The sequence below is a fragment of the Anolis sagrei genome, chromosome 2 (assembly GCF_037176765.1).
Source record: "Anolis sagrei isolate rAnoSag1 chromosome 2, rAnoSag1.mat, whole genome shotgun sequence".
Lineage (NCBI taxonomy): Eukaryota > Metazoa > Chordata > Lepidosauria > Squamata > Dactyloidae > Anolis > Anolis sagrei.
In genome coordinates this window covers 8773543-8993284 of record NC_090022.1, presented here as the reverse complement: position 1 = coordinate 8993284, position 219742 = coordinate 8773543, and the positions used below count along the sequence as shown (strand labels likewise).

General features: G+C 44.5%; 5 protein-coding genes, 2 long non-coding RNA genes and 3 pseudogenes across 7 annotated transcripts; 8 read left to right on the top strand and 2 right to left on the bottom strand.

Annotated features, from left to right (window-relative positions):
* The first annotated feature begins 1133 nt into the window (after positions 1–1133).
* LOC132767972 (zinc finger protein 665-like) lies at positions 1134–15641 on the top strand. Its single transcript, XM_067465230.1, has 6 exons — positions 1134–1251; positions 4211–4688; positions 6105–6204; positions 8732–8811; positions 11231–11351; positions 12621–15641. Exons 2-6 carry the CDS (start codon positions 4305–4307, stop codon positions 14120–14122), a joined length of 2187 nt encoding a protein of 728 aa, XP_067321331.1. The 5' UTR covers positions 1134–1251; positions 4211–4304; the 3' UTR covers positions 14123–15641.
* A 2668-nt stretch (positions 15642–18309) lies between these two features.
* LOC132766068 (zinc finger protein 721-like) lies at positions 18310–49179 on the top strand. The gene is made up of 13 exons (XM_067463535.1): positions 18310–18420; positions 23160–23666; positions 24445–24544; positions 24948–25027; positions 25261–25381; positions 28903–30059; positions 33074–33155; positions 35722–35842; positions 40124–40640; positions 41348–41438; positions 43098–43177; positions 44304–44424; positions 47633–49179. The coding sequence occupies exons 2-13, from the start codon at positions 23253–23255 to the stop codon at positions 49177–49179; spliced, it is 4431 nt and encodes a 1476-aa protein (XP_067319636.1). The 5' UTR covers positions 18310–18420; positions 23160–23252.
* Positions 49180–58558: 9379 nt separating this feature from the next.
* On the bottom strand, positions 58559–74948 carry LOC137096362 (uncharacterized). The gene is made up of 2 exons (XR_010909396.1): positions 74861–74948; positions 58559–59353 (listed from the first exon to the last, which is right to left on the bottom strand). It is a non-coding gene; the product is annotated as an uncharacterized lncRNA (long non-coding RNA).
* Positions 58979–67118, top strand: LOC132766088 (zinc finger protein 25-like). Its single transcript, XM_067465335.1, has 5 exons — positions 58979–59392; positions 60545–60641; positions 61025–61104; positions 61327–61447; positions 64979–67118. The coding sequence occupies exons 1-5, from the start codon at positions 58979–58981 to the stop codon at positions 65935–65937; spliced, it is 1671 nt and encodes a 556-aa protein (XP_067321436.1). The 3' UTR covers positions 65938–67118.
* Positions 74949–75089: 141 nt separating the features above from the next.
* LOC132762807 (zinc finger protein 84-like) lies at positions 75090–108078 on the top strand (annotated as a pseudogene).
* Positions 108079–115247: 7169 nt separating this feature from the next.
* Positions 115248–124275, top strand: LOC132766041 (zinc finger protein 665-like). The gene is made up of 6 exons (XM_067465195.1): positions 115248–115297; positions 116600–117131; positions 118139–118238; positions 118721–118800; positions 119384–119504; positions 122394–124275. Exons 2-6 carry the CDS (start codon positions 116703–116705, stop codon positions 124010–124012), a joined length of 2349 nt encoding a protein of 782 aa, XP_067321296.1. The 5' UTR covers positions 115248–115297; positions 116600–116702; the 3' UTR covers positions 124013–124275.
* Positions 124276–132291: 8016 nt separating this feature from the next.
* LOC137096277 (gastrula zinc finger protein XlCGF57.1-like) lies at positions 132292–143412 on the top strand (annotated as a pseudogene).
* A 5396-nt stretch (positions 143413–148808) lies between these two features.
* On the top strand, positions 148809–161766 carry LOC137096283 (zinc finger protein 436-like). The gene is made up of 6 exons (XM_067465333.1): positions 148809–148982; positions 152005–152506; positions 154869–154968; positions 155692–155771; positions 157748–157868; positions 160201–161766. Exons 2-6 carry the CDS (start codon positions 152108–152110, stop codon positions 161190–161192), a joined length of 1692 nt encoding a protein of 563 aa, XP_067321434.1. The 5' UTR covers positions 148809–148982; positions 152005–152107; the 3' UTR covers positions 161193–161766.
* On the bottom strand, positions 151979–166743 carry LOC137096360 (uncharacterized). Its single transcript, XR_010909394.1, has 2 exons — positions 166633–166743; positions 151979–152467 (listed from the first exon to the last, which is right to left on the bottom strand). It is a non-coding gene; the product is annotated as an uncharacterized lncRNA (long non-coding RNA).
* Positions 166744–166837: 94 nt separating this feature from the next.
* LOC132765781 (zinc finger protein 585A-like) lies at positions 166838–213076 on the top strand (annotated as a pseudogene).
* The last annotated feature ends 6666 nt before the right edge of the window (positions 213077–219742 follow it).

The window sequence follows — 219742 nt, the reverse complement described above, 5'->3', positions numbered from 1 at the left end:
ATAGTTAACCTACAATCAGAGAGCATTCTGAACTCCACCAATGATGGAATTGAGCCAAACTTGGCACACAGGACTCCTATGTCCATCAGAAAACACTAGAAGGGTTTGGTGGGCATTGACCTTGAATTTTGGAGTTGTGGTTCACCTACATCCAGAGAGCACTGTGGACTCAAACAATGATGGAGCTGGACCAAACTTGGCACAAATACTCCATATGTCCAAATATGAACACAGATGGAATTTGGGGAAAATAGACCTTGACATTTGAGAGTTGTAGTCACTGGGATTCACAGTTCAACTACAATCAAAGAGCGTTCTGAACCCCACAAATGACAGAATCTGGGCAAACTTCCCACACAGAACCCCCATGAGCAACAGAAAGTACTTAAGGCCATCCAATCCAACTCCCTTCATCAGGGCAAGAAAACGTAATCAAGGTCCTCCTGACAAAGAGCCATCCAGCCATAGATATAAATAGATAGATAGATAGATAGATAGATATGATTCACACACACAGAGATATAGTATCATAGATTTGAAAGGGACCCAAAAAAAGGACACTGATATGTTGCCTGTTCCAGAGTAGGCAAACCAGACACTCTCCACATCAACACTGACAAAGAAACCGCAAGAAATACTGTTTACTCACAAGCAGAAAGACATTACATATATTAGAAACCAACACTTTCTCGTTACTTTATGTTCCAGATCAACAGACTGGGACACAGCAACGCCTGGCAGGGGACGGCTAAAGATTAGGTAAAGGTTGTCCCCTGACGGCTAGTATGTTATATTATTTGTTGTTGCACTTATTGCATTTATATGTTTCAATTGTTTTATAATTTGATATATTTATTATTTGTTGTATGATGCGGCATTGAACGTTGCCATAATCTGTAAGCCGCTCTGAGTCTCCTTTGCGGTTGAGAAGAGCGGGGTATAAAGACAGTAAATAAATAAATTCGACAACACATAAATGAATACTTCTATTAGAGAGAGAAATTGAGGAACAGTTCAGTGCTTGTTGACCTGATGGTTTCTTGCCTACCTCTATAGGGTTAAAATCACCGAGAGGGATTCCTAGAGGGGAAGAAGGAAGTGGTTTCCAAACCGGAAGCACCGCCTTTCCCTGCATGGCTTTCCTAGAGAGGCCATAATAAAGTACTTCCGTCTTAAGGGACCCTCTGGAGGGTTTTGTGAAGGGAAGTAGCAGCAGGGTTTTTAACCCTTCATCTCCAGCCTGGGCTCCTGGTCAGTGGCTTTCTTTGATTTAGTCTCCTCTGGACACATTCCAGCTTGTCAATATCTCTCTTGAATTGTGGTGCCCAGAATTGGACACAATATTCCAGGTGTGGTCTAACCAAAGCGGAATAGAGCATGGGGAGCATGACTTCCCTGGATCTAGACACTCTATTGATGCAGGCCAAAATCCCATTGGCTTTTTTTGCCGCCACATCACATTGTTGGCTCGTGTTTAACTTGTTGTCCACGAGGACTCCAAGATCTTTTTCACACGTACTGCTCTCGAGCCAGGCATCGTCCCCCATTCTGTATCTTTGCATTTCGTTTTTCTTGCCAAAGTGGAGTATCTTGCATTTGTCACTGTTGAACTTCATTTTGTTAGTTTTGGCCCATTTCTCTAATCTGTCAAGATCGTTTTGAATCCTGCTCCTGTCCTCTGAAGTATTGGCTATCCCTCCCAATTTGGTGTCGTTTGCAGATATGTATGATAGCCATGTATAAATATGTGAGAGGAAGCCACAGGGAGGAGGGAGCAATCTTGTTTTCTGCTTCCCTGGAGACTAGGACGCAATGGAACAATGGCTTCAAACTACAAGAAATGAGATTCCACCTGAACATGAAGAACTTCCTGACTGTGAGAGCCGTTCAGCAGTGGAACTCTCTGCCCCGGAGTGTGGTGGAGGCTCCTTCTTTGGAATCTTTTAAACAGGGGCTGGATGGCCGTCTGTCAGGGGTGATTTGAATGCAATATTCCTGCTTCTTGGCAGAATGGGGTTGGACTTGATGGCCCACGAGGTCTCTTCCAACTCTTTGATTCTATGATTCTATGTGAACAGGGAGGGGGCCGATCTAATTTTTGTAGGAAGGGCGTTCCACAGCCGAGGGGCCACCACTGAGAAGGCCCTGTCTCTCATTTCCGCCAACTGTACTTGTGATGCAGGCGGGACCGAGAGCAGGACCTCCCCAGACAATCTTAACATTCTAGCTGGTCCATAGGAGGAGATACATTCGGAAAGGTAAGTTGGGCCAGAACAGTCGACCACGTTATTCTTCTGTGAAGCTTCAGAGGAGTAGGCCTTGGGGGTACTGCCTTGCAATGGCTTCAGTTCTTCCTCGAGGGTCGTTCCCAGAAGGTGTCGTTAGAGGACTCCTGCTCGGCCTCACAGCCATTGTACTGTGGGGTCCCGCAGGGTTCAGTACTGTCCCCTATGTTATTCAACATATACATGAAGCTGTTGGGGGAGATCATCCAAAGTTTCAGGGTACTATGCCATCTGTACGCAGATGATGTCCAGCTCTGTCACTCCTTCCCACCTGCTACTAAGGAGGCTGTTCAAGTCCTGAACCAGTGCTTGGCCGCTGTAACAGACTGGATGAGGGCGAACAAATTGAAACTAAATCCAGACAAGACAGAGGTGCTCCTGGTCAATTGTAAGGCCAAACAGGGCATTGGGTTGCAGCCTGTGTTGGACATGGTTACACTCCCCCTGAACAGTCTTCAAAGGCAACCTCAGGTAGAGAGCGCTGCAGTAATCTATACGGGATGTAACCAGGATGTCTTTTCATTCACTGGACCAAATTTTGCACAAATACTCAATGCACCCAAATTTAAATACTGGGTGGGTTGGGGGAGGGATTGATTTTGTCATTTGGGAATTGTAGTTGCTGGGATTTATAGTTCACCTACAAATCAAAGAGCATTCTGAACTCCACCAATGATGATGATGAAGAAGAAAAAGAACTTTATTTTTATACCCCGCCTCCATCTCCCCGAAGGAACTCGGGGCGGCTTACATGGGGCAAAGTCCAAACACATACAGTTAAAACATAGCAAATAAAATATTAAAACAACATAAAAGCAGCATTATAAACAATGGTAACACAAACATCATAAGCAACAACCAGAAATGATTCAAGTCTCATTATTTGGGGGCTGGGGCTGGTGTGCAACACGTTAGAAAATAGGTGCATAGATCATGTAGGAAAAAATGAGGATAGAGCAATTGTGACAGGGTCATTTTGACTTGAAAAGTGCAGTAATCAGATCGAAAGCTTAATTTTGACCAAAGAATTAGAGACCATCTGTTAAGGGAATTGTCATTCAAATATACAACGGAACATCCATGTCTTTAGTTCCTTGCAAAACGTGGATAAGGAGGGTGCTAGCCTGATCTCCCTGGGGAGGGAGTTCCAGAGTTGGGGGGCCACCACCAAGAATGCCCTTTCCCACATCCCCACCAACCACACCTGAGGTGGGGGTGGGAGCAAGGGAAGAGCCTCCCCATAAGATCTGAGAGACCGTGTGGGCTCGTAGGGGAAGATATGGTCGCGAAGATAGGAAGGTCCTGAACCGTTTAGAGCTTTATAGGGGATAACCTGCACCTTGAATTGGGACTGGAAACTTTACGGCAGCCAGTGGAGCTGTTTAAACGGGGTTTGACCGCTCCCTGTAACTTGCTCCAGTAATCAATCTGGCTGCCAATCTTTGCAACAACTGTACCAAACCTGGCACACACAACTTCCAAGACCAACAGAAAATACTGGAAGGGTTTAGTGAGCATTGAATTTTGGAGTTGTAGTCCACCTACATCCAGATAGCACTGCGGACTGAAACAATGATGGATCTAGACCAAACTTGGCACAAATACTCAATATGCCCAAATGCAAACACTGGTGAGGTTTGGGGAAAACGGATCTTGACATTTGGGAGTTGTCGTTGCTGAGATTTATAGTTCACCTACCATCAAAAAGCAATCTGAATCCCACCAAGAATAGAATTGGGCCAAATTTCCCACACAGAACCTCCATGACCAGCAGAAAATACTGCGTTTTCTGATGTTCTTTGGCGACCTCTTGTGACCCCTCCCAGGTTGAGAAATGCTGCTCTAGATCAAGAAACCAGTCTTCCATTCAACATTCATGGCATTAATGTATTAATATGACCTTATTTATCTTGTTTGTTTTGTAGGGTCTGCCAGTCCTTCTCATTCGATTGTCGTCTGAGAGGATAGGTGGACACATCTTCATCCAGTTTGGAGGCAGCCTTGAAGCACAGAGCAAAAATGGCTGTCTCCCAGTTAAAAACATTTTTTTCTGCTGCTCAGACAAAGATCAGTAGAGCACGCTGGGAGGACAAATGGAAGAAAGACCGGGAGAGCAATTTGCGCCAGCGCTTCTGGGATGTCCGCTATGAGGAAGCCTTGGGTCCGCGAGAGGTGTGCAGCCGCCTCCACTCTCTCTGCCGCCTGTGGCTGAAGCCCGAGCGACACTCCAAGGCGGAGATGCTGGACCTGGTGATCCTGGAGCAGTTCCTGGCCGTCCTTCCTGCGGAGATGGAGCGCTGGGTGAGGGAATGTGGGGCAGAGACCAGCTCCCAGGCCGTGGCCTTGGCCGAAGGCTTCCTCCTGAGTCGCTCCCAAGAGGAGAGGAAGCGGCAGAAGCCACAGGTGAGAATGAGAGAGAGAGAGAAAAATTAATTTTGTAGTTTCAAGGAGCCAAGAATAATTGTTTTGAAGGATGATATATAACACTCTTATCCATATTTTAGAGACATTTTCCAACTATGGGTGCTGCAGCCAGCCAAATTGCAATTTATTAATTTATTAATTTAATAATTAATTTATTAATTGCAATTTTAGCTTTTTGTACTCCTCCGGCTTAGATTCAGGTAGCTAATTTTAAGAATAATACAAACACGTTGGAAGGAGTTCAGAGAAACATTAGCAAAAGAGGGCCCAGGTGTGTTCACCCTGGAAAAGAGACTTGGAGTGCCCCAATTGCCCCCATTGCCCCCAAGGTCTCTCACAGAGAGGAGGGGGCAATAATCTCCATTCCCCAGGGTGGTATAACCAGATACAATGATCTGAAGTTTATTTATCGTGTCATCAGCAACCAGACATTTGTATTACATTTTTAACACAAACAAACAAACAAGCAGACAGACAAAACACAGAATTTGCAAGCTTGGTAGTTGATTAAATGTCCTTTGACCAGTAGCTGGCCACTTGGAGTGCCTCTGGTGTTGCCGCAAGGAGGTCCTCCATTGTGAAGTTAAAGGTAAAGGTTTTCCCCTGACATTAATTCTAGTTGTATCCGACTCTGACGGTTGGTGCTCATCTTCATTTCTAAGCCGAAGAGCCAGCATTGTCCGTAGACGCCACCAAGGTCATGACTGCATGGAGCACCGTTACCTTCGCCCTAGAGCGGTACCTATTGATCAACTCACATCTGCATGATTTTAAACTGCTAGGTTGGCAGGAGCTGGGGCTAACAGTGGGAGCTCACCATGCTCCTCGGATTCGAACATGTGACCTTTCAGTCAGCCAGTTCAGCAGCTCAGCACTTTAACTCACTGCACCATCTGGGGCTCTGATCTGAAGTTACAGGATGGTAAACATTGAAGATTAAAAGGAATGTAGTGAGAATTCCAGTGGTGTGTATTTCAGAGGAAGCAACTGCCTGAACCACTTCTGAATGTTCTTTCCCAAAGAAATTGTATGTCATTCATAGGTAGAGATAACTCAACCGGGACCTGAAAGCACAGATATACAGACTAAGCTTACTCAGCCCGAGAGCCCCTCTAGGGTCGCCCCAAATTTCAACCCCAGAGTTACGTAAAGTACTTCCTTCTTCTCAGCAGTAGCCCTTCCATTTCAGATCGAGTCCTGAATCAGAGTGCAAGGCCCAAACAAAGGCAGAATTCCCACACCAAAATCAAAGAAAGTCAGATTCTTTTACAGAATGAAGAAAACCAGTCTTGGATCCCAACCATAATCCAAGGGGTCTGGAACAGGTTGCAGAAAGAGACCCCTCCCTCCTTTTCTAATCTATCTTTTTCTTTGTGATTTGTGCCTCTTGTTCAGGTGCAGGACTCTTTCGTAGGTGAGACGAACCAGGTGGAGGAGTCTCCTTCAGACACCATTTGCATTGCTCAGACTGGAAATGGAAAATATATCACAGCTGGTAAGGAATAGGCAGTGGTCCTTCTTGCTTGTTCGCCTCCTCTTGAGTAGACATGAAATATCTGGATTAGGGTGAATAAATTGAAGTTGAGTCCAGACAAGACAGAGGACGTCCTGGTCAGTCGCAAGGCCAGACAGGGCATAGGGTTACAGCCTGTGCTGGATGGGGTTACACTCCCTTGATGGTGCAAGTTCACTGCTTCCTGGACTTATTGTTCAGCCTGGAACCTCAGTTTACGGCAGTGGCTGGGTTTTTTTTTTTGGCACCATTAAAAATTGTGCACCAGCTGCACCTGTATCTTGGGAAGTCAGGCTTGGCCACGGTGGTCCACGCTCTCGTTGCATCCAGGCTAGATTACTGCAATGCACTCTACGTGGGGTTGCCTTTGAAGACTGTTCGGAAGCTTCAAATAGTCCAACGAGAGGCAGCCAGGTTAATAACTGGGGCGACATACAGGGAGCACACAACTCCCATGTTACGTCAGCTCCACTGGCTGCCTGTTTGCTACTGGGCACGATTCAAAGTGCTGGTTTGGCCTATAAAGCCCTAAATGGCTCCTGCCCAGTTTACCTGTCCGAACGCATCTTCTTTTACGAACCAGAACTCATCTCCCTTTACACACCAACACAGAGATTAAAATCTTCTGAGGAGGCCCTGTTCTTCATCCTGCTACCATCACAGGTGCCTTTGGCGGGACGAGAGAGAGGGCCTTCTCAGTGATTGCCCCCCAGCTATGGAACTCCCTTCCTGGCAAGATTAGATCAGCCCCCTTCCTCCTGTCCTTCAGAAAGGTGGTAAAGATCTGGCTGTGGGACCAAGCCTTTGGGGTAGTGTAATAAGCAGTAATAGAAAACCCACTCCACAGACCAGAGCCAACGTGGTGTTTTGAGATGGTTTTAAACAACTGATTTTAAAGTAGATCTGATTTTAGTGTTTGTGTATATTTATAGTTATTTTATGTCCCAGCATGGAATGCTTGCCGTATACATCAGTGGTTCTCAACCTGGGGTCCCCAGATGTTTTTGGCCTACAACTCTCAGAAATCCTAGCCATTTACCAGCTGTTAGGATTTCTGGGAGTTGGAGGCCAAAAACATCTGGGGACCCCAGGTTGAGAACCACTGGTATACATGTTGTGCTCTGCCCTGAGTCCTTTTTGAGATGAGGTAGGCAGAATATAAATGTTTCAAATAAATAAATACATTTCTGAGCTGTGTGAATTGAAAAATAAGTGGGGAGCCTGGGAGCTTAAGAATGCTACAATACCTGGATGTTCCAGTGTGCTTTTGATTAAGCAGGCCACGACTAATTTTTCCTACTTTTAAGTTCTTTTTCCTACTTTTAAGTTCAGCACTTTACGCCTGGCCCTTTTATGTTCTACAGGGTGAGGCAGCATAACTTCCTTTTTAAAAATGCGCACCATTCAGTCGGTTGAAGACATAGTGGTCTCGTTCGAGAGGCGGGAGTATAAAGTTTTGTCCTGACACAGTTCAGTCGCCATCCTGCGTTGGAACAGCAAGGAGCATGCTTTTGCCCTTGAGGCCTATTTTTCGAGCGGATTTGGAGTGGCCGGCCCGCTCTCCAGATTTGGCCCCTTGTGATTTTTTTCTATGGGGTTTTTTGAAATCCCATGTTTCTGTGAACCGTCCAAGGACCCTACAAGATTTGAAGACCAGCATCCAGGAAGAAATTGCCAACATAATGCCTGCTATGCTGGCAAGAGTCATGACAAGCACCAGAAATTGGTTTACTCAGAGAATGGGGGAAGTCACCACCCTAATTTGATCTTCAAAACTATGTAAAACAAAACTTTAGCTATGCGCCTACATTATAAAAAATAATAATAAAATCCTGCTTCATACAATGGGTTTTATTAAGTTTTGAAAAAAGGAAATTATGCTGCCTCACTCTGTACCTCAGCACTTTTGATGATAGAAATTCCAGCCCTGCCTACTTGATTGTTGCACTTTCCTTGCGCTCCTGTCAGAATGTATTGCACTTAGTGAGTCTGTACCTTAGCTATGTTCTTTTTCTCAGCGATATTGTGTTTGTTTTTGTATTTTTATCAGATGTTTTTAATTGGTTTGTTTTATTTGTAATTTTGGGCTTCTCCCTTGTAAGCCGCCCCGAGTCCCCTAGGGGAGATGCTTGTCAGGGTATAAAAATAAAGTTATTATTATTATTATTATTATTATTATTATTATTATTATACGTAGTAGTAGTATACTTAATTATGTCACTTTCAAGGTTACTTGAATCCTTTGTGTCTCTCTGGATGTTTGTGATGGGGAATATGCTCTTTGCTACATTGGCACAAATTCAGAAACTAATACAGTCAACCCTCTACATTTCCTGGGATTAGGTTCAAAACAAATAGTCCCCATTAAAGACCTGGGACCCAAATCCAAGGAGGGAGTTTCAAAGAGGGCCATGGGGCAAGGGGAGAGTGGCAAGCTTCCATGGGAAGGAACTGTGGGGCAGCCTGGAAAAGATCTTACACTCACTGATGTCTTTCCTCTCTTTCACAGGCAGAAAAACACGGTCAAGTGGTGACCGTTCAACTACTCATTATTATTTCCTAAGAAGACCTTGTGCAGGACCAGATCAGGTAGGCAGCAGGATCCTTAGAGGGGAGGGGAAGCCGAGTCTCTTTCTCCATTGGACATTGCTCTGCCTCTAAATCAGTGGTTCTCAACCTGTGTTTCCTCAAGTGTTTTGGCCTACAACTCCCAGAAATCCCAGCCAGTTTACCAGCTGTTAGGACTTCTGGGAGTTGAAGGTCAAAACATCTGGAGACCCACAGGTTGAGAACCACTGCTCTAAATGAACCTCTCTTTTCTGTATTCCTTCCATCCAAGATGTTTTCAATAACTTTAAAGCATAGGTTCTTTTTATTGCAATTTCCAGTGCGATAACATATCAGGACTTTTATACTTTTACACAAAGAATGACATTGAACATACAGAGATACAAATTCTATGTAACTACATTGGATTCACGTACAACTTAGAGTTACATTGGCTAACAAACAAACAAAGGAGAATTACATTTTTACACAGCATTCACACACATTCATCCTCATGCATACTTCCAAATATTGCCATAGCCTTTGCTCCCTCCTTGGAAAAGCACCTGTTAAATCAGATCCTGCTTCTCTTGCAGCCTGCTTCCGTTGCATCCTAACCCTAACCAAAACTTCCAAAAAGCTCCTAAAGCACCAAAACGTCTTTTCCCCTAAGAAGAATGCCAAGGATCAAATCTGTGTTTTCCATACAGCAGAACCTGACTCCCTTCAAACCTATCACAACTCCAGAATGCACTCCTTCCTCTTCCCTCAAGCAAGAAGCCCCGAAGCGCACAGAATCCTGCTTTCCCATAGCATATCTGACACTCTCTGAATACACCATCTCTCTCTTTTCCATTGGAGCAGAGCATAGCGGGTGAACAGCGCCTCTGTCACAATTTGAGAATTATCAGAGTCTTTTATAGGAATATTTTGCTGATGTAGTCCTAAAGTTGTAAATTAATTATAGATGTCTTCCATCCTAGACCGATGTTGATTCTTCTTGATTGGTGTTAACAAACAAGCAGTGTGGTCACTTCCTTTTTAACATTGTAAACATTTCTCTTATCACTGTCCCAGTTCTTATCACAGTTTACTTTATCAGTTCTCATTAGCAACTTTTAATCACAGTCCAGCAAGCAGGTAGTTAGTCATTGCAGGCCTTAATCTTTTGGAATGGTGTCTCCAAAATTATTAGCTTTGATTCATTCATTAAATCCACATTTATCAGATCTGCCTATTAAATTTCTTGTGACATCCTTCTGGTTCATCTCACTGGGATGGGACTGGGAGGCACTGATTATAGTGGCTCTGGTCCTTTCTGGAGGGCTGTACCCAGAAGGTAGTGCTGGGGGACTCCTATTTGAACCCCTGGCCGTTGTGCTGTGGGGTTCCTCAGGGTTCCCTTCTGCCCCCCATGTTGTTTAACATCTACATGAAACCGCTAGGAGAGGTCATCCGGAGTGTTGGAGTTCAGTGCCACCTATATGCAGATGACACCCACCTCCATTACTTCTCTCCACCTAAAGCCAGGGAAGCTGTCCTGACCCTAAACCAGTTCCTGTCATCAGTAATGGACTGGATGAGGGCAAACAAATTGAAACTTAATCCAGACAAGACAGAGGTACTCCTGGTCAGTCGGAAGGCAGATTAGGGAATAGGGATCCAGCCTGTGCTGGATGGGGTCGCACTCCCCTTGAAGACACAGATTCACAGTTTGGGGGTAGACAACAAAGCTTAGAGAAGACAATGATGCTTGGGAAAATGGAAAAAGGAAGAGGGGCCAAGCAAGGGCAAGATGGATGGATCATAGAATCATAGAATCAAAGAGTTGGAAGAGACCTCATGGGCCATCCAGTCCAACCCCCTGCCAAGAAGCAGGAATATTGCATTCAAATCACCCCTGACAGATGGCCATCCAGCCTCTGCTTAAAAGCCTCCAAAGAAGGAGCCTCCACCACACTCCGGGGCAGAGAGTTCCACTGCTGAACGGCTCTCACAGTCAGGAAGTTCTTCCTCATGTTCAGATGGAATCTCCTCTCTTGTAGTTTGAAGCCATTGTTCCGCGTCCTATTCTCCAGGGAAGCAGAAAACAAGCTTGCTCCCTCCTCCCTGTGGCTTCCTCTCACATATTTATACATGGCTATCATATCCCCTCTCAGCCTTCTCTTCTTCAGGCTAAACATGCCCAGCTCCTTAAGCCGCTCCTCATAGGGCTTGTTCTCCAGACCCTTGTGTGTGTGTGTGTGTGTGTATAATGGTTTTAACCTGAATTGTTTTTATTATTAATGAGTTTTAATACTGTCTTAATATTTGTATATTAGCGTATATTAAGTTGTATTATAATGCTTTTTATTGTGAGCTGCTTTGAGTCTCCGTATGGAGAGAAAGAGCAGGATATAAATAAACATAATAAAGAAAGAAAAAATATTTCCTCCTCACAGATAATATTATTTCCCTTCAGGTGACTTTTGAAGACGTGTCTGTGGATTTCTCAGAGAAGGAGTGGGCCCTCTTGGATCCAAGGCAAAAAGCCCTGCACAAGCAAATCATGGATGAGAATTTAGGGATCGTGTCATCTCTGGGTAAAGCTCCATTACGCTTGCAGTTAACAAGTTCTAAAAATCATCCAGTGTTTCAGATCCCTTCCTCTGAAGCCATAGTAAACAGTCTCATTCCATATCCATATAGGGGTCAACCCAAGAAGAGAATTGGCACTTGGGTGAACTGCCATATTATATGAATTCTAAGCACATGGTTATTTTCTATCCACCAGCCATCCTTGTGATGGTTGTGGTAGCAAGATAAGGGTTTCTCCTGGGTATCATAGTGCCTGGGTAGGTTTGAATAAGGAGATACAATCAGGCAAACAGCCTGGACTTGAGCCATATAGTTCTTTAAAGGTCATAACCAGCATCCAGTCCAACTCCCTTCACCAGGGCAAGAAAACGTAATCAAAGCCCTCCTGAGAAAGAGCCATCCAGCCATAGATATAGATAGATATGATTCACACACACACCAGATATAGTATCATAGATTTGAAAGGGACCCTTAAAGAAGGACAATTATATGTTGCATGTTCCAGAGTAGCCAAACCAGACAATTTCCACATCAACACTGACAAAGAAACAGCAAGAAATACTGTTTACCCACAAGCATAAAGAAATTACATATATTGGAAACCAACACTTTCTAATTACTTTATTTTCCAGATCAACAGACTGGGCCACAGCAACATGTGGCAGGGGACAGCTTGTTCATATATAGATTTCTCCATACACAAAAAAATAGTACAATACCAGTCCACACTTGTGAAACCTAAGGTCTCTATAATTCAGAAGTAGAGAAAATAAACAGTAGGGGGATTTAAAAAATACTAAGGGGAGAAATATCATTTAATCAATAATATAAGGAGTGAAAACACAGAGAGAGAATGTCAAACTCCAATTCTGTGCAGCTTCATTCAATCCTTTTTAAAATAGCAACTTTATTCTGGCTTCTAATCTGAATTTGGATGTTTGTTCTGTTGCCTGATGCCATGAAGTTAAGTTCACCTACCTTTGCGGCATCAGGTAGATCAAAGATTTTTTACCTTTCTTGTGCCAGAAGGGATTCCAGAGAAACCAGGGCTAAGAAAACAGTTCTACTTTACCCAGCCCTGGTTGAGTTATGATTTACTTTGGGGCTTATATCTTGCTATAATATTTAGAGCAAAGATAAAAGATGTTTTTTTAACAGCCAGTGTTCGAAAGGGCTGTCGCAACTACTGTAAATGCATGTTGTATACTTTTTAAATTTAATCTAATATTAGCTTTTCTTTTCAACACATGGTTGTTCTCAAACCATGTAAATAGAGGAGACACAATTTAAATATTTAGAAGATGGAATGAATATCAATAAGAAGGAAGCACTCACCTTTTCTAAAGAAACTCACACAAAGGATAAACCATTTAAATGCTTGGAGTGTGGAAAGAACTTTTGTCAGAAGGCACACCTTGTTCGTCACCAGTCAATTCACACAGGAAAAAAGCCATTTAAATGTTTAGAATGTGGAAAAAGTTTCTCTCAGAAGATAGCCCTTGTTCATCATCAGGTAATTCACACAGGAGAGAAGCCATTTAAATGCTTGCAGTGTGAAAAGAGCTTTGGTCTAAAGAGAAACCTTAGTAGTCATGAGGCAACTCACACAGGAGTAAAGCTATTTAAATGCTTGGAGTGTGAAAAGACCTTCGGACACAAGAAAACCCTTATTAGTCATCAGGCAATACACACAGGAGTAAAGCCATTTAAATGCTTGCAGTGTGGAAAGAGCTTCCGTCAGAGAGGAACACTTTATCGTCATCAGGCAACTCACACAGGGAAGAAGCCGTTTAAATGCTTGCAATGTGAAAAGAGCTTCAGTCGAAAGAGTAACCTTATTGATCATCAGGCAACACACACAGGAGAGAAGCCATTTAAATGCTTAGACTGTGGAAAGAGCTTCAGTCAAAAGAGAGGCCTTGGTTACCATCAGGCAATTCACACAGGAGTAACTCCATTTAAATGCTCAGAGTGTGGAAAGAGCTTCACTCAAAAGATAGGCCTTGTACGTCACCAGACAATTCACACAGGAGAAAGGCCATTTAAATGCTTGCTGTGTGAAAAGAGCTTCAGTCAAAAGAGAAACTTTACTTCTCACCAGGCAACTCACACAGGAGAGAGACTATTTAAATGCTCAGTGTGTGGAAAGAGCTTACGTCATAAAAAAGGCCTTGTTCGTCATCAGGCAGCTCATACAAGAGAAAAGCCATTTAAATGTTTGAAGTGTGAAAACAGCTACAATAAAAAGAAACATCTTATTCATCATCAAGCATTTCACACTGGTAAAAGGCCATTTAAATGCTCAGTTTGCGGAAAGAGTTTCAGTCAGAAGAAAGTCCTTGTTCGTCATCAGGCAACTCACACAGGAGAAAAACCATTTAAATGCTCAGAGTGTGGAAGGAGCTTCAGTGTGAAATCATCCCTTGTTCGTCATCAGGCAACTCATACAGAAGGAAAGCCATTTAAATGCTCAGTCTGTGGAAAGAGTTTCAGTCAGAAGAAAGTCCTTGTTCGTCATCGGGCAACTCACACAGGAGAAAAACCATTTAAATGCTCAGAGTGTGGAAGGAGCTTCAGTGCGAAATCATCCCTTGTTCGTCATCAGGCAACTCATACAGGAGGAAAGCCATTTAAATGCTCAGTCGGTGGAAAGAGTTTCAGTCAGAAGAAAGTCCTTGTTCGTCATCAGGCAACTCACACAGGAGAAAAGCCAGACTGTGGAAAAAGCTTCCGTCGAAATACTGGCTTTAATCGTCAACGTGCACGGAAGAAATAGTTAACCCATGGGGTAAAGGCAAGTCCCCTTGTTTTACCTCCGAGAGGGCATGAATCTTTGTCTTAGAAAACACAGTTAAAAAGCTGGGGGAGGGTGTCGGGAAAATAATGACCAATTTTGTTTGAAGAAATACCTCATTAAGCATAAGAGATAATATTTTGATGTCATGAATACTTTTTAAACAAAGGTTCTTTTATTGCAATTTTTAGTGTATATCAGAACTTTTATACAAAGAACGATGTTGGACATACAGATTCTATGTAACTACATTGGATTCACAAACCTGCAGTTGCATTGGCTAACAAACAAACAAAGGGGAATTATATTTTTACTCAGCATTCACATTACCCATATATATTCATTCATTCTCATGCATCCAAATATTATCCTTTTCTCCCTTGTGCTGTCACCTGGAGAAGAACACCTCTTAGGCCAGTGAAATCCTGGCTATGGGATCAGGCCTTTGCAGACTAAGCTGACCTGCTGGTAGAGCGATGGCTTTAATGCACTTGACGGACTGCTTTTAGGACGATGGCTTAAATCTGCGACTGTTTGAATGTTTTTAATGTTTTATATTGTTTTTATTTAAATTGTTTATTTATGCTTTTGGTTGTGGGCACCATGGTGTGCCGGTTGTTAGCTGCCCTGAGTCCCTCTGCGGAGGTCGAGGTAGGATGGGATACGAATGCCCGAAATAAATAAATAAAAGGAAGCAAGTGACCAGACTGCATTCCATTGCCGATCTGCCACTCCCAAGGTACACCATCTTTCTTCCTTCTCAAGGAGCAGAGCGGTGGGTGAGCCAGACTCCTCTGGTGTGCCACAATTTTGGATTGTAATAAGAACTCTTATATAGCAATATTTCCACTGATGTTGTCCCAAAGTTGTAAATGAATTATAGACGTTTTCCATCCTGAAACATATTGATTCCATCTCAGTTTCCTGGCAGATGTTGACTCTGCGTAATTGGTGTTGACAAATGCAAACAGCCTTCTGTTGACTTCATTCTTAACATAAGGAACCTTGTAAACATTTCCTTAACTTGAAAGAGCCATTGTCTCTGATTAATGTAAACACACGTTGTTTTTCCCCAAAAGTTCAACAGTTAATCATTCTCACAGTTCTTATCAATGTCAGCAGTTCATCAACTTTTAATTACAGTTTCATGAGTGTAGTTAATTATTTTTTCTTTGCAGGACTCAATTCCTTAGAATTGTGTCTTCAGCCAAATCAGTACACTTTTCATACAATTTATTCAAACCATACATCATATTTCATTGCAACATTGAAAGCTAAAGGAAGGTTATTCAGGGATTTTTTATCCATTAATGCATATTGGTTACTGCAACTATTTCCTGTCATGTATATTCAGGGTTAAAAATACATTTAATTGAGAAGTTTGATGAGTACTGTGGGAATGGGTTCGATTAAGGACTAGCAGCCCTGTGTTTCGTGTAATTCTATTTATGTGGTAGGGGGTTTTCATTTATGAAATATCTAATAAAGAATAACTGATAAATTGTTTTCTATCCATTCATGCATACTGGTTACTGTAAATATATGACCTGCAGTTCACAATACAAAGGAAGGCTGAAACTAAGACAAGTCAAACTAGCATTCTGGACTTTAGAAGAGCTGACTTCCAAAAAATGAAGGAAATACTGAGTAGCATTCCATGGACGCTGATAATAAAAGACAAAGGAGTTCAGGATGGATGGGAGTTTTTCAAGAGTGAAATACTCAAAAGTGCAATTGCAAACAGTGCCAGCAAAGAGAAAAAAATAACACAAGTGCAAAGAAGCCAGAATGTATGTCCAAAGAACTTCTAGCTGGGCTAAGACTCAAAAGAGGTATGCACAAGAAGTGGAAAAAGGGAGAAATCATCAAAGAAGAATTCAAACAAATAGCCAACTCCTGTAGGGAGAAGGTTCGCAAGGCTAAAGCACAAAACAAGCTCAGGCTTGCTAGGGACATTAGAAACAATAAAAAGGGCTTCTTTTCTTATGTCAGTAGAAAAACGAAGAACAAGGAGGCAAAAGCCCCTGCGAGAAGAAGATGGGAAAATCATGACAGGGGATAGAGAAAAGGCAGAACTATTTAATGCATCCTTTGCCTCAGTCATCTCACAAAAAGAAAGCCATCCCCATCCTCAGCAACAGGGAGTGACGAAGATTAGTGAAAATGCAACTCTAAATAGGGAAACAAGTTGTCCAGGAACACCTGGCCGTTCTAAACGAATTCAAGTCTTCAGGGCTGATCAGCTACATGCAAGAGTATTGAAGGAACTGGCTGAAGTTATTTCAGAACCACTGGCAATCATCTTTGGGAGTTCTTGGAGAATGGGAAAAGTCCCAGCAGATTGGAGGAGGGCCAATGTGGTCCCAATCTTCAAGAAGGGAAAAAAGGATGATCCAAACAACTACCGTCTGGTCGGCCTCACGTCGATACCAGGCAAAGTTCTGGAAAAGATTGTTAAGGAATTTGTCTGCAAACACTTAGAAACGAATGTGGTCATTGCTAATAGTCAACATGGATTTATCAAAAACAAGTCATGCCAGACTAATCTGATCTCTTTCTTCGATAGAGCTACAAGCTGGGTAGATGCGGGGAATGCCGTGGATGTAGCGTACCTGGATTTCAGTAAGGCCTTCGACAAGGTCCCCCATGACCTTCTGGCAAGGAAACTAGTCCAATGTGGGCGAGGCAAAACTACAGTGAGGTGGATCTGTAATTGGTTAAATGGACGAACCCAGAGGGTGATTCTCCCCAAGGCTTCCTCTTCATCTTGGAAAGAAGTGATGAGCGAAGTACCATCAGCAAGGTTCCGTCCTGGGCCCGGTCCTGCTTTATTAATGACTTAGATGAAGGGCTAGAAGGCATGATCATCAAGTTTGCAGACGACACCAAATTGGGAGGGAGAACCAATACTCCAGAGGACAGGAGCAGGATTCAAAACGATCTTGACAGATTAGAGAGATGGGCCAAAACTAACAAAATGAAGTTCAACAGTGACAAATGCAAGATACTCCACTTTGGCAGGAAAAACAAAATGCAAAGATACAGAATGGGGGATGCCTGGCTTGAGAGCAGTACGTGTGAAAATGATCTTGGAGTCCTCGTGGATAACAAGTTAAACATGAGCCAACAATGTGATGTGGTGGGAAAAAAAGCCAATGGGATTTTGGCCTGCATCAATAGGAGCATAGTGTCTAGATCTAGGGAAGTCCTGCTCCCCATGCTCTATTCTGCTTTGGTTAGACCACACCTGGAATATTGTGTCCAATTCTGGGCACCACAATTCAAGAGAGATATTGACAAGCTGGAATGTGTCCAGAGGAGGGAGACTAAAATGATCAAGGGTCTGGAGAACAAGCTCTATGAGGAGCGGCTTAAGGAGCTGGGCATGTTTAGCCTGAAGAAGAGAAGGCTGAGAGGAGACATGATAGCCATGTATAAATATGTGAGAGGAAGCCACAGGGAGGAGGGAGCAAGCTTGTTTTCTGCTTCCTTGGAGACTAGGACGCAATGGAACAATGGCTTCAAACTACAAGAGAGGAGGTTCCATCTAAACATGAGGAAGAACTTCCTGACTGTGAGAGCTGTTCAGCAGTGGAACTCTCTGCCCCGGAGTGTGGTGGAGGCTCCTTCTTTGGAGGCTTTTAAACAGAGGCTGGATGGCCATTTGTCAGGGGTGATTTGAATGCAATTTTCCTGCTTCTTGGCAGAATGGGGTTGGACTGGATGGCCCATGAGGTCTCTTCCAACTCTATGATTCTATAATGGCTTCAAACTACAAGAGAGGAGATTCGATCTGAACATGAGGAAGAACTTCCTGTGAGAGCCGTTCAGCAGTGGAACTCTCTGCCCCGGAGTGTGGTGGAGGCTCCTTCTTTGGAAGCTTTTAAACAGAAGCTGGATGGCCATCTGTCAGGGGTGATTTGAATGCAACATTCCTGTTTCTTGGCAGGGGGTTGGACTGGATGGCTCAGGAGGTCTCTTCCAACTCTAGGATTCTATGATTGTAGGAGCAAAAGCCAGAGTTCTGTCGCTGGTTCTTTCTCTGAAGGGTTAAAGCGAGCGAGAGGGGTTCCTAGAAGGGAAGGAGGAAGGAAGGAAAAGCCTCCCACAGCCCGAACTGGCCAGTGGCAAGCGCGTCCCTTCCTAGAGAGGCACCGGAAGAGGCTCGGGCTACAAGGGGTCCTCCGAAGGGGGAAAGGAATGCCACTTCCGGAAGGGAGCCAGTCCTCCTTGGACGGGTCTGCACTCGCCTGGGCAGCTTCTCTCCGTCTATTTCCTGGGTAAACAATGGCCTTTCCTTCAGCTCTGCTTCCTGCCCTGTTCCTTCTTCCGCCTCCTTCTGTATTTACTTACTTCATTGGGGGTTTCTTCCCTTTCCTGTCCCCGGGGGGAGAGAGAGAAAGGTGGGAGGGCAGTGTGGCTGGCTGGGTTTCTGCTTCTCCCTCATGCTTCTGACCGCCAGGCAGGCCAGGGCCCTTCCAGCCAGGCTCTCTCTCCCTCTCTCTCTCTCTCTCTCTCTCTCTATATATATATATATATACAGCTAGTGTGTGTGTGTATGTGTGTGTGTGTGTGTGTGTGTGTGTGTGTATATATATATATATATATATATATATATTTAGAGCCGTCCCCTGCCACACGTTGCTGTGGCCCACATGGGGGTTTCTGTGTGGGAGTTTTGGCCCAATTCTATCGTTGGTGGGGTTCAGAATGCTCTTTGACTGTAGGTGAACTATAAATCCCAGCAGCTACAACTCCCAAATGTCAAGATTCTGTTTCCCCCAAACTCCACCAGTGTTCACATTTGGGCAAATTGAGTATTAGGTTCTTCTTGGTTTTTCCGGGCTATATGGCCATGTTCTAGAGGCATTCTCTCCTGACGTTTCGCCTGCATCTATGGCAAGCATCCTCAGAGGCGGTGAGGTCTGTTGGAATTAGGACAATGGGTTTATATATCTGTGGAATGACTGGGGTGGGGCCAAGAGCTCTCCTCTGCTGGAGCTAGCTGTGAATGTTTCAACTGACCACCTTCATTAGCATTTGAAGCCCTGGCTGAGCCTTCAGCAATTGAGTATTGTTGTAGAGTTTGGTCCAGATCCATCATTGTTTGAGCCCACAGTCATCTTTGGATGTAGGTAAACTACAACTCCAAAACCAAAGGACACTGCCCGCCAAACCCTTCCAGTATTTTCTGTTAGTCATGGGAGAACTGTGTGCCAAGTTTGGTTCAATTCCATCGTTGGTGGAGTTCAGAGGAGGGTGCTTTCCTTCCGAGCCAGTCTGGGATTGGGATCTGTGGGGCCTGAAGGAGTGCAAGTAAAGGCCGCAGGAACAGACCCTCCAGCATCTCTGTTACAACTGCTCTATCCCTACATTGCTGTTATGATCTATGCACCTCATTGACCAGCCTATCTTCTAACTTGTTTCCACACCAGCCCATCCCCCCAATGAGAATTATAATGTTTGGCTGACTATTGCTATAATGTTGTTTTATGTTGTTTCAATATTTTATTTGCTATGTTTTTTTTTCATTTCAATTGTTTATTTATTCAAATAGACATACATTTGCAAGTGTTTGTTGCGTACAGTGCAATACTTTCCATTTATTAGTTTTCCATAATCATTATAATCACATCAACACAATCACTATAAACAGCTTGCATTCTCTGATGAATCTCCTTTGGGGTGGTACCTTCTGCTGTTAAGAATTCAATGACTGCACGTTGCTTAAGTCGCATTGACTGACCATCTGCGCAGGGTTCCATACTTCGCACAACATAACCGTTCAATACTAAGGCTTCCCACCAAAATGGAACTGTAGAGGAGAGTCTACTGAAGAAGCCAGTACTTGCCGCATACCAGTACTGCCATCTGTTGAGGACTTACGAATGTGGAAGCATTACTTTTCATTCATCCCTCATGTGTGTGTGTGTCTGTGTAATACATATAAAGTATCATAGACTCTTGTTTAACATCTGCTTCCTCCTTGTCTACAGTCTTATAGGATCTTATATATTTATATATTAGGCTTGGGCAATCCATGGTTCTAGATGGTTCTAAAGTACTTACAAAACTAAAGTTCTGGTGGTGAAAATTTCAGAACTCTAACAAAACTTTCAAAATTTAATTATTATTTCATTATTGGTGATTTTAATGACAGAACCAATTAGGAACTGCCATTTATCATAAATTTTGAGAGTTTTGTTAGAGTTCTGAAATTTTCACCACCGGAACTTTAGTTTTGTAAGTACTTTAGAACCATTTAGAACCATGGATTGCCCAAGCCTAATATATAGTTTAATTTAATTTTACATTGTGGTGTTGAATCATTGGTTTCCATTTAATAACAAAGTTATCTAATAGTTTCCCTCTTAATAATAGTTATTTTATCCATTATCGGCATATCTGTAATATATTTGCTGTGTTTTTAACTGTATGTGTTCGGGCTTGGCCCCATATAAGCCGCCTTGAGTCCCTTCGGGGAGATGGAGGTGGGGTATAAAAATAAAAGTTGTTCTTCATCATCTTCTTGCCAGAAAATTATTTGGAAGCAGCCAGAAGGCGTGGAGGCTGCTGAGACGGCTGAGCAACGATCCCTCACAAACTAATACCCATGCCAACATAAAGGCAGATCAGATAGCACACCAACTCTTGAAGAATGGGAAACCCAACCTTGCCACCAAAGTAGGAAAGAAACCAATAGCCAGACAACCAGAGATTGAGAACAACAACCTCCATGAACCCTTTACATCTACTGAATTGGACATGGCTCTCAACAAATGTAAGAATGGCAAAGCAGCTGGCTTGGATGATCTACGGATGGAACAAATCAAGAACTTTGGTCCAAAAGCAAGGCGCTGGCTGCTGGAGCTGATGAACAACTGCACTGCATCCTGTCAGATCCCCAAAATCTGGAGGAAAGCAAGAGTCATCGCCGTCTTGAAGCCAGGCAAAGACTTTAATGACCCAAAAAGCTACAGACCAATCTCCCTGTTGTGCCACCTCTACAAAGTTCTGGAGAGACTTATTTTGCATAGAATTATGGAAAATATAGACCCCTTTCTGATCCCACAGCAAGCTGGCTTCAGAAAAGGCAAAAGCTGCACATCGCAAGTGCTGAACCTGACCCAGCACATAGAAGATGGCTTTGAAAGGCAGCAGATCACAGGAGCTGTCTTCATAGACTTGTCAGCAACCTATGATACTGTGAACCACCGCCTCCTCCTGAGAAAAATGTATAGTATCACAAAGGACTACCACCTCACCCGCCTCATAGGAAACCTGCTACAAAACAGGAGCTTTTTTGTTGAGTTCCAGGGCCAGAGAAGCAGATGGCGGAAACAGAAGAACGGCCTGCCTCAGGTGAGCGTGCTTGCTCCATCCATGTTCAACATCTACACAAATGACCAGCCACTGCCAGAAGGGACAGAGAGTTTCATCTATGCTGATGATCGTGCCATTACTGCTCAAGCAGGGAGCTTTGAGATGGTAGAACAGAAGCTCTCCGAAGCTCTAGGTGCTCTTACTGCCTATGACAGGGAAAACCAGCTGATCCCTAATCCATCTAAAACACAGACATGCGCCTTTCACCTTAAGAACAGACAAGCATCCAGAGCTCTGAGGATTACCTGGGAAGGAATCCCACTGGAGCATTGCAGCGTACCCAAATACCTGGGAGTCACTTTGGACCGTGCTCTGACCTACAAGAAGCACTGCCTGAACATCAAACAAAAAGTGGGTGCTAGAAACAACATCATACGAAAGCTGACTGGCACAACCTGGGGATCACAACCAGACACAGTGAAGACATCTGCCCTTGCACTATGCTACTCTGCTGCTGAGTATGCATGCCCAGTGTGGAACACATCTCATCACACTAAAACAGTGGATGTGGCTCTTAATGAGACATGCCGCATTATCACGGGGTATCTGCGCCCCACACCACTGGAGAAATTACACTGCTTAGCCGGTATTGCACCACCTGACATCCGCCGGGAAGTAGCAGCCAATAGTGAAAGGACCAAGGCAGAGGCATCTCCAGCTCATCCCCTGTTTGGGTATCAGCCAGCACGTCAACGACTTAAATCAAGACACAGTTTTCTTAGATCTACAGAGACACTCGCTGGAACACCCCATCAAGCGAGAGTCCAAAAGTGGCAGGCCCAAACCCAGCACCTCAATTCATGGGTGATACCAGATGAGAGACTCCCCCCTGGGCACTCAGAAGACTGGGCGACTTGGAAGGCGCTGAACAGATTGCGCTCTGGCACCACGAGATGCAGAGCCAGTCTTAAGAAATGGGGCTACAGGGTGGAATCCTCGGCATGCGAGTGCGGAGAAGAACAAACCACTGACCACCTGCTGCAATGCACCCTGAGCCCTGCCACATGCACAATGGAGGACCTCCTTGCGGCAACCCCAGAGGCACTCCAAGTGGCCAGATACTGGTCAAAGGACATTTAACCAAATACCAAATTTACAAAATCTGTGTGGTTTTTCTTTCTTTCTTCTTTTTTCTTTTTTCTTTTCTTTTTTTTCTTTTCTTTTTCCCCCCTCTTTTTCTTTTTAATCTCTGTGTTTGTTTTGCTCTGTTAGAATTGTAATACAATGGTTGCTGATGACACGATAAATAAATTAAATAAAAAAATAAATTTGGAAGGATTCCCAAAGGATGGGAAAGAGATAGCAAAAGTTTAAGAGCAGTGGTTCTCAGCCTGTACATCCCCAGGTGTTTTGGCCTACAACTCCCAGAAATCCCAGGTGGTGGACCAGCTGTTAGGATTTCTGGGAGTTGAAGGCCAGAACATTTGGGGACCCACAGGTTGAGAACCACTGTTGTAGGATCTGAAGAAGGGAGAGGGCTACAGGGGAGAGTGTTGCTCTGCGAGAAGGAGGGGACACCCTCCCCTAACGCTTTCTCTCCAGATCAAGAAGCCAGTCCTGCATTCAACATTCGTGGTGAAACATTTACCTACTTTGACAGTATTAACACAACCTATTTGTCTCGTTTATTTTCTAGACCCTGTCAATTCTGCCAGTTCTTCCCCTTCAAAAATCATCTGGTGGGAGAGGAGGAAATATCTTCTTCAACTTCTAGACGCATAGAACCAAGATGGAAGATCATGAGCCAGCTGTCACCCCGTTAGAAGTATTTTCTTTTGCTGTTGAGGCAGAGAACAGTGGAGCACTCTGGGAGGACCCTTGGAGGAAAGACCGGGAGAGCAATCTGCTCCATTCAGACCTTCAGCGCCAGCGCTTCCGGCATTTCCGCTACGAGGAGGCCTTGGGGCCCCGAGAGCTGTGCAGCCGCCTCCACTCTCTCTGCCGCCTGTGGCTGAAGCCCGAGCGACACTCCAAGGCGGAGATGCTGGACCTGGTGATCCTGGAGCAGTTCCTGGCCGTCCTTCCTGCGGAGATGGAGCGCTGGGTGAGGGAATGTGGGGCAGAGACCAGTTCCCAGGCCGTGGCCTTGGCTGAAGGATTCCTCCTGAGTCAGGAAGAGAAGAGGAAGCAGGAGAAGCCCCAGGTGAGAATGAGAGAGAGAGAGAGAGAGAGAGAGAGATTCACCTTGTAGTTTCAAGGAACCAAGAATAATTATTTTGAAAGATAATGTAAATCTCTTTCAAACTCCTCAAGCCGGGATAATTTCATTCACTGTCAGGTAACTAATTTTAAGAATAATATAGACCAGTTGGAAGGAGTTCAGAGTATTAGGAAAGGAGAACCGAGGTCTGCAATAGAGTCTTGGAGTGCTCTGATTGCCCCCTTTGCTCCCCCCCAAGGGCTCTCATGGAGAGAAGGGGGGCAGTCATCTCCATTCCCCAGGATGATATAATGATCTGAAGTTATAGGATGGTAAACTTGGAAGACTAAAAAGAACACATTGGGAATTCCAATGGTGTGTATTTCAGAGCAAGCAACTGGTTGAACCACTTCTGAATGCTCTTTCCCTAAGAAACTGTATGTTATTCACAGGTAGAGATGACTCAACAGGGCCCTGAAAGCACAGATAGAGAGACGTAGGTTACTCAGCCCGAAAGCCCCTCTAGGTTAGCTCTAAATTGCAACCCCAGGATTATGTAATGTACTTAATCTCAGCAGTAGTCCTGAAGCAGAGTGCAATGCCCAAATGGAGGCAGAATTCCCACACCAAAATCAAGGAAAGGCAGATTATTTTACAGAATGAAGAAAACTATTCTTGAGTCCCAACCACTATCCAAGCGGTCTGGAACAGGTTGCAGAAAGAGAGCCCTCCCTCCTTTTCTAATCTGTCTTTTTCTTTGTGGTCTGTGCTGCTTGTTCAGGTGCAGGACTCTGTTGCAGATGAGACCAGTCAGGTGGAAGAGCCTCCTTTAGACATCGTGTGTGTTGTTGTGACTGGAAATGGAGAATATGTCGTAGTTGGTAAGGGATGGGCAGTGGTCCTTCTCGCTTGCTCACCTCCTCTTGAGTAGAACTGAAATGCTTGAGCTGTGTGAACTGGAAAAATTTGGGGAGCCTGGGAGGTTAAGAATGCTGCTGACAGGAGACATTACTCGACAATACCTATTTGTGCCACTTTCAAAGTTACTTGATTCCTCTGCTTCTCTTAGAAGATTTACAGACAACCCTTTACATTTGCTGGCATTAGGTTGCAACACCCCTGTAAAACAAAATAGTCCACAAAAAAGACCTGGGACCCAAGGAGGGAGTTTAAAAGCTGGCCATGGGGCAAGCGGAGGGTGGCAGGCTTCCGAGAGAAGGAACTGTGGGCAGCCTGAAAAGGGATCAATCTCACCCTCTCTGATGTCTTTCCTCTCTTTCACAGGCAATGAAACATGGCCAAGTGACAGTAGCACAACTTTTCATGACTCTTTCCTTAGAGGAGATTCTGTGGGACCAGATCAGGTAGGCAGCAGGATCCCTGGAGGGGAGGGAATAGTCAACTCTCCTTCTCCCTTGAATATTGTCCTGACTCTAAATGAACCTCTCTCTTCTTCTCCATTCCTTCCATCCAAGATGTTTTCAATGAATGACTTATTCAAAATCATAAATCACAAATTGCCTGGGTCCCCCCCCCCCCCCCCCCAAACGTAGATGGCATTTTCTCCTCGCAGGTAACATTTTTTGTTTTTTTTCAGGTGACATTTGAAGATGTGTCTGTGAATTTCTCAGAGGAGGAGTGGACCCTCTTGGATTCAAGCCAAAAAGCCTTGCACCAGCAAATCATGGAGGAGAATTTAGGAATTGTGTCATCTCTGGGTAAATTTATTTATTTATTTATTTAGAGCTTTTATATCCCGGTCTTCTCCGAAGAGGGACTCAGGCCAGCTAACAGCAGAAAATTCATACACACATAGAATAAACACAATAGCATCATAATACATTAATACAAAAATACATTAAAATACAGATCATACAATTACAAAAGCCAGGTCATCAGAGTAAAATCACAAATTCATCACCATCTGCCAGTGTGGTCAGCCGTTATTGACTCAATCATCATTCTGCAAATGCTATATTCCAAAGCCAAGATTTTACCGGCTTTCTGAAAGTCAGGAGGGAAGGGGCAGATCTAATCTCCAATGGGAGAGAGTTCCAGAGCCGAGGGACCACCACCGAGAAGGCCCTGTCCCTTGTCCCACCAGACGCAATTGCGAAGGAGGTGGGACCGAGAGCAGGGCCCCTCCAGAAGATCTTAACAACCTTGATGGTTCATATGGGAGTATCCGTTCAGAAGCTCCATTATAATTGTAGTTAACCAAATCAGTTTACAAGTTCTAGAAATTATCCAATATTTCAGATCTCTTCCTCTGAAGCCTAGAAAACAAGCTCATTCCATATCCAGATAGTGGCCAGCCCAAGAAGATAATTGGCTCTTGGGTGGAGTTGCCACATGAGATGAATTCTAGGCAATGGTTATTTTCCATCCACCAACCATGCTTGTGATTGTGGGAGTGAGACAAGGGCTTCTCTTGAGGATCCTAGCACCCAGGTAGGTTTGAACAAGGAGATACAATCACTCAAATAGCATGGACCTGAGCCATTTAGGTCTTTATAGATCATAACCAGCAATTTGAATTGTGTCTGGAAACAAATTGAGAGCCAGTGGAGCCATGGGAACAAATGACTTGTGTGCTCTCTGTAACCAGCCTTAGTTAACAGTCTGATTGTAGCTCTTTGGATCAGCCAAAGCTTTTAAAACCTTCCAAGGCTGCCCCAAGTAGAGTAACTATAGTAATCCAAATGGGATGCAACTGAGGCATGTACCACCAAGGGCAGATCTAGATTTTCAAGGAACAGGTGCAGTCTGTGCACATAATTTAAATATGCAAGGCACTCCTGGCCATGCATGAAACCTGGGCCTCCACATTATATTCCAAGTCCCAAACTGGGGACCTGTGTCTTCAGTGATAATGTAAGCCTGTCCATCACAGGATGAATCCTTAATCCCTGATATGCCTTCCAACTGATCAGTAGCACCCCTGTCTAGTCTGGATTAAATTTCAGACCTCACAACCTCTGAGGATGCCTGCCATAGATGCAGGCAAAACGTCAGGAGAGATTGCTTCTAGAACATGGCCATATAGCCCGAAAAACCTACCGCAACCCAGTGATTCCAGCCATGAAAGCCTTCAACAATACAAGTTTCAGTTTGTTTGCCCTTCTCCAGCCCATTACTGATAAGAGACATTCGTTAAGTTGGAAAGGAGAAGTAGAGCTTGGTGTCATCTGCATATACATGGCACCGCACTCCAAAACTCTGAATGACCTTCTCCATATATACTTTAATTGCATAGCGGACAAAACAGATGCCCAGGGGATTCCACAGGCTATAAGCAAAGGGTCAAACGAATCCCCCAGCAGCTCTTTCTGGGTTTGCCTCTCCAGAAAGCAACAGAGCCACACTAAAATGCCACCAATTCCCATCTGGTAAGGTGACCCAGAAGGATACCATGGTTGACGATATTGAGAACTGCTGAAATGTTCCATGGAATCAATAGGTTTTCCACTTCTGTCTGGGTACCTCTGTAGGTCGTCAACTAAGATTACCAAAGCAGTGTGTCCCCCAGCAGCACTTTCTGGGTTTGCCTCTCTAGGAAGGAACAGAGCCACTGCAAAATGTCTCCCCGTTCCCATCTAGGAAGGCGACCCAGAACGATGCTATCATTGATGATATTGAGAACCCACAAGGATACCATATTGAGAACTGCTGAAATGTTCAGTGGAATCAATAGGGACAAATTCTCCACTTCTGTCTGGGTCCCTCTGAAGGCCATCAACCAAGGTTACCAAAGCAGTCTGTCCCATAAGCAAGTTTCCTTGAGTGGATCAGCCCACTGTAATTCAGCCTCTCCTTTTTCCTGCTGCCTTCCACTTTGCAGAACATTATTGTCTTTTCCAGTGAGGCGCAATATCTCATGTTTATTCCCAAAGTAGGATGGGCCTCAGTTTGGCCGCTTGGTCTCTTTAGTGACAATTCAGATGGTCACTCCGGTTCATAAGCCCCCAGTTGTGCAATGGGTTAAACCTTGTGCTGGCAGGACTGAAGGCCTACAGATCGGAAGTTCAAATCTGGGGAAAGTGCAGATGAACTCCCTCTATCCGCTCCAGCTCCTCATGCAGGGACATGAGAGAAGCCTCCCACAAGGATGGTAAAACATCAAAACATCCGAGCGTCCTTGAAGACAGCCAGTTCTCTCACACCAGAAGCAACTTACAGTTTCTCAAGTTGCTCCTAAAAAAAAACAACAAAAAAAAACCTCCTGTTCGTGCTCTGTGCATCTGCCAGGAGAGAGCAGAGTTGAAAGCTCCAGGCATTGAAGAGAAGTGAATCAGCATGCATGCACCCTCTATATCAGTGGTTCTCAACCTGTGGGTCCCCAGGTGTTTTGGCATACAACTCCCAGAACTCCCAGCCACTTTATCAACTGTTAGGACTTATGGGAGTTGAAGGCCAGAAACATCTGGGGACCCCAGGTTGAGAGCCACTGCTATATATAGTCACCTATTTTCAAGAGGAATGGCCTTTTATTTTAAATCTAACCAGTATTTTAAGTTGGGTCATGAAGGGTTTTGAGCTAGGTCTGTCAAGCTATTTTGGAGCCTTTTCAGACCATACATGCCTTGTGTATATATAGATTTCTCCATACACAAAAATTTATACACTCACGAAGCTGATGATCTAAAAATGATTTTGTCTCATACCTCTAGCCATTTAAATGCCCATTTAAATGCCCAGACTGTAAGGGGGGGGGGGTGCTTTTTCTAAAAAAAATAAGGGTTTAAAATGGGAGAAAAAACAGTTAATCAATAACATAATCAGTGACAAAACAGAAAGAGAATGTCAGACTCCAGTTTTGTGCAGCTTCATTCAGTCCTTTTAAAAATGGCAACTTTATTCTGGCTTCTAATCTGAATTTGGATGTTTGTTTTGCTGCCTGATGCCATGAGGTTAAGTTCACCTACCTTTGTTACATCAGGTAGATCATGGGTTTTTAACTTTCTTGTACCAGAAGTACAAGGGATTCCAGAGAAATTTGGGCTAACAGCACTATTTTCCCCATCCCTGGTTGAGCAAAGATTTGCTTGGGGACTTATATCTTGGTATAATATTTAGAGCAAAGACATGTTTTTCTCTTAACAGCCAGGTTTGGAAAGGGCTGTGGGAAAGGGCTGTCTTGACTAAATGCGTTTTGTGATTTGTATACTTTTGACTCTAATATATCCTTTTCTTTTCAACACATGGTCACACTTCCCTTCTTCTCAAACCATATAAATAGAGGAGACACCATTTAAATATTTCGATTTTGGAATGAATTTTGAGTGGGACAAGAGCTTCAGTCAGAAATCAAACCTTGTTCGTCATCAGGCAACTGAAACAGGAGAGAAGCCATTTAAATGCCCAGACTGTGGAAGGAGCTTCAGTCAGAAGAGAGTTTTTGTTCGTCATCTGGCAGCTCACAAAGGAGAGAAGCCATTTAAATGCTTGCAGTGTGGAAAAAGCTTTAGTCGTAAAACAAACCTTGTTCGTCATCAGGCAATTCACACAGGAGAAAAGCCATTTAAATGCCCAGAGTGTGGAAAGAGCTTTTATCAAAAGGAACACCTTGCCATTCATCGGTTAGCTCACACAGGAGAGAGACAATTTAAATGCTTGGAGTGTGGAAAGAGTTTCAGTCAGAAGAGAATTTTTGTTCGTCATCAGGCAATTCACACAGGGGAGAGACTGTTCAAATGCCCAGAGTGTGGGAAGCGCTTCAGTTGGAAGGCAGACCTTGTTCGCCACCAGAAAACTCACACAGGAGAAAAACCATTCAGATGCTTAGAGTGTGGAAAGTGCTTCAAACGGAAGATAGCCCTTGCTTGTCATCAGGCAACTCACACAGGAGAGAAGCCATTTCAATGCCCAAATTGTGAAAAGCGCTTCTGTCAGAAGGTAGTCCTTGTTCGTCATCTGGCAACTCACACAGGAGAGAGAGTGTTTAAATGCCCAGAGTGTGAAAAGAGCTTCAGACAGAAGAAAGATCTTGTTTGCCATCAGAAAACGCACACGGGAGAGAGACCCTTTGAATGCCCAGAGTGTGGAAAGACCTTCAGTCGTAAATCAAACCTTGTTCGTCATCAGGCAACTCACACAGGAGAGAAGCCATTTCAATGTCCAGAGTGTGAAAAGAGCTTCTGTCAGAAGTCACACCTTGTTCGTCATCATTTAGCTCACACAGGAGAGAGACCATTTAAGTGCTCAGAGTGTGGAAAGGGCTTCAAACGGAAGATAGTCCTTGCTCACCATCAGGAAACTCACAAAGAAGAGAAAACCATTTTAATGCTTACGAGTGGAGAAATACAGAAAGTAGTCCTTGGTCATCATCAGGCAACTCACACAGAAGAGAATTCAGAGTGGGGAATGAGCTTCAGCCAAAATACAAGCTTTCTTTTTTAATAGTCAACCCACACAGGGGAGAAGCCATATGCTTAGAGAGTGGAAAGAGCTTTAACGAGAACCAAAACCTTCGGAAACATGAAATGGAGAGAATGGAGAGAAATCATTTAAATGCTCATAGTGTGGAAAGAGCCTCAGTCAGAACTCACACCAATGTTATTTGTTATTATGCAGTTAACACAGGGGAGAAATAATTTCTATCAGTGTTTCTCAACCTTCCTAATGCCGCGACCCCTTAATACAGTTCCTCATGTTGTGGTGACCCCCAACCATAACATTCTTTTGCTACTTCATAACTGTAATTTTGCTCCTGTTATGAAACATAATTTGGGAGTTGTAGTTGTTGGGATTTATGGTTCATCTACAATCAAAGAGTATTCTGAACTCCACCAACGATAGAATTGAACCAAACTTGGCACAAAGAATGCCCACGACGAACAGAAAACACTGGAAGGGTTTGGTGGGCATTGACCTTGAGTTTTGGAGTTGTAGTTCACCTACATCCAGAGAGCACTATGAACTCAAACAATGATGGATCTGGACCAAACTTGGCACGAATACTCAGTATGCTAAATGTGAACACTGGTGGAGTTTGGGGAAAATAGGCCTTGACATTTGGGAGTTGTAGTTTCTGGGATTTATAGTAAACCTACAATCAAAAAGCATTCTGAACCCCACCAATGATAGAAGTGGGCCAAACCTCCCACACAGAATCCCCATGACCAACAGAAAATACTGTATTGTCGAAGGCTTTCATGGCTGGAATCACTGGGTTGTTGTAGGTTTTTTTCGGGCTATATGGCCATGGTCTAGAGGCATTCTCTCCTGACGTTTCGCCTGCATCTATGGCAAGCATCCTCAGAGGTAGTGAGGTCCTCTGAGAATGCTTGCCATAGATGCAGGCAAAACGTCAGGAAAGAATGCCTCTAGACCATGGCCATATAGCTCAAAAAAACCTACAACAACCCAGAAAATACTGTGTTTTCTGATGGTCTTTGGTGAGCCCTCTGGCACCCCCAGCCGACTCCTCCAGGGGTCCCGACCCCCAGGTTGAGAAACACTGATTTATATGCTTGGAATGTCAAAGGAACTTCTCTCAGAAGGGAAATCTTTCAAAGCATCAAAGCTGTCACATTGGGAACAAGCCATTTAAATGCTTGGAGTGTGGCAAAGCTTTCAGCTGGGGAAAAACTTAATTCATCATGAAGTAATGCACACAGAGGACAAACCATTTATACCCTTGGAGTATGGTAAGAAGGGGTCTGTCTTAAGAGCAGTGTCACTCCTCATCCAGTAACTCACATATGAAAGTATTTACTTATGGCGTGAGAAGCTTCAGTCTCAAGAAATCAAATTTCTTGGTATTTCTTCAAGAATACATCATGCACTTCATTGGCCAAAATGATTAGCATTGAAAGAACTTCTGTGAAAAGATTCATTTCACACCAAGCGTGTTAGGCGGTCCCTTGTAGCTCGAGGATGATTGCCTTCCAGATGTGGTGTCTTGGGTGGTGGTTCCGTAGGTGGCTGTGGAGCCCTATTCTTGACCCGCATCTTCTCCCGCAGTGAGGACATCGGTTTCCAGGTGGAAGGGGGTCCCAGTCAGGGTTGGCCTGATGCAACTTCCTCTTGGCATGTTTCTCTCTTTTGCCCTCCGTTCATGCTTCTTCAAATTCCGCAGCACTGCTGGTCACAGCTGACCTCCATCCTCCAGTTAGATCTCCATCACATCAAGCACCCAGCACAGGGGAATTGGAGCTGGAGACAAGTCTCTTGTTTCACATCGGAGAGGGAATGAATCTTTGTCTCAAACACCATGGTATTTGAGGGAAATAAGAATCTAGAATCATGGAATAATAGAGTTGTAAGAGACTACATGGGCCATCTGGTTCAACCCCATCATGCAGGAAAAGCACAAATCTGATCAAGTTGTCTTTGATGAAATATGTAATTAAGCATAAGTGATAATATTTTGAGAGCTAAAGCATATTTCAGGTTTTTAATCATTCATGCATACTGGTCACTGCAAAGATTTCCTGTCCTATTAGGGTAAAAAAAATACATTTAATTGAGAAGTTTGATGAGAAGTGTGAGGATAGGTTCGATTAACGACTAACAGCCCTGGGTATCATGTAATTCTATGTATTCTTTGTATGTTGGACTGCGTTTTCTTTCATGAAATTTCTAATAAAGCATAACAGATAAATTGTTTTCCATTCAGTTGCTGTGAATATTTCTCCTATTTATAACATACACTGTGCTGTCACACCCAGACCCTATAAAAATAAAATTAAGATGTGCTTCTCTCTTTGTCTGGGCGGACCGCGGGGGTCTTTCTTTAGAAGCTTGAGATTTCCAGCAACTGAGGCTACTACAGGCTTTGAACATCAAAACCGCATATTTATTTCTCAAAGTCCTTGCAGACTTGGCACAGCTTGTTAAAGTTACAAACAAAACAGCCAATTGGTGAAACAATAGAGATTATCTTTCTTTCCTTTCCTTCTAGTCGCTGAGCTGTCTTCATCCAAATGGTAGAAGAAAATCCTGGGATCTTTTCACCCTAACCCTGAGCTGCTATGGTTGAGAAAAAAGCAGGTTTTTTCCCTATCTATAGCTCAAGGTTAGCTTTGGAGATGAATTAATACTCAATATATAACTCAATACGTATTCTATCTATCTCTCTATAGTACTCAATAGCTTCTCTATCTAAATAACTCAATCTATAGCATCTCAATTTTCCTACCTAGTTCTCCATCATATCTCAATATGCTTCTATATAGTTCAATATCTCAATAGTTCTTATAATGGTTTTTTCAGAGTTACCTGCCTGACCAACAGCACATCTGAAGCTTACTTTCTAGAGACTAAAGGAGGCAGGGAGATTTCAAAAATGGGGATCTCAACTCAGGAAAAAGGGTGATCTCTAAACCCAAAGAGATACTTTCTGAACCAATAGCTGCAGAAGGGGCCTGCAGGCTGGCTTTCTTGCCTCTAATGCTGTTAACTTTCAGAGTGCAGCTGAGATTGTAGCAACCCTGCGGAAATGCAAAGGAACACTGTCCCATGCAAAGGAACACTGTCCCATGCAACTAGGTAATGCAAACTATGCTCCTGGAAGACGGAACATACACTATAGAAAATTTACTACAGATGTGTGTATTCAATCTCAAATTAACACTTGGTGTTTCTTAAAATATGTAATTTAGTTTAGCTTGAAGGAAAGGCGTGTTTCGAATTTGGAGTCTCTTCTGTATATTATGCTAGATAACCGTAAAAGTTTTCCCCTGACATTAAGTCCAGTCGTGTCTGACTCTGGGGGTTGGTGCTCATCCCCATTTCTAGGCTGAAGAGCCGGTGTTGTCCATAGACACCTCCAAGGTCATGACTGCATGGAGCACCGTTACCTTCCTGCTAGAGCAGTACCTTTTGATCTACTCACATTTGCATGTTTTCGAACTGCTAGGTTGGCAGAAGCTGGTGCTGACAGAGAAAGCTCATGCTGCTTCCCGGATTCAAACCTGCGACCTTTCGGTCAACAAGTACAACTGCTCGGCGGTTTAACCCACTGTGCCATTGGGGGCTCCCTTAACTAATTTTCCCTTAATGCTGTAAAAAACAAGAACAATATTTTCATTTTTGCTTCTTCGTACTTGATTAAAGGCTGCCATTATTAACTATTCATTTTTAATTCTCTATGTTTAGTGTAGTTAGTTTTAGGTTTTAAGTTACATGTTGTATGGTTTTAGTGTTATCTGCTTTGAGTTTCCATTTAGAGTAAAGAAGGTGGATATGAATAATCTATATAAATACAAATGTAATGTTTGTTTTTGGGATTAACATAACTCAAAAACTGCTGGACTAATTGCCGCCGGATTTGGCCACAAGACACCTACAAACCCAAGGAGTGACTATCACTCAAGATAAGTTGATTTTGTCATTTGGGAGTTGTAGTTGCTGGGATTTATAGTTAACCTACGCATGCTGGGGGAAAAGGAAGGAAAAAGGAAGAGGGGCCGACCAAGGGCAAGATGGATGGATGGCATCCTTGAAGTGACTGGATTGACCTTGAAGGAGCTGGGGGTGGTGACGGCCGACAGGGAGCTCTGGTGTGGGCTGGTCCATGAGGTCACAAAGAGTCTGAAACGACTGAACGAATGAACAACAACAAAACACATTCCGAATTCCACCAATTATGGAATTGAACCAAACGTGGCATAACAGGACTCTAATGACCAACAGAAAACACTAGAAGGGTTTGGTGAGCATTGACCTTGTGTTTGGGAGTTGTAGTTCACCTACATCCAGAGAGCAGTTCAAAAACATGCAAATGTGTGTAGACCTCACTACCTCTGAGGATGCTTGCCATAGATGCAGGCAAAAAGTCAGGAGAATATGCCTCTAGAACATGGCCATATAGTCTGGAAAAACCTACAACAACCCAGTGAGTAGATCAGTAGGTACAGCTCCGACGGGAAGGTAACGGCGCTCTGTGTAGTCATGCCAGCCACATGACTTTGGAGGTGTCTACGGACAACTTAATATCAAGGGAAAACCTCTGCTTTTACCTAAGGGAAAATTAGCAGGATAGGGTTTTTCTATTGTGAAGAAGACAGTGGAGACAGGCTAGCCCAGGCATGGGCACATTTCAGCCTTCCCTCCAGGTGTTTTGGACTTCAACTCCCACAATTCCTACCGGCTCTAGGGAGTTATTGTGGGAGGGGAATCATAGAATCCTAGAGTTGGAAGAGACCTCGGGCCATCCAGTCCAACCCCATTCTGCCAAGAAGCAGGAAAATTATATTCAAAGCACTCCTGACAGATGGCCATCCAGTCTCTATTTAAAAGCTTCCAAAGAAGGAGCCTCCACCACACTCCGGGGCAGAGAGTTCCACTGCTGAACGGCTCTCACAGTCAGGAAGTTCTTCCTCATGTTCAGATGGAATCTCCTCTCTTGTAGTTTGAAGCCATTGTTCCGCGTCATAGTCTCCAGGGCAGCACAAAACAAGCTTGCTTGCTCCTCTCTATGACTTCCTCTCACGTATTTATACATGGCTATTATGCCTCCTCTCAGCCTTCTCTTCTTCAGGCTAAACATGCCCAGCTCTTTAAGTCGCTCCTCATAGGGCTTGTTCTCCAGACCCCTGATCATTTTAGTCAGCAAAAACCAAGCTTGCTCCTTCCTTCCTATGACTTCCTCTCACATATTTATACCTGGCCCTCATCATGTCTCCTCTCAGCCTTCTCTTCTTCAGGCTAAACATGGCCAGCTCTTTAAGCCGCTCCTCATAGGGCTTGTTCTCCAGACCCTTGATCCTCTTAGTCACCCTCCTTTGGACACATTCCAGCTTGGAAGTCCAAAACATCTGGAGGGAAGGCCTAAGTGTGCCCATGCCTGGGCTAGCAAGTCTCAGCTTTCTCTTCTTCAGGCTAAACATGCCCAGCTCTTTAAGCCGCTCCTCATAGGGCTTGTTCTCCAGACCCTTGATCCTTTTAGTCACCCTCCTCTGGACACATTCCAGCTTGGGAAGTCCAAAACATCTGGAGGGAAGGCCTAAGTGTGTCCATGCCTGGGCTAGCAAGTGTTAAGTTGCTGGTAGAGGGGAAGGTGGAAGGAAGGGCCGCCCACAGCCCAAGCTCCACCCTTCTGGCCAGTGGTGAGCATGTCTCTTCCTAGACTGGCACCGGAAGAGGCTTTGTTTGGCTGCAGGGGGTCCTCTGGGGGGAGGAGGGAGAGTGCCACTTCCGGGAGGGAGTCAGTCCTCCAAGGGATGGAGCTGCAGGTGGGTCCCTTCTCTCTTCTATCCAGGGTATGCAGGTGGGAGAGGCTGCAGAGGGCCTGACTGGGAAAGGATAGGGGAGGGATTCACAAAGAGAGAGAAAAGGAGGGGCCAAGCAGTTGATAAGAACCTAAGTGATGGGTTGTTGCAGGTTTTTGGGGGGCTATATGGCCATGTTTCAGAAGCATTTTCTCCTGACGTTTCGCCTGCATCTATGGCAAGCATCCTCAGAGGTTGTGAGGACCTCACAACCTCTGAGGATGCTTGCCATAGATGCAGGCGAAACGTTAGGAGAGAATGCTTCTAGAACATGGCCATATAGCCCCCAAAAACCTACAACATTCCAGTGATTCCAGCCATGAAAGCCTTCGACAATAAATCTCAATGATTGCTTCGGTCTTTGGGAAAGAGAGCCCCCCGGCCCCTTCCAGATCCAGAAGACAGTCAAGAATCAACATTTGTGTCAAAATGTTGCCCTTCCTCAAGAGTATTTATTTATTTACTTCACTTGTATACGGTTTTTTCTCCCAACGGGAATCACAGAGCTGGAAGGGACCTCATGGACCATCCAGTCCAACCCCATTCGGCCAAGAAGCAGGAAAATTGCATTCAAAGCACCCCCGACAGATGGCCATCCAGCCTTTGTTTAAAAGTCTCCAAAGAATAATAATAATAAATAATAAACTTTATTTATTCACCCTTAGCACTATGTCCTCTAAAGCACCTTATACTGATTTAGGATTGTTTGTATGTTCCCACCAACACCCCACCTCCCTATCTTGTTCATGCCCAGCATTATTTTAAATTTTAATTACATTCGACCCAGCCATAGATTTTAAATGTATGTTGTGCTATTGTCAATGTTTATGCTATTTGTGTTTGTGATTTATTTTAATTGCTTTGTATTGTTGTTGTTATTGCTTGTATTGATGTATTGTAGGCTCCGCCTTATGTAAGCCGCACACAGTCCCTTGGGGAGATGGTAGCAGGGTACAAATAAAATATTATTATTATTATTATTATTATTATTATTATTATTTATACCCCGCCACCATCTCCCCAATGGGGACTCGGGGTGGCTTACATGAGGCCAAGCCCAGACAACATATTACAGCAAAATAAAACCAAAACATAAGCAACAAGCAAAGAAGGAGCTTCCACCACACTCCGGGGCAGAGAGTTCCACTGCTGAACAGCTCTCACAGTCAGGAAGTTCTTCCTCATGTTCCGGTGGAATCTCCTCTCTTGTAGTTTGAAGCCATTGTCCCATTGCGTCCTAGTCAGCAGCAGAAAACAAGTTTTCTCCCTCCTCTCTATGAATTCCCTCACATGGCTATCATGTCTCCTCTCAGCCTTCTCTTCTGCAAGTGAAACATGCACAGCTTTTTAAGCCACTCCTCATAGGGCTTATTTTCCAGACCCTTGATCATTTTAGTCGCCCTCCTCTGGACACATTCCAGTTTAGAATCAACATCTCCCTAAAATTGGACATAGTGTGATTCCATGTGTGGTCTGACCAAGGCAGAATAGAGGGGTTTTATGTTAATTTTAATCATTCTCAGCATGGCTCATAGAATCACAGAGCTGGAAGAAACCCTGTGGGCAATCCAGTCCAACACCATTTGGCCAAGAAGCAGGAAAATTGCATTCAAAGCACCCCCAACAGATGGCCATCCAGCCTCTGCTTAAAAGCTTCCAAAGAAGGAGCCTCCACCACACTCCGGGGCAGAGAGTTCAACTGCTGAACAGCTCTCACAGTCAGGAAGTTCTTCCTAATGTTCAGATGGAATCTTCTTTCCTGTAGTTGGAAGCCATTGTTCCACATCCCAATCATCATCATCATCATCTTTATTTATACCCCGCCACCATCTCCCCAAAGGGGTCTCGGGGTGGCTAACATGAGGCCAAGCCCAAAAACTATAGCAAGGTTAGACAAAACAACAGTAAAATTACATCATAGCAAAATATATAAAGTAACAAAATATAATAAACAGTGCAAAATAACATAATAAACGTCAAACATAAAGGGCGGGACAAATGTGCAAGGTAAAATGTTAAAACGTTAAAACCCTGGGTGAGATACGAATAGAAAAAAAGTGTATTTATAAAGAAGTCTCCAGGACAGCAGACAACGAGGTTGCTCGCTCCTCCCTATGACTTCCCCTCATATTTATACATGGCTGTCATGTCTCCTCTCAGCCTTCTGTTCTGCAGGTTAAGCATGCCCAGCTCTTTAAGCCGCTCCTCATAGAGCTTGTTCTCCAGACCCTTGATCCTTTTAGTCACCCTCCTCTGGACACATTCCAGCTTTGAGTCAACATATCTCTTCAGTTGTGGTGCCCAGAATTGGACACAGTATTCCAGCTGTGGTCTGACCAAGGCAGAATAGAGCATGGGGAGCATGACTTCCCTGCATCTAGAATAATAGAATCAAAGAGTTGGAAGAGACCTCATGGGCCATCCAGCCCAACCCCCTGCCAAGAAGCAGGAATATTACATTCAAATCACCCCTGACAGATGGCCATCCAGCCTCTGTTTAAAAGCTTCCGAAGAAGGAGCCTCCACCACATTCCGGGGCAGAGAGTTCCACTGCTGAACGGCTCTCACAGTCAGGAAGTTCTTCCTCATGTTCAGGTGGAATCTCCTCTCTTGTAGGAGATTCCATCTGAACATGAGGAAGAACTTCCTGACTGTGAGAGCCGTTCAGCAGTGGAACTCTAGACTCCTATCGATGCCGGCCAAAATCCCATTGGCTTTTTTTTGCCACCGCATCACATTGTTGGCTCATGTTTAACTTGTTGTCCACGAGGACTCCCAAGATCCTTTTCAAAGGAGACTCAAAGTGGCTTCCAACATAATTATGGCGATCATTTCACAGACTGAAACCTAACATAACAATAATAGCCAATTATCAATTAAATCATAAAGGACGGCATCATTTAAGATTCAAACATGAAATGAAAAACATATCATTATAAACATTAAAATCACACAATCCAACCATTGTAGTCCAGGCCGTTCCAAATATCATGTCTATTTCACATAATCCCTGATCATTCTTTGTACTGCTTACTGCCCAAAGACTTGGTCCCATAGCCATGTATTTACTTTTCTTCCGAAAGCCAGGAGGGTGGGTGCTGATCTAATTTAACTGGGGAGGGAGTTCCAGAGCTGAGGAGCCACCACTGAGAAGGCCTTGTCTCTCATCCCCACCAAACCGAGAGCAGGGCCTCCTCAGACGATCTCAATCAATCAAATCATTTATTTTGGTCAACCAACCAAACTTTTGGTCATAGACCAACACAGGAAATATAAGTCACATTTTCATATGAACTTGGTACATTTAGTACATTTAAAATGTAAATATAAATACTGAAGCACAATAAGGGGTGAGGGAGTGGAAGAGGAATCAGGGCAAAAACATACAATGCACAGGTCTATCAGCAAATTATAGAACCAAGGAAGATGATTACTGGACACACAGTTAACTTTTGGGACGAGTAAACCCCTGACGGATCTTGTATGCTGCTGCACAGATAATTTTAATCTTCAAGATGGTTCATAGAGCAGTGGTTCTCAACCTGGGGTCCCCCAGATGTTTTTGGCCTACAACTCCCAGAAATCCCAGCCAGTTTACGAGCTGTTAGGATTTCTGGGAGTTGAAGGCCAAAAACATCTAGGGACCCCAGGTTGAGAACCACTGTCATAGAGGGAGATACGTTCAAACAGGTAAGCTGGGCCAGAACCATTTAGAGCTTTATAGGCTAAAGCCAGCACTTTGAATTGTACTTGGTAGCAGACCGGCAGCGAGCAGAGCTGGTGTAACGGAGGTTGTATGCTCCCTATACCCTGGTCCAGCGAGTAATTTGGCTGCCGCCCATTGGATCAATTGAAACTTCCAAACAGTCTCCAGAGGCAGCCCCATGTAGAGCTCATTACAGTTGTCTATATGGGGTGTAACCAGAACGTAGACTACCGTGGCCAAGTCTTAACTTCTCAAAGTACTGGCACAACTGGCGCACAAGCTTTAGTTGGGCAAAAGTTCCCCTGGTCACCGCCAAAACCTGGGGTTCCAGGCTCAGTAATGAGTCCAGCATCACTCCCAAACTGCGAACCTATGTCTTCAGGAGGAGTGTAACCCCATCCAACACAGGCTGTTACCCTATACCGTGTTCGGTTTTACAACAGTGTCTCTGTCTTGGCTGGATTCAATTTTAATTTGTTTGCCCTCATTCAGACCATTGCTGTATTCACATGAGCTCGTTCATCTTGTTTTGGTTGCAGGCTCCAACAATTCTCCCAATCGTCCCACTTTGAATGTCTTCTGAGGGAAGAGGTGGACATACCTCCATCCAGTTTGGAGGCAGTCAAGAAGTGCAGAACCAAGATGGAAGGGTCAGAGCCAGCTGCCTCCCAGTTAGAAGTATTTTCTTCTGCTGTTGAGTCAGAAAACAATAGAGCACTCTGGGAGGACCCTTGGAGGAAAGACTGGGAGAGCAATCTACTCCATTCAGACCTTCACCGCCAGTGTTTCCGGCATTTCCACTATGAGGAGACTTTGGGGCCCCGAGAGGTTTGCAGCCGCCTCCACTCTCTCTGCCGCCTGTGGCTGAAGCCTGAGCAACACTCCAAGGCAGAGATGCTAGACTTATTAATCCTGGAGCAGTTCCTGGCCGTCCTTCCTGCCGAGATGGAGCGCTGGGTGAGGGAATGTGGGGCAGAGACCAGTTCCCAGGCCGTGGCCTTGGCTGAAGGCTTCCTCCTGAGTCAGGAAGAGGAGAGGAAGCGGGAGAAGCCCCAGGTGAGAGAGAGTGGAGGTTCATCTCGTACTTTCAACAAACCAATAATAATTGTTTAGAAGGATTATGTTAAACTCTTCTGAACTCAGGCTGGGATTATCCCATTCAGCTTTGAATGGCTAACTTTAAGAATAATAGAAACACATTAGAATGAGTTCTGGGAAGCATTAGGAAAGGAGGACCCAGGTGTGTTCTGTCAGAAATACTAAAATGAACTAAGCATTTTTGGTTACAAAAATGTGAGTCAAGCACTTCTTCTTCTTCTTTTTTTTTGGTCATGTCAGGAGCAACTTGAGAAACTGCAAGTCGCTTCTGTTGTGATAGAATTGGCCGTCTGCGAGGACATTGCCCAGGGGATGCCTAGATGTTTTGATGTCAAGCACTGAAAGGGTTAAATGGATGCAGTGACTCATGGAAGCAGTGGTTCGGTATTTAGCAGGCGTACCTGTTGCTTAGTGACGCTCAGTCTGAGAGAGCTCTCAGTGTGAGAGAAGCCTCTCTGTGTGAGAGATCACCCCAGTGGGAGAATAAGCCTCATTGTTAGTAGGCCTGATTGTGAGGTAAGCCTCGGTATGAGAAGCCCTTGTGTGTGAAGCTCCAGTGTGAAGGTTGCATTTTATTTGTGTGATGGGAACCTTGTTTTTGAAAACCCTCCTATGGAACATACAACATTGGTCTGTGTGTTTTTGTCCTTTTTGTGCTTGTTCAGGTGCAGGACTCTTTTGCAGATGAGACCAACCAGGTGGAGGAGTCACACATTTGGGTCGTCCAGATTGGAGAAGGAGAATATATTGTAGTTGGTAAGGGATGGCATTGATCCTTATTACTCACTCACCTTCTCTTGAGTAGACCTGAAATGCCTGAGCTGTTGTAGTGCAGCGTGCTGACAGAGTTGCTACTCCCAGTAGCAGAGGGGAAAGGTCTCCTCGGGAGTCAGAGGGAGAACGGCAGCATCAGCGCATTCGGGAAATCATCATGGCTCCAAGTGATACCGATACGTTTCCAGGCTTCTCAGATTACGACATGGGGAATGGGAAAGTGAGCAGAGGTGTAAAAAGGGCTGCTTGTGAGCCGGAGTCTGAGGGGGAATTACAAAGGAAGTGTATTCAGGAGATACTTAGTGCACCAACTGATGAGGATGACTTCTTGGGATTCGAAGGGAGTTCTGGGTCTAGAAGTGACATGGAGGGGGAAGACTTGGATTGGACCTGTGTGCAAAACATTAGGGACATTTGTAACCAGCCCACCTCTAGCGAGGAGTTTGAGGGGTTCACTGGGGACTGGCAGCCAGGTGATTCTTGGCAGGATCTGAACCCTGATAGTAATTGGCAGAGGTGGAGGGATGGGCACTCAGCTGCGGACTTGGGAGCAGGTGTTAGCGATGACAAGAGGGTGGGGAGCTCATCAAGCTCTGACGATGAGCTTTGAGATATAAGGGGGTTCTGTTGGCACATCTAGTTGCAGGAAGCAAAGTGTCTTGATCGGACTTAATTCTTTGTGCTGCCAACTCTCACCCTTGGGTCCTGGGCTTCAGCCTCGTGTGTTCCTGAATCTCTGTTTCTCCAGCGTTCCAGCTTTGCTTAACTTCGGATTGACCACGGACCGGTTTGACTACGCTCTGGCTTTTCTGGACTTTGTTTGCTAATATCTTTGTGACTGAAACATTTCTTAGTTTTGAAATTGTGTTCTTCATGCTCCATTGACTGTATTTTTGCTATATCTTGATTTTTAAGCAGTTTGCTTCACCTTTTGTTTAAAGTGGATTATAAGGCAGCGCTATGATCCGGATTATATTTTTGTTTATTGGAACAACTACTTTTTGGTGCCAAATCACTCATAGGACCTTCTGCACTGCTGTTAAGTGCATTTTTGGTCCTTTTGTTTTCAATAAAGCTGTGTTTGAACCTTTATTTTGTGTCTGGCATTGTTTACAAGCATCTGGGTCTTGACATGAGCTGTGTGAATTGAAAAAAAATGGGGAAGCCTGGGAACTTAAGAATGCTGTTGACAGGAAACATTTCCCTACAATAGTTATTTGTGCCACTTTCAGAGTTACATTAACTGGTGTTGAATCTTGCCATTGTGTTTTCTATTGTTGTCAGCTGCCCTGAGTCTGCTTGGAGAGATAAGGCGAGCTATACATAAAGGTTACTATTAGATTATTATTGATTCCTTTGCTTCTCTCTGAATGTTTACATTAGTAAATATGTTCTTGGTACATTGGCACAAATACAGAAGCTAATACAGTCAGCCCTCTATGTTTCCTGGGATTAGGTTGCAACACCCCCATAAAACAAAATCATCCATATTAAAGACCTGGGACCCAAATCCATGGAGGGAGTTTCAGAGAGGGCCATGGGGCAAGTGGAGGGTGGCAGGCTTCTGAGGGAAGGAACTGTGGGGCAGCCTGGAAAAGGGACCGATCTCACCCTCCCTGGTGTCTTTCCTCTCTTTCACAGGCAGTGAAACATGGCGAATCGATAGTAGCACAACTTTTCCTGATTCTTTCCTACAAAGCAATTCTGCGGGACCAGATCAGGTAGGCTGCAGGATCCTTGGAGGGGAGGGAAAGCCTAGTCTCCTTCTCCCTTGAATATCCCCCTGACTCTAAATGAACCTCTTTCTTCTACATTCCTTCCATACAAGATTTTTTCAATGAATGAGTTATTCAAAGACGTAAATCACAAATTGCCTGGGGTGTTTTTTCCCCACTTGGATGGCGTTTCCTCCTCACAGATGACAAACCGCTGGGAGAGGTCTCCGGAGTTTTGGAGTTGGGTGCCATCTCTGTGCAGATGACATGCAACTCTACTACTCTTTTCCACATAACTCCAAGGAAGCCCCTTGAGTGCTGGACAAGTACCTGGCTGCTGTGGCTGTCTGGATGAGGAGGAACAAGCTGAAGATCAATCCTGACAAGACAGAGGTCCTCCTGGTCGATCGTAAACCGGATCGGGGTATAGGGTGGCAACCTGTGTTGGACGGGGTTGCACTTCCCCTGAAGTCACAGGTCCGCAGTTTGGGGGTCCTCCTGGACTCATCACTTACACTTGAGGCTCAGTCGTCGTCGGTGGCCAGGAGAGGCCCTGCTCTCGCTCCCACCTCTTTCGCAGGTGGGGACGAGGGAGAGGGAGAGGGCCTTCTCGGTGGTGGCCCCTTCTCGGTGGTGGCCCCTCGACTCTGGAACTCACTTCCCAGAGACATCAGACATGCCCCAACTCTGGCAGTCTTTAGAGGAGCTTGAAAACGTGGTTGTTCCAGTGTGCCTTCCTAGAATAAGGAAAACTCTCAGCATTATGTCCTCAAAATGCACTTTACTACTGTTTTAGGATTGACTGTGTTCTCTCATTCTCTCTGAAAATCCTATCCCAATTATATCCTACCTCGCTCACATCAGCATTATTTTTAAATTTTAATCTATCACATTTGGCCCGGCCATTGGTTTTAAATGCTTATATGTTACTGTTGTTTGCTTATTGTCTATTTTGTTTATGTGGTTTATGATTTATATTGTATTGACTGTTTGTTGATGTTTTATTTTATTGTTTTGTTTATTGATGCATTGCGGGCTTGGCCTCATGTAAGCCGCACCGAGTCCCTTGGGGAGATGGTATCGGGGTACAAATAAAGTATTATTATTATATTTATTATTTTTTCCCCTTCAGATGACTTTTGAAGATGTGTCTGTGGATTTCTCGGAGGAGGAGTGGGCCCTCTTGGATCCAAGCCAAAAAGCTTTGCACCAGCAGATCATGGAGGAGAATTTAGGGATCATGTCGTCTCTGGGTAAAGCTCCATTTATGCTTGCAGTTCACCAAATCAGTTTGCAAGTACTACAAAACATCCAGTATTTCAGAGTTCTTCCTCTGAAGCCATAGCAAATAAACTCATTCCATATCCAGATAGGGGCCGGCCCAAGAAGACAATTGGCACTTGGGTGGAGTTGCCACATTAGATGAATTCTAGGCATGCTTGTGATGGTGGTGGGAGCGAGCTTCTCGTGAGGATTCTAGCATCCAGGTAGGTTTGTACAAGGAGATACAAACAATCAAATAGCCTAGACCTGAACCATTTAGGCCTTTATAGGTCATGACCGGCAATTTGAATTGTGTCTGGAAACAAATTGTCAGCCAGTGTAGCCGTGGCAGCAAATAATAATAATAGTAATAATAATAATTTTATTTCTTACCTGCCTCTCATCACAGTTCGAAGTGGGTTACAACATTGCTAAAACACATAATCAAAACATATAATCATTTAAAAACACTCCAAAAATACACACATTAAAAAATATTTCCTCTCAAGGAAGAAATAGAGCCACTAAAATGCCTCCAATTCTCATCTAGGAAGGAAACCCTGAAGGATACCATAGTTGATGATATTGAGAACTGCTGAAATGTTCAGTGGAATCAAAAGGGACACATTTTCCATTTCTGTTTGGGTCCATCTCTAGGCTGTCAACCAAGGTCACCAAAGCAGTCTGTCCCATAAACAGGTTTCCTTGAGTGGACTGAACCACTGTAATTCAGCCTCTCTCTTTTCCTGCTGCTTTCCATTTTGCAGAACATTATTGTCTCTTCCAGTGAGGAGCAGGATCTCATGTTTATGTCCAAAGAGGACGGCCTCAGTTTGACCGCTTCAACTCTCTAGGATTAGATCAGGTTCATTAGATCAGGTTCCCTCCCATTCATGCTCTGTGCGGCCTCCAGGAGAGAGCGGGATTGAATGTGCCAGGCAGTGAAGTGAATCAATGTGCATGCACCCCCTTTCTCACTCTATATATACACCTGTTTTACTCTTTGGGGCCAAAGCCCAAGAGGAGTGGCCTTTTTTAAAAAACGTAACCAGTATTTTATGTTGGTCCATAAAGAGTTTATCTACCAAGTTTGATCAATTTCTATAAAATCAGTTAGGACCCTTTGTAGTCCACACATACATACTTCAATTTATGTATACAGTAGAGTCTCAGTTATCTGACCTCTGCTCATCTGACACTCTATTATCCAACACCCACTCATGCCAGCGGCAAACACATTTGGCACACTCCTTTGCTCACTCGCTGGGTCCTGGTTCTGCACAAGCAAGGGAGGGCTGGCGGCAGTGGCAGAAGCAAGAGCTTGGCCTCCTCTTCCTGCCTCCTCCAGGCCCTGGCTTCCTACCCTGCTTGTCCTGGTAGCAAAAACGACAGGGGAAGCAGCCACCTTTGCTGCCCTCTCTCGCTCACTCACCGGGTCCTGGTTCTGCCGCCGCTGCTACTGCTGCTGCTGCCACCTTTGCTGCTGGGAGGGAGGTCAGGTGAGTGAATGAGCAAGGAAGGGAGGGCGGCAAAGGCGACAGAATCAGGATCGATGTATTGTCGAAGGCTTTCATGGCCTGAATCCATGGGTTGTTGTAGGTTTTTCCGGGCTATATGGCCCGTCCGGAAAAACCTACAACAACCCAAGAATCAGGATCCTGGAAGAGGTGGCTGGGCTCCTGCTTCTGCTGCCTTTGCTGCCCTCGCTCGCTCACTTACCGGGTCCTGGTTCTTCTGCCACTGGGGCCTGGCCTGATGAATGAGCAAGCAAGGGAAGGTGAGCAGGAAAGGCAGCAGCAGCAGCAGAAGTAGGAGTCTGGAAGATGTGGCATGGCTCCTGCTTCTGCCGTTGCTGCTGCCTTTGCCACCCTCCCTCGCTCACTGGGCCAGGTCCCAGCAGCAAAGGTGGTGGTGGCAGTGGTGGCAGCGCCAAGGCCCAGCCCGGTGAGTAAGCAAGCGAGGGAGGGTGACAAAGGCAGCCGCTGCTGCCACCGTCCTTTACCAGTGGAAGTAGCAGGGTAGGCAACCGGGGCCTGGAGGAGGCAGGAAGGGGAGGCCAGGCTCCTGCCACCTTTTCATATGCATCTTCAGAGCTTGGAAAAGGTATCTTTTTGGACCACCTCTCTAACTATCTCCAGACTATATTAAATATGCATTTCATGTCACCAAACTTTGATTTAATTAAACTTGAAAAATATTAATTTGTTTTGTGAGCCACAGTGAAGTCTTATCTTATTTACTTAAAATGTTTCAAATTTTCTTCTTTGTTTTTTTGTTAGTAAACAAACAAACTCGCTGCCTGAGTGAGCGAGCAAGCAATCCCTTCCTATTATCTAACATTTTCGCTTATCTAATGTTCTGTCGATCCATTTATGTTGGATAACTGAGACTCTATTGTATATTGATTTATTCATACACAAAAAAGTAATACAATAAATACTAGTCCGCATTTGTGAAGCTAACGATATAAAATAGGTTTTGCCTAATGCCTTACTAATTCTGAAGTGAAGAAAATAAAAGGTAGGGGTGCTCAGGGGTTAAAATGGGAGAAATAACTTTTAATAATATACCTGTCAGGAGTTGATTCCTGCTGTTCAGAAATCACCATAAATTCTCTCTGTGACAGCTCGGGATCAGCAGTGGGTGTTGGTGGGTCAATTTGAGAGCAGCTGAATGGACTAACTTTTCTCGTTATGAAAACACTGATAGGGACATTGGAGGCGTGGAGTGAGATTGGAGAGGAGTGACAAAACAGAGAGAGCATCAAAATCTAGATCTGTGCATCTTCATTCAATCCTTTTTATTCTGGCTTCTAATCTGAATTTGGTTGTTTGTTCTGCTCTGTGATGTCATGAAGTTAAGTTCACCTACCTTTGTGGCATCAGGCAGATCAAAGGTTGTTACCTTTCTTGTGCCAGAAGCACAAGGGATTACAGAGAACCAAGGCTAAGAAAACAGTTCTACTTTCCCCAGCGCTGGTTGAGTTATGATTTACTTTGGGGCTTATATCGTGGTATAATATTTAGAGCAAATATAAAATATTTTTTTCTTTTAACAGCCAGTTGGAAAGGGCTATGGGAAAGGGCTGTCTTGCCTCATTGCATTTTGTAATTTGTATACTTTTAAACTTTATTCTAATATAACTTTTTCTTTTCAACACATGGTCGCATTTCCCTTGTTCTCAAATCGTATAAACAGAAGAGACACAATTTAAATATTTGGAAGATAGAATGAATTTCAATAGGAAGGAAGTGCTCACCTTTTCTCAAGAAACGTACACAAAGGATAAACCATTTAAATGCTTGGAGTGTGGAAAGAACTTCCGTCAGAAGGCACACCTTGTTCGTCACCAGGCAATTCACACAGGAGAAAAGCCGTTTAAATGTTTGGAATGTGGGAAAAGTTTCTCTCGGAAGTTAGGCCTTGTTCATCATCAGGCAATTCACACAGGAGACAAGCCATTTAATTGCTTGCAGTGTGAAAAGAGCTTCAGTCAAAAGAGAAACCTTATTAGTCATCAAGCAACTCACACAGGAGAGAGGCCATTTAAATGCTTGCAGTGTGAAAAGAGTTTCAGTCACAAGCATGTACTTATTCGTCATCAGGCAACACACACAGGAGAGAAGCCATTTAAATGCCTAGAGTGTGGAAAGAGCTTCAGTCAGCACTCACACCTTGTTTGCCATCAGGGAAGTCACACAGGAGAGAGGCCATTTAAATGTTTGGAATGTGGAAAGAGCTTCAGTCAAAAGAGAAGCCTTGTTTATCATCAAGAAACTCACATAGGAGAGAGACCATTTAAATGCTTGGAGTGTGGAAAGAACTTCAGTCATAAAGGAGGCCTTATTCGTCATCAGGCAACTCATATAAGAGAAAAGCCATTTAAATGCTCAGAGTGCAGAAAGAGCTTCAGTTATGAGGAATACCTTATTCGTCACCAGGCAACTCACACAGGAGAAAAGCCATTTAAATGCTCAGAGTGTGGAAAGAGCTTCAGTCAAAAGATAGACTTTGTACGTCACCAGGCAACTCACAGCGGAGATAAGCCATTTCAATGCTTGCAGTGTGAAAAGAGCTTCAGTCAAAAAAGAAACCTTATTTCTCACCAGGCAATTCACATAGGAGAGAGACCATTTAAATGCTCAGTGTGTGGAAAGAGCTTCAGTCATAAGGGAGGCCTTGTTCGTCATCAAACAACTCATACAAGAGAAAAGCCATTTAAATGTTTAGAGTGCAGAAGGAGCTTCAGTTATAAGGAACGCCTTTTTTGTCATCAAGCAGTTCACACAGGAGAAAGGCCATTTAAATGCTTACAGTGTGAAAAGAGCTTCAGTCAAAAGAAACACCTTATTCATCATCAAGCAATTCACACAGGAGAAAGGCCATTTGAATGCGTGGAGTGTGGAAAGAGCTTCAGTCATAAGGGAGGCCTTGTTTGTCATCAAAAAACTCACACAGGAGAAAAGCCATTTACATGCTCAGAGTGTGGAAAGAGCTTCACTCAAAAGATAGGTCTTGTACGTCACCAGGCAACTCACACAGGAGAAAAGCCATTTAAATGCTTGCAATGTGGAAAGAGCTTCAGTCAAAAGAGAAACCTTATTAGTCATCAGGCAATTCACACAGGAGAGAAGCCATTTAAATGCTCTGACTGTGGAAAGAGTTTCAGTCAGAAGATAGTCCTTGTTCGTCATCAGGCAACTCACACAGGAGAGAAACCAGAGTGTGGAGAGAGCTTCAGTTGAAATACAAGCTTTAATTGTCAACCCACACAGAAGAAATAGTCAATCCATGGGGTAAAGGCAAGTTCCCTTGTTTTACATCAGAGAGTGAATGAATCATTGTCATAGAAACACAGAGTTAAAAAGGCATGACTTTTAGGGAAAATAGTAGCCTGAAAAAAATCTTTGATGAAATGTCTCATTAAGCATAATATTTTGAGAGTTAAAGGAAGGATATTTCAGGGGTTTTAAAAATCCATTCTTGCATACTGGTTACTGCAGATATTTCCTGTCATGTACATTCGGGGTTTAAAATACATTTAATTGAGAAGTTTGATGAGAAGTGTGGGAATGGGTTCGATTAATGACTAACAGTCCTGTGTATCATGTAATTCTATGTAAGTGATACTGAGTTTTCTTTCCTGAAATATCTAATAAAGCATAACCGATGAATTGTTTTCTGTTCAATCATGCATACTAGTTATTGTGAATATTTAATTGTCTTATCTATAACATATAAATAATAGAAAATCTATTAAAGATGTGTGTGTGTAGTCAATCTGTTTAGAATTCTGCGTCTCTTCCGAATGTTATGATATTAATAGAAGCCGTTCTGGGATTCTGGGAGGGTGTCTTTTGAAACAGGTAGAAGGTGGTCTGCAAGGATTCTTGCGAGGATTTTCCCAGCAGAGGTTACAAGGGAGATAACTTGATAGCTTCCATAATTTGTTCTTTGCCCTTTTTTGAAAAGGGCTATGATGGTGACATCCTTGAAGTCTGCTGGGATTGCCTTGGTCACCCACACTTTTTCAATGAGCTGGTGGAGTTGTTGTGTTAGCTCAGATCCACTCTCTTTAAAGACTTCAGCAGGGATCCCATCAGGTCCGCTGGTTTTGCTATTTTTTATTATTTTTTGGTTGATGGCATTGCTTGCTTCTACCAAACTAGGGAGTGCTGCAACCTCATTCCTGGTTTGTTGCAGGATTTGTGAGTGAACCTCTTTGGCCATGTTGGAGCTGCGAATCAGGAGATTTTGGTAGTGCTCTTTCCATCATGTGCAATTGATTTTTTGTCCTTCAGAAGTTTGGTTCCATCTGATGAGTGTAGAACAGGGGTCAGGAACCTTCGGCCCTCCAGGTGTGGTGGACTTCAACTCCCACAATTCCTTGGACCAAGGTAAGCCTTTGGGGCGAATGCCGAGCCTCAAGGAATTGTGGGAGTTGAAGTCCACCACACCTGGAGGGCCGAAGGTTCCCCATGCCTGGTGTAGAAGGTATATGCCATGATTTCTTGGTCCATAGATTATCTTTGTGGCTTTACAAAATCCCTGACCATTTTCTAATTTTACACAACTAAGCTGTATTTCTGGCACTGGAGAGGGATTGGCTGATGACTGCTGGAAAAGCACTTTGGTTTTCCCGATGTTCAATGACAGGCCAAGCTTCTTGTATGTTTCTGTGAAGGTGTTTAGAGTGGCTTGTAGGTCTTCTTCTGAATGCACAGATGACGTTGTCATCAACATATTGGAGTTCTATAACATGTTGTTGTAACCTTGGTTTTGGCTTTCAGTCTGCTGAGGTTAAAATAGGGTATGATCTGTAAAGACAAGAAAAAAGAGAAAACTGGATGAAAGAATCAGTAAATAAAACTTCAACATACTTATCCAAATACCTAGCAGTGGGTATGTATTGCTAAATCCAATTATGTATTCAAAATAGCATTCAGGAGATTTCCTTCTGTGTAGAGTGAAGCCAGTGTTGTGCAGTGGATTTGAGTGCTTCACTATGACTCTGCAGACCAAGGTTCTGGCTGGCTGTCAGATCCCATGGGTTGGCCTTGGATGAACCACACACTCAGCCTCAAAAGACAGCCATGGCAAACCCTTTTGAAGAAATATTGCCATAAAATTCCCATGTTGAGGTTGGCATAATACGAAAATGACTTGAAATTATACAACATGGAGGCCTTGAGTTTGGCATAGATTTATCTCAGTGAGTCATTTGGCTCTAAATGTACAACTCCACCCCAATATCTGTGGCCCATTCAAACAGGGAATTGGTGGAAAGCAAAATGTAGAGGAGACAATATGAGATGGACGAGGCAATAGGAGACATGCAATCAAAATAGGCAAATAAGTAGTTTACCTGGCTACTGTAAACAAATTCAAGTCTCCTGGGGCAGATGATCTACATCCAAGAGTTATGAAGGAACTTGCAGAAGTCATTCCAGAACCACTGGCAATATTTTGTGTGAATGCTTGGAGAACAAGAAAAGTCCTAGCAGACTGGAGGAGGGCAAATGTCCCTATTTTCAAGAAGGGAAAAAGGAGGACCCAAGCAATTACTGTCCAGTCAGCCTGACATCAAAACCTGGAAAGATTGTGGAGCAGATTGTTAGGGAGGTAGTCTGTAATCGCTTAGAAAGGAATGCTGTGATCACTAAAGGTCAAGAAGGATTTCTCAGAAACAAGTCATGGTAGACGGATGTTATCTCATTTTTTGATAAAATTACGAGCTTGGTAGATGCAGGGAATGCTGTGGGTGTAGCATATCTTGATTTCAGTAAGGCCTTTGGCAAGGTCTCTCGTGGTATTCTTTCCAAGAAACTAGTAGAATGTAGGCTAGACAATACTACTGTGAGGTGTATTTTGAATTTGTTAAGTGATTGAACCCAAAGAGTGCTCACAAATGCTTCCTCTTCATCCTGGAAAGAAGTGACTAGTGGAGTGCTCAGTGGCCCTGTGCCCAGTTTTGTTTAATATCTTTATTAGAATCATAGAATAATACAGTTGGAAGAGACCTGGTGGGCCATCCAGTCCAACCCCATTCTGCCAAGAAGCAGGAAAATCGCATTCAAAGCACCCCCAACAGATGGCCATCCAGCCTGTTTAAAAGCTTCCAAAGAAGGAGCCTCCAGCACACTCCGGGGCAGAGAGTTCCATTACTGAACAGCTCTCACAGTCAGGAAGGTTTTCACCGTGTCATCCAGGTCCCTCTGACAAAACCAGTCCTGGGCCTAAGAGCCTCCTCCTTCCTCTGGAAGGGCCTCATGCCATGTCATACTCAACACGATTAAGGAGCATTTTGAAGGATCGGGAAGGTCTTTGTGACCTCCAGGGGATGTTGCAGGGCTGCCAAGCCATCCCAGAGGACCCGCAAGGGATTAGATTATTGGGTTGCTGTGAGTCTTCCGGGCTGTCTGGCCATTTATTTATTATTTATTTATATACTACATTTACATGCTGCAAGTCGCTTCTGGAGTGAGAGAATCAGCTGTCTATGAAGACGTTGCCCAGGGGATGCCCGGATGTCTTGCAATCCTGCGAGGAGGCTTTTCTCATGTCCCCCCTGGGCACACAGAAGACTGGGTGACTTGAAGGGCGCTGAACAGACTGCGCTCTGGCACCATGAGATGCAGAGCCAACCTTAAGAAATGGGGCTACAAAGTGGAGTCCACGGCATGCGAGTGGGGAGAAGAGCAAACTACAGATCACCTGCTGCAATGCAACCTGAGCCCCGCCACATGCAGAATGGAGGACCTTCTTGCGGCAACACCAGAGGCACTCCAAGTGGCCAGATACTGGTCAAAGGACATCTAATCAACTACCAAGCTTGCAAATTTTGTGTTTTTTGTCTGTTTGTTTGTTTTGTTCTGTTAGAAATGTAATGCAACTGTCTGGTTGCCCACAATTGGCACCACAATTCAAGAGAGATATTGACAAGCTGGAATGTGTCCAGAGGAGGGCGACTAAAATGATCAAGGGTCTGGAGAACAAGCCCTATGAGGAGCGGCTTAGGGAACTGGGCATGTTTAGCCTGAAGAAGAGAAGGCTGAGAGGAGATATGATAGCCATGTATAAATATGTGAGAGGAAGCCACAGGGAGGAGGGAGCAAGCTTGTTTTCTGCTTCCCTGGAGACTAGGACGCGGAACAATGGCTTCAAACTACAAGAGAGGAGATTCCATCTGAACATGAGGAAGAACTTCCTGACTGTGAGAGCCGTTCAGCAGTGGAACTCTCTGCCCCGGAGTGTGGTGGAGGCTCCTTCTTTGGAAGCTTTTAAGCAGAGGCTGGATGGCCATCTGTCAGGGGTGATTTGAATGCAATATTCCTGCTTCTTGGCAGGGGGTTGGACTGGATGGCCCATGAGGTCTCTTCCAACTCTTTGATTCTATGATTCTATGACTCGATAAATAAATGCTACATTTATATACCACCCCTCTCGGCCCAAGGGCAACTCGGAGCGGTTAACAATAGGCAACAATTTGATGCCAGAGCAGTTACAACAAATTAAAAGAGTCATAAATACTTTAAAATACTATCAACAATATAAAAACATAAAAATCATACACAGCATTTGAAAACATTGTGTCTCCATCTCAAATCGTCCAGTTGCGTCGTCAGTTGTCCATAATATCATATATCTATGCCATATTTGGGAAGGCCTGCTCGAAAAGCCAGTTTTTCACCATTTTTCGAAAGGACACCATTTTTCTAAAGGGGCCGATCTTATCTCTCTAGGCAGGGCGTTCCACAGTTGAGGGGCCACCACTGGTAAGGCCCTGTCTCTCGTCCCTGCCAGACGCATCTGTGAGTAAGGCGGGAGCAAGAGCAGGGCCTCCCCAGAAGATTTTAGTGTTCTGGATGGTTCGTAAGGAAAGATATGTTCAGATAGGTAAGTTGGACCGAAACCATTTCGGGCTTTATAGGCTAAAACCAGCGCTTTGAATTGAGCCCGGAAGCAGATTGGCAGCCAGTGAAGCTGATGCAACAGAGGAGTTGTGTGCTCCCTGAGTGCCACTCCTGTTAGCAACCTGGCTGCCGCCCATTGGACCATTTGAAGCTCTCGAATAGTCTTCAAAGGAAACCCCACATAGAGAGCATTGCAGTAGTGTATACGGGAAGTAACCAGAGCGTGGACTACTGTGGCGAAGACAGACTTCGCAAGGTACGGGCGCAGCTGGCGCATAAGTTTTAACTGTGCAAATGCTCCCCTGGTCACCGCCGAGAACTGGCCATGTTCCTGAAGCATTCTCTCCTGACGTTTTTGTACCCACATCCTCTGAGGATATTATTAGTGGAATATTGAATATCCCAATGAGGATATTATGACTAATGTATTGTCGAAGGCTTTCATGGCCGGAATCACTGACTTGTTGTAGGTTTTTTCAGGCTGTATGGCCATGTTCTAGAGGCATTATCTCCTGACGTTTCGCCTGCATCTATGGCAAGCATCCTCAGAGGTAGTGAGGTCTGTTGGCCCAACCTATCTGTCCGAACGCATCTCCTCTATGAACCAGTTAGGACGTTAAGATCATCTGGGGAGGCCCTACTCTCAGTCCCGCCAGCCTCACAAGCACGCCTGGCGGGGACGAGAGACAGGGCCTTCTCAGTGGTGGCCCTTCGGCTGTGGAACACCCTTCCTACAGACATCAGATCGTCCCCCTCCTATCTGGCATTCCGGAAGAGAGTGAAGATCTGGCTCTTCGAACAGGCTTTCAACTAAGCAGTGCAATTGATTGACTATTGGAATATGGATTAATGGACAATGAGAGTGAATGCTGATTCTATTGGTGAGACATGATGGATTGTTATTTTGTTGTATTGATGTTTTGATGTTAATTGATATTGCTGTTTTAATTGACTAATGATCTGTTTTGTACTGTTGAATTGGTTGTTAACCGCTCTGAGTCTCCTGAGGGCTGAGAAGAGTGAAGTAAATAAATAAATAAATAATAAGTAGGAAATTGGGTTTATATATCTGTGGAAAGACCAGGGTGGGACAAAGGACTCCTGTCTGCTGGAGCTAGGTGTGTCACCTCTCAACAAAAGATTGCTCCAGGCTCTTCCAGGCCATCAAATGCTAATCAAGGTGGTCAATTGAAACATTCACACCTAGCTCCAGCAGACAAGAGTCCTTTGTCACACCCTGGTCATTCCACAGATATGGAATCTCCTCTCTTGTAGTTTGAAGCCATTGTTCCGAGTCCTAGTCTTCCCTGGAGACTAGTCTTCCCTGGAGACTAGGACTCGGAACAATGGCTTCAAACTACAAGAGAGGAGATTCCATCTGAACATGAGGAAGAACTTCCTGGCTGTGAGAGCCGTTCAGCAGTGGAACTCTCTGCCCCGGAGTGTGGTGGAGGATCTTTCTTTGGAAGCTTTTAAACAGAGGCTGGATGGCCATCTGTCAGGGGTGATTTGAATGCAATATTCCTGCTTCTTGGCAGAATGGGGTTGGACTGGATGGTCCATGAGGTCTCTTCCAACTCTTTGATTCTATGATTCTATATATAAACCCAATTTCCTACTTCCAACAGACCTCACTACCTCTGAGGATGCTTGCCATAGATGTAGGCGAAACGTCAGGAGAAAATGCCTCTAGACCATGGCCACATAGCCCGAAAAAACCTACAACAACCCAGATATTATGACTATTACTAGCGTCCCTACTATTATATTATAATCTAGTCAATAGGTGTGTTTGCATTAAGGGGTGGTCTTCCATCCCCAAAAGGAGAGAGGCTTCCTAAGGAGCAGAGGCCAGGCTTCAGTGCCTGGGTCTTTCTCTAAAGGGTTAAAGCGAGCGAGAGGGGTTCCTAGAGAGGAGGAAGGAAAAGCCTCCCACGGCCGAAGCCAGTGGTGAGCGCGTCCCTTCCTAGAGAGGCACCGGAAGAGGCTTGGGCTGCAGGGGGTCCTCCGAGGGGGGAAAGGAATGCCACTTCCGGAAGGGAGCCAGTCCTCCTTGGGCGGGGCTGGAGGCAGGTCTGCTCTGACTTGGGCAGCTTCTCTCCTCTCTTCTGGGAGATCAGACCATTCCTCAATGCTCCCACCCTTCCCATCTCTTTCCTGGGTAAACAATGGCCTTTCCTTCAGCTTTGCTTCCTGCTCTGTTCCTTCTTCCACCTCCTTCTTTATTTACTTCAAGGCGGTCTCTTCCCTTTCCTGTCCTGGAGAGAAGACTGTGTGGAAGGCAGAGAGAGCAAGGCCTCCGCCAGGGTCTGAGCCAATCCCAGATTATCTGATCTCAGATTATCTGTCAGTGTGGACTCATATAATCCAATTCAAAGCAGGAAACCTGGGATGGAGGGCCTGCCTGGAAGGGCCCTCAGGCAGCAGAGGGAGGGAGGCGGCAAGGAGGGAGACTCAGGCCCTTTGTTTCTGGGAGGAAGGGGCTCTGAAGACCCTCTGAAGCCGGCCAAGGGCTCCCTTCACTCCCTCCCTGCTTCTTTCTTCTTCAGAGAGTGTCTTCCTTCTCAGCCTCAACTGCAGGTTCCTCTGCCTCTCTTGCAGGCTCAGGGCCCTTCCAGGCAGGTCCCCCCCCCCTCTCTCTCCATATCTATCTATCTCAGGATCTGGTCCCAGGTTTTTTGTTTAGTAAGAAGTGCAGACTCATGACTGTGAGAGCTGTTCAGCAGTGGAACTCTCTGCCCCAGAGTGTGGTGGAGGCTCCTTCTTTGGAGGCCTTTAAACAGAGGCTGGATGGCCATCTGTCGGGAGTCCTTTGGATGCAATTTCCCTGCTTCTTGGCAGAATGGGGTTGGACTGGATGGCCCACAAGGTCTCTTCCAAATCTATGATTCTATGTAATCCAGTTCAAAGCAGAACACCTGGGATCAGATCCTGGGGTGTAGGGCCTGCCTGGATGGACCTTCAGGCAGCAGAGGGAGGGAGGCGGCAAGGAGGGAGACTCAGACCCTTTGTTTCTGGGAGGAAGGGGCTCTGGAGGCCCCTCTGAAGCCAGCCAAGGGCTCCCTTCATGCCCTCCCTGCTTCCTTCTCCTCCTCCTTCAGAGAAGAGTGTCTTCCTTCCCATCCTCAGCTGCAGGTCCCTCTGCCTCTCTTGCAGGCACAGGGCTCTTCCAGGCAGGCCCTAGATATATCTCTCAGGATCTGGTCCCAGGTTTTCTGTTTGTCCCAGATTATCTGGCAGTGCAGACTCATGTAATCTACTTCAAAGCAGAAGACCTGGGATCAGATCCTGGGGTGGAGGGCCTGCCAGAAAGGGCCCCCAGGCAGCAGAGGGAGGGAAGTGGCAAGGAGGGAGACCCAGGCCCTTTGTTCCTTGGAGGAAGGGGCTCTGGAGGCCCCTCTGAAGCCGGCCAAGGGCTCCCTGCACTCCCTCCCTCCTCCTTGGCCTCCTCCTTCTCTTTCTCCTCCTCCTTCCCCTCCTTCTTCTTCTCCTTCCCAGCCTCTGCTGCAGGTCCCTCTGTTTAGGACTGGAACCTGTGGGGCCTGAAGAAGTGCAGAGAAAGGCTCCAGGAACAAACCTTCCGGCATCTGCTGCCAGAAAATGAATTGGAAGGATTCCCAAAGGAAGGAAAAGAGATAGAAAAGGTTTTAGGGCAGCATTTCTGGGGGGTCAGGACCCCTGGGGTAGGTCACGAGGGGCTTTCAGAGGGGTCGCCAAAGCCTTCTTCAGAGGAGGGCTCCTTCCTTCCCAACCTCAGCTGCAGGTCCCTCTGCCTGGTACTGGGATCTGTGGCTTGAAGGAGTGCAGAGAAAGGCCGCAAGAACAAACCTTCCGGCATCTGCCGCCAGAAAATGATTTGGAAGGATCCTCAAAGGATGGGAAAGACAAAGCAAAGGTTCTAGGGCAGCATTTCTGAACCTGAGGGTCAGGACCCCTGGGGGGAGGTCACGAGGGGCTTCCAGAGGGGTTGCCAAAGCCCATCAGGAAACACATATCATATATTTCTGATGGACTTAGGAACCCCTTTGGCAGAAAAGGCTGAAGATCTCTCAGCCTGTCCTTCCCTTCGTTTTTGGAGACAGAAGGTGAATCCTCCCACCAAAAGCCCTCCTCCGTTGTGATTGACTGGCCTCTCAGCCAAGAGGAGGGCTGATTCTGAGATTTCAAGAGGAGAGCAAGAAGAATGGGAAGCTGGAGGGAGGCTTATTGCCACTGAGTCCCTTTAAGGCATGGGGGTCCTGTGTGGGAAGTTTGGCCCAATTCTATCGTTGGCGGGGTTCAGAATGCTCTTTGATTGTAGGTGAACTATAAATCCCAGCAACTACAACTCCCAAATGTCAAGGTCTATTTTCCAGAAAGTCCACCAGTGTTCACATCTGGGCATATTGAGTATATTCATGCCAAGTTTGGTCCAGATCCATCATTGTTTGAGTCCACAGTGCTCTCTGGCTGTTGGTGAACTACAACTCCAAAACTCAGGGTCAATGCCCACCAAACTTTTCCAGTATTTTCTGGAAAAGTTTGTGTGCCAAGTTTGGTTCAATTCCATTCTTGGTGGATTTCAGAATGATCTTTCATTGTAGGTGAACTATAAATCCCAGTAACTACAACCCCCAAATGACAAAATCAATCCCCCCAACCTCACCAGTATTCAAATTTGGGCATATGTGATATCTGTGCCAATTTTGGTCCAGTGAATGAAAATACATCCTGCATATCAGATATTTATATTACGATTCATAACTGTAGCAATATTACAGTTATGAAGTAACAACACAAATAATGTTATGGTTGCAGATCACCACAACATGAGGAAATGTATCAAGGGGTCACGGAAACACTGTTTGAGGGGCTGAACAAGGGAGAGGTCTACGGGGGGCAATGTTGCTCTGTGAGAAGGAGGAGACCCTCTCCCTGAACCCTTTCTCACTAGATCAAGAAGCCAGTCCTCCATTCAATATTCATAGCAAAACGTTTTCCCACCTTGACAGTATTAAAATGACCTTATTTATATTGTTTGTTTTGTAGGTCCTGTCAGTTCTGCCAATTCTTCCTCTTCAAATATCATCAGGTGGGAGAGAGGAGACTATCTTCTAGCAGTCTGGAGGCATTCTAGATGCATAGAAGAAAGATGGAAGGGCAAGAGCCAGCTGTCACCCAGTTGGAAGTATTGTCTTCTGCTGATGAGGCAGAGAAGAATACACCATTCTGTGAGGACCCTTGGAGGAAAGACCGGGAGAGCAATCTGCTCCATTCAGACCTTCTGTACCAGTGCTTCCGTCATTTCCGCTACGAGGAGACTTTGGGGCCCCGAGAGGTTTGCAGCCGCCTCCATTCTCTCTGCTGCCTGTGGCTGAAGCCTGAGCGACACTCCAAGGCAGAGATGCTGGACCTGGTGATCCTGGAGCAGTTCCTGGCCGTCCTTCCTGCGGAGATGGAGCGCTGGGTGAGGGAATGTGGGGCAGAGACCAGCTCCCAGGCCGTGGCCTTGGCTGAAGGATTCCTCCTGAGTCAGGAAGAGGAGAGGAAGCAGGAGAAGCCCCAGGTGAGAGAGAGGGAGAGGAGAGGGTCATCTTGTAGTTTCAAGGAATCAAGAATAATTGTTTTGAAGGATAATGTAAAACTCTTCTAAACTCCTCAGGCCAAGATGATTGCATTCACTTTCAGTTAACTAATTTTAAGAATAATAGAAATAAGTTGGAAGGAGTTCAGAGAAGCATTAGGAAAGGAGGACCCAGGTGTGTTGACCTAGGAAAAGACTTGGGGTGCTATTATTTCCCCCTTTGAATCCCCCATGGCAGTGGTTCTCAACCTGTGGGTCCCCAGGTGTTTTGGCCTACAATTCCCAGAAATTCCAGCGAGTTTACCAATAGTTTAGATTTTTGGGAGTTGAAGGCCAAAACATCTGGGAACCCACAGGTTGAGAACCGCTGTTCTAATGGCTCTCATGGAAAGTAGGAGGGTGGTATAACCATGAAGTTATAGGATGGTAAACTTTGAAGATTAAAAGGAATGTATTGAGAATGCCAGTGGTGTGTATTTCAGAGGAAGCAAATGGCTGAATCATAGAATCAAAGAGTTGGAAGAGACCTCATGGGCCATCCAGTCCAAGCCCCTGACAGTTGGACTGGATGGCCCCCTTGCATTCAAAGCACCCCTGACAGATGGTCATCCAGCCTCTGTTTAAAAGCTTCCAAAGAAGGAGCCTCCACCACACTCTGGGGCAGAGAGTTCCACTGCTGAACAGCTTCCTCTCACAGTCAGGAAGTTCTTCCTCATGTTCAGATGGAATCTCCTTTCTTGTAGTTTGAAGCCATTGTTCCACGTCCTAGTCTCCAGGGAAGCAGAAAAGAAGCTTGCTCCCTCCTCCCTGTGGCTTCCTCTCACATATTTATACATGGCTATCATGGAATCACTTCTGAATGTTCTTTCCCAAAGAAACTGTATGTTATTCACAGGTAGAGATAATTCAACAGGGACCTAAAAACACAGACATACAAAATTAGATTACACAGCACCCTTCTAGGGTGGCCCCAAATTACGACCGCAGGATTACGTAAAGTACTTCATCTCAGCAGTACTCCTGAAGAAGAGTGCAATGCCCAAACAAAAGCAGAATTCCCACAGGTTGCAGAAAGAAAGCCCTCCCTGCTTTTCTAATCTGTTTTTCCCTTTCTGATCTGTACTGCTTGTTCAGGTGCAGAACGCTGTTGCAGAAGAGACCAGTCAGGTGAAGGAGTCTCTTTCAAACATTTGGCTCGTCCATATTGGAGGAGGAGAATATATCCTAGTTGGTAAGGGATGGCAGTGTCCTTTTTGCCTGCTCACCTCCTCTTGAGTAGACCTGAAATGTCCAGAGCTGTGTGAATCAAAAAATAAATGGGGAGCCTGGGAACTTAAGAATGGTGCTGACAGGAGACATTTCCCTACAATACTTATTTGTGCCACTTTCAGGGTTACTTGATTCCTTTGCTTCTCTCTGGATGCTTATGGTGGTGATTGTGCTCTTTGTGACATTGGCACAAATACAGTCACCTCTCTACATTTCCTGGGAGGGAGTTCGAAAGAGGGCCCTGGGGCAAGGGGAGAGGGGCAGATTTCCGAGGGAAGGAACTGTGGGGCAGCCTGGAAAAGGGATTGCTCTCACTCTCCCTAATGTCTTTCCTCTCTTTCACAGACAGTGAAACATGGCCAAATGGCATTAGCAGAACTTTTCCTGATTCTTTCCTAAGAAGAGATTCTGCAGGGCCAGATCAGGTAGGCAGCAGAATCCCTGGAAGGGAGGGGATAGTCAAGTCTCCCTATCCCTTGGATATTTCTCTGACTCTAAATGAACCTCTTTCTTCTATATTCCTTCCATACAAGATGTTTTTTTTTTCAATAAATAATTTATTTAAAGATGTAAATCACAAATGACCTGATTTTCCTTTCTGACTTAGGTAGCATTTTCTCCTTGCAGATAACTTTTTTTGTCTTCAGGTGACTTTTGGAGATGTGTCTGTGGATTTCTCAGAGGAGGAGTGGGCCCTCTTGGATCCAAGCCAAAGAGCCTTGCACAACCAAGTCATGGAGGAGAATTTAGGAATCGTGTCATCTCTGGGTAAAGCTCCATTATGCTTGTAGTTAACTAAATCAGTTTGTACGTTCTAGAAATTATCCCATATTTCAGATCTCTTCCTCTGAAGCCATAGAAAACAAGTTCATTCCATATCCAGATAGGGGCCAGCCCAAGAAGACAATTGGCACTTGGGTGGAGTTGCCACGTTCGATGATTTCTAGGCAATGGTTATTTTCCATCCGCCAATCATGGTCGTGATGGTGGTGGGAGTGAGAAAAAGGGCTTTTCTTGAGGATTCTAGCGCCCAGGTTGGTTTGCACAAGGAAATACAATCAATCAAAAAACCTGGATCTATTTAGGTCTTTATAGGTATATAACCAGCAATTTGCATTGTGTCTGGAAACAAATTGGCAGCCAGCAGAGCCATGGCAGCCAATAATAATAATAATTATTATTATTATTATTATTATTATTTTATTTTTATACGCTCTTATCACAGCTCGAGGTGGATTACAACATTGCTAAAACACTTAATCAAAACACACAAACATTTAAAAACACTCCGTAAAATACACATTTTTTGTTTCTCTTTATTTATTTAATTAATTATAAATTTTATTTGATAGATCCCAACAATTAAAAAACTTTTGCCACACACATATAAAACATATTTCCATAAAATTCATGTTAAAATACACAAAACAAAAGTTAGACATAGAGTTGAAGTGTAAAACTCATCATTAGAACTGCCTGAGTAGGCCTGCCGAAAGAGAGAGGTCTTTACTTGTGTCTTAAATTTAAACAGCTGATCCAGCTGTTGGAGCTCTTCTGGCAGGTCGTTCCACAGTCTTGGGGCAGCCGATGAAAAGATCACCCTGTATGGTGGTGGCCAGTTGGGTTCTGTCAGGCTGGAGCAGATGCCACCCAGAGGACCTCAGTGTTTGGGGAGGATTGTATGGGAGGAGGTGATCTTGTAGGTAACCTGGGCCCAAAACCAACATTTTGTACTTTGCCTGGAAAGTAATTGCAGCCAGTGGAGTGACTTTAGGTTATGTGTGATATGTTCACTCCTGGAATGTTCCCATAACCAATCTGACTGCCATATTTTGAAACAACTGGAGTATTTGAACTTCATACAAAGATAGCCCAACCTTGAGGTTACCAGTGCATGCACTACCATCTTAAGGTCCTTTAAACCTAGGAAGGGGTGCAGCTGGTAGTCAGCACTACTGACCATCACATCTACTTGGGCTGTTATTTGGAGAGATGGATCCAGGAGCACTCCCAAGGACTCTTGATGGAAGGCAGCTCTGTTTTGTCTGTCTTCAGTTTCAATTTGTTTTTCCTCATCCAGCCCTTCACCTTCTCCAGACATTCATTCAGAGGAGATACGCTATCCTTTGCTGAAACAATTTTTTAAGGCATGGAGAAATGTATTTTGATGTCATCAGCATACTGATGACACTTTACCCATGCCTACAGATGGTTTTAACCTACAAAACACTAAATGGTTCTGGCCTGGTTTACTCGCCTGAACATATCTCCTCCTATAAACCATCAAGGACTTTAAGATCTTCTGGAGACGTTCTGCTCTCGGTCCCACCATCTTCACAGTCGCGTTTGGTGGGGATGAGAAACAGGGCCTTTTCTGTGGTGGCCCCCCAGCTGTGGGACACTCTCCCCAGCGAGATTAGGGCTGCACCCTCCCTCCTGTCCTTTAGGAAGCAGCTAAAATCCTGGCTTTGGAATCAGGCATTCGCAGATTGATGGATGATCTGGTATAGACGTAAGAGTTAATTGACAACATTGGGATTGAGTTGGGTGCTGTTTTAACTTGATAAATTGTCTTTATATGTATTTTAGAACTCATTTATTGTGTATGTTGTTTTTATGATGCTATTTATTGTGCACTGAATTTTTGCTGTTAGCCGTTCTGAGTCCCTCCACGGAGGTAGAGAAGAACGGGATACAAAAGGTCTAAATAAATAAAGATGCTCATTTCCAAGAGCTTCATGTAAATATTAAAGAGCATTGGGGATAGAATGGCACATTGTAGGACACCAGATAACACAATAATGACTTGTGTACTCTCTGTAGCTAGCTCTACTTAACAGCCTGACTACTGCTCTTTGGGCTCCTCCACACTTGTGAAGCTAACAATATAAAATAGGTTTTGCTCCATGTCATTACTATTTTTGAAGTAAAGAAAATCAACAGTAGGCAGGTGCTTTAAAAAAAGAGACTAAGGCATTGGTTCTCAACCTTCCTATTGCCACGACCCCTTAATAGAGTTCCTCATGTTGTGGTCACCCCCAACCATAAAATCATTTTCATTGCTACTTCATAACTGCCATTTTGCTACTGATATCAATTGTAATGTAAATATCTGATGTATTTTCATTTACTGGACCAAATTTGGCACAAATACTCAATACACCCAAGTTTGAACACTGGTGTGGTTTGGGGGGGGGGGGAGTGGATTTTGTCATTTGGGAGTTGTAGTTGCTGGAATTTATAGTTCACCTACAATCAAAGAGCATTCTGGACTCCACCAATGATCGAATCGAACCAAATTTGGCACCCAGAACTCCCATGATCAACAGAAAATGCTGGAGGGTTTGGTGGGCATTGACCTTGAGTTTTGGAGTTGTGGTTCACCTCCATCCAGAGAGCACTGTGGACTCAAACAATGATGGATCTGGACCAAACTTGGCACAGATACTTAATATGCCCAAATGTGGACAGTGGTGGAGTTTGGGGATAAACATTGACAGTTGTAGTTACTGGGATGTATAGTTCACCTACAATCAAAGAGCATTCTGAACCCCATCAATGACAGAATTGGGACAAACTTCCCACACAGAAACCCTATGACCAACAGAAAATACTGTGTTTTCCGATGGTCTTTGGCGACCCCTCTGACATCCCCTTGTGACCCCTCCAGGGGTCCCGACCCCCAGATTGAGAAACCCTGGACTAAGGGGTTAAAATGGGAGAAATAACATTTAATCAATGATATAAGGAGTGACAAAACAGAGAGAATATAAAACTTCAGATCTGTGCATCTTCATTCAGTCTTTTTATTTATTATTATTTATTATTTATTTATTTACGGCATTTATATGCCGCCCTTCTCACCCTAAGGGGACTCAGAGCTGCTTACAAGATATATAAAAATTGCAACTTTATTCTGGCTTCGAATCTGCATTTTGATGTTTCTTCTGCTGCCTGATGCCACGAGGTTATGTTCACCTACCTTTGTGGCATCAGGCATATCAAGGCTTTTTACCTTTCTTGTGCCAGAAGTTCAGGGGATGCCAGAGATTAAAGGGTTAAAGAAAACAGCTGTATTTTCTGCAGCCCTGGTTGATTATGATGTGCTTTGAGATTTATATTGTTGTATAATATTTCAAACAAAAAGAAAACAGGTGTTTTTCTCTTAACTGCTAGTGTTGGAAAGGGCTATCTTGACTAAATGCATTTTGTAATTTGTACTTTTAAACTTTTTTCTAATATAATCTTTTCTTTTCCATGCATGGTCACACTTCCCTTGTTCTCAAACCATGTAAATAGAGGAGACACAATTTAAATATTTTGAAGATGGAATGAATTTCCATAGGAAGGAAGAACTCATCTTTTCTCAAGAAATTAACCCAAAGGAAAAACCATTTAAATGCTTGGAGTGTGGAAAGAACTACCGTCAGAAGGGAGGCCTTATTTGTCATCAGGCAACTCACACAGGAGTAAAGCCATTTAAATGCTTGCAGTGTGAAAAGAGCTTCAGTCAAAAGAGAAACCTTATTAGTCATCAGGCAACTCACACAGGAGAGAAGCCATTTAAATGCTTGCAGTGTGAAAAGAGCTTCACTCACAAGCATGTCCTTATTCGTCATCAGGCAATTCACACAGGAGAGAAACCATTTCAGTGCTTGGAGTGTGGAAAGAGATTCAGTCTGAACTCACACCTTGTTTGTCATCAGGCAACTCACACAGGAGAGAAGCCATTTAAATGTTTGGAATGTGAAAAGAGCTTCAGTCGCAAACACGTCCTTATTCGTCATCAGGCGATTCACACAGGAGTAAAACAATATAAATGCTCGCAGTGTGAAAAGAGCTTCAGTCAAAAGGGAAACCTTATTAGTCATCAGGCAACTCACACAGGAGAAAGGCCATTTAAATGCTCAGAGTGTGAAAAGTGCTGCAGTCGGAAGACACATCTTGCTTGTCACCAGGCAACTCACACAGGGGAAAAGCCATTTAAATGCTCAGAGTGTGCAAAGAGCTTCAGTCACAAGCACATCCTTCTTTGTCACCAGGCAACTCACACAGGAGAAAAGCCATTTAAATGCTTGCAGTGTGGAAAGAGCTTCAGCCAAAAGAGCAACCTTATTAGTCATCAGGCAACTCACACTGGAATAAAGCCATTTATATGCTCAGAATGTGGAAAGAGCTTCAGTCGGAAATCACATCTTGTTCATCATGAGGCAACTCACAGCAAAGAAAAACCAGAGTGTGGAAAGACCTGCAGTTGAAATACAAGTCTTCTTTTTTTAATTGTCAACCTACGTGGAAGAAATGGAGTAAAGGCAAGTTCCCTTGTTTTACATCGGGGTGTGTGTGTGAATCATTGTCATAGAAACACTGAGTTAAAAAGCCATGACTTTTGGGGAAAATAATAAACTGATCAATTTTCTTTGATGAAATATCTCATTAAGCATAACTTTAGAGAGTGAAAGGAAGGATATTTCAGGGTTACCCATTCATGCATACTGGTTACTGCGCCCATACCTTGAGAAGTCTGACTTGACCATGGTGGTCCACGCTCTGGTTACATCCCGTGTAGATTACTGCAACATGCTCTACGTGGGGTTGCATTTGAAGACTGTTCAGAAGCCAGCGGCAGCCAAGTTGCTCACTGGAGCAGCACTCAGGAAGCATACAACTCCCCTGTTGCGTCAGCTCTACTGGCTGCCAGTCTGCTACTGAGCACAATTCAAAGTTCTGGCTTTAAGCCTATAAAGCCCTAAACAGTTCTGGCCTAGGCTACCTGTCCGAAAGTATCTTCCCCTATGAACCAGCTTGGAGACTAAGATAATCTGGGGAGGCCCTGCTCTTGGTCCTGCCTGCCTCACAAGTACGGCTGACGGGGACAAGAGACAGGGCCTTCTCAGTGGTGGCCCCTCGGTTGTGGAACTCCCTCCCTAGCGACATCAGATCAGCTCCCCCCCCCCCCCCCACTAGCCTTCAGGAAGAGAGTCAAAACCTGGCTCTTGGAGCAGGCTTTTGAAAATTAGGGCAATGCAGTATGTCGAATATAGAATTATGTGCAATTTGACTTTTGAATGGCCTTAGACCTTGAACTCTGGATGGCGTGTTTTTAACTTTGAATTTATTTTAACCATTTTAATTATGTTGTAATATTAAACTATTTTTAGGCAAATTTGTTGTTTTGAGGCACTGTGTATGTGCCACTGCAAAAGCCGCCTTGAGTCCCATTGTTGGGGTAGAGAAAGGCGGGATATAAATATGGCAAATAAATAAATATTTCCTGTCATTTATATTCAGGATTACGAATACATTTAATTGAAAAGTTTGATAAGAAGTGTGGGAATGGGTTCGATTAATGACTAACAGCCCTGTATCATGTAATTCTATGTTTGTGGTAGGTGGTTTTCTTTTATGAAATATCTAATAAAGCACAACTGATAAATTATTTTCTAGCTATTCATGCCTACTGGTTACTGTGAACATTTCCTGTCCTATCTATCTATATAAATAAAAATGTAATGTTCGTTTGTGGGATTAACAGAACTCAAAAACCACTGGATGAATTGACTCCAAATTTGGACACAAAACACCTAATAACCCAATGTATGTCCTTCACTCAAAGAAATTGCTTTTGTCATTTGGGAGTTGTAGTTGCTGGGATTTATAGTTCACCTACAATCAAAGAGCATTCTGAACCCTATCAACAATAGAATTGAACCAAACTTGGCACACAGTTCTCCCATGACCAACAGAAAATACTGGAAGAGTTTGGTGGGCACTGTCCTTTGGTTTTGGAGTTGTAGTTCGCCTACACCCAGAGATCACTGTGGACTAAAACAATGATGGATCTGGACCAAACTCTACATGAATGCTCAATATGCCCAAATGTGAAGACTGGTAGGGTTTGGGGAAAATTGAATCTTGACATTTTGGAGTTGTAGTTACTGGGATTTATAGTTCACCTACAACAGAGCATTCTGAACCCCACCAATGATAGAATTGGGCCAAACCTCCCACACAGAACCCCCATGTGGGCCACAGCAATGCGTGGCAGGGGACGGCTAGTGTGTGTGTGTGTGTGTGTGTGTGTATGTGTTTGTGTATAGATATATACTCAAGCACACAACATATCTATGTAAATAAAAAGGTCATGTTAGTTTGTGGGATTACCATAACTCAAAAACCACTGGACGAATTGACACCAAATTTGGACACAATACACCTCTCAGCCCCAACGAGTGACCATCAGTCATAAAATACTGGAAAACACAGCGGAAGAGACTTAAAAAGCCAAAAAAAATTAAAAAATACATTACAATGCATGCGCAAAACCACATATACACATACATACACATGTACACAAATATATATAAATACACACATATATACACACACAAAACACATATTCACAGACTGGGCCACAGCAACGTGTAGCAGGGACAGCTAGTAACATATAAATAATAGAAACTCTATTACAAGTGTGTGTATTCAATCTCCAAAGACATATGGTGTTTATTCAGATATGTAGTTGAATTTATTAGTTGGATTGCTGTGTGTTTTCTGGGCTGTATGGCCATGTTCCAGAAGCATTCTTTCCTACGACTAACAAGGAGTATCCTCTCTCTTGGCAGGATACAACTTCAATCTGTTCACCCTTATCCAGTCCATTACAGCTGACAGGCATTGGTTCAGAACCAGAACAGCATCCTTAGTATTAGGTTGAAAGCTGTAATGGAGTGGGGTGTCGTCTGCATAAATGTGACATCGAACTCCAAAATTCTGGATGATCTCTCCCAGCAGTTTCATGTAGATATTAAATAGCATGGGTGACAAAATGGATCCCTGAGGGACACCACAGGCCAAAAGCCAGGGAGTCAAACAGGAGTCACCCAGCAGCACCATCTGGGTTCAATTCTCCAGGAAGGAAACAGTGTCCCCTAATCTCATCTCAGAGTCGACCCAGAAGGATACCATGGTTGATGGTATCGAAAACTGCTGGGAAATCCAGGAGAACGAACAGGGACACACTCCCCTTGTCTAGTTCTCTTTGTAGATCATCCACTAAGGCGACCAATGCCGTTTCAGTTCTGTAACCAGGCCTGAAACCAGACTGGCATGGATCTAGGTAATCGGTATCTTTCCAAGAAACTTTAGAGCTGAGAGGCCACAACTTTCTCCATGATCTTGCCCAAAAAGGAGAGGTTAGACACCGCCCGATAGTTGTTTAATTGATGGGATTTAGTGCTGACTCTTCCAGTAAAGATTTTACTATTGCCTCTTTAAGGACAGATAGACATTTGCCTTGAGATAAGGGGGCATTAACCAGCCCCTTCACCCACTCTGTCAGGCCCCCTCCAGCTTGTATAATTAGCCAGGATGGGCAAGGATCAAGGATGCAAGTGGTTGCCTTCATTTCTCACAAGATCTTGTCCATGTACTCAGGTGAAACAGGTTGAAACAAATCCCATTAAATAGGCCAAACAGGTACCTGGCTTACATCTTTGGAGTCTGCATTAACACTGGCGTCTAAGTCAGAATGGATCTAAGCAACTTTATCCACAAAGAATGCTGCAAATTCTTCGCAATGAGCTGCCAAGTGGTCAGGGTCCCCCATATCTGTTTGGATATCAGCTAGCACATCAACAACTTAAATCAAGAAATACTTTTCTAAGATCTACAGAGACTCGCTGGAACACCTCAGCAAGCGAGAGTCCAAAAGTGGCAGGCTCAAACCCAGAACCTCAACCAATGGCTGATACCAAATGAGAGACTCCCTCCTGGGCACACAGAAAACTGGGCAACTTGGAAGGCGCTGAACAGACTGCGCTCTGGCACCACGAGATGCAGAGCCAACCTTAAGAAAGGGGACTACAAAGTGGAATCCACGATATGTGAGTGTGGAGAAGAGCAAACCACTGACCACCTGCTGCAATGCAACCTGAGCCCTGCCACATGCACAAGGGAGGACCTTCTTGCGGCAACACCAGAGGCACTCCAAGTGGCCAGATACTGGTCAAAGGACATTTAATCAACTACCAAACTTGCAAATTTTGTGTTCTGTTTGCAATGCAACTGTTTGGTCTGCTCCTGACACAATAAATAAATAAATAAATAAATAAATAAATCTGAGAGACAGGGTTTAAACATCCTCTGACCACTCAAAACAGTTCGGCTGGTTGGTTCCTTGCAGAAGCAATGTTGGCATTAACATAAGACTTCTGTGCTGCCTTCATTGCCACGGAGTAGGCTTTTAAGTGAGCTGTACACCATGCCCGGTCAGATTTGCTGCGAGTTCTCTCCCAACCCACTTCTAGCCTCCTCTTTGCTCCCTTCATCGCTGCCAGCTCCTGAGAGAACCAGGGAGCTGATTTGGGATGCCGGCTCTTCGGCTTAGAAATGGAGATGAGCACCAATCCCCAGAGTCAGACACGACTGGACTTAATTTCAGGGGAAAACCTTTACCTTTACTTACATTGGATTCACAAACCAACTTACAGTTACATTGGCTAACTAACAAATAAAGGGGGGGGGGAGGTTTACAGTTTTACCCAGCATTCACACACATGTACATACAATTCATCCTCATGCATACATCACAATTTCTCAATTCTTCCTCCATGAAGAACACCTGTTAGGCTAGACTGCTTCCTTGCAAAACTCCAAAATCCCTAAGAACATGACTCCAAAACGCACTCTTTTCTTTTGAGAAAAAGAGTTCCAAAGAGTCCAGAATTCTGCTTTCCTTTGCAGATCTGACACTCCCATACACCATCTATGTCCTTTCCATGAAAGAGCTCGCTGTCTGGCACAATTTCTGGATTGTAATAAGGTCCCTTCTATAGCAATATTTCGCTGATGTCCCAAAGTTGTAAATCAATGATAGACGTTTTCCATCCTGGCCCCATCTCAGTTTCCGGGCAGATGTTGACTCTTCTTGATTCGTGTTGGCCTTATCAAGGAGCCTTGTTTGCTTCTTTCGTAATGTAAGGAATCTTGTAAACATTTCCTTAACGTAAAGTTGATAAACGTAAGGAGCCACAGTGTTGACTCTCTTACTTAAAAGAACCATTGTCTTTGGCAATGTAAACAAGTTGTTTTTCTACCAAGAGTTCATCAAGTCAGCAATGTCATCAGTTAATCATCGTCACAGTTCTCACCAACAACTTCTAACTATAGTTGTTATCTGGGTTTCACCCACATCAGTGGCAAGCATCCTCTGTGGGAAGTCAGAATGTAGTAATTGGCGACCTTGACGAGCATTGAGTAGCCTTGCAGCTTCAAAGCCTCGCTGCCATAATGCAATGATCCAAGTATCCAGATCTTTGGGATTCAGAAGCAGGATTATATGGCAATGTAGATGGGGCCCCCACTTATCAGAGGTAAGTGGGAATAATCCAATTGGTGACCTTGATGAGCATTGAATAGCCTTGCAGCTTCAAAGCCTCGCTGTCATAATGCAATGATCCAAGTATCCAGATCTTTGGGATTCAGAAGCAGGATTATATGGCAATGTAGATGGGGCCCCCATTTATCAGAGGTAAGTGGGAATAATCCAATTGGTGACCTTGATGAGCATTGAATAGCCTTGCAGCTTCAAAGCCTCGCTGTCATAATGCAATGATCCAAGTATCCAGATCTTTAGGATTCAGAAACCAGATTATATGGCAGTGTACATGGGTCCCCACTTATCAGAGGTAAGTGGGAATAATGCAATCGGCGACCTTGATGAGCACTGAATAGCCTTGCAGCTTCAAAGTCTCGCTGCCATAATGCAATAATCCAAGTATCCAGATCTTTGGGATTCAGAAGCAGGATTATATGGCAATGTAGATGGGGCCCCCACTTATCAGAGGTAAGTGGGAATAATCCAATTGGTGACCTTGATGAGCATTGAATAGCCTTGCAGCTTCAAAGCCTCGCTGTCATAATGCAATGATCCAAGTATCCAGATCTTTGGGATTCAGAAGCAGGATTATATGGCAATGTAGATGGGGCCCCCATTTATCAGAGGTAAGTGGGAATAATCCAATTGGTGACCTTGATGAGCATTGAATAGCCTTGCAGCTTCAAAGCCTCGCTGTCATAATGCAATGATCCAAGTATCCAGATCTTTAGGATTCAGAAACCAGATTATATGGCAGTGTACATGGGTCCCCACTTATCAGAGGTAAGTGGGAATAATGCAATCGGCGACCTTGATGAGCACTGAATAGCCTTGCAGCTTCAAAGTCTCGCTGCCATAATGCAATAATCCAAGTATCCAGATCTTTGGGATTCAGAAGCAGGATTATATGGCAATGTAGATGGGGCCCCCACTTATCAGAGGTAAGTGGGAATAATCCAATTGGTGACCTTGATGAGCATTGAATAGCCTTGCAGCTTCAAAGCCTCACTACCATAATGCAATGATGCAAGTATCCAGATCTTTGGGATTCAGAAGCAGGATTATATGGCAATGTAGATGGGGCCCCCATTTATCAGAGGTAAGTGGGAATAATCCAATTGGTGACCTTGATGAGCATTGAATAGCCTTGCAGCTTCAAAGCCTCGCTGTCATAATGCAATGATCCAAGTATCCAGATCTTTAGGATTCAGAAACCAGATTATATGGCAGTGTACATGGGTCCCCACTTATCAGAGGTAAGTGGGAATAATGCAATCGGCGACCTTGATGAGCACTGAATAGCCTTGCAGCTTCAAAGTCTCGCTGCCATAATGCAATAATCCAAGTATCCAGATCTTTGGGATTCAGAAACTGGATTATACAGCAGTGTAGATGGGTCCCCATTTATCAGACATAAGTGGGAATGATGCAATTGGCGAGCTTGATGAGCATTGAATAGCCTTGCAGCTTCAAAGCCTGACTGCCATAATACAATGATCCAAGTATCCAGATCTTTGGGATTTAGAAAATGGATTATATGGCAGTGTAGGTTGGTGGGGGGGGGGGGGGTGGGAACTTATCAGAAGCAAGTGGGAATAATGCAATTGACGACCTTGATGAACATTGAATAGCCTTGCAGCTTCAAAGCCTGACTGCCATAATGCAATGATGCAAGTATCCCCTGGTAATTTGCTTGTACATGATTATTTATTTATTTATTTACAACATTTCTACCCCGCCCTTCTCAACTCGGATGGGGGGGAATCAGAGCAGCTTACAATGACAACAATTAGGGTAAGGTTTAGTGTTTGGGTAAGGGTTACGGTTACGGTAAGGGGTTACGGTTTAGGGTTAGGGTAAGGTTTAGAGTTTGGGTAAGGGTAAGGGTTAGGTGTTATGGTTAGGGTAAGGGTTAGGGCAAGGTTTAGGGTTTGGGTTAGTGTTAGGGCAAGGGTTAGGGTTATGGTAAGGTTTAGGGTTGGAGTTAGGGGTTACGGTTAGGGAACGGTTTAGGGTTAGAGTAAGGTTTAGGGTTTGGGTTCGTGTTAGAACAAGGGTTAGTGTTAGGGCAACCGTTAGGGTTATGGTAAGGGTTAGGGTAAGATTTAGTGTTTGGGTGAGGCTTTGGGTAAGGGTTAGGGTTACGGTAAGGGTAAGGGGTTACGGTTAGGGTTTAGGGTTAGGTTTAGAGTTTGGGTAAGGGTTAGGTGTTATGGTTAGGGTAAGGGTTAGGGCAAGGTTTAGGGTTTGGGTTAGGGCAAGGGTTAGGGTTGGGTTAGGGGTTACGTTAGGGAATGGTTTAGGGTTAGGGTAAGGTTTAGGGTTTGGGTTAGGGGTTACAGTTAGGGAATGGTTTAGGCTTTGGGTAAGGTTTAGGGTTAGGGGTTACAGTTCTGAAACAGATTAGGGCTGGGGTAAGGTTTAGGATTTGGGTTAGGGTAAGGGGTTACGGTTAGAGAACAGTTTAGGGTTAGGGTAAGGTTAAGGGTAAAGTTTAGGGTAAGGGTTATGGTTAGGATAAGGGTTAGGGTTTGGAGTTACGGTTAGGGAATGGTTTAGGGTTAGGGTAAGGTTTAGGGTTTGGGTTCGTGTTAGAGCAAGGGTTAGGGTTATGGTAAGGGTTAGGGTTGGAGTTAGGGGTTGCGGTTAGGGAACGGTTTAGGGTTAGAGTAAGGTTTAGGGTTTGGGTTCGTGTTAGAACAAGGGTTAGTGTTAGGGCAAGGGTTATGTTAAGGGTTAGGGTAACATTTGGGCTTTGGGTTAGGCGTTACGGTTAGGGAACGGTTTAGGGTATGGGTTAGGGTAAGGTTCCGTTTTTGTGTTAGGGGTTACAGTTAGGGAATGGTTTAGGATAAGGTTTAGGGTATGTGTTAGGGGTTACAGTTAGGGAATGGATTAGGGTTATGGTAAGGTTTGGGTTCGTGTTAGAGCAAGGGTTAGTGTTATGGTAAGGGTTAGGGTAAGGTTTAGGGTTTGGGTTATGGGTTACGGTTAGGGAACGGTTTAGGGTTAGAGTAAAGTTTAGGGTTTGGGTTTGTGTTAGGACAAGGGTTAGTGTTAGGGCAACGGTTAGGGTTATGGTAAGGGTTAGGGGTTAGGGTAAGTTTTAGGGTTTGGGTTAGGGGTTATGGTTAGGGAACGGTTAAGGGTTAGAGTAAGGTTTAGGGTTTGGGTTCGTGTTAGAACAAGGGTTAGTGTTAGGGCAAGGGTTAGGGTTATGTTAAGGGTTAGGGGTTAGGATAAGGTTTGGGCTTTGGGTTAGGGGTTACGGTTAGGGAATGGTTTAGGGTAAGGTTTAGGGTAAGGTTCTGTTTTTGTGTTAGGGGTTACAGTTAGGGAATGGATTAGGGTTAGGGTAAGGTTTAGGGTTTGGGTTAGGGGAGTTGTCCATAGTCCATTTTCCATAACATTATCATCGTCATTATTTGCGTGCTATCCGAAAGCCTGGTCCCACAAACATATATTTACAATTTCCTCCTGAAGGAGAAAAGGGATGTAGTTGACCTGATTTCACCGGGGAGCGAGTTCCGCAGGCGGGGGGCCACCACCGAGAAGGCCCTGTCCGTTGTTCCCGCCAAGCCTGTTTGCGCCAGAGGCAGGGCGGAGAGCAGGGGCCTCCCCAGAAGACCTTAAATCATGGGCCATCCAGTCCAACCCCTTTTTGCCAGCCAAGAAAAGCACAGTCAAATCCTCCCCGACAGATGACCAACAAGATTCTGTTTCAAAGCCTCCCACCACTGAAGAAGTGCTGCACCAAAGGAAGACACAGCCTAGGGTAACCAAGGGGTTCAGAGCCAACATACCCATGCAGGAGTCATCTTGGCTGAAATCCTGAATGGAAGTGGGAGAGGAGGAAGGAGAGATTGGCACCTGCCCTTCCCCGGAAGCCCCTGTCAGGATCTGCAGGGGGACCAATAGGAAGGAAGGAAGGGCCTCCCACCGCCCAAGCCCCGCCTTCTCCAGCCAGTGAGGCGCGCTTCCCTTCCTAGAGAGGCACCGGAAAAAGCTTTCTTTGGCGGCTGGGAGTACTGAGGTGGGGGAGTGGAGTTCCGCTTCCGGAAGGGAGTTAGTCCTCCGAGGGAAGGAACTGCAGGTGGGTCTGTCTTCTCTTTTCCCAAACGAGGCAGGAGTGCTTTGAGAATGCCTCTCTCCATTGCTATTTTACTCACTTACTTGTCCCAGGATGATGGTCCTCCAAGTGTAGTCTCCTAGGGGTGGGTCTGTGGGTGGTTGTGGAGCCCTATTCTTGGCCTGCATCTTCTCCCACAGTGAGGGCATCTGTTTCCAAGTGGAAGGTGGCCCCAGTCTTCTTGGCACGTTTCTCTCTTTCTCCCTCCATTCCTGCCTCTTCAAATTCTGCAGCACTGCTGGTCACAGCTGACCTCCAGCTGGAGCGCTCAAATGCCAGGCCTTCCCAGTTCTCAGTGTCTATGCCAGAGTTTTTAAGGTTGGCTTTGAGCCCATCCATGCAGTCATGCCGGCCACATGACCTTGGAGGTGTCTACGGACAGCCAGCTCTTCGGCTTAGAAATGGAGATGAGCACCACACTCGAGTCAGACACGACTGGACTTAATGTCAGGGGAAAACCTTTACCTTAACCTAAGTAATCTATTTGTTAAAATTTTCTGAATTTCCTATGGCATTATTTGAGCTGTCTCAGAGAAACCAGGGTCAGTTCTGCTACCGGCTGTCATTCTGATTTTAATGTCTTCTTCCTGCTTGTAATTATGGTGCTTCACTATGTTCTTGGGGACATAGTGAATCACTTCAAACTACAAGAAAGGAGATTCCAGCTGAACATTAGGAAGAACTTCCTGACTGTTAAAGCTGTTCAACAGTGGAACTCTCTGCCCTGGAGTGTGGTGGAGGCTCCATCTTTGGAGGCTTTTAAACAGAGGCTGGATGGCCATCTGTTGGGGGTGCTTTGAATGCAATTTTCCTGTTTCCTGGCTGAATGGGGTTGGACTGGATGGCCCACCAGGTCTCTCCTAACTCTAGGATTCTATTATTCTTTCTGAGCATGCCACTGAGATGTGTTGCCAGGAATAGTTTTGGATTCCTAAACTCATTCCGTTCAGCAGGGGGACTCTCTGCCCTGGAGTGTGGTGGAGGCTCCTTCTTTGGAAGCTTTTAAACAGAGGCTGGATGGCCATCTGTCAGGGGTGCTCTGAATGCAATATTCCTGCTTCTTGGCAGGGGGTTGGACTGGATGACCCATGAGGTCTCTTCCAACTCTTTGATTCTATGATTCTACATCCACTACAGTCATAGTGATATATTTTGGATCTACATTGGACCTAGTCTTCTTAAAGATAGCCTTGTTACCATATTTCTGATTTGTATATTGTATTCTGCCTTTGGTCCCTTATTAGGAGACAGATAGTAATAATAATAATAACAATAATACTTTATTTATACCCTGCCACCATCTCCCCAAGGGGACTTGGGGTGGCCCACATGAGGCCAAGCCCAGCAATACAATAAAGCAAAAATACAGCATAAAATACAATAATATAATGAAAATAACAATAAAAATGAATAAAAATAAAATACAAGAAGCAATACAGATAAACACCAGACAATATGCAATCACAGTAATTAGATCACGAAAATGGATTACAGTGGGCAGGGCTGGTTAAAAGATTAAAAGGTTAAAAACACTGGGTGAGACAGCAATGTAATGTGTCTGGACAGGGGAATCAGGGACGAAAGTAGGATATAATTGCACTAGAAGTAGAGTAAAGTGCTTCCGAGGGCATTTTATGCAGGGTTTGGTCAAGGTCAGGGATTATTGTTCATTCCTTGAAGGCACACTGGAACAGCCAAGTTTTCAGACTCTTCCTAAAGATTGCCAGGGTGGAGGCTTGCCTAATTTCTCTGGGGAGTGAGTTCCAGGGCCGAGGGGCCACCACTAGCTTCAGCCTGGCCTTTTTAAACTGTCTTGACCCTTTTTCCTCGCCCTAACAAATAGCCATGAAGAACAGGCAGGATTATTTTTAATATATATGTGTGTTGTGACATTTTTATGCTTATGTTGTTTTGTTACTTTTATGCTTATATTGTCTACTCTGTATGTTTTGGTGGTGTTACTTGGAAACCGCCCTGAGTCCCCTCGGGGAGATAGAGAGGTATATTGGCGGGAACAAGGGACAGACCCAGATGGTGAAGCTGGGAGACGCCTGCTCTGAACCCTGGCCTTTGACCTGTGGGGTCCCGCAAGGCTCCATTCTGTCACCCATGCTTTTCAACATCTACATGAAACCGCTGGGAGAGGTCATCCGGAGTTTTGGAGTTGGATGCCATCTTTATGCGGATGACACACAACTCTACTACTCCTTTCCACCTAATTCCAAGGAGGCTTCTCGGGTGCTGGACGAGTGCCTGGCCGCTGTGTCAATCTGGATGAGGAAGAGCAAGCTGAAGATCAATCCCGACAAGACAGAGGTCCTCCTGGTCGATCGTAAACCGGACCGGGGTATAGGGTGGCTACCTGTGCTGGACGGGGTTACACTCCCCCTGAAGCCACAGGTCCGCAGTTTGGGTGTCCTCCTGGATTCTTCGCTCACACTTGAGGCTCAGGTGTCGGCGGTATCTGGGAGGGCCTTTGCACAATTGAGACTTGTGCGCCAACTGCGACCGTACCTCGTGAAGGCTGATCTGGCCGGGGTGGTCCACGCCTTGGTCACCTCTAGAATGGATTACTGCAATGCGCTCTACGTGGGGCTGCCCTTGAAGATGGCTCGGAAACTTCAATTGGTCCAGCGGGCAGCAGCTAGGATGCTAACTGGAGCTCATTATCAAGAGAGGTCTACCCCTCTGTTTAAGGAGCTCCACTGGCTGCCATTTATTTTCCGAGCCCAATTCAAGGTGCAGGTGCTCACCTACAAAGCCCTGAACGGTTTGGGACCACCCTACTTGCGTGACCGCATCTCCATCTACGAACCCACACGCTCGCTCCGGTCATCTGGGGAGGCCCTGCTCGTGATCCCACCTACGTCGCAAGCGCGCTTGGTGGGGACATGGGACAGGGCTTTCTCTGTGGCGGCCCCCCAACTTTGGAATGCCCTTCCAAAAGAGCTTCGTCAGGCCCCTACTCTAGCAGTTTTCAGAAGGAACCTAAAAACTTGGCTGTTCCGATGTGCCTTCGCAGATTAGGAATCCCCCATCCCAAGTCCTAGAAGCATTTTAGCACAACCAATGTTGCTGCACACCGCACTTTTAATCCTACGTTCCTCCTGCCATCTCAGCACTTTTAACCCCTGTACCCCATTGCGCCGGCCGAACCAGTTTTAATAGTGTCTTGATGTATTGATGTATTGTCATTGTTGTTATTTTGCTTAATTGTTTTGATTTGCTTTGTTTATTGTTGTGTTATGTTTTTCTATTGTATTGTGTTTTGAGGCTTCGGCCCGTGTAAGCCGCATCGAGTCCTTCGGGAGATGCTAGCGCGGTACAAATAAAGTTAATAATAATAATAATAATAATAAATAAATAAAGTTTATTATTATTATTATTATTATTATTATTATTATTCTAGCCATCCCCTGCCATGCATTGCTGTGGCCCACATGGGGGTTCTGTGTGGGAGGTTTGGTCCAATTCTATCGTGGGTGGAGTTCAGAATGTTCTGTGATTGAAGGTGAACTATAAATCCCAGCAACTACAACTCCCAAATGTCAAGATTCTATTTTCTCCAAACTCCACCGGTGTTCACATTTGGGCATATTGAGTATTTGTGTGGAGTTTGGTCCAGATCCATCATTGTTTGACTCCACAGTGACCTCTGGATGTAGGTGAACTACAACTCCAAAACCATTTTGTTGGTCATGGGAGAACTGTGTGCCAAGTTTGGTTCAATTCCATTGTTGGTGGGGTTCAGAATGCTCTTTGATTGTAGGTGAACTATAAATCCCAGCCACTACAAATCCCAAATGACAAAATCAGTTTGTTTGGTTTTTTTTTGTTTTTTTGAGTGAAGGACACACATTGGATTGTTAGGTGTCTTGTGTCCAAATTTGGTATCAATTCGTCCAGTGGTTTTTGATTTCTGTTAATCCCACAAATGAACATTACATTTTTATTTATATAGATATAGATTCTAAGATTATGTATTATCTCTTTCTCTCTCACACACACACAGAGGGATAAAGAAAGAGGGAGAAGATATGTGTGTGTATTAATATCAGGTACTGCTGCCGCATTTCTGAGGTCACTCCCGGAGAGGGAGAGAGGGAAGCACCTCGGCCTCACCTGCAGGTCTCTCTGCCTCTCCCATTGGAAAGAGCAGCCCCTCGGCCTCAGGTAGTGGAAGGCCTTCCGTGGGAGCTGTGCGGCCAGAGATGGGTGGGAGAGGCTGCAGTGGCAGAGGCCCCACCACCTGCCCCCATAGGGCCTGGCTGGAAAAGGATGGGGAGGGATTCACAAAGGAAGAGAGAGAGCAAAGGAAGGGCCAAGAAATTGAGAAGAACACGGGTGATGCTTTTGGTCTTTGGGAAGGGGAGGATCCCTCTCATAGAATCAAAGAGTTGGAAGAGGCCTCTTGGGCCATCTAGTCCCACCCCCTGCCAAGAAGCAGGAATATTGCATTCAAAGCACCCCTGACAGATGGCCATACAGCCTCTGTTTAAAAGCTTCCAAAGAAGGAGCCTCCACCACACTCCGGGGCAGAGAGTTCCACTGCTGAACAGCTCTCACAGTCAGGAAGTTCTTCCTCATGTTCAGATGGAATCTCCTTTCTTGTAGTTTGAAGCCATTGTTCCATAGCGTCCTAGTCTCCAAGGAAGCAGAAAACAAGCTTGCTCCCTCCTCCCTGTGGCTTCCTCTCACATATTTATACATGGCCCTCATCATGTCTCCTCTCAGCCTTCTCTTCTTCAGGCTAAATATGCCCAGCTCCTTAAGCCGCTCCTCATAGGGCTTGTTCTCCAGACCCTTGATCATTTTAGTCGCCCTCCTCTGGACACATTCCAGCTTGTCAGTATCTCTCTTGAATTGTGGTGCTCAGAATTGGACACAATATTCCAGGTGTGGTCTAACCAAGGCAGAATAGAGGGGTAGCATGACTTCCCTAGATCCCCCTGAATCTTTTCTCTCCAGATGCAGAAGCCGGTCAACAATTCAACATTCAGGACAAAACGTTATCCCTCCTCAACAGCATTAATTGAGCTCATTTATCTTGTTTTATTTGCAGGCCCCACCAGTTCTCTTAGTCCTCCCACTTTGAGTATGATTTGAGAGAAGAGATGAACACATTTTGATCCACTTTGAAGGCAGCCTAGAAGCGCAGAACAAAGATGGAAGGGCCAGAGCCAGCTGTCGCCCAGTCAGTAGGATTTTCTTCTGCTGTTGAGGCAGAGAACAATACAGCATTATTGGAGGACCCTTGGCGGAAAGACCGGGAGAGCAGTCTGCTCCATTCAGACCTTCAGCGCCAACTCTTCAGACAATTCTCCTATAATGAGGCTGCAGGACCCCGAGAGGCCTGCAGCCGCCTCCACTCTCTCTGCTTCCTGTGGCTGAAGCCCGAGCGACACTCCAAGGCGGAGATGCTGGACCTGGTGATCCTGGAGCAGTTCCTAGCCGTCCTTCCTGCGGAGATGGAGTGCTGGGTGAGGGAATGTGGGGCAGAGACCAGTTCCCAGGCCGTGGCCTTGGCTGAAGGATTCCTCCTGAGTCAGGAAGAGGAGAGGAAGCAGGAGCAGCCTCAGGTGTGTGTGTGTGAGAGGTTCCTCTTGTAATTTCAAGGAACCAAGAATAATTATTTTGCAGGATAATGTAACACTCTTCTGTACCCCTCAGGCCGGGATTATTGCACTAAGTGTCAGGTAGCTAATTTTAAGAATAATGTAAACAAATTAGAACAATTTCAGAGAACCCTTAGGAAAGAAAGACCCAGGTGTGTTCAACCTCAAAAAGAGACATGAGGTGCCATGACAGCCCCATTTGCATCACCCAAGGGCTCTCACGGAGAGGAGTGGGGAGTCATCTCCGTTCCCCAGGGTGGGATAACCAGGTATTAAAATTATAGGATGGTAAACTTTGAGGATTAAAAGGAATGTATTGGGAATTCCAGTGGTGTGTATTTCAGAGGAAGCAACTGCCTGAACCACTTCTGAATATTCTTTCCCTAGGAAACTCTATTATTTGCAGTTAGAGATAACTCAACCGGGACCTGAAAGCACAGCTATACAGACTTAGGTTACTCAGCCCGAGAGCCCCTCTAGAGTAGCCCCAAATTACAAGCCCAGGATTACGTAAAGTACTTCCTTCATCTTAGCAGTAACTGAGTCTTGAATCAGAGTGCAATGCCTAAACAAAGGCAGAATTCCCACCCCAAAATCAAGGAAAGGCAGATTCTTCTGCAGAATGAAGAAAACTAGTCTTGGATCCCAACCACAATCCCAGCAGTCTGGAACAGGTTGCAGAAAGAGAGCCCTCCCTCCTTTTCTAATCTGTCTTTTCCCTTGTGATCCATACTGCTTGTTCAGGTGGAGGACCCTTTTCCAGATGAGACCAGTCAGGTGGAGGATTCAGACATTTGCGTCGTCCAGATTGGAGAAGACGGAGATTATATTACAGTTGGTAAGGGATGGGCAGTTTTCCTTCTTGCTTGTTCACCTCCTTTTGAGTAGACCCGAAATGTCTGAGCTGTGCGGACTGAAAAAAAAAGTGGGGAGCCTGGGAGATTAAGAAGACATTTCTTTACAATATTTATTTGTGCCACTTTCAAAGTTACTTGATTTCCTTTGCTTCTCTCTGGATGTTTATTTATTTATTTTATTTATTTATTTACTTTGCTTATATACCGCTGTATCTCAAGCCCGAAGGCGACTCACAGCGGTTCACAAACAGTAAAAACAGTAGAAACAGCAGTGGTTCCATACAACATATAACAATTGACTTAACACATTATCCATAAATTAACAATAAGCAATTACAATGCACAATTATTACAAAAACAACCGTACCCAATCTTCTCATCATCCAAGCGTAGTCCAGGTTCGTCGTCCATTGTTCCATTCCTATGTTCCATTACCAGATTGCACTAAATTACTCAAACGCCTGCACAAACATCCAGGTCTTCACCTTTTTGCAAAATACCATTAGAGATGGTGCTAGTCTAATGTCTGTAGGAAGGGCGTTCCACAGCCGAGGAGCAACCACCGAGAAGGCCCTATCTCTCGTGCCCGCCAGCCGAGCTTGAGAAGCAGGCGGGATCGAGAGCAGGGTCTCCCCGGAAGATCTCAAAGTCCTGGTGGGTTCATAGGCAGAGATGCGGTCGGATAGGTAGCTTGGGCCGGAACCATTTGTGATGATGAATATGCTCTTTGCTAAACTGACACAAATACAGAAACTAATACAGTCAACCCTCTATATTTGCTGGGATTAGGTTGCAACACCCCTAAAACAAAATAGTCCACACTAAAGACCTGCAACCCAAATCCAAGGAGAGAGTTTGAAAGAGGGCCATGGGGCAAGTGGAGGGTGGCAGGCTTCTGAGGGAAGCAACTGTGGTGCAGCCTGGAAAAGGGACCGGTCTCACGCTCCCTGATGTCATTCCTCTCTTTCACAGGTAGTGAAACATGGCCAAATGACAGTAGCACAACTTTTCCTGATTCTTTCCTAAGAGGAGATTCTGTGGAACCAGATCAGGTAGGCAGCGGGATCCCTGGAAGGGAGGGGAAGCCCAGGCCCTTCCCTTGAATATTGCCCTGACTCTAAATGAACCTCTTTCTTCTACATTCCTTCCATACAAGTTGTTTTCAATGAATTACTTATTGAAAGATGGAAATCACAAAGGGCTTGGGATTATTCTACAACCTGGGTAGCTTTTTCTCCTCGCAGATGACATTTTTTTTTCCCTTCAGGTGACTTTTGAAGACGTGTCTGTGGATTTCTCGGAGGAGGAGTGGGCCCTCTTGGATCCAAGCCAAAAAGCCTTGCACCAGCAAATCACGGAGGAGAATTTAGGGATCGTGTCATCTCTGGGTAAAGCTCCATTATGCTTGTAGTTAACCAAATCAGTTTACAAGTTCTAAAAATTATCCAATATTTCAGGTCTTCACTTGTGTCTTAAATTCCGACAGCTGATCGAGCTGTCAGAGCTCTTCTGACAGGTCATTCCACAGTCTTGGGGCAGCCAGTTAAAAGGCCCTCTGGATGGCAGCTGCCAATCGGTTCTGGCAGGCTGAAGCAGACACCCCCCCTGAGGACTTAAGTGTTTGGGGCGGATTGTAAGGGAGAAAGCGATCCTGAGGTAACCTGGACCCAAACCATGTAGGGGGCAAAAACACAACAATTTGTACTTTGCCCAGAAACTAATTGGCAGCCAGTGGAGTGACTTTGGGATATGTGTGATATGTTCAGTCCTGGAATCAGGCTGCTGTATTTCGAAGCAACTGGAGTATCTGCACTTTGTACAAATATAGTCCAATGTAAAGCTCATTTCAAAAGTTCCACCATGAGGTTACCAGTGCATGCACTAACATCTTAAGGTCCTCTAGAATCATATAATCATATTGTGTAAATGCTATTTTAAATTGTAAGTCGCTCGGAACGACTAATTAAGAAATAAAGTGAAGTGAAGAATCATAACCTAACTCTAAACCTAGGAAGGGGTGCAGCTGGCATATCAGCTGAAGCTGGTAGTCAGCACTCCTGACCGTTCCTTCTACCTGGGCTGACATTTGGAGAGATGGATCCAGGAGCATTCCTAAGGACTCTTGATGGAAAGCATCTCTGTTTTGTTTGTATTCAGTTTCAATTTGTTTTTCCTCATCCAGCCCTTTATCTCCTCCAGACATTCATTCAGAGGAAACACACTATTCTTTGCTGAATCTCTTTGTGAAGGCATGGAGAAATATATTTGGGTGTCATCAGCATACTGATAACGCCACACCCCATGCCTACAGATGATCATTCCCAAGAGCTTCATGTAAATACTAAAGACCATTGGGGATAAAATGGCACCTTGTGGGAGACCAGATAACACAATTATGACTTGTGTGCTCTCTATAGCCAGCCCTAGTTAACAGTCTGACTCCAGCTCTTTGGGCCAATCTTCAAAGGCTGCCCCAGGTAGAGTCTATTATAATAATCCAAATGGGAGGTAACTAAGGCATGCACCACTATGGGCAGATCTGACTTCTCAAGGAACAGGTGGAGTTGGTGCACAAATTTAAAATGTACAAGACACTCCTGGCCACACATGAAACCCAGGCCTCCAGATTCCATGCCAAGTCCAGGAAGTACTCCCAAACTGAGGACCCATGTCTTTAGTGGTAATGTAACTCATACTGCACAGGCTGATTCCCTATTTCCTGATCTGCCTTCTGACTGACCAGTAGCACAATCTATATTAAGTTTCAATTTACCCTTCTCCAGCCCATTACAACATTGCTAAAACGCAAAATCAAAACACTCTGTAAAATACACATATTTAAATATTTTTCCATAAAATACATATTTAAATACACAAAATAAAAGTTAGACATAGAATTGAAGTTTAAAATTCATAATTAGAACTGTTTGAGTAGGCCTGCCGGAAAAGAGAGGTCTTTACTTGCATCTTAAATTTGAACAGCCAATCTGCTTGTCGGAGCTCTACTGGCAGGTCGTTCCACAGTCTTGGGGTGGCTGATGAACAGTTGCCAGTGAGGTTCTGGCAGGCTGGAGCAGATGTCCCCCAGAGGACATCAGTGTTTGGGGCAGATGGTATGGGAGAAGGCAATCCTGTAGGTAATGTGGACCCAAGCCATGTAGGGCTTTAAAGGTAAAACTCCCAACAATTTGTACTTTGCTCGGAAACTATTTGGCAGCCAGTGGAGTGACTTTAGGATATGTGCGATATCTTCAGTCCTGGATATTCCTGTAATCAATCAGGCTGTCTTATTTTGAAACAACTGGAGTTTCTGAACTTTGTACAAAAATAGCCAAGTCCAGGGAGTACCCTTCCCCAACTGCGGACCTGTGTCTTCAGTGGCAACACAACCCCATCCATCCCAGGCTGAATCCCTATTCTCTTATCTGCCTATTCCCTTATCTGACCAGTAGCACCTCAGTCTACTCTGGATTGATTTTGCCCCCTCCAGCCCATTACTGGTGAGAGACATTGGTTTAGTTGGAAAGGAGGGGTAGAGCTTGGTGTCATCTACATATAGATGTCACGGCACTCCAAAACTCTGAATGAGCTCTCCTGAATATATGTTAATTTCATAGGGGGCAAAACACGTGTGCAGGGGATCTCACAGGCAATGGGCAAGGGATTCAACAGGAATCCCTCAGCAGCACTTTCTGGGTTTGCCTCTCCAGGAAGGAACAGAAACATTGTAAAATGCCTCCAATTCCCATCTAGAAAAGCAATCCAGAAGGGTAGTGTCATTGATGATATTGAGAAGTGCTCAAATGTTCAGTGGAATCAATAGGGACACATTTTCTACTTCTGTCTGGGTCCCTCTGTAGGCCGCCAACCAAGGTTACTAAAGCAGTCTGTCTCATAAGGGTGGATTGAACCACTGTAATTCGGCCTTTCTCTTTTCCTGCAGAACATTATTGTCTTTTCCAGTGAGGTGCAGGATGTCATGTTTATGTCCACAGTAGGATGGCCTCGGTTTCACCCCTTCAACTCTCTAGGACAATTTAGTTAATCAGGTTCCCTCCCATCCATGCTGTCTCCAGCCTCCAGGAGACAGCAGGGTTGAATGCACCAGGCACTGAAGATTAAGTGAATCAACGTGCATGCACCCCCTTTCTTCCTCTATATATTCACCTATTTTCATCTTGGGGGCAAAAGCCTCAAGAGAAGTAGTCTTTAAAAAATGTAGCCAGTATTTTCAGTTGGTCCATGAAGTGTTAATGTACTGATGCTGAAGTAAAAAAAAAAAAAAGTACAAGGGCACTTTTTAAAACAGGCTTAGGGGTAAAATGGGAGAAATAACTTTTAATAGTATAAGTGTCAGGAGCTGATTTCTGCTGTTCAGGAAGTCGCCCTAAATCCTCTCCATGACAGCTCAGGGTCAGCAGGGGGTGTCGGTGGAACGATTTCAGAGCAGCTGAATGGACTAACTTTTCTTATGTGAAAAAACTGATAAGGATGTTGGAGGTGTGGAGTGAGATTGGGAGGAACAGAGGGGTGTTAGCCAAAACTGCCATTAGTGATTTTTTTTCTTGAGCTGTAGAGATCTGAGTAATAAAGCCAAATCTGAGTAATAAAGCTCTACGTGGGGCTGCCCTTGAAGACGGCTCGGAAACTTCAATTGGTCCAGCGGGCAGCGGCTAGGATGCTAACTGGGGCTCATTATCAAGAGAGGTCTACCCCTCTGTTTAAGGAGCTCCATTGGCTGCCATTTATTTTCCGAGCCCAATTCAAGGTGCAGGTGCTTACCTACAAAGCCCTAAACGGTTTGGGACCACCCTTCCTGCGCGACCGCATCTCCATCTACGAGCCCACACGCTCACTTCGATCATCTGGGGAGGCCCTGCTCGTGATCCCATCCACGTCGCAAGCGCGCTTGGTGGGGACACGGGACAGGGCTTTCTCTGTGGCGGCCCCCCGACTTTGGAACGCCCTTCCAAAAGATCTCCGACAGGCCCCTACCTTAGCAGTTTTCAGAAGGAATTTAAAAACTTGGCTGTTCCGCTGTGCCTTCTCAGAATAGGAACCCCCATCCCAAGCCATAGTAGCACTTTAGCACAACTAATGTCGCTGCACACCGCACTTTTATCCTACGTTCCTCCTACCATTTCAGCACTTTTAACCCTGTACCCCATTGCACCGGCCGAGCCAGTTTTAAATAATGTCTTGATGTATTGCCATTGTTGTCGTTTTGCTTAATTGTTTTGATTTGCTTTGTTTATTGTTGTGTTACATTTTTTATTGTATTGTGTTTTGAGGCTTCGGCCTGTGTAAGCCGCATCGAGTCCTTCGGGAGATGCTAGCGGGGTACAAATAAAGTTAATAATAATAATAATAATAAATCCAAAAGACTTGTGAGTGGCTCAAGTTGGAAACTAGATCCTGCAGGGAGTTACAAAACAGAAAGAGAATGTCAAACTCCAGATCTTTGGGTCTTCATTCAATGCTTTTTAAAATGGCAACTTTTTTTCGGGCTTCTGATCTGAATTTGGATGTTTGTTCTGCTGCCTGATGCCATGAAGTTAAGTTCACCTACTTTTGTGGCATAAGGCAGAACAAGGGTTTTTACTTTCTTGTGCCAGAAGTACAAGGGATTCCAGAGAAACGAGGGCTAAAGAAAACAGCTCTATTTTCCCCAGCCCTGGTTGAGTTATGATTTACTTTGAGGCTTATATCTTGGTATAATATTTAGAGCAAAGACAAAATATGTTTTTCTCCCGTGCTGGAAAGGGCTATGGGAAAGTGCTGTCTCGACTAAATGCATTTTGTAATTTGTATACTTTTTAACTTTAATCTAATATAATCTTTTCATTTCAACACTTTGTTTTCCAACCATGTAAACAGAGGAGACACAATTTAAATATTTGGAAGATGAAATGAAATTCAGTTGGAAGGAAGCACTCACCTTTTGTCAAGAAACTCACACAAGAGATAAACCATTTAAATGCTTGGAGTGTGGAAAGAACTTCCATAAGAAGGCATTCCTTGTTCGTCACCAGGCAATTCACACAGGAGAGAAACCATTTAAATGCTTGGAGTGTGGGAAGAACTTCTGTCAGAAATCAGACCTAGTTCGTCATCAGTCAACTCACAAAGGAGAAAAGCCATTTCAATGTTTGGAATGTGGAAAGAACTTCAGTGAAAAGAGAAACCTTATTTATCACCAGGCAATTCACACAGGAGAGAAGCCATTTAAATGCTTGCAATGCGAAAAGAGCTTCAGTCGCAAGAACGTCCTTATTCATCATCAGGCAACTCACATAGTAGTGAAGCCATTTAAATGCTTGGAGTGTGGAATGACCTTCACTTATAAGGGAAGCCTGGTTCGTCACCAGGCATCTCATACAATAGAAAAGCCATTTAAATGCTTGCAGTGTGAAAAGAGCTTCAGTCACAAGAGAAACCTTAACTGTCACCAGGCAACTCACACAGGAGAGAAGCCATTTAAATGCATGCAGTGTGAAAAGAGCTTCACTCGAAAGAGATACCTTTTTTTTCACCAGGCATCTCACACAGGAGATAAGCCATTTAAATGCTTGCAGTGTGAAAAGAGCTTCAGTGAAAAGAGAAATCTTATTAGTCACCAGGAAACTCACACAGGAGAAAGACCATTTAAATGCTTACAGTGTGAAAAGAGCTTCGTTCGAAAGAGAAACCTTATTTATCACCAGGCAATTCACACAGGAGAGAGACCATTTAAATGCTCAGAGTGTGGAAAGAGCTTCAGTCAGAAGGGAGGCCTTGTTTGTCATCATTCAACTCATATAAAAGAAAAGCTATTTGAATGCTTGCAGTGTGGAAAGAGCTTTAGTCGAAAAACACACCTTGTTCGCCACCAGAAAACTCACGCGGCAGAAAAGCCATTTAAATGCTTGCAGTGTGAAAAGAGCTTCAGTGAAAGGAGATACTTTATTTCTCACCAGGCAACTCACACAGGAGAAAAGCCATTTAAATGCTCAGAATGTGAAAAGAGCTTCTGTCGGAAATCATACCTTGTTCGTCATCAGGCAACCCACAGCGGAGAAAAGCTGAAGTCTGGAACCACAGACAGTTGGAAGAGACCTTGTGGGCCATCCAGTCCAACCCCCTGTCAAGAAGCAGTGGGTTGGTCTGAGCCAAGAAGCATGGCGTTGGAAAGAGCTTCCATTGAAATGCAAGCCTTAATTGTCAACCCACACGGAGGAAATAATCAACCTGTGGGGTAGAGGCACGTTCACTAATTTTAAGACAGAGAGGGCACGGATCTTTGTCATAAAAACACTGAATTAAAAAGCCGTGGCTTTTGGGGAAAGTAATAACCTGAACAATTTTCTTAGATGAAATACCTCATTAAGCATAAGTGATAAAATTTGAGCTAAAGTAAGGATATTTCAGGGTTTTTTTTACTCCATTCATGCAAACTATTTACTGCAAATGTTTCCTATCATGTATATTCAGGATTAAAAATACATTTAATTGAAATGTTTGATGAGAAGTGTGGGAATGGGTTCGATTAATGACTGACAGCAATGTGTATCATGTAATTCTATGTATGTGGGACTGGGTTTTGTTTTTAATGAAATACCTAATAAAGCATAACATATAAATAATAGAAAATCTATTACAGATGTTTGTGTCTGCATATATTCCATCTCCAAAAACACAAGGTGTTTCTTAAAATATGTAGGTCAGAGTAAATCTAGTTTATCCTGAAGAAAAGGTGTTTGTAGAATCCTGAGTTTATTCTGTATGTTTTGATATGAACTAAATAATTTTGCACTGAGTCTATTTGCTAAAGTCTAAAGGAAAGAAGGAAATGATTAACAATTACCAGAGCTGCCTCCATTAATCCCCATGTTAAATTCCTGGCAGAATCTGAATGATTAATAGTCTAGCTTGCTGTTGACCTATGCAGCTTGAAAGACAGTTGCATCTGTCAAGTAGGAAATTTAGGTACCACTATATGCGGGGAGGCTAATTTAACTAATTTACAACACCATAAAAAACCTTCCAGCAGCGTGCGTAAGAATGAGGAAGTACTCCATCAAGACTTGGTGTCACAAGTGGACAGTGAAGCAGCAGCTCCCCCTGTGGCCGGAATCGAGCATACCCTCATGAAGCTGGAATGTTAAATTGCCTCTGTGTCTGTCTATATATGTTGTATGTCTAATAGCACTGAAAGCCATGTATATGTGCATTGTAATCCGCCCTGAGTCCCCACGGGGTGAGAAGAGCAGAATATAAATACTGGAAATAAATACATAAATAAGGTTATTCCCACTTAGAATTTCTCTTGTCCTTTAAAGCAACCTTCCTCAACTTTGATCTTTTCTTCAGACATACTAGAAAACAATCAGTTAAGATTTTCCAAGGGACATTGGCAATTTAACATAGAATCATAGAATCAAAGAGTTGGAAGAGACCTCATGGGCCATCCAGTCCAACCCCATTCTGCCAAGAAGCAGGAATATTGCATTCAAATCACCCCTGACAGATGGCCATCCAGCCTCTGCTTAAAAGCTTCCAAAGAAGGAGCCTCCACCACACTCCGGGGCAGAGAGTTCCACTGCTGAACGGCTCTCACAGTCAGGAAGTTCTTCCTCATGTTCAGATGGAATCTCCTCTCTTGTAGTTTGAAGCCATTGTTCCGCGTCCTAGTCTCCAAGGAAGCAGAAAACAAGCTTGCTCCCTCCTCCCTGTGGCTTCCTCTCACATATTTATACATGGCTATCATATCTCCTCTCAGCCTTCTCTTCTTCAGGCTAAACATGCCCAGTTCCCTAAGCCGCTCCTCATAGGGCTTGTTCTCCAGACCCTTGATCATTTTAGTCGCCCTCCTCTGGACACATTCCAACATGACTAGATACTGTCATATTAGGAAAGACTGTCCTACAGTATTGGATTAGTGCAACTAAGCTTTTGTGAATTCTTGGCAGGTGGAAGGTCAGGATGGGGTGCTCTAGGGCCAAGTGGAGCCGAAGAAAATAATTCCACCAAATGACTTATCCCGTGTATATGTCAATTACATTGAATCATAGACTAATAGAGTTGGATGAGGCCACATGGGTTGGATGAGGCCATCCAGTTCAACCCCCTTCTGCCATGCAGGAAAAGCACAATCAAAGCAGCCCCAACAGATGGCCACTCAGTCTCTGTTTGAAAGCATCAAACAGTTCCATCTTGTCTGCTGCATATGTCATCAGTTGGGGGGCCCTCCCCCAGCACCAACTGCTGCTCTGGGCCAGAGTGAAGAGAGAGGCGGGCAGAAGACAGTTCCACCTTGTCTCCTGTGCTATGCTAATGATATAATATAATGTAATGTAATATTTATTTATTTATGTATGTATTTATTTACTTTGCTAATATACCGCTGTTCTCAGCCCGGGGGCCACTCACAGCGGTGTACAACATAGAAGAACAAGGTTCAAAATTCAAGACACAATCTAAAAGTCAATCTAGCAATAACCAAAAACATCATCATCAAAAACATCAACAATATCAATAATACAAAAAGCCATTCACGTCGTCTCATCGTTAATCCACAATCCAGTATCATTTTCCGTTGTTCCATTCCTGTCGTCATTACCAATTATTGCACTTCTTGTTCGAACGCCTTCTTGAACAGCCAAGTCTTTAATTTCCTGCGGAATATCATCAGGGAAGGATCCAGTCTGATGTCCACGGGAAGGGTGTTCCACAGCCGAGGAGCCACCACCATACTACTAATAATATTTTATAATTATATATTTTATATTACATGTAATATTACTAATAATATTACAATATAATGGTATAGTACAATATAGTAATATATAAATACTGATATTATACCATTTATTTTTTATTTATTTGGGGTACTTTTACCCCGCCCTTCTCACCCCGAAGGGGACTCAGGGCGGCTTACAAAAGCAAGGTACAATTTCTTGTGGGTTTTTTCGGGCTATAGAGCCATGTTCTAGAGGCATTTCTCCTGACGTTTCGCCTGCATCTATGGCAAGCATCCTCAGAGGTTGTGCTTGCCATAGATGCAGGCGAAACGTATGGGGAAATGCCTCTAGAACATGGCTCTATAGCCCGAAAAAACCCACAAGAACCTAGTGATTCCAGCCATGAAAGCCTTCGACAATACAAGGTACAATTTGATGCCTGCATCATAAAAACAATCAAACACAAAATTACATCAATACACAGTTAACACTAAATATACATTATAACCATAAAATCAATAAAACCAAATACAAACCCAGTTTCTCCTCTTACATGGTCAGCGTTCGCTACTCATAGATCTAGTTTTACGTTCCACTCCATCAATCCTGCTGGTCTTACTCGCCTGGTTGTCTGATTTAATTGCCGGAGTGCCCAAAGGCCTGGTCCCATAACCAAGGCTTCACCCTTCTCCTAAAGGCGAGGAGGGATGATGATGCCCTGATTTCCCCCGGGAGTGAGTTCCACAGGTGAGGGGCCACCACTGAGAAAGCCCTGCTCCTCGTCCCCACCAGCCTCACTTGTGACAGTGGTGGGGTCGAGAGCAGGGCCTCCCCAGATGATCTCAGACTCCGAGGTGGGACGTAGAGGGAGATACGTTTAGACAGATACACTGGACCGGAACCGTACAGGGTTTTGTAGGTCAAAACCAGCACCTTGAATTGTGCTCGGAACTGAATCAGCAGCCAGTGGAGCTGGCACAACAGGGGGGTGGTATGCTCCCTGTATGTCGCTCCGGTGAGCAATCTGGCTGCCGCTCGCTGGACTAGTTGAAGTTTCCGAACAGTCTTCAAGGGCAACCCCACGTAGAGCGCATTGCAGTAGTCTATTCGGGATGTAACAAGAGCGTGGACCACCGTGGCTTATAATATAATATAAAGTTGTGGACACCATGGTGTGCCAGTTGTTAGCCACCCTTAGTCCCTCTGCGGAGGTCGAGATAGGACGGGATACAAGTGCCTGAAATAAATAAATAAATAAATAATATATATCTTCGGGGTGAGAAGATAAATGTTGCAAATAAATAAATAAATGGAAGGAAGGAGTTTCCACCAGACTCCGAGGCAAAGAGCATGCCCCCCACTGCACAAGTGCTCCACCAAAGGAAAACATAGCAGAGGATGACAAAGGGGTTCACCTATCAGCCAACACACAGCCGTATAAAATACTCATGCAGTATATTGTTGAAGGCATTAATGGCCAGAATCACTGGGTTGTTGTAAGCTTTTCGAGCTGTATGGCCATGTTCCAGAAGCATTCACACCTACTTCCAATAGATAAGGGTTCTTTCTCCCACCAATATCCATGCCATGCGCTGTCCCAAGTCCAACTTGTCTTTCTGATGCTCTTCACCTTATCTCTCAGTTGAAGTTTTATCCCACTGTTATTCCGTCCGAGCCCCCTTACAAATCATAGCACTTCTGCCTACCTCACCTATGGGTTTTATCAATTCCTACCCACTTTTAGTCATGGGCCTTGCTCTCTTTGTCTAATTCTATTACCATTTTATTTGTTTTTATCATGACGTTGTTATTTTTATTTTACCATGTTATTACCAAAAGCGAGGAGAAGCTGAGTAGCCTTCTAATCAAGGTGAAAGAAGAAAGTGCAAAAGCTGGGTTGCAGTTAAACATTAAAAAAAAAAAGATTCTGGCAACCGGACTGATTGACAACTGGCAAAGAGAGGGAGAAAACGTGGAGGCCATGACAGACGTTGTATTTCTAGGTGCAAAGATTAGTGCAGACGCAGACTGCAGCCAGGAAATCAGGAGACGCTTCCTTCTTGGGAGGAGAGCAAGGACCAATCTCAATAAAATAGTGAAGAGTAGACGTACTTTACTTAGGTGGTCCCTCGTTGGCTGAGTAGGATAGTCTTCCAGGATCAGTATTCTTGTGGATCCGTAGGTGGCTGTGGAGCCCTATTCTTGACCCGCATCTTCTCCCACAGTGAGGGCATTGGTTTCCAGGTGGAAGGCGGTCTCGGTCAGGGTTGGCTTGGCACGCCTTCCTCTTGGCACATTTCTCTCTTTCACCCTCCATTCGTGCCTCTTCAAATCTGCAGCACTGCTGGTCACAGCTGACCTCCAGCTGGAGCGCTCAAGGGCCAGGGCTTCCCAGTTCTCAGTGTCTATGCCACGTTGGCTTTGAGCCCGTCTGTCAATCTCTTTTCCCGCCCACCAACATTCCATTTTCCATTCTTGAGTTCGGAGTAGAACAAATGCTTTGGGAGACAGTGGTTGGGCATCCGGACAACGTGGCTGGTCCAGCGGAATTGATGGCGGAGGACCATTGCTTCAATGCTGGTGGTCTTTGCTTCTTCCAGCACGCTGATGTTTGTCCGCCTGTCTTCCCAAGAGATTTGCAGGATTTTCCGGAGGCAGTGCTGATAGAATCGTTCCAGGAGTTGCATGTGACACCTGTAGACAATCCACGTCTCACAGGCATATAGCAAGGTTGGGAGGACAATAGCTTTATAAACAAGCACCTTCATATCCCTACGGATGTCCTCAAACACTCTCTGCTTCATTTGGAAATATGTGAAGAGTAGAGACATCACACTGGCAACGAAGATCCGCATAGTTAAAGCAATGGTATCCCCCATAGTCACCTAAGGATGTGAGAGCTGGACCAAAAGGAAGGCAGAGCGAAGGAAGAGATGCTTTTGAACTGTGGTGCTGGAGGAAAGTGCTGAGAGTGCCTTGGACTGCGAGAAGATCCAACCAGTCCATCCTCCAGGAAATAAAGCCCGGCTGCTCACTGGAGGGAAAAATAGTAGAGACCAAGGTGAAGTTCTTTGGCCCCATCATGAGAAGAAAGGAAAGCTTAGAGAAGACAGTGATGCTGGGGAGAGGGGAAGGAAGAGGGGCCGACCAAGGGGAAGGTAGATGGATGGCATCCTTGAAGTGACTGGCTTGACTCTGAAGGAGCTGGGGGTGGGCCTGGGCTGGTCCAGGAGGCCTCGAAGAGTTGGAAGCAACTGAATTAATAAACAACAACAAATCACCAAGTATTTTTTGATGTTATTGTCTTGTTTATAGGTATTTTTGCTCCATTGCAATTTCTTTCGGGCTTGGCCTCATGTTAGCCGCCCTGAGACCCTTTGGAGAATCATAGAATCAAAGAGTTGGAAGAGACCTCATGGGCCATCCAGTCCAACCCCATTCTGCCAAGAAGCAGGAATATTGCATTCAAATCACCCCTGACAGATGGCCATCCAACCTCTATTTAAAAGCTTCCAAAGGAGGAGCCTCCACCACACTCCGGGGCAGAGAGTTCCACTGCTGAACGGCTCTCACAGTCAGGAAGTTCTTCCTCATGTTCAGATGGAATCTCCTCTCTTGTAGTTTGAAGCCATTGTTCCATTGCGTCCTAGTCTCCAGGGAAGGAGAAAACAAGCTTGCTCCCTCCTCCCTGTGGCTTCCTCTCACATATTTATTTATACATGGCTATCATATCCCCTCTCAGCCTTCTCTTCTTCAGGCTAAATGTAGGTGAACTACAACTCAGTCAGGAAGTTCTTCCTCATGTTCAGGTGGAATCTCCTTTTTTGTAGTTTGAAGCCATTGTTCCTTGGTGGCGGGGATTTTTTTTTTTTTGTCTTGTCAGGAGCATCCTGTTGTGAGAGAACTGGCCGTCTGCAAGGACGTTGCCCAGGGGACGCCCGGATGATTTTTGATGTTTCATCATCCTTGTGGGAGGCTTTTCTCATGTCCTTGCATGAGGAGCTGGAGCTGATAGAGGGAGCTCGTCCGCCTCTCCCCGGATACGAACCTGCGACCTGTCGGTCTTCAGTCTGGTGGCGGGATATAAATAGAGCATTATTATTATTATTATTATTATTATTATTATTTGGACTATCCACAGATATATAAACCCCATTTTCCTAGTTTCCAACAACCCTCACAACCTCTGAAGTTGCCTGCCATAGATGCAGGCGAAACGTCAGGAGAGAATGCTTCTGGAACATAGCCGCACAGCACGAAACACTTACAACAACCTGCTCATGCAGTAGTAATCCTATTTCTCTCTTGACTGAAATACTGAATGGAAGTGATATTGTGTGTGTGTGTCTGGAGCGATTTGAGAAACTGCAAGTTGCTTCTGGTGTGAGAAAATTGGCTGCCTGCAAGGACCATGCCCAGGGGACATTTCCCGGATGTTTTGATGTTTTTACCATCCTTATGGGAAGCTTCTCTCATGTCCCTGCACGGGGAGCTGGAGCTGACAGAGGGAGATCACCCAAGCTCTCCCCAGATTCGAACCTGAGACCTGTTGGGTCTTCAGTCCTGACAACCAGTGAAGGAGGAATTCCTAGAGGGGAAAGGAGGCCGGAAAGAGGGGCCTCCCACTCTCACAGCCAGTGAAGAGCTCGTGTCCCTTCCTAGAGAGGCACCGGAAGAAGCTTTGGAGTCCTCCGAGGTGGGGAGTCAGTCCTCCAGGGCAGAAGGAGCAGGACCTCAGGCCGGGAGGCGGTAAGGAGGAGGGCTAGGCCCCCCTTTATCATTCAGCAGAGGCTCTGGAGGCTCCCTGAGGCCGGGCAAGGGCTGCCTTCTCAGCCTCATCTGCAGTCCCTGTGTCCCTGAAGTCCCCCCCCCCCCTTTAGCCTTGGCCTCAGGCAGCTGAATCTCTTGGGCGAGAGAGAGAGAAAGAGCAGTAGGGTCTGGAGGGAGGGAAGAAGGAAGGAAGGAAGAATAGAAGGGAGGGTGGGGGAAGGAAGTAAGGGAGGGGGGAAGAAAGAAGGGGGGAAAGAAGTATGGAAGAGGATGGAAAGGGGGAGGGAAGATGGAAGGGAGGGAGGATTGAAGGGAATGAGTAAGGATGGAAGGGAGGGAGGAAGGATGGGAAGGAGGGAGGGAAGATGGGAGGGAGGAAGGATGGAAGGGAGGAAGGAAGGAAGGAGGGAGGGAAGATGGGAGAGGAAGGATGGAAGGGAGAGAGGAAGTAAGGATTGGAGAGAGGAAGGATGGAAGGGAGGGAGGGAAGATGGAAGGGAGGGAGGATGGAATCATAGAATCAAAGAGTTGGAAGAGACCTCATGGGCCATCCAGTCCAACCCCATTCTGCCAAGAAGCAGGAATATTGCATTCAAAGCACCCCTGACAGGGAGGAAGGAAGGATGGAAGGGAGGGAGGGAGGGGGAAAGAAGGAAGTAAGGGAGAGGGGAAGGAAGAAAGGAAGGGAGGGAAGAAGGATGGAAGGGGGGAAGGAAGAATGGGAGGGAGGGGGAAGAAGGAAGTAAGGGAGGGGGAAAGAAAGAAGGGAGGATGGAAGGGAGCGGAGGGAGGAAGGATGGGAGGGAGGGAGGGGGAAAGAAGGAAGTAAGGGGGGAAGAAGGGAGGAAAGAAGGATGGAAGGGGGGAGGGAAGATGGAAGGGAATGAGTAAGGATGGAAGGGAGGGAGGAAGAAGAGAAGGAAGGAAGGAGGGAAGATGGGAGGGAGGAAGGATGGGAGGGAGGGAGGAATAATGGAAGGATGGGAAGGAGGGAGGAAGGATGGAAGGGAGGGAGGAAGAATAGAAGGAAGGATGGAAGGGAGGGAAGATGGGAGGGAGGAAGGATGGAAGGGAGGGAGGAAGAATAGAAGGAAGGATGGAAAGGAGGGAGGGAAGATGGGAGAGAGGAAGAATGGAAGGGAGGGAGGAAGGAAGGAAGGAAGGATTGGAGAGAGGAAGGATGGAAGGGAGGGAGGGAAGATGGAAGGGAGGGAGGATGGAATCATAGAATCAAAGAGCTGGAAGAGACCTCATGGGCCATCCAGTCCAAACCCATTCTGCCAAGAAGCAGGAATATTGCATTCAAATCACCCTTTACAGGGAGGAAGGAAGGATGGGAGGGAGGGAGGGGGAAAGAAGGAAGTAAGGGAGAGGGGAAGGAAGGAAGGGAGGGAAGAAGGATGGAAGGGAGGAAGGAGGGAGGGAAGATGGGAGGGAGGGAGGAAGAATGGAAGGAAGGATGGAAGAGAGGGTGGATTGGAGGGAGGGAGGGAAGATGAAAGGGAGGGAGGATGGGTGGAAGGGAGGATGGGAGGGAGGGAGGGAGGAAAGGAGGAAGGAAGGATGGAGGGGCTCAGAGCAATGCGTTCAAATTAAAGGAAAGGAGATTTCTCCTGAACACTAGGAAGAACTTCTTAACTGTAAGTAGAGTTATTCAGCATTGGAACTTTCTGCCTTGGAGTGTACTGGGAGTTCCTTCTTTGGAGGTTTTTATACAGAGGCTGGATGTTATAATAAACTCCTTTATGGCTGTCTGGGCAGGGGGTCAAACAATCCCACCGCTGACACCAATTATAATAACTGTGCAGATGGCAATACGATCAATCCCACCACCTGACACCAAATTATAATAAGGCACGTCGTGTGGCCAAACAATATAACTGGACAGGGGGCAAACAGATCCCACCAACTGTCCCTCTAATATAAAGAAGTTACACCACTTTATAAAGACTTCACTGGCACCTACACAACGCCTGAGGGGATGTCCCTCTATTTAAACTTCCGCTGCCACCATAAGTATAAGCACAGGAACGCTCTAGCTATTTAAAGATATTAAAATCACTTCTAGGACCACCAAGTACTGTGTCTTTTAAAAGGGCTTCTTTGAAGGAAAACAGGTGAGGTTGTTTTGAAAGGAAAAGGGACTAAATCCACAAATGTATACTTGACTCAGGCTTAAGTTTTAAAAAATACAAGGAAAGTTTATTGATATAGTACAGAATGAAGTGAATGCAGTTTAGTAAGCTTGGCTGTTACAGAAGAATGTTCTTGTTCTTAAAAGCGTGACGGTTGCAAGAGAATGCTTCTTTCTTTGTTACAGTTACTATTACAAAACCCAGCTATTTCTTCCCTAAATAGCTGTAACCAGTTTGCCACAGCCTACTTCGCTGGCAAACTCCAGGCAAACTGCCTATTTTTATCACGAACTCCTAAAAACTTCTCTAACCCTGCTTTATCTCTAACATCAACCAGACTCTGACTGACTAAGAAAGCTTCTCTCTTTCCCTCCAAACAATCTAACTCCCCCCCCCCCCCCTTAACAAACCAATCCTGGCTGCTTCAAGGGTGGCCCAGGCCCAGGCCACTCCCCTTCTCTGAACTGGAGCTTTCCCTAAACTAAAATGGCTCCTGCTGCCCTCTGCCAGGCCTTCTAAGGCTGAAACTAACTAGCCTGCCTCTCCTAGGCCCTGCCACCCAGGCTGGCAAGGTAAGGGATCTTCACAGATGTCATGGTTGTTTTGGGTGTGTTTTGTCTTAGAATCCTAGAGTTGGAAAAGACCTCATGGGCCATCCAGTCCAACTCCATTCTGCCAAGAAGCAGAGAAATCACATCCCAACCCTTGATCATTTTAGTCGCCCTCCTCTGGACTCATTCCAGCTTGTCAATGTCTCTCTTCAATTGTGGTGCCCAGAATTGGACAATGTGTGATTCCAGGTGTGGTCTAACCAAGGCAGAATATAGGGGTAGCATGACTTCCCTCAATCTAGACACTATGCTCCTATTGATGCAGGCCAAAATCTCATTGGCTTTTTTGCTGCCACATCACATTGTTGGCTCATGTTTAACTTGTTTATCTACCGTTTATCTACTGAGCCCAATTTAAGGTGCAGGTGCTTACCTACAAAGCCCTAAACGGTTTGGGACCAGCCTACCTGCGTGATTGCATCTCTGTCTACAAACCCACGCGTTCTCTTCGTTCATCTGGAGAGGCCCTGCTCGTGATCCCACCTGCGTCGCAAGCGTGTTTGGTGGGGACACGAGACAGGGCCTTTTCCGTGGTGGCCCCCCGACTCTGGAACACCCTCCCCAAAGATCTCAGATAGGCCCCTACATTGGCAATCTTCAGAAAGAACTTGAAGACCTGGCTGTTCCGATGTGCCTTCCCAGAATAGGAAATCTCCAATACCAAGTCCCATAAGCACTTTATTAAAGCTAAGACTGCCGCACACTCACACTGCACTTGCCCATAAGCCTCATATTCCACCTGACACATCAGCACTTTTAACTCCTGTACCCTTACTCTGGTCTGGCCCAGTTTTATTGTGTCTTAGTGTATTGTTCATTGCTTGTTGTTTAGATTGCTTTAATTGTTTTTAATTTGCTTTAGGTTTTGTATTGTTGTATTGTGTGTTGAGGCCTTGGCCTTTGTAAGCCGCATCGAGTCCTTTGGGAGATGTTAGCAGGGTACAAATAAAGTTTAATAATAATAATAATAATAATAATAATAGTTGTTCATAAGGACTCCAAGATCTTTTTCACACATACTGCTCTCGGGGGGGGGGGGGTGCAGCTGGACTAGATGACCTTTGTGGTCTCTTCTAACTATGTGATTCTATGAAGGGAAGGGATGGGGCGCAATGAGAGTCTCTCCCTCCTTCTCTTTGGCCTCCCTGCCTCCTACACCTTCCTCCTCCTTCCCAGCCTCCGCTGCCTCTGCCTCTCTCACAGGGATTGGGAAGAGCTGCCCCTTGGCCTCAGGCAGTGGAAGGCTTTCCATGGGAGCTGTGGGGCCGGAAGAGGGTGAGAGAGACTGCAGAGACAGAGGCCTCACCGCCTTCCCCCAGAGGACCTGCATGGGAAAGGATTGGGAAGGATTCTCAAAGAGGAGAGAAACAGGAGAGAGTATTCACATGAACTTATTTTTCTTGTTTTGTTTGCAGGCCCCATCAGTTCTCCCAGTCCTCCCACTTTGAATGTCATCAGAGGGAAGAGGTGGAAATATCTGCACCCATTTTGGAGGCAGCCTTGAAGCACCGAGCAAAGATGGAAGGGCCAGAGCCAGCTGTCACCCAGTTAGAATTATTTTCTTCCGCTGTTAAGGGAAAGAACAATAGAGCACTCTGGGAGGACCCTTGGAGGGAAAACCAGAAGAGCAATCTGCTCCATTCAGATCTTCAGTGCCAGCGCTTCCGGCATTTCCATTATGAGGAGGCCTTGGGGCCTCGAGAGGTTTGCAGCCGCCTCCACTCTCTCTGCAACTTGTGGCTGAAGCCCGAGCAACACTCCAAGGCGGAGATGCTGGACCTGGTGATCCTGGAGCAGTTCCTGAGCATCCTGCCCCCAGAGATGGAGCGCTGGGTAAGGGAATGTGGGGCAGAGACCAGCTCCCAGGCCGTGGCCTTGGTGGAAGGCTTCCTCCTGAGTCAGGAAGAGGAGAGGAAGCCAGAGAAGCCCCAGGTGAGAGAGAGAGAGAGGGTCATCTTGTAGTTTCAAGGATCCAGGAATAATTGTTTTGAAGGATTTAGTTTCGGGTAGCTAATTTTAAGAATAACACAAACATGGTGGAATGAGTTCAAAGAATTAGGAAAGGACCCAGGTGTGTTCATCCCAGAAAAGGGACTTGGGATGCCTCCTTTGCATTCCTCAAGGGCTCTCACGGAGAGGAGGGGGCAGTCATCTCCGTTCCCCAGGGTGGTATAACCAGGTATAAGGATCTGAAGTTGTAGGATGGTAAACTCTGAAGATTAAAAGGAACTTACTGAGAATTCCAGCGGTGTATATTTCAGAGGAAGCAACTGGCCGAACCACTTCTGAATACTCTTTTCCTAGGAAACTGTCTGTGCTTTCAGGTCCCGGTTGTGTTAACATTACCTGTGAATAACACACATAGAATCATAGAATCCTAGAGTTGGAAGAGACCTCCTGGGCCATCATCCAGTCCAACCCCATTCTGCCAAGAAGCAGGAATATTGCATTCAAATTACCCCTGACAGATGGCCATCCAGCCTCTGTTTAAAAGCTTCCAAAGAAGGAGCCTCCACCACATTCCGGGGCAGAGAGTTCCACTGCTGAACGGCTCTCACAGTCAGGAATTTCTTCCTCATGTTCAGATGGAGTCTCCTCTCTTGTAGTTTGAAGCCACTGTTCCTCATCCTAGTCTCTAAGGAAGCAGAAAAAGGCTTCAAACTACAAGACAGGAGATTCCATCTGAACATGAGGAAGAACTTCCTGACTGTGAGATCCGTTCAGCGGTGGAACTCTCTGCCTCGGAGTGTGGTGGAGGCTCCTTCTTTGTAAGCTTTTAAACAGAGGCTGGATGGCCATCTGTCAGGGGTGATTTGAATGCAATATTCCTTGGCAGGGGGTTGGACTGGATGGCCCATGAGGTCTCTTCCAACTCTTTGATTCTATGAATGTTATTCACAGCTAATGTTAACACAACAGGGCCCTGAAAGCAGACAGGCAGACTTAGGTTACTCAGCCTGAGAGCCCCTCTAGGGTCGCCCCAAATTACAACCCCAGGATTACGTAAAGTACTTCCTTCATCTCAGCAGTAGCCCTTCCACTTCAGATCAAGTCCTGTAGCAGAGTGCAATGCCCAAATGAAGGCAGCATTCCCACCCCAAAATCAAGGAAAGGCAGATTCTTCTACAGAATGAAGAAAAACAGTCTTGGGTTCCAACCACAATCCAATTGGTCTGGAACAGGTTGCAAAAAGAGAGCCCTCCCTCCTTTCCTAATCTGTCTTTTTCTTTGTGATCCGTACTGCTTGTTCAGGTGGAGGACTCTTTTGCAGATGAGACCAGTCAGGTGGAGGATTCAGACATTTGGGTCGTCCAGATTGGAGAAGACGGAGAATATATTGTAGATGGTAAGGGACGATGATGGTCCTTCTTGCTTGCTCACCTCCTCTTGAGTAGACCTGAAATGTCTGAGCTGTGTGAATTGGGGAAAAAGTGGGGGAGCCTGAGAGCTTAAGAATGCTCCCGACAGGAGACATTTCCCTACAATACTTATTTGTGCCACTTTCAAAGTTACTTGATTCCTTTTCTTCTCTCTGGATGTTTGAGATGGTGAACATGCTCTTGGCTACATTGGCACAAATACAGAAACGAATACAGTCAACCCTCTATCTTTGCTGGGATTAGGTTGCAACACCCCTATTTAACAAAATAGTCTACAATGAAGTCCTGGGACCAAAATCCAAGGAGGGAGTTTGAAAGAGAGCCATGGGGCAAAGGAAGAGTGGCAGGCTTCTGAGGGAAGAAACTGTGGGGCAAACTGGAATCTCGCCCTCCCTGATGTCTTTCCTCTCCTTCACAGACAATGAAGCATGGCCAAGTGACAGTAGCACACCTTTTCATGATTCCTTCCTAAGAAGACATTCTTTGGGACCAGATCAGGTAGGCAGCAGGATCCCTGGAGGGGAGGGGATAGTCAAGTCTCCTTCTCCCTTGGATATTGCCCTGACTCTAAATCAGGGGTCGGGAACCTTCGGCCCTCCAGGTGTGGTGGACTTCAACTCCCACAATTCCTTGAGGCTCGGCATTCGCCCCAAAGGCTTACCTTGGCCCAACGAGGTTTGTTTGGCTCTTTTTCATGGAGGACAGGCAGCAAAGGGGGAGAGACGAGCGTAACGTAGCTGTGCAGATGGCGAGGAAGGATGCGGAGCCCACAGACTGGCCTCGGAGGGAGAGAGCGGGCGGAAACCCCTGCGGGCAACGCGCCTCCTCGCCGCTTCGGCCCTTAGCAACCGCCCCGCATGGACCCCCTCCCTAGCAACGACGCCGGCTGAGTGACGTCGTGCAGAGCTTGTCCGGGAAAAGGGAAGGCGAAGGCTGGAGGGAAAGGGCTCTGCGCTGTTTACAGAGACAGGGAATGTTGTTGCCCTCTTGGACAAAATGGGGGGGGGGGGATGTCACACTTATACAGAGGGGCATGGCCAGGCCCTGTAGTGTCCTGCCATGCATTTTGGGGGAGAGGGGCACAAGAAAGTTCTGTGGCACTAGAAATAGCCTTGCTAGTAACATGTGACCTGCAGTTAAGTGGCTATAGCTAGGGAGGGGGTCCATGCGGGGCGGTTGCTAAGGGCCGAAGCGGCGAGGAGGCGCGTTGCCCGCAGGGGTTTCCGCCCGCTCTCTCCCTCCGAGGCCAGTCTGTGGGCTCCGCATCCTTCCTCGCCATCTGCACAGCTACGTTACGCTCGTCTCTCCCCCTTTGCTGCCCGTCCTCCATGAAAAAGAGCCAAACAAACCTCGTTGGACCAAGGTAAGCCTTTGGGGCGAATGCCGAGCCTCAAGGAATTGTGGGAGTTGAAGTCCACCACACCTGGAGGGCCGAAGGTTCCCGACCCCTGCTCTAAATGAACCTCTTTCATCTACATTCCTTCCATAAAAGATGTTTTCAGTGAAGGACTTATTCAAAGTCATAAATCACTAATTGCCTGGGGGTCCCCCCCCCCCCACTTGGTTGGCATTTTCTCCTCTCAAATAACATGTTTTCCCTTTCAGGTGATATTTGAAGATGTGTCTGTGGATTTCTCGGAGGAGGAGTGGGCCCTCTTGGATCCAAGACAAAAAGCCTTGCACCAACAAGTCATGGAGGAGAATTTAGGGATCGTGTCATCTCTGGGTAAAGCTCCATTATGCTTGTAGTTAACCAAATCAGTTTACAAGTTCTAAAAATTATCCCGTGTTTCAGATCTCTTCCTCTGAAGCCATAGAAAATAAGCTCACTCCATATCCAGATAGGGGTCAGCCCAAGAAGACAATTGGCACTTGGGTGGAGTTGCCACATTAGATAATTCTAGGTTATTTTCCATCCACCAATCATGCTTGTGATGGTGGTGGGAGTGAGACAAGGGCTTCACTTGGGGATTTTAGCGCCTAGGTAGGTTTGTACAAGGGGATACAATCAATCAAATAGCCTGGACCTGAGCCATTTAGGTCTTTATAGGTCATAACCAGCAATTTGAATTCTGTCTAGAAACTAATTGGAAGCCAGTAGAGCCATGGTAACTAATAATAATAATAACAACAACAACTGCAAAGACTGGCACAAGAACAGTCAAGGTGGTCCCAGTGGTGATCGGCACACTGGGTGCAGTGCCTAAAGACGTTGGCATGCACTTAAACACAATTGGCACTCACAAAATTACCATCTGGCAGCTGCAGAAGGCCACCTTACTGGGATCTGCACGCATTACTCGCCGATACATCACACAGTCCTAGACACTTGGGAAGTGTCTGACGTGTGATCCAATACAACAGCCAGCAGAGTGTCTGCTGTGGACTCATCTTGTTGTGTTTGAAATAATAATAATAATAATAATAATAATAATAATAATAATTTTATTTCTTACCTACTTTACAGCACAAGGTGGGTTACAACATTGGTAAAAGACATAATCAAAATACATAATAATTTTAAAACACTCTGTAAAATACAGATTCCACACCAAGTCCAAGGAGTGTCCCCCAAACTGCGAACCTGTGTCTTCAGTGGTAATGTAACCCCATCCATCACAGGCTGAATCCCTATTCCCTTACCTGCCTTCTGACCTACCAATAGCACCTCTGCCTACTCTGGAATAAGCTTCAGTTTGCCCCTCTCCAGCCCATTGCTGGTGAGAGACATTGGTTTAGTTGGAAAGGAGGAGTAGAGCAGTTCTATCAAACAATTTAGGAGCCTTTGCAGTCCATACATACACACTTTGATTTATGTATATATTGATTTCTTCATACACCAAAAAGTAATGCAATAAATAACAGTCCATGCTTGTGAAGCTAATGATATATAAGAGGTTTTTCCTCATGCCGGTACTAATTCCAAAGTAGAGAAAATCAAAGGTAGGAAGCCATCGGGGATTAAAATGGGAGAAATAATTTTTAATAATACTAATAAGTGTAAAGAGCTTATTTCTGCTGTTCAGGAAGTCGCCGTAAAGCCTCTCCATGACAGCTCGGGGTCAGCAAGGCTGTCGGTGGAACAATTTGAGAGCAGCTGAATGGACTAACTTTTCTCATGGGGAAAACTGATAAGGACGATGGAAGTGTGGAATGAGATTGGAAAGAAAAGCGGCAGCGGGGGGGGGGGGGGGGGGGGTATTAGCATTTTTTTTCTTGAGCTATAGAGGTGTGAATAATAAAACCAAATCCAAAAGATTTTTGTGAGTGGCCCAAGCTGCTAATTATATCCTGCAGGGAATGACAAAACAGAGGGAGAATGTCAAACTCCAAATTTGTACAGCTTCAATTAATCCTTTTTCTAATGGCAACTGTATTCTGGCTTCTCATTGAAATTTTGATGTTTGTTCTGCTGCCTGATGCTGTTAAGTTAAGTTCATCTACCTTTGTGGCATCAGGCAGATCAAGGGTTTTTACCTTGTATTGTCGAAGGCTTTCATGGCCGGAATCACTGGGTTGTTGTGGGTTTTTCGGGTTGTATGGCCATGTTCTAGAAGCATTCTCTCCTGACGTTTCGCCTGCATCTGTGGCAGGCATCCTCACAACCTCTAGGATAGTGTTTCTCAACCTGGGGGTCGGGACCCCTGGGGGAGTCACGAGGGAGTGTCAGAGTGGTCACCAAAGACCATCAGAAAACACAGTACTGTATTTTCTGTTGGTCATGGGGATTTTTGTGGGAAGTTTGGCACAATGCTATCGTTGGTGGGGTTCAGAATGCTCTTTGATTATAGGTGAACTATAAATCCCAGAAACTACAGCTCCCAAATGTCAAGATTCTATTTCCCCCAAACTCCACCAGTGTTCACATTTGGGCATATTGGGTTCACATTTGGGCATATTGGTGCCAAGTTTGGTCCAGATCCATCATTGTTTGAGTCCATAGTGCTCTCTGGATGTAGGTGAACTATAACTGCCAAACTCTAGTTCAATGCCCACCAAACCCTTCCAGTATTTTCTGTTGGTCATGGAAGTTCTGTTTGCCAAGTTTGGTTCAATTCCATCTTTGGTGGAGTTCAGAATTCTCTTTGATTGTAGGTGAACTATAAATCCCAGCAACTGCAACTCCCAAATGACAAAATGAACCCCTCCCCAAATCCCACCAGTATACAGATTTGGGTGTATCGGATATTTGTGCCAAGTTTGGTCCAGTGACTGAAAAATTATGTCATTTATTTATTTACTATATTTATATACCGTTTTTCTCAGCCCACGGGCGACTTAAAGCAGAAAATACATCCTGCATATCAGATATTTACATCATGATTCATAACAGTGCCAAAATTACAGTTATGAAGTAGCAAGGAATATAATTTTATGGTTGGGGGTCATAACAACACGAGAAACTGTGTATTTAAGGGGTCGCGGCATTAGCAAGGTTGAGAAACACTGCTCTAGGATGATTGCCACAAAATGCAGGCGAAATGTCAGGAGAGAATGCTTCTAGAACATGGCCATACAACCCAAAAAACCTATAACCCAATTTTTACCTTTCTTGTGCCAGAAGTACAGGGGATTCGAGAAGCTAGGGCTAAAGAAAACAGCTATATTTTCCCCAGTCCTGGTTGAGTTATGACTTACTTTGTGGCTTATATCTTGGTATAATATTTAGGGGTTTTCTCTTAACTGCCAGTGTTGGGAAGGGCTGTCTCGATTAAATGCATTTTGTAATTTGTATACTTTTTAACATTATTCTAATATAACTTTTTTCTTTTCAACACATGGCCTCACTTCCCTTGTTCTCAAACCATGTGAATAGCGGAGGCATCATTTAAATATTTGGAAGATGGAATGAATTTCTATTGGAACGAAGCACACCTCTTTTCTCAAGAAACTCACACAAGGGATAAACCATTTGAATGCTTGGAGTGTGGAAAGAACTTCCATCACAAATCAGACCTTCTTCGTCACCAGGCAACTCACACAGGAGAGAGACCGTTTCAGTGCTTGGAGTGTGGAAAGACCTTCAGTCACAAGAGAAACCTTATTTGTCATCAGGGAACTCACACAGGAGAGAAACCATTTACATGCTTGGAGTGTGGGAAAAGCTTCTCTCAGAAGTTCGGCCTCCTTCGTCATCAGGCAGCTCACAGAGGAGAGAGACCATTTAAATGTTCGGAATGTGAAAAGAGTTTTAGTCAAAATCGAAACCTTATTCGTCACCAGGCAACTCACACTGGAGAAAAGCCATTTAAATGTCTGGAGTGTGGGAAGAACTTCAGTCAGAAGGCAAGCCTTGTTTATCATCAGCAAGCTCACATAGGAGAGAGACCATTTAAATGCTCGGAGTGTGGGAAGAATTTCAGTCATAACGCAGCCCTTGTTTACCATCAGAGAATTCACACAGGAGAAAAGCCATTTGCATGCTCAGAGTGTGGAAAGAGCTTCAGTCATAAGGGAGGCCTTGTTCGGCATCAGGCAACTCACACAAGGGAAAAGCCATTTAAATGCCCAGAGTGTGGAAAGAGCTTCAGTCAAAAGGCAAACCTTATTCGTCACCAAGCAACTCACACAAGAAAAAAGTCATTTTCACTTTTGAAAAAAGATGTACCTTTAGAGCTTGAATTGAAAAATACATCTTGCTTGTCATGAGGCAACTCACACAGGAGAAAAGCCATTTAAATGCTTAGAGTGTGGAAAGAGCTTCAGTCAGAAATCACACCTTGTTCGTCATCAGGCAACTCACAGCGGAGAAAAACCAGAATGTGGAAAGAGATGCAGTTGAAATACAGGGTTAGTCAAAATGCATAGGCCAATAAGCCATTCAATTGAATGGCTTATTGGCCTATGCATTTTGACTAACCCTGTACAAGCCTTCTTTGTAAAGAAATACTCAACTCATGTGGTAAAAGCAATTTCCTTTGTTTTACATCAGAGGGGGCATGAATCGCTGTCATAGAAATACTGAATTTTAAAGCTATGGCTTTTGGGGAAAATAATAACCTGATCAATTTTCTTTTATGAAATATCTCATTAAACATAAGCGATAATATTTTGAGAGCCAAAGGAAGGATATTTCATTTTTTTCCCATCCATTCATGCAACTACTTCCTGTTATGTATATTCAAGATTAAATATATATTTAAATGACAACTTTGATAAGAAGTGTGGGAATGGGTTTGATTAATGACTAACAGCCCTGTGTGTCATATAGTTCTATATATGTGGGACTGGGTTTCCTTTTATGAAATATCTAATAAAGCATAACTGATAAATTTCTTGTCCTATCTGTAACGTAGAAATAATAGAAAATCTATCACAGTTGTGTGTATATATACAATCTCAAAAAAACATGTTTTCTAAAATAAGTGAGAATTCATCTAGTTTTTAGCCTGAAGAAAAGGCGCGTTTCAAATTCTGAGTCTTTTCTGTATATTGTGATATTAATGGAATAATTTTGCATTGAGTCTGTTTGCTAAGGTCTAAACAAAAGAAGGATGTGATTTACCAAGTTTACAGTGGTGGCTTCAATTACAGACAATTTGTATAAAATTTGTATAAAATAGGTGTTACACAACCCCAGCTCTTCCTATCTAAAATAGATAATCAGGATTTTGTTGGAGGTCTTTTTGTGTGTGTGTGTCAGGAGCGACTTGAGAAACTGCAAGTCGCTTCTGGTGTGAGAGTATCGTTCGTCTGCAAGGACATTGCCCAGGGGACGTTTGATGTTTTACCATCCTTGTGGGAGTCGTTTCTCATGTTCCCACATAAGGAACTGGAGCTGACAGAGGGAGCTCATCCACACTCTCCCCGGATTCAAACCTCTAGCCCAGGGGTCCTCAAACTAAGGCCTGGGGTCCAGATACGGTCCTCCAAGGTCATTTATCCAGTCCTCACTCAGGGTCAACCTAAGTCTGAAATAACTTGAAAGCACACAACAGCAACAATCCTATCTCATCAGCCAAAAGCAGGTCCACATTTCCCATCGTAATACTAATACTATATATACTCGAGTATAAACCTAGTTTTTCAGCCCCCTTTTTAGGCTAAAAAAGCTCCCCTCGGCTTATATTTGAGTCAAGGTTATTTATTATTTTATTCTGTTATTAGTATTATTTTTATTTCGTGTATTATTTTACTTTTTTATTATTATTACAATTACAGTATTTTACCCTATTATTATTATTACATTTGTTATACTTTATTATTAATGCTTTTATTATTTTACTCTATTATTGCCTTTATTATTTTGCTCTATTATTACTGTTATTGTGGCATTGCCATTATTTTACTTTATTATTATTATTACATTTATTATTTTATTCTCTTTATTATTGTTGGAAGAATGTGTAAGTATATTTACATTGAAGAAGGTTAAAATAATGATTTAATCAGAGTTGGGCAGTCTTATCTCAAATCACAGTTTTATGTAATTATTCAAAAACATTTCACCTCCTGGTGCCTCAATTAATGTAATTTTATTGGTTGTTGTTGTTGTTCATTCGTTCAGTCGTCTCCGACTCTTCGTGACCTCATGGACCAGCCCACGCCAGAGCTCCCTGTCGGCCGTTACCACCCCCAGCTCCCTCAAGGTCAGTCCAGTCACTTCAAGGATGCCATCCATCCATCTTGCCCTTGGTCGGCCCCTCTTCCTTTTGCCTTCCACTTTCCCCAGCATAATTGTCTTCTCTAGGCTTTCCTGTCTCCTCATGATGTGGCCAAAGGACTTCAGCTTTGTCTCTCGTATCCTTCCCTCCAGTGAGCAGTCGGGCTTTATTTCCTGGAGGATGGACTGGTTGGATCTTCTCGCAGTCCAAGGCACTCTCAGCACTTTCCTCCAACACCACAGCTCAAAAGCATCTCTCTTCCTTCGCTCAGCCTTCCCTAAGGTCCAGCTCTCACATCCGTAGGTGACTACAGGGAAGACCATGGCTTTGACTAGGCGGATCTTTGTTGCCAGTCTGATGTCTCTACTCTTCACTATTTTATCGAGACTGGACATTGCTCTCCTCCCAAGAAGGAAGCGTCTTCTGATTTCCTGGCCACAGTCTGCATCTGCAGTAATCTTTGCACCTAGAAATACAAAGTCTGTCACGGCCTCCACGGTTTCTCCCTCTATTTTCCAGTTGTCAATCATTCTTGTTGCCATAATCTTGGTTTTTTTGACGTTTAGCCGCAACCCGGCTTTTGCGCTTTCTTCTTTCACCTTGATTAGAAGGCTCCTCAGCTCCTCCTCGCTTTCGGCCATCAGAGTGGTGTCATCTGCATATCTGAGGTTGTTAATGTTTCTTCCAGCAATTTTCACCCCAGCTTTGCATTCATCCAGCCCCGCACATTGCATGATGTGTTCTGCATACAAGTTAAAAAGGTTGGGTGAGAGGATGCAGCCTTGCCGGACGCCTTTCCCAATCTTGAACCAGTCTGTTGTTCCGTGGTCAGTTCTGACTGTTGCTACTTGGTCCTTGTACAGATTCCTCAGGAGAGAGACAAGGTGGCTTGGGATGCCCATCCCACCAAGAACTTGCCACAATTTATTATGATCCACACAGTCAAAGGCTTTAGAATAGTCAATGAAGCAGAAGTAGATGTTTTTCTGAAACTCCCTGCTTTTCTCCATTATCCAGCGGATATTGGCAATCTGGTCTCTCGTTCCTCTGCCTTTTCTAAACCCAGCTTGAACATCTGGCAACTCTCGCTCCATGTATTGCTGGAGTCTTCCTTGCAGGATCTTGAGCATTACCTTACTGGCATGAGAAATAAGGGCCACTGTACGGAAGTTGGAACAGTCCTTCGCATTTCCCTTTTTTGGTATGGGGATATAAGTTGATTTTTTCCAGTCTGATGGCCATTCTTGTGTTTTCCATATTTGCTGGCAAATGGCATGCATCACCTTGACAGCATCATCTTTTAAGATTTTAAACAGTTCAGCTGGGATCCCGTCGTCTCCTGCTGCCTTGTTGTTAGCAATGCTTCTTAAGGCCCATTCAACCTCACTCCTCAGGATGTCTGGTTCTAATTCATTCACCACACCATCATAACTATCCTCAATATTATTATCCTTCCTATACAGATCTTCTGTATAGTCTCGCCACCTTCTCTTGATCTCTTCAGCTTCTGTTAGGTCCCTGCCATCTTTGTTTCTTATCATACCAATTTTTGCCTGAAATTTACCTCCAATGTTTCTAATTTTCTGGAAGAGGTCTCTTGTCCTTCCTATTCTGTTGTCTTCTTCCACTTCCATGCATTGCTTATTTAAAAATAGTTCCTTATCTCTTCTAGCTAACCTCTGGAATTGCGCATTTTATTGGTATCTATTTTTATTTTGAAATTTACCTGTAGCGGCTGCATTTCCCACCCTCGGCTTATACTCGAGTCAATATGTTTTCCCAGTTTTTTGTGGTAAAATTAGGTGCCTCGGCTTATACTCGAGTATATACGGTAAGTTTATATTTGTTAACATTGTTCTTCATTTTAATTATTGTATTGTTTTAAAGTGTTTTTTGCATTACAGATAAGATACGTGCAGTGTGCACAGGAATTCATTCATGTTTTTTTCAAATTATAATTTGGCCCTCCAACAGTTTGAGGGGTTGTGACCTGGCCCTCTGTTTAAAAGGTTTGAGGACCCCTGCTCTAACCTGTCAATCTTCAGTCCTGACAGCACAAGGGTTTAACCCATTGTGCCACCGGGGGTTCCTTTTGCAGGTGCAAAATAAAGGGACCTTCTTCCATGTGTGGCGGTCTTGCGAATTGGTGCAGGCTTATTGGAAAAATATTATTAAGAAAACAAATTAAAAGATCCACAACAAAGTTTAAAAAGTCCAAGGAAGTGGCTATTAGGGTTATTGAGTCCCCCTCGGAGTGAGAAAAGCGGTATACAAATACTGTAAATAATAAATATTCAGAGACAATCTGGAGTAGTTAGACAGAAGAATTTGCCAGTACAGCTTTGCGGCTACATGGATAACGATTGTGAAAGACTGAAAAGTTGAAAAAACACTAAGCATGAAAAATTGGAGGAGCAAACTATGGAATTACACACAGCTGACCAAGATTTCTAGCAATTTGAAAATGAAAGCCATGAAGTTTTTGGAAGAAACTGGAATCTGGCTTTAGCATATCTGACAGACTAATTTAAGACATAAAAACAAGAGGAATCTATTGTTCTAGAATTATAGAGGGGTAAATAAAATGCGCATAAACTCTACGAGAATTAGTGACAGAAGCCAAAGTGGTGGGTGCACTGTGGGCGGGATGAGGGATAACTGTACTGTGTGTGGCAGGATGTCTATATATGTGTACATGTTTATAGTATGCATTATATTTGCAGTATAATTTTTAAAATCATAACTGAAAATATTTTGAGAGCTAAAGGAAGGATATGTCAGGGTTTTTTAACTCAAAATATTTTGAGAGCTAAAGGAAGGATATGTCAGGGTTTTTATCTATTCATTCATACTGATTACTGTAAATATTTCCTGTCGTGTATATTCAGGGTTAGAGATTCATTTAAATGAGAAGTGTTGGAATGGGTTCGATTCATGACAAACAGCCCTGTGTGCTACGTAATTCTGTGTACGTGGAACTCTGTTTTCTTTTCTGAAATATCTAATAAAGCATAACTGATACTGTGAATATTTCTTGTCCTATCTATAACATAAATAATAATAAAAAATATATTACAGATGTGCGTGTGTGTCTTCAATCTCTAAAAACACATGGTGCTTCTTAAAATATGTAAGTGAGAATTAATCTAGTTTGGCCTGAAGAAAAGGCATGTTTAGAAATCTGACTTTATTCTATACTAGCTTGGGGACCCAGCGCTGCCTGGGTTATTAGAGAAAGTGGGTAATGGCGGTTCTGTATGCCAAGTTTGGTCTTTATTGGTCATTGGATGACAGTTGCATTGTTTTCAGTAAGTGAGTGAAGGTACTTGAAGTCCCATCATGCATGGTCCACCCTCCTCCAAAGTGCACCAGGATGTAGAGTGGGTCATGAGGGCTCTGTGTGCCAATTTGGTCTTGATCAGTCATTGGATGACTGTTACTGGAAGTCCCATCATCCATGGTCCACCCCCCTTAGAACTGCATCAGGATGTAGAGTAGGTCATGAGTACTCTGTGCGCCAAGTTTGGGCCTGGTCTGTGATTTGTAGGAGCTACTCTGTAGGAAGTGAATCAGGTGATGTACTGCAAATCCCATCATTCATGGCCCATCCTGCCCTAAACTGCACCAGGTTTTAAAGTGGGCCATTGGACCTCTGTGTGCCAAGTTTGGTCCTGATCCGTCCTTGGTGTGAGCCACAGAGCTCTAAGGAAGTGAGTTAAACTACTGCAAGTCCCGTCATCCATGGTCCATCCTCGCTCAAACTGCACCAAAATGTAGAGTGGGTCTTTTTATTGGGGGGGGGGGGGGTATTATGCTTTAGTTTATTTGTATATTGATTTTCTGTTGTTAGCCGGCCTGAGTCCCTCCTCGGAGCTCGAGAAAATCGGCCTATAAAAGCTCTCAATAAATAAAATAATAAATAAATAACTCAACAAATCTATGTATTTATTTATGACATGTATATGCTGCCCTTCTCACCCCGAAGGAGAATTAGAACGGCTTACAAGATACATATACATTACAATACATTATATTATTAGCATAGTACAACATCAGTATTATATATTACTATCATACGAAAGCTGACTGGCACAACCTGGGGGTCACAACCAGGCACAGTGAAGACATCTGCCCTTGTGCTATGCTACTCTGGGTTTTTTTTGTCGTGTCAGGAGTGACTCCTGTTGTGAGAGAATTGGCCGTCTGCAAGGACGTTGCCCAGGGGACGCCTGGATGATTTGATGTTTTTATCATCCTTGTGGGAGGCTTCTCTCATGTCCCCGCACGAGGAGCTGGAGCTGACAGAGGGAGCTCATCCGCCTCTCCCCGGATTCAAACCTGCGACCTGTCGGTCTTCAGTCCTACCGGCACAGGGGTTTAACCCACTGCGCCACCGGGGGCTACTCTGCTGCTGAGTACGCATGCCCAGTGAGGAACACATCTCACCACGCTAAAACAGTGGATGTGGCTCTTAATAAGACATGCTGCATTATCATGGGGTGTCTGCGTCCTACACCACCGGAAAATTACACTGTCTAGCCGGTATTGCACCACCTGGAGCATTGCAGCGCACCCAAATACCTGAGAGTCACTCTGGACCGTGCTCTTACCTACAAGAAGCACTGCCTGAACATCAAGCAAAAAGTGGGCGCGAGAAACAATATCATACGAAAGCTGACTGGCACAACCTGGGGATCACAACCAGACACAGTGAAGACATCTGCCCTTGCGCTGTGCTACTCTGCTGCTGAGTACGCATGCCCAGTGTGGAACACATCTCACCACGCTAAAACAGTGGATGTGGCTCTTAATGAGACATGCCGTATTATCACAGGGTGTCTGTGCCCTACACCACTGGAGAAATTACACTGCTTAGCCGGTATTGCACCACCTGACATCTGCCAGGAAGTAGCAGCCAATAGTGAAAGGACCAAGGCAGAGACATCTCCAGCTCATCCCCTGTTTGGGTATCAGCCAGCACATCAACGATTTAAATCTAGAAATAGTTTTCTAAGATCTACAGAGACACTCGCTGGAACACCTCAGCAAGCGAGAGTCCAAAAGTGGCAGGCTCAAACCCAGAACCACAACCAATGGCCAGCTCTTTAAGCCGCTCCTCATAGGTCTTGTCCTCCTCCTGCATCCCTCAGCCATGCTTGCAGGAAAGCCAGCCATGTCCCTTTCCCCTCTTCTTCCCACAGAGGCTTCCTGAGAAGCCGAGCCCAGGATTCTTAGAGGGGAAAGAGGGAGAGAGGGCCTCCCACAGCCCAAGCCCCGCCCCTTCCGGCGAGTGGTGAGCGCGTCTCTTCCTAGACGGGCACCGGAAGAGGCTTTGTTTACATTCAGGGGGTCCTCTGAGGGAGAGGAGGGAGAGCGCCACTTCCGGGAGGGAGTCAGTCCTCCGAGGGATGGTGCTGCAGGTGGGTCCCTTCCCTCTTCTGTCCCGGAGAGAGAGAGAGAGACAGGGAATGAAGGGGGGCGCCGTTGGGGAGTCTCCTCGGCCTCCCCTGCAGTTCCTTGAGCCTCTCCCATCTAGAAGGGCAGCCCCTCGGCCTCAGGCAGCGGAAGGCCTTCCATGGCAGCTGTTAGGGCTGGAAGACGAGAGGATCAACTAAAATGATCAAGAACAAGCCCTACGAGGAGCGGCTTAAGGACCTGGGCATGTTTAGCCTGAAGAAGAGAAAGCTGAGAGGAGATATGATAGCCATGTATAAATATGTGAGAGGAAGCCACAGGGAGGAGGGAGCAAGCTTGTTTTCTGCTTCCCTGGAGACTAGGACGCAAGGGAACAATGGCTTCAAACTACAAGAAGGGAGATTCCACCTGAACATGAGGAAGAACTTCCTGACTGTGAGAGCCGTTCAGCAGTGGAACTCTCTGCCTTGGAGTGTGGTGGAGGCTCCTTCTTTGGAAGCTTTTAAACAGAGGCTGGATGGCCATCTTTCACCACGATTCAAGAGAGATATTGACAAGCTGGAATGTGTCCAGAGGAGGGCGACTAAAATGATCAAGGGTCTGGGGAACAAGCCCTATGAGGACCGGCTTAAGGAGCTGGGCATGTTGAGCCTGAAGAAGAGAAGGCTGAGAGGAGATATGACAGCCATGTATAAATATGTGAGAGGAAGCCACAGGAAGGAGGGAGCAAGCTTGTTTTCTGCTTCCCTGCAGACTAGGACACAAGGGAACAATGGCTTCAAACTACACGAAAGGAGATTCCACATGAACATGAGGAAGAACTTCCTGACCGGGAGAGCCATTCAGCAGTGGAACTCTCTGCCCCGGAGTGTGGTGGAGACTCCTCCTTTGGAAGCTTTTAAACAGAGGCTGAATGGCCATCTGTTGGGGGTGCTTTGAATGCGATTTTCCTGCTTCTTGGCAGAATAGGGTTGGACTGGATGGCCCATGAGGTCTCTTCCAACTCTAGGATTCTAGGCCAGTGGTCTTCAAACTTTTTAAACAGAGGGCCTTCAAACTATTGGAGGGCCGGATTATAATTTGAAGGGAAAAAAACATGAATTAATTCCTACGCATATTGCACATATCTCATTTGTAGTGCAAAAAAAAACCACTTAAAAACAATACAATAATTAAAATGAAGGACAATTTTAATAAATATAAACTTATTGGTATTTCAATGGGAAGTATGGACCTGCTTTTGGGTGACGAGATAGGACTGTTGTTGTTGTTTTCACATGAGCTCATTCATTTTGTTTTGTTTGCAGGCCATGTCAGTTCTGCCAGTCCTCCCATTTTGAATATCATTTGAGAGAAGAGGTGGACACATCTTGATCCAGTTTGGAGGCAGCCTTGAAGCACAGAACCAAGATGGAAGGGCAAGAGCCAGCTGTCGCCCAGTCAGAAGGATTTTCTTCTGCTCTTGAGGCAGAGAACAGTAGAGCACTATGGGAGGACCCTTCGAGGAAAGACTGGGAGAGCAATCTGCTCCATTCAGACCTTCCACGCCAGAGCTTCCTGCATTTCCACTATGAGGAGGCCTTGGGGCCCCGAGAGGTCTGCAGCCGCCTCCACTCTCTCTGCCACCTGTGGCTGAAGCCCCAGCGACACTCCAAGGTGGAGATGCTGGACCTGGTGATCCTGGAGCAGTTCCTGGCCGTCCTTCCTGCAGAGATGGAGTGCTGGGTGAGGGAATGTGGGGCAGAGACCAGTTCCCAGGCCGTGGCCTTGGCGGAGGGCTTCCTTCTGAGTCAGGAAGAGGAGAGGAAGCTGGAGAAGCCCCAGATGAGAGAGAGAGAGGTTCGTCTTGTAATGTCAAGGAACCAAGAGTAATTGTTTTGAAGGATTCAGTTTCAGGTAGCTAACTTTAAGAATTATACAAACAAGTTGGAACGAGTTCAGAGAAGCATTCGGAAAGGAGGACCCAGGTGTGTTCACCCTGGAAAAGGGACTTGGGAGTGCCTCGATTGGCTCCTTTGTACCCCCAAGGGCTCTTGCGGAGAGGAGGGAGCAGTCCTCTCCATTCCTCAGGGTGGTATCACCAGGTGTAATGATCCAAAGTTAATAGGACAGCCAACTTTGAAGATTAAAAGGAACGTATTGAGAATTCCAGTGGTGTCTATTCAGAGGAAGCAAATGGCTGAACCACTTCTGAATATTCTGTATCTTATTCAGAAGTAGGGGTAACTCCACAGGAACCTGAAGGCACAGATATACAGACTTATGTCACTCAGCCTGAGAACCTCCGTAGGGTCACCCCAAATGACAACCCCAGGATTATGTAAAGTGCTTCATCTAATCACCTCTCAACAAAAGTTTTCTCCAGGCACTGTCAGGCCATTATATGCTAATCAAGGTGGTCAGTAGAAACATTCACACCTAGCTCCAGCAGACAAGAGTCTGTTGTCCCACCCTCGTCATTCCACAGATATATAAACCCTTTTTCCAAGTTCCAACAGACCTCACTACCTCTGAGGGAGCTTGCCATAGATGCAGGCAAAACGTCAGGAGAAAATGCCTCTAGACCATGGCCATATAGCCCGAAAAAAACCTATAACAACCCAGTACTTCCTTCTTCTCAGCAGTAGCCCTTCCACTTCTGATCGAGTCCTGAAGCAGAGTGCAATGCCTAAACAGAGACTGAATTTCCACACCAAAATCATAGAAAGACAGATTATTCTACAGAATGAAGAAACCAGTCTTGAGTCCCAGTTGGAATCCCAGTGGTCTGGAACAGGTTGAAGAAAGAGAGCCCACCCTCCTTTTCTAATCTATCTTTTCCCTTGTTGTCTGTGCTGCTTGTTCAGGTGGTGGAGTCTTTTGCAGATGAGACCAGTCAGGTGGAGGAGTCTCCTTTAGACATCGTGTGTGTGGTCCAGACTGCAAATGGAGAATCTATCACAGTTGGTAAGGGATGGGCAGTGGTCCTTCTTGCTTGCTTACCTCCTTTTAGGTAGACCTGAAATGTCTGAGCTGTGTGAATTGGGGGAAAATTGTGGAGCTTAAGAACGCTGCTGACAGGAAACATTTCCCTACAATACTTTTTTTGTGCCACTTTCAAAGTTACTTGATTCCTTTTCTTCTCTCTGGATGTTTGAGATGGTGAACATGCTCTTTGCTACATTTGCACAACTACACAAGTGAATGCAGTCAATCCTCTATCTTTGCTGGGATTAGGTTGTAACATCCCTGTAAAACAAAATAGTCCACACTGAAGACTTACAAAATAGTCCACTTTAAAGATCTGGGACCCAAGTCCAAGGAGGGAATTTCAAAGAGGGCCCTGGGGGGCAAGGGGAGAGCGGCAGGCTTCCAAGGGAAGGAACTGTGGGGCAGCCTGGAAAAGGGAACAATCTCACCATCACTGATATCTTTCCTCTCTTTCACAGGCAGTGAAACACAGCTAAGTGATAGTCGCACAATTTTTCATGATTCTTTCCTAAGAAGGGATTCTGCGAGACCAGATCAGGTAGGGAGTGGGATCCCTGGAGGGGAGGGGAAGCCCAGTCTCCTTGTCCCTTGGATATTCCCATGCCTCTAAATCAGGGGTCCTCAAACTTTTTAAACAGAGGGCCAGGTCACAGTCCCTCAAACTGTTGGAAGGCCAGATTATAATTTGAAGAAAAAAAACCATGAATGAATTCCTATGTACACTGCACATACCTTATTTGTAGTGCAAAAAACACTTTAAAACAATACAATAAATAAAGAACAATTTTAACAAATGTAAGCTTATTAGTATTTCAATGGGAAGTGTGGGCCTGCTTTTGGCTGATGAGATAGGATTGTTGTTGTTATGTGCTTTCAAGTCATTTCAGACTTAGGTTGACCCTGAGCAAGGGCCAGATAAATGAGCTTGGAGGGCCGTATGTGGCCCTCAGCCCTTAGTTTGAGGACCCCTGCTCTAAATAAACCCCTCTTTTCCAAATTCCTTCCATGCGATATGTTTTCAATGACTTATTCAAAGACGTAAATCACAAAAGGCCTGGGTGGGGTTTTTTCTCATTTGAGTGGCATTTTCACCTCGCAGATAACATTTTTTCCCCCTTCAGGTGACTTTTGGAGATGTGTCTGTGGATTTCTCAGAGGAGGAGTGGGCCCTCTTGGATCCAAGCCAGAAAGCCTTGCACCAGCAAGTCATGAAGGAGAATTTAGGGATCGTGTCATCTCTGGGTAAAGCTCAATTTTGCTTAACCAAATCAGTTTACAAGTTCTAAAAATCATCCAGCTTTGAAATTGTCCAGTGTTTCAGATCTTTTCCTCTGAAGCCATAAAAGCAAGCTCATTTCATATCCACATAGGGGCCACATTGGGAGCAGTCCAAGAAAAGAACTGGGTGTAGTTGCCGTATTTTATGAATTCTAGGCACTTGGTTATTTTCCATCCATCCACTGATGATGGAGTGAGGGAAGGGCTTCCCCTGAGGTATGAGCTGTCAACCTGCCTTGATTTTGCTTTGACATAAGAGTGACATTTTGAGTTAAGAGCTAGTGCCAGACATAGCTGTAGCATGAGAGTACAGGGCTTTAAGGCTTTAAGGGAACAGTCTCCGTTCCTCGTGCTCTTGACCGCTTTGGGAGATTGCTGTCTGCTTTGCTCTTGTCCACATTGAGGAACTTGAGGTTGGTCTTCTGCAGTTTTCATTCCTGCATGTATACATTTATTTATAAAGTATTATTTATTTACTACATTTATATACCGCCCCTCTCAGCCCAAGGGCGACTCGGAGCGGTTAACAATAGGCAACAATTCTATGCCAGAGCAGTTACAACAAAATAAAACAAAGCACTTTAAAGCATTTAAAAATATTATCAAAGCGTCTCCACCTCATTTTCTTATTTAAAAACACATAACCAAAAATATGTGGTGGCAATTCAGGGGGCTGAAACAAATTACTAGCATTTTAGTGGGGAAATTTGCTTTGACATAAGATCATTTTGAGTTCACTCAATCAGGGAACAAACTGAACTCTTAAGTCAAGGTCTCCCTGTGTTTGAATTGTGTCTAAGGAGCTCCCGGTGGCGCAGTGGGTTAAACCCCTGTGCTGGCAGGACTGAAGACGGACAGGTCGCAGGTTCGAATCCGGGGAGAGGTGGATGATCTCCCTCTATCAATTCCAGCTCCTCATGCGGGGACATGAGAGAAGCCTCCCACAAAGAAGATAAAAACATCAAATCATCCGGGCGTCCCCTGGGCAATGTCCTTGCAGACGGCCAATTCTCTCACACCAGAAGCAACTTGCAGTTTCTCAAGTTGCTCCTGACACAACAAAAAAAAATGTGTCTAGAAACAAATTGGCAGCCAGTGGAGCCATGGTAGCAAATGACTTATGTGTTCTCTAAGCTGCTCTACTTAACAGTCTTTGGACTAGTCAAGGCTTTAAAAAATCTTCAAAGGCTGTCCCAAGTAGAGTGTTCCAGTAATCCAAATGGGATACAACAAGCATGTAACGCTGGTCTCTCAAGGAACAGGTGCAGGTGGTGCACAAATTTAAAATGTGCAAGACACTCCTGGCTACGCATGAGACCTGGGCCTCCAGGTTCCATGCCAAGTCCAGGGAATGTCCCCCGAACTCTGGACCCATATCTTCAGTGGTAATGTAACCCCGCATCCATCACAGGCTGAGTCTCTGTTCCCTTTCAATTTGCCCCTCTCCAGCCCATTACTGGAGATAGACACTGATTTAGTTGGAAATGAGAATTAGAGCTTGGTGTCATCTGCATATAGATGGCACTGCACTCAAAAACTCTGAATGACCTCTCCCTTATATACTTTAATTGCATAGGGGATGAAACAGATGTCCGAGGAATCCCACATGCAATAGGCAAGGGATCAAACAGGAATCTCCCAGCAGCACTTTCTGGGTTTGCCTCTCCAGGGAGGAACAGAGCCATTGTAAAATGCCTCCAATTCCCATCTAGGAAGGTGACCTAGAAGGATACCATGGTTGATGATATTGAGAACTGCTAAAATGTTCAGTGGAATCAATTGGGACACATTCTCCACTTTTGTCTGGGTCCATCTCTAGGCTGTCAACCAAGGTTTCCAAAGCAGTCTGCTCCATAAGCAGGTTTCCTTGAGTGGATCGAACCACTGTAATTCAGCCTTTGTCTTTTCCTGCTGCCTTCCACTATGCAGAACATTATTATATTTTACAGTGATGTGCAATAACTCATGTTTTTGTCCAAAGTTTGGCCCATTTGACTCTCTAGTGAGAATTCAATTAGTTAGTCAGGTTCACTCCCGCCTCCAGGAGAGAGAGGGGTTGAACGCTCCAGGCACTGAAGAGAAGTGAATCAATGTGCATGCACCCACTTTTTCCATTTATTTTAAATCTGGTCAGTATTTTAAGTTGGTCCATAAAGGGTTTATGTACCCGTTTTGAATCAGTTCTATCAAGCCATTTAGTAGCAGTCCGTACATACACACTTACGTATATATAGATTTCTCCATACACAAAAAATATTTATTTATTTACCGCATTTCTATCCTGCCTTTCCTAAATACCGGTCCATGCTTGTGATAGAAAACAGGTTTTGCCTCATGCCTCTACCAATGCTTTTTTTTATGGGAGAAATAACATTTTATTAATAATATAAAGAGTGACAAAACAGAGAGAGAATGTCAAATTCCAGTTCTGCACATCTTCATTCAGTCCTTTTTGCATTTACAACTTTATTATGGCTTCTAATCTGAATTTGGATGTTTGTTTTGTGTGATGCCATGAGGTTAAGTTCACCTACCTTTGCGGCATCAGGCAGATCAAAGGTTTTTATACCTTTCTTGTGCCAGAAGCACAAGGGATTCCAGAGAAACCAGGGTTAAGGAAAACAGCCCTATTTTCCCCATCTCTGGAGGACTTATGATTTACTTTGACACTTATATGTTGGTATAATATTTAGAGCAAAGACAAAAGATATGTTTTTCTCTTAACACCCAGTATTATAAAGGGCTATCTTGACTAAATATAGTTTGTCATTTGCATATTTTTTAACTTTAATATATCCTTTTTCTTTTTCAACACATGGTCACACTTCCCTTGTTCTTACACCATGTAAATAGAGGAGGAGATACCATTTAAAAATTTGGAATATGGAATGAGTTTCAATCAGAAGGAAATTCAAAAAACTCACAGAAGGGGCGAACATTTTAAATGCCTGGAGTGTGGAAAGAGCTTCAGTCAGAAGGAAGTTCTTGTTTGTCATCAGGCAACTCACACAGGAGAAAGACCATTTAAATGCTCAGAGTGTGGAAAGAGCTTCATTCGGAAGGGATACCTTGTTCGCCACCAGAAAACTCACACAGGAGAAAGACCATTTAAATGCTCAGAGTGTGGAAAGAACTTCAGTAGTAAATCAAACCTTGTGCATCATCAAGTAATTCACACAGGAGAAAAGCCATTTAAATGTTTTCAATGTGGAAAGAGCTTCAGATGGAAGGGAGACCTTGTTCACCACCAGAAGATCCACACAGGAGAAAGACCATTTAAATGCCCAGAATGTGGAAAGAGCTTCATTCGGAAGAGAGACCTTGTTCACCACCAGAAAACTCACACAGGAGAAAGACCATTTAAATGCTCAGAATGTGGAAAGGGCTTCAGTCAGTCAGGAGAACTTGTTCGCCATCGGAAAAATCACACAGGACAGAGACCGTTTAAATGCTCAGAGTGTGGAAAGAGCTTCATACACAAATCAAACCTTGTTTACCACCAGAAAACGCACACAGGAGAGAGACTGTTTAAATGCTTAGGGTGTGGAAAGAGCTTCATACACAAATCAAACTTTGTTCACCACCAGAAAACTCACCTAGGAGAGAGACCTTTTAAATGCTCACAGTGTGGAAAGAGCTTCAGTGAGAAGGGAGACCTTGTTTGCCACCAGAAATCTCACACTGGAGAAAGACCATTAAAATGCTCACAGTGTGGAAAGAGCTTCAGTGAGAAGGGAGGCCTTGTTCACCACCAGAAGATCCACACAGGAGAAAGACCATTTAAATGCTCAGAGTGTGGAAAGAGCTTCAGTAGTAAATCATACCTTGTGCATCATCAAGTAATTCACACAGGAGAAAAGCCATTTAAATGTTTTCAATGTGGAAAGAGCTTCAGATGGAAGGGAGACCTTGCTCACCACCAGAAGACCCACACAGGAGAAAGACCATTTAAATGTCCAGAATGTGGAAAGAGCTTCATTCAGAAGGGATACCTTGTTTGCCACCAGAAAACTCACACTGGAGAAAGACCATTTAAATGCTCAGAGTGTGGAAAGAACTTCAGTAGTAAATCAAACCTTGTGCATCATCAAGTAATTCACACAGGAGAAAAGCCATTTAAATGTTTTCAATGTGGAAAGAGCTTCAGATGGAAGGGAGACCTTGTTCACCACCAGAAGACCCACACAGGAGAAAGACCATTTAAATGTCCAGAATGTGGAAAGAGCTTCATTCGGAAGGGAGAGCTTGTTCACCACCAGAAAACTCACACAGGAGAAAGACCATTTACATGCTCAGAATGTGGAAAGGGCTTCAGTCTGTCAGGAGACCTTGTTCGCCATCGGAAAACTCACACAGGAGAGAAACCGTTTAAATCGGGGGTCCTCAAACTAAGGCCTGGGGGCCGGATACAGCCCTCCAATGTCATTTCCCTGGCCCTCACTCAAGGTCAACCTAAGTCTGAAAAGACTTGAAAGGACACAACAACAGCAACAACAATCCTATCTCACCAGCCAGGAGCAGACCCACACTTCCTATTGAAATCCTAATAAGTTTATATTTGTTAAAATTATATTTGTTCTCCATTTTAATTATTGTATTAAGTGGGGTTTTTTGCACTACAAATAAGAAATATACAGAGTGCATAGGAATTCTTTAATTTTTTTTTTCAAATTATAAATCCGGCCCTCCAACAGTTTGCGGGACTGTGACCTGGCCCTCTGTTTAAAAAGTTAAATGCTCGAGAGTGTGGAAAAAGCTTCAGACACAAATCAAACCTTGTTCGCCACGAGAAACCTCACACAGGAGAGACACCATTCAGATGCACGAGAGTGTGGAAAAAGCTTCAGACACAAATCAAACCTTGTTCGCCACGAGAAACCTCACACAGGAGAGACACCATTCAGATGCTCAGAGTGTGGAAAGTGCTTCAGTCGGAAGGGAATCCTTGTTCATCATCAGGTAACTCACGTGAGAAAAACCAGAGTGGAAAGAGCTTCAGTGAAAATACAAGCCTTCTTTTTCAATAATCAACCCACTCAGGGGTGAAACCTTAAGCTTGGAAAGAACTTTAATGAGAAGCAAAACCTACTTAAGCATGAAATATGTCAAACTGGAAATAAATTATTTCAATGCTCTTAGTGTGGAAATGGCTTCAATCCGAATCCAATATTCTTCATCATCACACAGCTAACGCAGGGGAGAAATAATTTATATGCTTGGGGTGTGAAAAGAGCTTTAGTCAGAAGAGAAATCTTATAAATCATCAAAGTTGTCACATTGGGGACAAGCCATTTAAATGCTTGGAGTGTGGCAATGATTTCAGTTGGAACAAAGCTTAATTCATTATTTATTTATTTACCGCATTTGTATCCTGCCTTTGCCTGTAGAGTGCATAGAGGCGACTCAAGGCGGTTCACAATGCAGCAATTCGATGCCATAACAATTATAAAAATACAGTTAAAACAATTATAAAAACAAAACATTTAAAATGTGATATAAAAAACAATACAGCCTGTAAAAGCAAAATCCTCTGTGTCTCCGTACTAAAATAATTGTCTAATTGCATCGTCGGTCGTTCCATATATTCATTTTCGTCTAATTATGCTCCAGTAGTAAAAGCTTACTCGAAGAGCCAGGTCTTAACCTTTTTGCGGAATGTCAGAACGGAGGGAGCTGATCTTATATCCCTGGGAAGGGCGTTCCATAGTTGAAGGGCCACCACTGAGAAGGCCCTGTCTCTCGTCCCCACCAAACACATCTGCGAGGACGGTGGGATCGAGAGCAGGGCCTCCCTAGATGAAACACTGGGTTAAAAAGCCATGCATACTAGTTACTGGAAATATGGCACTGCTTTAAAGCAACCTTCCTCAACCTTGATCTTTTCTCCAGACTAGAAAAGAATCAATTAACATTTTCCAAGGGACATTGGTAATTAAACATGTTTAGAAACAATCATATTGGGAAAGACTGTCCTAAAGGATAGGATCAGTGCTACTAAGCTCTTGTGAATTATTTGTACCTCTCATCTGGTTTCTATTACTTTTCATCAGTCTCTGAATGGATGCAGTTTACTTGTTCTACAAACAATCTGGTGGTCGGTATTAATTTTAAGGGCTATTCAGGAAGGATCGGGTGCTTTCAGGTGGAATATACACAGATCCTCTCTTAGCATACATACTTTTGTTTTCAAATAGGGTGGGTGTGATTTATAAAGAGAGGTAGGAAAAAAAGAGAAAATTAAATGGAGGAATCAGTAAGGAAAATTTCAACATACTTACCCAGCTGCCTAGAAGTAACACTAAATCCAATTATGTATTCAAAATGGCGTTCAGAACATTTCCTTCTCTGTAGAACAGGGGTTTTCAAACATTTTTTTTGCCAATGAGCAAAAATTTCTCATGGAGACCAAAGAAATCTTAAATTCAATCTTAATCAGGGACATCTAATCACCTCTCAACAAAAGATTGCCCCAGGCACTGCCAGGCCATCAAATGCTAATCAAGATGGTCAGTTGAAACATTCGCACCTAGCTCCAGCAGATAAGAGTCCTTTGTCCCACCCTGGTCATTCCACAGATATATAAACCCCTTTTCCTAGTTCCAACATACCTCACTACCTCTGAGGATGCTTGCCATAGATGCAGGCGAAACGTCAGGAGAGAATGCCTCTAGAACAGTGTTTCTCAACCTGGGGGTCGGGACCCCTGGAGGGGTTGCGAGGGGGTGTCAGAAGGGTCATCTAAGACCATCAGAAAACCCAGTATTTTCTGTTGGTCGTGGGGGTTCTGTGTGGAAAGTTTGGCCCAATTCTATCGTTGGTGAGGTTCATAATACTCTGATTGTAAGTGAACTATAAATCCCAGCAGCTACAACTCCCAAATGTCAAGTATCATTTCCCCAAACTCCACCAGTGTTCACATTTGGGCATATTGTGGATCTCTGCCAAGTATGGTCCAGATCCATCATTGTTTGAGTCCACAGTGCTCTCTAGATGTAGATGAACTACAACTCCCAAACTCAAGGGCAATACCCACCAAACTCTTCCAATATTTTCTATTGGTCACGGGAGTTCGGTATGCCAAGTTTGGTTCAATTCCATTGTTGGTGGAATTCAAAATGCTTTTGATTGTAGGTGAACTATAACTCTCAAATGACAAAATCAACCCCATCAGTATTCAAATTTGGGCATATTAGGTATTTGTGCCAAATTTGCTCCAGTGAATGAAAACACATCTTGCATACTGGATATTTACATTCTGATTCATAACAGGAGCAAAATTACCGTTATGAAGTAGCAACGAAATTAAAGTTATGGTTGGGGGGTCACCACAACATGAGGAACTGTATTTAGGGGTCGTGGCATTCGGAAGGTTGAGAACCACTGCTCTAGAACATGGCCATATAGCCCGAAAAAACCTACAACAATTCCGGCCATGAAAGCCTTTGACAATACATTGAAATCTTAAGAGTTTAGTTCTATCTGTCTATGTTCTATGTGGCATATTACACACTATACGCTTAGGGAAGTAGGAATAATAAGGTATATATATTGCTGGAATTCAACCCCACGCTGCCCAAGTCTCAAGGCCTCAATGAGAAATAGTCAGTTAGCTTTAGTATACGCTGAGGGAAATCCCTTCCCCTATGTCTCCTCTATGACAGTTGGAATGGATCTAATTGCTTAACTCCTCTGTTTCTGCTCTCATTCTGATTGTAGAATGGATGCTTTATTACTGCAAGCCTTTTAAAAATCTGACTTCTGTTTCTTAAATCTGGGTATGTGCTGTGTGCTTGTGTGTCAGAGAGATGTGATGCTTGGATGAGTTTTTTCCTCTCTTGAACCTTAGAAGAGATGGGTGTTAGAGTAGCTCAGGCCCAGTTCTTTGTTGCGCAGCAACAGATTTTACCCAGCGCCCAAAGTCCAAATGCAATAGACTCACAGACAAGAGGAAAAATGAACAGAAAAATCTTTACTCTTAATAGCAGAGGTAAAACACTCTTTGTTGCATACAAAAACCAACAGTGCAACAAACTTACATAGTCCTTGTAAGTAACATAGAATCATAGAATCAAAGAGTTGGAAGAGACCTCCTGGGCCATCCAGTCCAACCCCATTCTGCCAAGAAGCAGGAATATTGCATTCAAATCACCCCTGACAGATGGCCATCCAGCCTCTGTTTAAAAGCTTCCAAAGAAGGAGCCTCCACCACACTCCGGGACAGAGAGTTCCACTGCTGAACGGCTCTCACAGTCAGGAAGTTCTTCCTCATGAATAAGGCATCTTCATCTTACATCAAATGAGAGAGCAAAAATAAACTTTGAGTAAATAGCTATTCCACCATAGCCTCCTTCAGAGTAGCTTCTCCAAACTGCCCCAGAGCAAAGCCTTTGAGCTAAGATCTCCTCAGAGAAAGAGCTCTCCAAAAGTTCTCCTCTAAACTGTATTCAAAAAACCCATAGTTATACACCTTTGGATGTGGCTCAAACATGCAGGCTGACCTACATTACCAGCTGCACATTATAATTAACACTATAAGGTTTTTCTTCAACATACACACATTTGGTCCTGCTACGACTTACAGCAACATTCTTTACTATTAAGAAATGCAGTTATTGTTCTTATTGTTGTTGTTCATTCGTTCAATCATCTCCGACTCTTCGTGACCTCATGGACCAGCCCACGCCAGAGCTCCCTGTCGGCCGTCACCACCCCCAGCTCCTTCAAGTTCACTCTAGTCGCTTCAAGGATGCCATCCATCCATCTTGCCCTTGGTCGGCCCCTCTTCCTTTTGCCTTCCACTTTCCCCAGCATAATTGTCTTCTCTAGGCTTTCCTGTCTCCTCATGATGTGGCCAAAGTTCTTATTATATTAAATAAACCTTTTGTGATTTTTAAAGACTGTATCTTTGCCTGCCTAAACTCTGAATTCTTTACAGCCACATCCAACAGCACTTCACGTTTTGCTAGCTGTGAGCTGTTGCTCAACTTTTAGTATCCTGTTTGTGTTTTGGATGCTCTGCTATATTTTAGGATAGTTTTCCCTAACATATAAAGACAATAATAGCAAAAAAGGAACCGGGGGCAATATTATTTATTATTATTTAAATTTACAATATTATTTTTAACTAGTAAAGATATTAGTTTTAACTAGTAAAGATAAAATGGTGAAGAGTAGAGACATCACACTGTCAATAAAGATCTGCATAGTTAAAGCCATGGTATTCCCTGTAGTCACCTATGGATGTGAGAGCTGGACCATAGGGAAGGCTGAGCAAAGGAAGATCGATGCTTTTGAACTGTGGTGTTGGAGGAAAGTTCTGAGAGTGCCTTGGACTGCGAGAAGATCCAACCAGTCCATCCTCCAGGAAATAAATCCCTACTCCTCATTGGAGGGAAGGAGATTAGAGGTCAAGATGAAGTATTTGGACAAATCGTGAGAAGAAAGGAAAGCTTAGAGAAGACGATTATGCTGGGGAAAATGGAAGGAAAAAGGAAGAGGGGCTGACCAAAGGCAAGGTGGGTGGATGGCATTCTTAAAATGACTGGATTGACCTTGAAGGAGCTGGGGGTGGTGACGGCTGACAGGGAGCTCTGGTGTGGGCTGCTCCATGATGTCATGAAGAGTCAGAAACGACTGAACGAATGAACAACAACAAAGATAGTTGTAGAATGTTACATGAACACAGGGACAGAAAGTGAGGTGGGATCTTCTGAAGAGGGACACAGGCAACAAAACAAACTCCACAGGAGAATTAATGCTTCCCTATCCCATCCAAAGCTAAAATCATTGGCTGGAGTTACACTTAAAACATGTCTCTGTTCCGACTTACATACAAATTAACTTACGAACAAACCTACAAAACCAGTCTTCATCTTTACTTGGGAACTGCCTGTACTTCTGTCAACTATAGCCCTGATTTCACAGACATTATTTGCCCTCCTCTGGACACATTCCAGCTTGTCAATATCTCTCCTCAATTGTGGTGCCCAGAATTGGACACAATATTCCAGGTGTGGTCTAACCAAGGCAGAAAAGATCTAGACACTATATTTCTATTAATGCAGGCTGGGTCCTTTGATGGAGTACTTCCTCGTTTTTCTGCATGCTGCTGGAAGGTTTTATGGCATTGTATTGTCGAAGGCTTTCATGGCTGGAATCACTGGGTTGTTGTAGGTTTTTTCGGGCTATATGGCCATGTTCTAGAGGCATTCTCTCCTGATGTTTTGTCTGCCTCTGTGGCAAGCATCCTCAGAGGTTGTGAGGTTTTATGGCATTGTAAATTAGTTAAATTAGCCTTCCTGGATAAAGTGGCACCTAAATTTCAGATGCAACTGTCTTTCGGACTGCATAGGTCAACAGTAAGCTAGACTATTAATTGGCTTTTTTAGTTGCAGCATCACATTGTTGGCTCATGTTTAACTTCTTGTCCACGATCTTTTCCACGTGCCGTGCTCTCGAGCTAGGCCTCGTCCCCCATTCTGTCTCTTTGCATTTCATTTTTTCTGCCTCAGTGGAGTATCTTGCATTTGTCCCCATTTTTTTTTTTTTTTTTGTCGTGTCAGGAGTGACTTGAGAAACTGCAAGTCACTTCTGGTGTGAGAGAATTGGCCGTCTGCAAGGACGTTATCCAGGGGACGCCCGGATGATTTTGATGTTTTTATCATCCTTGTGGGGGAGGCTTCTCTCATGTCCCCGCATGAGGAGCTGGAGCTGATCGAGGGAGCTCATCCGCTTCTCCCCGGATTCGAACCTGCGACCTGTCGGTCTCCAGTCCTGCCAGCATAGCGGTTTAACCCACTGTGCCACCGGGGGCTCCATTTGTCCCCATTTTATTTATTTGTCGTGTCAGGTCAACCAGTCAGTTATGTTACATTTCTAACAGAACAAAGCAAACATATAGACAAAATACAAAATTTGTGAGTTTGGTAGTTGATTAAATGTCCTTTGACCAGTATCTGGCCACTTGGAGTGCCTCTGGTGTTGCCACAAGGAGATCCTCCCTTGTGCATGTGGCAGGGCTCAGGTTGCATTGCAGCAGGTGGTCAGTGGTTTGCTCTTCTCCACACTCGCATGTCGTGGATTCCACTTCGTAGCCCCATTTCTTGAGGTTGGCTCTGCATCTCGTGGTGCCAGAGCGCAGTCTGTTCAGCGCCTTCCAAGTCGCCCAGTCCTCTTGTGTGCCCAGGGGGGACTCTCTCCTTTGGTCTCAGCCATGGATTGAGGTTCTGGGTTTGAGCCTGCCACTTTTGGACTCTCGCTTGCTGTTCCAGCGAGTGTCTCTGTAGATCTTAGAAAACTATTTCTAGATTTAAGTTGTTGACGTGCTGGCTGATACCCAAACAGGGGATGAGCTGTAGATGTCTCTGCCTTGGCCCTTTCACTATTGGCTGCTACTTCCCGGCGGATGTCAGGTGGTGCAATACCGGCTAAGCAGTGTAATTTCTCCAGTGGTGTAGGGCGCAGACCCCGTGATAATGCAGCATGTCTCATTAAGAGCCACACCCACTGTTTTAGTGAGGTGAGATGTGTTCCACACTGGGCGTGCATACTCAGCAGCAGAGTAGCACAGCGCAAGGGCAGATGTCTTCACTGTGTCTGGTTGTGATCCCCAGGTTGTGCCAGTCAGCTTGCGTATGATATTGTTTCTAGCGCCCACTTTTTGCTTGATGTTCAGGCAGTGCTTCTTGTAGGTCAGAGCACAGTCCAGAGTGACTCCCAGGTATTTGAGTGCACTGCAATGCTCCAGTGGGATCCCTTCCCAGGTAATAATCCTCAGAGCTTGGGATGCTTCTCTGTTCTTGAGGTGAAAGGCACATGTCTGTGTTTTCATAGAATCATAGAATCAAAGAGTTGGAATGGAGATGATTGCTCCCTTTGCACCCCCCAAGGACTCTCACAGAGAGGAGGGGGCAATCATCTCTATACCACCCTGAGAAATGGAGATGATTGCCCCCTCCTCTCCGTGAGAGCCCTTGGAGGGGTGCAAAGGGGGCAATCAGGGCACCCCAAGTCTCTTTTCCAGGGTGAACACATCTAAAATCATAGAATCAAAGAGTTGGAAGAGACCTCATGGGCCATCCAGTCCAACCCCATTCTGCCAAGAAGCAGGAATATTGCATTCAAATCACCCCTGACAGATGGCCATCCAGCCTCTGCTTAAAAGCTTCCAAAGAAGGAGCCTCCACCACACGCCGGGACAGAGAGTTCCACTGCTGAACGGCTCTCACAGTCAGGAAGTTCTTCCTAATGTTCAGATGGAATCTCCTCTCTTGTAGTTTGAAGCCATTGTTCCGCGTCCTAATCTCCAAGGAAGCAGAAAACAAGCTTGCTCCCTCCTCCCTGTGGCTTCCTCTCACATATTTATACATGGCTATCATATCTCCTCTCAGCCTTCTCTTCTTCAGGATAAACATGCCCAGTTCCCTAAGCCGCTCCTCATGGGGATTGTTCTCCAGACCCTTGATCATTTTAGTCGCCCTCCTCTGGACACATTCCAGCTTGTCAATATCTCTCTTGAGTGGGTTAGGGATCAGCTGGTTTTCCCTGTAGTAGACAGTAAGAGCACCTAGAGCTTTGGAAAGCTTCTGTTCTACCGTCTTCCTAGAAGGGAAGCAGGAAGGGAGGGAAGAGAGAAGGAAGGCCCTCCCACAGCTGGAACTCCGCCCCTTTCGGCCAGTGAGCGCGTCTCTTCCTAGACGGGCACCGGAAGAGGCTTTGTTTACCTGCAGGGGGTCCTCAGAGAGTGGAGGGGAGGGAGAGCGCCACTTCCGGGAGGGAGTCAGTCCTCCGAGGGATGGAGCTGCAGGTGGGTCTCTTCCCTCCAGAGAGAGAGAGAGTAAAGGAGCGAGGGGGGCGCCATGGGGGAGTCTCCTCGGCCTCTCTCACCGGGAAGAGCAGCCCCTCGGCCTCAGGCAGCCTTGGAAGGCCTTCTGTGGGAGCTGTGGGGGTGGAAGTGGGTGGGAGAGGCTGCAGTGGGAGAGGCCCCACTGCTTGCCCCCAGAGGACCTGCCTGGGAAAGGATGGGGAGGGATTCCAAAGGATGTATATGTGTGTGTGTAAAACTAAGGACTAAGCCAGGGGTCCTCAAACATTTTAAACAAGGGGCCAGGTCACAGTCCCTCAAACTGTTGGAGGGCCGGATTATAATTATATAAAAGAAAGAATATGTACACGGCACATACCTTATTTGTAGTGCAAAAACCACTTTAAAATAATACAATAATTAAAATGAGGAACAATTTTAATACAAACTTATTAGTATTTCAATGGGAAGTGTGGGCCTGCTTTTGGCTGATGAGATAGGATTGTTGTTGTTGTGTGCTTTCAAGTTGTTTCAGACTTAGATTGACCCTGGATAAATGTATTTGGAGGACCGTATCCTCTCAGTCTCCTCATCTGCAGGCTAAACGTGCCCAGCTCTTTAAGCCGCTCCTCATAGGGCTTGTTCTCCAGACCCTTGATCATTTTAGTCGCCCTCCTCTGGACACATTCCAGCTTGTCAACATCTCTCTTCAATTATGGTGCCCAAACCTTCAGTTGTGATGTCAATCACCTTTCTGTCTTCTGAAGCTGTAAGATTTGTTTTGTAAAAAAGGACTGGGCTGTGATGCAGCTAGTTAGTAGCCAGCTGCATTTAAATAATAATAATAATAATCATCATCATCATCATCTTTATTTATACCCCGCCACCATCACCCCAAGGGGGACTCGGGGCAGCGAACATGAGGCCAAGCACAAAATTACAGTACAGCAAAATAAAATACAAAAAGCAAGAATACCATCAAAATAAATACATGATGTAACAAAATAAACAGTTTCAAAATAACATGATAGAGAAATAGAACACAGTGTGTGGGCTAAATGTACTAGGAATAAAATTGATAAAACGCTGGAAGAGATATGTAGGATGTGTTTCTGAGGGAGAATGTGTTTCTGAGGGAGGAACATGAAAGGACCAAAACAGTGACTGAGAGGTCATGAGTTCAAAGTCATCCCGGGTCAGAGTAAGTTCTCGACCATTAAAAGTCTAGCTTGCTGTTGACCAATGCAGCTCCAAAGACAGTTGCATCTGTCCAGTAGGACATTTAGGTACCGCTTTATGCGGGGAAGCACATTGAACTAATTTACAACGCCATAAAACCTTCCAGCAGCATGCAGAACAATGAGAAAGTACTCCATCAAAGGATTCAGTGTCACAAGTGGGCAGTAAAGTGGCAGCTCTCCCCTGTAGCCAGAACCAAGCATACTCTCATGGAGCCAGAAAAGCTAGAATGTCAAATTGCCTCTCTGTCTGTCTATATACGTTGTATGTCTAAGTAGCATTGAATGTTTGCCGTGTATATGTGCATTGCAATGTGCCCTGAATCCCCTGCGGGGTGAGAAAGCGGGAAATATAAATACTGTAAGCAAGTAAATAAATAAATAAATAAAATGTCCTTCCTCAAGAGTATTCACATGAGCTCATTCATCTTGTTTTGTTTGCAGGCCCCATTAGTTCTCCTGGTCTACGCGCTTTGAATATTATTTGAGAGAAGAGGTGGACACATCTTCATCCAGTTTGGAGGCAGCCTTGATGCACAGAACCAAGATGGAAGGGCAAGAGCCAGCTGCCGCCCACTTAGAAGTATTTTCTGCTGCTGTTGAGGGAGAAAACAATAGAGTGTTCCGGGAGGACCCTTGGACGAAATACCGGGAGAGCAATCTGCTCCATTCAGACCTTCCGCGCCAGGGCTTCCGGCATTTCCGCTTCGAGGAGGCCTTGGGGCCCCGAGAGGTCTGCAGCGAGCTCCACTCTCTGTGCCGCCTGTGGCTGAAACCCGAGCAACACACCAAGGCGGAGATGCTGGACCTGGTGATCCTGGAGCAGTTCCTGAGCATCCTGCCCCCAGAGATGGAGCGCTGGGTGAGGGAATGTGGGGCAGAGAGCAGTTCCCAGGCTGTGGCTTTGGCTGAAGGATTCCTCCTGAGTCGGGCGGAAGAGGAGAGGAAGCGGGAGAAGCCCCAGGTGAGAGAGAGAGAGAGAGAGAGAGAGAGGTTCAGCTTGTAGTTTCAAGGAACCAAGAATAATTCTTTTCCAGGATAATGTAACACTCTTCTTCACTCCTCAGACCGGGATTATTGCATTTAGTGTCAGGTAGATAACTGTAAGAATAACGTAAACAGGTTAAAACGACTTCAGAGAAGCACTAGGAAAGGAGGGCCCAGGTGTGTTCAGCCTCAAAAAGAGACATGAGGTGCCACCACAGCCCCATTTGCATCCCCCAAGGGCTCATCCTTCCTGCAGAGATGGAGCGCTGGGTGAGGGAATGTGGGGCAGAGACCTGTTCCCAGGCCGTGGCCTTGGCTGAAGGCTTCCTCCTGAGTCAGGAAGAGGAGAGGAAGCAGCAGAAGCCCCAGGTGAGACAGAGAGAGAGGTTCATCTTGTCATTTCAGGAACCAAGGATAATTGTTTTGAAAGATTCAGTTTTGTGTAACTAATTTTAAGAATTATACAAACAAGTTGGAGCAAGTTCAGAGAAGCATTAGGAAAGGAGGACCCACGTGGATGGCCATCTGTTAGGGGTGCTTTGAACGTGATTTTCCTGCTTCTTGGCAGGGGGTTGGACTGGATGCCCCATGAAGTGTCTTCCAACTCTGTGATTCTATAATTTTAGATGTGTTCACCCTGGAAAAGAGACTTGGGGTGCCCTGATTGCCCCCTTTGCACCCCTCCAAGGGCTCTCACGGAGAGGAGGGGGCAATCATCTCCATTTCTCAGGGTGGTATAGAGATGATTGCCCCCTCCTCTCTGTGAGAGTCCTTGGGGGGTGCAAAGGGAGCAATCATCTCCATTCCTCAGGGTGGTATAGGTGAGCCCCCAGTGGCGCAGTGGGTAAAACCCCTGTGCCGGCAGGACTGAAGACCAACAGGTTGCAGGTTCAAATCCAGGGAGAGGTGGATGAGCTCCCTCTATCAGCTCCAGCTCCTCATGCGGGGACATGAGAGAAGCCTCCCACAAGGATGATAAAAACATCAAATCATCTGGGCGTCCCCTGGGCAACGTCCTTGCAGACAGCCAATTCTCTCACAACAGAAGCGGCTTGCAGTTTCTCAAGTCACTCCTGACATGACAAAAAAAAAGGGGGGGGTGGTATAACCAAGTATAATGATCTGAAGTTACAGGGTGGTAAACTTTGAAGATTTAAAAGAATATATTGAGAATGCCATTTATTTTTATTTCAGAGGAAGCAAATGGTTGAACCACTTCTGAAACCGTATGTTATTCACAGGTAGAGATTGTCAGAAATATTAAAAATTACCTAGGTATTTTTGGTTATAAAATGTGGGTCAAGCACTAAAAGGGTTAAATGGATGCAGTGACTGAGAAGCTGCAGTTAAATCTCAGCAAGCATGCCTAGTAATGCCATCAGTCTGAGATAAACCTTAGTGGGAGAAAAGTCTCTTGTCTGTGAGGTAGACCTTAGTCTATGAGAAGGCCGAGTATGAGGAAGGCCTGGTGTGAGAAGCTTCGGTGAAAGAAGTCCCGAGTTGAAGGCCTCTTGTGTAAAAAGCCTCCTGTGTAAAGCTCCAGTGTAAAGGCTGCTGTGTATAAAAAACTACGGTGTGAAGCTCCTGTGTAACTTCCGTGTGAGATGGTGAAAGCGAACCTGTTTATCTGCATAAGAAAGAAGCCCAGCGTGGAAGCAAAGAAGGAATTATAAAGAACTTTATTTGTGTTATAGAAATCCTATTCTTGTAAATAGTGTAACCATAGTGTTTTGCTACAAAGAAAAACCTCTTACAGGACATACAACATTGGTCTGTGTGTTCATGTTCTTTTTATCACTGGGTTGTTGTAGGTTTTTCTGGGCTATATGGCCATGTTCTAGAGGCATTTTCTCCTGACGTTTCGCCTGCATCTATGGCAAGCATCCTCAGAGGTAGTGAGGTCTGTTGGAAGTAGGAAAATGGGTTTATATATCTGTGGAATGACCAGGGTGGGACAAAGGACTTTTGTCTGCTGCATCTAGGTGTGAATGTTTCAACTGACCACCTTGATTAGCGTTTAATGGCTTGGAAGTGCCTGTGGGCAATCTTTTGTTGAGAGTGATTTGATGTGCCTGATTGTTTACTCTCTGTTGTTTTGCTGTTGTAATTTTTGAGTTTTTAAATACTGGTAGCCAGATTTTGTTCTTTTTATCACTTTGGGAGACTGGTGCTGGGTCACGCTGCTGCTAATAAGTTACTCTGCTGTGCATTCAAGGGGAAGGTCTTTTGTTAATCAGCCTACTTGCCCAACAGAGATAACTCAACAGGACCCTGAAAGCACAGATATGCAGACTTAGGTTATTCAGGCCCAAGAGCCCCTCTAGGGTGGCCCCAAATGACAACCCCGGGATTATGGAAACTACTGCCTTCATCCCAGCAGTAGCCCTTCCACTTAGAATCATAGAATCATAGAGTTGGAAGAGACCTCGTGGGACATCCAGTCCAGCCCCCTACCAAGAAGCAGGAAAATCACATTCAAACCACCCCCAACAGATGGCCACCCAGCCTCTGTTTAAAAGCCTCCATAGAAGAAGCCACCACGCTCCAGGACAGGGAGTCCCAATGCTGAACAGCTCTCACAGTCAGGAAGTTCTTCCTCATATTCAGATGGAATCTCCTTTCTTGTAGTTTGAAGCCATTGCTCCATTGTGTTCGAGTCTCCAGGGCAGCAGAAAACAAGCCTGCTCCCTCCTCCCTAAGACTTCCTCTCATATATTTGTACATAGATATCATGTCTCCTCTTAGCCTTCTCTCTTCTTCAGGTTAAACATGCCCAGCTCTTTAAGCCGCTCCTCATAGGGCTTGTTTTCCAGACCCTTGGTCATTTTAGTTGCCCTCCTTTGGACACATTCCAGCTTGTCAACATCTCCCTTCAATTGTGGTGCTCAGAATTGGACACAATATTCCAGATGTGGTCCAACCAAGGCAGAACAGAGCATGGGTAGCATGACACTTCAGATCGAGTCCTGAAAAATAGCACAATGCCCAAACAAAGGCAGAATTCCTGCACCTCAAGGAGACAGATTCTTCTACAGAATAAAGAAAAACACTCTTGGGTCCCAACAATAATCCCAACAGTCTGGAACAGGTTGCAGAAGGAGACCTCTCCCTCCTTTTCTAATCTATCTTTTCCTTTTGTGATCTGTGCTGCTTGTTCAGGTGCAGGACTCTGTTGCAGAGGAGACCAGTCAGGTGGAGGAGTCACACATTTGGGTCGTCCAGATTGGAGAAGGAGAATATGTCGTAGTTGGTAAGGAACCGTTGTGGTCCTTCTTGCTTGCTCACCTCCTCTTGCATAGACCTGAAATGCTTGAGTTGTGTGAATTGAAATAAATTTGGGGAGCCTGGGAGCTTAAGAATGCTGCTGACAGGAGACATTTCCCTCCAGTGCTTCTTTGTGCCACTTTCAAAGTTACTTGATTCCTTTGCTTCTCTTGGGATGTTTATAGAAGTGAATATGTTATTTGCTACTTTGGCAAAATACAGAAACAAACGCAGTCAACTCTCTACATTTCCTGGGAATAGGTTGCAAACACCCCTGTAAAACAAAATAGTCCCCATTAAAGACCTGGGACCCAAATCCAAGGAGGGAGTTTGAAAGAGGGCTTTGGGGCAAAGGGAGAGTGGCAGACTTCTAAGGGAAGGAGCTGTGGGGCAGCCTGGGAAAGGGACTGACCTCACCCTCCCTGGTGTCTTTCCTCTCTTTCACAGGCAGTGAAACATGGCGAATTGATAGTAGCACAACTTTTCATGATTCTTTCCTAAGAAGAGATTCTGCGGGATCAGATCAGGTAGGCAGCAGGATCCCTGCTTCTAAATCAGTGATTCCCAACCTTTTTCTTTTTTTACCAGGGACCACTTTCCAACATTAATACCAAAAGGGTTACGAATAAGTTTTTGGTCAACTTTAGATCACTGGGTTGTTGTAGGTTTTTTCGGGCTATATGGCCATGTTCTAGAGGCATTCTCTCCCGACGTTTCATCTGCATATACGGCAAGCATCCTCAGAGGTAGTGAGGTCTGTTGAAAGTAGGAAAATGGGTTCATGTTCTTTTTATCACTGGGTTGTTGTAGGTTTTTCTGGGCTATATGGCCATGTTCTAGAGGCATTATCTCCTGACGTTTCGCCTGCATATACGGCAAGCATCCTCAGAGGTTGTGAGGTCTGTTGGAACTAAGAAAATGGGTTTATATATCTGTGGAATGACCAGGGTGGGACAAAGAACTCTTGTCTGCTGGGGCTAGGTGTGAATGTTTCAACTAACCACCTTGATTAGCATTTGATGGCCTGGCAGTGCCTGGGGCAATCTTTTGTTGAGCAGTGATTAGATGTCCTTGATTGTTGCCTCTCTGTTTTGCTGTTGTAATTTTAGAGTGTTTTTAATACTGGTAGTCAGATTTTGTTCATTTTCATGGTTTCCTTCTTTCTGTTGAAATTGTCCACATGCTTGTGGATTTCAGTGGCTTCTCTGTGTAGTCTGACATGGTGGTTGTGAGAGTGGGCGAGCATTTCTGTGTTCTCAAATAATATGCTGTGTCCAGGTTGGTTCCTCAGGTGCTCTGCTATGGCTGCAGTGCCTTTCATGTTCCTTGAGTCATGTTTGGGCCTTGCTGCGTTTGGTGGTCTCTATGTAGACTTGTCCACAGCTGCATGATACACGGTAGACTCCTGCAGAAGCGAGAGGATCCCTCTTGTCCCATTTCCTACTTCCAACAGACCTCACTACATCTGAGGATGCTTGCCATAGATGCAGGTGAAACGGCAGGAGAGAATGCCTCTAGAACATGGCCATATAGCCCGACAAAAACCTACAACAACCCAGTGATTCCGGCCATGAAAGCCTATGACAAAACTTTAGATCAGTTTGGTGATTTGGTGTGCTGATTCAGAAAACTGCATTGGATAGACCACATCGGCTCTAGTTTCTGATACAAAACATATGCCATCCGGTAGTTTATTGCTTATTTTTGTTTATGTGATTTATATGATTTGTATTTTATTGAGTGTTTTATTGATGTTTGTTTACTGATGTTGTTTACTGATGTATTTTGGGCTTGGCCTCATGTAAGCCGCACCAAGACCCTTGGGGAGATGGTAACGGGGTACAAATAAAGATTATTATTATTATTATTATTATTATTATTACTATCTGCTTGCCCACAGAAAACCATATTTAATAATCTAGAGCTGATGTGGTCTATCCACTGCAGTTTTCTGAATCAGCACTCCAAATAACCCCAGGAACAGACCTAAAAGTTAAGACATCAAGGCACCCCTGCTTCCAGGTGCCACATGGGGGAGGGAGGAGGAGAAGCATCAGTCAGGAGGCTTGCTATCGCACCTCCTCTCTCGACATCCCTGTTGCTTCAGCATTATAAGAGGGTTTCGCAAGACCAGTCGCTCTCATTGCAATGGTGTAGTAATGGTGGGGCTGCAGATCATATTTTAGTTCTTGGACCACATGTTGGGAACCATTGCTCTAATGAACCTCTTTCTTCTACATTCCTTCCGTCCAAGATGTTTTCAATGAATGACTTATTCAAAGACTTAAATCACAAATGGCCTTATTTTTTTCCAATATGGATGACATTTTCTCCTCGCAGATAACATTGTTTTTCCCTTCAGCCGACGTTTGAAGACGTGTCTGTGGATTTCTCAGAGGAGGAGTGGGCCCTCTTGGATCCAAGCCAAAAAGCCCTGCACCAACAAGTCATGGAGGAGAATTTACGGATCGTGTCGTCTCTGGGTAAAGGTCCACTTATGCTTGTAGTTAACCAAATCCGTTTACAAGTTCTAAAAATCATCCAGTATTTTATATCTCTTTCTCTGAAGCTCATTCCATATCCAGATAGGGCCAGCCCAAGAAGATGATTGGCACTTAGGTGGATTAGGCAATGATTATGGTTCCATCCACCAACCATGCTTGTGATGGTGCTGGGAGTGAGACAAGGGCTTCTCTTGAGGATTCTAGCGCCCAGGAAGGTTTGTACAAGGAGATACAATCAATCTCCTTGTAGACTGGACCCGAGTCCCCCCAGGGGTGAGAAATACTGTAAATAAATAATAAAATAAATATTTAGGTCTTTATATGTCATAAACTGCAATTTGAATCGGGAAACTAACTGGAAGCCAGTAGAGCCATGGCAGCAATAATAATAATTATTATAATTATAATTATTATTATTATTATTTTATTTCTTATCTGCGTCTCCTCAGAGCTTGAGGGAGGTTACAGCATTGCTGAAACACATTGTTGTTATTTATTTATTTATTTATAGTTTTTATATTCCGCCCTTCTCACCCCGCAGGGGACTCAGGACGGATTACAGTGTACACATATATGGCAAACATTCAATGCCAATTTTAACATACAACATATACAGACATACACAGAGGCTATTTAACTTTTTCTGGCCGCCGGGGGAGCTGTCGCTTTCATCGTCCATCTGCGACACTAAAGTACTTCCGCATTCCCCGCATGCCTTTTTGCTGGAGTGCTTTGCTGGAGTCTCTCTTATGGCCTCATAAATTAGTTAATTTAGCCTCCCCACACTTTAAGGTGGTACCTAATTTTCCTACTTGACAGATGCAACTGTCTTTCGGGTTGCAAAGGTCAACAATAGGATACACAATTGGTTGGAAACCCACTCCAACCCGGGCTGGCTTCGAACTCACGACCTTTTGGTCAGAGTGATCTTAATGCAGCTGACATGGATTGATTTGTTCAATTGCTTCTGACTCTTTGTGAAGGATCACTGCAGGCTAAAACATATAATATATCTTATTTCTCCATACACAAAAAGTAATACAATAAATAGATTTCCACACTTGTGAAGCTAACAATATAAAATAAGTTTTGCCTCACGCCTGCACTAATTCTGAACTTAAGAAAATCAACAATAAGGGGTGTTTCTTTAAAAAAAAACTCAGGTTAAAATGGGAGAAATAACTTTTAATAATATAAGTGTCAGGAGCTGATTTCAGAAAGTCACCATAAATCCTTAATTAGCCTAAGTAGCTAATTATATCCTGAAGGGAGTGACAAAACAGAGAGAGATTGCCAATCTCTAGATGTGCAGCTTAATTCAATCCTTTTTTGTGACAAAATGACAACTTTATTCTGGCTTCTAATCTGAATTTGGATGTTTCTTCTGTTGCCTGATGCAATGAAGTTAAAGTTCACCTACCTTTGTGGTATCAGACAGATCAAGGGTTTTTACCTTTCTTGTGCCAGAAGCACAAGGGATTCCAGAGAAACCAGGGCTGAAGATAACAGTTCTACTTTTCCCAGCCCTGGTTGAATTATGATTTACTTTGAGGTTTATATCTTGGTATAATAATTAGAGCAAAGACAAAAGATGTTTTTCTCTTAACAGCCAGTGTTGGAAATGGCTGTCTCGACCAAAAGCATTTTGTAATGTATATGCTTTTTAACTTTAATCTGTTCTCAAACCATGTAAATAGAGGAGACACAACTTCAATATTTGGAAGATGGAAGAAATTTCAGTAGTAAGGAAGTGCTCACCTTTTCTCAAGAAACTCACACAAGGGATAAACCATTTGAGTGCTTGGAGTGTGGAAAGCACTTCCGCCAGAAGTCACACCTTGTTATCCATCAGAGAAACCACACGGGAGAAAAGCCGTTTAAATGTTTGGAGTGTGAAAAGAGCTTTACTCAAAAATCACACCTTGTTCGTCATCAGGCAACTCACACAGCAGAGAGACCATTTCAGTGCTTGGAATGTGGAAAGAACTTCCGTCAGAAGCCACACCTTGTTATCCATCAGAGAAACCACATAGGAGAAAAGCCGTTTAAATGTTTGGAGTGTGAAAAGAACTTCCGTCGGAAGGAACACCTTGTTCGTCACCAGTCAACTCACACAGGAGAAAAGCTGTTTAAATGTTTGGAATGTGGAAAAGGTTTCTCTCAGAAGGTAGGCCTTGTTCATCATCAGGCATTTCACACAGCAGAGAAGCCATTTAAATGCTTGCAATGCGGAAAGAGATTCACTCACAAGAACTTCCTTATCAGTCATCAGGCAATTCACATAGGGGTAAAGCCATTTAAATCCTTACAGTATGAAAAGAGATTCAGTCACAAGAACATCGTTATTCCTCATCAGGCAACTCACACAGAAGAGAAGCCATTTAAATGCCCTCAGTGTGGAAAGAGCTTCAGTCAAAATTCACACTTTGTTTGCCATCAGGCAACACACACAGGAAAGAAGCCATTTAAATGTTTGGAATGTGAAGAGCTTCAGTCAAAAGAGCAACCTTGTTTATAATCAGAAAATTCACACAGGAGAGAGGCATTTAAATGCTTAGAGTGTGGAAAGAGCCTCAGTTGGAAATCACACATTATTCATCATCAGGCAACTTACAGAAGAGAAAAACCAGAGTGTGGAAAGAGCTGCAGTTGAAATACAAGCCTTCTTTTTTAATTGCCAACCCAAACAGAAGAAATGGGATAAATGCAATTTCCCTTGTTTTACATCAGAAGGAGCATGGATCTTTGTCATAGAAACACTGAGTTGAATCGCCATGGCTTTGGGGGAATTAATAACCTGATCAATTGTCTTTGATGGGTTATGTCATTAAGCATAGCTGATAATGTTTTGAGAGCTAAAGGAAGGATATTTCAGGTTTTGTATCCATTCTGGTTACTGCAAACATTTCTTGTTATGTATATTCAGGGTTGAAAATACATTCAATTGAGAAGTTTGAGGAGAAGTGTGGGAATGGGTTCAATTAATGACTAACAGCCCTGTGTATCCTGAAATTCTATGTATGTGGGACTGGGTTTTCTTTTTTGAAATATCTAATGAAGCATAACTGATAAATTGATTTCTGTCTATTCATGCATACTTTTTACTGTGAATGTTTCTTGTCCTATCTATATCATATAAATAATAGAAAATCTATTACACATGTGTGTGTGTGTCTTCAATCTCCAGGTGTGAATGTTTCAACTGACCACCTTGATTAGCATATAGTGGCCTGACAGTGCCTGGAGCAAACTTTTGTTGAGATGTGATTAGATGAAACATTCACACCTAGCTCCAGCAGACAAGAGTTCTTTGTCCCACCCTGGTCATTCCACAGATATATAAATCCTTTTTCCTACTTCCAACAGACATCACAACCTCTGAGAATGCTTGCCATAGATGCAGGCGAAACGTCAGGAGAGAATGCCCCTAGAACATGGCCATATAGCCCGAAAAAACCTATAACAACCCAGTGATTCCAGCCATGAAAGCCTTCGACAATACAACAACAACAACAACAATAATAATGTAATAATAATAATGAACTTTATACCCTGCCACCATCTCCCCCAACGGGGACTCGGAGCGGCTTACATGGGGCCAATCCTGCACAACAAATTACAATACAAAAATACAAATTGCAATAAAATAAGCAACAATAAAGTATAAAACATCAAAGCATTTAAACAATATATACAAACCAAGCATAATGACGGAGAGCGGGCTGCATGTACATAAAATGATTTTAAAACTCAGGGTGATATAAAGGGGCAGAACTGCTTGTAATACATTTAATATATAATATACAATTGTTATATTAATATGTTGTTGTTGTTCATTCATTCAGTCATCTCCGACTCTTCGTGACCTCACAGACCAGCCCACGCCAGAGCTCCCTGTCGGCCGTCACCACCCCCAGCTCCTTCAAGGTCAGTCGAGTCACTTCAAGGATGCCATCCATCCATCTTGCCCTTGGTCGGCCCCTCTTCCTTTTTTTTAAAAAATTTTTTATTTTGGATAACAAAACAATACAATATGAACCTTAGCATCAAAAGACAATATCAAAAACTGATTACAATTTTTATGTCTAGGATACAGGTTCCAATTGTGCTTCCCTTAACCATAAATCTTGATTAATCACCCTTTTAAAAACCCCTTCCCACCCACCCACCCTTACCACCCTCTCCTCACCTCCCTCCCACCCCCATCTGGGTTACTTGAATCAATTCATTGATTTAATTGTCTGGAAGGCCTGATTTAAAGTTCTATACCTATCTTTTCCTTCCGTTTTTTCGATTAAACAAGACCATTTTCTAAACCAATCTTGTCTTGACTGAATATTCAAATATTTATTTTTCTTTTCATAAATGAAATCACTAATTAAATATTCAGAAAGATAAGACCACCAAGTTTTCATGTCCCACCTTGTTTTATCTTTCCAACCTCTGGCGATTGTGGCATGTGTAGCAGCTATCATAAATTTCAATATCTCTGACCATTCGTTGTTTCCCTCCTTTACCTCTATGTTGAGGGACAGAAATCGAGCTTTATCCCAATGTAGTTTTTGCCCTATTATTTCCTCTATTACTTCTCTAACAGTATTATAGAATTTTTGGATTTCAGAGCAGTCCCACCACATGTGTGAGAAAGTACCAGTCTCCCCACATTTATGCCAGCATTTGTTAGAAGTGTTTTTCATAATGTGAGCCAATTGAGAGGGGGTCCTATACCATTTTGAAATTATTTTCTTTTGTGTTTCTTTGATTCTAAGATGTTTAATTTTTTGAGTTTTATTGATCCAGGAGTTTACTAAGTTTTCATTAAAGTTTATATCCTGTTTCCAGGCCTCTACTAAAGTATGTTTTGTATTGTAGGATAAGGCTATTAGTTCCTTGTATATTTCCCCTATAATGCCTTTCTCTTTTTCTATTTTCCAACCTATTATTCTATCCAATGGAGCTTCTGATGTTTCTTTCTTTTTTATTTCTTGTACTCTTTTCGACAAGCCCAACCAAGCTATCCAATACTTTGAACCCCATTTGTCCTTTATCTCATCCCATTTCTTAATATCTCCATTAGGTTTCAAGAGGTCTCCTACCTTCTTTATTCCATTCTCTTTCAGGGACCTGATTAAATTCCTAAAAGTTTTATCTTTATTTTCTAGGGTTTCTAGTGGAAAGGGATCTATTTTATTTATTTGTAATTTATTTTGCCATTTCTTCCAAACATACAATGTTGAGAGGAGGGGGCCCTCTCTTAATTTATTAAGCTCTTTTTTATCAATTTTTTCTCCCATAAATGAGCCCTTTTTCCAATCGTTTAATTCTTTCTCTAATTTCACCCATTTTCTCCCCCCTTCCAATTCCAATTCTATTAATTTAGCGATATGGCATGTCTCATAATACAGCTCCAGGATGGAGCTCCCCATCCCCCCATTTCTTGGGTGCCATAGAATGTAAAATTAGAAATTCTATTTTTATTCCCTCCCACTACCCATTTATTGATGGAATTGTCCCACTTCTTAAAGAGTTTTGCCGAGATGTTTACTGGCAGACTTTGAAATAAATATAAGAATTTGGGTAGAATCTTCATTTTATAAATTTTAAGTCTAGAAGTGATGTCCCGAAAATTCTTCCCCCAGGTTTTAAGTGCTTTGCTTGTAGATTTCCATAAATGGTTGAAGTTTGATTGGATAATATTATTTAAATTCTTTGGAATTTCTACTCCTAAGTATTTTTTTTAATGACTTCTTTCCCAGTTTCACTCCTATAATATTTTGGGCGATTTTTAGTTCTTTCGATGTTAAATTCTTATGGAGAATTTCTGTTTTACCTAAATTAGTTGCAAGCCCTGAGATTTCCCCAAATTCCTTTATTAATTTGACCAATGAACTTAGCGACTCTTTCACGTCGCTTAAAATTATTATAACATCATCCGCATAAAGGTTTATTTTTATTTCTTCTTTGCCCGCCTTGTATCCTTTTATTGTTTGGTCCTGTCTAATTAAATTTGCTAAAGGTTCAATGGCCAATGCAAATAATAGTGGAGAGAGTGGGCATCCTTGTTTAGTTCCACTCTTTATACTAATTTGTCTCGAATCAACCCCATTTACATTTATGACTGCCTTATTTCTGCTGTATATCTCTTTTATTACTTTGCATAATTTTTCCCCCATTCCACTTGCCTCACATATTTTATTCAGGTATTTATGGTTTATTGAGTCAAATGCTTTTTGAAAGTCAAGCTTTACTATAAGCAGTTTGGATCTATTAACTGTAGCATGACTTAGAGTATTTAGAATGATCCTGATAGGGTCTGCTATTTTCCTATTTTTTATAAATCCATGTTGATCTTCATGGATTATTTTTGGGATTTTTTCTCTTATTCTGTTTGCTATGATTTTTGTAAAGATCTTATAATCCACATTACTAAGGGAGATAGGTCTATATGCATTAGGATCTGTCTCGTCTTTATTTGGTTTTGGAATTGTTATTATCTCACAGTACTTCCAGGAGTCTGGAACTTTACCTCCTTCCATGATTTTATTGAAAAGTATGACCAAATTTGGAGTAATTTCCCCTTTAAAAATTTTGTAAAAATTTGTGGTAAAGCCATCTGGCCCGGGGGCTGAGTTCACTTTTAAACTGTCTATTACTGTTTCAATTTCTGAATTTGATATTGTGTTGTTTAATTCTATTTGTGAGTGATAGTCTATGTTTTCATGTAAATATACTTCTTGTTCTATTGTATTTTTATCATCGTAAAGTCCAGTCACTTCAAGGATGCCATCCATCCATCTTGCCCTTGGTCGGCCTCTCTTCCTTTTGCCTTCCACTTTCCCCAGCATCATTGTCTTCTCCAGGCTTTGCTGTCTCCTCATGATGTGGCCAAAGGACTTCAACTTTGTCTCTAGTATCTTTCCCTCCAGTGAGCAGTCGGGCTTTATTTCCTGGAGGATGGACTGGTTGGATCTTCTCGCAGTCCAAGGCACTCTCAGCACTCTCCTCCAACACCACAGTTCAAAAGCATCGATCTTCCTTCGCTCAGCCTTCCCTAAGGTCCAGCTCTCACATCCGTAGGTTACTACAAGGAATACCATGGCTTTGACTAGGCAGATCTTTGTTGCCAGTCTATTGTACTATTAATATAATAACTGTATATAATATATTAAATGTATTACAAGCAGTTCTGCCCCTTTATCTCACCCTGAGTTTTTAGGGTTATTTATTTAATTATCGTGTCATCAGCAACCATACCATGTATTACATTTCTAACAGAACAAAACAAACAAACAGATAAAAAAACTCACAAATTTTGCAAACTTGGCAGTTGATTAAATGTCCTTTGACCAGTATCTGGCCACTTGGAGTGCCTCTGGTGTTGCCGCAAGGAGGTCCTCCCTTGTGCATGTGGCAGGGCTCAGGTTGCATTGCAGCAGGTGGTCAGTGGTTTGCTCTTCTCTGCACTCGCATGTCGTGGATTCCACTTTGTGGTCCCATTTCTTGAGGTTGGCTCTGCGTCTCGTGGTGCCAGAGCGCAGTCTGTTCAGCGCCTTCCAAGTTGCCCAGTCTTCTGTGTGCCCGGGGGGGGAGTCTCTCATTTGGTATCACCCACGGATTGAGGTTCCCAGGTATTTGGGAGTGCTACGATGCTCCAGTGGGATTCCTTCCCAGGTAATAATCCTCAGAGCTCGGGATGCTTGTCTGTTCTTAAGGTGAAAAGCACATGTCTGTGTTTTAGATGGATTAGGGATCAGTTGGTTTTCCCTGTAATAGGCAGTAAGAGCACCTAGAGCTTCGGAGAGCTTCTGTTCTACCATCTCAAAGCTCCCTGCTTGAGTGGTAATGGCTATTAGGGTTATTAATATATTGTACTATTATGGAGCTCCCGGTTGCGCAGTGGGTTAAACCCCTGTGCCAGCAGATCGCAGGTTCGAATCTGGGGAGAGGCGGATGAGCTCCCTCTGTCAGCTCCAGCTCCCTGTGCAGGGACATGAGAGAAGCCTGCCACAAGGATGATAAAAACATCAAATCATCCGGGCGTCCCCTGGGCAACGTCCTTGCAGACAGCCAGTTCTCTCACACCAGAAGCGACTTGCACTTTCTCAACCAAAATTGTACTATTTTGTTATACCACAATATCTATAATACACTACCAATATATTATATTATTAGCATTATGTAATATAATGAATGTACTGTAGCATAAGTTACAGTATATATATTATATAATATATATACTGTAACTTATGCAATACTTATGTAACTTATTAATACAACAGTATTAATAATATATGTAATATTATTAGAGAGAGAGATTGAGGAATGATGCAGTTCTTGGACTTGATGGCTTCTAATGCCTTCCTCTTAAGGGTTAAAACAACCAAGAGGGATTCCTAGAAGGGAAGAAGAAAGTGCTTTCCAATAGCGGAAGTCCCGACTTTTCCGGCAAGTGAACACCATAGGCCTTCCTAGAGAGGCTCCAGCTATTCGTTTCCTGATAGGGCGCGTCGTCGATGGTTTTCCTGGCGTTGCCATGGTGACAGAGGGAGCGCGGCCCCTCCCCTCGCCGTGTCGCCATGGCAACGCTGTGACCCCGGGCAGGCCTGCTGCTGTTGTTCAGCCTCTTCTTCAGTCTCCCTCAGGCGGGGTCTGCATCTCCTTTTTCCCCCTCCCCATATAATGGACTGTCTTTCTCTGCCTTTTGGGGTCCCCTTCTTCTTTCTCTTTCTTCCCTTCCCTTCCCTCCTTCATCTTCCTCTCTTGAGGGCAGGCCTGATGCTGTTTCGAGGCTTCTGTTGCTTTTCACACCTTATACTCTTTCTCTCATTCTTTGAAAACTTGCTTTTTTTGCTCTCTTCCCTTTCCCCTTCCTTCCTTTTCTCTTTTTGCTTCCCTTCCTATTTACTCCCCTTTCTTTCCTTCCTTCTTTGGAGGCTTTTAAGCAGAGGCTGGATTGCCATCTGTTGGGGGTGCTTTGAATGTGATTTTCCTGCTTCTTGGTGAAATGGGGTTGAATTGGATGGCCCACAAAGTCTCTCCCAACTCTGTGATTCTGTGACAGTAATCAAGCCAAGAACAAGCCCTATGAGGAGTGGCTTAAAGAGCTGGGCATCTTTAGCCTGCAGAAGAGAGGGCTGAGAGGAGACAGGATGTGGAACAATGGCTTCAAACTACAAGAAAGGAGATTCCATCTGAACATTAGGAAAAATCTCTTGATAGTGAGAGTTGTTCAGAAGTGGAACTCTCTGCACCAGAATGTGGTGGAGGCTTCTTCTTTGGAGGCTTTTAAGCAGAGGCTGGATGGCCATCTGTCGAGAGTGCTTTGAATGCACTTTTCCTGCTTCTTGGCAGAATGGGGTTGGACTGGATGACCCAGTCCCAGAGTGTGGTGGATAGTGTGGTGTAGTGAGAGTTGTTCAGCAGTAGAACTGTCTGCCCCAGAGTGTGGTGGAGAGTGTGGTGTGGTGAGAGCCGTTCAGCAGTGGAACTGTCTGCCCCTAAGTGTGGTGTGGTGAGAGCCGTTCAGCAGTGGAACTCTCTGTCCCAGAGTGTAGTGGATAGTGTGGTGTGGTGAGAATTGTTCAGCAGTGGAACTCTCTGCCCCAGAGTGTGGTGGATAGTGTGGTGTGGTAAGAGCCGTTCAGCAGTGGAACTCTCTGCCCCAGAGTGCGGTGGAGAATGTGATGTGGTGAGAGCCGTTCAGCAGTGGAACTCTCTGTCCCAGAGTGTGGTGGAGAATGTGGTGTGGTGAGAGTTGTTCAGCAGTGGAACTGTCTGCCCCGGAGACAGTGGTGGAGAGTGTTGTGTGGTGGGAGCCATTCAGCAGTGGAACTCTCTGCCCTGGAGTGTGCTGGAGAGTGTGGTGTGGTGAGAGCCGTTCAGCAGTGGAACTCTCTGCCCCAGAGTGTGCTGGAGAGTGTGGTGTGGTGAGAGCCGTTCAGCAGTGGAACTCTCTGCCCCAGAGTGTGCTGGAGAGTGTGGTGTGGTGAGAGCCGCTCAACAGTGGAACTCTCTGCCCCAGAGTGTGGTGGAGGCTCCTTCTTTGGAGGCTTTTAAACAGAGGCTGGATGGCCATCTGTCAGGGATGCTTTGAATGTGATTTTCCTGCTTCTTGGCGGAATGGGGTTGGACTGGATGGCCCATGAGGTCCAACTCTATGATTCTGTGATTCTCTCTGAAGGTTCACCAGGCATCCTCAAACTGAGGCCCTCTGTTTGGGCCTTCACCTCCCAGAATTCCTGACAACTGAACCAGCTTGTTAGGGCTTCTGGGAGTTGGAGGCCCAAACAGCTGGAGGGCCGCAGTTTGAGGATGCAGTTTTGGTCCCCAATCCATCAAGCCATGCAGGATCCTTTGTGGTACAAATGGATCATCCAAGCAGAAACATCTGCCTGGCTCACTCAGGCAGCAGAGGCTGGGAGGCGGCAGTGGGAGCAGACTCAGGACCCTGTGGTTATGGTTATTATTATGGTGTAAATATGTCTGATTAGATTTATGATGTTTTATTTAATTATTTTTTGCTAGTTATAAGTTTTACTAAAGTTGCTTTATGCATTGTCTCAATTTTGTTTGTTTATTTATTTAATTGCGACATTTATATGCTGCCTTTCTCACCCTGAAGGGGACTCAGAGCGGCTTACAAGTATAAGCCTAGTTTTTCGGCACTTTTTTTAGGCTGAAAAAAATCCCTCTCGGCTTATACTTGAGTCAAGATTATTTATTATTGAATTCTGTTGTTGTTGTACTGACACAAAAGCACATTATGTCACATCAAAGAAGATATATATGTATTGTTGAAGGCTTTCATGGCCGGAATCACTGGGTTGTTGTAGGTTTTTTTCGGGCTGTATGGCCATGTTCTAGAGGCATTCTCTCCTGACGTTTCGCCTGCATCTATGGCAAGCATCCTCAGAGGTAGTGACTGAGGTCTGTTGGAACTAGGGAAAAGAGTTTATATATTACAAGAGTCCTTTGTCCCACCCTGGTCATTCCACAGATATATAAACCCTTTTTCCTAGTTCCAACAGACCTCACTACCTCTGAGGATGCTTGCCATAGATGCAGGCGAAACGTCAGGAGAGAATGCCTCTAGACCATGGCCATACAGCCCGAAAAAACCTACAACAACCCAAGATATATATGCTGGATTTCATAGCATAAAGTCACAAGTCAAGCACTTCCCAAGCATCTAGGACTGCTGTTGTTGTTGTTGTTGTTGTTGTTGTTTCCCAGAGGGAGGAGGGGGATCTGGGCCCCCTGAAGCCAGCCAAGAGGTCTCTCTGCTCTCACTGGTTCTTCTCCTTCAGAGGATTGGACGGCCTTCTCAGCCTGAGTTATAGGTCCCTCTGCCTCACTTGCAAGAGTCAAAAAGAGGCATCTGCCTTGGCAAAACATTGAGTGGGAGTTGAGTGGGGAAAAATGCTTCAATGACACAGTTCGCCCCAGATTTTGTTTGAAAATGTAGAGGGATTTGGAGGGATTCGGACAGGATTAGGAGGCATTTGTAAAGGTTCTAGGAACCAAACAATGGTGTGGTTAACCATGTAATGCTCTGACAAGGAGGGGATCCTCCCCTTAATCTTTTCTCTCCAGATCAAGAAGTCAGTTAGCAATTCAACATTCACAGCAAAATTATTAACACAGTCTTATTTATCTTGTTTTATTTGTAGGCTTTATCAGTTCTGCCAGTCTTTCCCATTTGAATGTCGTCTGAGAGAAGAGGTGAGCCTATCTTCACACAGTTTGAAGGAAGCCTAGAAGCATTGAGGAAAAATGGAGGAATCAGCTGTCTCCCAGTTAGAAACATTATCTTCTGCTGTTGAGACAGAGAGCAGTAGAGCAATCTGGGAGGACACTGGGAAGAAAGACCTGGAAAGCAATACAGATATTCAGAGACATTTTTTCCGGCGTTTCTGCTATGAGGACACCGATGGGCCCCGGGAGGTTTGCAGCCAGCTCCACACACTCTGCTCTCAGTGGCTGAAGCCTGAGGAACATACAAAGGCGGAGATGCTGGACCTGGTGATCCTGGAGCAGTTCCTGGCTGTCCTTCCTCCAGAGATGAAGCGCTGGGTCCAGGAATGTGGGGCAGAGACCAGTTCCCAGGCGGTGGCTTTGGCTGAAGGCTTCCTCCTGAGTCGGGCAGAGGAGAGAAAGCGGGAGAAGCCCCAGGTGAGAGAATATCATTTTGGTATTATTATGATGATGTTTATTTATACCAGTCGTTCTCAACCTTCCAAATGCTGCAACCCCGTAATACAGTTCCTCATGTGTGGTGACCCCCAACCATAAAATTATTTTTGTTGCTACTTCAAACTATAATTTTGCTACTATTATGAATCATAATGTAAATACCGTATCTGAAATGCAGGATGTATTTTCAGTCACTGGACGAAATATGGCACAAATACCCGATATGCCCAAATTTGAACATTGGGGGGGGGGGGGTTGATTTTGTCATTTGGGAGTTGGAGTTGCTGGTATAGTTTACCTACAATCAAAGAGTATTCTGAACTCCACCAACAATGGAATTTAACCAAACTTGGCCCACAGAACACCATTGTTGAGTTCTGGAGTTGTAGTTCGCCTACAGCCAGAGAGCACTGTGGAGTCAAACAGTGATGGATCTGGACCAAACCTGGCCTGAAACCTAAATGTGAACACTGGTGGAGTTTAGGGAAAATAGACCTTGACATTTGGGGGTTGTAGTAACTGGGATTTATAGTTCACGTACAATCAAACAGCATTCTGAACCCCACCAATGATAGAATTGGGGCAAACATCCCCTACAGAATCCCCATGATCAACAGAAAATACTGTTTTCTGATGGTTTTTGGTGACCCTTATGGTACCCCCTCATGACCCCATGTTGAGAAACACTGATATATATGTTTGAGGTGTGGAAAGAGGGTCTATCTTAAGAATAGTGTCATTCTGCATCCGGTAACTCACATATGAGTAACTGGGATTTATAGTTCACCTACAATCAAAGAGCATTCTGAGCCCTACCAACAATAGAATTGGGCCAAACTTCCCCCACAGGATTCACATGACCAATAGAAAATAATGTATTATCTGATGATCTTTGGTGACCCCTCTGACACCCCCTCACAACCCTCCCAGGGGTCCCGACCTCCAGGTTGAGAAACACTGATTTATACTCTACTTTTTCTTTCCACAAGAAGACTCAAAACAGCTTATATTAAAATAATTTCAAGACAATTTAAGATCTACAAATATACGAACATTAAGACAGAATTAAATATCAATGGTATTTTTTTAATCACAGTTAAAATCCATAATAACATATTCAAAGATAGAAACCATGTCTCTCCTCCCCAACTTGATGTTTAAAACCTTCCTATTTTAAAGGCCTCTCTGAATAAAATAGTAGTTTCAAGCAGCCATAAATAATTGTTTTAAAGGATAGTTTAAACTTCTGACTTCTCTACATGTTGTGGACATTGTCCACCTATCGATGGGCCACCTGGCAAAGAAAGGTGAAGGCGATTTTAGCCTGCGTTAATAGGATAGCTTTCAAGAGAAGGGAAATAATAGCTCCAATATGATCAGGCCTCATTTTAAGAAGGATATAAGCAATTTGGAGCCAATTCAGAGAAGATTAACAAAGATGATAACAGGCAGAGAACAAAATATGTATATGAGGAAAGGTTGAAGGACCCAGATGTGTTCACATTGGTAAATAATTGACTAGGAGTGTCATGAAGATGAATTTCAGAAGAAATTTTCAGAAATAGATCAAGCAGATCATAGAATCATACAACCATTGAGTTGGAAGAGACCTCATGGGCCATCCAATCCAACCTCCTGCCAAGAAGCAAGAAAACCGCATTTAAAGCACCCCTGATAGATGGCCATCCAGCCTCTGCTTAAAAGCCTCCAAAGAAGGAGCCTCCACCACACTCCGGGGCAGAGAGTTCCACTGCTGAATGGCTCTCACCACACCACACTCTCCAGCACACTCCCGGGCAGAGAGCTCCACTGCTGAACAGCTCTCAGCATACCACATTCTCCACCACACTCTGGGGCAGAGAGTTCCACTGCTGAACACCACACTCCAGGATGTCAGGCGGTCCCGGTCGCGATTGACTTGACGCGCCTTCCCCCTGGCACGTCTCTCCTTCGCCCTCCATTTGTGCCTCTTCAAATTCTGCAGCACTGCTGGTCACAGCTGACCGCCAACTGGAGCGGTCAAGGGCCAGGGCTTCCCAGTTCTCAGTGTCTATGCAAGAGTTTTTAAGGTTGGCTTTGAGCCCATCTTTAAATCTCTTTTCCTAACCTCCAACACTCCGTCCTCCACTCCCGAGCCCAGAATAGAGCAACTGCCCTGGGAGACGGTGGTCGGGCATTCAGACAACATGGCCAGTCCAGTGGAGTTGATGGCGGAGGGAATGAAGAAAACCAGACTTGGCTCCCAACCCCGGTCCAAGCAGACTGCAGCAGGTTGCTGAAAGAGAATCATCCTTCCTTTTCTAATCTTCCTTTTTCTTTGTGTTCTTTGATGCTTGTTCAGATGCAGGACTCTTTTGCAGATGAGTCAAATGAAGCAGAGAAGTCTCTTTCGGAGACCGTTTGCGTTGTCCAAATTGGAGATGGAGACTATATCACAGTTGGTAAGGGATGAGCGGTGACCCTTCTTGCTTGGTCATCTTATCTTGAATAATTCTGAGATGTCTGAGCAGTGTGAATTAAAAAAAAATTGAGGAGCCTGGGAGCTTAAGAATGTTGTTGGCACGAGACATTTCCCTACAATATTTATTTGCGCCACTTTCAAGATTATTTGATTCTTTTCCTTCTCTCTTGATATTTATGGCAGTGGATATGCTCTTGGCTATATTGACACAACAATACAGGAGCCCCTGGTGACGCCATGGGTTAAACCCTTGTGCTGGCAGGACTGAAGACCAACAGGTCAGAGATTTAAATCTGGGGAGAGCACAAGTGAGCTCCCTCTGTCAGCTCCAGCTCCCCATGCGGGGACATGAGAGAAGCTTCCCACAAGGACATCAAAAACATCCAGGCAACAATCTTGCAGATTGCCAATTGTCTCACACCAGAAGCGATTTGCAGTTTCTCAAGTCGCTCCTGACACGAAAAAAAAGCTATAGAAAAAATATCCAATATAGTCATCCCTCTACAATTACTAGAACTAGGTCACAGGACCCCCGTAAACCAAAGTAGTTCATATTAAAGCTCTAGAACCATATTCAATGAGAATTTTTAAAAAAGACCTTGGGGCAAGCAAAGAGTGCCAGGCTTCCAACGCTAGGGCTGTGAGGCCAGCCTGGAAAAGGGACCGGCTTCACCCTCTACAATGTCTTTCCTCTCTTTTGCAGGCTATGAAACGTGGCCAAGTGATAGTAGCACATCTTTTCCTGATTCCTTGCTAAGAAGAGATCCTGCGGGACCAGATCAGGTAGGCAGCAGGATTCCCGGAGGGAGGGGAAGCCAAGTCTCCTTGTCCCTTGAATATTGTCCTGGCCCTAACTGAATCTTTCTCCAAGATGTTTGCAACAAATGACTTATTCAAATAAATCAATAACAAATGACCCGGTTTTCCAACTGGAGTGGCCTTTCCTCCTTGCAGATAACAAGAGGGCCATGGGGCAAGGGGAGAGGGATGCAGGATGCCCGGAGGGAGGGGAAGCCGAGTCTCCTTGTCCCTCGAATATTGTCCTGACTCTAAATGAATTTCCTTCTACATTCCTTCCATCCAAGATGTTTTTGTTGGAATTCAACCCCACACTGCCCAAGTCTCAAGTCCTCAATGAGGAGAAGTTAGCATTAGAATAGTCTGAGAATTTCCCTTCCCCATGTCTCTTGTATGACAGTTGGGAATGTCTCTTTTTCTTCTCTCTTCTCTCTTTCGATTCTCATTCTGATTGGTTGTTTAGAACGGATACTTTCCTATTACAACCCTTTTTAAATCTGCCTTCTTACACTTCAGTATAGAGAGTATGTGCTGTATGCTTTGAGATCCCTCCCTGCTTGTGTGTCAGAGAGATGTAGCGCTCGGATGGTTTTTCCCTCTCTTGAAACCTTAGAAGAGATGAGTGTTAGAGTAGCTCAGATCGAGTTCTTTACCAAGAAGAAATGTAGTTAGTTCTTTATCATTCTAAATAAACCTTTTGTGATTTTTTTAAGATTGGACTCTGCTTGTTTGTCGCCTAAACTCTGAATTCTTTACATCCACATCACATGTCACTTCACACTCTGCTCGCTAATGAGCTGATGCTCAGTTGTTGTATTCTGTTTGTTTTTGGATGCTCCGCCAAACCCTGCAAAAATGCCCTCTGAAGCACTTTATTTTACCTGCTAGGTGGTGCAGTGGGTTAAAGCAGTTATATGTTATTGTTTTTGATATGTAATGTATTGTTTTTATTAGTATGTGAGGCATTCAATTTTTGCCAATTATTATGCTGTACACCGCTTTGAGTCCTCCTAGGGGTGAGAAAAGCAGTATAGAAATGCAGTAAATAAATAATAAATAAAAAAGCGCTGGGCTGCTGAGCTTGTGGACCGAAAGGTCACAAGTTCGAATCCGGGTAGCGGCGTCAGCTTCCGCTGTCAGCCCCAGCTTCTGCCAACCTAGCAGTTCGAAAACACGCAAATGTGACTAGATCAATAGGTACTGTTCTGGTGGGAAGGTAACGACGCTCCATGCAGTCATGCTGACCACATGACCTTGGAGGTGTCTACAGACAACGTTGGCTCTTCAGATTAGAAATGGAGATGAGCACCAACCCCCAGAGTCGGACATGACTGGACTTAATGTCAGGGGACAACCTTTACCTAGTGCAATTAAACCCTATTTTCATCCCCTGGATCCCCTGTCCAGATACATTACATTGTTCTCTCACCCAGTGTTTTTAAGTTCAAATCTTTGAAACTGGCCTTGCCCACTGTGATCAATTTTTTTTGTGTTCAGTTATGCAATTTTATATTGTTTGTGGTGCTTATTTATATTTTTTCTTGTATTTTATTTTTTTATTTTTCTTTATATTTTACTTCTGTATTCCTATGTCGTATATTTGTATTGCTATATTGTTGGGCTTGTCCTCAGGGGAAGCTGCCCTGAGTCCCCTATACACACACACACACACACACAGATATATAAACCCTTTTTCCTAGTTCCAACAGACCTCACTACCTCTGAGGATGCTTGCCATAGATGCAGGTGAAACATCAGGAGAGAATGCTCTAGAACATGGCCATATAGCCTGAAAAAAACCTACAACAACCCTATTATTTATTTATTTATTTAGGGTTAATTTTCTCTAACAGTTTTCAATAAATGACTTATTCTATGAAGTCAACCACAAATGACCTGGTTTTCCTTTCCAACCAGAGAGGCATTTCCTCCTCACAGATAACTTTTTTTTTTGTCTTCAGGTGACCTTTGAAGATGTGTCTGTGGATTTCACGGAAGAGGAGCGGGCCCTGCTGGATCCAAGCCAGAAAGCCTTGCACCAGCAAATCATGGAGGAGAATTTAGAGATTGTGTCATCTCTGGGTAAAGCTCCTTTATGCTTGTTGTTAACCCAATCGGTTTACAAGTTCTCAAAATCATCCAGTGTTTCAGATCTCTTCCTCTGGAGCCGTTGAAAACAAACTCATTCCATTTTCCACATGAAGGGAAGTTCACAATATCTGCTTTAAACTGGAATATATGGCAGTGTGAACTCAGAAACCCAAAGCAGATATTGTGGGGGTTTCTGCCTTGATATTCTGGGTTATATGGCAGTGTCAGGATGAGATGGTGGATGGGAGGGAAAATTAAACCCCGTATTGCCTACTCCTGATATAGAATCCTAGAGCTGGAAGAGCCACCTAAGGACCATCCAGTCCAACCCCTTGCCATGCAGGAAGGCACAATCAAAGCACTCCCAATAGACAGCCTCTGCAGAAAATCCTTCAGAGAAGAAGACTCTACCAGACTCCCAAGCACTTATACCACTCTCCACAAAGTTATTCCTAAATCTTTTCAGTCGAATCTCTTTCCCTGCCATTTGAACCCATTGCTCCCTTGTGCCCTAGTCTCTAGAATAACAAAAAATCAGTTTTCCGCCTCCCTCCACCTCAATGGGACAACCTTTTAAATCTTGAAACATGGTTCTCATGTTCTATCTCTACTGTCTCTACTCTCAGCTAAACATCCCCCAAGAGGAAAGGAGGAAGGGAAAAGAGAAGGAAGGAAGGATGGAAGAGAGGGGCGGGAAGGAGGAAGGAAAGAAAGAGAGAAGGAAGGAAAGACAAACGGGAAGGAGGGAGGGAGGGAAGGAATGAAGGAAGGAAGGAAGGACAAAAAGGTGGAAGGAAAGGAAGGACGGAAGAAGGAAAGAGGGAGGGAAGAAAAGAAGGATGGAAGGAAGGGTGGAAGAAAATGAAGGGAGGGAATGGGAAGGAGGAAGGAAAGAGAAAAGGAAGGGAGAAAGAGAAGGATGGAAGGAAGGGTGGAAGAGAATGGAAGGAATGATCAAGGGTCTGGAGAACAAGCCCTATGAGGAGCGGCTTAGGGAACTGGGCATGTTTAGCCTGAAGAAGAGAAGGCTGAGAGGAGATATGATAGCCATGTATAAATATGTGAGAGGAAGCCACAGGGAGGAGGGAGCAAGCTTGTTTTCTGCTTCCCTGGAGACTAGGACGCGGAACAATGGCTTCAAACTACAAGAGAGGAGATTCCATCTGAACATTAGGAAGAACTTCCTGACTGTGAAAGCCGTTCAGCAGTGGAACTCTCTGCCCTGGAGTGTGGTGGAGGCTCCTTCTTTGGAAGCTTTTAAGCAGAGGCTGGATGGCCATTTGTCAGGGGTGATTTGAATGCAATATTCCTGCTTCTTGGCAGGGGGTTGGACTGGATGGCCCATGAGGTCTCTTCCAACTCTTTGATTCTATGATTCTATGATTCTATGAGGCAACGGAGGGAGGAAAGAGAGAAGGAAGGGAGGAAGAGAAGGATGGAAGGAAGGATGGAAGAGAATGAAAGGAGGGAATGGAGGGAGGAAAGAGAAAGAAGAAAAGACAAAAGGGAAGGAAGGAAAAAAAGAGAGAGGGTAGGAGGGAGAAAAGAGGGAGGGAAGGAAGGACAAAGGGGTGGAAAGGAAGGAGGGAGGGAAGGAGGAAGGAAAGGGAAGGAAGGGTAGAAGAGAATGGAGGGAGGGAATGGGATGGAGGAAGGAAAGAGAGAAGGAAGGGAGGAAGAGAAGGATGGAGGGGTGGAAGAGAATGGAAGGAGGGAACGGAGGGAGGAAAGAGAGAGCAGAAAGGAAAGACAAGGGAAGGAAGGAGAAAGGTGAGAGGAAAGAGGGAACGAAGGAAGTAAGGACAAAAGGTGGAAGAGAAGGATGGAAGGAGAAAGAGGGAAGGAAAGGAAGGATGGAATAAAGGAAGGATAGGGTGGTGAGAGAGAGGAGGACCTTAGAAACGAGCCCAAGGGACCGCATCCGTCCCCTGGTCCTGTGTTTGCCCATACCCAACCTAGACTCTGGCTTGTAAACTGAATTTAGAGATTTGTTCTCCTGCATGAGGACATGTAAAGTTCCCTTAACTTCCTGGCATCAGGCAGATCAAAGATTTCTACAGAGGTTCCCACAGAGACTTGAGCTCAAGAAACAGAAACATTTTCCGTGATGGAGAAATGATTTATTTTGAGTCCCCATCTTGATATCATTTTTGGAGCAAAGACAAAACAGATACCTTCTTTACAAGCCAGAGTGGGAAGCAACTATCTTGACTATATGCAAATATCAGGTTGCACCTTTTTAAGCATTTAAATATAACTTTAATATAATATTTTCTTTTAATCACATGGTCACACTTATCTTGTTCTCAAACCATTTAAATAGAGGAAGAAGAGCTCACTTGTCATCAAGAAACGAACGCAGATGATAAAGCATTTAAATGCTTGGAATGTGGAAAGAGCTTCTGGCACAAGAGATACCTTATTCGTCACCAATCAACTCACTCAGGAGAGAAACCATTCAAATGCTCGGAGTGTGAGAAGAGCTTCAGTCAAAAGGCAATTCTTATTCGTCATCAGGCAACTCACACGGGGGAGAAACCATTTATATGCTGGGAGTGTGGAAAGAGCTTCAGTCAGAAGTCAAACCTTCATGTTCATCAGGCAACTCACTCAGGAGAGAAACCATTTATATGCTCTGAGTGTGGGAAGAGCTTTTGCCGAAAGACACACCTTGTTCGTCATCAGGCAACTCACACAGGAGAGAAACCATTTACCTGCTCCGAGTGTGGAAAGAGCTTCAGTCGGAAGGCATGCCTCATTCTCCATTATGGAACACACACAGGAGAGAAAGCATACATATGCTCAGAGTGTGGAAAGAGCTTCAGTCAGAAGGCACACCTCATTTTTCACCAATCAGCTCACACAGGAGAGAAACCATTTAAATGTTCAGAGTGTGGAAAGAGCTTCTGTCGGAAGTCACACTTCAACCGTCACCAGGCCACTCACACTGGAGAGAAACCATTTACATGCTCGGTGTGTGGAAAGAGCTTCACTCTGAAGGCAGACCTTGTTCGTCATCAGTCAACGCACACAGGAGAGAAACCATTTGTATGCTTGGAATGCGGAAAGAGATTCAGTCAGAGATCACACCTTGTTTTTCATCAGGGAACTCACACGGGAGAGAAACCATACAAATGCTCGGAGTGCGAAAAGGGTTTCCGTCGGAAGGCAGACCTCCTTCATCATCAGTCAACTCACATAGAGTTTCAGTCAGAAAACACACCTTTTTCATTATCAGTCAACTCACACAATGAAGAAACCATTTATATGCTTGGAATGTGGGAAGAGTTGCAGTCAGAAGATAAACCTTCCTAATGATCAGAGTTGTCACCGAAGAATAATTAATTATGATCAATAGATCTTTGTCGTTGTCGCACTGTGAAGAAGCCATTTAAATGCTTACAGTGTGGGGGAGAAAGGCTCAGTTTCCATCACAAGGGTGAGAAAGCACTAAAATGCTTTCAATGTGGGGTTTATTTCAATCTTCAAAAAAGAAATCCTACTCCTCATCAGCTAATTCACACACAAGAGAAACTGTTTACAGTTACTTGTTTACAGCTTGGAAAAAGCTTTAGTCTCAAGAAATACCTCAAGTGTCGACTTGCACTTAACACACTAAAATGATTCATGTGGGAAGAGCTTCAATCCGGAGATTCATTTCACTTTTCATCAAGCAACTAATGCAGAGGAACAATTACTTCATTTTTTTGGTGTGCAGTTAGAGCTGGAGAAACACAAGCTTCCTTGATTCACATTGGGCCTCAATCTTGGTGAAAAAGCCATTGAGATCAAAACGCTGAACTTTATTGGAATTAATAACTTGATCTCTCTCTGAAAATATTCACCAATTTTCTTTTATTAATTATCTAATAAAGCATAATAGAAAATATGTTGAGAGGTAAAGAATATTTCCGTGTTTTATATTGGTTATATTGGTTACTCTAAATATTTCCTGTCATATTTTCACTGTTGTCTCTCAAACTATGTCAGAAAAAATTCTAGTTTAGTCTGAAGAACATATGTGTTTACAATTCCGAGTCTGTTTTGTATATTATATTAATGTCATATTTTTGCACTGAGTCTGGAGGAAAGGTAACGGTGCTCCATGCAGTCATGCTGGCCACATGACCTTGGAGATGTCTACTGACAACGCCGGCTCTTTGGCTTAGAAATAGAAATGGGCACCACCACCCAGAGTCAGACACAACTAGACTTTACATTTACTTTATGGCTCTGCAGACAAGGGTTCTGCTAGGCCATCATAACCCACTGGTTGACCTTGGGTGAGTCGCATACTCTTAGCCTCAGAGGAAAGTCATGGCACACCTCTATGAAGAAATATTACCATAAAATCCCATCATAGCGTTGGAATAATTTGGAAACAACTTGAACGCATATGACACAGTCTCACAACCTCTGAGCATGATTGCCATAGATGCAAGCAAAATGTCAGGAGAGAATGCTCCTAGAATATGGTCATATAGCCCGAAAAACCTACAACAACCCAGTAATTCCAGCCATGAAAGCCTTCGACGATACATCAGTCCTTGATTGTTACTCTGCATTATGAACTCACAGAGTTCTTCCTTTTTGTCATCTATTCCTATTGCTTGAGTGTTTTTGTATAATTACAGGTTTGGAAATAAAGAATTTTTTTTAGGACATCTTTTGTTTTGATACAAGAGAATATTGAATTCACACCTAAAGTAATAAATGAAATTGTTTAATTGTTAAACATAAAATACCTCTGAAATTGGACTTCACATCCGAGAGCAGAGTACGTAAATCAGGGGTGGCATCCAACTTACTCTGCTAAATTTGTTTTTGGTGCAAGCACAAGCTGAAAAGCCTGATTGGCATCAATAGGTGGATATGAGAGTTGCAGAGGTTGGCTACCCTTTTCCTTCTTTCTCTTTACCTCCCCTCGTAGCTTTCTCCCTTTCCTTCCTTCTCTTTTTTCCCATAGCTTCCTTTTTCTCATTTCCTTTCCTTTCTTTTTCTCCTCCTCCTCTTTCTCCCTTCTCCAGCTCTGACAATCAGTGTCGGATTTATCATTGTGCTTAGGTGTACTTCAGCACAGGGCCCTGTTAGTCCATCTTCCTGCAAATATATTTTTTAAAATTATGAGTAATTTTGCTGACGTGCAGTTCTAAACTTGAAGGTCTTCTGTTTCGGAGTGATTCCAGACGTAATGCTAGAGTTGATGGTCTATGGGAGTGTGCCACAAAGTAGGCTTACTGGGCCTCCTTCACTGAACTAGCAGAAGGCCCCATTTGTTATGGTTGTTTTTGCTTCTGATTGCATTTTAGAGCACTGAAGTTTGCTGTTGCTTTGTTGTGGACCTCCTTGAGTCCCCAAGGGGAGATAGGACAGGATAGAAATAAAGTTTTATTATTATTAATAGCTAAACCCAACCACACTTCATGTGGCTGAGTCTGATATGAGTGGTATGTCAATAGCAACCAATTACAGCTCAGCTTTCATTTCTTACACTGCTGAGGTGAAATGATACCTGTTCTTTGATTGCTTGGTTTTTGTTTGTTTTTTTTAATATTCTTTATTAAAGTTTCCATAAAATAAAATAACATGACAGAAAGCATGTAGCAGAAAAAATGGAAAAAAATTGGAAAAAATAAAATAATAATATAATAAATAAAAAAAACAAAAAAAATTGAAAAAGTTGAAGAAAAGGAAAAAAATAAAAATATAAAAGTGACCTCCTGGTATCTTCTGGAAATCTCCTCTGTTCATTCGTTTCCCATTTGATTCTTTGTCTCTCTTCTTTCCCACTTTTTATCTCGTTTCAGTCTATATTTGTCTCTCTTAGACTACTATTTCTTTTTTCTTCTTTTTTAAATATTCAGTAACTTCACTCCAGTCTGTTTCTTTTCTTCTGATTTCTCTATTTTTCAGTAGTAAGAAGGTAAGTTTATCTAAATTTCTAATATCGATCAGTTTTATTATCCAATCTTCCTCATTTGGGATCTCTTCTTGATTGCTTGGTTTTTCTTATACTGCTGATGTGAAAGGAAAGCTGTGCTGCGATTGGTTGTTTTTTCTTCTGCTGAGGTAAAAGGAAAGCTGCTCTGTGATATGTTATTTCTTTTACTGCTGTTGTAAAAAGAAAGCTGCACAGCAGTTGGTTGCTAGAGCTCAGTTTTAATTTCTTATACTGCTATTTATTTATCATATCAGGAGCAAAACAAGGGTACCATTGTAATGTATTTTTTAAAAAAAGTTTTTAAAAACTTGGCATTATTTTAAACTGCTGAGGTAAAATGAAAGCTATGCTGTGAGTGGTTGCTTTGGGCATCACAGATTCCACTTTGTCTATTTCTGGACTGCTTGCTTTACTCTAAATACACACTTGTGTGCAAATGCAGTGTCAAAATTACATTTTATTCTTAAAAACATGCACTTATTGGAATGTCACGTCGTGTTAAAATGCCAAGTCAATTGACTGACAACTTTTTGAGTTTTATGAGCACAAACATACGAAGGCTGAGATTTTATATATAAAGATCGTTTTATTATTTCCTGCCTCTCTTCTTCCTCCTCGTTCACATCTCACCTTTCTTTCCCAGTGACATAAAGATCAGGAATGACTTGAGGCCCATAATAACAAAGATATACGGAATTGAACTCACTCTACCCTTTGTTTTCCAAACAGCGAAAGTCTACCAAATTCCTCAAAGCCTGTGTCCCTTTGAGGTGGGAGGAAAGCAGAAGGTGGAGGTGGGGGAGCTCAAGAAGGGAGGTTCATTGGGTTCATTGAAGGTCACCTCAATGGCATGGACCAACTTCAGCTCTCCAGGTGATTTGGACTTCAACTCCCACAATTCTGAACAGCCCCAAGTCCAAAACACTTGGAGGGAGAGCCAAAGCTTGACCATGCCTGAGCTAACATGTACAACATGATAAATTAGAGCATTCAATTATAATTGTCTTCGCATTTCTCTGTGGAACAAAATCCTGAATCCTGGTATTGATTGGAAATCTCAGAAGAGGAAAATGAAGATAGGTTGGGTTGCTGTAAGTTTTTCAGGCTGTATGGCCATGCTCCAGAAGCATTCTCTCCTGAAATTTTGCCTGCATCTATGGCAGGTATCCTCAGAGGTTGCGAGGTCTGCTGGAAACTTGGTTTTATATATCTGTGGAATAACGTCCAGGGTGGGAGAAAGAACTCTTGTCTGTTGGAGGTAGGTTTGAATGCTTCAATTGGTCACCTTGATTAGCATTTAATGGCCTAGCAGTTTTCAAGGTGTGGGTTCTTACTGCCTGGGGGAATCCTTTGCTGAGAGATGATTAGCTGTCCCAGATTGTTTCATGTCTGGAGCTCCCCTGTCTTTATTTCCTGTTATGATTTTAGAGGGTTTTTTCAAATACTGATAGCCATATTTTGCTCATTTTCATGGTTTCTTCCTTTCTGTTGACACAGCATATTATTTGAGAACATAGAAGTGCTGAATCACTCTCACAACCACCATGTCAGACTACATCAGAGAAGCCATTGAAATCCACAAGAAGCATGTGGACAATTTCAACAGAAAGGAAGAAACCATGAAAATGAACAAAATCTGGCTCCCAGTATTAAAGAATTCTAAGATCATAACAATAAATAAAGACAGGGGAGCTCCAGACAAGAAACAATCAGAGACAACTAATCACCTCTCAACAAAGGGGGCTCCCGGGCAGTAAGAACCCACACCTTGAAAACTGCTAGGCCATCAAATGCTAACCAAGGTAGGCAGTTGAAGCATTCCCACCTACCTCCAACAGACAAGAGTTCTTTCTCCCACCCTGGACATTATCCCAAATTTCCTAGTTTGGAATGAATCATAGAATCAAAGAGTTGGAAGAGACCTCCTGGGCCATCCATTCTGCCAAGAAGCAGGAATGTTGTATTCAAATCACCCCTGACAGATGGCCATCCAGCCTCTGTTTAAACGCTTCCAATGAAGGAGCCTCCACCACACTGCGTGGCAGAGAGTTCCACTGCTGAACGGAATGAGTAGGAATCCAAAACTATTCCTGGTAACACATCTCAGTGGCATGCTCAGAAAGAATCATAGAATCCTAGAGCAGTGGTTCTCAACCTGTGGGTCCCCAGATGTTTTTGGCCTACAACTCCCAGAAATCCCAGCCAGTTTACCAGCTATTAGGATTTTGGGGAGTTGAAGGCCAAAAACGTCTGGGGACCCCAGGTTGAGAGCCACTGTCCTAGAGTTAGGAGAGACCTGGTGGGCCATCCAGTCCAACCCCATTCAGCCAAGAAGCAGGGAAATCGCATTCAAAGCACCCCCGAAAGATGGCCATCCAGCCTCTGCTTAAAAGCCTCCAAAGATGGAGCCTCCACCACACTGCAGGGCAGAGAGTTCCACTGCTGAACAGTTCTCACAGTCAGGAAGTTCAGATGGCCATCCAGCCTCTGCTTAAAAGCCTCCAAAGATGGGGCCTCCACCACACTCCAGGGCAGGGAGTTCCACTGTTGAACAGCTCTCACAGTCAGGAAGTTCAGATGGCCATCCAGCCTCTGCTTAAAAGCCTCCAAAGATGGAGCCTCCACCACACTCCAGGGCAGAGAGTTCCACTGCTGAACAGCTCTCACAGTGAGGAAGTTCAGATGGCCATCCAGCCTCTGCTTAAAAGCCTCCAAAGATGGAGCCTCCACCACACTGCAGGGCAGGGAGTTCCACTGTTGAACAGCTTTCACAGTCAGGAAGTTCTTCCTCATGTTCAGATGGAATCCCCTTACCTGTAGTTTGAAGGAAGGAAGAAGAGTCCAGGGTTGATCTATCCTGACCTCCTCCTTCCGCAAGAGGGAGCCAGCTATTCCTCGCCCGTCTTCCTAAGGGTTAACACGAACGAGAGGGCGTTCCTAGACGGCAATGGCACAACCGAAGCCCCGCCCCTTCCGGCCAGAGGCACAGGGGCTCCTCTGAGTGGTTTGCGAGGGACGGAGCCGGAAGTGGCCTCCTTCTTTTACTGTCCCGGAAATGGAGGACTGAGGGAGGAATGGGATGCTTCCTGGACATGGACTTTTGACTTCTGCGGGGTTAGTCCTGCTTCCCTTCTCTTTCTGTCCCACAACAACGTCCCTGTGAGGTAGGACAAGAGTCCAGGGAAGCTGAGGCCTTGCTTTGGAGACCCCAAGCCTTGCCTTGAATGTTGGTGGGCAGGAAAAGAGATTTAAAGATGGGCTCAAAGCCAACCTTAAAAACTCTGGCATAGACACTGAGAACTGGGAAGCCCTGGCCCTTGAGCGCTCCAGCTGGAGGTCAGCTGCGACCAGCAGTGCTGCAGAATTTGAAGAGGCACAAATGGAGGGTGAAAGAGAGAACTGTGCCAAGAGGAAGGCGCGTCAAGCCAACCCCGACCAGGACCGCCTTCCACCTGGAAACCAATGCCCTCACTGCGGAAGAAGATACATAGCAAGAATAGGGCTCCACAGCCACATACGGACCCACAAGGAAACCCACGATGGAAGATCATCTTACTCGTCCAACGAGGGATCGCCTAAGTAAGTAAGTAGTAAGTGCCTTGAAGGCTCCTTTCGGAGCTGACAGGTACTTACTTACTTACTTACTTACTTAGGCGATCCCACGTTGTCCGAGTAGGATAGTCTTCTCTCGCAGTGAGGGCATTGGTTTCCAGGTGGAAGGAGGTCAGCTGTGACCAGCAGTGCTGTGGAATTTGAAGAGGCACGAATGGAGGGTGAAAGAGAGAAACTTGCCAAGAGGAAGGTGAGTCAAGCCAACCCCGACTGGTCGGGGTTGGCTTGACTCACCTTCCTCTTGGCAAGTTTCTCTCTTTCACCCTCCATTTGTGCCTCTTCAAATTCCACAGCATTGCTGGTCACAGCTGACCTCCAGCTGAAGCTCTCAAGGGCCAGGGCTTCCCAGTTCTCAGTGTCTATGCCAGAGTTTTTAAGGTTGGATTTGAGCCCATCTTTAAATCTCTTTTCCTGTCCACCAACATTGTATTTCCCGTTCTGGAGTTCGGAGTAGAGCAACTGCTTTGGGAGACAGTGGTCAGGCATCCGGACAATGTGGCCGGTCCAGCAGATGCCGGACAATGTCCAGGAGAGTTGATGGCGGAGAACCATCACTTCAACACTGTCTTTGCTTCTTCTGGAGGTGCCCTGCTCTCGGTCCCACTGGCCTCACAGGCGCGGCTGGTGGGGATGAGGGACAGGGCCTCCTCGGTGGTGGCCCCTCGGTTCTGGAACTCTCTCCCACTGGAGATCAGAACTGCCCTTTCCATCTTGACGTTCAGAAAACGGGTGAAAACTTGGCTATGGAGTTTGGCTTTCGACGAGTGTGATGAGGCCCAAAGTTTGAGAATGCAGGGGATTTAGAGGGATACACAAAATAAGAGAAAGAGAGAGAAGGGGTTTGCTGGACTGAACAGTGGGGAGGACCCTGACTTTGAGCTGTGAGAAGTTTGGGACCCTTTCCTTGAATCAGGAGTTTTGCCCTCGATCCTATTGAGAAACCAGCCATCTTTTAGACATTAATGGTCAAACATTTATTCTGTCCCAAAAGCCTCATTATGAGAGTCTCATTATCATCCTGTTTTCTTTTTTCAGGCCCTTTCAGTATGCCCAGTCCTTGCCTTTGGAGACACTCTTCATCCACTTTGAAGGCACCTAACGCACCTTCTACACTGTCTCTATATTCCAGAATCTGATCCCAGATTATCTCCTTATTTCACATTATATGGCAGTGGAGACTCATATAATCCAGTTCAAAGCAGATAACCTGGGATATAGGGACAGTGTAGAAGGGGTCTGTGAAGCACTGAACCAAGATGGTAGAGCAAGAGTCAGCTGGCCTCCAGTTAGAAACATTTCCTTCTGCTTTTGAGGCAGAGAAAGGAGGAGCATTCTGGGAGGATCCTTGGAAGAAAGACCTGAAAAGCAGTCTGCTCCATTCAGACCTTCAGTGCCAACACTTCCGGTGTTTCCGCTATGAGGAGGCCTTGGGGCCCCGAGAGGCCTGCAGCCGGCTCCACTCTCTCTGCTGCCTGTGGCTGAAGCCCGAGCAACACTCCAAGGTGGAGATGCTGGACCTGGTGATCCTGGAGCAGTTCCTGGCCATCCTTCCTGCGGAGATGGAGCGCTGGGTGAGGGAATGTGGGGCAGAGACCAGCTCCCAGGCCGTGGCCTTGGCTGAAGGATTCCTCCTAAGTTGGACAGAAGAGAAGAAGGAGGACAAGCCACAGGTGAGAGAGGGAATCACCTTGGTAGTTTCAAAGAGCAAAGAATGTTTATTTTGAAGCAGGTCTGCACAACTTGTGGCTTTCCACGTGTTTTGGACTTCAGTTCCCAGAATCTCTACCCATTAAACAAGCTGGCTAGGGCTTCTCAGATTTGGAAGCCCTAATAACTTGAGGGCCACAGGTTGTGTAGGCCTGTATAATTGCAAAATTCCAGCTATAGATGGCCCACCCAGCAAAGAAATGTGAAGGTCAGTTTAGCTTGCATTAACAGAAGGATAGTTTCCAAGAGACAGAAAAAATAGTTTCTATGGGTTCAGACCTCATACTAATACATTACTATTCATTTTCAGCTAAGAAGAGTATACACAATTTGGAGCAAGTTCAGAGATAGTTAACAAGGACTTAACAAAACATTGAAAGACCCAAGTGTTTACACTTTGGTCAAGAGTAGACTAGAGGTGACAGAACAGCCCTCCTTGCATCCTTGAAAAGGCTCTCACGGAGGAGAGGAAACCATATGGCTCTCTGTTCCCACAGAGGTACAACCAAGTCGAGTGATTTGAAGTTACAGGATGGTAAATTCTGACCATTAAAAGGACAAAAACTACCTGTGAAAGAGATCTAGGAGTCTTAGGAGAGGCCCTGCTCATGATCCCACCTGCGTCGCAAGCGCGTTTGGTGGGGACGAGGGACAGGGCCTTCTCCGTGGTGGCCCCCCGACTCTGGAACTCTCTCCCCAAGGATATCAGACAAGCCCCAACATTGGCAGTCTTTAGGAAGAGCTTGAAGACGTGGTTGTTCCAGTGTGCCTTCCCAGAATAGGAAACTCCTAGCATCATGTCCCAAATGCACTTTACTAGAGATTAAGATTGTCTGCACACCGCATTTATCTCCAAAAACCTATCCATCTCACCTGTCATGTTCAGCATTTTAATCATTACATTTGGCCCGGGAGATGTTAGCGGGGTATAAATAAAGGTTTATTATTATTATTATTATTAGTCCCTTTCTACACTGCCATATAAAATCCAGATTATCTGATTTGAATTGGATTATATATTATTATTTATTTATTATTTACTTCATTTCTACCCTGCCTTTCTTCACCTGAGAGGGGACTCAGGGCGGCTATATAGGATGAGCAAAATCAAAATTGGCTCCTCTGTGACAGTCTGAGCAATCTGAGACAGGTCACCAAAACACACATGCACCCTCTCTAATCTTTCTTTTATGTGTGATCTTTGTTGTTCAGGAGCTGGACTCTTTTTCAGATGGCACCAATGAGGTGGAGAAGTCTCTTTTGGACACCATTTGCACTGTCCAGGTTGGAGACCGGGAATTCATCACAGCTGGTAAAGTAAGGGGAGGGTCATTCTTCTTGCTTAATCGCCCCCTCTTGATTGGTTTGTGATAGCAGGGAAGGGGCTCTGTGAGGAGAGGAAGATTTAAAAACGGGATTTGTTTTTGACCCGTGGAGTCTAACCAACATCCTTGACCCTGGATTATAAAGAGCTGGGAATGTTTAGCCTGCAGAAGAGAAGGCTGAGAGAAGACATGATGGCCATGTATAAATATGTAAAGAGGGAGTCATTGGGAGGAGGGAGCAGGCTTGTTTTCTGCTTCCCTATAGACGCAATGAAACAATGGCTTCAAACTACAGAAAAGGAGACTCCACCTGAACATTAGGAAGAACTTCCCTAACTGTGAGAGCTAGGCATGGACAATCCATGGTTCTAAATAGTTATAAAGTACTTATAAAACTAGAGGATGTTGATGCTTTGCCTTTAAAGTGTTGCTAATATTGATGCTTTGCTTTTAAAGTACAGTGTTCCCCTGCTATTTCGCGGTTCGCTTATTGCGGACTCGCTGTTTTGTGGGTTTTTCCTCCACCCCCCGGGAGCCACGAGGGGAGGGAGGAGGAGGGGGAAGAGGAGGGGTAGCCTCAGTGCAGCCCTCTCCAGTGGCGGCTTCGTCCTCGGAGAGGGCCAAGCTGAGGCTCTTCCTCTTCCTACTTTTCATCCTCGGAGGATCCTTGGGTCTCCAAGGAGGAGAAAGAGGAGGGGGGAACCTCGGCCCGGCCCTCTTCAGCAGCGGCTTTGTCCTCAGAGAGCCAAGCTGAGGCTCTTCCTCCTCCTCTTCCTCGGAGGACCCTTGGGCCAGCACCTGGCTCCCCCTCCTCGTCCCTACTTTGCAGTTTTTCACTTATCGCGGGTGGTCATGGAACATAACCCTTGCGATAAGTAAAGGAACACTGTATTGCTAAAGTTCTGGTGGTGAAAATTTCAGAACTCTAACAAAACTTTCAAATTTTCATTATTATTTCGTTATTGGTGATTTTTATGACAGAACCAATTAGGAGCTGCCATTTATAATGAACTTTTGAAAGTTTTGTTAGAGTTCTGAAATTTAGCAATACTTTAGAAGCAAAGCACCAGCATCCCCTAGTTTTGGAAGTACTTTAGAACCATGGATTGCCCATGCCTAATGAGAGTTGTTCAGCAGTGGAACTCTCCGCCCCGTAGTGTGGCAGAGGCAGTTCAGGAATATCTAACTAATCTCAGTGAATCCAATTATTCAGAGCCAGATAAACTGCACCCAGGGGTATTAAAAGAAGTGGAAGATGTAATTTCATAATTACTTGCAATCATCTGGCCCAGCAGACTTTTCAAGAAGGGCAGGGTGAAGGACCCAAACAATTACCATCCAATTGCTGAAATAGACCCCTCTCTTCTTGTCTAATCTTTCTTTTTCTTTGTGATTTTTGCTGCTTGTTCAGGTGCAGGACTCTTTTGCAGATGAGACCAATGAGGTGGAAGAGTCTCTTTCGGACACCATTTGCGTGGTCCAAATTGGAGATGGAGAATTTTTCACAATTGGTAAGGGATGGGCAGTGGTCCTTCTTGCTTGGTCATCTCCTCTTAAGTAGAGCTGAAATGTCTGAGCTGTGTGAATTGCAGAAGGAGAAGGAGAATGATGATGATGATGATGATGCTGTTCACAGGAGACATTTCCCTCCAATGCTTATCTGTACTATTTTCAAGCATATTTGATTCCTTTGCTTCTTTCTGGATGTTTATGGTGGTAGATATGGTCTTAACTATACTTATTTATTTATCGTATCAGAAGTGAACTAAGAGTACAGTTGTAATGTAACAGAAAGTTTGAAAAACTTGACATTATACTATTGTTTATTTAATTTATTTATTTGCAACAATATCTCAGGTCGCTCCTGACACGACCAAAAAAAAAAAAATTTGCAACATTTATATGCCGCCCTTATCACCCTGAAGGGAACTCAGAGCGGCTTACAAGATATATATCTATATAAATAAAAATGTAATGTTCGTTTGTGGGATTAACATAACTCAAAAACCACTGGATGAATTGACACCAAATTTGGACACAATGCATGCACCAGGCCAACGAGTGACCATCACTCATAAAAACACTGAAAAACACAGCGGAAGCGACTTTAAAACCTAAAAAACAAAAATACATTACAACGCATGCGTAAAACCACATATATAAGCATGCAAACACACATATACACAAATATATATACACATATATACACACACAAAACACGTATACACAGACTGGGCCACAGCAATGTGTAGCAGGGGATGGTTAGTATATACATACAATATATTATTATCATAGTACAAAATAGACCCTATAGAGGAGATTAAGTATGCCAAATTGCACAGGTATCGGGAACCTTTGTGTGATAAGTGGTTTGGAGTTTGGGATTTTTATTATTTTTGAAAATTTGTGTGTGCATAGGATTAGTAAGAGATATTCATTACCAAAGATGAGGATTAGGAAGCATTTTTTTATGCCGATTGGACAAAAAGGATAGGTAGAAATTTCACTCCAATGGTTATAGGGGCAGGATCAATATATATCTGACTTATTATATCATTCCCTTCTTGCCATGTGTGATGTCATGCGCTTAAATGGGAAGTGTGTTTTTTCTTGTATGAGATTTTGTGGACAGCTGGTCAGATGGGGAGAGAATGGAATGCTGGGAGGGTGACTGACAGCCCTTCAGAAGGGAAGACGGTGGTCGACAGTTGGTCAAGTGTAGCCGCCATTACAGAGCAAGGACACGGAGGAAGGAGTGAGCACACCAGATTTGTTGCCATTCCTGTAATTTAATTTATCTACCTATATGTTTTGCCCATTTTATCAAAAAGGGAGTTTTTTTTTTAAAAAGGACCATGGGGCAAGGGGAGAGTGAGGCCAGGCTGGAAAAGGGACCAGTCACACCCTCCACAATATCTTTCCTCTCTTTTACAGGCTATGAAACATGGCCGAGTGATAGTAGCACCACTTTTCATGATTCCTTGCTAAGAAGAAATTCTGCGGGACCAGATCAGGTAGGCATTGGGATCCCTGGAAAGGGAGAGGAGGCTGAGTCTCCTTGTCCCTTGATTATTTCCCTGACTCTAACTGAACCTCCCTCTTCTACATTCCTTCTGTAACGAAATGCCTAATTAAAATGTAAGTTTTAGATATGTTTATTAATGTTGGGAGAATTAATGTTGGGTGAATTAGAACCAGACATCCTGAGGAGTGAGGTTAAATGGGCCTTAAAAAGCATTGCTAACAACAAGGCAGCAGGAGATGACGGGATCCCAGCTGAACTGTTTAAAATCTTGAAAGATGGTGCTGTCAAGGTGATGCATGCCATATGCCAGCAAATATGGAAAACACAAGAATGGCCATCAAGGCTCCCACAAGGGGGTTCTGTGTGGGAGGTTTGGCCCAATTCTGTCATTGGTGGGGTTCAGAATGCTCTTTGATTGTAAGTTAACTATAAATCCCAGCAACGACAACTTCCAACGTCAAGATTCTATTTTTCCCAACTCCACCAGTGTTTACATTTGGGCCTATTGGGTATTTGTGTAGAGTTTGGTCCAGATCCATCATTGTTTGAGTCCACAGTGATCTCTGGATGTAGGTAAACTACAACTCCAAAACCAAAGGACACTGCCCACCAGTATTTTCCGTTGGTCATGGGAGAACTGTGTGCCAAGTTTGGTTCAATTCCATCGTTGGTGGGGTTCAGAATGCTTTTTGATTGTAGGTGAACTATAAATCCCACAACTACAACTCCCAAATGACAAAATCAATTTTTTTTTAGTGAAGGACATACATTGGGTTGTTAGGTGTCTTGTGTCCAAATTTGGTGTCAATTCGTCCAGTGTTTTTTGAGTTCTGTTAATCCCACAAATGAACATTACATTTATATAGTTTAACTTATTATTAATATTTATTTAAAAACACGATACAGCGAGTCCGTGTAAAGTGAACCGCAAAATAGCGAGGGAAAACTGTAAACCTTTTGTGATTTTTTAAGATTGGACTCTGCATGTTTGCCTCCTAAGCTCTGGATTCTTTACAGCCACATCACACGGCACTTCACGCTCTGCTCACTAACTTTTGTACTCTGTTTGTGTTTGGATGCTCTGCTTTATTTAAGGGTAGTTTTCTCTAACAGTTTTCAATGATTAACTTATTCTATGAGGTCAACCACTAATGATCTGGTTTTCTTTTCCGAACAGTGGCATTTCCTCCTCGCAAATAACATTTTTTTTGTCTTCAGGTGACCTTTGAAGATGTATCTGTGGATTTCACGGAGGAGGAGCGGGCCCTCTTGGATCCTGGCCAAAGAACCTTGCACCAGCAAGTCATGGAGGAGAATTTAGAGATTGTGTCCTCTCTGGGTAAAGCTCCTTGATGCATATGAAAACCAGCATTTTGAATGGTGTCTGGAAACAAATTGGCTATCAATGCAGCTTTGGCAACAAGGGAGTTGGGTTGCTCTCTCTGCCTAGCCCTGATTAACAGCCTACCTGTATCTCTTTGGACCAGCCAAAGTTTTTGAAAACTCCTCAAAGGCAGCCCCAAGTAGAGCACAGTACTGTTTTTGAAACTGGATGTAACTAAGGCAGGTATTAGAGTTAATAATAATCACCTCACTACCTCTGAGGATCACCTCACTACCTCTGAGGATGCTTGCCATAGATGCAGGCAAAACGTCAGGAGAAAATGCCTCTAGAACATGGCCCTATAGCCCGAAAAAACCCACAAGAACCTACTTAATAATAATAATTTTTAAAAAAACTTTATTTCTAGATTGCACCTCTTAAAAGGGACTCAGGGCAGTTTACAGAACAAAAATAGGCACACATTCGATGCCTTACAAAGTAACAAACAACATCAGAAATACAGTAATAGACTAAAATAATAAATGTAGCAACAATAATAAATAAGCGTAAAAATAATAAATGTAATAACAATAATAAGAGCAAAATAATAAATGTAATCATAATAAACAGAGTAAAATAATAAACGTAATAACAATAATAGAGTAATAAATGTAATCACAATAGAATCATAGAATCAAAGAGTTGGAAGAGACCTCATGGGCCATCCAGTCCAACCCCCTGCCAAGAAGCAGGAATATTGCATTCAAAGCACCCCTGACAGATGGCCATCCAGCCTCTGTTTAAAAGCTTCCAAAGAAGGAGCCTCCACCACACTCCGGGGCAGAGAGTTCCACTGCTGAACAGCTCTCACAGTCAGGAAGTTCTTCCTCATGTTCAGGTGGAATCTCCTCTCTTGTAGTTTGAAGCCATTGTTCCATTGCGTCCTAGTCTCCAGGGAAGCAGAAAGCAAGCTTGCTCCCTCCTCCTTGTGGCTTCCTCTCACATATTTATACATGGCTATCATATCCCCTCTCAGTCTTCTCTTCTTCAGGCTAAACATGCCCAGCTCCTTAAGCCGCTCCTCATAGGGCTTGTTCTCCAGACCCTTGATCATTTTAGTCGCCCTCCTCTGGACACATTCCAGCTTGTCAACATCTCCCTTCAATTGTGGTGCCCAATAATAATAGAATAAAATAAAAAATGTAATCATAACAAAGTAAAATAATAAATGTCATAATAATAGAGTAAAATGGTAAATATAATAATAAAGTAAAACAATAAATGTCATAATAATAAATGGAGTAAAATAATAAATAATAAATAAGAATAAAATAATGTAATGATAATAATAAGAATAATAATAAAGAGTATAATAATAATAATAATAACAACAGAGTAAAATAATAAATAACTTTGACTCAAGTATAAGCCAAGTGGGGCTTTTTTAGCCTTAAAAAGGGGCTGAAAGACTCAGCTTATACTCGAGTGTATACGGCATATTGGCTACACAGAACAAAAAAGGGAGGAAACATTCACATATACTCATCCATATACTCATCATCACATATACTCATCCACTCATCAATATTCATCCATTCATCAGTCATGCTTACCATCCTTCATTAAGTTGATGAGCTTCTTGAGAGGAGGCGGCTATTCTAATCACGTTCCTGTAGACTGCCATGTACAGCACATTGCAGAATATACAATGTGGGGCAGTGTTAGCCTTGGAAGAAGTGGATTTCTTTATTTCAAAGCTTGCCAGTATTTTAAGTTGGTTCAGGAAAGGTATGTATACTACCTTTGGTCCAGATATATCTAGCTGTGTAGGAGCATTTGTGAAATAGTCAAAAGACACATTTTAGCATTTTTATATATGCATGAGTGTGTGTTTCTTCATATGCTCCATACATTGGGGGGGGGGGGGTCAAATAAATTCCAGTCCATGCTTGTAAAGTTAATTATAGAGAAAATGGAATAATGGAAATGTGCTTTTAAAATAACTAAGGAGCCGAGATGGGAGGAATGAATTTTAATCAAAGATGTAAGGAGTAACTTTTACCTTTACTCATGTTTTCCACAGTTCTGATTTAGATATGATTTATTTTGAGGCTTCAACCTTGAAGTATAGTATATTTGGAGCAAAGGCAAAATGTATTTATTTATTATTTATTTACCATATTTATATACTGCCTTTCTCAGCCCAAAGGCAAATCAAGGCGGTTTACACAATCCGATGCCCCCAACATATAAAAAAACAATTTAAAACAGTTAGCATATAATATAAAACCCATACAAAACCAATAAAAACATCAATCATCAGCGTCTCCTTACTAAAATCATTTTCCAATTGCATGGTCCAGTCATTCTGTAGTTTGTATTGAAGGCTTTCATGGCTGGAATCACTGGGTTGTTGTAGGTTTTTTCGGGCTGTATGGCCATGTTCTAGAGGCATTCTCTCCTGACGTTTCGCCTGCATCTATGGCAAGCATCCTCACCTCACTACCTCTGAGGATGCTTGCCATAGATGCAGGCAAAACGTCAGGAGAGAATGCCTCTAGAACATGGCCATAAATCCCATTCTGTAGTTTATTTATTTTTTTATTTACTTACAGTATTTATATTCTGCCCTTCTCACCTTGCAGGGGACTCAGGGCAGATTACAATGTAATTATTATTATTATTATTATTATTATTATTATTATTAAATAATATTAAATATACATGGCAAACATTAAATGCCATAGACACACAACATATATAGACAGACACTCAGAAGCTATTTAACATTTCAGATTTCATGAAGGTATTCTGGCCACCAGGGGAGCTGTCACTTCACTGTCCCATTTGTGATACTGAAGTACTTTCTCATTCTTTGCATGCTTGCTGGAGATTTTTATGCCCTTGTAAATTAGTTAAATTAGTCTCCCCACATAAGTGGTACCTACATTTCCTACTTGACTGATGCAACTGTCTTTTGGGCTGCAAAGGTTGACAATAAGCTACACAAATTGGTCGGAAGCTCACTCCGAACCGGGCTGGCTTCAAACTCATGACCTTTTGGTCAGTAGTGATCTTAATGCAGCTGACTCCTAGCCATTTGCGCCACAGTATATATTTCTATATTTGCCTGTTACACTGCATTTACAAAACAGATGTTTAATGTATAGACAGTGGTAGAAAGGGTTTTCTAAACTAAATGCATGTGCAATTTGAATACTTTTCAACTGTCTAATATAACCTTTTTTTTTATACACATGGTCACACTTCCCTCGTCCTGAAACCATGTAAACAGAGGCGGCATCATTTAAATGTGCGAAATATGGAAATACCTTCAGTCAGAAGAAAAAACTCGCCTGTCATCAGGCAACTCACACAGGAGAGAAACCATTTATATGCTTGCAGTGTGGAAAGAGCTTCAGTCGGAAGTCAAACCTTGATCGTCATCAGTCAACGCACACAGGGGAGAGACCATTTATGTGCTCAGATTGTGGAAAGAGCTTTAGTGAGAAGAGGATTCTTAAAAATCATCTAAGCTGTCACATTGAAGAGAAACCATTTAAATGCTCAGAGTGTGGGAAGAGCTTCTGTCAGAAGGCAAACCTTGCTTGTCATCAAGCAATTCACACAGGAGAGAGACAATTCAAATGCTCAGAGTGTGGGAAGAGCTTCAGTCAGAAGGCAAACCTTGTCCGTCATCAGGCAACTCACACAGGAGAGAAACCATTTATATGCTCAGACTGTGGAAAGAGCTTCTCTCAGAGGTCACACCTTGTTTTTCATCAGAGAAAACACACAGGAGAAAAATCGTTTACGTGCATAGAGTGTGGAAAGAGCTTTTATCGAAAGGCACACCTTGCTGTTCATCAGGTCACTCACACAGGAGAGAAACCATATATGTGTTCAGACTGTGGAAAGAGCTTCGGTCGGAAAGCACAGCTTGTTCGTCATCAATCAACTCACACAGGGGAGAAACCATTTATATGCTCAGAGTGTGGAAAGAGCTTCCGTCAGAAGTCACACCTTGTTTTCCATGAGAGAAGCCACACAGGAGAAAAGCCATTTAAATGCTTGGAGTGTGGAAAGAGTTTCTGCCGAAAGGAATACCTTGTTGTTCATCAGGCAGCGCACAGAGGAGAGAAACCATTTAAATGCTTGGAGTGTGGAAAGAGTTTCTGCCGAAAGGAATACCTTGTTGTTCATCAGGCAGCGCACAGAGGAGAGAAACCATTTAAATGCTTGGAGTGTGGAAAGAGCTTCTGTCGAAAAGCACATCTTGCTGTTCATGAGGCAGCGCATAGAGGAGAGAAACCATTTACATGCTTGGAGTGCGGAAAGAGCTTCTCTCGAAAGGCACACCTTGCTGGTCATCGGTCAATTCACACAGGATAGAAACCATTTGTATGCTCTTGAGTGTGGAAACAGCTTCAGTAAGAATGCTTGTGCTGCAGAAAGAGCTTCATTTGGGAGAATGTAGCAGCACACACAGGTGGAAAAGCGTCTGGATATGGTATGCGGCACGTACTGGCTTATTCAGTAGACTCTCCTCTACAGTCTTAAAAGATATCTCTCTTGTCATCTAGCAACTCACACAGGTGAGAAAGTTTGTAAGTTTCTAGATGACCTAGTTATCCGCAAACCCGATCAACAATTGGGTCACACCGTCTACAGAAAACCCACACACACAGATAGATATCTACATAAAAACTCCAACCATCACCCAAGTCAAAAAGAAGCACCATTAAAGCCTTGGCTGACCGTGCAAAAAGAATCTGTGAACCCCACCTCCTCCAAGATGAACTGAACCACCTCAACTGGGCTCTCCAGGCCAATGGAGACTCCACCTCAGACATCGGAAGAGCTGCAAGACCAAGAACAAGCCACGAGAGTCAAGATGAAGATCCACCCAGAGGAAAAGTGTTCCTGCCATACATCAAAGGAACCACTGACCGCAGAGGGAAGCTGATGAGGAAACACAACATACAAACAATCTACAAACCCACCAAGAAAATCCAACAAATGCTACGTTCAGCAAAGGACAAGAGGGATCCTCTCACCTCTGCAGGAGTCTACCGTATACCATGCAGCTGTGGACAAGTCTACACAGGGACCACCAAACGCAGCGCCCAGACACGCATCAAGGAACATGAAAGGCACGGCAGACTGCTTCAACCAGAGAAATCAGCCATAGCAGAGCACCTGATGAACCAACCTGGACACAGCATATTATTTGAGAACACAGAAATGCTGGACCACACCAACAACCACCATGTCAGACTACACAGAGAAGCCATTGAAATCCACAAGCATGTGGACAATGTCAACAGAAAGGAAGAGACCATGAAAATGAACAAAATCTGGCTACCAGTATTAAAAAACTCTAAAATTACAACAGCAAAACAGCAGGGAGGAAACAACCAGGCACATCTTAACACCTCTCAACAAAAGATTCCTCCAGGCTCAGGCAGGCCTTCAAATGCTAATGAAGGTGATCAGTTGAAACATTCACACCTAGCTCCAGCAGAGAAGAGCTCTTTGCCCCACCCCAGCCATTCCACAGATATATAAACCCATTGTCCTAATTCCAACAGACCTCACTACCTCTGAGGATGCTTGCCATAGATGCAGGCGAAACGTCAGGAGAAAATGCCTCTAGAACATGGCCCTATAGCCCGAAAAAACCCACAAGAACCTAGTGATTCCAGCCATGAAAGCCTTCGACAATACATTAAGTTTGTAATGGTTTGGAATATGGAAATAAACTTCAGCCTGAAGAAATACATCAAAAGTTATATGCAATTGCCAGCCTGAAATGATTAGTGTGGAAAGAGCTTCTATCAAGAGCTTCTGTCATTTCCCATCTCACCAAGTGCCTCGCACGCAGAGTGCAGGTAGAGCTGGAGTAAGTTGAAAGAGAACTCAAGAGGGCTTAAATCCTTCTTATAGAGGGACTGTGTTCAAAATACTGACTTTTTGAGGAGTTAATAATCGCCCTTTCTAAAAATATTTACCAATTTTACTTTATGAAATAACAAATTAATTATCTTATAATGAAAGCCAAAGGATATTTCAGTTTTTTCTCTATCCATTTATGCATACTAGTCATTGCAGATATTTCTTGTTAGTTATACTCATTGTTAAAAATTCATATTGCTTCTCAAAATATATAAGATTTTTGGTTTTGGTTTTTTGTTTGTTTGTTGTCGTTTTTGCTGTCAAGAGTGACTTGAGAAACTTGCTTTTGGTGTGAGAGAATTGGCCGTCTGCAAGGACGTTGCCCAGAGAACGCCTGGATGTTTGATATTTTACCATTCTTGTGGGAGGCCAAGGTGATCTACGCTCTTATTAGATGCCGAATAGACTACTGCAATGCACTCAATGTGGGGCTGCCTCTGAAGACTGCCCAGGCCAATTCTCTCACACCAGAAGCGACTTGCAGTTTGTCAAGTCTCTACTGACACGGAAAAAAAGTATTCTTGTCTTGGCTCTGCTGCCCTTGGATTAAAATTCTGGACTCTGACCTTATGTCTGTAATCCAGTTCAGGACCCTGTTGTGTCCTGAATCCTTGACTCTGAATTCTGGACTTGGACTTCGATTTTTACACCTGACTATCTGTCTTGACGTTGAGACTCTGACTTCAGTTTGGACTCTAGAACTCTGGTTTGTTTTTTTCTCAACTCCTGGCATCTGACTATTAGACTGTGATCATGGCTATTGTTTATTCTTGCTCCTTACCTGGCCCTGTAGTCCGTGGCTTGTCTGCATTAGTTGGACTTTTGATCTTGTTCATCATTACCTTTGCCGTGTGTTACAAATCTGTTGTTTTGGCCAGACCTTGAAAAGACTCAATTACTTTTGTTCTCCTGTAAGTAAGCGTGGTCTTGGCTTACTTTTAATCCATATCCTGCCTTCTTCCCAATATAGGATGGAGTGCAACTTGACATATTATCACAAAAGCAATGTTGCAAAAATAAAATAAACAAATTAACTTACTTACTTAGGCGATCCCTCATTGTCCGAGTAGGATAGTCTTCCAGGGTCAGTATTCTCTCGGTGGGTCCGTAGGTGACTGTGGAGCCCTATTCTTGATCTGCATCTTCTCCCGCAGTGAGGACATTGGTTTCCAGGTGGAAGGCGACCCCGGTCTGGGTTGGCTTGACACACCTTCCTCTTGGCACATTTCTCTCTTTCGCCCTCCATTTGTGCCTCTTCAAATTCTACAGCACTGCTGGTCACAGCTGACCTCCAGCTGGAGCGCTCAAGGGCCAGGGCTTCCCAGTTCTCAGTGTCTATGCCAGTTTTTTTTAAGGTTGGCTTTGAGCTCACCTTTAAATCTCTTTTCCTGCTCACCAACCAATTCAGTGTCTCTTTTGTATATTATTTAATATTTTTGTACTCAGTCTGTGGTGCTTAAGTTTAAGGGGAAGAAGTGAATTATTAAGCATTACCAGAGTTGACTTCATTAATCCTCATGTTAAATGTCTTTTTTGTATGTTATGATATTAAATCAATTTTTTTCACTGAATTTGTGTGCTGAGGTTTAAGGGAAATAAGAACATTATTGAAAATGACCAGAACTGACTCCTATTAATCCCCATGTTAAATCCCCAATACAGTTTGAATGATGATTTGCAGACCAGCTGGTTGTGTGGGAGTTTATAATATTGGGGTCCAAAATTGGGGAATTCTTTCAAATTGGGGAATTACTTTATTCCCACAGTATTTCTCTTGCCCTTGAAAGCCACATTCGTCAACATTGATTTTTCCTTCTGATTGACTACAAAAACAGTTATTTTCCAAGGGAGACTGGTAATTTTACAGGTTTGGAAGCTGTCAGAATGGGAAAACCCTATGAGGAGCGGCTTAAAGAACTGGGCATGTTTAGGAGAGAAGTCTGAGAGGAAACATGATATTGATAATAATAATATAATATAATGCAATATAATACTAATAACAATACAATAACATAATTATATCTTTTATATTACATTTATTATTTATTTTATTTATCGCATTTCTATCCCGTCCTTCTCAACCCCTGAATGGGCCCCATTCCGAAGCCATTACATAACAAATTACAAAATTAAAACCACAATTAAACATAAAAGCATAATTAACAATACATAAGCCATCATTAAAACAGTCAGTCTCATCAGACATATCATAGTTACATGTAATATTACTAATAATATTATGGTATAGTGGTATAGTACAATAAATATATAATACTAATATTGTGTTATGCTAATAATATAATATACTAGCTGTGCCCTGCCACGCGTTGCTGTGGCCTATAGTAAAACTTATCAAAGCTGAGGTAGATATCTGGACTGTTATGAAAGAGAGGTCCCTACCTATTCCTTCCCCCTTTTCCTCCCCCTTTCTCTCCTTTCTTCCTTCTCTACCTCTTTCTTTCTTTCCTTCTTTCACTACTTGGTTTCATCCTTCTCTCTTTCCTTCATTCCCTCCCCCTTCCTTCCTTTGGCTTTCTTCCCTCCCTGTTTGCTTCCTCCTTTCTCTTTTTATTTCCTTTTATTTCACCACCATCATAACAATAACAATAATGCAATGCATTGCCTCCGGGACCTGACACCTCTCCCATTCCCCCTAAAAGGGTCTCATAGGAAGAATCATAGCATCATAATAATCATAGAAAGAACAAGCTTTACCCGTGGCCGGAAGGCCATGTGCGCGCGCCAGGGAACTTGCGGCTTGGCACCAATGCGCATGCTCAGTTGTTTTGCCGTTTTGTGAGTGTGTTGTTGTGTTGTTTTTCATTTTGAGTAGATATGTTTGTACCTTGTGGGTTGTGTTATGGGCATGGGAATTTTGGTTAAGTTTCGTTGGGGTTTTTTTGAGTTTTGTTCTTTTGCCGTTTTGTGAGTGTGTTGCTGTGTTGTTTTTCATTTTAGTAGATATGTTTGTACCTTGTGGGTTGTGTTATGGGCACGGGGATTTTGGTTAAGTTTCGTTGGGGGATTTTTGAGTTTTGTTGTTTTGCCGTTTTGTGAGTGTGTTGTTGTGTTGTTTTTCATTTTGAGTAGGTATGTTTGTACCTTGTGGGTTGTGTTATGGGCACGGGGATTTTGGTTAAGTTTCGTTGGGGGATTTTTGAGTTTTGTTGTTTTGCCGTTTTGTGAGTGTGTTGTTGTGTTGTTTTTCATTTTGAGTAGGTATGTTTGTACCTTGTGGGTTGTGTTATGGGCACGGGGATTTTGGTTAAGTTTCGTTGGGGGATTTTTGAGTTTTGTTGTTTTGCCGTTTTGTGAGTGTGTTGTTGTGTTGTTTTTCATTTTGAGTAGATATGTTTGTACCTTGTGGGTTGTGTTATGGGCATGGGAATTTTGGTTAAGTTTCGTTGGGGGGGTTTTGAGTTTTGTTTCCTCGTTGGATGCCCCTAACAAATTTATATATATAGATTGTATGTACATATAACTTGTAAGCCACTCTGAGTTCCTTTCAAGGTAAGAAGGGCAGAACATAAATGTCGCAAATACATAATAAATAAATAAATGATAGCCATGTATAAATATGTGAGGGGAAGTTATAGGGAGGAAGGAGCAGGCTTGTTTTCTCATACCCCAAAGACTAGGACGTGGAACAATGGCTTCAAACTACAGGAAAGGAGATTCTACCTGAACATTAGGAAGAACTTCCTAACAGTGAGAGCTGTTCAGCAGTGGAACTCTCTTCCCTGGAGTGAGGTGGAGGCTCCTTCTTTGGAGTCTTTTAAGCAAAGACTGGATGGTCATCTGTCGGGGGTGCTTTGAATGCAATTTTCCTGCTTCTTGGCAAAATGGGGTTAGACTGGATGGCCCACGAGGTCTCTTCCAACTCTGTGATTCTGTAAGTCTGTCTTAAGGCAAGGGATCTGTTCAATTAAGCCTTTTTGAATGATTTCTGCCTTTCTTCTGCTTTCTGCTCCTTTTTATTGCCTTCAGCATGAATGCTTTCCTGAAGTTTGAAGCCATTGTTCCATGTCCTAGTCTCCAGGGCAGCAGAAAACAAGCTTGCTCCCTCTTCCCTATGACTTCCTCTCACATGGCCTTCATCATGTCTCCTCTCAGCCTTCTCTTCTGCAGGCTAAACATGCCCAGCTCTTTAAGCCGCTCCTCATAGGGCTTGTTCTCCAGGCCCTTGATCATTTTAGTCGCCCTCTTCCGGACACATTGCAGCTTGTAATTTTGGTGCCCAGAATTGGACCTAGTATTTCAGATGTGGTCTGACCAAGGTGGAATAGAGAAGGAGCCTGACTTCCCTGGATCTAGACACTAGACTCTAGGCTTAGGGAGAACCCCCTCCGTCCCTCCTGGACCATCCACCCCGCTCTGGCCTGCCATATGTCCCCCAAGTTAGAAAGTTTGCCCATGCCTGTTCTAACAGATAACAAAACACCACCAAAGTCTGTGTTCAGTTGTATCAAGAAATGGATGAAAAACAGAATGGAGGAGGAGATGGTGAAGAATGGATGCACTGGAGCCAAGTGATGTTGAGGGAAACTGTTCAGGCTCCCTCTCTAATCCACCTTGGTCAGACCACATCGGAAATACTATGTCCAATTCTGGGCACCAAAATTACAAGGTGTGTGTACATACATATATATATATATATATATGGAGCCTTTGGTGGGTTAAACTCTGAGCTGCTAAACTTGCTGACCAGGGAGCGGGGTGAGCTTCCGCTGTTAGCACCAGCTTCTGCCAACCTAGCAGTTCGAAAACATGGAAATGTGAGATCAATAGATATCGCTCCGGCGGGAAGGTGAAGGCAGTCATGTCGGCCACATGGCCTTGGAGACATCTACATGACCTTGGACAACGCCGGCTCTTCAGCTTAGAAATGGAGATAAGCACAAACCTCCAGAGTCAGACATGACTAGACTTAATGTCAGGGGAAACCTTTATCTTTATGTATGTGTGTGCAGAACACATCATGTGATGTGTGGGGCTTGATGAATGCAAGGCTGGGTTTACAATTGCTGGAAGAAACATAACCTTAGGTATGCAGATGATATCACTTTGATGGCCGAAAGCATGGAGGAGCTGAGGAGCCTTCTAACCAAGGTGAAAGAAGAAAGTGCAAAACCTGGGTTGCAGCTAAACATTTAAAAAAACCAAGATTATGGCAACCGAACTGATTGACAACTAGCAAATAGAGGGAGAAAGCGTGCAGGCTGTGACAGACTTTGTATTTCTAGGTGCAAAGTTTACTGCAGACGCAGACTGCAGCCAGGAAATCAGGAAACGCTGGGAGCAATGGGAGGAGAGCAATGTCCAATCTCGATAAAATAGTGAAGAGTAGAGACATCAAACTGGCAACAAAGATCTGCATAGTCGAAGCAATTGTGTTCCCCGTAGTCACCTACGAATGTGAGAGCTGGACCATAAGGAAGGCTGAGTGAAGGAAGAGAGATGCTTTTGAACTGTGGTGCTGGAGGAAAGTTCTGAGAGTGCCTTGGACCGCGAGAAGATCCAACCAGTCCATCCTCCAGGAAATACAGCCTGACTGCTCACTGGAGGGAAGAATAGTAGAGGCCAAGTTGAAGTACTTCGGCCACATCATGAGAAGACAGGAAAGCTTAGAGAAGACAATGATGCTGGGGAAAATGGAAGGAAAAAGGAAGACGGGCTGACCAAGGGCAAGATGGATGGATGGCATCCTTGAAGTGACTGGCTTGACTCTGAAGGAGCTGGGGGTGGTGATGGCTGACAGGGAGCTCTGGCGTGGGCTGGTCCTGGAGGTCACGAATCATAGAATCATAGAATCAAAGAGTTGGAAGAGACCTCATGGGCCATCCAGTCCAACCCCCTGCCAAGAAGCAGGAATATTGCATTCAAAGCACCCCTGACAGATGGCCATCCAGCCTCTGCTTAAAAGCTTCCAAAGAAGGAGCCTCCACCACACTCCGGGGCAGAGAGTTCCACTGCTGAACGGTTCTCACAGTCAGGAAGTTCTTCCTCATGTTCAGATGGAATCTCTTCTCTTGTAGTTTGAAGCTATTGTTCCCTTGCGTCCTAGTCTCCAGGGAAGCAGAAAACAAGCTTGCTCCCTCCTCCCTGTGGCTTCCTCTCACATATTTATACATGGCTATCATATCTCCTCTCAGCCTTCTCTTCCTCAGGCTAAACATGCCCAACTCCTTAAGCCGCTCCTCATAGGGCTTGTTCTCCAGACCCTTTATCATTTTAGTCGCCCTCCTCTGGACACATTCCAGCTTGTCAATATCTCTCTTGAATTGTGGTGCCCAGAATTGGACACAATATTCCAGATAATATCCAACGAAGAGTTGGAAGCGACTGAACAAATGAACAACAAATGTGTGTGTATATATACATACATATATATCTCTGTGTGTGTGTGTGTGTATACCCTATGCCCATTGACAAAATCCCTTATTGTATCTTGTCCTCCAAAGGCTCTTCCTCTTAATGTCAGTGTGTATGTGGTCTGAGAATGCTGCTTTAGAACGCACCCATGGCAACGCTCTGCTTCCTTTCTGCAGTCGGTTATGAGTGCTGCAGGGTGAGGCTCATCGGCTGGCAATGTAAGTCCTTTTAAAGGTTTGGCGACAAAAGGGGTACTTCAAATCTCACCAGTGTTTTAGCTTTGGTCATGGTTATCTGTGCCCAGTTTGGTCCAGGTCCTCCATCAAGCTGGGTAGGAGCTTTTGTGGCACTAATCAATTTACTGCTCACCTGGAACTAAGCCTTGGTAACTGTGATGCATTGTTGTTGTTCATTTGTTCAGTCGTCTCCGACTCTTCGTGACCTCATGGACCAGCCCACGCCAGGGCTCCCTGTCGGCCGTCACCACCCCCAGCTCCTTCAAGGTGAGTCCAGTCACTTCAAGGATGCCATCCATCCATCTTGCCCTTGGTCGGCCCCTCTTCCTTTTGCCTTCCACTTTCCCCAGCATAATTGTCTTCTCTAGGCTTTGCTGTCTCCTCATGATGTGGCCAAAGGACTTCAACTTTGTCTCTAGTCTCCTTCCCTCCAGTGAGCAGTCGGGCTTTATTTCCTGGAGGATGGACTGGTTGGATCTTCTCGCAGTCCAAGGCACTCTCAGCACTTTCCTCCAACACCACAGCTCAAAAGCATCGATCTTCCTTCGCTCAGCCTTCCCTAAGGTCCAGCTCTCACATCCGTAGGTGACTACAGGGAATACCATGGCTTTGACTAGGCGGATCTTTGTTGCCAGTGTGATGTCTCTACTCTTGACTATTTTATCGAGACTGGCCATTGCTCTCCTCCCAAGAAGTAAGCGTCTTCTGATTTCCTGGCCACAGTCTGCATCTGCAGTAATCTTTGCGCCTAGAAATACAAAGTCTGTCACGGCCTCCACGTTTTCTCCCTCTATTTCCCAGTTGTCAATCATTCTTGTTGCCATAATCTTGTTTTTTTTATATATATATTTAGCTGCAACCCAGCTTTTGCGCTTTCTTCTTTCACCTTGATTGTGATGCATTACATACAAACTAAAAAGTAAAGTGCCTTCGAAGGGCCAGGTTACACCTTGGCTGATTGGTATCATACTGACAATGCAATGCAGTCATAAACATTTTTGAATATATATCTATATAAATAAAAATGTCATGTTCGTTTGTGGGATTAACATAACGCAAAAACCACTGGATGAATTGGCACCAAATTTGGACACAAGACACCTATCAGGCCAACAAGGGACCATCACACATAAAAGCACTGAAAAACACAGCAGAAGAGACTTAAAAAGCCAAAAAAAATAAAAAAATAAATTACAATGCATGCGTAAAACCATATAAACCGTATATATATGGTATATATACCGCCAGTACAATGAACCTGGAAGACAATCTTACTAAGAAAGTATATATGTGTGTGTATTCACTTAAGAAAGTATATGTATGTGTGTGTGTATTTATATATATATATTCGCTTCACTGCAAGTCACTTCGGGTGTGAGAGAATTGGCCGTCTGCAAGGACGTTGCCCAGGGGATGCCCGGATGTTTTGATGTCTTACCATCCTTGTGGGAGGCTTCTCTCATGTCCCCGCATGGGGAGCTGGAGCTGACAGAGGGAGCTCATCCGTGCTCTCTCTGGATTTGAACTTCCGACCTGAGATATAGATAGATAGATAGATAGATGATAGATATAAAATCTATATGTGTGTGTGTGCATGTCACTGTATGTATGAATGCACCCTTCAGTATCCAACTTTAAATAATTGAGGGAACTAAAAAACAGGTGAGTGAAAGAAAATTAATAAAGTTGAAAGGAAGGAAAGAAGAAAGAGAAGAAGGAAGAGAAAGGGAACATGAAAAGGTATGAAGAGGTTGAAGGGAAGGAAAAGATGGGAAGAGAAAGAAGGAAAGATGGGAGCGAATGCTGCCACAGCATGAGAATTTTATATCCGTCTGGAAAGCCTTTAGGACTCTCTCAAGCGCCCACTGTGTTGCCATAGAGAAGTTCTAAGGTAAGGAAAGGAAGGATGGAAAGAATCTCAAAGAAAGAGCAGAATTCAAGACGATCTTAACAGATTGGAGAGATGAATGGCCAAAACTAACAAAATGAAGGTCAACAGTGACAAATGCAAGATACTCCACTTTGGCAGAAATAATAAAATGCAAAGGTGCAGAATGGGGGACGCCTGGCTCGAGAGCAGTAGGTGTGAAAAAGATATTGGGGTCCTCGTGGACAGGAAGATGAACATGAGCCAAAAATGTGATATGGTGGCCAAAAAACACCCCAAAGTGATTTTGGCCTGCATCAATAGGAATCTTGTATCTAGATTCTGACTTGGGAAGTCTGACTTGGCCACGGTAGTCCACGCTCTGGTTACATCCCGTTTAGACTACTGCAACGCTCTCTACGTGGGGTTGCCTTTGAAGACAGCTCAGAAGCTCCAACTAGTCCAACGCTCGGCAGCCATGATTTTAACAGGAGAGGAGTGCAGGGAGCATACAACCCCCCTGTTGCGCCAACTCCACTGGCTACCGATCTGCTACCGGGCTGAATTCAAAGTGCTGGCGTTGGCCTTTAAAGCCCTAAACGGTTCCGGCCCAAGCTACCTATCTGACCGCATCTCTGCCTATGAACCCACCAGGACTTTGAGATCTTCCGGGGAGACCCTGCTCTCGATCCCGCCTGCTTCTCAAGCTCGGCTGGCGGGGACGAGAGATAGGGCCTTCTCGGTGGTGGCTCCTTGGCTGTGGAACGCCCTTCCTACGGACATTAGGCTAGCACCATCTCTAATGGTATTCCGCAAAAAGGTGAAGACCTGGATGTTTGTGCAGGCGTTTGAGTAATTTAGTGCAATCTGGTAATGGAACATAGGAATGGAACAATGGACGACGAACCTGGACTACGCTTGGATGATGAGAAGATTGGGTACGGTTGTTTTTTGTAATAATTGTGCATTGTAATTGCTTATTGGTAATTTATGGATAATGTGTTAAGTCAATTGTTATATGTTGCATGGAACCACTGCTGTTTCTACTGTTTTTACTGTTTGTGAACCGCTGTGAGTCGCCTTCGGGCTTGAGATACAGCGGTATAGAAGCAAAGTAAGTAAATAAATAAATAAATAAATAGATCAGGGGTTCTCAAACTAAGACCTGAGGGCCAAATACAGCCCTCTAAAGTCATTTACCCGGCCCTCGCTCAGGGTCAACCTAAGTCTGAAACGACTTGAAACCACACAACAACAACAACAATCCTATCTCATCGGCCAAAAGCAGGCCCACACTTTCCATTGAAATACTAATAAGTTTATATTGGTTAAAATTGTTCTTCATTTTAATTATTGTAATATTTTATGTGTTTTCTGCACTACAAATAAGATAGTCCGTCCCCCCCCCCCCCCCCAGTTATAATCTGGCCCTCCAACAGTTTGAGGGACCCCTGTTTTTGTTTTGTTTTGAGTTTGTGGACCCCTGGTCTAGATCCAGGGAAGTCATTTATTTATTTATTTGTCGTGTCAGAGCAACCAGTCCATTATATTACATTTCTAACAGAACAAAGCAAACAGACAGAAAAATACACAACTTGTGAGTTTGGTAGCTGCTTAAATGTCCTTTGGCCAGTATCTGGCCACTTGGAGTGCTTCCGGTGTTGCTGCAAGAAGGTCCTCCCTTGTGCATGTGGCAGGGCTCCGGTTGCATTGCAGCAGGTGGTCAGTGGTGTGCTCCTATCCACACTCGCATGTCAAGGATTCCACTTTGTAGCCCCATTTATGAAGGTTGGCTTTTTTGTTGAGTTCCAGGGCCAGAGAAGCAGATGGCGGAAACAGAAGAATGGCCTGCCTCAGGGGAGCGTGCTTGCTCCATCCATGTTCAACAGGGAAGTCATGCTACCCCTCTATTCTGCCTTGGTTAGACCACACCTGGAATCACACTGTGTCCAATTCTGGGCACAATTGAAGGGAGATGCTGACACAAAGCTGGAATATGTCCAGAGGAGGGCAACTAAAATGGTCAAGGATCTAGAGAACAAGCCCTATGAGGAGCAGCAGGCATGTAGCCAGGGGGGGGGGGGGGGCTCGAGGGGCTTCAGCCCCCCCCCCCCCCCAAATTCTCATGGTGGTTCGCAAAAAGGCCTTACTGGTGCATTATTTAAACTGTTATGTTTATTCATATCATGATCTGATCACCATGCTCAATATATCCCATAATCATGGGGGTATTGGGGTAATGATAGGTTTGCTAGGGTAGACCCTCTTTCACTCAGACTCAGCCCCCCCCCCCCGAAACTCAGCCCCCCCCCCAACTCCCCCTGAAGAAAATTTACCCCCCCCCCCCCCCGAAACGAAATCCTGGCTACGGGCCTGAGGAGCAGCTTAAAGAACTGGGCATGTTTAGCCTAAAGAAGAGAAGGCTGAGAGGAGATATGATGAGAGCCATGTATAAATATGTGAGCGGAAGTCATAGGGAGGAGGGAGCGAACTTGTTTTCTGCTTCCCTGGAGACAATGGCTTCAAACTACAAGAAAGGAGATTCCACCTGAACATTAGGAGGAACTTCCTGACTGTGAGAGCTGTTGAGCAGTGGAACTCTCTGCACTGGAGTGTGGTGGAGGCTTTTAAGCAGAGGCTGGATGGCCATCTGTCGGGGGTGCTTTGAATGCGATTTTCCTGCTTCTTGGCAAGGGATTGGCCTGGATGGCCCATGAGGTCTCTTCCAACTCTAGGATTCTATGGGCAAACTTGGGCCATCCAGATGCTTAAGCGGCTGAGGGGGAAAAGGAAAGGGCCTGAGGCTGTGAGGAATGATGGGAGTTGCAATCCAAAATATCTGGATGGCCTAAATTTGCCCATGCCTGGGATACAGAATATAAATAGGGTCCAATGGGGTGGGAAAAGGTGAAAACACACATCCTCCAGGCAAAGAAAATCAGTCCTGCTCCTTTCCGTTCCAGAGCAGGATACCCTCTCTCCTTTCTCCTCTTTTCGTGGGACCCCAGAGCCTTATTTCCCCCCTCAGATCCTTTGCAATAATTTTAGAAATTCAATATTTATTCCTATTTTCAAAGCAAAAGACCCTGCTGCCCAGCTTCCTTCCCAGAATGGTTTCTTGAAAGTCCAATGTTGGTCCCTTCTCCATCCTGCCCTTCCAGGAGGAAGAGCTGGTCCTTTCCCTTTGGAAACTCTGCAATCATTGCCTTTGCCGGTTCCTTTTCCAGATTTGAGTGGCTGCAAGTGCTTTTTAGTATTCCTCAGCCACTGCCTCCCCCCTTCCTCTCTTTTCCAGCTGTGAGAAAGGCCTACCTCACAATGTCTCCATAGCAACGCCCCGGCAACCGTGCGCCCTGGCAACCGTGCTCTGCCTCTCTTTGTGACTCTTCCTTTCCTTCCTCCATTCCCCTCATACACTACTCCCTCTCTTTTCTCTTCCTTCGTCTTCCATTCTTCCCTTGACTTCCCCAATACTCCTTCCATCCTTCGTCCTTCCTTTCTCAGAAGGAAGCGAAGGGCACTGTCTCCTCGGCATCAACTGCAGGTCTTTCTGGCTTTCTTGCAGGAATTAGGAAAAGGGTCCATGTTGGGTTTAGACTCAGGAGGCAAAGTATCTTGGATTGGAGCTATGAGGCTATGAAGGGGGGAAAGGGAGAGGTTGACAAGCTGGAATGTGTCCAGAGGACAGTGACAAAAGGATCACGGGTGTGGAGAACAAGCCCTATGAGGAGTGGCTTAAAAAGCTGGGCATGTTTAGCCTGCAGAAGAGAAGGTTGAGAGGAGACATGATGAGGGCCATGGATCAAGATGGGAGGGAAGTCATAGGGAGGAGGGAGCAAGCTTGTTTTCTGCTGCCCTGGAGATTAGGACAAAGAACAATGGCTTCAAACTACAAGAAAGGCGATTCCACCTGAACATGAGGAAGAACTTCCTGACTGTGAGAGCTGTTCAGCAGTGGAACTCTCTCTGCACCAGAATGTGGTGGAGGCTTCTTCTTTGGAGGCTTTTAAGCAGAGGCTGGATGGTCATCTGTCGAGAGTGCTTTGAATGTGATTCTCCTGCTTCTTGGCAGAATGAGGTTAGACTGGATGACCCACAAGGTCTCTTCCAACTCTATGATTCTATGATTCTCTGCCTCGAGTGTGGTGGAGGCTCCTTCTTTGGAGGCTTTTAAACAGAGGCTGGATGGCCATCTGCTGGGAGTGCTTTGAAAGCGATTGTCCTGCTTCTTGGCAGAATAGGGTTGGACTTGATGGCCCATGAGGTCTCTTCCAACTCTATGGTTCTATGATTCTCTGTCCAGGAGTGAGGTGGAAGCTCCTTCTTTGGAGGCTTTTAATCAGGCTGGATGGCCATCTATCAGGGATGCTTTGAAGGCGATTGTCCTGCTTCTTGGCAGAATGGGGTTGGACTGGATGACCCACAAGGTCTCTTTTACTCAATGATTCTCTGCCTGGAGTATGGTGGAGGCGCCTTCTTTGGAGGCTTTTAAGCAGAGGCTGGATGGCCATCTACTGGGAGTGCTTTGAAGGCTATTGTCCTGCTTCTTGGCGGAATGGGGTTGGACTGGATGACCCACGAGGTCTCTTCCAACTCTATGATTCTATGATTCTCTGCCCCAAAGTGTGGTGGAGGCTCGTTCTTTGGATGCTTTTAATCAGGCTGGATGGCCATCTGTTGGGAGTGCTTTGAATTAGATTTTACTACTTCTTGGAGGAATGGGGTTGGACTGGATGACCCACAAGGTCTCTTTTACTCAATGATTCTCTGCCTGGAGTATGGTGGAGGCTCCTTCTTTGGAGGCCTTTAAACAGATGTAGGATGGCCATCTGTCAGGAGTGCTTTGAATGCGATTTCACTACTTCTTGCTAGAAAGGATTTGGACTGGATGGCCCATGAAGTCTCTTCCAACTCTATCATTCTATGATTCTCTTCCCAGAGATAGGTGGAGGCTCTTTCTTTGGAGGCCTTTAAACAGAGGCAGGATGGCCATCTGTCAGGAGTACTTTGAATGTGATTTTACTACTTCTTGGTAGAAAGGGGCTGGACTGGATGGCCCACAAGGTCTCTTCCGACTTTATCATTCTATGATTCTCTACCCCGGAGTGTGATGGAGGATCCTTATTTGGAGGCCTTTAAACAGAGGCAGGATGGCCATCTGCCGGGAGTGCTTTGAATGCGATTGTCCTGCTTCTTGGCAGAATGGGGTTGGACTGGATGGCCCATGAGGTCTCTTCCAACTCTATCATTCTATTATTCTCTACCCCGGAGTGTGGTGGAGGCTCCTCCTTTGGAGGCCTTTAAACAGAGGCTGGATGGCCATCTGTCAGGAATGCTTTGAATGAGATTTTACTACTTCTTGGAGGAAAGAGGTTGGACTAGATGGTCCATGAGGTCTCTTCCAAATCTATGATAGGCTCTAGCCATTACTCCAAAATGCAGAGGGATTGAGAGGGATACACCAAAGGAGAGAGAGAAACAGAGAAGGGATTTTAGGGACTGAACAATAGAGAGGACCCTGGGTGATGGTGCTGGACAATGAGGAGAAGAAGAAGAACCTTCTATCTGAATCTTAGGGGGTTTTTTGTGGTTTTGTGTTTGATTTTGTTGTTGTTTTTTGTTTGTTTGTTTGTCTTCTATCCAGTCGTCCATTGAGCATTCATTGTCTCATCATTAACCCATTACTCTTGTTTCCTTTCAAGCCCTACAGATGTGGTCGGTCCTTCCCTTTTGGGGAACTTCTGGCATTTCTTCATCCACTTTGAAGGCAGCCTAGACACACAGAACCAAGATGGAAAGGCAAGGATCATCCGGCTCCGAGTTGCAAACCTTTTCTCCTGCTGTTAAGGTTGAGGACGGTGGAGTATCCTGGGAGGACCCTTGGAAGAAAGACCTGGAAACCCACCTGCTCCATTCAGATCTTCAGCGCCATTTTTTCCGGCAGTTCCACTATGAGGAGGCTCGAGGTCCCCGAGAGGTGTGCAGCCATCTCCACACTCTCTGCTGCCAGTGGCTGAAACCGGAAAGGAAGACCAAGGCGGAGATGCTGGACCTGGTGATCCTAGAACAATTCCTGAGCATCCTTCCCTCCGAGATGGAGCACTGGGTCCGGGAATGTGGGGCAGAGACCAGTTCCCAGGCGGTGGCTTTGGCTGAAGGCTTCCTTCTGAGTCAAGAAGAGGAGAAGAAGCAGGTGAGAGAGAAAAAGATTCATTTTGGTAGTTTCAATGATTGTTTTGAAGGGCAGGTTAGAACAGTGGTTCCCTACCTTTGGGCCTCCAGATGTTTTGGACGTCAACTTGGACCGGGCTGTGGCACAACTAGTGAGTAGCCAGCTGCATTAAATCACTACCAACCAAGAAGTAATGAGTTCGAAGCCCAAATCAGAGTAAGCTTCTGACCATTAATAGTCTAGGTTGCTGTCAACCTATGCAGCCCGAAAGACAGTTGCATCTGTCAAGTAGGAAATTTAGGTACCGCCTTATGCAGGGAGGCTAATTTAACTAAATTTGATGAAGTCTTGATGAACGGTCCTGTTCAACATCTTTATTAATGACTTAGATGAAGGGTTAGAAGGCAGGATCATCAAGTTTGCAGACGACACCAAATTGGGAGGGAGAGCCAATACTCCAGAGGACAGGAGCAGGATTCAAAACGATCTTGACAGATTAGAGAGATGGGCCAAAACTAACAAAATGAAGTTCAGTGGTGACAAATGCAAGATACTCCACTTTGGCAGGAAAAACGATACAAAATGGGGGATGCCTGGCTCAAGAGCAGTACGTGTGCAAAAGATCTTGGAGTCCTCGTGGACAACAAGTTAAACATGAGCCAACAATGTGATATGGCGGCAAAAAAAGCCAATGGGATTTTGGCCTGCATCAATAGGAGCATAGTGTCTAGATTTAAGGAAGTAATGCTACCCCTCTATTCTGTTTTGGTTATGATATCGAGCTCTTTTGGGAGGGTCTTCCCAGCGGGGAAGATCCCTGGAGATCGCAAAAGGGATCTTTGACCTTGGTGAGCTGCCAGCAAAAGCCAATCCAAAGCGCAAAATATTAAGAATTAATCCCACCAGAGGCTGAAGAGGTATCCAGTGACCGAAGCGTTTATTTAGCGATTCAGCTGAAAAGGATGCATTACAGGGATATTTCCTCTATAAGCATGCAGTACAGTGAATTTCAGGCATATTTATACAGGCAAAACAAAGAAATCCCGGTTTGAATCTCCCGCCCGCCTCCTGTCAGTTCCCTCTGTCCTGATTGGCCGGCTCCAGAACAGCTGGGAGGAGGCTTGGCCGCTGGTCCCGCCTTCCCTCCAATCACCGGCCGCTGTCGCTTCCAGGGGGCCAATCAGAGCCCTTGGAGCGCCTCCGGAGATTGTCCAATCAGCGGCTAGGAGGCGGGACGTATCTTGACAGCGCAGAGGGGCGGATTGCCTGGAGGCGTCCGCCAGCTGGTTGAACACCTTTTGTTCTTTGCACGGCAGGGAGGCGGAAGGGGAGACAAGGGATTTCCTGGGTTCCGATAAAGGATGTGTATAGGCAAAAAAGGGTGGCTATGGGTGGTGTCTGGATCTCAACCCTGTGGCAAAGGGAGTCCTTTGTCACAAGGGAGCGTACACAAAACACCATGATTGATTTAATCTGTTTTTCCGGGCTTTTTGGCTGACAAATCTCTGGCTTTGTTCGTCTGACTCTGAAAACAAAGCCACAAGATTTGCCAGTACTGATCCATGCAATGTCAATATGAATGGAGTTTCTTCCAAGGAAATTGGATTTCCTTAACTGTAATCCCCGGGTCACATACTTTAGTAGGGTAAAGTTCAGAGGGAGAAAAGGTGGGGGAGAGGGTCAGGGTACATTTCATAGATTTCATATTTTTCCATATCATATACATTCTTCATAAACTTTCATAAGCTCATAGATTTCATAAAGGGGGGTCCCCATCCCATCCCAATCCCATCCCAGCAAAGTTTATTAGAAGTTACAATAATTGATAAAGGCAATCCATCAGAGTTCTTGAGGTATGATCTGCTTGGCAAGGACACACACACAGATGGGGGCCATTCTCCCCAAGCGGCTTGGCTTTGAGTTCGTAGAGGAAGTACGTGATAATAGGACATCAAGTCAATCAGTGAGGGCAGAAAGGTCCGCAAAGAGTCTAAAATGGTGGAGAGTGGGGCAATGTCCTTTGGGGAACTGCATTTCCCTGATCAGGGGCCAGGGTCCGGTGCACAAGCCAGAGAATTCACAGAGAGAAAACAGGAACCCAGTTATGTGTGCTGGGTCAGGAAGCAGCAGAATCCATTTTCCGGCCCTTGGCGAACTACAAATACTTGGGGGGGGGGAGATGCTCTGCATCAAATCCTCCCTTCGAGGCTGGGAAATGGTTACACTCATTTCCTCAAGCCTCGACACTCCCCCCAAGTATCCAGGGCCTCTTTCTAGACTGATTAGATTGTATTCGGTTGATTATTTCGGGGCCCAACTCAAGCAACAACAGCAGGACCCAGCCGGGTGGGAGAGACCAGTGGCAGAATGTTCTTTGGAAAGAAGAAAAAAACTGAAGTGAGAAGGTGAAGACGGTGGAGGCAGGGGATGGTGGAGTCGGTGATGGCAGTCAGCATGGAGCACTCAGGGGTCCCGAGTGAGTTCCCAATGGAGAAGGATGGCACATGGTGGAATTCTCCCATCTGGCAGTGGTCCTTGGGCCTCCTGGGGGCGCTGGCTCCTCCCTTGGCACTTGGGGGAGGGAGAAGATGGGGCACAGCCTTGCTACTCCTTCTGGCGTGGCGCCTCCTGGTGACCGCAGACAGGTCCGGCTCTCCATCATCACAGAGACTCAGGGATAGTGTCTAGGACAGTCAGAAAGAAGGTTTACAGCCCCCCCCCACCCCCCCCTTCCCAGCCCAAGGGTAGTTAGTGGGGAAACAAAAGGGAAAAAACTTTCATACCTAGTGGGGGCGTCAGTGGTCCCCTTTGGGCCACCCCTCTGCACAGCTTCTGGAACGGGCAGGGCCTCCTTCCTTCATGGCAGTTGCTGTGGGACCCTGGTTGCTCCTCCTGCGATGGCATTCCCCCGTGGGGGCTCAGATCAGCCCCTAGGGGGGGGGCTGTCTCTTCTGGGCGGCATGGGGTCTGGTCCTGCTCTCTGTGTGATCCTCCCGTGCCATCTGGGTTCCACACAGGAAAGTCCACAGACCTCCCATTGTTCACCTCACCCAGGTAGTTGTCCTCAGCGGCAGGAGTGGATTATGGGTCCCACAGTTCGATCTGGATCTCTTCACTGCGCAGAGGGGACCCCTGGACCTCGACGCCCCCTTCATATTTAAGGTAGTTAATGGGATAATTTAAACATACACGTACATGCGCTCAAGAAAAGGGGAGGGAGGAAGGGCCAGGAAGGAAAAGAGCATCAGAGGGACTGCGGGTGTGAGAGAGAGAGATTTAACCATAGATGTGGGTGAAATGTCAGGAGGGAATGCTTCTGGAACATCCCTTCCTTAGGTTTTTTTGGAGAAGGAGGTAAGAGGGAGCAGCAGGATTTCTCTGGGAGATAGAGGAAAGAATTCACAGAATACTGGTTCCTTAGAAGATGGGAGGGGAGGGAAGAGAGAGGGAGAGAGAGAGAGAGAGAGAGAGAGGATGGGTTTCAGAGACATTTCACAAGCACATGGAACTCTTTGATGAGGTCTGGTCCTTAGAGAGAAAAGGGGGGGAAAAAAGCAGGGGGAGAGAGAGAGGGAGAGAGAGAGAGAGAAAAAGAGACCCAGAAAACTTTATTTGGCAAGAGGAAACAGGAACAGAAAAGGTCCCCTCTTACACCTCCCTTTGCAAGAGGAGAAAGGGAGGAGGGGTTTTGGGAGGAAAAAAAAGGGAAGTTGGGGAGTAAAGAGGGAACAAAGGATAAGGCAGGGACATTGGTGACTGCCCCTGAAAAATGGGTTTTGTAGTTGCACAGAAGAGAAGGGGAGGAAAAGAGAGCTCTTGGGTCAGGGAGACCAGGAGAGAGAGAGAGAGACTTTTGCAAGGCCGCTGAGTCACATCAGTGGCAGGGTCTCTCCTGGCGAGGAGAAACACTGTTTATTATAAATAAACAGGCACCGAAGATTCAGCTTGAGAAAGAAAGGGATTTGTAGGCTTCTTGGTGAAGAAGGGAATGAGCAATGCCTCCCTTTTCCATCTGAAGGAAGGGAAAAAGGTGGCACAGGAGAAAGCAGGAGAGGAGGAGAGCAAAGAATTTCCCTGATCATTTCCTCAAGGAGCAGAAGGAAAAACAAACAGAGGGGCATATAAATGCAGACATATCATAAATAGGGAATAGGGAAATGGAGGGGTTGGGAAGGGAAGGAGGGAGTCAGGGAGATTGGGTAAAGGGAAATGGGAATGGGATGGTAGGGGAACAAGCAATTTCTTCCAAAGGGAGAGGGTGAAGGGGTCTGGAGGGGGTTTCCTGGGGGTTGGGGCTTTGTTACCTTCCCCTTGCATGGTAGGAGTTGGCCACAACTACCCCCCTTCCGCCTCCTCCGGCACATGGCAAAAAGGCATGAGGCAGAGGCGAGTTCGGTCCCTTTGGCCCCCTCACAGCGATCCGACTGCCATGAGGGGCCACGAAACTCCACCTGCTGAGGGCCTGGTGGGCCACCTCTCCATGCGATTTTCACCATACTGGCCTGCGTCAGCGATCGTGACGCAACACTGTCCCATTCTGCCAGTATCCTTCCCAATGGTGTTTCTGAGGGGACAGTACATTTGATCCCAGAATAACATGCGCCTATCTCTCCTGGTAGCCCCACAATCCAGTGGCTAATCAGGGTAGCCCCCCCCAACCGCAAGGCAGGCTAGAGCCCGAACGGTTCCCTAGCAGAAGAGCCCGAGGCGATCAGCCCTTGGCAGCTAGGCAGTCCGAAAGGGAAGGGCCCCCCTTTCCAGCGTAGCTCCAGCCAAGGCCGCAAAAGCGAGCTGAATTGCTATTCTGGACCTCAAACGTGGATGTTCGCTACCTCCCGCCAGGAATTTGTTACCGAGACCTAGAGAATCCCTCCCCAGTGGGCCGACTCCGAAGCTGGTTCAGAAAACCTAGAATCCCCTCCCACCTGACAGCCAAGGCAGCCCGCGGTTGATTTCTTACCCGTCCGGACGTTTTCTTCCCCCCTTCCGCGTCGGTCACTCCTCTTCCAGGAAGTCCTTGGATCAAGGCTTCCCTGGCGCTCCTTTGTGCCGAAACTCTAGGTCAGAGCTTGGGAGGAAGTGGCTGCGGGAGAATTTGTAGTTTTGTCAAGAAGGAGAGTCCAAATTAAGAGAGGCGCCTCTTTTCCCAAGCCGTTCCTCCTTTGCTGCTGGCCCAAAGAATCAGACCAAGGCGCCTGCTTGAAAATTTAGGCTATAATTTAGTCTGGACCTCAAGCAGAGTCCCTTCGTGGAAAGCCAAATGATATCGAGCTCTTTTGGGAGGGTCTTCCCAGCGGGGAAGATCCCTGGAGATCGCAAAAGGGATCTTTGACCTTGGTGAGCTGCCAGCAAAAGCCAATCCAAAGCGCAAAATATTAAGAATTAATCCCACCAGAGGCTGAAGAGGTATCCAGTGACCGAAGCGTTTATTTAGCGATTCAGCTGAAAAGGATGCATTACAGGGATATTTCCTCTATAAGCATGCAGTACAGTGAATTTCAGGCATATTTATACAGGCAAAACAAAGAAATCCCGGTTTGAATCTCCCGCCCGCCTCCTGTCAGTTCCCTCTGTCCTGATTGGCCGGCTCCAGAACAGCTGGGAGGAGGCTTGGCCGCTGGTCCCGCCTTCCCTCCAATCACCGGCCGCTGTCGCTTCCAGGGGGCCAATCAGAGCCCTTGGAGCGCCTCCGGAGATTGTCCAATCAGCGGCTAGGAGGCGGGACGTATCTTGACAGCGCAGAGGGGCGGATTGCCTGGAGGCGTCCGCCAGCTGGTTGAACACCTTTTGTTCTTCGCACGGCAGGGAGGCGGAAGGGGAGACAAGGGATTTCCTGGGTTCCGATAAAGGATGTGTATAGGCAAAAAAGGGTGGCTATGGGTGGTGTCTGGATCTCAACCCTGTGGCGAAGGGAGTCCTTTGTCACAAGGGAGCGTACACAAAACACCATGATTGATTTAATCAGTCTGTTTTTCCGGGCTTTTTGGCTGACAAATCTCTGGCTTTGTTCGTCTGACTCTGAAAACAAAGCCACAAGATTTGCCAGTACTGATCCATGCAATGTCAATATGAATGGAGTTTCTTCCAAGGAAATTGGATTTCCTTAACTGTAATCCCCGGGTCACATACTTTAGTAGGGTAAAGTTCAGAGGGAGAAAAGGTGGGGGAGAGGGTCAGGGTACATTTCATAGATTTCATATTTTTCCATATCATATACATTCTTCATAAACTTTCATAAGCTCATAGATTTCATAAAGGGGGGTCCCCATCCCATCCCAATCCCATCCCAGCAAAGTTTATTAGAAGTTACAATAATTGATAAAGGCAATCCATCAGAGTTCTTGAGGTATGATCTGCTTGGCAAGGACACACACACAGATGGGGGCCATTCTCCCCAAGCGGCTTGGCTTTGAGTTCGTAGAGGAAGTACGTGATAATAGGACATCAAGTCAATCAGTGAGGGCAGAAAGGTCCGCAAAGAGTCTAAAATGGTGGAGAGTGGGGCAATGTCCTTTGGGGAACTGCATTTCCCTGATCAGGGGCCAGGGTCCGGTGCACAAGCCAGAGAATTCGCAGAGAGAAAACAGGAACCCAGTTATGTGTGCTGGGTCAGGAAGCAGCAGAATCCATTTTCCGGCCCTTGGCGAACTACAAATACTTGGGGGGGGAGATGCTCTGCATCAGTTAGACCACATCTGGAATATTGTGTCCAATTCTGGGCACCACAATTCAAGAGAGATATTGACAAGCTGGAATGTGTCCAGCGGAGAGCGACTAAAATGATAAAGAGTCTGGAGAACAAGCCCTATGAGGAGCGGCTTAAGGAGCTGGGCATGTTTAGCCTGAGGAAGAGAAGGCTGAGAGGGGATATGATAGCCATGTATAAATATGTGAGAGGAAGCCACAGGGAGGAGGGAGCAAGCTTGTTTTCTGCTTCCTTGGAGACTAGGATGCGGAACAATGGCTTCAAACTACAAGAGAGGAGATTCCACCGTAACATGAGGAAGAATTTCCTGACTGTGAGAGCCATTCAGCAGTGGAACTCTCTGCCCCGGAGTGTGGTGGAGGCTCCTTCTTTGGAAGCTTTTAAGCAGTGGCTGGATGGCCATCTGTCGGGGGTGATTTGAATGCAATATTCTTGCTTCTTGGCAGGGGGTTGGACTGGATGGCCCATGAAGTCTCTTCCAACTCTTTGATTCTATGATTCTATGAAATACATAATACATATATTGGAAAATATATTTGATGTAACCATATTAGAAATAGGAGCTAGAAAATATACAAGAGAAATGTATTTATGCATGGCCATTTCACTTGACTTCTTAAAAGCTGCAAAATTAGAAACGCCAGCATCTAGGAAAGGAATGTCTTGAGGACTGGCATTTCAAGAGGCCGATAGGGTGCGGTACCAGGCACCTTATCGTAGGCTTGACTAATGAAGTGTCCGTTAAGAGGCTTCAGGAAGACCTTATCTTAAGGATGGATGGAGACTCTTGCTATCAGGTCCGGTAGACATTCTGGCGCTGGTGTTCATTAATAGCCACTCTTTAGATAGAACACTAATGAAGTTCCTGACAAGGTGTTGAGTTTGAAAATATGCTATTGAAGGCAATGTAAAAGTAGAATTGTGAAGTCTATATGATGCATGCATAATTATTTCAAAAGGTATATAAACCAAGCCTTTCCTTTGTTCTGTCCCCTTCTTTCCTGGCTTACCAGGAGGGTCCATATCCGGTTGGCGCCAACCGAGAATAAAGGCCGTGCTTTTCAAGTCTCAGGATCTCTCTTTGTCTCTCTTCTCCCTGCCATTTCAATGTAGGTAGTAAAGGTAAAGGTTGTCCCCTGACATTAAGTCCAGTAGTGTCTGACTCTGGGGTGTGGTGCTCATCTCCATTTCTAAGCCGAAGAGCCAGCGTTGTCATTTGAAAAAAAAATAACAAAAACATAAATTAATAGGAAAGCAAGCCCTTTTAGTCAGTCATGTCCTCCATCTCAGCAGTGGCATTTCTATTTCAGTCCGAGTCCTGCAGAATGAACAAATCAGAATTAACTCCCCCAACCACCGTTTGAGTGTATTGGAACAGGTCACCAAAATCTCAATTTTCTAATCTTCTTTTGTCACTGTGGTGTCTTTGCTGCTTGTCTAGGTGCAGAGCGCTTTTGAAGATGAGACCACTGAGATTGAAAAGTCTCTTTCAGACACCATTTGTGCTGTCACAGTTGGGGACAACGAATTCATCACAATTGGTAATGTATCCGGCAGGATTACCTCCTCTGAAATGTCTAACCTGTGTGACTTGCTGATTGAAAAAGAAAATATGCCACTTGAATGAACAGTAAAGAATATGTAGTTTACTCTTCTTAATTCAGAACAATATATGTATAATGTGATCAGTTGCACCAACTCACATAATGTCCTTTTGTGAGAGATTTAAAATTATCTTTCTTTTGCCAACTGGAGAAACTCCCTCCAGTAGCTTAGAAGCAAAAACATACTCCAAACTCTCTCTTCTTCTTTTTTCTTCTCTGTTAACCTGCATAGCTCAAGCCTGAACAAAAATGTAACAGTATCCAAAAGTCCGTGGCTCAGCCAGCTTCCCTAGTGTAAGCTGACCAATCAACTTCATGCATCTTATTTACAGTTCACACACACACACACACTGATTCTTTGCACACCGCACGCTGGGCCCGTGCATATGACTGTAGACAGGACATAAATTCTGTGTGCCCAACGGGATGCCGGGGCTGCCTCAGATTAAAGGCCCTTAGATTCCTCCAAACAGAGTCTTTAGAACGCTTAAAGTACATCCAACAAAGTTCTTTATTGATGAAAACAAACAGGTACTTTCAAGGTTTCTTAACAGTCTATTGGCTCTTGCAATCTTGTTCACTGGGAACAGGCACTATCTTCTTAACTGTAATTAACTAATGGGGAAATCCTTAACTTCTAATCTGGGCAGTCTGTACTTGCCTCTGTTGGCGTGGAGCCTCTGCACCCGGTACCAACTGCGTCTGGCTTCCGCGAGCGACCCTTACCAAGCAGAGCTTTGTAGACTTCCAGGGAAAAAGAAGGAGTTCAGGTTGCTGTGATGGCTGGCTGAAGTCCCTCAGCGAAGGAGCTGTAAGGCTGTATAACTCCAGTCAGGCTGTAGGCTGTATATCTCCCCGGCTAAGCCGTAGAAGACGAAGCTTTCTACAGGAGCTACTTCGTTTTATGTCCTGTGCGAAAGGCTTCTCTGTGAGAACTGAACCCCAAAAGGCTCCTATTCCCTCCAAAACTAAAAAAGGGACGGGACCAGGGAACCTAACGATAATTGACAGGTGGCTTGCCCTATGATTGCAAACTATAACAGGAAGCCACCCTGCTGCAACATCCCAAGCCTGGGATTGCAAACAAACATTTAATGCAAAGCAAACAAAATTGGAGCTCCTGGTACAGCTGTACCAGCACAGACATGCTCTGTGTTACAGAAGATGACATATCTTAGTTTTCTCCAATATTTCTCATACTGGAGGGGAGAGAATGCGCTCAGAGATTGGGGGGCTGCATTGGGCACACAAGAGACGTTGGAAGACTCAACACCCATTGGCCCCATGCATTATTTTGCATTTTCTTTTTTTCTAAGCTCCCCCTCTTCAGGGTCCCAAGGATTTGGCAGTTAATTTTGTCATGTGCATTCAATCCTACAACATTTCAGGTCTCAAAAAGGCCTTTCTTTAAAACTGGAACTGACTTTCAAGCAGGGTTATGGATTGAAGAATATAGGGGGCATTTGCAGCTATTTTTGTAAAAAACAAAAACAAAATGGAGAACCTGGGAGCTTAAAAATGGTGTTGTCAGGAGACAATTCCCTACAATATTTACCTGTGCAACCTTCAATTGTTAGAGACCCTAAATTGGGTCTTCTTAGGTCCATGCAGTCACGGGAACACATAAGGAAGGAGACAGTCCCAAAAGAGATAAAAAAACAAAGTTTATTTTAATTTCTTCATGAAGAAGACGGACAGCCTGGTAGCATGTGCAGATGCTACCCTTCAAGTGACTGCCATGCCCCCTTGGTTTTGGACCACCAAATATATAACCTCAAGTAAACAAGAACATTTTTTTTTGTCATGGAAAGTACTCTCTTTCCAGCCCCCTCCCTTGACCTTTTGATGGAAAGTACCTTCTTGTACCTGCAGACTCTGCGCTTCAAAAAACAACCTTTGAAGTTAACCACAACACAACATCCTGTGTAAGAAAGTACCTTCTTGTACCTCTACATGTCACATCTTGTTTCTTAAAAACATTTTCTTCCGTATTGCTCTTTTTAAGTCAGAGAAAAGGCTATGTATCTCTTTTGCTGTTAATTTCATTCAAAGCCCCTTGCTTAGCATCCTTCACAATGATAATTGATTCCTCTGTTTCTCTTAGGATGTTTAGGGTGGCAGGTATTAGAGTTGTGTGCAGAATTCGTTCTTACCATTTCTACCATTTGTTTCGTATCTTCCGTTTCTCCGGAAGCATGAAACGAGAAACCCTCTCCCTGCATGAAACTCTGCTCGACATGAAAGCAGATTCTGTGTGCATCCCAACTTGCCTCCTTGCTTGGGGAGAGTGTGTGTGTGTGGCGGGACATGCAGGCAGGCCCAGAGCTCGGTTGGAGACACGCTTCCAGCCTGCCTGCACGCCCCACCACACACGCACTCTCAGAGTGTGTGGCAAGGCATGTGTGGTGGGGTGTGCACACAGACCAGGAGCGCGTCTGCAGCTGACTGCCTCTTACTCTAGAGCAGTGGTTTTCAACCTGTGGGTTCCCAGGTGTTTTGGTCTACAACTCCCAGAAATCGCAGCCAGTTGTTAGGATTTCTGGGAGTTGAAGCCCCAAAGATCTGGAGATCCACAGGTTGACAACCACTGCTCTAGAGTAAGAGGCTCTTAGCTGCAGGTACTGGCAAGTGTGCATACTTTCCTGGCCTGCCTGCCTGCACCGCCACATATGCACTCTCTTTCCACGAAGAGTGCATGAGTAGCATGGAGTACAGGCAGGACCGGAAAGCATGCGCACCTGCTAGTGTCTACTTACTCTAGAATCATAGAATCATTGAGCTGGTAGAGATTTTGTGGGCCATCTAGTCCAATCCCTTGCCAAGAAGCAGGAAAATTACAGGTAGGTCACATATAACAAAAAGACAAAGCAGTCCACGTTAAAGAGCTAGAACCCAAATCCAAGAGGAATTTCAAAAGCAGACGGTGGGGCAGACTTCCAAAGCAAGGAACTGTGGGGCCAGCCTGGAAAAGGGACTGGTCTTACCCTCCTTGATGTCTCTCCTTTCTCCCACAGGCAATGGAACGTGGCCAAGTGGTAGTAGCCCATCTTTTCGTGATTCTTTACAAATAAGAGATTCTGCAAGACCAGATCAGGTAGGCAATAGGATGCCTGGATTTGGGGCGGGCGGGCGGGGGGAGGGATGAAGTCACCATGTCCATGGCAAACGTCAGCCCTCCAAGTGTTTTATTTATTTATTTACTATTTATTTACTGGGTTGTTGTAAGTTTTTTCAGGCTATATGGCCATGTTCTAGAGGCATTTTCTCCTGATGTTTTGCCTGCATCTATGGCAAGCATCCTCAGAGGTAGTGAGGTCTGTTGGAACTAGGAAAAAGGGGTTTATATATCTGCAGAATGACCAGGGTGGGACAAAGGACTCTTGTCTGTTGGAGCTAGGTGTGAATGTTTCAACTGACCATCTTGATTAGCATTTGATGGCCTGGCAGTGCCTGGAGCAATCTTTTGTTGAGAGGTGATTATTTATATTTGTATACCGCTTTTCTCAGCCCTTGGGCGACTCAAAGCGGTTAACAATAGCAAAATTCAATGCTCAAAACATCATAAAACAGTTAAAAATGATTAAAACAATAGCGTAATAAAAATCAATTAAACATCTCATCAGCGTCTCATAGTTAAGATCAAGATCCAGTCTCATCATCCATTGTTCCATATTCCTATATTAATTACACTGCCTATTCAAATGCCTGCTCGAACAACTAGGTCTTCACTTTCCTCCGAAATGCTAACAGGGAGGGAGCCGATCTAATTTTTGTAGGAAGAGCATTCCACAGCCGAGGGGCCACCACTGAGAAGGCCCTGTCTCTCGTCCCCGCCAACCGTACTTGTGATGCAGGTGGGACCGAGAGCAGGGCCTTCCCAGATGATCTTAACATCCTAACTGGTTCATAGGAGGAGATGTGTTTGGACAGGTAAGTTGGGCCAGAACCGTTTAGACTTCAACTCCCACAACTTCCTATTAGGTTGTTAGGAATTGTGAGAGGAAGTCCAAAACACCTGGAGGGCCAAAGTTTGCCCATGCGTGCCCTAACTGAGCCTCTTTCTTTTCCTTTCTTTCCACCCTAGAGGCTTACAATGAATGACTTCTTACAAGAAGTCAATCACAAATGGCCTGTTTTTCCTTTTCAAGTGTGGTTGCATTTCCTCCTTGCAGTCAACATTTCTTTGTTTCCAGGTGAACTTTGAAGATGTGTCTGTGGACTTCACAGAGGAGGAGTGGGCCCTCTTGGATCCTGGCCAAAGAGCCTTGCACCAGCAAGTCATGGAGGAGAATTTAGGGATGGTGTCCTCTCTGGGTAAAGTTCCTTTATGCTTGTGGTTATCCAAATTAGTTTACATGTGTTAGGAATCATCTACTGCATATAACAAACAAACAAAGGGGAATTACATTTTCACTCAGCATTCACACCACATGTACACACATTCAACTTCAGGCATTCAGATATTACCAAAGCATTTTCTCCCTCCTTGGAGAAGCACCTGTTAGGCCAGACCCTGCTTTCCTGCAGCCTGCCAATGCATAGTTCCATAACTTCTATAACTTCAGAACGCCAAAATGCCAAAACTTCTCCCCTAAAGCAATGCCAAGGACCAGATCTCTGTTTTCCATACAGCAGAACCTGACTCCCTGCACAAAATCTAAGACTCCAGAAGCACACTTCTTCCTCTTCCCTTGAGAAAGAAGCCCCAAAGTGACCAGACTGCTCCCGTGCAAATCTGCCACTCTCCATATGTACACTATCTCTCTCCTTCCCATGGAGCAGAGCATGGCGGGTGGAACAGACTCCTCAGGTCTGCCACAACTTGAGCATTATTAGACTGAGTCTTTTATAGGAATATTCTCCTGATGTCATCGCAAAGTTGTAAATCAATGATAGACTTCTTCCATCCTGGCTCCATCTCAGTTTCCTGGCCAGATGTTGACTCTTCTTGATTGGTGTAGACAAACACAAGGCTTGTGTTGACTCCCTTCTTAACATGGTAAACATTTATGTTATCACTGTCCCCGGAGCCCCCAGCGGCGCAGTGGGTTAAACCCTTGTGCTGGCAGGACTGAAGACCGACAGGTCGCAGTTTCAAATCCGGGGAGAGGCAGACATGAGAGAAGCCTATCACAAGGATGATAAAAACATCAAATCATCCAGGCATCCCCTGGGCAACGTCCTTGCAGTCGGCCAATTCTCTCACATCAGAAGCGACTTGCAATTTCTCAAGTAGCTCCTGACACGACAAAAAAAATAATCACTGTACCAATTCTTATCAGAGATTACTTTTCAGTTCTTATTAGCAAGTTTTAATTACAGTCCAGCAAGCAGGTTTAGTCATTGCGGGCCTTAATATTGTCTGGTTTGGAAGTCTGTAGTAGACCCCCACAATGAGATCCCTGCTGTTTCTTCCCCTTTAATGGTTTTTCTCAGATACTCTCAACCTGAGTTCCAAGAATAATATTATTATCACAGTTATAATCATCCTTGATATACAATGCTGTTTCTCCTCCTTTCTTGCTTGGTCTATTTACGTTCAAAAAGAACCTTAAAACCTGGCTCTTCCACTTTGCCTTTGGCGAGTAGGTGCACAATATGACACCATTGCAGCCCTCAACACTCTTCCCACTGGAATACACGCCCCCCAAATGGGAAGTTTAGCATCACAACTCTGTGTGTTTTTATGAGTTCCCTGCAAATAACTTGCCCCTATTTTTATCTCATTAGAGTCTTTTAATTGTTTTATCCTGTACATGTGGCTTGCCCATTGTTATTGTGATTGTACTTATTGGAATGTTACTTTATGACTGTGTTTATACTTTTTTCCCCTTTATGTACTTTTGATGGTGATGTTTATTGTTTATGCTCTGGTTTTATCTTGTTGTAATATGTTGTCCGGGCTTGGCCCCATGTAAGCCGCTCAGAGTCCCCATTGGGGAGATTTATTTATTCATTTATCGTGTCAGGATCAACCAGACATTTCTATTACATTTTTAACAAAACAAACAAACAAACAGACAAAACACAAAGTCTGCAAGCTTGGTAGTTGTCTTTTGTCCAGTATCTGGCCACTTGGAGTACACATGATGCCATGAATTTAGCTTAACTGCATGGCATCAGACACATCAAGGGTTTTAAATTTTCTTGTTCCAAAAGTAAAGGGGATTCCTGAGAGATTTGGGGTAAGCAGTTAGATCTTCCCCAAGCCTGGTTTAGACATGATTTTTTTTCAGATTTCTGTCTTGCTATAGTTTTGGGAGCAAATAATAATAATAGTAAACTTTATTTATATCCCGCTACCATCTCCCCAAAGGGGACTTGGGCCGGCTACCATGAGGCCAAGCCCAAAAATAATACAGCAAAGTTAAACACAAAATAACAGAAAAATTACATCACAACAAAATACATAAAGTAACAAAATAAAATAAACAGTGCAAAACAACATAATAAAAATCAAACACAAAGGGTGGGCCAAATGTGTAAGATAAAATGTTAAAACGTTAAAACCCTGGGTGAAATAGAATTTATGAGAAAGGAGCCCAAGAAGGAGAAGCAGTGGGGTTTGGTCTTCATTAGATTCAGATTCCTAGTGCCCCCTAAGACAAGGCTTACCTGAAGCAGAAGGAAACAAAATGGCTTCTTGCTTCCTCAACTTCTGTGGGAGCACCACTGCCCCTTGAGTTCAGGCCCTGGCTTTTATAGGGTAAACAGGAAGCAACAACGAATCAGTCTGAGTCATTCTGAGAACAATGAGCCTCGCCCCGCCTCTCAAACAAAGCAGACACTCAGCAGCTAATTTTAAAAACACACTCAGATTCCTAGTGCCCCCTAAGACAAGGCTTACCTGAAGCAGAAGGGAACAAAATGGCTTCTTGCTTCCTCAACTTCTGTGGGAGCACCACTGCCCCTTGAGTTCAGGCCCTGGCTTTTATAGGGTAAACAGGAAGCAACAACGAATCAGTCTGAGTCATTCTGAGAACAATGAGCCTCGCCCCGCCTCTCAAACAAAGCAGACACTCAGCAGCTAATTTTAAAAACACACTCAGATTCCTAGTGCCCCCTAAGACAAGGCTTACCTGAAGCAGAAGGGAACAAAATGGCTTCTTGCTTCCTCAACTTCTGTGGGAGCACCACTGCCACTTGAGTTCAGGCCCTGGCTTTTATAGGGTAAACAGGAAGCAACAACGAGTCAGTCTGAGTCACTCTGAGAACAATGAGCCTCGCCCCGCCTCTCAAAGCAGACACTCAGCAGCTAATTTTAAAAACACACTCAGATTCCTAGTGCCCCCTAAGACAAGGCTTACCTGAAGCAGAAGGGAACAAAATGGCTTCTTGCTTCCTCAACTTCTGTGGGAGCACATTAAGAAAAGGGGAAAGTGCATTATGAGGACAACTATAGGTGGAAACAAATAAAATGGGTTGAATGGTCACTCTCCGAAGGCACTTCGGAAGAGCTTTTAGATTTTTCTTAAAGGCTGCTAGAGTGGGGGATTGCCTAATTTCACCAGGTAGCGAGTTCCAAAGCTGGGGGGCCAAAGCGGAGAAGGCTCTCACCCTCGTTCCCACAGGTCATGCCAGTGATAGAGGAAGGGGCAAAAGGAGGGCCTCTCCAGAAAATTTAAGAGATCATGCAGGTTTATGGTAGGAGATGGGGTCACAAAGGTAAGTGGGTCTCAAACCATTCAGGGCTTTACAGGTCATAACCTGCACTTTGAATTGGGACCGGAAGATGAAAAGACAAAAGGAGGTTTTCTTTCATTAAAATTATGGTTAAGGGCTATCTTAGGTAAATGCATATTGCAATTTGCATAGTTTTCAATCATTCAAGGAGAACTTTAATCTAATCTAATCTTTTCTTTTCACATTTCCTTCCATATCAAACCATGTAACTAGAGGCAAAACCATTTAAATGTTTGGAATATGGACAGAATTTCAACTGGAAAGAAAAGCCCACGTGCCATCAGGCAACTCACACCGGAGAGAAACCGTTTAAATGCTCAGACTGTGGAAAGAGCTTCAGCCACAAGAAGTACCTTGTTCGTCATCAGGCAACACACACAGGAGAGAAACCGTTTATCTGCACTGTGTGTGGAAAGAGCTTCAGTCAGAAGTCAAACCTTGTTTGTCATCAGGCAACCCACACAGGAGAGAAACCATTTATATGTTCAGTGTGTGGAAAGAGTTTCAGTCGGAAGTCGCACCTTGCTCTTCATCAAGTGACACACACAGGACAGAAACCATTTGTATGTTCAGAATGTGGGAAAAGCTTCAGCCAGAAGGCACAACTTGTTCGTCATCAGTCAACTCACACAGGAGAAAAACCATTTATATGCTTTGAGTGTGGAAAAAGCTTCAGTCAGAAGTCAAACCTTGTTGTTCATCAGACGACACACACGGGAGAGAAACCGTTCAAATGTTCAGAGTGTGAAAAGAGCTTCTGCCGAAAGACACACCTGGTTCGTCACCAGTCAATTCACATAGGAGAGAAGCCATTCGCATGCTTAGAGTGTGGAAAGAGCTTCAGCCGGAAGGCATGCCTCATTCTCCACCAGGCAACTCACACAGGAGAGAAAGCATTTATATGCTTGGAGTGTGGGAAGAGCTTCTCTCAGAAATCGCACCTTGTTTTCCATCAGAGAAACCACACAGGAGAAAAACCATTCAAATGTTCCGTGTGTGGAAAGAGCTTCTGTCGGAAGTCGCATCTTGTTCGTCATCAGTCCATTCACACAGGAGAGAGGCCATTCAAATGCTCCGAATGTGAAAAGCGCTTCAGTCAGAAGTCACACCTTGTTCTTCATCAATCCGTTCACACGGGGAAGAGACCATTTAAATGCTCGGAGTGCGGAAGGACCTTCAATCAGAGGTCCCATCTTGTTTTTCATCAGGGAACTCACACGGGAGAGAATCCAAAGTCTAGAAAGAGCTTCACTAATACGGCACACCCTGATCATCTTCAGGCAACCCACACCATTTACATGTTTAAACTGTGGAAATAACTCCACTCATAAGAGAAACCTTACCAATCGTCAAAGCTGTCACACAGGAAAGGAGCCATTAAAAATGTTTATAATGCGGGAAGAACTTCTATTGGGAGAAAAGCCTCCATTCCCATCAGGCAACTCACACAGGTGGGAAAGCATCTAAATGCTTGGTGTGTGGGAAATGTCTGTCTTTTTAAATATATATATATATAGGAAGATTACATTGAAAGTGGGAGGATATAATTAGTTTGGATAGGAAAATGGGAGCAATAGAAACCAAGTGTAGAGAGAGAAAAGGAAAAGAGAGGAAAAAAAGAAAAAATAGTAATAATAATTTAAAAAATAAAAATATTGTTGATTTCCATCCAGTCTTTGGTGGTCTTTAAAGTCTCTTTTATTCCTTCAGAATTTTCTGTGTTTCAAAAACCCGTCTGCTTCCCCTCTATTTTCTCCCTTATATATGATTTACTTTTTTTAAATGATAATTTCTATTTTCCGTTGTTTGAAATAGTCTTTTACTGGGTCCCAGTTTGTATATTTTTTGGAATCCCTTGGTTTGAGGATAGCCAGTAGGTTAGTTTATCCCTATCTATTTATTTACAGTATTTATATTTATTTATTTACTTACTTACAGTATTTCTCACCCCTGGGGGGACTCAGGGTGAATTACATTGTATACTTACTTACTTACTTACTTACTTAGGCGATCCCTCGTTGGACGAGTAAGATGGTCTTCCATTATGGATTTCCTTGTGGGTCCGTATGTGGCTGTGGAGCCCTATTCTTGCTCTGCATCTTCTTCCGCAGTGAGGGCATTGGTTTCCAGGTGGAAGGCGGTCCCGGTCGGGGTTGGCTTGACGCGCCTTCCTCCTGGCACGTTTCTCTCTTTCACCCTCCACTCATGCCTCCTCAAATTCTGCAGCGCTGCTGGTCACAGCTGACCTCCAGCTGGAGTGCTCAAGGGCCAGGGCTTCCCAGTTCTCAGTGTCTATGCCAGAGTTTTTAAGGTTGGCTTTGAGCCCATCTTAATATAATATAATATAATATAATATAATATAATATAATATAATATAATATAATATAATAAATAATAATAAACTTTATTTATACCCCTCTACCATCTCCTGAGGGACTCGGTGCGGCTTACATGAGGCCGAGCCCACCATACATCAATGATAAAAGCAATAACAACAATTAATACAGACAATAAAATAAAAACTCATAACAAAATAAACAATAAACAATAGCGGTAACACAATGACGTTTAAAATCTATGGCTGGGCCAAATGTAATAATTAAAATGTAAGAATAATGCTGAGCATGGACAGATGAAATATGAACTAGGATAGAGTTTTCAGAGGGGGATGGGGTGTGCAGACATTCCTAGATCCATAATAAAGTGCATTTCGAGGACATATTGCTGGGAATTTCATTATTCTGGGAAGGCACACTGGAACAACCACATTTTCAGGCTCCTCCTAAGACTGTCAGGGTTGGGGCATGCCTGATGTCCTTGGGGAGTGAGATCCAGAGTCGAGGGGCCACCACCGAGAAGGCCCTCTCCCTCGTCCCCACCAATCGCGCCTGCGAAGGAGGTGGGAGCGTGAGCAGGGCCTCTCCAGATGATCGAAGGGGTCGTGTGGGTTCGTACACAGAGATGCGGTCACGCAGGTAGGAGGGTCCCAAACCATTCAGCGCTTTGTAGGTAAGAACCTGCACCTTGAATTGGGACTGGAAAATGAATGGCAGCCACATACATGGAAAACATTCAACGCCATAGACACAGCAAGCTACACAACATATATAGACAGACACAGAGGCAATTTAACATTCCAACTTTTTTTTCATTAGGGTATTCTGGCCACCAGGGGAGCTGTTGCTTCACCGTCCATTTGTGACACTGATGAAGTACTTCCTCATTCTTTGCAGGCTTGCTGGAGATTTTTATGGCATCGTAAATTAGTTAAATTAGCCTGCTCATGTAGGCAGTACCTAAATTTCATACTTGACAGATGCAACTGTCTTTCAGGCTGCAAAAGTTGACAGCAAGCTACACAAATTGGTCGGACGCTCATTCTGACTTGGGTTTTGGCCTGCATCAATAGTACAGTGTTTAGATCCAGGGAAGACATGCTCCCCATGCTCTATTCTGCCTTGGTTAGACCACACCTGGAATATTGTGTCAAATTCTGGGCACCACAATTCAAGAGAGATATTGACAAGCTGGAATGTGTCCAGCGGAGGGCGACTAAAATGATCAAGGGTCTGGAAAACAAGCCCTATGCGGAGCGGCTTAAGGAGCTGGGCAAGTTTAGCCTGAAGAAGAGAAGGCTGAAAGGAGACATGATAGCCATGTATAAGTATGTGAGAGGAAGTCATGGGGGGAGGGAGGGATCTTGTTTTCTGCTGCCCTGGAAACTGGGACACAATGGAGCAATGACTTCAGACTACAGGAAAGGAGATTCCACCTGAACATGAGGAAGAACTTCCTGACTGTGAGAGCTGTTCAGCAGTGGAACTCTCTGCCCTGGAGTGTGGTGGAGGCTCCTTCTTTGGAAGCTTTTAAACAGGGGCTGGATGGCCATCTGTCAGGGGTGCTTTGAATGCAATATTCCGACTTCTTGGCAGAATGGGGTTGGACTGGATGGCCCATGAGATCTCTTCCAACTCTAGGATTCTATGAGAGCTGTTCAGCAGTGGAACTCTCTGCCCTGGAGTGTGGTTGAGGCTCCTTCTTTGGAGGCTTTTAAACAGAGGCTGGGTGGCCATCTGTCTAGAGTGCTTTGAATGCAATATTCCTGCTTTTTGGCAGAATGGGGTTGGACTGGATGGCCCATGAGATCTCTTTCAACTCTAGGATTCTATGAGAGCTGTTCAGCAGTGGAACTCTCTGCCCCGGAGGGAGTGTGGTGGAGGCTCCTTCTTTGGAGGCTTTTAAACAGAGGCTGGATGGCTATCTGTCAGGGGTGCTTTGAATGCAATATTCCTACTTGGCAGAATGGGGTTGGACTGGATGGCCCATGAGATCTCTTCCAACTCTAGGATTCTGAGAGTTGTTCAGCAGTGGAACTCTCTGCCCTGGAGTTTGGTGGAGGCTCCTTCTTTGGCCATCTTTGGCTGGTAGGCTGTTAGGAATTGTGGGAGTTGAAGTCCAAAATACCTGGAGGGAGGGCCAACTTGGCCCAGGCCTGATCTAAACAGAAAGACACACTTAAGGGTTAAAACAAACAACAGGGACGTCCTAGAGAGAAAGAAGGAAGTACCTCATACATTCGAAGTCCCGCCCTTTCCGGCCAGCGGTGAGTTGTGCTGCCTCAGTTGCAGGAAGAGGAAGCAGCCACCCACCGGAAGAGGCAGAGCCGGATGTGAGCCAGGCTCCTTCTTCCTGTCCCGGGAAGAGACGTCTTTTCCTGTCCTGCGCAGATGTCACAACGTCTCTATGGGCAAGTTTATTCTTTCTGCCTCTCCCTCTTCCTGTTTCCTTTCTCAGCTTCTTCCTTCCTGGCTCTTGCAAGGATTGGATGGAGGGCGCCCTCTAGGCCCAGCTGCTAGGATGGCGTTTGAACCAGAGACCCCCAAAGACCATCCAGCCTGACCCCCTTCTGCCAGGCAGGAAGGCACAATCCAAGCACTCCTGACAGATGGCCATCCGGGCTCTGCTTAGAAACCCCTCCAAAGAGAAAAAGACCTCTCCTCCACCAGGTTCTACTATGCAAGGGCTCTTGCTCCCAGGAAGTTTAAAAGGACCTTAACAGGTTAGAGATCTCACATCTCACCATACTAAAACAGTGGATGTGGCTCTTAATGAGACATGCCGCATTATCACGGGGTGTCTGCGTCCTACACCACTGGAGAAATTACACTGCTTAGCCAGCATGGCACCACCTGACATCCGCCGGGAAGTAGCAGCCAATAGTGAAAGGACCAAGGCAGAGACATCTCCAGCTCATCCCCTGTTTGGGTATCAGCCAGCACGTCAACGACTTAAATCTAGACATAGTTTTCTAAGATCTACAGAGACACTCGCTGGAACACCTCAGCAAGCGAGAGTCCAAAAGTGGCAGGCTCAAACCCAGAACCTCAATCAATGGCTGATACCAAATGAGAGACTCCCCCCTGGGCACACAGAAAACTGGGCGACTTGGAAGGCACTGAACAGACTGCGCTCTGGCACCATGAGATGCAGAGCCAACCTCAAGAAATGGGGCCACAAAGTGGAATCCACGACATGCGAGTGCGGAGAGCAAACCACTGACCACCTGCTGCAATGCACCCTGAGCCCTGCCACATGTACAATGGAGGACCTTCTTATAGTAACACCAGAGGCACTTCAAGTGGCCAGCTACTGGTCAAAGGACATTTAATCAACTACCAAGCTTGCAAACTTTGTGTTTTGTTTGTTGGTTAAAAATGCAATACAACTGTTTGATTTGCTCCTGACACAATAAATAAATAAAATGTCCAAGTGGCCAGATACTGGTCAAAGGACATTTAATCCACTACCAAACTCACAAATTTTGTATTTTGTCTGTCTGTTTGCTTTTTTTTGTTAGAAACGTAATATAATTGACTGGTTGCCCTGACATGAAAAAGAAAAAAAAAACAGGTTAGAGAGCTGATTGGCCAAAACTAACAAAATTAATTTCAACAAAGAACAAATGTAAGATACTCCATTTAGGCAGGAAAAAAATGAAATGCAAAAATACAAGATGGGTGATGCCTGGCTCCGTTGGAAATAGCAACCTTCCAAGGTTCCACTAACTATGTCTTGTCAAAGGCATTCATGGCCAGAATCACTGGGCTTTTCGGGCTATATGGCCATGTTCCAGAAGCATTCTCTCATGACGTTTCATCTACATCTATGGCAAGCATCCTCAGAGGTTGTGAGGTCTGTCGGAAACTAGGAAAATTGGGTTTATAGATCTGTGGAAGGTCCAGGGTGGGAGAACAACCAGAGTACGTATCAAAACCATTGCGTAAATTAGTATAAAACTGATAAAAACAGGAGGAGCGCAAGTGGCTAAATATCTTGTGACCAAAAACGGGCAACAGGAATGGCATTGTCTGTAGCCTCCAACAATTCTTCCTCTGTACATGAGGCAGGGCATAGTGGACAAGCATACAGATGCAGAGTTGTCTGTTCTGCTCCACAGTCACACAAAGTGTGGGATTCTTTTAGGTCATGCCATTTTCCCAGGTTGTCTTTGGATCTGCCCACTCCACTTCTGAGTCTGTTCAGGGACTCCCAAGTTGCCCATTCTTGGTTTGCCCCTGGAGGAAGACCCTCTCTCGTTGGAGGCCATCTTGGTTTAGCTGCCCAGAGGGATACCCTTGCTGTTGCGGGGTGAGCTCCAGCTGTTAGGCCCAGCTTCTGTCAAACTAGTAATTTGAAAGCATGCCAATGTGAGTACATCAAGAGGTACCACTTCTGCGGGAAGATAACAATGCTCCATGCAGTCATGCTGGCCATATGACTTTGGAAGTGGTCTGTGGACAACGCCAGCTCTTTGGCTTAGAAATGGAGATGAGCACCACCCCCAGAGACAGACACGACTGGACTTAATGTCAAGGGAAACCTTTACCTTTTTATACTTGCAAGAGTTGAAAACAGCAGTGGAAAGCTTTGGGCTGTTCTTGTGGGAAAACAACCTTAAGAACTTAAGAATAGAGAAAGACTTCATCCCTGCAAAGAATGCCTGTGAAATCAGAGCTATAGTTTGATTTATGTCGACATAAGTACAGGCAATTCTCTCTCTCCCCCCCCCCCCCCCTTCTGTCTTTATAGACCATAACTAACCTATTCTAACACAAAAAGTATACATCCTAAGAGAGGATCTGTGTATATTCCACCCGAAAGCACCTGATCCTTCCTGGATAGCCTTTTAAATTACTCCCAACTACTATTAAATCATCAGGTTGTTTGAAAAGCAAGCAAATTGCATCCATGCTGTGAATGATGGAAACCAATAGAAAACAGAGAAGAACCTATATAAATAAAAACGTTATGTTTGTGGGATTAACATAACTCACTGGACAAATCGACATAAAATTTGGACACTACACCCCTAACAGACCAACGATTGACCATCACTCATAAACCCCTCCTGAAAAATAGCGGAAGGGACTTAAAATCCCCCAAAAGCTAAATGATAATACAGCGCATGTGCGAAAACGACAGCTCCTGGCATCCCCTAGACCAGGCCCTTTAGGGGAGGAAGATGCTTCAAATGCATTACTTCCAAAATGCAAGCTTGCTTCTCCTTGGGTTTCTTTGAGAGCATCCCAGTTCCTACATATTTCCATTTTCCTATTCCTAGACTACAACTCCCAGTAATCCTCTAGATAGATAGATTAGACAGAGATGGATATTAGGTAGATAGATCAATCAGGAGGACTACTGGGAGTTACAGTCCAAGAATAGGTAGAGAAGGAGGAAAGGAGAGAAAGAAAAAAGGAGGGGAGAAGGAAGGAAGGAAGGAAGGAGAGAAGAAAAGAAAAAAGGGAAGGAAGAAGGAAGGAAGGAAGGTAGGAAAGAAAAGAAGGAAGGAAGGAAGGAAGGAAGGAAGGAAGGAAGGAAGGAAGGAAGGAGAGAAGAAAAGAAAAAAGGGAAGGAAGAAGGAAGGTAGGAAAGAAAGAAAAGAAGGAAGGAAGGAAGGAAGGAAGGAAGGAAGGAAGGAAGGAAGGAAGAGGAAGAGGGAGGGAAGGTTAGCCACAGGAACGTGTGGCAAGTACAGCTAGTTACAAATAGTTCACAAAAGCTTAGTTGAACTGATCCTATATTTTAGGACAGCCTTTCCCAATATGACAATTTCTTGACATGTTAAAGAGCCAACGTCCCTTGCAAAATCTTAAGTGATTGTTTCTTAGTCAGTCTGGAGAAAAGATCAAGGTTGAGGAAAGTTGCTTTAAAGGACAAGAGCAATACTAAGTGGGAATAACCTTATCCCCTGTTTGGATTGCCAAATTAATTTTCAACCACATCATTCCAAGCTCACAACCAACCAGATGGACTGCAACTCATCATTCAGATTC

What these genes read in the sequence shown, in the direction of transcription:
- LOC132767972 (XM_067465230.1), top strand. Translation starts at nt 4,305, where the DNA reads ATGGCTGTCTCCCAGTTAAAAACATTTTTTTCTGCTGCTCAGACAAAG. An exon ending in CTTGTGCAGGACCAGATCAG is followed by an intron (nt 8,812 to 11,230) that starts GTAGGCAGCAGG and finishes ATTTCCCTTCAG; the next exon opens with GTGACTTTTGAAGACGTGTC. An exon ending in AGGGATCGTGTCATCTCTGG is followed by an intron (nt 11,352 to 12,620) that starts GTAAAGCTCCAT and finishes CCATGTAAATAG; the next exon opens with AGGAGACACAATTTAAATAT.
- LOC132766041 (XM_067465195.1), top strand. Translation starts at nt 116,703, where the DNA reads ATGGAAGGGCAAGAGCCAGCTGTCGCCCAGTCAGAAGGATTTTCTTCT. An exon ending in CCCAGATGAGAGAGAGAGAG is followed by an intron (nt 117,132 to 118,138) that starts GTTCGTCTTGTA and finishes CTGCTTGTTCAG; the next exon opens with GTGGTGGAGTCTTTTGCAGA. An exon ending in TGGAGAATCTATCACAGTTG is followed by an intron (nt 118,239 to 118,720) that starts GTAAGGGATGGG and finishes TCTCTTTCACAG; the next exon opens with GCAGTGAAACACAGCTAAGT.
- LOC137096283 (XM_067465333.1), top strand. Translation starts at nt 152,108, where the DNA reads ATGGAGGAATCAGCTGTCTCCCAGTTAGAAACATTATCTTCTGCTGTT. An exon ending in ATCCTGCGGGACCAGATCAG is followed by an intron (nt 155,772 to 157,747) that starts GTAGGCAGCAGG and finishes TTTTGTCTTCAG; the next exon opens with GTGACCTTTGAAGATGTGTC. An exon ending in AGAGATTGTGTCATCTCTGG is followed by an intron (nt 157,869 to 160,200) that starts GTAAAGCTCCTT and finishes CCATTTAAATAG; the next exon opens with AGGAAGAAGAGCTCACTTGT.
- LOC132766088 (XM_067465335.1), top strand. Translation starts at nt 58,979, where the DNA reads ATGGAAGGGCAAGAGCCAGCTGTCACCCAGTTGGAAGTATTGTCTTCT. An exon ending in GGAAGCAGGAGAAGCCCCAG is followed by an intron (nt 59,393 to 60,544) that starts GTGAGAGAGAGG and finishes CTGCTTGTTCAG; the next exon opens with GTGCAGAACGCTGTTGCAGA. An exon ending in AGGAATCGTGTCATCTCTGG is followed by an intron (nt 61,448 to 64,978) that starts GTAAAGCTCCAT and finishes CCATGTAAATAG; the next exon opens with AGGAGACACAATTTAAATAT.
- LOC132766068 (XM_067463535.1), top strand. Translation starts at nt 23,253, where the DNA reads ATGGAAGATCATGAGCCAGCTGTCACCCCGTTAGAAGTATTTTCTTTT. An exon ending in ATTCTGTGGGACCAGATCAG is followed by an intron (nt 25,028 to 25,260) that starts GTAGGCAGCAGG and finishes GTTTTTTTTCAG; the next exon opens with GTGACATTTGAAGATGTGTC. An exon ending in ATTCTGCGGGACCAGATCAG is followed by an intron (nt 43,178 to 44,303) that starts GTAGGCTGCAGG and finishes TTTCCCCTTCAG; the next exon opens with ATGACTTTTGAAGATGTGTC.